This window comes from Aquarana catesbeiana, linkage group LG01, assembly GCF_042186555.1.
Source record: "Aquarana catesbeiana isolate 2022-GZ linkage group LG01, ASM4218655v1, whole genome shotgun sequence".
In the NCBI taxonomy this organism is placed as follows: domain Eukaryota; kingdom Metazoa; phylum Chordata; class Amphibia; order Anura; family Ranidae; genus Aquarana; species Aquarana catesbeiana.
The window spans coordinates 904,223,113-904,511,470 of NC_133324.1; the positions used below are offsets into that span (position 1 = coordinate 904,223,113).

Below are 288,358 nucleotides of genomic sequence, written 5' to 3' on the forward strand. Positions count from 1 at the left end.
CTAGGTCACTACAAGTTTACATTACAGAAGAGAGGACGCCATACTCTAGATGGGTCCCTGACCATTTCTTACTACACCAAAATGATGTCCTTCAACTTCCCAGATAGCAACCAATTGTGCTGCACGTTTGAAAATGACTGGCTAAGCTATTGCTAGACTTGCCAGGCTTCACAAGTTTGTTGCACAATTGCAGCAAGTCCGCATTTCATGACTCCAGATCAATTTTCTTTGCAAACATTCTGCAAGTCTTCTGCAAGTTCTGGTTCAGTTATGTTGTGCAATAGTCATCCCACCACAGGGGTCACTGTGGCTGAATTTTCATGCTGTCGACTTGCAGAGCTCTTGCTGTAGAATCATCACTGCAACTTTGCTCTTGCCAGAGACTTGCCACGCACATTTGCTACACATTGGAAAAGTGTCAACTAGAACATGTGCTTCAAGTGGTCTGCAAGTGTACAACTTACCAGTGAAAATGTGCAGCAAGTTAACAGACTTATAATTCAACATTGCCACAAATTTGTGGCAAGTTATCCTGGCTTTTCTGAGTTGCCACAATGACACAAGCTTGACACCTCGTGTGTGCGTGCACCTCCACACTCGCGCTCTAGATTCCACCCTGCAGACCAAGGGATCACACATCAATCTCAACAGCATTTAAATGTACCTATCACCCAGAGGTACGACCATGAATCAACCTCCAATTCAAAGTGCCTAACCACCAAACACTATTACTGATTACAATTTTTCTTTGACACAGGATCTCTGTACCTTCTCCACAGAGCAAACTATGCACCAAGATGTTAAAAAATATTATAGCAGACCAAACAATGGGAAGGAAAAACAAAGCCATAATACAGGGTTCTGTGCTGGGACCAATCCTATTTAATTTGTTCATAAACGACCTGGAGGATGGGATAAACAGTTCAATCTCTGTATTTGCAGACGATACTAAGCTAAGCAGGGCAATAACTTCTCCGCAGGATGTGGAAACCTTGCAAAAAGATCTGAACAAATTAATGGGGTGGGCGACTACATGGCAAATGAGGTTCAATGTAGAAAAATGCAAAATAATGCATTTGGGTGGCAAAAATATGAATGCAATCTATACACTGGGGGGAGAACCTCTGGGGGAATCTAGGATGGAAAAGGGCCTGGGGGTCCTAGTAGATGATAGGCTCAGCAATGGCATGCAATGCCAATCTGCTGCTAACAAAGCAAACAGAATATTGGCATGCATTAAAAAGGGGATCAACTCCAGAGATAAAATGATAATTCTCCCACTCTACAAGACTCTGGCCTGGCCGCACCTGGAGTATGCTGTCCAGTTCTGGGCACCAGTCCTCAGGAAGGATGTACTGGAAATGGAGCGAGTACAAAGAAGGGCAACAAAGCTAATAAAGGGTCTGGAGGATCTTAGTTATGAGGAAAGGTTGAGAGCACTGAACTTATTCTCTCTGGAGAAGAGACGCTTGAGAGGGGATATGATTTCAATATACAAATACTGTACTGGTGACCCTACAATAGAAATAAAGCTTTTTCGCAGAAGAGAGTTTAACAAGACTCATGGCCACTCATTAAAATTAGAAGAAAAAAGGTTTAACCTTAAACTACGTAGAGGGTTCTTTACTGTAAGAGCGGCAAGGATGTGGAATTCCCTTCCACAGGCAGTGGTCTCAGCGGGGAGCATCGATAGTTTCAAGAAACTATTAGATAAGCACCTAAATGAACGCAACATACAGGGATATACAATGTAATACTGACACATAATCACACATAGGTTGGACTTGATGGACTTGTGTCTTTTTTCAACCTCGCCTACTATGTAACTATGTAATAAATTGAACTTGGTGTTTCTTAAATTCCCACATAAAAACAGGGCTTAGTTCGTTGCCACCAATATGTCAGATGCCATATTAAAGTGAGAGAAATGTTGTCCCTCAGGTACCATCAGGTAACAACATTCCACGCACCAATTATTCTTGCAGAATATCAAGCTGTCTGTTGTGTGTGTGACATCTGTCAGTTCTCTGGTATCCATACTAGGCAAGCTGCACAACAGAACAGACTCAAAACCAGTGGCGTATTATCCATGTGTTCAATGCCAGAGGTTACAGTGTATCATTACCGCTCACTGACTGGCTGCTAGAGGTTACAGTGCACATTATGGCTCACTGATTTGCTAGAGGTTACAGCACATGACTTCTGTTTGTTGATTGGTTTCCATAGATTACTGTACATCAATACTGCTCACTTATTGGTTGCTAGAGGTTACTGAAAATCCTTACCACTCACTTATTGGTTGCTAAGGGTTACTGCATGTTATTACTGCTCACTGATTTATTGATAGGTTGCTAGAGGTTACTGCATATCCTTACCACTCAATGATTGGTTGCAAGAGGTTAGTGCACTTCATTACTACTCACTGATTGGTTGCTAAGGGTTAGAGCACATTATCTCCTCCCTGCCTGCACACCATGGACTGGGGAGGTGAGGGAACCCATTAAAAGACAAACTCCTAGGGATCCTAGGACTCTTGGCATCAGTGGCAGTGTTGGGGAGGGGGGTGTGATCAATGGCAATGCTGGGGGATTGATGAGATCAGTGTCAGTGATGGGGAAATGGGATTAGTTAGGAGGCAGTAAACTGTGGCAAATTCTGAATCATGTAGAACAAAGCTGGAAATCATTGGCAAGTATATTGTGGGGGATTTTACACTGACCACCAATATAATGGGGAATTTACAATAACCACCATGTAACGGGTAATTTTACGCCACCCACCAATATAAAGAGGGATTTCTACACTGGCACCAATGTAATAGGAGCATTTACACCAACCACCAGTGCAAGGGGGGATATACAGTACAATTACCTCCATGTAAAGGGGAATTTACACTGACAACCATTGTCAAGGAGATTTGTACTGACCACCACTGTAAGGTGACACTTCTACACTGACCACCACTGTTAGGGGGGATTTACACTGATTACCAATGTAAAGGGGGATTTACACTGACCACCAGTGAAAGGGCAATTCTGCACTTACCACCAATGTAAAGAGAAATGTACACTGATCACCAATGTAATGAAGAATTTACACTGACAACCAATGTAATGGGGGATTTTACATCAACAACCACAAAAGGGGCTTCTACATAGGCCACCAAAGAGATGATTCGAAACTGACCACAAATGCAAGTTTGGATTGTTTTACCAATTACCAATATAAAGAGGAGTTTCTATGCTGGCCACCAATGTACTGGGAATTTACACTGACCACTAATGTAATGGGAATTTACACTGATCATTAATGTAATAGGAGCATTCACAGTAACCACTAATGCAGGGAGGGATTTACACTGACCACCAATGTAAGGGAAACCTTCACACTGGCTACTAGTGTGAATTAAAGGATTGTACACCAAGTCCCAATGTAATGAGAAGATTTACACTGACCACCAATGTAACTGAGACATTTAGCCTGTGTTCACATTTGTGTGTTGGGAATGCATGCAAAATTGTTTTCCTGACACCAGAGAAATGTGCTGCCCTTTAGCAGATACACAGCAATGCCATAACACTCTTACGCATCTGCTGAGATGTGCATATACTTAAAGAATTTTTGGGAATTTTTTTTGCTCACCTTCGCTATGTGTCTTTCGTGTTCTATCTTAGCCGCCCTAATTGCACCCTTACATATCTTGTTGCATTCTTTGTAAAGTCTGAATGCTGATGATGATCCCTCAGCCTTGTATTTTTTGAAGTCCTTCTCCTTTGCTTTTATATGCATTTTTACATTAGAGTTAAGCCATCCAGGACTTTTGTTCGCTCTTTTAAATTTATTTCCCAATGGGATGCACTGGCTAATGCACTTATTTAATATGCTCTTAAAACAAACCCATCTCTCTACTGTGTTCTTTGTTTCTAAGATTTTATCCCAATTTATATCTTCTAATAAGGTTTGTAGTTTCAGGAAGTTGGCTGTTTTGAAATTCAGTGTCTTTGTGTTCCCCTTGTGTTTCCTATTTGTGTGATTTATACTGAAGCCAATTGACCTGTGATCGCTGTTTCCTAAATTGCCCCGTATTTCCACATCCGTGATCAGGTCTGTATTGTTGGTAATCAGTAGATCTAGTAACGCCTTGTTTCTAGTTGGTGCGTCTACCATCTGACCCATGAAATTGTCCTGCAAGACATTTAGGAACTGGCGAGCCTAAGACGAATACATGGTTCCCTCTGCCCAGTCTATGTCTGGATAATTAAAATCCCCCATTATGATAACACTTTCCATCCTTGCTGCTAAATCAAATTGTGATAGGAGGTCCGTCTTCCCCTCCCCCCTCAGGTTAGGGGGCCTATAGCATACTCCCAGTATTATTTTCCCCTTAGCTTCATTCCTTTGGAGCTCTACCCATAAGGATTCCTCCTCCCCCTCCTAGCTCCCTTATTGATGTCATCTCTCACATTCACTTGTACATTATTCTTGATATATAGGCATACCACTCCCCTTTTTTACCCTCTCTATCCCTGTGTTAAAGGGAATACCCTTAAAAAAACACAGTCACTTCCAGCATTAATAGGTCTTCCAAGGTGTGGAGTAACAGATGTCAGATAAAATGGTGGTGTGAAAGGTATATACGGTTTTCAAAACTGGGTGGATGCTGCCTTCCTCAGATGGGGTAATCCGAAAGGAACTACAAGAAAAACAGAAATGAAAGGCGCGCACACCTAGTGCATTACCAAAGATATAAGGGAGTACCCTTGAATGGTTGCCAGCCAATCATGAGAGCTGTTGAACCAGGTCTCTGAAATTCCCACAAAATCTAAATCCTCCTCATTCAACAGCATCTCTAGTTCACCCATCTTATCCGCGAGGCTCCTGCCATTGGTGAACATGCCACGTATTTTAGCCCGGTCGCATACTGTCCTCTTTTTGGGTGTTCTGAGATTGCAAATAGGACTTGTTACTATACTTACCTTGGGTTTATGTGCTTTAGTCAACCTACCACTAATGCCCCCAATACTACCCTCTGGAATATGTTCATTGCTAACTATCTCTACTTCTGGAATCCCCCCGTCGCCTAGTTTAAAAACCCCCCTAACTTTTTGCCCATCTTCACTCCTAGAAGATCTGCACCCTCCTCATTTAGGTGCAGTCCATGCCTTCTATAGAACTGGTGACTGACTGAGAAGTCTGCCCAGTTCTCCAGGAACCCAAACCCCCAAACGTTGAGTGTCATTTTGCAGTGCTTGTGCCAACTGTCAATGGGATATTTTCTTTTTTGACCTTTTTTTCTCTACCCCCTCCCCCCCCCCCCCCCACCCACTTCCTGCCTTTTCCCTCCCACCTACATCCACATGATCCATAGTGAATCATTTTTATCACCCATTTATGTAGGTGATACCCTATTAAACCGATACTGGGATACTGGCACACATAGATCAAACCTTGCTCAAATGGAACAGTTGGGAGATATCTTATTCCTTCCTCCATTTTCTTATATGAACTTTATTGGGTACAGTTCAACACTGATAAACCTGGTATCTGAAACATTTGACCATATTCAACTGTAAAACAGGGTTCTAATTGGATGATACATTTTATTATAGACATGCTATTGAACATCCAAATTATATCCAAATAATGTTTGGTTTGTATGCCCCTTTACCTTGTAAAATTGAATAATTATAATAGTTACATAGTTAGTCTGGTTGAAAAAAGACCATCCAGTTCAACCAGAAAAAAAAAAAAAAACAATAATACTGTAAATATAATTATAATGGTAATTATAAAAAAAAAATAATAATCATGATTGACTGGTAATCAATTGGCAATCCCATCAAAAGGATGTGCCTAAAAACATTGCCTCTTTTCAAAGGCTGGGGAAAAAAAAAACATACTGCTTGAAAGCCATTTTATTTTTTATTTTTTTGTGGGAAAACAAGAAATTTAAAGATGTTTGTGTTGCCAATGGAACATATTAATAATATTTAGGTTTCTAAACCTATTGTAAACTTGCATACGATTTGGTTGACCAAATAAATGATGTAGTATTGTTTTAAATAATATTTTTTTTTTTTGCAATGTTAACTTTTTTTTTTATTATAACATATTTAGAAAAGTATTTAATGTACCCTATTGTTTTCTCCAGTAAATGTGTGACAACATTAAAAGGTCATACCACATCATATTTAGAGACTATATGGAATACTAAGGGGAATTTACTAAACCTGGAGCAGATAGAATCTGTATCAGCTGTGCATAGTGGACAAACAGCTTCTAGCTTTATTTTGTTCTGTAAGTTTTGAAAATTAAAGCTGGATGGTTAACATGCACAGCTGCTCCAGTCTTAGTAAATTCTTCTCTATATTTTGAAAAAAATACATTTCATAATAAAATTTGTTTTTAGGGCTGATTTGAATGGACAGAAATTGCACCAAACCATACCAAAAGTAACCCATGCGCTAATTTTAAAAATGCACGACAACTGGATCGCATGGCACTAATGCACATTGAGATCTGCGGCAGGCAAACCTACTGCATTTGCGACTTGCATTTGGGGTGTTGTTAACACTGACACCCACAGCAAATCGCAAGTGCAGTGCATTTTGAACATGGTGTGGGAAAAAGTCTTCAGTTGTTATTTGATAACCACTGCTGCCAAAAATCAGCATTTTGTCTAAAAGTAAGCTGTGAAACTAAACGTAAAGTCGCCGGTGAGAAGAAACTTACTATGTTTTCCTATTCTGATGTTTTCGTGCATAGGGCAAGGAAACAAGGCTAAGTGACTCAACCATGCATGAAAACATAGGAACTGGGGTGTAGAAAAATGGCAGCAGTTGCTCTGGACTGATGAGTCAACATTTTTTAATTATTTGGCTTTATCAAGAGACAGTTTGTTCTCTGAAAGGCTGGAGAGCTGTACAATAATGAATTTCTGCAGGCAACAGTGAAGCATGGCGGAGGTTCCTTGCAAGTTTGGTTATGCATTTCTGCAAATGGATTCGGAGATTTGGTCAGGATCAATGGTGTGCTCAATGCTGAGAAATACAGGCAGATACAGTACTTATCCATCATGCCATACTATCAGGAAGGAGTGTGATTAGCCCCAAATTAATTCTACAGCAGGACAATGACCTGAAACATACAGCCAATGTCATTAAGAACTATTTTCAGTGTAAAGAAGAACAAGGAGTCCTGGAAGCAATGGTTTGGACCCCACAGAGCCCTGATCTCACCATCATGGAGTCTGTCTGGGATTACATGAAGAGACAGAAGGATTTGAGGCAGCCTACATCCACAGATCTGTGCTTAGTTCTCCAAGATGTTCGGAACAACCTACCTGCCAAGTTCCTTCAAAACCTAGTTGCAAGTGTACCTAGAAGAACTGATGCTGGTTTGAAGGCGAAGGGTAGTCACACCAATTATTGATTTGATTTGGATTTCTCTTAAGGTCATTTACTTTCCGTTTTATTAATTGATAAACAGAAACTATTAACACTTCTATTTCTGAAAGTATTCTTAATTTACAGCATTTTTTTCACAACTGTCCAACACGTTTTCATATTATACTCACAAAACTGTACACGCACAGGCATAAATGAATCTTAGGACTGGATTCCTAAATCCTAATCACCAATATAGCAGATCTTTGCAATACTATATTACACAAATCAAGTATGCTAAGCATTTCAAAGGATATCCCCTCAGATGAAATCCAGTACTATGATTCATTTATGTGAATATACAATGTTGTGATTATATATGTATATATATATATATATATATATATATATATATATATATAAAATTAAATCCTGTATATTTTATCTTATTATCTTTTTTGAATACATTTTTTTTTTTCAAATAATGTCTTAGGCTGGTGTGCCCTTTTTGCTGTTTTTAATGCATAATTCATGGTAACCAACCAGATTTTGTAGCCATATCAGTAGGGGCTTATTCACACCACCCTGCCCTCTAAAATGCATGTGCGCTGGTGTGCCTTGTGTAGCGGATGTGCAATATGTTGGCCCAGGATGATCAGTAGTCAAACTTGATAGAAGTGTCTGAAGAATAAAGGAATGGTTAAGAAAAAACTTTTCCAGGAGTAGAACAGGTCCTTCGCCTAAGGACAATAGCAAAACAAAAAAAAACAAAAAATGGCGTTTCATGAAGTAGGTGGGCTTATATAAGCATGCACTAGTAGTGGCCCCAGCAAAGTTTATTCCCGTGTCCCAACACCTGAAAGTATTGGCAAAAAATCCATGGTCTGTGAATACCAGTATAGCTCCCCAGTAGGCTACTAGGTTCTAAATTTAGTTTTTGACCTCTCTGTAGCCAAGGGGAGCATTTATCATTTGGTTAAGTCTATTCTGGGTTCTATTGGTGCAAGCTTGATTACGTTCTCTGTTTTCTCAGAGAGCAGTGGGCCATATTGGGGTGGAAGAATACAGACCCTGGCCTGCAGATTATTGCTTCTTTAGCTAATCCCTGGTCAGTATGGTGAGTGATCAGCAGGGGGCTGAGAGGGGTATAAATGATCTGGAAACCAGAGCAGAGCTCTCTTGTTCCTGGGGAATTAAGACCAAGCCTGGGGGCTGTGGCATTTCTGGGAGTTCCCCTACAGTTCAAAGAATCCTTTCTGGGGTCCCAGCTTTTGGCTTGGGGACCTCTGGCCTAGCCTCATGAAGATTGCAGAGAGCTCTTCTAAGGATCCAGGACACAGGCAATCCAAGAACCGACTTATACTGCAAGTGGCTACACAATATTCAGGAAATAGTGAGTATCAGCCTTCTGGACACAGAGACTTTCTTTGGTCTTCCTATGAGGAAGCTTTCCTTCTGTATATTCAGTATTCCTGCTGAGGAGTCCCTGTTTTGTTCCATTCTTCTACACTTCAAAGGGGGTGTTTTCACCCCGAAGAATTAGAGCAGAGTTAGGGGTTCATTTACTAAAACTGGAGAGTGCAAAATTTGGTGCAGCTGTGTATAGTAACCAATCAGCTTCCAGGTATTTTTGTCAAAGCTTAAGGCCTCATGCACATGAGATGCTGTTAAACGCGTGTTCAGAGGCAGTTGGACACTTTTTTCAACTGCCCCTGAACTCATTCAATGTTATCCTATGTGTCCATGTACACAGTCTCATTTTTTGGCGTTTAACCTGGTTTTTCCAGAAGCAAAAAAATGGGTTCAGACGCAAAAGTTTTCCACGTTTCAGATGCCAAACGCAGCAAAACGCCGGTACCACATTTAGCCGCGTTTGCGTTTATAAGTGTTTTTAAAGGAACCCTATTTTTTGGACCAGAAAACACAGAAATATGATGGTAAACTGCAGCAGAGAATGATATTTTGCGACCTGATTTTGGGGCCCCATATCTCGGGGCCACTTGGTGCTAGGAACCCCAAATGTGGTGTGCGAACACAGTGGAACTAGCACTATAACATATCCAAATTTGGGGTTCCTAGCACCAAGTGGCCCCAAGATACGGGGCCCCAAAGTCGGGTCACAAAATGTCAAACACTTCTGCAGAGAATGACATTTTGTGACCCGACTTTGGGGCCCCATATCTCGAGGCCACAGTGCTAGTTCCACTGTATTTGCACACCACATTTGGGGTTCCTAAAATGTGAGACATATGGGGCCCCAAATTTGGGTCACAAAATGTCATTCTCTGCTCTGCAGACGCTTCTAGATGCAAATGCGGCTAAACGCGGCATGCAAGCGCGGCAAAACGCTTCTAAACACCGGTTTCAGCTTTTAAAAACATGTGTTCAGCAGAGTTTGCACCGGCGTCTCGTGTGCATGAAGCCTAATTGGACAAGCTGAAATTAGAAGCTGATTTGCTACCATGCACAACCGCACCAAATTTTGCACTCTCCAGTCTTAGTAAATCCACCCCTTAAATGTCCTCATTTGCAAGTTCTACGGTTATTGGAGTATCCCTTGGCTCACCCTCATCCTGTCCAAGTTCATACACCCCTCCCCCCTAGGGTGACCACATTTCCAAACTGCCATTCAGGGACATCCCCCCCGCCGCCCCCGCGCCCACCCAAAAAAGATGGGTTTTGATACTTTTTTTGCCAATTTTTGGAAATGACAATGGTCCCAAAAATGTGTCAAAATTGTTCGATGTGTTCGCCATAATGTCGCAGGCCCGATAAAAAACGCAGATCGCCGCCATTACTAGTAAAAAAAAAAAAAAAAAATAAAAATGCTTTACAGACGCTACAGCGCCTGCATAGCACCTGTAAAGAGCTGCTCCTGTCTCTCCAGTGTGAAAGCCCGAGTGCTTTCACACTGGAGCGGTACACTTGCAGGACGTTAAAAAAACTCCTGCAAGCTGCATCTTTGGAGCGGTGAAGGAGCGGTGTATACACCGCTCCAAAACCGCTCCTGTCCATTGATCTGAATGGCCACGATGCAGAACCGCTGGCAAAGCGGTGCTCTGCGGTGCTTTGCGGGTCGTTTTAACCCTTTTTTTGGCCGCTAGCGGGGGTTAAAACCGCCCCGCTGGCGGCCGAATAGCGTCACTAAAACGACGGTAAAGCGGCGCTAAAAACAGCGCCGTTTTACTGCCAGTGCCCCAGTGTGAAAGGACTCTTATATATACACACACAACACAACAATTTTTTTAAACCTTGTTAAACATTGTTAAAAGCAATACATGATTGCATTGCAAGCATGCATGTTCTCATAGAATAGTGTAGATGTGTAATAGTGTAGTGTAGAGTAGTACAAACCTGGAAGTTTGACTGGGGGGCCCCCCCTCAGGGACTCAGTCATGTGGCTCGGGTGACGGTCGTGGCCCTCGTGGGTGGGAGGCGGCTCAGGAGAAAAGTCGGGCTGCTGGCAAACAGTGGCAATGTGCTGCAGGCAGAAGGGAGTCGGCCCCCGGGACTGGCACTGGGCACAGGCTGCCATGGATCCTGGCTTACCAGCAGTGCCACTGCCAGCACTGCAGAATGCCGCTGGACTGGAGTCAGGAGGAGGAGGAGACTGTAACACTCTCTGCCTTGGACTCTGAGTCTGGCTGCTCTCTCTGCTGCTGTGGTGCGGCCAGAGGCGGAGAAGGAGAGGAGGTGGGTGGACCCGGAGCGCTGCGCAGGGCAACTCTGGGTAAGGTGGCCTCGCTCAGCCGACTTCACTGGTTGCTAGATGCGAGGCGGGGCGGCCCTAGCAACCAGTTCGGCACTTTGGCAATGTTATCTCAGGGTGGCTGACAGCTGGCTGTGTCTCCTTATTTCATTCCGGGACACTGTATTGTCCCGGAATGAAGGTGCCCGGGACACGGGACACAAATTTGGATTAAGGGACAATCCCGGGCAATCCGGGACACGTGGGCACCCTAGTGGGTTAGTTCACCTTTAGTGGTGTTAGTTCACCTAAACATTTTTTTTTCTGAAAAGGTAAACTAAAACCTTAAAGTTGATTTTGTATGGTCAGATTGTAGCATGCATGGCAGCCCTTGTACACTCAGCAATTTCAATATAATGCTTTAAAATATCTCCATTACAGAACAGTCTCTATTTCTACCTATTTTTCTCCATTGACTTTATTACATAACATTAGGCGCCCTCTTGTGGTGGTTATTGGAATTGCTGCTGTCAGCTGTCTGCTTGCCTAGATGCTCTACTCCCCAATGATTTTTACTTCTCAGCTGATATTAAGCAGCACCAGTCTCTGCCTTATGTCTCTGGTATACACTCTGCTCTCAGAATACAGAGCCCTTCCTGCCTGTGTGAGCTTTTTCCTCCTACCTGCTGAGCAACCTGCGCTGTGACTTGCCTCTCCTTCTCTCTGTGCTCACACCTCTGTCTCTGCCTCTTTGACTTCTTCATCTGGCTGAGGGCAATGACTCTTCTGTCTGCAGCTGATCCCTTCGCAGGGCAATTTTATGAATGGACTGCAAGTCGTGCAACTGCCGCTTGTGCAATTGGTCAATTCTTGGACTCTATGGGGATGGGGGCTCATTGCGTGTTGTGAATGGGTGACTTGCAGCATCCTGAAGGCTACAGGTAAGGCAAAGGCTAGCCATTGCTGTTTACCTCTTATTCATCTGTGCATACCAACATTGTTAATTAAAAAAAAAAATGTAAGTCTTTTTTTTTTTTTTTGCTTTGATTTTTTTTTTTTCATTTTATTTACAGTGTTTTTCTTTTGTGTTTTTGTGTTTTTTGTGTTTTTCTTTTTTTTTTTTTGTTATTTTGTATTGATTTTATCCCTTTTCATTTTATTTTATTGATTTTATTCATTTTATTTTATTTTATTGATTTTATTCATTTTATTTTATTGATTTTATTCATTTTTATTTTATTGATTTTATTTATTTTTATTTCATTTTTTATTCATTTTTATTTTATTTTATTTCTTTGTTGTATTATTTTTTTTCTTATATAGATATTTATTTTGTTAATTATTATAATTTTTATTATTTAAATTTTCATGATCTTTATTGATTTTATTTCCTCTTAATTTTAATAAATATTATTTGACTTCTTTGTTCATTCATTGGTTTCTTAATTTGAAGAGCATATTCTATTCCAAGACGGGAAGTGATAGGATCATGTATATTCTGCTCCCCTGTCTGGTTCTGATCCACTTGGACCTACAGTCAACTTTTGCGTCTCTCCATCATTATGTGCCAGCCTCAGTTAAAGGGAAACTGTCATCAGAGAAATACAGAAGCCACTATTGCTGGTCTATCTCTCTAAAAATTCATGTTATCTGGTTGTGATGCTCAGGATTTTGATTGAAAGCAGGTATAGAGATAAGGAATCCAGACTTTGACTTTCACTGGCTGCATGCTTGTTCCAAGTTTGTGGCTGAGAAGTGCTGAACCCAGACAGAGCCAGGCAACTAGTATTTTTAGACGGTGGTCATCATTGGCTGCCCCTGTATTTATCCACTTGCTGACCACAATTCGTCTATATACGTTGCGGTTTGCAAGTGGTTTATCGAGATTATGGCTGAAGCTCCTGAACCGCTGGAACGGATTCAGAAGCGGAAGGCACCTACTACTCCCTGGTTTCACTCGGAAAGAGAAATTATCTGACCTCGCCCCTAGCTGGTCTCAGAGGCGTTTATGAGGTAGATCGGCTTTGATCGCCACTATGGCTTTGGGGGACCGGAGCAACGTTATGACATCACTTCCGGTCCAGGATGGAAGTTAAACTTTTTTTTTTTTAAAGCGAAGGATCAAAAATGTTTTTTGATCTTTTTCTTTAAAAACTAAAGAAGAGATTTGGGGTATTTTTGACACCAGATCTCTTCATATAGAAGACCTGTCATCCTTATTTCTATTATGAGGGATATTTACATTCCTTGTAATAGGAATAAAAGTAATAAAAATAAATAAATAAGCAAAGGGGCAGTGTAAAATAAAAAATAAAATAAGAAAAATTTAATTTTTTTCTTATTTTTCCTTTTTTTTTCTTTTCACCTCCCCCCATCCCTCCATGCTCACGTGAAGAAGCGAACGCATAAGTAAGTCGTGCACGAATATGTGAATGATGTTTGCATCACACATGTGAGGTATCGCTGTGAACATTAGAGCGAGAGCAATAATTCTAGTGCTGGACTTCCTCTGTAACTCTAAACAGGTAACCTGTAAAGGCTTTTAAAGCATTGCTTATGGAGATTTTTAAGTAGCGTAGTTTGTCGCCATTCCATGTGTGACATGTAAGGTATCTATTTATTCGGCGTAACATCATCTTTCATATTATACCAAGAAATTGAGGTATATATTGTGTTTTCTTTTTGTTTATTCCTTAAGATGTATTTTTTCCCAAAAAAATGCATTTGAAAACCTGCTGCGCAAATATCATGTGACAAATTGAGACAATTGCCATTTTATTCCCTAGGGTCTCTGCTAAAAAATATATATATATAATGTTTGGGGGTTATAAGCAATTTTCTAGCAAAAAAATACTGATTTAAACTTGTGAAGAAAAAGTGCCAGAAAAAGCCTGGTCGGCATGTGGTACATTAAAAAAAAAAAAAAAAATCACTGCTCCTGGCCGAATAGAATTTTTAAAAAACAATTTTTGCCTTGGTACATGTTTCCCAAGGCAATGCCCACCCATACTATTTTTGACACCCTATTGCTACAAAACAATTGTGGAATATATTGTGTTTTTTTTTTTTTTTTTTATTCATTAAAATTATTTTTTTCCCAAAAAAATATGTTTAAAAAACCGCTGCGCAAATACCATGTGGCATAACAAAATTACAACAATTACCATTTTACAAACAAAAAGTGATTATCTCCTGACTGGTGTGCTGGGAGTGGAGATGCAAATGTTAGCTATACACACTGGCATCTACAGCTCACAGATTGGGGATCTGGACCACGGAAGCTTAGATAAGTATCATTTACACAACCCACCCACTCTCCCGCAACATTGTAATTTCACTAGACACTAAGGTCATTAATAGCTTAAAACAGAAAACTAATTGTGATACCCCTGGCAAAAGAACTCCTTTTATTTTTCCAAAAGTATGAAAAGAATATGTGGGTGCCATAGACAATGTCCGTAGATTTCCCTTACACTAAGGTTTGAAAACCTATAAATATTATAGTCAATGGCAATAAAAATTTACTGTAATACAAGATCAAAATAAGTTTATTAACACATTTTGGTCAGATCCTGAAATCAGACTCAGAAGAAGTGTAATTGAGGAACAAAGCCCGTCAGAGATATGTGGATGGACAATAGGGACTGTCACTCCAATCTGGAAGATAATAGGAAATAATTACAGCCCTGGAAACATCCTCGTTTTAGTCTTTAGACTGGAGAAAGCAGCGAGGGGGATAATGATGGAACCAAGAATAGACTGCACAAAAAAAAAAAACTGTCTAAAACAGAACCGGATAACCTGCCCTATAGAAAACCTGGTCACAGCTTGGGGGATCAGCAGCTCAGAAAACTATACAGTTGCTCAACTTTATGACAAATGCCAGGACTACATTGTTAGTGAATGTTTTACTATGATAAAGCTCCTAGTAGCCTTTCATCACTAAAGGGCCCAAGAATGGTTTTCCTAAGGGGCCCCATGAAAGCCATTGATTTTACAGTACAGAGCGAGTGCCAAAAGAGCCTTTTCTAGATGAACTTTTACTTTAAATTGAATTTACAGCTTTTTTCCTGAACCACTTGAAGACCAGGCCTTTTCTGGCACTTTTTGTTTACAAGTTTAAATCAGTATTTTTTGCTAGAAAATTACTGATAACCCCCAAACATATTTTTTTTTTTTAGCAGAGACCCTAGAGAATTAAATGGCGATCATTGCAATTTTTTATGTCACACAGTATTTTTGCAGCGTTTTTTAATTCTTTTTGCAATTTTTGGGGAAAAAATACATTTTAATGAATTATAAAAAAAAAATATATATATATATATATACAGTACCCCTAATCTTTTTGTATAATATAAAAGATGATGTTTAACACTTTTATTCCTATTACAAGGAATGTAAACTCCCATGTATTAGAAATAAGGATGACAGGTCCTCTTTATGAAGAGATCTGGGGTCAAAAAGACCCCAAAAAAACCTTTTGATCTTTTGCATTAAAAAAAAAAGGTTTTCTTCCACCCTGGAACGGAAGTAACATCATGGCGTTGCCCAGTCCTTCAAGGCCATTTAGCGTATATACTCTCAGATTGCCTCTGTGACCAGTCAACGGCACCGTCAGGTCATTTCTCGGGAGACCGGCAGAAACCGTAAGCCCGAGCAACACCGGCAGGAGGGGGGGGGAAGTGTTCCAGCAGGTCATGAGCTGCTCATATATGGCTCATATATCTACCATAACATAAAATCATCTAAGTCTGCTTGTAAGGGGGGTTGACAGGTTGTCCGTCACATCCTCCATGTTTCCCTCTTTCATTGGTTGCCAAGCGAGGGTCACACGAGAGGCTCCCCCTTTGGAGTGGGTTTTTGGGCTATGCCAGGCATTGAACAGTCACTAACCCTTGCACGTGGGGTTAGTTTACCAATGCCCCGGGGGCCAGGCAGGAGCCGCAGTCATGTGAAAAGTCAAACATTCAAGCAGTCTCCCAACTCAGAGATGAGCCACATATGTGCAGTACCCTAGATAGAAAGGTCTTCCTTAAACGTCTTCATCACATGTCCTACACACTTGTTCTAATGTTTGTGTTGCATTTGGAGGGACAATCTGAGCCTCTGTCCACTCCACCAGTCAGCATACCTTTGTTACCTCACTCCCAGAATGGGGTCCCACTGAGCACATAGCAAGGACCTCACATGTGCTCTCACTTAACTTTCCTCTTCCCAAACCAGGCTATAGATCTCCGTAATGCTAGTCCACTACTGGTGACCGATGAGACGGACAGCTGGGGGGGGGGGGGGGGGGGGGGGTCAGAGCACCAACCTTCTTGCTATCAGAGAACCTGTCACCTAACTAGGTACCAACCCAACAACTGGTTGTTATTTCTCCTTGCAGTTCTCCTGAACCTCTGCTGAAGTGATTTTACAGATACCCCAAACTGTGGTTAAGGACCAAAGTTCTTGGATGATATGCCAAACATGCACCCATTAAATTCCTTCAGATCAGGCACTGAGCAGTTGAATCAATGTTTTTTGTAAACTTGGCACATGTATAACATGCAATAACATTCCATTCCTAATTGAACCTAACTGTGGTTAAACATTATATTAAAGACTCTATAGAGAAAATACTGGGTAAATATAATGTACCCAATAACAACTTAAAGTACAAAAACTTTAGACATCAGGTTCACATTACAGTTTGTCTCTTAAAAGCTCAGAAGCCTCCAAAAACCTGTGAGGGGGTCACAAGGTTTGGACTGCCTAGGGGCCTCCACAGAGTTCAATCCAGCACTGGTTATGGGTGTGGTCATTTGCTTGCCAAAAAAATGTTGAGGTTGATTTACTAAAGGCAAATACAGTGCAAAAGTATTCACCCCCTTGGCTTTTTACCTATGTTGTTACAGTACAGCCTTTAGTTCAGTGGTTTTTTTTAATCTGAATTATATGTGATGGATCAGAACACAATAGTCTAAGTTGGTGAAATAAAATTAGAAACATATATACATACAACTATTTTTCAGAAATAAAAAAACGATAATTGGCATGTGCGTATGTATTCACCCCCTTTGTTATTAAGCCCATAACAAGCTCTGGTGCAACCAATTATCTTCAGAAGTCACATAATTAGTGAAATGATGTCCACCTGTGTGCAATCTAAATGTCACATGATCTGTTATTACATATTCACCCCTTTTTGAAAGGCCCCAGAGGCTGCAACACCTAAGCAAGAGGCTCCACTAACCAAACACTGCCATGAAGACCAAGGAACTCTTCAAACAAGTAAGGGGCAATTTTGTTGAGAAGTACAAGGCAGAGTTAGGTTATAAAAAAAATATCCAATCTTTGATGATCCCTAGGAGCACCATCAAATCTATCATAACCAAATGGAAAGAACGTGGCACAACAGCTAACCTGCCAAGAAACGGCCACACACCAAAACTCACGGACCGGGCAAGGAGGGCATTAATCAGAGAGGCAGCACAGAGACCTAAGGTAACCCTGGAGGAGCTGCAGAGTTCCACAGTAGAGACTGGGGTATCTGTACATAGGACAACTATAAGCTGTACGCTCCATAGGGTTGGGCTTTATGGCTGACTGGCTAGAAGAAAGCCATTAATTTCAGCAAAAAACAAAATGGCACATTTTGAGTTTGCGAAAAAGCATGTGGGAGACTCCCAAAATGTATGGAGGAAGGTGCTCTGGTCTGATGAGACTAAAATGGAACTTTTTGGCCATCAAAGAAAACGCTATGTCTGGTGCAAACCCAACACATCACATCACCCAAAGAACACCATCCCCACAGTGAAACATGGTGGTGGCAGCATCATGCTGTGGGGATGTTTTTCAGCAGTCGGGACTGGGAAACTGGTCAGAGTTGAGGGAAAGATGGATGGTGCTAAATACAGGGATATTCTTGAGCAAAACCTGTACCATTCTATGTGTGATTTGAGGCTAGGACGGAGGTTCACCTTCCAGCAAGAAAATGACCCCAAACACACTGCTAAAGCAACTCTTGAGTGGTTTAAGGGGAAACATGTAAATGTGTTGGAATGGCCTAGTCAAAGCCCAGACCTCAATCCAATAGAAAATCTGTGGTCAGACTTGAAAATTGCTGTTCACAAGCACAAACCATCCAACTTGAAGGAACTGGAGCAGTTTTGCAAGAAGGAATGGGCAAAAAATCCCAGTGGTAAGATATGGCATGCTCATAGAAACTTATTCAAAGCGGCTTGGAGCTGTGATAGCCGCAAAATGTGGCTCTACAAAGTATTGACTTTAGGGGGGTGAATAGTTATGCACATTGACTTTTCTGTTATTTTGTCCTATTTGTTGTTTGCTTCACACGCACAAAAAAAAATCTTCAAAGTTGTGGGCGTGCTCTGTAAATTGAATGATGCAAATACTCAAACAATCCATGTTAATCTCAGATTGTGAGGCAACAAAACTTGAAAAATGCCAAGGGGGTGAATATTTTTGCAAGGCACTGTAGACTGTGCACTTTGCAAGTGCATATGCTCCAGACCTTAGTGAATGGAGGGAAGTTCTGCTGACTTCCATCATCCAATCATGTGTAAGCAAAAACACATTTTTTTTTTTTTATTTCCCTTGCATGTGATTGGGTAGTCTTTGTAAAGTGAAGCTTTACCTCAATTACTAAGCTCTGGAGCAAAAGCACTTGCAAAGTGCACAGTCTATTTTCCTTTAGTATATCCACCCCATTGAATCCACCTTTCATTTTCTACTTGTCTGTGCCCCTGATGATTTTATCCACCTGACTAGGGATAACGAGGAGGATTTGACAGTACTGCAGAATTTTTTTAAATCATACAAGGGCAGCTCACTATGGATGGATGTGCCAGTGGGTAATTGTGATCTTGAGCTGTTTACAAATGTGGCTGATTTTGCTAGCCAGGGGGAGATATTTCAGGGCCAGTGGAGTGCAGGACCAAGGCCTTTTGAATAGGGAAAAGTTGGACTCTTGACAAACTTGGTTCTGTTTGAACTTTTCCACATTGTCTTGTCGGTGGAGTTGTGGGGCTCATTATTTTGCCAACAAATGGGTATGTTTTCATTGTAATAATATGGATGTAGCCACGGCTATCAACAACATATCTGCCTCTTCCAGCCTACAATACAGTTCCTTATGCTAGCATGCTTGCATTTGAATACTTTTGAATACTTCTACTTACTCAGTTCATATACCTGGTTGTTCCAATTGTGTGCCCCAATCTTTGTCTCAATTTTAATGTGACAAGTTCTGGTTGTTAACATCAGCCGCAAAGAAAAAAGGGATTCCTTTTCTGCAGAAGCTCTGTAGATAGCCTTTAGCATTGCATAAGTGCAGCTACTTTGGCAGTTTACTCACAGCTTGAAAAGAATGACCTGGTCAGTGAGCAACGAATTGTCTGTGCTTAACCAGAGGGTATCAGGGTTGACTTTTCTTATACTTTGTAGGATTCCTGAGAGCTTATTTAATTGTTTTTGCTACAAGAGCTATTGGAAGGCAATGGAAAGGGTTGCCCAGATAGTCTTTTACTTGTGGTAATACAAACTTTGCTTGATATTTGCTCATCTCAGCATGAGTAATTTTTTGTTTTGGGCAGTCTTTGCATTGGCCTTCCTTGTGATCCTGCGCATGGGGGAATTTGTTAGCCCCAACAAGCAAGGAAGTGGGGGATTGCAGGTGCAGGATGTGCCATGTACAAGGGCAGCAAAGTGGTTAGCATTTCTGCCTAGCAACTCTAGGATCGTCGATTTGAATCCCAACCACAGCACTACCTGCCTGGAGTTTGCATGTTCTCCCTGTGCCTGTGTGGGTTCCTTCCAGAGGCGGCTCTCTAATTAGGCAAATTAGGCGATCGCCTAAGGCCCCACAGTCAGAGGGGCCTCGCGGTCGGCTAATCTGCCTGTGATCAATCACTGATGCTGTCAAGGTCGCATCCCGGTCCGGTGGTAGCAAGTGCAGGGAGCGGGACAGTAGAGGCCTCTAGGTGGCGGCAGCGGCTGGATGATAGCACCTGGCTACAAGGCGGGCGGCATGTCCATGTGGGACCTGCAGCCGAGCTGCTCCTTCTGCCTGTGCCACTCACCCGACCTCTCCGCACCTGCCTCCTATTTGGTTCTGCAGTCAGGGCTGAGGGGGGGGGGGGGTCGCTGAAGCTATCCAGCTGAGCTGCAGTGCCCCATGATTGTGAGGAGGAAGGAGCTCTTATGCTGCCTGGCCGACTGCAGAGAAGGTGAGTGTCCGTGCAGCCTCCCTGTGTGTCTGAATAGGAGGAGCGGTGGTGAGACTGCACATAGTGGAATTGATTTTTCCAAATTACTCCGTGCAGCCGCTGAGTGTCTGCAGGAAGGAGAGGGGGAGAAGTGATCATTCAGCGGCTGCATGAAGGAATATGGAAAAATCAATTCCACTATGTGAAGTCTCCCCACCGCTCCTCCTATCTAACTTTTTTGGCATCCCTGTGCTCTCTGGCCCCTCCGTGCACACCCTGGCTCCGCCCCTCCTGCTCTCCAGCCCATCCTTGTCCTCCCTGGCTCCGCCCCCATTTCGTCAGCACCCCCTGCTCTCCACTCCAATTCTTTCTCCCCCCTCTCAAGCTCCCCCCCAGCGCTCTCCAGCCCCCACCCCTCCAGTGCTCTCCACCTTTCCCAGCACTCTCCGCCCCCACCCCCCAGCACCCCCCGCCCCCACCCCCAGCACTCTCCGGCCACCACCCCCCAGCACTCTCTGCCCCCACCCCCAAGCACTCTCCGGCCCCCACCCCCCAGCACTCTCCGCCCCCACCCCCCAGCACTCTCCGCCTCCACCCCCCAGCACTCTCCGCCCCCACCCTCCAGCACTCTCCGCCTCCACCCCCAGCACTCTCCGGCCCCCACCCCCCAGCACTCTCTGCCCCCACCCTCCAGCACTCTCCGCCCCCACCCCCCAGCACTCTCCGCCCCCACCCCCCAGCACTCTCCGCCCCCGCCCCCAAGCACTCTCCGGCCCCCACCCCCAGCACTCTCTGCCCCCACCCCAAGCACTCTCCGGCCCCCACCCCTCAGCACTCTCCGCCTCCACCCCCCAGCACCCTCCGCCTCCACCCCCCAGCACCCTCCGCCCACCACCCTCCAGCACTCTCCGCCTCCACCCCCAGCACTCTCCGGCCCCCACCCCCCCGCACTCTCCGCCCCCCCGCCCCCCAGCACTCTCCACCCCCCACCCTCCAGCACTCTCCGCCCCCCCACCCTCCAGCACTCTCTGCCTCCAGCCCCAGCACTCTCCGGCCCCCGCCCCCCAGCACTCACTGCCCCCCACCCTCCAGCACTCTTCGCCCACAGCACTCTCCAGCTCCTCCCTGCTCTTTGCCCCCCCCAGTGCCTTCACAGACTGGGACATGGGGCACAGGAGGGGCTGCAGACAGGGACAGGGCTAGAGATCTCTCTCACCCCCTTTCCCTCACCCCCTCTTTCTCACCTCCCCTCTCTCTCTCTCTTACCCCCTGTCACTCCCCTCACTCCCTCTCTCCCCCTCTCTCTTTGTCTCTCCTTCCCCCCTCTTTCTCTTACCCCCTCTCTCTCTCTCTCTTACCCCCTCTCCCCCCTCTCTCTCTCCCTCCCCCTCTCTCACCACACTCCTCTCTGGCTTTCTCCCCCTCTCACTCTCTCTCTCCCCCCTCTCTCCCTCTCTCCCTCTCTCTCCCTCTCTCTCTCCCCTCTCTCCCTCTCTCTCTCCCCTTCTCTCTCCCTCTCTCTCTCCCCTTCTCTCTCCCTCTCTCCCCCCCTCTCTCCCTCCTCTCTCTCTCCCCCCTCTCTCTCTCTCTCCATCTACCTCTCTCTCTCCCCCCTCTCTCTCTCTCCCCCCTCTCTCTGTCTCCCCCCTCTCTCTGTCTCCCCCCCCTCTCTCTCTCCCCCCTCTCTCCACCTCTCTCTCTCTCCACCTCTCTCTCCCCCTTTTGCGCACCCTTTCTCTACCCCTCTCTCTCAACCCCCTCTCGCTCACCTTCTCTCTCCCCCCTCTCCCCCCCTCTCTCTCCCCCTCCCCCTCTCTCACAATGTCTTGTTCCCCCTCTCTCTCCCTCCCTCTTTCTCTCTCCCCCTCTTTCTCCCTCCTCCCCTCTCTCTCTCCCCCTCTCTTTCCCCCCTCTCTCTCTCCCCCCTCTCTCTCTCCCTCTCTCTCTCCCCCCTCTCTCCCCCCCTCTCTCTCTCTCTCCCCCCTTTCTCTCCCCCCTCTCTCTCTCCCCTCTCTCCCCCCTCTCTCTCCACCCTCTCTCTCTCCCCTCCCTCCCTCCACCTCCCTCTCTCTCCACCTCACTCTCCCCCTTTTGCGCACCCTTTCTCTACCCCTCTCTCTCAACCCCCTCTCGCTCACCTTCTCTCTCCCCCCTCTCCCCTCCCCTCTCTCTCCCCTTCTCTCTCCCCCTCTCTATCTCCCCCTCTCTCACAATGTCTTGCTCCCCCTCTCTCTCCCACCCTCTTTTTCTCTCCCCCTCTTTCTCCCTCCCCCTCTTTCTCCCTCCTCCCCTCTCTCTCTCACTCTCCCCTATCGCTCACAATCTCTTGCTCCCCTTCTCTTGCCCCCTTTTTCTCTCTCTCCCCCTCCTTCTCTCCTCCCCTCTTTCTCTCTCTCTCTCTCCCTCCCTTTCCCTCCCCCTCTCTCTCTCCCCCTGCGCTGTGCTGAGATCCCCCCACTCTACTTCCTCTGTGGATGTGAAATGACTCAGTGACATCCCCTCCCCATTCTCCCAAGACACGGGAAATTCTTAGAGGGGTTGCCACCTTGCTGGGCCCCAGATGTTTTATTGGCTGCATATGTCTGATGGGTGAGTAGGATGCCCTGGGAGTGGTGCTGATGAACTATGTGCTAGATCTGTCCATCTTTTTGCAGCCATTTTTATTGCTTGAATTTTTTTTTCCCATTATGGGCGAAATTGGGGCCTCACATGTAAGTTTTGCCTAAGGCCTCACAAAGCCTAGAGCCGCCTCTGGTTCCTTCCACACTCCAAAGACATGCTGGTAGGTTAATTAGCTCCTGTCTAAATTGGCCCTAGTACAGTATGTGTATGTATGAATGTGAGTTAGGAGCCTTAGATTGTAAGCTCCTTGAGGTCAGGGACTGATGTGAATGTACAATATATATGTGTAAACCGCTGCATAAATTGATGGTGCTATATAAGTACCTGTAATAAATAAAATATGCAATAAATTTGGATCAGTAGGCCAATAACAGACCAATATAGTAAAGGGATCATTTTAAATGTTCTCTCTCATGAGGGACTTACGGACATGTCCTGTGAGGGTTATGGATAAATTCCTCTTTGGCTTCAGGGGGATATTCGCCATTTTGTTTAATGCCAATGGTGTCACATTTTAAATTTGTTTCTGTTTTTAGATAGTGTGTGAATTTGGCAGGTCATCAAGCTACAGACTATTCTTCAAACTCCTGCTTTAGTACAGGAAATAAGGCAGTGAGGTGGAGGTTGGATGGAACAATAGGGCAGATGAGAGTCTAACAAGTACCCTTTATATACTCTTCCTCTTTGGGTCATTTGACCTTAAGTCCCTTCTTTGCCGAATTGTTTGTGGTGATTTTGCTTATGTATGGTTGCATTTTATCCGCACTGTAAGGGTCGGTTCACACATGGGCAACACGACTTTAGCGCGACTTTGTACCGCGACTTCAACGCGGCTTCAGCGCGACTTTAGCGCGACTTCAGCGCGACTTCGGCAAATTACGAGGCGACTTGAAGTCGCCTCCATGGCAGGCGACTTCGCCTGTGGCCAATCACCTCTCTGGGAGGGAGGGGGGAGGGAGGGGTTTTCTCTGCAAAGTCGCTTGAGAGATCCGACTTGCAGGCGACTTACATTGAGTTGAATGGGTACAAGTCGCCTACAAGTCGGATAGAAGTAGTACAGGAACCTTTTTTGAAGTCGGAGCGACTTCAGTAGTGTCAGTTAAGACGGTTCAATTCACTACAATTGTAATCTAAATGCAAAGCGACTTGGGGCGACTTGGGGCGACTTGAGGGCGTACAAGTCGGATCCCAAGTCGCCCCAGTGTGAACCGAGCCTCAATGTTTGGTTGTTACTGTGAATTTTGGGTATATTACTTGTTGTTCTTTATTCCAGCGTATGCTGGGTGTCTGATCTGGATACTAGGGCATTCATATGTGTATTGGGGAGTAAGACATGTTGACATCTGGCCCAACGGTAGGCAATAGGGAGTTTCATGGAGCAAGGGCAGGGTAAGGTGTATGGGAGTACCTAGGATTCTTTGGTAATACTGGAAACTCAACGCTCTTCATCGACAGACTGCCTGACATCTTGGTCTTACATGTCAACAGAAGTTATTTGGTGCCAGTCTATGCGAGAGCTTATTAGGACAATAAATTTGAGTGCTTCAGATCCTTTCTTCTTTCCCAGGTACACTTAATGTCTAGTCAGCATAGTTGTTTGATTCATCTGGTACTTGACTCTGTGGAAAGATTGAATGAGGCTCACATTAAGGTAAATAGGGAGTTTGCAAGATGTATTGTCTGTAATGGTGGGCTTGTAGTGTGTTATTTATTGCTGGAATCCAATACACAGTTCTATCTTAGAGATTATAGAGTGCACCTGAATTCAGTCGTTACCAATATGTGTTTTTTGGGTATTCGCAATGGGATAAAAGCCATGAGAAATGATTACAAGCATAGACTTTAACGACTGAGGCTTTTTGGAGGTTTTGAGGGTCTCTGAAGGTGTCCATTTGTGTAAAAGGGGGTTGACACACATCTAAGGTATGACGTCCTGCTTTAGTTTGGACCAGTTGTTGTGACCCAGGATCAATGTACGGATGCATATACTGGAGAGGGTTTCAGTTATCATCCCCAAGGTGTAGTGTGGCTGGGACCACGCAAGAAACAGTAACAATGCTATGGCTTGATGTTCCTTTCTGGCACCTTCAAGGACCATGAACTCGGCTTTTTATTATGTACCATATTTGTTGTTATTTACTGTTATTTATTGTGGTAGACTTTCGTAAAAAAAAAAGCACTACTATGGCCATTGAAGTTATTTCTGGGTAAGATAAGTGGTAGGAGTGAATCTTGGCCTAGTGGTAGTTCTGAAATATCCTTGTCATACAATGAGAGAGAAGGCTGAGTGGAAGAGAACAGAGAGAAAAGCAGAAAATAGATGAGAAAATGAAAAGAACAGACAGCTTGAAAACAATTTCACTTCTTATTGATCACAATAGTTATTTCAAGCCTGAAAATATCTGTTGTAACCATTAAGCGGTGAAGAGCATGCACAGAAAAAGGGAGCAAGATAAGTAGAGACAGGCTCTTCATACCTAATGCTCATAGTTGCATAAATTCTTCACTGTGCTTGTACACAATGGGGTTTATTTACTAAAGCTGGAAAGTGTAAAATCAGGCTCACTTCTGCATAGAAACCAATGAGCTTCCAGGTTTTATTACCAAAGCTTAATTGAACAAGCTGGAGTTAGAAACTCATTGGTTTCTATGCAGAAGTGAGCCTGATTTTGCACTTTCCAGCTTTAGCAAATAAACCCCATTGCGTACTTAAAAGTTGGGTATGCCTGTTGTTATTTCTGTTTTTTTTTCTTGACAGTATTGTATACAGTATGTAAACGCTAATAATGAACTTCACATTTGATTCTTTTTAGTCTGTTAAATATACTTTTTTAGTTTGTAAACTTTCAAGAGCGTAACCCCTTTTTTTTTATCGAATTGTATTGTAACTTTGCTGCCCCCCTTTTTTTGTAAAGTACTGAGCAAATTGTTGGCACTATATAAATCCTGTATAATAATCATAAAAATGATTGAGTAAAGTGTTTTGTAATTTCTGTTCAATAAGTGCAAAGAATACCTGTTGATCCTGCTAGAAAATCAGGGCTTTCCTGTGTCCTGTGCACTCTGTAGTCTTATCCCAAGCACCCCCTTTTCAGGCGTCCGGCCCCTTTTCGGGCACCGGGCGCCTGAATTACAGCGGCAGAGGTTTTTTTTTTTTTAAGCACCTGATTAGAGCCATAGGCTCTCATAGGCATCAAAAAAGGTGACCTGCGAGCGCCATGCTCAGTGCCAGGTCACTCAGCTGTGTTAGAAAAGCAAATTAATATTCGCTTTCCTAACACTAAACCACCTCTCTGCCAATCAGGTGCTTGGATCTGTTACCCTTCACCTGATTGGCTGAAATGACAGGATTTGTGATTGGATGCCTATCAGGTGTCCAATCATAGCAGAGGACGGGAAGAGAAGACGGGAGAAGACATTGAGGAGCTGTCCCACCGCTACCGAGACAGGGTACAGACGGCGGGCGGGGGGCACACTGGCAGCATTTGATATGCACAGTGGCTGCGTTTGATGGGGCACAGTGGGAGCATTTGATGGGGCATAGTGGGGCTGCATTTGATGGGGCACAGTGAGGCAGCATTTGATATGGCACAGTGGGAGCATTTGATATGGCACAGTGGGAGCATTTGATATGGCACAGTGGCTGCGCTTGATGGGCACAGTGGCTGTGCTTTATGGGCACAGTGGCTGCGCTTGATGGGCACAGTGGCTGTGCTTGATGGCTCAGTGGCTGCGCTTGATGGCACAGTGGCGGCAATTGATGGGCACAGTGGCTGCGTTTGATGGTACAGTGGCGGCAATTGATGGGCACAGTGGCTGCGTTTGATGGCACAGTGGCGGCAATTGATGGGCACAGTGGCTGAGTTTGATGGCACAGTGGCTGCGTTTGATGGCACAGTGGCGGCAATTGATGGGCACAGTGGCTGTGATTGATGGTACAGTGAGGCTGCAATTGATGGGGTTCTTTTTTCAGAATTTTTCAGTTTGTTTGCACCCCCCAAAAATTTTAAGAACCAGCTGCCACTGGACAAACCCCTAGACTGTTGAAGGAACAGGAGTGAATAGACTGTTGCTGTGTGCCCAGCTTCCTCTGCAAAGTTTTGGGAAAGAACCTTTAAAATCTACAGTGGCCCCTTCAGGGATAACACTACATGGGAAAAAACAGGTGCAGGTGCAGCGCTCACAACGGGGAAACACTTATAAATCAAAAATGGAATCCAAATTTGGGTGCTCTGGCTCAAATGTCTTTCATCCATTAATCATAACCAAATAAAAATATAGAGCCGGCAACTCCAAAATTGATATGAATATCTTTATTGCTTACATGGCAGTGAGTTAAAAAGCTCTGTGATCAAGTCTATCTGCCGAAACGCGTTATCTCTTTTTAACTCACTGCCTTGTAAGCAATAAAGATATTCAGATGGATTTTGGAGTTGCCTGCTCTATATATATATTTTTTTGTTGCTAACTCTACATACAGAAGGTGGTAGGATCACCTTCTGGACACCTGGCAGCCACTGCTATACTGCCATCTGAAAAGTGATCCATTGCAGAACTTTTTCAGAGGGTGGTAGGCACTATCGCCAATGTGAAAAATCCAGAAAGCAGAGGAGGCTACGTGGGAGGACAAAATCCAGAAAGAAGTTTCACTTTCCCTCCACTTTTGTACTCCACATGCATGGAATTTTGATGGCATTGATTGATTCTACAGAACAGTGATGTGACAGAAGTGAAGCCACCGATGTGAAAATTGTCAGCACTTTAGAATGTGATGTTGTCAGAAGTACAGATATTTTTACCTCGTATAGACAATCTATACACCTGCCAATAACTGTTTAGTGCATTTCCCTGTTAGACGGAAGGCTACCTGCACCGTAACACCCTCAATTAATCTCAGCTGTCACCACTGGTTAAGTCTCCTATCAGCCCGACTCTGCAGCCTGTGTTACTAAATGAACCGGAGGGTGGTTTACTGAATACATATGTTCAGTCGTTCTTGTCACCGTGCCTGAAAGGCAGTTTGATGAGACTTTTGAATCTTTACTTCTTTGCAGTTCAATATTTTAATGACTGCATTTCACAGGCAGAATTCAAATGCTTTGTGTGGTGTAAAACGATCCCTTCCTGTTACGCTAGCATTACCCTTGGCTTTAATCCCAATATCACCCTTCCCTGTAACCTTAACACTAAAGCCTAGTACACACGGGCCAAATGTCGGTCGGCATCGGCCGGTTCATTGGAACCCGCTGACTTTCGCCCGTGTGTACTGGAGTCGATCAGACAGATCGGCTCCTAAACCTCTGATCCGGAGTGTTTTGGCAGGGGGCTGTTCCCCTGTTAGAACACAATAGAACATCGGGGAGATCGCTCTACTAACATTGGAGCTGTCAGATTTTTTTGAACAGCCCTGCTGGATTGAATGAAAAAAGAAACTACTGATGTGTACGAGGCTTAAGCCTCACACTAAGCCTTCCTGTAACCCTCACACTAAGCCTTCCTAGAGCCATCCATGTAACCCCAACATTAAAGGGGTTGTAAAGGCAGACGTTTTTTTATCTTAATGCATTCTATGCATTAAGATTAAAAAAACCTTTTGTGTGCAGCAGCCTCCCCAGCACCTCCTAATACTTACCTGAGCCCCATCTAGATCCAACAATGCTGCAGGAGTGTCTCAGCTGCCCGGAACTCCCCTCTCCATTGGCAGAGGCCGCAGCGTGGCGGCATTGGCTCCCACTGCTGACAATCAAAGTCAGTCAGTCAATGAGGAGAGAAAGGGGGCAGGGCCAGGTCACGGCTCTGTGTCTGAATGGACACAGGGAGCTGTAGCTTGACTTGGGTGCCCCCATAGCAAGCTGCTTGCTGTGGGGGCACTGAACAGGAGGGAGTGGCCAGAAGCGCCGAAGAGGGACCCAAGAAGAGGAGGATCTGGGGTGCTCTGTGCAAAACCATTACACAGGGCAGGTAAGTATAACATTTTTGTTATTTTTAACTAAAAAAAAAAAAAAAGCGAGACTTTAGTATTACTTTAAACCTCCCAGGAAAACTCACGCTAAGGTTAACCACTTGCCGACCGCCTCACGCCTATATACGTGAGCAGAATGGCACGGGCAGGCAAAATTACGTACCTGGTACGTGATTGCCTTCCCGCGGGTGGGGGGTCCGATCGGATCCCCCCCGGTGCCAGCGGCGGTCGGCATTTGTCTGGCAGTGATCAGAGATGAGTGGGAGGCCATCCGATCATGGCCCCCCCCTCGCGATCGCTCCCAGCCAATGAGAAACATCCCCTGCCTCTGTATAGTACACAGAGGATAAGGATGTGATGTCATCTCTCCTCGGCTCGGCAGTTTCCGTTCCGGCGCCGAGGAGAGAAGACATCTGAGTAAGTGTAACACACACACACACAGTAGAACATGCCAGGCATACATTACACCCCCGATCCCCCCCGATCGCCCCCCGATCCCCCCCAATCACCCCCCCCCCCCGTCACAAACTGACACCAAGCTGTTTTTTTTTTTTTTTTCCTGATTACTGCATGGTGTCAGTTTGTGACAGTTAGAAGTGGTAGGACAGTTAGGGTTAGCCCCCTGTAGGTCTAGGGTACCCCCCTAATAAAGTTTTAACCCCTTGATCACCCCCCGTCACCAGTGTCGCTAAGCGATCATTTTTCTGATCGCTGTATAAGTGTCGCTGGTGACGCTAGTTAGGGACGTAAATATTTAGGTTCGCCGTCAGCGTTTTATAGCAACATGGACCCCCATATACTATCTAATAAATGTTTTAACCCCTTGATTGCCCCCTAGTTAACCCTTTCACCACTGATCACCGTATAACCGTTACGGGTGACACTGGTTAGTTCGTTTATTTTTTATAGTGTCAGGGCACCCGCCGTTTATTACCGAATAAAGGTTTAGCCCCCTGATCGCCCGGCGGTGATATGCGTCGTCCCAGGCAGCGTCAGATTAGCGCCAGTACCGCTAACACCCACGCACGCAGCATACGCCTGCCTTAGTGGTATAGTATCTGAACGCATCAATATCTGATCCGATCAGATCTATACTAGCGTCCCCAGCAGTTTAGGGTTCCCAAAAACGCAGTGTTAGCGGGATCAGCCCAGATACCTGCTAGCACCTGCGTTTTGCCCCTCCGCCCGGCCCACCCAAGTGCAGTATCAATCAGTCACTGTCACTTACAAAACACTAAACGCATAACTGCAGCGTTCGCAGAGTCAGGCCTGATCCCTGCGATCGCTAACAGTTTTTTTGGTAGCGTTTTGGTGAACTGGCAAGCACCAGCCCCAGGCAGCGTCAGGTTAGTATATAATAAAAACCCAAGATAGAGTCAAAGCTGCGCTCAGATCTAAAATTATAAACAGGCAGTTGTGAAAAAGAAAAAAAGCTGCCAGCACCTACAAAAGTCCCGTATCTGACTCCTAAAATATGATAAACAAAAAAGTGCAGCGCTATATATGTAACATAGGAAAACATATAATTGAGAACCCACCAAGTGACATCATATCAATCAATCAATGCATAAGTGAAATCAATCAAGCAAAAAAAAACAAAAACTTTTGTTCACAAATGCATGTGAAAAAAATATTATAATATAAAACAATATATGTGATAGTCCAAGAGCATATTATAGTCCATAAACAGAGACGGAAAAAACCCTCATCCAGGAGAGGTGTGATAAGAAGTAGATGATCCACCAAGGAGTGTGTGAATAAGATCTGCTTACCAAACAGCGATGACCGCTATTACAGCAGTCTCGCCCAGCATAGGGATTATGGTCTCCCAAAACCACAGGTGCAGAGCGGGACCAGTAACTTTAACACTAGTGTTAAAGTTACTGGTCCCGCTCTGCACCTGTGGTTTTGGGAGACCATAATCCCTATGCTGGGCGAGACTGCTGTAATAGCGGTCATCGCTGTTTGGTAAGCAGATCTTATTCACACACTCCTTGGTGGATCATCTACTTCTTATCACACCTCTCCTGGATGAGGGTTTTTTCCGTCTCTGTTTATGGACTATAATATGCTCTTGGACTATCACATATATTGTTTTATATTATAATATTTTTTTCACATGCATTTGTGAACAAAAGTTTTTGTTTTTTTTTGCTTGATTGATTTCACTTATGCATTGATTGATTGATATGATGTCACTTGGTGGGTTCTCAATTATATGTTTTCCTATGTTACATATATAGCGCTGCACTTTTTAGCGTCAGGTTAGTGCCAGTAGCGCTAACACCCACGCACGCAGCGTACACCTCCCTTAGTGGTATAGTATCTGATCGGATCAATATCTGATTCGATCAGATCTATACTAGCGTCCCCAGCAGTTTAGGGTTCCCAAAAACGCAGTGTTAGCGGGATCGAAACCAAGAAACCTGCTAGGACCTGCGTTTTGCCCCTCCGCCCGGCCCAGCCCAGCCCACCCAAGTGCAGTATCGATCGATCACTGTCACTTACAAAACACTAAACGCATAACTGCAGCGTTCGCAGAGTCAGGCCTGATCCCTGCGATCGCTAACAGTTTTTTTTGTAGCGTTTTGGTGAACTGGCAAGCACCAGCGGCCTAGTACACCCCGGTCGTAGTCAAACCAGCACTGCAGTAACACTTGGTGACGTGGCGAGTCCCATAAGTGCAGTTCAAGCTGGTGAGGTGGCAAGCACAAGTAGTGTCCCGCTGCCACCAAGAAGACAAACACAGGCCCGTCGTGTCCATAGTGCCCTTCCTGCTGCATTCGCCAATCCTAATTGGGAACCCACCGCTTCTGCAGCGCCCGTACTTCCCCCATTCACATCCCCAACCAAATGCAGTCGGCTGCATGAGAGGCATTTTTATGTCCTCCTGAGTACCCCTACCCAACGAACCCCCCCAAAAAAGATGTTGTGTCTGCAGCAAGCGCGGATATAGGCGTGACACCCGCTATTATTGTCCCTCCTGTCCTGACAATCCTGGTCTTTGCATTGGTGAATGTTTTGAACGCTACCATTCACTAGTTGAGTATTAGCGTAGGGTACAGCATTGCACAGACTAGGCACACTTTCATAGGGTCTCCCAAGATGCCATCGCATTTTGAGAGACCCGAACCTGGAACCGGTTACAGTTATAAAAGTTACAGTTACAAAAAAAAGTGTAAAAAAAAAAACAAACACAAACAAAAATTTAAAAAAATAGTTGTCGTTTTATTGTTCTTTCTCTCTCTATTCTCTCTCTATTGTTCTGCTCTTTTTTTACTGTATTCTATTCTGCAATGTTTTATTGTTATTATGTTTTATTATGTTTGCTTTTCAGGTATGCAATTTTTTTTTTTTCAAATATAGATTTTATTTATTTTTTTACATGCCCAACATGGGCTGAGACATTACAATACAGTACGATGCATACATACATTGAAAATAAAGAGAGGAATATTCGTTTACCTTCCTGGATAATCTTATATATTAGAATATTTCCTACAGTAGAAGGTCAGCAGATAAAATTCACAATTAGCATTTCTCTCTATTGGTTTCCCTTCGCCTCCTATCCCACCTGGGCAGAATCTCAGTACCCAAGAGGGGAAGGGCAGCCGAGGACATCACAGACATTCATCGGGAAAAATAAAGGGGTAAATAAAGGAAGGGATAAGTAGCGGAAAAAAAAAAAAAAAAATAGGGGGGGGAGTCTGCAGGGGGTGGGAGGGATGGGGTGGGGGGGGGATGGGGGGGGGGGCTCTGGCTGATTCAGGACAGCTTCAGATTTAGCATTATCTGAAAAAGTGAGCTTATTAGGCGGTTCTAAGGGTGGTGCCCTCTGAGGATAAGATAAATTGTTGCCATATTGCCCATGTCTTTGTATATTTTTCCTGCTGGTGTCTCGCCGTTAGAACCAGATCCTCCATTCTACTAATCTCCTCCACCCTCCGAACCCACTCCGCCAGGTATGCAATTTTTTTATACTTTACTGTTCACTGTGCTTTATTGTTAACCATTTTTTTGTCTTCAGGTACGCCATTCACGACTTTGAGTGGTTATACCAGAATGATGCCTGCAGGTTTAGGTATCATCTTGGTATCATTCTTTTCAGCCAGCGGTCGGCTTTCATGTAAAAGCAATCCTAGCGGCTAATTAGCCTCTAGACTGCTTTTACAAGCAGTGGGAGGGAATGCCCCTCCCCCACCGTCTTCCATGTTTTTCTCTGGCTCTCCTGTCTCAACAGGGAACCTGAGAATGCAGCCGGTGATTCAGCCAGCTGACCATAGAGCTGATCAGAGACCAGAGTGGCTCCAAACATCTCTATGGCCTAAGAAAACGGAAGCTACGAGCATTTTATGACTTAGATTTCGCCGGATGTAAACAGCGCCATTGGGAAATTGGGGAAGCATTTTATCACACCGATCTTGGTGTGGTCAGATGCTTTGAGGGCAGAGGAGAGATCTAGGGTCTAATAGACCCCAATTTTTTCAAAAAAGAGTACCTGTCACTACCTATTGCTATCATAGGGGATATTTACATTCCCCGAGATAACAATAAAAATGATTTTAAAAAAAAAATGAAAGGAACAGTTTAAAAATAAGATAAAAAAGCAAAAAAATAATAAAGAAAAAAAAAAAAAAAAAAAAAAAAAAGCACCCATGTCCCCCCTGCTCTCGCGCTAAGGCGAACGCAAGCGTCGGTCTGGCGTCAAATGTAAACAGCAATTGCACCATGCATGTGAGGTATCACCACGAAGGTCAGATCGAGGGCAGTAATTTTAGCAGTAGACCTCCTCTGTAAATCTAAAGTGGTAACCTGTAAAGGCTTTTAAAGGCTTTTAAAAATGTATTAATTTTGTTGCCACTGCACGTTTGTGCGCAATTTTAAAGTCATGTTTGGTATCCATGTACTTGGCCTAAGATCATCTTTTTTATTTCATCAAACATTTGGGCAATATAGTGTGTTTTAGTGCATTAAAAGTTAAAAAAGTGTGTTTTTTCCACAAAAAATGCGTTTGAAAAATCGCTGCGCAAATACTGTGTGAAAAAAAAAAATGAAACACCCACCATTTTAATCTGTAGGGCATTTGCTTTAAAAAAATATATAATGTTTGGGGGTTCAAAGTAATTTTCTTGCAAAAAAAAAAAAAATTTTCATGTAATCAAAAAGTGTCAGAAAGGGCTTTGTCTTCAAGTGGTTAGAAGAGTGGGTGATGTGTGACATAAGCTTCTAAATGTTGTGCATAAAATGCCAAGACAGTTCAAAACCCCCCCACATGACCCCATTTTGGAAAGTAGACACCCCAAGCTATTTGCTGAGAGGCATGTCGAGTCCATGGAATATTTTATATTGTGACACAAGTTGCAGGAAAGAGACAAATTTTTTTTTTTTTTGCACAAAGTTGTCACTAAATGATATATTGCTCAAACATGCCATGGTGATATGTGAAATTACACCCCAAAATAAATTCTGTTGCTTCTCCTGAATATGGGGATACCACATGTGTGGGACTTTTTGGGAGCCTAGCCGCGCACGGGAACCCGAAAACCAAGCACCGCCTTCAGGCTTTCTAAGGGCGTAAATTTTTTTTTTTTTTTTTGTCATTATTCAATCACTTGGGACAAAAAAAATGAATATTCAATGGGCTCAACATGCCTCTCAGCAATTTCCTTGGGGTGTCTACTTTCCAAAATGGGGTCATTTGGGGGGGTTTTGTACTGCCCTGCCATTTTAGCACCTCAAGAAATGACATAGGCAGTCATAAACTAAAAGCTGTGTAAATTCCAGAAAATGTACCCTAGTTTGTAGACGCTATAACTTTTGCGCAAACCAATAAATATACGCTTATTGACATTTTTTTTACTAAAGACATGTGGCCAAATACATTTTGTCCTAAATGTATGACTAAAATTGAGTTTACTGGATTTTTTTTATAACAAAAAGTAGAAAATATCATTTTTTTTCAAAATTTTCGGTCTTTTTCCGTTTATAGCGCAAAAAATAAAAACGGCAGAGGTGATCAAATACCATCAAAAGAAAGCTCTATTTGTGGGAAGAAAAGGGTTTGGGTACAGCATTGCATGACCGCGCAATTAGCAGTTAAAGCGACGCAGTGCCGAATTGTAAAAAGTGCTCTGGTCAGGAAGGGGGTAAAACCTTCCGGGGCTGAAGTGGTTAACCCTCTGCTCTGGTAACCCTAACCTTTCCTATGACCTTAACACTAACATAACACTTTAGCCCTAACAATAAATTTGCCTGTAATCCAAACACTAACTCTCAACGCAAGACCAAGACTACCCCTTTCTGTAACTCTAATACTAACCCTTTTGTAAACCTAACACTAAGCCTTTCTGTAGCCATCACACTAACCCTGCCTATAACCCTAACACTCATCCTTCTATAAATCATACACTAATTCTCATACACTAACTGCAACCCCAACACTTCTCCTATCTGTAACTCTAATACTAACCCTCTTGTAAAGCTCACACTAACCTTCGCTTTAACGATGATCCCAATACTAGCCCTCCCTGTAATACTAAAACAAATCCTTGCTGTAACCCTAGCATTATCCCTGGCTTTAATCCTGACATAATTTCCCAGAAATACATGTTGATTTCATGCACTGTTGTGCAACAATCATCTAGATATACAGTATCTCACAAAAGTGAGTACACCCCTCACATTTTTGTAAATATTTTATTATATCTTTTCATGTGACAACACTGAAGAAATGACACTTTGCTACAATGTAAAGTAGTGAGTGTACAGCTTGTATAACAGTGTAAATTTGTTGTCCACTCAAAATAACTCAACACACAGCCATTAATGTCTAAACCACTGGCAACAAAAGTGAGTACACTAAGTGAAAATATCCAAATTGGGACCAAAGTGTCAATATTTTGTGGGGCCACCATTATTTTTGCCTTAACACTCTTGAGCATGGAGTTCACCAGAGCTTCACAGGTTGCCATTGGAGTCCTCTTCCACTCCTCCATGAGGACATTACGGAGCTGGTGGATGTTAGAGACCTTCTCCTCCATCTTCGGTTTGAGGATGCCCCACAGATGCTCAATGGGCTTTAGGTCTGGAGACATGCTTGGCCAGTCCATCCCCTTTACCCTCAGCTTCTTTAGCAAGGCAGTGGTCGTCTTGGAGGTGTGTTTGGGGTCGTTATCATGTTGGAATACTGCCCTGCGGCCCAGTCTCTGAAGGGAGGGGATCATGCTCTGCTTCAGTATGTCACAGTACATGTTGGCATTCATGGTTCCTTCAATGAACTGTAGCTCCCCCAGTGCCGGCAGCACTCATGCAGTCCCAGACCATGACACTCCCACCACCATGCTTGACTGTAGGCAAGACACACTTGTCTTTGTACTCCTCACCTGGTTGCCACCACACACGCTTGACACCATCTGAATCAAATAAGTTTATCTTGGTCTCATCAGACCACAGGACATGGTTCCAATAATCCATGTCCTTAGTCTGCTTGTCTTCAACAAACTGTTTGTGGGCTTTCTTGTGCATCATCTTTAGAAGAAGCTTCCTTCTGGGACAACAGCCATACAGACCAATTTGATGCAGTGTGCGGCGTATGGTCTGAGCACTGACTGACTGACCCCCCACCCCTGCAACCTCTGCAGCAATGCTGGCAGCACTCATATGTCTGTTTCCCAAATACAACCTCTGGATATGACGCTGAGTACATGCACTCAACTTCTTTGGTCGATCATGGCGAGGCCTGTTCTGAGTGGAACCTGTGCTTTTGGACCGCTGTATGGTCTTGGCCACCGTACTGCAGCTCAGTTTCAGGGTCTGGGCAATCTTCTTACAGCCTAGGCCATTTTTATTTAGAGCAACAATTCTTCTTTTCAGATCCTCAGAGAGTTCTTTGCCATGAGGTGCCATGTTGAACTTCCAGTGACCAGTATGAGAGAGTGAGAGCAATAACACCAAATTTAACACACCTGCTCCCCATTCACACCTGACACCTTGTAACACTAACATGTCACATGACACCGGGGAGGGTAAATGGCTATTTGGACCCAATTTGGACATTTTCACTTAGGGGTGTACTCACTTTTGTTGCCAGTGATTTAGACATTAATGGGTGTGTTGAGTTATTTTTAGGGGACAGCAAATTGACACTGTTATACAAGATGTACACTAACTACCTTACATTGTAGCAAAGTGTCATTTCTTCAGTGTTGTCACATGAAAAGATATAATAAAATATTTACAAAAATGTGAGGGGTGTACTCACTTTTGTGAGACATTGTAATTATGACTAAAGGTTACACAGAAAGTACAAATGATAATATTTAAGTGATAGTTCTTAGCTAAAGCATAAACTCTATCCTTCATAGACCCTGCATGCAAACTTTTCCTTTCACTATGTCTGGCAATCTTTCCCCTTGTATACCCCTGGGTGTGCTGAGGTATTCACACTGTCCCTTGCTTCCTTCTACACTGGGCAAGACTTATGTTCAGGATTCCTACTATCAAGATCCTTCCATGCCACCCAGGACGTCTTCTGCACCACACCCAAAGGTAATGGAGATCCTTCTCCTAGGCTTCCTCTTCTTCATTTCCTCTGCTCCAGCCTGGAGGCAAAGCCCCGGGGTCCCCTCCCAAGCAACCTCAGCACTCCATCTTCCACCTGACTCTCCTGTTGCTCAGGCTCCACCATATTTAGGGGCTGACCCAGCCACCTGCCAGTGGCTTCTGCCTGTGGATTGACCAGATTACCTCAAGTATGCATATCAGGACCTTCTACCCTCTGCCCACTAACTACCAAAAGCTTCTAGAACCATGGGGAGGTACCAGAGACCTACCCTGCATAGCCCTTCAGCCTAACCTAATGTAACTGGACCCAATTACAGACTCACGCAGCTACCATAATTCAAAAAAATAAATGTACCTACACTAGTTGCGTTCTAGAGGGTGCTACACAAGCATTAATACTAACGTTCTTTGTAACCCTATTACTAACTCTCCATTTAACACTTACTCTCCCTGTAGCTCCAAAAGTATCCCTCACACCTATCCCTTCCTGTAACTCTTACATTAACCCTCCTTGTACCCTTCATACTACCTCACATTAACCCATCATGTAACTACAGTTCAAATACAAACCTTTCATGTTATACTAAACCCAACCCTACCTTAACACTAAGCCTCACACTAAGCCTTCCTAGAACCATCCATTTAACCCCAACATTAAACCTTGCAGGAAAACTCACCCTATGAAATGCTGTTAGTTTTACGCCAGATGTAACAGGACGCACACCTTCCAAAAAGTTTAACTTTTGTCTCATTAGTCCACAGAATATTTGCTTAAAAGTCTTGGGGATAACCAAGGTGTTTTTTTGGCGAATGTGAGACAAGCCTTTGTGTTCTTTTTTGGTCAGCAGTGGCTTTGGCCTTGTAACTCTCTCATGGATGCCATTTTTGCCCAGTCTCTTTCTTATTGTTGAATCCTGAACACTGACCTTAACTGAGGCAAGTGAGGCCTGCAGTTCTTTAGATGTTGTTTTGGGTTCTTTTATGACCTCCTAGGTGAGTCGTTGCCCTGCTCTGGGAGTAAATTTGGTGAACCGGCCAATCCTGGGAAGGTTTACCACAGTTCCAAGTTTTCTCGCTTTGGGGATAATGGCTCTCACCTTGGTTCGCTGGAGTCCCAAAGCCTTAGAAATGGCTGTGTAACCTCTTCCAGATATATGCCAAATACTTTATCACCTGTTCTTGAATTTCTTTAGATTACGGCATGATGTGTTGCTTTTTTAGATCTTTTAGCGTGCTTCACTTTGTCAGACAGCTTTTATTTAAGTGATTTCTTGTTTCAACAGGACTGATAGTAATCAGGCCTGGGTGTGGCAAGTGAAATTTAACTCAGCTTTCTAAAACATGTGGTTAATCACAGTTCATTTATGAATTAGCAAGGGGGATGGGGTGGTGGTCAATTACTTTTTCACATATTGCTGGACAGGTTTGGACAGCTTTTTTCCCTTAATAAATGAAATCATTTAAAAAATGCATTTTGTATTTACTGGCATTATCTTTGCTTAATATTAAAATTTGTTTGATGATCTGAATCATTTAAATGTGACAAATATGTAAAAAAAATTATCAGAAAGGGGCAAATGTTTTTTCACAGCGCTGTAGTTAGTAGTAGTAGTTAATAGTAGTAGTAGTTAGGCGTTCTGTTAGTCTGGCCATTTCTGTTGCTAATTCCTGACAGTGGCCCTGTCCAGGTAATTTACTAATTCCTGCTAATGAATAATAGACATGCAGACATGCCCAGGAAAAGTGCAATGTACAGTGGACAACCATCATCAACCTGGAAAGGTATGCAGATAGGATGACCTGACATACTGGTTACATATTTGCTATGGGTTAGTGAATCGCTCAGTGGGTAGGTCAGAGGAACAAAAATGGTAGCCTGGCGACTTTTGAGAATGTTTTTGGGAAAGGATTACAAGTATTCTCTCCTGAGAGGCCGCCATTAATGCTTTCTAGTGATTATTGCGCATGTGAGAGTCAGATTCGTCAGCGTCAATCAATACTCCGGGACACTGTGCAGAGCAGGATTACCCTGGAAAGACCAATATATTCCATTTTGACATTTATACAAAGATAACGAGGTTAAATGCGGAAAGCACAATATAGTATATAAATCTGACTCATCAATGAAAACAATATTATCAGCTGCCGTAATTACCTTTCTATAAATAAAAGCCATTACTCTAAGTGCAGAGAGGTAAATCTACGACAATGCCTTCTGTGCATCACAATCATCAGAGAGCAGTATAATCAGAAAATGAATCTTTATTTCCAATCCATCTGTCTATCTTATCTCTTAAAAAATACATTGTTTCCTCAACACATCAATTGCCAGACAAATTGGACACCTTCTTTAAGGAGTATTTAAAGTCTTTTTAAAGTGAATCTGTAATTGTATTTAAAGGCATGGTAAATCTTTCTACCTGCACCTTGTGTTTTTGATCCTGCATAAGCTGTACATTAATCATGTAGTTTCATTATGTCATTTGTTGCTGTCAGGATCTAGAACCTCTGCGGTGTCTAGCTGTGTTTTTTCTTACTGTGCCACCTGAGATGCTGGACAGCTCCCTGACTGATTCCTTGGACATATTTGCTTTCTGTCTTGTTTCTAGTGAACCTTGAACCCTTTTTTTCCTACCATGAATTTCCTGATTTAAACCATTTCTCTGCACATTCTGTTTGCCAGATTATTATGCTTCTCCCCAGGGAATCTGTCAGATCTGCCAGGAGACTCTAACCGTCCCTCCGGTTTCCTGAACGGTAGTCTTCTTATCCAGTATCAGGTGGAGGGATGGTTGAGATCCTGCAGCCAGAAATATGGGACCACAATAGAAAGTGCAAACAGGCTATATCAAGGAAAAACAAACAAGCAACTCACAGTTAGTAGAGGGTGAAGTCTGGAGCCAGGCAGAAGGAACAGGCAGAGTCGGCAACAAAGATCAGCGTAATTCAAAGGAGTAGTCCAAAAGGCAAAGTCGGGAACAGGCAGAAGTCAGCAACCAGAAATACAATATGTTAACCGCCTACAAGCAGAAAACAGAACCTATGCTAGGGCAATGACAGGAAGGGGAAGTTAAGATTTATAGGTCACTAGATCAGGTGACTGCCTACAGCTGGTCACTGGGTGGAGCCAGAATCCATAATCAAGGAGCAGGGAATAACAAGGGCTCTACTCTGATGGAAGCTCCCCAGTGGTTCAGGTAGTAGGGAATTGTCCCAAGAACATCATGTCCCCAGATCGAATCCCGGACATAACAAGACAGTACCCCCCACACAAAGATACCCCCCCCAACCTATTTGGGGTTGGATAGGTGCCTATTGTGGAAAGACTTGATCAGCCATGGGGCATGAACATCACGAGCAGGCACCTAAATCCTCTCTGCAATGGAGTAGCCCTTCCAGTCCACCAGATACTGTAATTGTCGTGAATCCAGAATTTTAATAACTTCGTATTCTTGATGGTCATCCACCGAGACAGGAGAAGGATGTCTAGAGGGTAGCAAGAACCTATTCTTGAAAAAGGGTTTAAGCAAGGATACATGAAAAGTTTTGGGAATTTGAAGTTGAGGGGGCAATCATAGTTTATAAGCTACCGGGCTGACTTGACAAATAATGCGAAAAGGTCCTATAAATCTAGGACCTAATTTGGGAGAGGGTTGCCTCAGTTTAATGTTCTTGGTGGACAACCATACTAGCTGATTAAGATGATAGTGGGGTGCAGGTTTTCTGCGACGGTCCGCATACCCCTTGTATCTGTGTATAGACTGAAGCAGAACCTTTCTTATGTTTCTCCAGTGCTTAGTTAATCTTGACACCATGTTGGCTGCTGCGGACTGCCTGCTCCTCAGTGTCAACATTTCTTAAATAGCTAAGGAGCGGGGTCACCCGATGATGTCAGTGGGTGACCCCGCCCCCTTGTGAAGTCACTGACCAGGGCATGCTGGGTCAATGAAGTCGCAAGGGGGCAGGGTCACCAGGTGATGTCACCAGGTTGCCCCGCCCCTTACCTATATAAGTACTGTCATCCAGCAGAGTAGGCATCAGATGGTCTGCCTTTCTCGCAGGTTAAGCTTTTGGGGGGGTCTGTCGGTGCGGTTGGCATCGTGATTGAAGATGAATCTACATTGGGGACATTGTTTTTTTTCTTTTTTCTTTGAATAATGGACTTGTCAAAAATCATCTACTATTTTTCTATATTTTTGACACTTTTTTTGGTGAATGAGTAGGGGTACAATGTACCCCTACTTATTGACATAATGGGGGGCTGGGATCTGGGGGCCCCCTTAATAAAGGGGGCTCCCAGATTCCGATAAGCCCCCCGCCCGCAGGACCCCCACAACCACAGCCCAGATTTGTAGGGAAGAGACCCTTGACCTGATCAACATGGGGACAAGGTGCTTTGGGGTGGAAGGGGCAGAGCCCCTGCCCAAAGCACCCCCCCATGTTAAGAGCATGTGGCCTGGTATGCGTCAGGAGGAGGGCCACTAGCCTCCCCTTTTCCTGGCCTGCCAGGCTGCATGGTCGGATAAGAGTCTTGTATGGATTTTGGGGGACCCCACGCCATTTTATTTTAATGATGGCCTGTTTTTTCTGAATTTTCTATTGCCGGCTTTATTTTGTTTACATTTCAGTTGTCAGTGGGGATGAGTCATCAGTTGTTAAAGACGTGGCGGCCAGCTTCCCGGCCTGCTGCTTAACAACCAGCTATTCTTCACACAGTTTGAATCGGTTGATCATTTTTTGACTGATCCAAAGTTTAATCATTCTGAAAATTTGTTAGAAAGCAAATAAACAAATAAACAAACAAATTTTAAAGAATTTTAACGAAATTCATTACTATTCTTTACTATTTCATTCGGAGATTCGGATACATCCGAATACCCGAAAAACCAAAAATTTGTTTGAATTTGTATTCGGACCGAAACTAATTGCACATGTCTAATTTTAATTACTGTACAAAATTGCAAAACGTAACACTTGTCTAAATTAGCCTCAAGAGACCGTATTGTTTTGAAGCAGACTTAGCAGGCTAAAGGGCTAGTCCTGAAAGTCAAGAACAGTGAAGCACAATAACTGTGTTTATTAATCAGGAAGCACTGCCTATAGAAGGTTTCCTGCATCCATAAGCATTAGTTTACATGTCTTGTAAAAGGGGATTCATGCATTTTAAGTCTAATATGGTTTTCAAGTGTGCATGGCATTCCATTGGACTTAGGTGTCCAAAGTTAGGAATGCAACCCTGTTAATTCTAATACCAGTGTAGCGCTACCCCTGCAGGACATGCTTCATATGATGGGCCCTTTGTTCTGCTCCAACTCTTTAAACCACTCGGTCCCCACTGACAAACCTTGTTATAGTTTAAGGCAGCTCACACCTGTGTAACCTAAGCATTAGCATACCACCACCCTACAATAGTACACAGAAAAAGGGCAGTGCAGAAAAACAATAAATAAGGCAATGAATACGTTAGATTAACTGACGGGAATATTAGCCTCACCTATAACCATACTGCAATAAGGCTAAGTGCCATCAAGTTAGTATACACAGCACTGGTAAAAACAGAATCAACCATGAAAGCATGGAAGGCACAAAGAAAAGCCTCACTATAATTCTTGACACTAGCTATTCTTATTACACTTATACACCCCCTAAAAGCGGGTGGGTGTACGCATTCTTAAGAGGGGTAAGCTTGGAAATGGCTGTAAAGTACCTAGCACCTTAACTAGCAGATTTAATCCGGATAATGTTGGGGCCTGTCTGTAAGGTGGTGCATGTGAGCCCACAGCAACAGGTCCACACTTCTGGTGGCAGAGACATTTATCATTCACAAACTTGGACAGGTTCTTCTTCAAAAAAAAAAAACCTTAGGGGCCTCTCTGTTGTTCTCAATAGGATTAAGGCATTTACGAGGTTGCCATTTCAGCTTTGTACTCCTTTATAGATATCGTACATTAGCACACTTGGAATAGGCTGTTGTAGAATATCTCCTTCCCACAGTGTTTGCAATTTTTCTTGTTGGTGTGCACCTTTATATTAGATGTCTCCAGGTTGAAAGACTAAGGATTCCAGCTTTCCTTGCTCCATACCTGAACAAATTGTTGGACTTAAGGGAGGTACAATTTCCATTCCTGAATCCAGGAAATCAGAGTGTCTTCAAGTTATTCTGTGGGCACTGTGGCCCATAAGCTAGGGAATGTATTGTAAATATAATACACACTCCTAAACCTTGTGCACAGCCTTCCAAGAAGAGTTGAAGCTGTTATAGCTGCAAATGGTGGGCTAATTCAATATTGAACCCTACGGACAAAGACTTGGATGCCAATAAAGTTCATGTGCATGTAAAGGCAGAAGTCCCAATACTTTTGGTAATATAGTGTATCAGTAGATAGATAGAAAATTCAAAAAGTAGAAAAAGGAACATGTCATTAAAAAAACAAAAAAAGTTGTTCTCCAGCTATCAGACCAGCCAGTTTTGCCTGTTGCATGAAAGTGTTCTATATGCTTTAAAATGTACTGATATTTGTTATTTCAATACAATTTTACCTTTAAGGCTCCTTTCACACTGGGGCGGTGGGGGCATCGGCGGTAAAAGGCGCTATCTTTAGCGCCGCTTCACCGTCCTTTTAGTGGCGGTATTCGGCCGCTAGCGGTGCGGTTTTAACCCCTGCCCGCTGGCGGCTGAAAAAGGGTTAAAACCGCTCGCATAGTGCCGCTACAGCGGCGGTATAGCCGCGGTATTGCCGCGCTGCCCCATTGATTTTTTTCTCTCCTGCCAGCGCACCGCTTCAGTGTGAAAGCCCTCGGGCTTTCACACTGGAGAAACAGCAGCGGCAGTTTAAGAGCCCTTGCACACTGGGACAGTTTGCAGGCGCTATTGCGCTAATAATAGCGCCTGCAAACCGCCCCGAAAGTGCCGCTGCATGTATTCCTGTGTGAAAGCCCCGAGGGCTTGCACACTGGAGCGATGCGCTGGCAGGACGGTAATAAAAGTCCTGCTAGCAGCATCTTCGGAGCGGTGAAGGAGCGGTGTGTATACCGCTCCTTTACCGCTCCTGCCCATTGAAATCAATGGGACGGCGCGGCTATACCGCCGGCAATGCGCCTCTGCAGAGGCGCTTTGCGGTGGTTTTTAACCCTTTCTCGGCCGCTAGCGGGGGGTAAAACCGCCCCGCTAGCGGCCGCATACCGACGGTAAAACGCCGCTATTAATAGCGGCGTTTTACCGCCGACGCCGCCCCCGCCCCAGTGTGCAAGGGCTCTTAGGTCATTTTGCAGGCGCTATTTTTAGCGCAATAACGCCTGTAAACCGCCCCAGTGTGAAAGGGGCCTTATACTATTTCAAACATTATGCTGTGTTTTTGTTTGCTAATATTGATATTTGAGGGTGTAAAAGTCAGCAATACTATTTTTAAATGCAAAAACGCCTCTATAAGCCTTTTGTGAACCAAGGTACAGACTAGCAGCAAAAGGGTTAAGGTATAGACTTCACTTAAAGCCTACACAGATAAGAGAGGTTTTATTTTAGCAATTTATTGGTTAGTATCTTGCTTCCATTGAATCAATTCTTATGTGATGTTTATCCAGAAGCTAGCTCTATGTTTAATAATATCTGCTTTGCCTTGAGCTCTTCTTTCTGAAGTTGTGTGGGGATGACAAGTACAAAGGACATTCCCTACTTTATTAGAAGCCACTATTCTTCTGGAGAATAACACATTCTTTCTTTATTTCTGTTCGCTAGTTGTGATAATTATATAAGCATGGGTGTGAATTTGAAATTGTTAAAGAGGCGTGAAAAGGAACCCATCCGAAGAAGGATAATAGAGTTGAAACTCTTTTTTAACCACTTGACCTTCAGAAGGTTTTAACCCTCTTGAAGACCAGGGCATTTTTTGCTATTCAGCACTGAGCTAGTTTAATTGGTAATTGTGCGGTCATGCAACGCTGTGCGCAAATTAGATTTGTATAATTTTTTTCACACAAATAGAGCTGTCTTTTGGGTTTATTTGATTCCCACTGGGTTTTATTTATTTATTTATTTGTTATAAAAACAAAAAAAGACAGAAAAAAAACCTAATTCTACATTCTGTTATAAAACACATCGAATAAAAAAAGTCAAAAAATCTAATGTCTTCATAAATTTAGGCCAAAATGGATTCTGCTACATGTCTTTGGTAATGAAAATCCCAATAAATGTATATTACTTCGTTTGTGCGAAAGTCTACAAACAATGGTATTTATACTGGAATTTAAGCTGCTATGACACTATACTGGTGATGGAGGTGATCAGCGATTTATAGTGGGCCTGTGATAGTGTGGTGGGCAATCTGGCTCTAGCTCATGCTGACTGGGAGGTACACAAACTAACTAAAACTGACACCAATAGTGACACTAATACAGTGATCAGTGCTACTGTACACTGACACTGTACTAATGACACTGGCTGGGAAGGGGTTAACATCTAGGGACAATCACTTTACTATCTGTCTATATTTTCTCCCTGCTTCACAGGGAGATGAAATGGACAGATCTCTGTTCCCTGTGCACAAAGTTATGTGTTTTTGCAAACAAAGAACTGTGTGTGTGTGATTGGTCACAGCTGATCAGCTGACTTCAGCCATCAGTTGAGACTCAACCAGCTAATATTAATTTGCACTGGCAAAGGGCAGGATTGCTTTCTAATTACTGATATATTTCAGCTGGTGTCTTGGCTTTCCAAGCCTTTCTGCACCACCATTTCTTCATGTGTTCAATACTATTTCTGTGTCATTGCATATTCATTCAATATTAAGGGGCTGTATACATTGTTCTTTCATCAATGCTTAGTAGTTTAGTAAACAAAAAAAATTAAGTAGCTATTGGGACTCCTGAATTATAAAAGAAACTAGTGATCAGCTGAGCTGCTCTGGGTTCAGTTCAAGCAGGGTTTCACGAACTTCAAAGAAGTTTGGATGTTAAACCTGAACCTTACTGAAATCAATGGGAGCTAAATATGTCAAATTAGAAATTGCTTATTTTCTGGGCTTATAGGCAATAGTGTGTCAAAAATAGTATGGGGTGGGCATTGTCTTGGGGAACATGTAATAAGGCAAAAAATAATTTTTATTCTTATTAAAGAATTTGATTAAATTTTAATTTTATTAAAAATTCTATACAGCCAGGAGCAGTGATTTTTTTAAAGTTTAAAATGGAACAAAAAAAATGCCCAATTCCTTTAAATAACATGCCTAGGGAGAGGGGCACATATCTGTGTTGCACAAAATGTACTGACATCTACAATAATTATACAGCAGCAGGACGGCTCTCCTGCGCAAATTGCTGTAGCTGTACGAGCACGAGCAACCAGCGGCGCACGCTGCGGGAGCATGCCTGCGGGTCGGGCAGACTCTATGTCCGCCGGCGACCCGCGATCGCAGTATACAGAGGCAGAATGGAGATCTGCCTTTGTAAACAAAGTGGATCCCCATTCTGACAGGAGACATGATAGAGATCTACTCATCCCAGTGATCCGGAACAGTGATCTCTGTCATGTCCCTGCCAGCCCATCCCCCACAGTTAGAACACCTTGATCGCCCCCTACTGTTAACTGTCATTTTACATTGATTAGTGCATTTTTATAGCACTGATCAATGTAATAATATCACTGGCCCCAAAAAAGTATCATTTGGGGTCAGATTTGTCCGCCGCAATATCGCAATCCCGCTAAAAATCGCAGATCACAATCATTAAAGTGGGGTTCCACCCAAAAAAAGAAAACTACATGAAAAATCCTAAAAAAAAAATACAAAAAAAAGTGGATATTTTTTTTTTTTTACTTACCTCTAAATGCCTGTTGCTAAGTGGTCCCTCGTAGTCTGCCTCTTCCAGTGCATAGGCTGCTGACATCACTTCCCCCTCAGCACAGGAAGGGCTCAGCTCTGCTCCCTCCCTCCTGTCAATCATCTGGGACCCATTACAGGTCCCAGGTGACTGAGCGGCCAATCACGGCGCGCGGCGCCCCTTGCGCATGCGCAGTGGGTGCCAGGCTGTGAAGCCACAGCCCGGCGCCCACAGTTGCAATGCCGGCGCCGCTGAACGGAGGGGGAGACGAGCGGGGCTTCGATCCCCCGCATCGCTGGACCCAGGGACAGGTAAGTGTCCAATTAAAAGTCAGCAGCTGCCGTATTTGTAGCTGCTGACTTTTAATTTTTTTTTTTTTTTTACTGGACCTCGGGTGGAACTCCTCTTTAACAGCAATAACAATAACAAATAAATAAAGGTCCCTAAATCTATCCCATAGTTTGTAGACGCGATAAGTTTTGCGCAAACCAATCAATATACGCCTATTGTGGTTTTTTTTTACCAAAAATATGTAGAAGAATACATATCGGCCTAAACTGATGAATATATTTGTCTTTTTATATATTTTTTGGGAATATGTATTATAGCAAAAAGTTTAAAAATTTTTTTTTTTTTTCAAAATTATCGCTCTTTTTGTTTATAGATCAAATACCACTAAAAGAAAGCTCTATTTGCGGGAAAAAAGGACATCAATTTTGTTTTTGGTACAACGTCGCACGACCGCTCAATTGTCAGTTAAAGCGACGCAGTGCTGAATCGCAAAAAACTGCCTGGTCATTAAGGGGGCAAATCCTTCCGGGGCTGAAGTGGTTTAATTTGCCAACAAACAACATTTCATTGACAGCTTCTATATTTAAAAACAAAACACAAATACAGACCCTGCAAAGGGTCTGCTATGTATTTTAGGGGACCTTTGGAGGGGTTGGTGTTTTTTTGTATTTGTAAATGTCATTGCTGTTGTAGCACTTTCTGTACAGCAAGAATGAAAAACAATTTGTTACATAGTTACATAGTAGGTGAGGTTGAAAAAAGACATAAGTCCATCAAGTCCAACCTATGTGTGTGATTATGTGTCAGTATTACATTGTATATCCCTGTATGTTGCGGTCATTCAGGTGATTATCTAATAGTTTTTTGAATCTATCAATGCTCCCCGCTGAGACCACCGCCTGTGGAAGGCAATTCCACATCCTTGCCGCTCTTACAGTAAAGAACCTTCTACCTAGTCTAAGGTTAAACCTCTTTTCTTCTAATTTTAATGAGTGGCCACACGTCTTCTTAACCACTTGCCGACCGCCTCCTGTAGATATACGTCAGCAGAATGGCACGGCTGCGCAAAGTAACGTACCTACCTGCCTGCCGCGAGCTCCGTGAGTCGGGTCGCGGGTCCCGCGGACTCGATCGCCGCGGGGATACCCGCGATCGCCTCACGGAGTTGACTAACGGGGAGATGCTGATGTAAACAGCATCTCCCCGTTCTGCCTAGTGACAGTGTCACTGATCTCTGCTCCCTGTCATCGGGAGCAGAGATCAGTGACGTGTCACACACAGCCCACCCCCCCTACAGTTAGAACACATCCCTAGTACTGACTTAACCCCTCCCCACCCCCTAGTGGTTAACCCCTTCACTGCCAGTATCATTTACACAGGAATCAGTGCATTTTTATAGCACTGATTGCTGTATAAATGACAATGGTCCCAAAAATGTGTCAAAAATGTCCGACATGTCCGCCATAATGTCGCAGTCACAATAAAAATCACAGATCGCCGCCATTACTAGTAAAAAAAAAATTATTAATAAAAATGCTATAAAACTATCCCCTATTTTGTAAACGCTATAACTTTTGTGCAAACCAATCAATAAACGCTTATTGCGATTTTTTTTTACCAAAAATATGTAGAAGAATACGTATCGGCCTAAACTGAGGAAAAAAAATGTTTTTTATATATATTTTTGGGGGATATTTATTATAGCAAAATTTTAAAAATAATGCGTTTTTTTCAAAATTGTCATTCTTATTTTGTTTATAGCGCAAAAAATAAAAACCACAGAGGTGATCAAATACCACCAAAAGAAAGCTCTATTTGTGGGGAAAAAAGGATGTTAATTTTGTTTGGGAGCCACGTCGCACGACCGCACAATTGTCAGTTAAAGTGACGCAGTGCCGAATCGCAAAAAATGCTCTGGTCAGGAAGGGTGTAAATCCTTCCGGGGCTGAAGTGGTTAAACTTCCTTCCGTGAAAAAGTTTTAATTCTATTGTGGGGTCACCAGTACGGTATTTGTAAATTGAAATCAATTTGTCCCTCCCCCCCCCCCAAAATGTGTACCAGACCCCGTGAGTCTGGTATGAATTTTAAGATGGCCTCCCATGCAAAAGAAAATAAAAACGATGCCCATGGTTCCCCAGGAATTCCATACCTTCAGGTCTCATATCGATTTTAACTACTTCCTGCCCGACCTATAGCAAAATAATGGCTGGGTGGTGGTTTCGTTATCCTGTCTGGACGTCATATGACGTCTTTCAGGATAACATGCCGGAGCGCGCCCGTGGGGGGGGGTTCGCAGCACGGCGATCGGGGGTGCTGTGTGTCAGTCTGACACACTGCATCTCCAATCGTGGTAATGAGCCTCTGACGGAGGCTCTTTACCACGTGATCAGCTGTAACCAATCACAGCTGATCATCACGTGAACCAGGAAGTGCTGGTAAACGTCTTTTCTCATTTTGCGCTGACAGGGAGTGCGATCGGCGGATCTCCCTGTCAGAGGGGGAGGGTCTGTGCTAATAATCAGCAATATTGATTATCAGCACAGCCCCAATCAGATGTGCCCATCAGCTGCCAATCAGTGCCCATCAGCTGCCAGTCTGTGCCCCATCAGTAATGCCTGTCAGCGCCCTTCAGATGCCATTCAGTAATGCCTGTTAGTACCTCCTCATCAGTGCTATCTATCCAGTGCCATCTATCAGTGCCCAGCAGTGCCGCCTATCAGTGCCCACCAGTGCCGCCTATCAGTGCCCATCAGTGCCGCCTATCAGTGCCCATCAGTGCTGCATATCTGTGTAGCCTATCGGTGCCCATTAGTGCTGCATATCAGTGCCACCTATCAGTGCCCATCAGTTCTACATATCAGTGCTTCCTCATCAGTGCCCATCAGTGCCCACCAGTGCCACATTATCAGTGCCCATCAGTGACGCCTCATCAGTGACGCCTCATCAGTGGAGCCTCACCAATGCCCGTTGGTGAAGGAGAAAACAAAATTTTATAACAGAAGCGAAGAAACACTTTTTTTAGTTTGTTTAGCAAAAAATAAAAATCCCAGAGGTGATCAAATACCACCAAAAGAAAGCTCTATTTGTGAGAAGAACATTATAAAAATGTAGCTTGGGTTTAGTGTTGTATGACCATGCAATTGTGATTCAAACTGTGGCAGCGCTGAAAGCTGAAAATTGTCCTTGGCAGGAAGGGGCAAAAGTGCCTGGTATTGAAGTGGTTAAGGGGGGCATCACACACAAAAAAAACAATGCCTGCCCCACACCCACCCCTTAAATATCTATACCAGTGACAATGGTGGCCAACACAAATAGAGTTGAAGTTCCCCAGAAGGCACTCAGACAGCAGTAAAAGCCTATCAGAGGATCTAATCCTTTCTATTTTATCCAAAATAAAAAATATGATTTAAAGTGTTACTAAACCCACAACAGTAATATCAGTCTGTATATGCAGTAAAGCATGCTTGTTATACTCACTGTGGAACCTAAGGGGTTAATCTTCTGCATTGTGTAAAAAGGCTGTTAGATTCTGTCTTCTCTGATCCTCCCCTTCTTTCAATCCCAATCCATTTCCTGATAGAACAGAGTCTTATGCCGCGTACACACGGTCGGACTTTTCAGCTACAAAAGTCCGACAGCCTGTCCGACAGACTTTCGACGGACTTTCGACGGACTTGCGGCGGACTTTCTAACGAACAGACTTGCCTACACACGATCACACAAAAGTCCGTCGAATTCTTACGTGATGACGTACACCAGACTAAAATAAGGAAGTTAATAGCCAGTAGCCAATAGCTGCCCTAGCGTGGGTTTTTGTCCGTCAGACTAGCATACAGACGAGCGGATTTTTCGACCGGACTCGAGTCCGTCGGAAAGATTTGAAGCATGTTTCAAATCTAAAGTCCGTCGGATTTGAGGCTGAAAAAGTCTGTTGAAAGTCCGGAGAAGCCCACACACGATCGGATTACCAGCCAGCTTTAGTCCGTCAGCGTCCGTTGGACTTTTGTAGACGAAAAGTCCGACCGTGTGTACGCGGCATTAGAGTAACTCTGCACATGCTCAGTTTGGTGTGTATTGCTAGAGAGTTATTTTTTTTTCTTGGGAGGATGCATGTGATCACCACAGGGCCAATCAGCACTGTCCAGACAGAGGGTCAGGGGTCCTGCAGCCTTATAGGACAGTCAGAGTAGAATGAAAACTCCTGCTATAAGCTTTAACCAGACACTGATAGAAGTTACAAGACTGCTATATAAGGCTGATGAGAAAAGGCATTTAGCAGTTTATATTTACTAAAATAATTTATTTTCCATGTTCTGTGTACTGTGGGGGACCAGATACATTGAGTGCAGGCTCCTGGGCTTAGTAACACTATAAATACATTTTAAGCTTTTGAAGAAAAACAGAAAACAGTATAATCTGTTTTGCCAGCTATAGGTAACACATATATACATGGCTAATGTCCCACCAACCAACGTCCCCCATTGACAGCAGCTCCCTTCTATTGACTATTCACATGGAGAACATCCTGGAGTGTCTTTGTCTATGCATATAATGAGGCAGGAAAATCTTCTAACAAGACAGCAGGTTATAGTTTTGGTAGCGAGTGAGACTTATCCAGCCGAGAGCAGGTATAATACTTGTGCGTAGATCATTCGCACCAACTCACTCAAAGCTCCTTGTTTCCATTCACTATGTCATAATGGGCTATGATGAATGGAAGGGTATTTGATGAAGCATCCCTTGTAGAGTGGGATGCAGAAATAGGAACAGCATGAAAGCCATATTGTTGGGGGAGGAGACCTGAAAAACGAAGACCTGCAGGTCTTTGCAAATCTTGCGAGGAGATCTGTAAAACATTTCACGATTCCCGCAGGGTTCACAGAAACAATTGTGTTAGATTGTTGCCGAACAAATGTAAACATGAGCCAAATATTGGGGGTTGTTGCTGATAAAACATACTATTATATTACGTGCCTAGAATGCAATGAAGTAGGTGCCTTGCTGGTGGGCCAAGCAGCTACACAACAACGAGGACACCTACTGCTTCTATCTGTGAGTGGGTCAAAATTAGCTGATGCATCCCTCACCACTGGCAATGGAACATAGAGACTGGGGCTGTATCTAACTGGGCTGGCTTCAAGTGTTACTTCTAAGATTTTTTTTTTTTTTTTTGGAAAATTCTTTTTATTTAGATTTTCATAGTAAAGTTACAAACGTATAAACATTCAATATTCATCACTACAATGCATCAGCAGCACCAGTGAACAATGCAGCTCCTATACAATAATTTGTGACCAGTTTCATCAAGAGAAGTGAATATAAATCACATATTCAAGCACTTAAAGTTTAAAATCTTAACACCCCAAGAATACCAATAGTAACTATACCAGGTGTTCACCAAGGCCCAGCCCACAACATGTAATTTTAACCTACAATCAATCAATCTGAAGTGGTAGAATTGTCATTAATGCAACCACCCCACACCTTTTCAAATTTGGATGGTACTCCTCTACCGAGATATGTAGCTTTGTACAATGGTAAGGTATTATTTACTGACGCCTTCCAGGCCATGATAGTAGGGGCCACAGGTTTCTTCCATGAGAGAATATCTATTTTATGTGCATAGAACAGAATCATGGTAAGTAGTGTACGGATTATCTTTTTGGGTGCCAAGAGATCTACCAGGCCCAATAAACAAACTTCTATAGAAGGTCGAATGGTAATCGTCGTGACCGACTTAACACAATCCATAACCTCCGACCAGAACAGTTGAATGTGTGCGCAATTCCAGAAAATGTGCAGAAAATCCACTCCTGGGGCAGCACACCGCTATTCTTCTAAAGCCGCGTACACATGAGCGGAATGTCCGACAGAAGAAGTCCGACGGAAGCTTTTTATCGTCTATTCCGATTGTGTGTATGCCTCATAGGACTTTCTTTTTTAGAAAAAATTCTGACGGACCTAGAAATAGAACATGTTCTAAATATTTCAGATGGAACCAATTCCTATCAGGAAAACCGATCGTCTGTATGCTGTATGTGTAAACAAGCTATGGTCGCTACCTTGCTTGCTGGGAAGGGAAATGCAGGCTTTACAGGCAGAGCTTCAAGGAAACTGGAAGTTCACGTGGGTAAATGTCCCTCCCTCACATTTTCGTTCTGTTTTCATCCGTTGATGAAAATTTTATTAATTTTCTACATAGTTTTCATCAATTTACGAAAATGTAGGGTAATTTTCATCTGTTTTTTGTCACTGGAAAAATGCTGCTGACGAAAATGTTTTCGTTGACAAAATTAAAGTATTAGTAAACCCACAACAGTAAAAAATAGTCTAAATGTGCAGTAAAAGCATGCTTGTTGTACTCAATGTGGAACCTAAGGGGTTAATCCTCTGCATTGTGTAAAAAGGCTGTTTGATCCTGTCTCCTCTGATCCTCCTCTTCTTTTAATGTCTCCAATCGATCTGCTGATACAGAGCCTTTAGAGTCATTCTGCACATGCTCAGTTTGCTGTGTATTGCTAGAGAGTTTTTTTTTCTTGGGTGGGCGCATGTGATCAGCACAATGCAAATCAGCACAGTCCAGGCAGAGGGGCATCCTCATAGGACAGTCAGAGAAGAATGAAAACTCCTCCTACAAGCTTTAACCAGACACTGATAGAAGTGACAAGAGTGCTATATCCTTCTGATGAGAAAAGGTATTTTGGCTGTTTATATTTACTAAAATAATTGCAGTTCCATGTGGGAGACCAGATATTGTGAATGCAGGGTCCTGGGTTTAGTAACACTTTAACACTGACTGACTGTCACTGCTCTCTGCTCAGAGCTGAATGAGAACTGAATGATCAGCAGTCACAAGATCTCTCAGTTCTCAGTCTTTTAGCCGGCATGGGAGGTGAGTATGGATGTTTGTTTGTTTGTTTGTTTTTTTTAACTAACCTTAACCTCTCCTTTAAGCCTTAAAGGTATTTATAAAGTTCAATTCAAATAAAACATCAAGTCACCAAAAACTACAACATAATTCTCAAACTAATATAAAGTTGTATATACATATCCCAAGACAAATTTCATTGCACATTAAAACATTTCAATACTAACAAAAAAAGTACAGAAACTGTTATTGAAAATCTTCCAACATGGATACAAAGGTTAGAAACCAAAAAAACAATAAAAACAAATCTAACGAAGGATGTGGGTAACAGATATAGTTTGGTATATTTATCATGGTTTTCTTGATTTACAAAAGATCAGGAACTAAATAATAAAAGGGAATAAGGGTGGTAGTTGAGGGGGATTTAAAGCAAATTATAAAGTTACTCCACTTTTCCAATTTATTTGATTGAGAGGTTATGTTACTATGTATTGTTTTGAAATTCTGTCATATAAAGGGGAATTCCCTGTTATGAAATTACATTTGATATGTAGGACCTTCGTTCTGCCTTTTCCCATTTGTATTTCTTGTTTCTTGTTATTTTCTTCACGCCAAAGATGTAGCTTTATATGATCACCAACTGTAATTTCCAATTAACTATCTCTCGTGAGATACTCTTCCAGTCCTTAGTACAGCACCACTCATAGATCTTTTCCTTCCCATGAGCCAATATATTTTATCTTTTTGTCTTGCAGGTCACAAGAGCTGAAAAATGCCGATGGACAAAAATGTGTCGGCGCTCTCCAACTTCTCCGTAGCATCCTCACTAATGAGACAGGATGGGAATAAGAGCCTGGAAATTGCACCCCAGCAGGTGGTAGTTGGGTTATTACTAACAGTGATTGATTTGGTCACCTTCCTGGGGAATACCGTGGTTTTTATCTGCCCCGCGGTGGAAAAGAGACTAAGAACTGTAACATACATGTTCATTATGTCGCTTGCAATGGCTGACCTCCTGGTGGCTTGTCTGGTGATGCCTTTTAGGTAAGGATATCTTTATTGTTCTGCTTTTCTAGTTTATGTGATAAAAAGACTTTTTACTAGTCTTTTGCATTTTTAGAAAGCACAGAAAAATTCAAAGTGAGTGTTCAAGTATCATGAATAAAAATATAATTTGTGTATTTTTTTTAGGAAAAGGTAATAAAAACATCTTACAGTATATGAATATTTTATATTACCCCTACAGGAAGCTCTAGGTAAGAAAAACAGATGGCTCTTAAAGCAAATGGGAACCCAGAATGTAAAATATCAACAACACAGAGGCAAGAGAATCTCCAAAATGAAAAAGATTTGCTTTGTTTTGGTGTTTTTGCCTTACCACGGCCACGTTCTGAGTTGTTTTTTTTTGTGTGTGTGTGCTGACTATGGTGAGTGTGATTCCTTGGACGATGTCACTCTTTCATCCCGAAGTTCGCCCCCCTCCTCCTATTAGTTGAATAGGCCTTCAGGCAAGGCAGCCTGAAGTCACAATAGGGGCCTGTAGAGCAGAGTGACAACAAAACCACAGTATTGTAAAACAGTAAGCAAGGGTTGTCAGTCCTAAAAAATAGAGGAGCTGAATGGATAAATATATAAATATATATATATATTGGCTCGTAAGTTGGAGACATCCTATAAGGATGTTATTCCACTCCATAGCTTGCTGTCATCTGCAAAAACTAAAATGATGCTTTTAATCCCAGACCCTATATCATTTATAAAGCTATTAAAAAGTACGGGTCCCAACACTGAACCTTGGGGTACACCACTTATAACCTTTTTGACCATTCAGAGTACGAATTATTAACCATCTCCCACTTGAGCCAATTGTGACATTTCACTCCTAAGTGTAAAAATCTACTTTTTTTGCTAGAAAATTACTTAGAACCCCCAAATAATATATATTCTTTTTTAGCTGAGGACCAATAGAATAGTTTAACGCCATTTACTTCTGTGTGCATTACTGCCAGTTTAACGCCATATAGTCTTGTATGCGTTACTGCCCGTTTAACGCCATATAGTTCTGTGTGCGTTACTGCCAGTTTAACGCCATATAGTTTTGTGTGCATTACTGCCAGTTTAACATCATATAGTTTTGTGTGCGTTACTGACAGTTTAACGCCATATAGTCTTGTATGCGTTACTGACAGTTTAACGCCATATAGTTCTGTGTGCGTTACTGCAAGTTTAACGCCATATAGTTTTGTGTGCATTACTGCCAGTTTAACATCATATAGTTTTGTGTGCGTTACTGACAGTTTAACGCCATATAGTTCTGTGTGCGCTACTGCCAGTTTAATGTCATATAGTTCCGTGTGCGATACTGCCAGTTTAAAGCCATATAGTTTTGTGTGTTACTTCCAGTTTAACGCCATTTACTTCTGTGTGTGTTAGTGCCAGTTTATTACCATATAGTTCTGTGTGCGTTACTGCCTGTTTAACGCCAGATAGTTTTGTATGCGTTACTGCCAGTTTAACGCTATATAGTTTTGTGTGTTACTGCCAGTTTAACGCCATATAGTTCTGCGTGTGTTACTGCCAGTTTAACTCCATTTACTTCTGTGTGTGTTACTGCCAGTTTAACACCATATCGTTTTGTATGCGTTACTGCCAGTTTAACGCCATACAGTTTTGTGCGTTACTGCCAGTTTAACGCCATTTACTTCTGTGTGTGTTACTGCCAGTTTAACGCCATATAGTTCTGTGTACGTTACTGCCAGTTTAACGCCATATCATTTTGTGTGCGTTACTGCCAGTGTAACACCATATAGTTCTGTGTGCGTTACTGCCAGTTTAACGCCATTTACTTCTGTGTGTGTTACTGCCAATTTAACGCCATATAGTTCTGTGTGCGTTATTGCCAGTTTAATGCCATATAGTTCTGTGTGCGTTACTGCTAGTTTAATGCCATATAGTTTTGTGCGTTACTGCCAGTTTAACGCCATTTACTTCTGTGTGCATTACTGCCAGTTTAACGCCATATAGTTTTGTGTGCGTTACTGCCAGTTTAATGCCATATAGTTTTGTGCGTTACTGTATGTTTGACGCATTATATTGCAGTATATTAGAGTGTATCTGTGGAGTGTGTCTGTGTAGTGTGAGTACTCGAATGAAAGTGCACCAAACATCTCTTTACATTGATTAAAGTGCATCTATGTACAGATTTTAACTTCTTCTTTACATTTGCTTATAAGCACCGCCCCTTTCCTCCCAATAATGTCTGGGAGGACACCAAGGAGAGGCAGACATTCCCTTGTCACTGTAAGGGGGCCAGCAACAAATGTGTCCACAGGCAAGGGTGGACGTGGTGGTCAGTCCTCAGGCAGGGCATCATTTTTCTCTGTTTAGTGAGTTTTCCTGTGCTATTCAGCCACAGCAAGCAGAGGAGGTGGTGGACAATTACCTCGGGGCCAAAACAGAGATGGAGAGCTTTCCAGCTGACGATCCACTGACTTACTGGGTCATGAGAATAGACCACTGGCCAGAACTTGCCCAGTATGCGTTTGAGTTGTTGGGCTGCTCTGCATCCAGCGTGCTTTCAGAACGGGCATTCGGTGCTGCAGGAGGTTTCGTTACTGATCATAGAACACATCTGTCCACAGACTCCGTGGACTGTTTGACTTTTATAAAAAATGAATCAGTCCTGGATTACCAGCTATGAAGCCCTTGATGCCAATGTCACTGATTAAGTCTTTTTGGGATGTGGAATCTCTGCAGGACTTCGAGGCTGCCTAGCTTTGAGGGCGTTCAATCATTTCATCTGGAAGAATGTTTTTGGTATAGGTTTCATGGGCACAAGTAACACCCAAAGACCAATTTTTCAGCACCTGTTTGACAGGTGCATATCAATTTTTTTTGCCTTCATCAAGAGCACCTCTATAGGGTTATGGTGGAAAGACACCACCGACATTCTAATGCCGCGTACTTCTCGAACGGACTTCTCGTCGGACTGAACTCCGAAGGACTTTTCAACGGAGTTCCGACGGATTTTCGATGAAATGGACTTGCCTACACACGATACCACCAAAGTTTGATTGTTTTGAATGTGATGACTTACTACCAGACTAGAAAAGGAAGTTCAATAGCTAGTAGCCAATAGCTGCCCTTGCGTCGTTTAAGGTCCGTCGGACTAGCATACAGACAAACGTTTTTTTCGAAAAAGAAAAGGTCCGATGAAGCCCACACACAATCGGAATGTCCGACGGATTTGTTCCGTCTGACCTTTTCTGATGGAAAGTCCACTCGTGTGTACGCAGCATAAGACCAATTCTCCTGCACCTGTTTGACAGGTGCGTATCATTGCAATTTTTTACAGCAAGGGCAATTCTTGCTTTCATCAAGAGTATCTCTATAGGGTTATGGTGGGAAGGCGCCACTGACACCCAAAGACCAATTTTTACACACCCGTTACTTCTATACAAAGTCAGAGTGACACCAGAATGTATCCAAAAAAATCTCTAATCTTGTTCCCAGTGCACAACATTGTGACCTCATCATACACACTTACTCCCCAACTGTTGCTGAGCAAAATAAAGACAGCTTGCAGGGAAAAGTCTTTTTTTTTTTTGGCTTTATAAATGCAATTATTGCCGCAGCAGACATAGTACAGATCTGCCACTTTACAGGTAGACTAAGGGGACCCCCTAGGCACTATTGGAAGGAATTTTTTATTTTTAGGCTTTCATTTAAAAATCAAAAAATCCGTCCAGGGCGGACTATAGAGGAGAAGATCTGGTAGCATACCTAGATAACATTGATATCCCAACCCTTACGGTAACGTATCGTGACAAGCTTGACGCCCCAATCACATCCTTAGAAATACTCCAGGCACTTAAATCAATGCAGACGGGGAAAACACCGGGACCCGATGGTATCCCTGTGGAGTTTTACAATATGCTACAGAACTAGTCGATAAACTTCAGGGCCTCTTCTCTGCATCGACACGCCTCGAGAAACTCCCGGAGACAATGAGTGAAGTGGCCATAGTGGTGATCCCCAAGCCAGGGAAAGACCCTACTTTATGCTCCTCGTATCGTCCCATATCCCTCCTGAATGTGGATGCAAAAGTACTGGCAAAAGTATTGGCCAATAGGCTTAACTTGGTCATTACTGCCCTGATCCACAGGGATCAAACAGGCTTCATGCCCGGGAGAGGTACTGACATTAATATTAGACGCCTTCATACGCACATAGACAGGGCAGACGAGACGTCCAGGGGAACGGTGGCCTCACTCGATGCGGAGAAGGCTTTTGACTCCGTCAAGTGCGGCTACTTATGGGAAGTGCTCTTGAGATTTGGGTTTGGCCCGGGTTTCACAAAATAGCTCCGCATGCTATACTATTGTCCTTCAGCCAGAATACGCACCAACGGATGCCTATCAGAGAAGTTTAAATTATTTCGGGGCATGAGACAGGGGTGTCCCCTTTCCCCGGGCCTATTTGCTCTGGCAATGGAGCCCCTGGCTATATTGCTGAGGGCTGACCCCGGTGTAAGGTGGCTTCAGGTGGGCCCAATCGAGGAGAAGATATCGCTGTATGCGGATGACGATCTGCTCTACTTAGCGGATGCGTCGTCCTCTTTACAGACTGCACTAGGTCTGATTAACCGATTCGGCGGGTATTCGGGGATCCGTATTAATTTGGGATAAGTCGGTTCTGTTCCCGCTCCATCCCTCGACTCCTAGGGTTCTACATGCGCAGCTTAAATGGGTAGACGACTTCAAGTACCTGGGGATTAAAATTAGTGGTAAAGTCCAGGACTATATGGACAACGATCTGCGACCACTCATGACACAGCTAACGGCTAGGTGCGCTGCTTGGCGATCCCTTCCACTGTCCCCGGTTGGCAGAGTAAATCTGCTAAAAATGATTTTCCTTCCCAAATATTTATATTTTTTCCGCAACACACCCATACACATCCCTAGGGCTTTTTCCGAAGGTTGGAGAGTCTGCTGATACACTTTGTCTGGGCTGGGAGGCCACCCAGGGTGGCCAAGCAGATCCTATATCTCCCACTTTCGGGGGGGGGGGGAACTGGCACTACCGAACTTTCAAATTTATTATTGGGCAGCTGTTCTGGTCACGATTCGGTGGTGGTTCTCCCAGCCCACACAGAATCCAGCGGTCACTCTGGAGGCAGCCATTCTGGGTTCCTTTGCAGCCCTGAGCAATCTCCCGTTTCGTGGACTTAGGGCTAGCCCGTCCATGACAACTCCGATGCCAACCACCGTAAGGGTCTGGCAGGAGGCTAGGAAGATATACAGGAAACCTAATCATATCTCACCTCATATGCCCCTATGGGGTAACCCTATGCTCCCTCACCTCCACAGTATACCGGACCCCTCTATATGGGCAAAAAAGGGTATTCTTACATTAAACCATATAGTTCAGGATGGTAGGCTTATGACTTTCCAGGCCCTGAGGCAATCATTTGCTATCCCATCCTCCTTCCAATTCAAGTACTGGCAGCTAAAGCACGCCTTTGAAGCTCAGTTCCCTGCCCCCTTATTTTGGAACCAGATTCCATTGAACGGCTCTTGATTTCCAGTGTGATGGGGAAGCCACTTTCAACATTATATCTATACCTTACAGTAGAGTATGACACCAAACTAACTAAGACATGGGAAAAGTGGAGGGTTGATATTCCTTCCCTGGACGAGGAGGAATGGAAGGAATGTTTAATCTCCTACATTCCTTCCATGATCGTGGCAAAAGATAGGTTCATACAATTTAAGTTCCATACAGAGCGTACTTCACCCCACAGAGACTGGAGCGCATTTACAATCAAAGAGACCCCGATTGTCAGAGATGCAGACAGGAGGTAGGCACCTTCTGGCACATGGTCTGGTCCTGTCCCAAACTCAGACCCTTTTGGTCAGCAGTGGCCTCCACACTGAGCAATATCACAGGTTTAAATGTACCGGTTGATCCTCAGATACTATTGCTACTATAGCCATTTGGAGGATGTTGAGGGAGACAGGTATAGTAAATTGTGTCTTACCTTCGCATTATATTATGCTAGGCGTGAAATCTTACTGGGATGGAAACTAGCAGAGCCTCCTACTCTGGCCTCGTGGAGAAGGTCGGTGAACATGGTACTTCCCCTGTATAGAATGACATATGAAAGTAGGCAGTGCCCAGGGAAGTTTGATAAAATCTGGTCTTCTTGGGTGGACGCCTCTGGGGACCCTGAACCCCCTACCCCATAATTATGCCGTGAAACACTTTGGAGGACATCCTATATCCCATGCCTATTCCTCTTGTGTCCGTTCCCTCTCGCCCCCTTCCCTTCTCCCCCCCCCTTCTTCCCCCCCCCTTCCCTACCAGGCTGGATCGAATATTGGTTACTTACATAATATTACCTATGATGGTATAATACTATAATGCAATAAGGTGTACTGTTAAGTGATATTTCTGACATCTGCACAACTGGAATATCTGATAAACAAAGGCTACAGGTTGAAGGTAGATTTTACTGTCATTATCCTCTCTGCATTGAATGTACTAACTTATTTTGTATTGTAATGCTGATTTGTTTAATAAAATTTTCTGTTAAAAAAAAAAATCAAAAAATCACTGCTCATTTAAAAATGACGTTTTTCACAAACTTTTTTTTTTTATTGATACATGTCCCCCCAGGGCAGGACCCGGACCCCTATAACCATTGTATGCCCAATTACTTGCATATAAGCCTTCAAAATGGGCACTTTTGATTTTTGACGTTCGGGTCCCTTTGACTTTAATGGGGTTCGTTATTCAGGTCCGAACTTTCGCAGTGTTCGGAAGTTCTGGTGCGAACCGAACAGGGGTCAGTTTTGCCCATCCCCAGTTACCAGTTTAGACTTGCACAGGAGGTCTGGTGCTAGAATTAATGCTCTCGCTCTGATATTTGCGACAATAATTCACGTGTGTGGTGTGATCACCGTTTACATGCAGGAGTGCAGTTTACGTGCAGGAGTAACGTATGCGTTCGTATTTGCACGTAAGCACAGTGGGATGGGGTGCTCTAAACTTTCTTTTTTATTATTATTATTATTTATTTTATACAAATTTTTTTTTTGGATTAACTTCATTGCTATTACAAAGGATGAACAACATCCCTTGTGACAGCATGGGCAATGACATGTCTTCCTTATGGAGAGACCTGGGGTCTATTAGACTATCTTTAGTCTCCCATGCAGCCAATCAGACACAGATTGGTCTGATCTGCTGCTTTTCTGGCCGCTGGCGGCCAGGTTAAAAAAGAGGCAGAGCCAGAAGTGACAAACTACTCGTCACTCCCGGGGTTACAGAGAGAGAGGAACAATGTTAGTTCCTCTCTTATTGTTCGGGACAGCCATCGCTGCTGGCCACATCGCTCCCGGGCTCTGCAATGGGACAGTAGAGCCCAGGAAAGGCAGCGGCGGCCTCGGGAGGGGGGTGGGACCCTCTTCCCCCACCCGCAGAAGTGATCGAGTGGCTGAAAGGGAATCGTCGGCTGAAAAGATACATACCGGGGTAATGCTAGTTAGTTATCATTCCTGTATAACCACTGAAACCTGAGGATGTCCATGGACGTCCTACGGGCAGGAGGTAGTTAACCACTACTCTCTAAATTCTATCTTTTAGACAGTTTTCTATCCATTTACAAATGGATTTTTCCAAGCCTGTAGACTTTACCTTACACATGAGCCGTGTGTGGGGAACTGTGTCAAACACTTTTGCAAAATCGAAATATACCACGTCCACAGCCACTCCTTTGTCCATGGTTTTGCTCACCTCTTCATAAAAAAAGATTTGTCTGACAACTTCTGCCTTTCACGAATCCATGCTGTCTGTTGCTTAAAATATTTTTTTTCCAGTAAGAACTCATCTACCTTATGTGGTCTTTTATTAAACTCTCCAGTATCTTCCTGGCTATAGAAGTTAAACTAACAGGTCTATAGTTACTTGGTAAAGACTTTGATCTCTTTTTAAATATAGGCATCATATTGGCCCTATGCCAATCCAGTGGTACTATTCCAGTCATTAACGAGTCCCCAAAAATTAGAAACAAAGGCTTTGAAATGACAGAGCTCAATTCTTTCAGGATCCGTGGGTGGATGCCATCCGGTCCAGGTGCTTTATCCACCTTTATTCTGACTAAATATTTCTGGACCATATCAATTTTCAGTCATAGTGGATCATTGGGGCAGTGTCAATACCATCCCCTTTATGGACATGAGCTCCCCCATGCTCCTTTGTATACACATTTCAGGTGGATGACCTATCAGTTCTTCTGGAATGTCCACTATATACGAAGTCATGCAGTCATGCCTGGGGGTAGATAGGATTCTGGATGGTAAACTTCCACCAGCCCAAGAGCCACCAGTAATAGAAAGGAAATGTATTCTGTCACAAACACAAGCTGCCAAGAAGAATACCAACTTTATTACAGTAGTTTTTTTGATCCTTGCAATTACTGATACCACTGAGTGACCAAGGTTCCCCATCCTCACGCTGACCTAATTGTAGACAGTGACTCATAAATGAAAGCGAGAAACGTAACCCTTTCCCTGCCTAAAATTTTCCATTTTTTTTTTTTTTTCAAATATAGATTTTATTTATTTTTTTTACATGCCCAACATGGGCTGAGACATTACAATACAGTACGATGCATACATACATTGAAAATAAAGAGAGGAGTATTCGTTTACCTTCCTGGATAATCTTATATATTAGAATATTTCCTACAGTAGAAGGTCAGCAGATAAAATTCACAATTAGCATTTCTCTCTATTGGTTTCCCTTCGCCTCCTATCCCACCTGGGCAGAATCTCAGTACCCAAGAGGGGAAGGGCAGCCGAGGACATCACAGACATTCATCGGGAAAAATAAAGGGGTAAATAAAGGAAGGGATAAGAGGTGGAAAAAAAAAAAAAAAGGGGGGGGGGAGTCTGCAGGGGGTGGGAGGGATGGGGTGGGGGGGGATGGGGGGGGGGGGCTCTGGCTGATTCAGGACAGCTTCAGATTTAGCATTATCTGAAAAAGTGAGCTTATTAGGCGGTTCTAAGGGTGGTGCCCTCTGAGGATAAGATAAATTGTTGCCATATTGCCCATGTCTTTGTATATTTTTCCTGCTGGTGTCTCGCCGTTAGAACCAGATCCTCCATTCTACTAATCTCCTCCACCCTCCGAACCCACTCCGCCACGGTTGGTGGAGATTGTTTTTTCCAATATAGTGGGATACAAGATTTAGCTGCGTTAACTAAGTGTCGCACAATGGACTTTTTGTACCTTTTAGTTGATATAGTATTAACGTGTAACAGAAAAAAGGCTGGGTCGTTAGGGATATCGTATTCCGTAAATTTTTGGATGGTTGCTCTAACGGTAGACCAGAAATGTGAGAGTTTTGAGCAGGACCAAAAAATGTGCAGCAACGTGCCTCTTTCCGTCCGACATCTCCAACAAAGTGCCGAGGTGTTCGGGTAGAAGGTATGTAGGGCTTGAGGAGTTAGGTACCACCTTGTCAAGAGTTTGTAATTAGTTTCCTGTATTTTTGTACAAATAGAGGATTTTAGCGAGAAAGTTACTACACGTTGAATCTGGTCCGATGTAAATGTACAACTCAAATCTCTCTCCCATTTACGTATAAAGGTTAGATGTGTGTCGTCTGTCGGGCTAATGAGGAGGTTATACATTATCGACAGCGTTCTTGCGAGTGCACCCTCCCCCGAGCAGTAGTTTTCGAATGTCGTTAGAGGTTGTGAGAACTCTTGGGAGTTAGGTATAGACGCAAGGAAGTGTCTCAACTGGACAGCCGTCCAAAATGACAACTTGAATGGGCCTGATTGGTTGCTTAATGTCTCCACGGAGGGCCATGAATCTCCCGTCAGGAAGTGTCGTGCCTGTATGCGTTTTAGGTTCAACATGGCATTTTTAACCTGAGGGTCTAGACCTGGAGAAAATTGCGGGTTCCCTATAATTGGGTATAGTGGGGAGTTAGCCGAAGATAGTGATTGCGCTTGGCAAGTTTGTGAGCTCACTCTGAGTGTCGTTCCTATCAGTGGGTGTTTTCTGTCTTGTGCTCGGAGGTGTTCGTGGCACCATAGAGCTCCCTGCAGGGGTATTTGCACCTGGGCCTGTTCTAGATGTGTCCATAATTTAAGGTCTTGGTGGCGACACCAGTCTATAATTCTGCCCAGGTGTACTGCCTGGTAGTATTTCCTCACATCCGGGACAGCAAGGCCTCCGGAAGCTTTGGGCATAGATAGGAGTGTACGTGGTAATCTCGATTTCTTGTTTGCCCAGATGAATTTATGGAATTGACTGTGTACCTTTCTAAAATATGATGTGGGGATCGCGATTGGGAGTGCTTGTAATAAATAAAGGTATTTGGGTAAGATGCTCATCTTGATAAGATTACATCTCCCGAACCAGGAGTGTAGGCCTTTACCCCAAGACGTCAGTATGTTTCCTGTTTTAGCTAGTAAGGGTGGGAAATTCAGTTTAAAGGCGTGGTTAAGGTTTGCTGGGACCTGAGCACCCAAGTATGTCAGAGCTGTGGATGTCCATTTAAAGTTAAAACTAGAGCACAGTGTTTGTTGAGTCGGTCGTGATAATTCTATACCCATGGCCTCTGATTTATTGTAGTTAATTTTAAGATTGGAGATATTTCCAAATTCTTCAAATTCCTTAAGAAGATTTGGAAGAGAGATTACTGGATTTGATAGGGAGAACATCAGGTCGTCCGCATATGCAGAGACCTTATATTGGGTCCCTCCAACCTTTAGGCCTTGGATGTCTGGGTTATTTCTAATTTTACTTAGGAACGGTTCCAACGTGAGGGCAAATAGTAGGGGGGACAGTGGGCAACCCTGTCTCGTCCCGTTTTTAATTTGGAAGGGGTCCGATAAAATTCCGTTCACTTTGACTTGAGCTGTGGGGGTATTGTATATCTGGGTGATCCACCCCAACATCTTCTCTCCCAGTCCTATGTGTCTAAGGACCGCAAACATATACTCCCAGTTAACCCTATCGAACGCCTTTTCGGCGTCCGTGTTTAGGAAAACTGAGGGCTCATGAGTCTGGCTGGCTATGTGTATCAGGTTTAGTACTTTGATTGTACTGTCTCTAGCTTCCCTGGTGGGGATGAAGCCCACCTGGTCTAGATGAATTAAAGATTGTATGTGATGGGTTAGACGGGACGCAAGGATCTTAGTGAATAGTTTGAGGTCTGTATTTAATAAGGAGATGGGTCTATAACTACTACATATTAGAGGGTCTTTGCCCTCTTTTGGAATGACTGTAATGTGTGCTCGTGTGGTATCATTTGAGAATACAGTTTGGGGTCCTATTGCATTAAAAAAGGATATCATGTGAGTGTTAAGGGAGGGAAATAGCGTTTTATAATATGGGAGGGTAAGGCCATCTGGTCCAGGGGCTTTATCAGGTTTGGCAGATTTGAGTGCTAATGTCAATTCTTCTTGCGTGATTGGGGAATCTAAATCCGCTATATCTTCTGGTGTCAGTGTGGGAATCTGGCTGGAGGACAAGTATGCCTCCATCCTCGATTGTGCCCTTGGTGTGGACGGTAGGCTATAGAGAGTTTCGTAATATTCCTTAAAGGAGTTAGCTATCTGACGTGGTAAACTGACTTTCTTATCAGTTGCCGTTTTGATATGGGGGATGTATGTTTTCGTTTTAAGATCCTTAACTGCTCTGGCTAGTATTCGTCCACATTTGTCTCCCGACTCATACGTAGTGAGGCGACATCTCTGTAACGCTGCCTTTGCCTTATACCCAAGTAGGTCATTTATTTGACTGCGGGTGGAGTTTAGTTCGGCTTCTATTAGGGGGTCTGGTGAGTTTTTGTGTTGCGACTCAATGATGTGTAGTTTGTTAAGAAGTATCTCTAATTGTTTCCCATTCTCTCTTTTTATCCGTGCGCCATGTTTTATGAATATCCCCCTGATAACCGCCTTATGGGCCTCCCATATCGAGCCTGGGGTGCAGTCAGCTGTCGTGTTTGTGCGGAAATAACTCGTCAGTTCTCTATTCACTTCTTCTAGGACCTCCGGTCTCTGCAAGAGGCTCTCATTGAGGCGCCAGAAGGGAGTCCTATGTGTAGAGACGTCCGACAATGCATAAGACAACATTATCGGAGCATGGTCTGACCATGTCTTTAGGCCTATGGTCGATTCCCTAACTGCATGTAGTTGGCTATGGGGAATTAGAAAGAAGTCTATTCTTGAGTGTATTCTGTGGGGGGATGAGTAGAACGTGTAGTCCCTTTCACCCGGGTGTTGGAGGCGCCACACGTCGATGAGCTGGTGCTCATGTAGGGTTTTGGTGATGTGTTTACGGGCTTTAATCGATATGGAAGACGATCCTGAGGAAGTATCTACGTTAGGAGCTAAAGGTGTGTTAAAGTCTCCCCCTAGTATCAGTTGGCCCTCGCAAAATTTGGTCAGTTTAGAAATGGTGTGTTGTATAAAAATGTCCTGATTTTCATTTGGGGCATATATAGTCGCCAGCGTCAGGAGCTTATCTCCAATAAGACCCTTAATAAATGTGTATCTGCCCTCCCTATCCACCATAGAGGCCTTAAGGGTCCAATGTATTTTACTTGACAGGAGAATGGAGGTCCCTCTAGATTTAGTCTTGTTAGTAGAATGATAGGTCAGTGGGAAAGATCTATTTTTAAGGACTGGCAATTTGTTCTCTTTAAAGTGAGTTTCCTGGATAAAGGCCACGTCGGCTTTGGCTCTTCTTAACTCATTCATAAGAATACGTCGCTTCTCCGGTGTGTTAAGGCCTTTTGCGTTTATTGAAAATACTTTCAGGCTGTCCATCCTCAACCAGAGCACTAAATGGGGAGGGGGAGGGAAAAAAAAAAAAAAAAAGGGGGGGGGGGGGAAGAGAAGGAGAGGGGGGGGGGGTTAGGTAGGTAGGGTAACTCTACTGCAAGCTATTAGCTTGCTTTTACACGTCTCTACGAACCTCAGTCGAGAGATGTGCTGGTCTATGTGGGGGAGTGACTGGGGAAGGCGAAAGAGGGGTGCTCCCGGCCCATCCAGACCAACCCGGGCCCTAGGAGATACATAAGTAGTCCCCGTGTTCTTCATATGGGTTAGTTTAGCCAGTTGGAGCATATATGTCTCGGGTAGGTTTAGATCATTTAGAGATAGCGTGACAAGGATCTCGGGTTGCATATGCATTTCAATGACATGTATCTAAGCGAAAGAACTCTCAGGGTTTCGTATAGGCCTACTCAAAGGTGTGGAATACTGTAGTTGTCAAAAAAAAAAAAAAAAATTCCGGCCTAGCGCCTCTAGTCATCAAAATTGAGTATCTGTCATAGTAAATTCCAGCTCTTCATCTTGCCCTAGTTATCTGAAAATCTAAATAGGTATTGTATGCTCAGTTTATCTTAGTTTAACTTGACATTTACTCTAGAGTTATTATTTAAACTGGTCAGCTGACTTGGCATGGTTAAGCCCGTGCTCTAATATTCAGAAAAACATCATGTATTCTCATCATCTTATACATCTATGCAGCCTGTGGTAAAGAGACATCCAAAGTATTGCATCAATTATCTGTGCCTTTAGCTGTAATAGAACATAAATAAAAGAAAACAATAGAAACCAGTAACAAAACCCCTGTAGTAGGAGAAACAAAAACCATTCCCCGGATATCTCAGTGGACTAGGAGAGTGGGGGGGGGGGGCTTTCATCATCTCCCCCTGCAACCTGGGTGGTAAAAAACCACCAACTTTAACATATGTAAACCTTGCGTTCATCCCTTCAACCCCCCCACCCAGTGTCCCCCAGGGGGCAAATCCCCCAAATCTTCCAGGCTCACCCGCCTCTTGTCTGGATGAAGGACGAGAGCTCGGTGTTGGACAGAGATATATGTGGCAGAGCCAGTCCCTATACATCTCAAACTCTCTCCTCCCAGAGAGAAGGGGTAAAATCATCCTTGCTGCTTTGTTTAAGTGTTCCTGTTAGGGGACAGGCAGTCTTTTGGATCAATCGTGAGGCATACTTTGGTCTCGATCAGGGGGTATCTCAACTGACAGGGGGAAAAACAACAAAACTGAGTGTCCTGCCTCAGGGGAGAACAGTGACCCCTCATGACTCACGTGTCCCATCTGGTGTTGGTGGACGGGATCTCCGGCGTTGTCTCTGCGGCCTCGGCTGAGGGTTTGTCTGCGATGAGTGTGGGCCTGGCCGTCCCCCAGTTTGGGGAAGGAATCTCAGCCAGTTCGGTATCCGGATGGGGGTTGTCTCCAGGAATATAGAGAGGGCTGGTAAGTCTCTCTGGGATCGTAGCTGGAATGATCTCTGTCCTTTCTTGAAAAGCACTGAGAGTGGGTATCCCCAGCGGTAGGTGGCTCCTTGTCTGCGGGCTATCTCCAACACTGGACGCAGCATAGCTCTCCTCTGTAGGGTGGCTCTGGAGACGTCAGGTAGAATTTTAACCACCGCTCCATCAAAGTCTACATTTCCCGCTTCCCATGCTCTGCGGATGATTATTTCTTTGTGGGAATAGTGGTGAAGGTGGCAGATAACATCCCTCGGTCTGTTAGGGTCTTGCGATTTTGGACCCAGCGCTCGATGGATGCGGTCAAACTCCATGTTTTGAGGGAGCGAATCACCCGGAAGCTTGCGGAATATAGCAATCGCGGTGGCAGCAAGATCTTCAGGTCCCGTCGCTTCTGGGAGGCCGCGCAGACGAAGGTTGTTGCGTCTGCTGCGGTCCTCCATTTCTTCCTGGTGTAGTTGGAGCATTGTAGCAGCGTCCACATGAGCTTCTTGGAGGTGTTCTAATTCTGAGACCCGTTTTTCCAGGGATGTCACTGAGGTCTCCCCCGCCGTCAATCTAGTGGATAGTGTGTTCAGCTCTCCCTTCACTTCTTGCATGTCTTTGCGGTGCTGTGTCTCCAGGCGTTCGATGAGGGATTCTATGTCCATCTTAGTGGGGAGGGCTTTAAGCAGTGCCCATAGCTCCGCTTCTCCTCCAATGCCCCTGGAATTCAACAGGGGGGTCCCCGATCCGGACTGCAAAGCCACTGGAACATCTGAGTAGGAGTCCGAGTCCAGTGAGGCAGCCGGCGATGCCGATCTGTTCCCTTGCGTCCCGCTCGTCTCTCCACGCGGTTCCGCCATCTTGGGGTCTGGGGTGAGAGTCCGGGGCTGAGTAAGAAAGTGGTCTATAGTTCCTCCAGAGTCCCTTTGTCTGGCTGATCTACCTCTCCCCTTTGTCCTCCTTCTCCTCGAGTACATGCCTTGCACTCCGGGTAGGTTTCAGAGCATAGTAGGCTCGGCAAGCCTGGATGAAGCCGGGAGCTCAGAAGCACAGCGTCCTCACCTCGCCATGTCCAGGCCACGCCCCCCAAATTTTCCATTTTTTACATGAACTGATAAAATGCTTACGACAGATTTGCGTGATCAAACTCTAATGCTTTTTGCGCTGAGCAACAAAAATATATTAGATATTAGACAATCTCAACAATGCATTTAAAAATGTTTCCATGAAAAGTTCTCCTCCAAAAGTGTTACTAAGCCCAGGACTCTGCATTTACTATATCTGGCCACAGTACACAGAACATGGAAATGCAATTATTTTAGTAAATATAAACTGCTACACATCTTTTCTCATCAGCAGTATATAGCAGTCGCGTGTCTTCTGTCAGTCTCTGGTTAAAGCTTGAAGGAGGAGTTTTCATTCTCATCTGACTGTCCTATGAGGCTGCAGGACCCCTGACCCTCTGTCTGGACAGTGCTGATTGGCCCTGTGCTGATCACATGCACCCTCCCAAGAAAAAAAAAAAAAAAAACTCTCTAGCAAAACACATCACACTAAACTGAATCACACTAGAAACAGTTAAAAAAGGGGAGAATCACATGAGACAGGATCAAACAGCCTTTTTACACAATGCTCAGGATTAACCCTTTAGGTTCCGCAGTGAGTATAAGTTAAGTTGAGTGTGGCTGTGTCGCAACAATTTCCCTTTGGGATTAATAAAGTATTCTGTAAAGTATTTGGTATGCTTTACTGCATATACAGATTGATTTTTACTGCTGTGGGTTTTGTAACACAAAACATTTCCACAGCCCTTTTCCCATGCTTTCACTGAAGGCTTGTAGCCTGGTTTTAAATTAGGTAGTGGTACTGAAAACCTTGTCTATACAGTATATATTATTTTAATATAAGGATTGAAAACATTTACAAGCATGAAAATGTAAAGGTCCTTTGCTCCAGAATCGAGTATTACGTCACTCTTTTAACCCTTTGACACCTAAGCCTATTTCTGACATTTGTTGCGTACAAGTTAAAATCTGTATTTTTTGCTACAAAATTACTTAGAACCCCCAAACGTTATATATATATATATTTTTATCAGAGACCCAAGAGAATAAAATGGCGATCATTGCAATATTTTATGTCACACGGTATTTGCGCAGCGGTCTTTCAAAGCACTTTTTTTTTTTAGAAAAAAGACACTTCCATGAATTAAAAAAAAAAACTAAACAGTAAAGTTAGCACAATTTTTTTGTATAATGTGAAAGATGATGTTACACTGAGTAAATAGATACCTAACATGTCATGTTTTGAAATTGCGCATGCTCGTGGAATGGTGACAAAACGGTACCTAAAAATCTCCATAGGCAACGTTTTAAAAAAATGTAATGGTTACCAGGTTACAAAGGAGGTCTTTTGCTAGAATTATTGCTCTCACTCTAATGCCCTGTACACACGGTCGGACTTTGTTCGGACATTCCGACAACAAAATCCTAGGATTTTTTCTGACGGATGTTGGCTCAAACTTGTCTTGCATACATACGGTCACGCAAAGTTGTCAGAAAATCTGATCGTTCTAAACGCGGTGACGTAAAACATGTACGTCGGGACTATAAACGGGGCAGTGGCCAATAGCTTTCATCTCTTTATTTATTCTGAGCATGCGTGGCACTTTGTCCGTCGGATTTGTGTACACACGATCGGAATTTCCGAAAACGGATTTTGTTGTCGGAAAATTTTATAGCCTGCTCTCAAACTTTGTGTGTCGGAAAATCCGATGGAAAATGTGTGATGGAGCCTACACACGGTCGGAATTTCCGACAACAAGGTCCTATCACACATTTTCCGTCGGAAAATCCGACCGTGTGTACGGGGCATAACAATCGCAGCACTACCTCTCATGTGTGATTTGAACACTGTTTACATATGCGGGCGTGACTTACGTATGCGTTTTCTTTGCTGCGCAAGCTCGCGGGGACAGGAGCGCTTTAAAACATTTTTTAAATTTTTTTTTACTTTGTCACTTAAAAAAAAAAAAAATTCTGATCACTGTTATTGCTGTCACAAGGAATGTAAACATCCTGTGACAGTAATAGGTGATGACAGGTACTCTTTATGGGAGAATCGGGGGGTCTAAAAGACCCTAAATCCCTCCTTTGCATTTCAAAGTATTCAGATCGCCAAAAAACAATGATTCCGATCTCTGTAATTTTTAAAAAATTTAGACCATTGGCACCCGAGTAAACCGGAAGTGACGTTGTGACATTGCTTCTGTGTGTTTACATAGGAGACTGTAACAAAGCTGCTTCCAGCTTTGTTTTAGTTTTATTCTAGCCGGCGGAAGTGCCAAATTGTGGATCGGGTCTCCCGGTGGGACGGGAGGCCCGGAGAGAACGCTGGAAGGTGGCGGGGGGGGGCAGGACGTCCATTTAAAACAGTCAAAATCAATATTAGGACAAACTATCAGGTGTATCTTACAATATAACTCATAAATAATAAATATTATATAAGTAATATTATGTAAATAATGTATAATTAAATTTCAAATGACGTCCCTATAACTGTTTTGAAACCGCTAGCACAAAATGTAACAAGTCCCTGAGTGGTGAAACATGTTGTCTAACATAAAGGATGTGGCCTGATTGAATTTCTGTCGCTTTAGAGGTAAACCAGCTACCAGAGCCAAGTTGCCAATAACTGCTCAGAATGCTGAGTAGGCAGGACTCAGAACCTCCGTTAACAATTATTATATCTACTGCTCCCATTACAGTAGCTTGGTAGCCAGTGGGAAGTAGACATGTGCGGTTCATTCCGTATAAATATTCGAACACATTTTTTGTTCTCCTGAGATTCGGATATATCTGAATCCCCGAATTACAGTACAAACAAATTTTACCAAATTCTTTGAATAATGAAACAAAATTTATCAGAATTTCCTAAATGCTAATTAAAAATCGATTTGAATTTTACATCGAATTCCATTCGAATTCGAACTGAAAACATATTGTTGAAATCAAAGACTCTGTGTGTTATTAGTGTACCATTTCAAAAATAATGCTGTTTTTGTGAAGCCAAAGGTGCTTTAAAGAGTCATTGTAATCATTTGATGAAGATTTTTCTTTTGTTTGTTCACTTTGCAAGTGTCAAATTGATCAAAACCAGTAAAATATAAATATTTAAAAGCATTTGTACTTAACATTATTTTTTCTCAACTGGCTAAAACTTCTGCACTGTACATAGTAAAATGTCGAAAGAAAGACACTACGTTTATTAATTACAACACTTTACATATTTTGAATAAACATATTATTAAAACAAACAAGATCAATGTGTATAAATAACAATCAGATGTTTGGTTACTTGGCTGCCGCATTCAAATCGAAAAAGAAAATTTTTGATTCGACTGATTCAAAATTTATCAATTGAAATGTTTTGAATTGAGGAAAAAATATGTAAATTCGAAGAAAATTCGAAAAATACATTGAACGAATTCCGAATACCAATTCGGAATACGAATCCTAAATATAAATTAAACGAATCAACCGAATTTAACAAAACAAAATAACTAGATTAACGAATTTAAACGAAATAAATGTTTTCGTCATGCGCATGTCTAGTGGGACGAATACTACTTAGAGATACGAAAATGATGGGGGCTACTGGTGTGTGTGTGTGTGTGTGTGTGTGTGTGTGTGGGGGGGGGTTGTCTTCAAGAGCCCCTTAAATTTATAAATATACCTTGGTAGACAAGTAGTTATGTAACACAGTCTATGACAGTATCAATAAAGAATGCCTACAGACATATACAGTAAAGGGAACCATATATAAGGAGCCTCTGACAATATAAATAAAGAGAGCCTAGAACCATATAAAGGGAGCCTACAGTGCCTTGCAAAAGTATTCACCCTCTTGGCATTTTTTGTGTTTTGTTGCCTCACAAACTGGAATTAACATGGATTGTTTGAGGATTTGCATCATTTAACTTACAGAACATGCCCACAATTTTGAAGATTTTTTTTTTTTATTGTGAAGCAAACAACAAATAGGACAAAATAACAGAAAAAGTCAATGTTCATAACTATTCACCCCCCTGAAGTCAATACTTTGTAGAGCCACCTTTTGCGGCTATCACAGCTCCAAGTCGCTTTGGATAAGTCTCTATGAGTTTGCCACATCTTACCACTGGGCTTTTTGCCCATTCCTCCTTGCAAAACTGCTCCAGCTCCTTCAAGTTGGATGGTTTGTGCTTGTGAACAGCAATCTTTAAGTCTGACCACAGATTTTCTATTGGATTGAGGTCTGGGCTTTGACTAGGCCATTCCAACACATTTACATGTTTCCCCTTAAACCACTCAAGTGTTGCTTTAGCAGTGTGTTTGGGGTCATTGTCCTGCTGGAAGGTGAACCTCCGTCCTAGCCTCAAATCACACACAGAGCGGTACAGGTTTTGCTCAAGAATATCTCTGTATTTAGCACCATCCATCTTTCCCTCAACTTAGACCAGTTTCCCAGTCCCGAATGCTAAAAAACATCCAACAGCATGATGCTGCCGCCACCATGTTTCACTGTGGGGATGGTGTTCTTTGGGTGATGTGATGTGTTGGGTTTGCGCCAGACATAGCGTTTTCTTTGATGGCCAAAAAGTACAGTTTTAGTCTCATCAAACCAGAGCACCTTCCTCCATACATTTTGGGAGTCTCCCACATGCCTTTTTGCAAACTGAAAACGTTCCATTTTGTTTTTTGCTGAAAGTAATGGCTTTCTTCTGGCCACTCTGCCATAAAGCCCAACTCTATGGAGTGACGGCTTATTGTCGTCCTAAGTACAGATACTCCAGTCTCTGCTGTGGAACTCTGCAGCTCCTCCAGGGTTACCTTATGTCTCTGTGCTGCCTCTCTGATTAATGCCCTCCTTGCCCAATCTGTGAGTTTTGGTGTGCGGCCGTCTCTTGGCAGCTTTGCTGTTGTGCGTTGTTCTTTCCATTTGGTTATGATAGATTTGATGGTGCTCCTAGGGATCATCAAAGATTTGGATATTTTTTTTATAACCTAACCCTGACTTGCACTTCTCAACAACATTGTCCCTTACTTGTTTGGAGAGTTCCTTGGTCTTCATGGCAGTGTTTGGTTATTGGTGCCTCTTGCTTAGGTGTTGCAGCCTCTGGGGCCTTTTAAAAAGGTGTGTATATGTAATGACAGATCATGTGACACTTAGATTGCACACAGGTGGACATCATTTCACTAATTATGTGACTTCTGAAGGTAATTGGTTGCACCAGAGCTTTTTATGTGCTTCATAACAAAGGGGGTGAATACATACGCACATGCCAATTATCGTTTTTTTATTTCTGAAAAATAGTTTTATGTATATGTTTTTCTAATTTTACTTCACCAACTTAGACTATTGTGTTCTGATCCATCACATATAATTCAGATTAAAAAAACATTGAACTAAAGGCTGTAATGTAACAAAATAGGTAAAAAGCCAAGGGGGTGAATACTTTTGCAAGGCACTGTATATCTATATAAAAAAGACTGTCTATATCCATCTAAAGGAAGCCTATGACAGTATAAATAAGTACCTACAACCATACAAAGAGAATCTATGACAATGTAAATAAACATTACCTACAACCATATAAAGAGAGCTTATAACAATACAAATTAAAAACAATATAAAGAGATCTTACAACCATATAAAGGTAGCCTATGACAATATAAATTTGAATGTTGTTATTAAAAAATAAACTTAAAAGGAATGTGGTATCATGCGGGTAAATGGCCACAAATGCATCATGTTTGCTAGATGCATTTAGGGTGCCATCAGGGCAGCCATCAGACATTTTGGGGCCTTTACACAGCCTTAGGCCTGGGCCCCCTCCAAGGCCTGACCACCAACATTCCCCAGGGCTCACCCACTGGCCATCCAAGCGAATCTGCCCACTGGCCATCCTACCGAGTCCTTCAGTGTACCCGCTTTTATTTTAACACTTTTACAGCTTAATATATGAAAATGGGTAGGAAGGTACCAGCGAGCTGTTATTTGCTAATATTCATGGTCACTGTTCAGGTACTCATCCATAGATATCCATATCATCTCTCTGGCCCATAATGCATATCCTTTTTCTCTTTGGAGGTTTACATCTACTTTTATTTAGACTTGGAAAGAAATGGAGGTTCTGTATATAGCCTGGTCTAGGATCCATGATCCTGCGTAGCCACAATGTAACAGATATGAAGAGCAAACGCTGATACGTGCAGAACAAAAAAGTCCCTTTCATTTAGAGCAGCCATTCTCAACCAGGTTTCTTGAGCTGTGGCTGACTGACCTCCCATCCCATGGTGCCTACATAGTTCTGGGGCCAATGTCACTTGGCAAGGTCAGCGACATGACACCAATGTTTTTTTAGTTAACTGTAAGGGGGCATTCACCACTTTAAGGGTTGTGTTCTTCCCACATAGCCCCAAAGAAAGGGGCATGTTTCCCATTGATTCTCAATGACCTGAAAACTATTTCAACGGTTCCTCAGGAGTTAAAGGGTTGAGAAAGGCCGGTTTAGAGTAATATCAGTGGATCTATCAGGTTCACTGTTTTTGTCTACAAAACAAAGGTTTTCTTTAAAGCTGATCTAACTTTACAATTCAGGTCTAATTTTCTTAACTAGGCTTCCTACAGATGTTACTGTGGATTCCTTGAGATGTGGATGACTGATCTCCCATCTCCTACAATGGTGCTGGCACAGCTCCAGGTCCAGTGCCACTTGGCAGCGCCAGCGGCATGACATCAATGATTTCTTAGCTGTCTATTAGGGTGGCATTCTTCCCTAACCATTAATGAAAGGGACATTCTTCCTTGCCCATTAACAAAAGGGGTATTCTTCCCTGATCATCAATGAAAGGGGCATTCTTCCTTGCCCATCAACGAGAGAGGCATTCTTCCCTGACCATCAATAAAAGGGTCATTTTTCCTTGCCCATGAACGAGAGGGGCATTCTTCCTTGACCATCAACTAAAGGTTAATTTTTCCCTGACGGTCAATGAAAGGGGCATTCTTTTCACTTACCCCTGATTTAAATTAATTTTAGCAGGGGCTCTTTGAGGCCTGAAAATTAATTCTAGGGTTCCCCTGGAGTAAAAAGGTTGGAAAAAGCTGGTTTAGGTCTATGTTCCTCTACATGTTTTATGTGGTTAAACAGTTTAAAATTAACTTCCACATTGGTTCATTCACTATAAATACGGACACAATGGAAATTCTTCCTTTAAGACTTCATTATCTCTTTGTGCTTCTGTATATAATCTACACCACACCTCATGTAAAGGATCATTAACTTTATTAATATGGCTGAATTTCTAGCGCATCGCTGACTATATGTCCCTCCTGGCCTCCGTGTTTCATTTTAAATTAGCGCTACTACTTATGTGCATGGCTGAACAGCTTATTCCCAGTCACCTGCACTTCATAATTATGTAGAGGTCTTGTTCTGTGGTATTCCCTAGTGTACTATCAGAAAAAACAATAAGACAACCAACAATAAACAACCAGAGTTTTCATCTGTGCATTAATAATGGCAGCAGTGCTGAAATTACTTTTTTTTTAAGTGATCTTGTGGCCAGGCTTTGAGCATTCACATCTATACAATCAGTAAATGAACTTTAAAGCAGAACTTTGGGAATGATAAAAAACTACCCTTGCAGTAGCCCCCAACTTACCTCCTGACAGAGCACTGCATTGCTTCTATACCTATTCAAGTTCACATTAGGGTGGATGGGAGGTCCGGGACCTCTCTCTCCTGGTCACAGTCTAACCCTTCTGCCAAATAAGCTTATACACACCCCTGGGCTTCTAGGAGTGGTGTGTTTATTCAAGTTATTACTTGTAAATTTAGTAAGCTCAGGTCTTTTCCTTTATATGACCTATATTGTAATTTCATCCTCACCCTCTGAGAGAGACACACTTTCCCTCTCTTTGGGTCTACCATCTCTATCTATTTTTTCCCCGGTACGTTACCTCTGATCTGGCCTGTACCTGCCTCCCCCCCCCCCTCTTCTTTGTCTTCTTCTCCCCTTCGCTGCCAAGGCGATGGACTCTATAAGAATAGTATCGCTCGACGCTAAGGGCCTGAATATACCAGAGAAGAGGCGTATGCTTCTAAATTACCTCAGGAGTTCTTACGCAAATGTTGCCTTTATCCAGGAAGCTCACTTCAAACATGACAAATTCCCAATACTCAAAAACAGATTCTTACCTGTGACATACCACTCCACTAACACTGCAGCCAAGACCAAAGGAGTACCTATACTGATCTCGAGTAAACTCCCCTGGCAATGCCAAGCATGCTGAGAGACCCGGAAGATCGTTCTGTGTTCCTTAAGGGACTGGTTGGCGACGTTCCACTCACACTGGCATCGATTTATGCCCCCAATGAACTTCAAGACAATTTTATCACAAACATTTTAGACAAACTTGTGGAGTTCATGGCAGGCCAACTGATCCTAGGTGGAGACTTCAACGTCCCCCTGTTCCCATTTTCAGATACATCCTCTGGTCACTCCTCAGTGCCACCGACCCACAGAAAGCGTATTGCTAACTCCCTACACAAAGCTCAAATAATTGATTTATGGCACCTACAGCACTCGGGAGAGCGTGACTACACTTTCTATTCACAGACACATAAACTATACACCAGAATAGATTACCATGCTCCTATCGCCCTCACATACTCACTGGGAGGCCCCCAGCTGAGTCACGGTTTTGGTGACTAAACGAGAGTCTCCTTCAGGTCCCAGAAATCTTGACAGAGATGACTAAAGCATTGACCTCATACTTTCAGGAAAATGACAACCAGGATTGTGACCCTGGCTCCTTGTGGGAAGCCCATAAGGCAGTCCTCAGGGGGCTTCTAATCAGACATGGAGCACGCATAAAGAGGGAACGAACTGAACAGCTGACCAAGCTCCTTACCACCCTGATCACTGTAGAAGCGCGTCATAAACATGCCCCTTCCCAGGCCATGGACGGAGTTAGGGACAATACGCAAGCAGATTACTGACTTACTGCATTATAAGGCCAAGGCAGAATTGCAACTTTGCTGGCAGACCACCTATGAGTCTGGTGACAAATGCGGGGAGACACTAGCTAGAGCAGTACGGGAACAAGAACAAGCAGCCTACATCCCCCACATTATGGGTCCCAACGGCCAGAAGGCCACACTACCGGAACAAATTTCAAACGCATTCCGCGACTTTTATTCTAAGCTATATAACCTACCACATAGACCACCCTCCCAGGCAGACGTCAAGGACTACGTAGCGACTTCCCAAATCCCTTCTCTTTCTATGGAAGTGAGGGATAAACTAGATTCACCAATCACTCTAGAAGAGCTCCAAATGGCCATTGGTGCCATGAAAACAGGAAAAGCCCCGGGCCCGGACAGGTACACCATCCAATATTACAAAACCTTCCTCCCCATCATAGGCCCACGTATGGTAGCATTTTTTAATGCAGTTGGAGCGGAGGCGATGTTCCCCAGAGACACGCTGAAAGCCCATATCTCTCTAATCCCCAAAGAGGGTAAAGATTCAACTTCATGTGGGCGCTATATACCCATATTTCTGCTGAACATTGACTTAAAACTGTTTTCCAAAATTCTGGCATCCCGACTGGCACAACATCTCCAGACCCTAAAACAACTGGACCAGGTGGGCTTTAGTACTATACCTCCTTCACGTTGCGAACATAAAAGGCGCCCCATGTGTATTTGTAATGAGCCCCTGCTCGCTCGGTTCCACTCTCCCGACACTCCTCTGCGGCTATAGAATCAGATTGCAGATCGCAACATCTGATGGTTCGGTCATCCGATGCTCCAGGACTAGAACTATAGCTATGGGCCGTTCTAATCCAGTTGTGTAGCTCAGAACAAACACCAGGCAGGCTGTATGTAAGTTCAAACAGGAATCTATTTTATTGAAAAGTACAGGCTCTTTTATACAGTAAAAGGTGCATACCTCCTGCTCATATTACTCTGAACATACACCTGTGACCAGAAGCTTAATTAACATGGGCTAATTAACTAATCCCTTTAGACAGCCTAGATGACTCAGACATGACCTTTAGGCCAGACTGGCCGTCTTGTAGCTCAGAAAACCCAATCAACATTATCACAAATCAACACAGACTCTTCTTCACACAATAGCAGAGTTAATTAACACAAACAACAATGGGGAACTAATGACTCTTAGATCCCATACTAGACTTATTTACAATACACATTCTAGCAGGCAACAGACAGACAGAAGGCTAGAATTGACATCAGCATCTCCTAACAGTATTTGTCCGAGCATTATGAATCGGCCACTATTCCTAATATGGCAAATCCAGGGTCCCCAGAGTCTGTGTGTCCTGGGGGACCAGGACCCGAATCCACAGTAATACCACCTCAAGGGTCCCCAGGCATACAGCTCACAAAGAGCACCGTTCCCCCAAATGCCAGGGCCCACGATCGATCGGCAAGAGGCTAGCATTCAGTCCCCTCCAAAAGTCTCTCTCCCGGCTAGGTCTGTCACATTTCTCCCCTTTTGGTAGGAGACTAACACAGGAGGAGACCCCAGACGGGTTGACTCTGAAGTTAGTCAGTAGTTCCAGTCCTCTAATGCCTGTACCCACACAGTACCCCAAACAAATTGTTCCAAACAAAGCATTACTCACACAGCCAACCTCTGCCTCTCTCAGAGAACATATCTGCCACTGGGGAGAGGCCTGGACTGGCCCTTCTCCCTGGAGTCCTTTCTGCCGCTGGAGAGAAGACAGGGTGTCTGGGCTCACTCCGTCATGCTGTTGGGGATCTGGGCTGACTGCCCAGCATCCCTGGGGTATACAGGTGGAGACTGAAGTCCCATCCACCTTCACAGGAAATCCATCCTCTGTTAGTTGAGGGCAGAGTCCAGCAGTACTCGGACCTGTTGCCAGCCCTTCTGCTGGAAACCCAACACCATCTGCTCCAGCTAACTGTTGGGGAGGGAGGCCGACTGCCCTGCCTCCTTGGAACTCTGTAGTTGTTGCCGGTGCTGGGCAGAGGTTGGTAGCACTCTGCCCTGTTGCCAGCACTTCTGCTGGGGACTCCGCATCCTCCGCTCCAGCTAACCATTGGGCAGGAGGCTGGCTTCCTCCACTCCCAAACTGTGTAGCTGCCATTGGGGAGGTGAGCCGGCTGCTTCCTTTTCCATTACCTCATCTGGATGTTGGGACGATATGTCTGTGGTACTGTCTCCCAGGTGCACGGATCTTTGCTGGAGAGGAAAGACCACTTCCTCCACCCTGGCCAACTGTTGGGGAGGTGACGACAAACACCTCCTCTCCCTTCTCCCCCTGTATCCTGATCTGCTGCTGGGAAGTGACCACCTCCTTCTCCCCCTGAGCCTCCGGAACCGCCGCAGGTGTAGGGCAGAGATCTTGGACCCTCTGTCCGGTTGCCAGCGCTTCAGCTGGGGAAGTTCCTTGTAACTTCACAGATAGTTCTGTTGGTGCTGGGCAGAGCACAGTGAAGTTTGACCCTAATAACAGCTCTTCTTCTGCTGGAGGCTCACCAGGTTGTTCTTCCTCAGCAGAAAAGTCTATCAAATCCCCTGTCTCTGCAACTGGTGTCTGGGGATAAAGGTTCACCATCTCCTCTCCGTGGAACCCAGAAGATGCTATCAGTGCTGGACAGAGCACAGTGAAGTTTGGCCCTAATAACAGCTCTTCTTCTGCTGGAGGCTCACCAGGTTGTTCTTCCTCAGCAGAAAAGTCTATCAAATCCCCTGTCTCTGCAACTGGTGTCTGGGGATAAAGGTTCACCATCTCCTCTCCGTGGAACCCAGAAGATTCTATCAGTGCTGGGCAGAGGTTAGCCGAGCTCTGCCCTGTTGTCAGCACTTCAGGTTTGGGGACGGCAATCTTCAGGTTTTCCACTGCCAATTCTCTGGCATGCTGCTGGACAGGCACATTCCTCCATCCAAGATCATCCAATGCAGAAACAGGTTCATCAAGGTCAGTCAGCACTTGCTGCATCCACCAGACCTTGGCCTCCCTAGCTGTGGGGGCAGGTTGGCAAAGCACACTGTTACTCTGCCACATTGTCAACTCTTCAGCCAGGATTATCAACTGGTATTTCCTGATAGTCCCAGGCAAAGGGAGCACCACCCTGCTGCTGAGCAGAGTCTAACAGCTGTCTGCAGGCGATCTCCAGCTCCAATTCCTGAACGGCCAGAAACTCCAAGTCTTCCTGTGCCCAGTGCACTTCTGAGACATTCAGTCTTCGCTCTCTGTGCTCCATTATTTCCTCCAAACGCCACTCCTGATCACTCCCAAAGTCAGGGTCCCTGGACAGCCTCCAGTACAACAATCCCAGGCCATCATAGTCAAAGCCTTCCGTGGGGCTGTCATCCGCTGTCCACGGGCACACTTGGGCTACATACCACTGGAGGGCTCTGTAGCTCTCGTCCAACAGCATTTCTGCCTGGATCAGCCTGCTTAACTCAGCTGTCCACTCCTGGTTCGGCTGTTCCCCCAATAACAGCATTCGCACTTCATACTGCGACCAGTACCTTACATGGATGGAGGGGAGAATTTTTCCCTGGTTTCGCTGCTCATGGGATAGGCAGAGTTCACAGCAGATAGAATCAAACCATCCTAGCAGGACCTGCTCTGATACTGGTCCTCTGTGCTGTATCTGCATCTCTCACAACCTCCTTCTGAATTCCTCTTCCATGGTGGCTGGTATCTGTACCTCTCCTCTCCTGCTAACTGGACCTTGGATCCAGGTGATGGTTTGGATGTGTTCACGGCAAGGAAGCACGATCCCACCATTCCCTCCATGGCTCTCAAGTAAGTCTTTCAGCGTGGTTTTCCTGCAGGCTGGTTTTGAGTGTCCCAGTAACTGGAGAGCAAATCCCACCGCTGCCAACCAATGTAACGAGCCCCTGCTCGCTCGGTTCCACTCTCCTGACACTCCTCTGCGGCTATAGAAGCAGATTGCAGATCGCAACATCTGATGGTTCGGTCATCCGATGCTCCAGGACTAGAACTACAGCTATGTGCCATTCTAATTCAGTTGTGTAGCTCAGAACAAACACCAGGCAGGCTGTATGTAAGTTGAAACATGAATCTCTTTCATTGAAAAATGCAGGCTCTTTTATACAGTAAAAGAGGAGGTGCATACCTCCTGCTCATATTACTCTGAACATACACCTGTGACCAGAAACCTAATTAACATGGGCTAATTAACTAATCCCTTTAGACAGCCTAGATGACTCAGACATGACCTTTAGGCCAGACTGGCCGTCTTGTAGCTCAGAAAACCCAATCAACATTATCACAAATCAACACAGACTCTTCTTCACGCAATAGCAGAGTTAATTAACACAAACAACAATGGGGATCTAATGACTCTTAGATCCCATACTAGACTTATTTACAATACACATTCTAGCAGGCAACAGACAGACAGGTGGCTGGAATTGACATCAGCATCTCCTAACAGTATTTGTCCCAGCATTACGAATCAGCCACTATTCCTAATATGGCAAATCCATGGTCCCCAGAGTCTGTGTGTCCTGGGGACCAGGACCTGAATCCACAGTAATACCACCTCAAGGGTCCCCAGGCATACAGCTCACAAAGAGCACCGTTCCCCCAAATTCCAGGGCCCACGATCGATCGGCAAGAGGCTAGCATTCAGTCCCCTCCAAAAGTCTCTCTCCCGGCTAGGTCTGTCACAGTATTCTTAAGTACCGTACTTAATCTCCTCAAAGAATTTGACACATATGGTGCGTTGTTGAACCTAAAAATACATTTTTTAAAATCTGCAGCTATGGGAATAGCTATTGCCCCCCCATGTCATGCAGACTATGCAAGCTAGCTTCCGCTTTAAATGGATGAACGTGGCTTTAAAATACTTAGTTACGCACATCCCAATTGACATCAGACGCACATATGAGTTGAACTTCCCTCCCATCCTGTTTAAGGCCCGATCCCTACTAGAGAGCTGGAACAGAGGGCTTCACTCCTGGTTTGGCAGGTCTAACCTCATAAAGATGTGTATTTTACCTCCCTGTTCACATACCGCATTCATTCTTTAAACAAGTACACGCCCTCTTCACCCGTTTTATATGGGTCAATAAAAAACCCCGCCTATGTTGGAACCAAATCTCACTCCCTAAACAGCATGGAGGTTTGGCGCTGCCAGACGTCAGACAATATTTCCAGGCCACCCATCTAGGTCGCATACTTGACTGGAGATGCAACATGACGACTAAACTATGGGTGCAGATAGAGCAAGCTCAGACTAACATACCATTAAAGAGCGCGCTCTGGTGTTATGATTTTCTCCTCCCAGGACTGAAATCGCATCCCCTGTTGGGTCCCACATTACACCACAATAGTCAGGTAACCATGCAATCATTCCTTACCTCGAGCAAATCTCTCTCAAACCTACTGAATTTGACACCCTGAGGAACTCAGCCTCCGATCATGCCTCCAAGTTTGTGACAGCGGGACGCTAGCCTACCTTACTGGAATTGACTGCTACAACAGGCAAATACCAACTCTCCTTCTGGAAAGCAGTGCAATTGCACCATTTCCTACATTCCATCCCTGACCCTCCAGAATTTTCTCGCCAACTAATGACCTTTAAAGAATATTGCTCAGGGATCGAACCGCTAACGAAAACCCTTTCCAAAATGTACGCACTACTCAACACGCCTTCCACACAACCCCACCTGCCCTGTTTAGAAAGTGGGGGAGGGATCTCAACCGTAAATTCTCAGAGACACAAAAACAAAAAATCATCAGCTGTGCCATTAAATCGTCCCTGTGTACCAAAATACAGGGGACGAATTATAAAATTCTATCAAGATGGTACTTCACCCCTTCTAGGTTACACAAGTGCTTCCCTACCACCTCAGATCACTGTTGGCAATGTGGAGGGGGGGAGGGTTCATTGCTCCACATTTACTGGTCCTGCCTTAAATTGCAGAATTTCTGGGGAGAAGTTCGACTCATCACTCAGAAATTTACGGAATACAAGATCCCAGATGATGCGGCGTTCTTCCTCTTACATCTTTCAAAAATCCAGATTAAAAAATACAAAAAATCATTGATGCGTCAGTTACTAAACACTGCCAAGGCATATACACCTCTTCACTGGATGCAACAGTGCCCGCCGACTATTGCGTGTTGGCTGCGGAAGGTGGGGGAAATTAATAAGATGGAGGACTTAGTCCTCACCGCGCAGCACAACCGCGAGAAGTACTCTAATACCTGGACCATTTTTATCTATTCGGAGGAAGGAGCATCTCTCCTGAGGTCATAGTTTGCCAACAGACATTTACATATCTCTGGAACGTGAGTCATTCCCCTACATTTACCCTCGTCCTGGCTCACCCCTCCCCCCCCCCCCTTTCTATTCCTAATACCTTCTATTACTATTCTTTTTCTCCCTATGTTCTGTTCACTGTACATTTTGAGGAAAAAGTGAAAAAGAAGGGAAGAGGTCCTGTTGCCCTTGGACATACAGTAAAAATTGGAATACATCATCCCATATGTTGAATGCTAACTACATCATTAAACTGCAATGTTCGGATGTATAATGTTTAATGTATTTTGACACACTGAACAAGGGGGTTTATTTACTACATGAAAATCCACTTTGCACTGCAAGTGCACTTGAAAGTGCAGTCGCTGTAGATCCGAGGGGGACATGCAAGGAAAATAAAAATCAGCATTTTAGCTTGCACATGATTGGATGATAAAATCAGCAGAGCTTCCACTCATTTCAGATCTACCCCTTAGATTTAGAGCGACTGCACTTCCAAGTGCACTTTCAGTGCAAAGTGGATTTGCCTTTCATAAATAACCCATAAAGTGTCTGTAAAGTAAACAACATTTTCAGATTGTTTGTAATGTTCAGATCTCTTACTTTGTCGGTACTCAATAAAAATTCATATTTGAAAAAAAAAAAAAAAAAAATTATATGGTAGTATAATGCAAGTGGTGCAGTGCTAAAATAAAAATTAACACAAGTAAAAAAAGGGACTTAAAAAGAAGACTAATGAGGAGTCCCAAATCAACAGCTCATATGTAGAAATAGCCCATATGTCCTTCACATTAGATAGAATCCTGATCCACACCCGGTGGGAGTAAGTATATCCTGCTTAACAGCTGTCCTTGACCACTGAATAGTGATCTCACCAAGCGCAGGGAATTGGGTTTCCCCAGGAACCCTAATGCTTGCTGGAATCCCCACTATTCATATGGAACTCAGAGATGGAAACAAAAGTAAAAAATGCTCCCATAGTGCAGTACTTAAAAAATCCAAATTTAATGGTAGTAAAGGTTGCACTTACAAGATAAAAGCATCAAGACAGCATGTAATGGAATAGAATTGCGGCATCCCTACAAGCTTTGCATCACTTCCTGGTTTGCTTGTGTGTCAACCTCTTTCGAGGTTAAGATAGGGCCACGGGGCTATATAATGGAAATGCGTGATGACGTGATCACCTGGCCAACCCCCAGACGACGTTCTTTTGTGATGAAGATTTGGCACTGTTTCGCTTTAACTGGTAATTGCGCGGTCATGCTATGCTGTACCCAAACTAAATTTGTGTCCTTTTTTTCCCCACAAATAGAGCTTTCTTTTAGTGCTATTTAATCACCTCTGCGTTTTTTTTTTTTTTTTTTGCGCTTTACACAAAAAAAGAGTGGCAATTTAGAAAAAAAAAAAATATATATTTTTTTTTTGCTATAATAAATATCCCCAAAAATGTTTTTAAAAAACAAATTTCTTCATCAGTTTACGCCACTATATATTCTTCTACATATTTTTGGTTAAAAAAAAATCGCAATAAGTGTATATTGATTGGTTTGCGCAAAAGTTATAGTGTTTACAAACTATGGGAAAAATTTATGGCATTTAAAAAAAATTTTTTTTTGTACTAGTAATGGCAATGATCTGCGATTTTTAGCAGTATTGCGACATTGCGACAGACAGATCAGACACTTTTGACACATTTTTGGGACCGTTGACATTTATACAGCGATCAGTGCTATAAAAATGCACTGTTTATTGTGTAAATGACACTGGTAGGGAAGGGGTTAACACTAGGGGGTGATCAAGGGGCTAAATGTGTGTTCCCTCAGTGTGTTCTAACTGTATAGGGATAGGACTGAGTAGGAGAGGCGACATATCATTGTTCCTACATAGTAGGAACAAACGACATGTCTCCTCTCCTCTGACAGCACAGGGATTTGTGTTTACACACACAAATCCCCGTGCTGGTGCTCATGTACGCAATCGCGCGTGGCCGGCAGCGATCCCATGCAGCGGGCGCACATCCTCTGGCGGCTCATAAAGGAACCCCATACGGGGTTTCACACAGGGGAGCCATTCTGCCCTCGTAAATAGACGTGAGCCGGTCGCGAACTGGTTAAACAATATCTATGTACATATTGACACGGTGCATTAGTGCATCTACTGCATAGGACATACTTCAGCGATAAAAGCACTAACATGCAGAACAGCCCCCTGGGTGGGCATCAGACCATCAAAGGGAACCCAATCAGACACAGGACCACCCAAGATAAGTCACTAAGTATCAATATCAGAAAGATTATATGGTAACATCCGACCTCACAATGCATATATATATATATATATATATATATATATATATATGGACTTCACAAGGGTCAGAGGTAAGTATCTATGCTACCAACTGGACAGCTAATTAAAATGCTGCTATAATAATACATCCCCATTTGATGGGTATAGCTGAGCTTACTTTATCTCTTCCTTCCTTTTCCTTTCATTAGATATAGATCCCATTGTTTGACCTTGGATTTTCTTCTCTACCTGGATGCACATTGTTGTCTATATGAATGAGTCCTAAGTAGGTATTTGGCTACTTACAGTACTTCCTTGTGAAGTCCTTTATATATATATGCATTGTGAGGTCGGATGTTACCATATAATCTTTCTGATATTGATACTTAGACCCCTTTCACACCGAGGGCATTTTGCAGGCGCTATAGCATTAAAAATAGTGCCTGCAATCTGCCCTCAAACAGCTGTAACATTGTCTCCAGTGTGAAAGCCTGAGGGCTTTCACAGCAGAGTGCTGCGCTGGCAGGACGTCAGGAAAAGTCCTGTCAGCAGCTTCTTTGGAGCGGTGAAGGAGCCGTGTGTTCACGGCTCCTCCACCGCTGCTCCCCATTGAAATCAATGGGGCAGCACTGGGATACCGCCGGCAAAGCGCCGCTATTGCGGCGCATTGCAGGTGGTTTTAACCCTTTCTCAGCCACTAGCGGGGGGGGGGTATAAATAGCGGCGTTTTACCGCCGACGCTATAGGTGGCTCAGTGTGAAAGGGGTCTTAGTGACTAACCTTTGGTGGTCCTGTGTCCGATTGGGTCCCCCTTGATGCTCCGATGCCCACCCAGGGGGCTGTTCTGCAAGTTAGTGCTTTTAGCACTGAGGTACGTCCTATGCAGTGGACACACTAATACACTGTGTCATTATATAGATACTGTTTAAATGTCACTGATTCTTTTTAGATGATTGCTGTAATGTTTTAATGAGTTCTGATGAAGCTAATCTTGGTGAAACACGTTGACACATGAAGACTTCTTTATTAGCATTGAAACTTGTAAAGCATATTAATATCTATCCGTGTATGAACATATACAGCTAATCTCATAAGCACTACCTTATAATTGTTTTTAATTACTAAGATACATACATGTTGTTTGAGCTTTTTTAACTTTGTTGTGTAATAAAATTCTTTGATTTTATATATGACTTTTTTACTCTGTTTCTGGCCTATAGAGTCTGAATTTCTTTTTCTAAATCTATCTCTAGTACGAATGTTGGCCATGGGTGTCACAATAATGTGAGAGGAATTACACCCTAACACTAAAATCACTACATCTACATACATCCACAATATAAGCCTAACCTATCTAGCCCTATAAAGAAAAAATCAGTACACATACCTTTTTTGAACCCGATACGGTCCGGTCTCCAGCAGCGGAATCTCTGCAGAAGACACAGTTGACAACAGCTGTGAAATGAATGGGAAGTGACGTCACCCATAGACTTACTTTAGGGCTTCAGTTGTCGGTGTCCTCTGCAACCGCCTCCACAGCGAATCTGTGCAGCTGACAGATCAGCGTGGGGTCAGATCGACTTCAAATGTCGATAATGGCCCTAATGTAATATAAATGTAAACACACAGCAGGGGCTCAAAGCTGTTCACAAACCAACTGCAACTCTACATCAGAGTCTCTAGTCCTTTGAGGATACTTTGAGGATGAATTAACCACAGTGCCTGCAACTACAGAGGTCAGGGAGGGCTTGCTGAAAAGCTCTTCTACTGCTTGCTAATAATACGTAAATATATTAATGTCCATAACCTGGCCATGGGGTCACTTTACGTTTAATGCATCATGGAAAAATCCAGACAATTGGAAATCCCGTTTTCCATGTATTAGCACAAAGATATAATTTTCTCACATTCTGATTCTATTGAAAGGAGTGCTCCAGGAAGTACTCTATGGAAAATACGGTGGGGGATAAGGTTTATGTGTTAATTATACTTACTCCATGCTGTCCTTTGTGAGATATGGCATCCTGAAAACTAGGACTTGAATGAAGAGGTGACATTAGTTTGATGCTTCTAATCTCTACATTTCTACTTCCTATACCTGCAATCTTTTATTAGAATTGGATGTGGCTATAAAGGTCTATAACGCTGACATTTTCAGCAGCCAATTTCATTTTTTCTTTTTCTACTCACCCCCTCCCCCTAGCATTTCCAGCATAGTTAATACTTACCTTCAATACCATACACAAATAAATGGTCCTTATGGAAAACAAGTTTCTTAATTTAAAGAGATCCTGTCACCAGACAATTTATCTCAATAGTACTTTCCTATAAAATCCTTATATTTTATGGAGTATATTTTCTTGTAAACGCCAACCTTGACTTCCAATCAAGTAACTGTGCCTAGGTTGAGATGATGTCATCAATCTACTACAAGCAAGAAGAATGTCCTCACTCTCCTCTGGGGTGTCACCAGACGGCACAAATAATTTTGTAGCAAGTGTAAAGGTGAGAAGCTGCAGACTCGAAGGGCCTGGTATGGACTTGGGGGGGGGGGGGACCCTACTCCGTTTTTTTCCTTGATTTTTCATCTATATTACCGGGAGCCAGCAAAACATTACAGCCGCAAGCAAGTTTAAGCATTTGCCAACCAGCCGCTGTCATTATACGGCGGCAGGTCGGTTTGTTCCCTTGAATCGCCGTACTGATACTTCGGCTCCTTTAAGAGCCATAGCAGGCTGCATGGCAGGGGGGACCCGATGCGCGTGCCCGGTGGCTGCGATGTCCGCCGGCCACCCGCAATCACAAACATGAGAGCCAGAATGGGGATTTGTGTGTGTAAACACACAAATCCCCATTCTGACAGGCAAGGAGAGACAGATCTGCTGTTCCTAGTAATTAGGAACAGCAATCTGTCTCCTCCTCCAGTGAGTCACATCCCCCCACAGTTAGAAACACACATGAGGGATCACATTTAATCCCTTGATCGCAGTGTTAACCCCTTCCCTGCCAGTCACATATACACAATAATCAGTGCATTTTTATAGCACAGATCGCTGTATAAATGTAAAAAAAAAAAATGTCAAAAGTGTCCGAACTAGTAAAAAAAAAATACAAATGCCATAAATCTATCCCCTATTTTGTAGACACTAACTTTTGCGCAAACCAATCAATATACGCTTCTTGTGATTTTTTTTTTTAACCACAAATATCAAGAATACATATTGTTCTAAACTCAGGAAAAAATGTATTTTTTTTTTTAATTTGGGATATTTAATATAACAAAAAGTAAAAAATATTTTTTCTTTTCAAAATTGTCGCTTTTTTTTGTTTATAGCGCAAAAAATAAAAACCGCAAAGGTAATCAAATACCACCGAAAGAAAGCTCTATTTGTGGGAAAAAAAGGACGTCAGTTTTGTTTGGGTACAGCATCGCACGACCGCGCAATTGTCAGTTAAAGTGACGCAGTGCTTTATCGCAAAAAAATGGTTTGGTCATTAAGGGGGAAAATCTTCCGGGGCTGTGGTTAAATTTAATTTTTTCCTTTAGAAATATCATTATTGCTGTGGCACTGTTCTACACATCACACAAATGCACCACTTTACAGGCAGACTAAGGGGACTCCCCAGGCACGATATTTAAAGGAATTTTTCATTTTTTATTGTTTCATTTTAAGCATTATTAACATCAATGCTCCTTTAAAAACAATTGTTTAAAAAATGTTTTTTGCATTGATACATGTCCCCCAGGGCAGGACCCAGGTTCCCATACACTTTTTATGGCAAATAACTTGCATATAAGCCTTTAAAGAGGACTTTTGATTTTGCAGGTATGAGCCCCATTGACTTCAACTATTCCCGCATATGCCGATTTGACAGGCATGTTCGCCGGCAATAGCACGATTTTCCATTTGCATGTCCGCCCAGTTGAAGTCTTAATTGGCTTAATTGGGCGCTATTTCCATGTGCTGCGGGATCGCATATTCGCAATATAGTAAATCAACCCCCATGGGGTTGATTTACTATAGCGCAAATATGCGAATGCGCAAATAAGTTCTCACCAAATAGGCAAATTGCACTAATTAGCGTGAAAATGGAATTCACTATAGCACTCGGGAAAAAATAATCCCAAAATCGAATTCACTATAGCTCCCAGACAACAGAGACCGTCCAAATCGTTACTCTTGTTGGAAACACGGGAATTGCACATGGAAAAAATGTTTTGAGCATGATATGATAGCCTTAATGGTACTTAAATATGTAAATATGCTTTTAAACTGCTTAAAAAAGTGATATATAAACTGAAATATCATTGAAAGTCTGAGAAGAGATAAATTCCCCCTCTTTACAACTATGTACCAGCACAAGTGCGCATGCTCAGACATGCAAAATGCTCTCATTTTAACTCCCATTCAATTTACAAAAAGCTATAGTAAATTCGCAAATTTGTGCTTGGCGAAAATGCATTTTCGAGCGCGAACATTTGCGCTTTATAGCCAAATGCAAGTTTCAAAGTGATACAATTGTTACTTCTCCAAAAAAAATACATTTTAATTTTGAGATGAACTGTTTATTTCTCTAAAATAAATTGTCCTTGCAACAATGTTGCTTCTTCATATTTTTTGTTTTTAAGAATGCTAGTAATGTGTAATAATGTTTTGGTAAAATATATTTTTCTCTGTCTCTCTCACTTGTTGCTCTCCATCTCACAAAAATCTTTATCGAAACTCCCACTGGTGTCTTCACAAACTACAAACAATACCATTGCTGATGCAAATTTTAAATGAGTCCAAATTTTAGTGTGTTGTTTAGTATTTCCAAACGATCATAATTTTCCTCCAAAAAATGTGATATGTGTACCAACATCAGAAATCAAAATGTAATTCCCAAAATTCAGAGGGTAACATCACTATTATACACTCAGACACCAAGAACCACCAAGTATTATAGAATAAATCAAGAAGCATAACTCCTGACTGATGTCATTCCACCACCTATGGTATATGTCCAAAGAAATGCAGTATTTATGTGTATTTATGTGAAGGAGGGTTCCACCACCATTGCAAATTGTGTCATATGTTTTCCATGGGCAAAGACAATAATCAGCCTTAAGATTTTCCCATCAGCACTAATTGCAGCCTCTTACCAAGCAAAAACCAACAAAATTACAGCTGTTTCTCTAGCAGCATGCTGACAGGAATCAGCCATAGCCGGCCTTCAAAACAGATGGCATATGCCAGAAACAGCTTGTTCTCGAAGGCACTGGCCTTTCACAGTACATCTGCATTGATTAACTTATTGCACCCCTGGGACTTAGGACTGTTTAACACCACAGATATGCAGCCTACATCCATGTGGCAGCACAGTTGCTAACTGGTTAGCACTTCTGCCTAGCAGCACTGAGGTTGTTGGCTTGAATCCCAATCTCGCTATGTTTGTATGTTCTTCCTCTGTTGTGGTGTTAAAGTTTTTTTCACCAGTGATTACATTTGACGGGTTTCACATAATGGAAACCCAAGAAATAACATTATAAATCAAGCAAGCATAGGTTTGCACCAAATCTAGAACTGTGGTGTTTTGGGACAGATATGGATGTATGAATCTGGTGTGATCCTGCACACATATTTGAATGTTGTATGCTGATGATGAATGACAAATGTGTTTTGTCACCAATTTGTGTGAAGCAGCCCCAAAGTTGTAAATTCTTGTTTTGTACCTTCCACATGCCCAACAATGTACAAGTTTAATTTGGAGATTTTTGGGATCACTGAATATGGCCAGAGCCTTGAACATTTGTTATTTTTTGGTTTACCCTGCACAGATATATATGCTGACGCATTCTTTCATTTGTAAAGAGTGTGTGTTCCTGATGAACAGGTGTGAGCACTTGAGGCATACATGAAGAGACAGAATCAATTACACTGGTGGGTGTGTTCTTTACTGGGTTGATCTAGGTGTGCTAGCAATCCTAGCAAGGTTATATAAAGGCCTGCATTTGTGGTGGTTGTTTGGCCTAAGAAGAGGCCCGAGTCTTTGTTTGCAGTGCTTATATTTGTTTACAAATAGATTTATTTATTTTTTTGGGGGGTGCATAATGCCTGACCCACACCCCACTAAGGCTGTGCTTTGATGATTGCTTTATGTGTTTGCTGTTATAGTTTTGCATTAAGGCCCTCAAAAGTGTGTCCAGTATGACCATGTGTTTGTTTGTGAGCCTCAGCAGACCTTTATCTTGTTCTAGTTACTGCTAAATCTCACATGTTATGTTAGACTTTTAAACTGCTACTGTTAATCTAGATCAGTGATTCTCAACCAGGGTTCCTCCAGAGGTTGCTAGGGGTTCCTTCAGCATTTCTGCCTCTCAGATAAGTTCCCACTGACACCATTGATCTTTTTAGCTATCTGTAAGGAGGTAATTCTTCCCAATGACCACGAGCGCAAGGACCATTCTTCCCACTAGCCATCACACTATTGTATCATGAGTTACATAGTTACATAGTTACATAGTAGGTGAGGTTGAAAAAAGACACACGTCCATCAAGTCCAACCTATGTGTGTGATTATGTGTCAGTATTACATTATATATCCCTGTATGTTGCGGTCATTCAGGTGATTATCTAATAGTTTCTTGAAGCTATCAATGCTCCCCACTGAGACCACCGCCTGTGGAAGGGAATTCCACATCCTTACCGCTCTTACAGTAAAGAACCCTCTACGTAGTTTAAGGTTAAACCTCTTTTCTTCTAATTGTAATGAGTGGCCCCGAGTCTTATTAAACTCTCTTCTGCGAAAAAGTTTTATCCCTATTGTGGGGTCACCAGTACAGTATTTGTAAATTGAAATCATATCCCCTCTCAAGCGTCTCTTCTCCAGAGAGAATAAGTTCAACGCTCGCAACCTTTCCTCATAACTAAGATCCTCCAGACCCTTTATTAGCTTTGTTGCCCTTCTTTGTACTCGCTCCATTTCCAGTACATCCTTCCTGAGGACTGGTGCCCAGAACTGGACAGCATACTCCAGGTGCGGCCGGACCAGAGTCTTGTAGAGCGGGAGAATTATCGTTTTATCTCTGGAGTTGATCCCCCTTTTAATACATGCCAATATTCTGTTTGCCTTATTAGCAGCAGCTTGGCATTGCATGCCATTGCTGAGCCTATCATCTACTAGGACTCCCAGGTCCTTTTCCATCCTAGATTCCCCCAGAGGTTCTCCCCCCAGTGTATAGATTGCATTCATATTTTTGCCACCCAAATGAATTATTTTACATTTTTCTACATTGAACCTCATTTGCCATGTAGTCGCCCACCCCATTAATTTGTTCAGGTCTTTTTGCAAGGTTTCCACATCCTGCAGAGAAGTTATTGCCCTGCTTAGCTTAGTATCGTCTGCAAATACAGAGATTGAACTGTTTATCCCATCCTCCAGATCGTTTATAAACAAATTAAATAGGATTGGTCCCAGCACAGAACCCTGGGGAACCCCACTACCCACCCCTGACCATTCTAAGTACTCCCCATTTATCACCACCCTCTGAACACGCCCTTGTAGCCAGTTTTCAATCCAGGTACTCACCCTATGGTCCATGCCAACGGACCCTATTTTGTACAGTAAACGTTTATGGGGAACTGTGTCAAATGCTTTTGCAAAATCCAGATACACCACGTCTACGGGTCTTCCTTTATCTAGATGACAACTCACCTCCTCATAGAAGGTCAATAGATTGGTTTGGCAAGAACGATTCTTTATGAATCCATGCTGATTACTGCTAATGATATCGTTCTTATTACTAAAATCTTGTATATAGTCCCTTATCATCCCCTCCAAGATTTTACATACTATTGATGTTAGGCTAACTGGTCTGTAATTCCCAGGGATGTTTTTTGGGCCCTTTTTAAATATTGGTGCTACATTGGCTTTTCTCCAATCAGCTGGTACCATTCCAGTCAATAGACTGTCTGTAAAAATTGGAACAACGGTCCGTCAATCACCTGACTGAGTTCCCTAAGTACCCTCGGATGCAAGCCATCTTGTCCCGGTGATTTATTAATGTTAAGTTTCTCAAGTCTAATTTTAATTCCGTCCTCTGTTAACCATGGAGGTGCTTCCTGTGTTGTGTCATGAGGATAAACACTGCAGTTTTGGTTACTGAAGCCCCCCGATTCACTCGTGAAGACTGAGGAGAAGAATAAATTCAATACCTTTGCCATCTCCCCATCCTTTGTAACCAGATGTCCTTCCTCATTCTTTATGGGGCCAATATGGTCTGTCCTCCCTTTTTTACTGTTTACATACTTAAAGAATTTCTTGGGATTTTTTTTGCTCTCCTCCGCTATGTGTCTTTCATGTTCTATCTTAGCCGTCCTAATTGCACCCTTACATTTCTTATTGCACTCTTTATAAAGTCTGAATGCTGAGGATGATCCCTCAACCTTGTATTTTTTGAAGGCCTTCTCCTTTGCTTTTATATGCATTTTTACATTGGAGTTAAGCCATCCAGGATTTTTGTTCGCTCTTTTAAATTTTTTACCCAATGGGATACATTGGCTAATGCCCTTATTTAATATGCTCTTAAAGCAAACCCATCTCTCCTCCGTATTCTTTGTTCCTTATATTTTATCCCAATTTATGCCTTTTAGCAAGGTTTGTAGTTTAGGGAAGTTGGCTCTTTTGAAATTCAGTGTCTTTGTATTCCCTTTATGTTTCCTATTTGTGTGATTTATACTGAAACTAATTGACCTGTGATCGCTCTTACCTAAATTGCCCCGTATTTCCACATCTGTGATCAGGTCTGTATTGTTGGTAATCAGTAGATCCAGTAATGTTTTGTTTCTAGTTGGTGCGTCTACCATCTGACCCATAAAATTGTCCTGCAAGACATTAAGGAACTGGCGAGCCTTAAATGAATGCGCGGTTCCCTCCGCCCAGTCTATGTCTGGATAATTAAAATCCCCCATTATGATAACACTTCCCATCCTTGCTGCTAATGTAGATTTTTAATTTTTAGCAGGGGTTCCCCGAGACTGGAGAACTATTTCAGGGGTTCCTCTGTGTTGAAAAGGTTGAGAAAGGCTGATCCAGATGAAAAGGAAGCTTCCTGCAGATTTCAAGCATAAGTGTGTGTGTGTGTGTGTGTGTATTTTGTTTGTGCGCTGCCTTTTTGTATTTTATTTTTTATTTTGTATACATTTTTTCTGTTTTTGCTTATGATAATCTTGCAATTTAATTCTTCAGGGGTTTGGGGCGAGGATTTCTGATAACCAAAAAGGTTTGTCATGGTTGTTATTAGCTTGATTTGTATCCCTGCTTTTCTAATGTGATTTTTAATGTGATATATCTTTAGTGTCCTACCCTTGTAGCTTGTAAGCTCTTTTGAGCAGGACCCTTCTAACTATATTGGCAAATGCTGGAGCATTATTTCCATGCCTTTTTTTTTTTTTTGCCCAAGTACATTAATGTAACACATGCTTATATTACTGTTGAAATAAAAAGTTGATTCTTTTTTGCTTTGTTTGATTTTTACAGACTATAGTGCACACTATTCATACCCCTTCAAATCTGGATTAAATCTAGTTGCATACAAAAGTATTTGGTTGTGCACAAATGCAAGTCCTTGAGTATAAAGTGTAATGGGGGGAGGGGGAAGAAACCCCCCCCCCCAAAAAAAATCCCTGCTCCAATGCTGAATTTCAGGGCTCTATTAAATATTTTGTGGACTAGGCAAACTATGAAATATGTTAACTAAATGTGAATTCTCTCTAAGCACCAAATTAGGAAAAAATACCCCCCAAAAAATAATTTTTTAAAAATTTGGTGTGGGGTCCCCCCCAAAATCCATACCAGGCCCTTTGGATCTGGCATAGATTTTAAGGTAAACTCCACTCCAAAATAAAAAAAAAATGGCATGGGCCCCCCCCCCCAAATCCATACCAGACCCTTATCTGAGCATGCAGCCTGGCAGGTCAGGATAGGGGGGTGGACGAGCGAGCACCTCCCCCCCTCTGAACGGTACCAAGCCACATGTCCTCAACATGGGGGGGTGCTTTGGGGTAGGGGAGCTCTGCACCCCCCCACCCCAAAGTACCTTGTCCCCATGTTGATGGGGACAAGGGCCTCTTCCCGTCAACCCTAGCCACTGGTTGTCACGGTCTGCAGGTGTTGAGCTTTAACAAGGGGGCCCCCAGATCCCTCCCCCCCATGTGATTGGGTATGGGGTACATCGTACCCTTACCCATTCACCAAAAAAGTGTCAAAATGTAAAAACAAGAGACAGTTTTTGACCATTCTTTTATTAAAAAAGAAAAAAGGTGTCCCGCGATCGTCAATGTACATCCATCGTCAATCACGCCGCCCATTGGACCCAAATAATAGAAAAAACTAAAAATGATCCGCCTCGATGGGAGAGCTCCTGCCGACTGCTGTCTCTTCGCTTTGACAGCTGTTATATTGGCAAGATCGGGGCCATCCAGTGATGTAACCGGGTGACCCCGCCCCCTTCTGACATCATGTGATGTCAGAAGGGGCGGGTCATCTGCTTACATCACTGGGTGGCCCCATCCTTGCCTATATAACAGCTGTCAAAGCAAAGAGACAGCAGTCAGCGGGAGCCTTGGCCCCGCCCCCTGTCCCATGTCACAGCTTTTGATTGACAGCAGCGGGAGCCAATGGCTCCTGCTGCTATTGATCTGTCCAATGAGGAGAGCGACAGCGGCTGGAGCTGCTGCGCTCATGCACATCAGTGGATTGGATTGGGCTCAGGTAAGAAAAAGGGGGGGGTCTGGGGAGGAGCTGCAGCACAGAAGGTTCTTCACCTTAATGGATATAATGTGTTATAGTGAAAAACCTTAAGGCTTTACAATCACTTTAAATACCACCAAAAGAAAGCTCTATTTGTGTGAAAAAAAATGAAATATATTGAATTTATGTACAACGTTGCATGACCAAGCAATTGCCAGTTAAAGTGCCCAGTATTTAAAGTGGTTAAAGTAGAACCTGTATCTGAGCATCACAAACTGAAAATGCAGTTTAATTCATTTTTATTATTCACACCAAACTCACCATCCATACATATATCTGTGCTTTATAGAGTTGACAAATCACTTTGCAAAACACCCCCCTAGCATTTGAGCAGTGGCCATTTTGAGTAAAGGCAGATGATTCATGTAGCATTTACTTCCTGGAATCCATCTGCCCTTAGCTCAGGCATGCAGGCAGGGGGGTGTGCTCCACTCTTCCCCCTGTATGACATAATTTTGGTCTAGGCCAAAAACCACAAAGAAACTGAAGTAAAGTAAAAGACATGGGTGAGCACATGCTTTGTGCACTCGTCCAAATCAATTGATGGAGGGGGGATTATGATGTGGGGTTGTTTTTGAGGGGTTGGACTTGGCCCATTAGTTTCAGTGAAGGGAACTCTTAACGCTTCAGCACACCAAGAGGGTTTGAACAATTTTATGTTCCCAACTTTGTGGGAACAGTTTGGGAATGTTTCCTTCCTGTTCCTTGACTGCGCACCAGTGCACAAAGCAAGGTCCATAAAGACATGGATGAGCGAATTTGGGGTGGAAGAACTTGACTGGCCTGCACAGAGTCCTGACCTCAACCCAATAGAACACCTTTGGGATGAATTAGAGTGAGCCAGGCCTTCTCGTCCAACATCAGTGTCTGACCTCACAAATGCGCTATGGGAAAAATGGTCAAACTTTCCCATAGACACACTCCTAAACCTTGTGGACAGCTTTCCCAGAAGAGTGGAAGCTGTTATAGATGCAAAGGATGGGCCAACTCAATATTGAACCCTATGGACTAAGACTGGGATGCCATTAAAGTTCATGGCAGGCATCATGTTCATAAAAAATTAAAGGCAGGCATCCCATTATTTTTGGTAATATAGTGTATATTGCTATGTATGCTTTTAACCCAGGAGAGGTAGCTTTGACTATTATTAGCTCAGTTCAGGGTCCCTATGGAGCAGTTGATAAGTATATGACTCCTAAATTGCAGTCTTCAGCCAGCTAATCAGTAGGGCCTTGTCTTTACGGTGGTGCACATACAATAAGTACGGTCAATTAAAAGCTCTGCATGCAATGATTTAAGAATACTCAATCCTTAAATCACTGCAGTGCCTTTCTTACTCAGTCGGCTAGCAGAGGTAAAATCAAACACAGCAATTGGCCGCTCACCAGTGCCAGAAACACAGCAAACTTTGATCTGGATGCTTGACTGTCAGCAATCCTTCTGTGTCTACACTCAGGGTGACTCTGGTCCTCAGCACTCCATGACTCTAGCTACAGATGATGAACACACACACAGTAGCCAAGGAGTGCACTGTGTAGACCAGTCCAGCAAGAGGAAGTTCTTTCCTCTAAAGCCCAGGAAAAACTGTTCCTTCCCCCTCCTCTTAAGAGTCTATACCTGGAAGTTTTAGTTCATCACCCCATTTACTCTTTTGCAAGATTCTCATCTCAGCCTACATTTTTACAGTTCAGTGTGGCCTGCATCTAAAATGTCCTTCATGGCCATTGGCTCAATCTGCTGGAGGGATGCTGAACAGCATTGAAAGCCAGCATAAGAGTCTTGCATAGGTACAGCATGCTGTGCTGGATTTTCCTGGTCAGCATTTCCATTCTGAGGTTCTACAAGCAACATCTTCCAGCACTCATGTTCCTCCTGTCCCTTGGCACCATCTGTTCCACCTCCAAGGGTACTTGGTTAGGAGATACAAGAGAGGCCAACCTTGTCATTTTGGTCTCCTATCAGGTACAGTGGGGAAAATAATTATTTGATCCCCTGCAGATTTTGTAAATTTGCCCAGTTACAAAGAAATGACGGGTCTATTTTAAATGATGGAGACAATATCAACCAAAAATCCAGAAAAAACACAATACAAATGTTATAAATTGAGTTGCAGTTCAGTGAGTAAAATAAGTATTTGATCCCCTAGAAATCAACAATAATTCTTGCTCAAACAGTCTGGCTGCAAAACTTGTTATGAGTATAGAAGACACCTGTCCACAGAATCTTTCTTCCATTCAAACCCACCATCATGGGCAAGACTAAAGAGCTGCCAAAGGACATCAGGGACAAGATTGTAGGCCTGGACAAGGCTGGAATGGGCTACAAGACCATCAGCAAGAAGCTTGGTGAGAAGGAGACAACTGTTGGAGCGATCATTCGCAAATGGAAAAAATACAAAATAACAATCAATCGCCCTTGGTCTGGAGCTCCATGCAAGATTTCGCCTCATGGATAAGGATGATCATGATAAAAGTGAAGAGCCAGACCAGATCTACATGGGAGGAGTTGTGAATGATCTCAAAGCAGTTGGGACCACAGTCACCAAACAAACCATTGGTAAAACAATATGCCGCCATGGGTTGAAATTCTGCAGCGCTGCAAGGTCCCCCTCCTCAAGAAGACACATGTACAGACCCATTTGAAGTTTTCCAATGAACATTGTGGGCGATTAGCTTCAAGTAGGGATTTCTCAGAGAGGTAATCCAGCCATGTGCAAGGTTAAGGGCTTCCTACCCATGTTTATTTGGTCAGCAAACAGAAAAGGATTCCCGCACAGGGGTAGAAAACATAGTCTCAAAGCAAAAGTCCATCAAACAAATGTAAGCCTCCTGGCTAGAAGATGGACCTCACTGGGACTGCTTTAGTCCTGCAGGCATGTTCCCTCACAGCCTGCATTCTCCTCTCTCATCAATGCCCTGATTAACCCAGGTAAGGCAGAATTATACCCCAGGTGGGGAGCAAGGTGTGGCTAGTGCTTAACCCCTTGCTGCCTACAGACCTTTCACTGCCACTAATTTATCTTAAGAACCTCAAGATTCTGTGTGGCAGATACACACCATCTATCATTGACAGGGGCTGTCTGTCACAACATATAAATGATTCAGAGAAGGACTGGAAGAAAATGTTGTGGTCAGATGACACCAAAATGTAGCTCTTTGGCATTAACTCATCTTACCATGTTTGGAGGAAGAAAAATGCTGAGTATTCACTGAGGTGGAAACATTACGCTTTGGGGCTAAATTTATGGTGGGAGCTAAAACTTTGAATTGCCAAGTGACAGCCAAGAAACCTTAAGGATTTAGAAAAGATCTGTAAAGAAGAGTGGACCAGTATTCCTCCTGAGATGTGTGCAAACCTGGTAACCAACCAAGAAACAACTTACCTCTGTGCTTGCCAACAAGGGTTTCTCCACCAAGTACTAAGTCATGTTTTGCTTGGGGGTCAAATACTTATTTTACTCACTGAACTGCAACTTGATTTATAACATTTGTATAAAGTGTTTTTTTTCTGGATTTTTGGTTGATATTCTGTCTATCATTTAAAATACACCTGTAGCCAAGTCACGGACCTCTCTCGGCCTAATGGTGACCTCCAGAGTCAGGGACAGCTGAAATCCTGTGTAGAGTGGGTTAGGAAGCATGGTGGGTGCAATGCAAGGTAGATTAATGGGCACCAGACACTTCTTGAAAGCAAAGAGATTTATTGTCTCTTAAACAGAACTGTGGGAGAGAAAGTTAGGGCCCTTTAGTAGATGCAATGTTAATTGGCAGACTCCAAGACTTCAATAGGTAGACATCCCTGCAGGGAAAGGCACTCAGCTGGACACCACGTCTGCATGTGTAGACATGCTGTCTTCTATGGCAACAATCTTGAATAGTTTCTAACACAGGTTGTAACAAACTCTTTCACTTCCTGCACAATCTACTTTTTAGATCTTCTCTCAACTGAGCTCCCAGTCTATCACTTAGACCCACTGATCCACTGCCACTGAATCTCCTGAGCTCTTCCAATCTCACTGAGTATCTTCCTCAAATGTCACCCCTGAGTCCCTGCTGGGTCCCTAGCTTGATACTCAGATACTCCTCAAGCATCACCCCACTGGCCTGCTCGGTCCCTGGCTTGGCACACAAGACTGCTCTGCAAGCGTCACCTCCACTGGCTGGGTCCCTGGCTTGACACCTGCTGAAGTTCCCCAATTCTTCACCATCCCTGGTTGGTGAGAATACTTCTCTGGTACTTGCTTCGGCTACTCACGGTGGTCCCTGGTAACAAGGTGGATGGTCCCTTGGTGGCGACAGTTTCCCCTCTACCTCCGACCACAACAGGTTCTCCGGCCGGCAGAACTGTCACTTCTGGTTGGACTGCAAGCCGCAGTCCCAACCCTGCACTGCTCTCCTGCTTCTGGATAGGCTCTCAGACAGCAGCCCGGGGGAGTACAACACATGTCCACCCAGACAGCCGTCCAGGTGGCACAGAAGCCCGATCACCTGATCTCACCCAAATAAATAGGCTCTGTCAGCAGGCCAAGGGACCCAAGAAGATCCCTGCCCATTGGCTGAGATACCCCATCTATTCCTAATCTGTCCTTGCAAAGCCCTTGTCTTATCTAATGCCACCAGATACCCGGCCATCTAGTGACAGAAGAGAGAAGTGCAGCAATTCCAGAATTAGGGTGGAATCAATTGATCTCCTATCAATTGGCCAAGGCAACTATACCTGGCAGGTAAATTTACTAGCAACCCTGCTTAAACATCAGGGTGCTACATGCCTATGGAAACAATTCTAGACTCTTCATTTCTTTGTAAGTGGGCAAACTTACAAAATCTGCAGGGGATCAAATAATTATTTTCCCCAGTGTATGTGACACAAGTGAAAAGGTAAGTGGCTGCAACAAGGACTGGTTTTTGTTAGTTCTAGGTTGGTCTGTACCAGCCTCTGAGTATAATTCTAAACTATGTATAAATCATCATTTAAAATGTTTAGAGCTTAGCTGTTGACAAATACATACAAACAAAGCGTTTAATAAAGAAGATGCATTCAAGCATATAATAGCTTCTACATAGCCCACAGAGCAATCTATCAAACACAGAGAATGCCAATTTATTCAGTGCCAATCTGAATTTTTGCATGTTGACATGTCAGACAGCAATGAAATAGTGAAGAGATGGAGGACTCACCATTAGACAGCAATCTATGTTGTGCATTCCCATACCAAATCAGCAACATAAATAAATGATAAGTGTTGCGCCTCTGAGATAGAAAACAAATAAAAAATGTGTAAATCAATAAAAAATACAAGATAAATTAATCAGTTTTCCGTGAAATAACCAGATAGATATAAAGCACACAATAAACAAATATTAGGTGCCAAACAAATAACACAGTCCCAGCTAATATCATTGTGCAAAATCTGTGTAATTTCACATTGCAGTCCAATAATACTTCTACATGCACAACTCCAGTGCAGCACTCCATATTCAGTAGGGATCCACCTCTACGTAAAAATGTGCTCTCACCTTACAATATGGACCCATAAATATATACAGGTCATGTACGCCTTCCACAAATCATCAGGGTGAAATGACAGGTGCAGCAGCTCTTCATCACTCACCTGCACTGGTAATTTTGATGTCAAATTTCGATTTAGTTTTAGTAATAGTCTTTTGACTAAAATGCCATTTTAGTTTTATTTGTATTTTAGTCTTTTGTATTGTTTTAGTTTTAGTAATATTTTAGTCGACTAACATCTCCTACGTTTTAGTCTCTTGTCCCTATTTTTTCATAACTCAAGAGCTGTAAAATGATCTTTTTTTTTTTTTGCGATACAATTCCTGTTGTCCTTTGGACAGTTGAGGCTCCCAGTTTAATAGTTCATTATTTCCAGATATACTATATTCCGAGTGAGTTCAATATATGGTTATACTCCTGCCATGGAATTTATTCTAAAAGTTATTTTATTCATATTTGACAGGCAGGCTACCTGTAAATATCTGATATTATACCATTTACTCACCCCTCCCTACGGGTGACTTGGCAACATTCAGGGGTATATGGTTATGTGGATGCAGCACACTGTCGGATCTCATTTTTCATCCAATTTTAACACTGTTCAGGCCCCCACACTCATATCATGAGGTAGGGCCTTTTGGTTTTTGTTTTAATGAATGTCTCTTGCCTTTCATTTAAGTGCAGCCATAAATATATAAAGATATACTTTGTTTATACTTGATGTATTAATTTGTATTTTTCTCTGTCTTTGTTGCACAACCAAAACTGTCAAATTATAGGTTCTTATTTCTAAAATAAACGAACCCTAACATTCTGTCCTGAAGAAGCCACACGGCGAAACATGTAGAAAACATGAACGTGACTACAGTAAATCATTGTCATTAATAGGATGCTTTGCACACACCTATGGCTATGATTATATTGTATGTATTGTTTTTGTGATATTTTTCATTTAATAAAATTTGTATATACTTTTTACATATTGTTGTTTCAATGCTTTGCACCTATTAAGTCCCATATCTCCCAAATGTTTTCTCTTATCTAAGATGGGATGTTGGTGCCATATCTTATGTAAATCTTGATACTGATCTCTGACCACATAATTTACCATGCGTTTTAGTCAACTAAAATCTAATGTGTTTAGTTAAATTGTAATGCATTATTTAAGCATTTCTCTAGAATTGCCAAACTCATTATTTACACTATATTAACAAAAGAATTGGACTTTACTGGCATCCCAGTCTTAGTCCGCAGGGTTCAATATTGAGTTGGCCCACCCTCTGCAGCTATAACAGCTTCAACTCTTCTGGGAAGGCTGTCCACAAGGTTTAGGAGTGTGTCTATGGGAATGTTTGACCATTCTTCCAGAAGCGCATTTGTGAGGTCAGACACTGATGTTGGACGAGAAGGCCTGGCTCACAGTCTCCGCTCTAATTCATCCCAAAGGTGTTCTATCAGGTTGAGGTCAGGACTCTGTGCAGGCCAGTTAAGTTCCTCCACCCAAAACTCGCTCATCCATGTCTTTATGGACCTTGCTTTGTGCACTGGTGTGCAGTCATTTTGGAAGAGGAAGGGGACATCCCCAAACTGTTCCCACAAAGTTGGGAGCATGAAATTGTCCAAAATGTCTTAGTATGCTTACACCTTAATGCCCCGTACACACGGTCGGATTTTCCGACGGAAAATGTGTGATAGAACCTTGTTGTCGGAAATTCCGACCGTGTGTAGGCTCCATCACACATTTTCCATCAGATTTTCTGACACACAAAGTTTGAGAGCAGGATATAAAATTTTCCGACAACAAAATCCGTTGTCGGAAATTCCGATCGTGTGTACACAAATCCGACGGACAAAGTGCCACGCATGCTCAGAATAAATAAAGAGATGAAAGCTATTGGCCACTGCCCCGTTTATAGTCCCGACGTACGTGTTTTACGTCACCGCGTTTAGAACGATCGGATTTTCCGACAACTTTGTGTGACCGTGTGTATGCAAAAATCCTAGGATTTTGTTGTCGGAATGTCCGAACAAAGTCTGACCGTGTGTATGGGGCATTAGAGTTCCCTTCATTGAAACAAAGGGGCCAAGCCCAACCCCTGAAAAACAACCCCACACCATATCCCCCCCTCCACCAAATGATTTGGACCAGTACACAAAGCAAGGTCCATAAAGACATGGATGAGTGAGCTTGGGGAGGAAGAATTTGACAAGCCTGCACATTGATTCTACATACAGTTTAAACAGTGCTCCAAGTGGGCTCATCTGTTAGTAAAACCTGGCCCAAATAAACTGTTTAAAGTTACAAGAAGCTTGGAGTTAGGCTTAAACCTATTCTTTTTTTTGTCCTACCCCCTCCCTCCTACAAAAAAAAAAAGAAAAAATATTATTTTTATATTATAGTACCTTTTTTATGCTGTAAGGAACCCCTTCATGGTTTCCTGCCTTTGCTGGGTCATGCTGCCTCTTGGGATTGCCACGTCACATCTTTTGAAGTTCATGTGTAGAAACACGGCAATTTTGCAGAAAACCTGCATACACACAGAATTCCTGTGCATGGGCACAAATGCCGTGTCCACTACAGTGCCCATATATCAGAAACTGGGGGCACTTGTGCTTGCACAGAAAGCCACCGCACATGCACCAATGCTTTGCTGGCCTCTGCCAGGTCTCATATACCTGGTAGAGACTGGCGGCACATCTGCACATGTGTGGGATATTTTTATTACGATGCCTAGAAAAGGGGGAGGAGATTGATGCAGGGGTGACGTTTTGATTTAAATAAGAAAAAAATAAATTAAAGCCTGGTGCAGGAATTAGTCATTCTGGCACACTGACCCTCTCCCAAAAATGTGAACTGAGGTGAGCTATGCATGTACAGTTCAGCAGGCAGGCAGGTACTGTCTATTTTATTTTACGTTTTACGTTTATTTTACGTTTATTTTATTGCAGAAGATACATAGCATCTCTTCTGGGAAAAATAGCCTGCCTACCCACATATTTTTTTAATTTGACCTTAAATCTGCTTTAAAGTGGTTGTAAACCTTTACATATACCCAGCGAAGTGACTAGTTTCAGGTGATACATAAAGTTGAAACAAATCCTCCTACAAGTTGTACCTGTTTATCGGAAGTCTTCTCTTCTATACAAACCTTTAGGCTGGGTTCACACCTATGCAAATTGGATGCATTAAATTTGCATGACAGGAGTCAATGGAGTCTCAATGGAGTCGGTTCACACACTTCCGGGGTGGCCACAGTCCTCACTGGAAAAGGTACCTGTGCTTCTTTGGCTCTGTTTCAGGTCCGAATGCAGGCAAAAATTTAGACCTGATTCGCCCCTGAAATGGAGAACAGGGACACTCTGAACCCCCTGCTGTGAGCCACGGCCGCAGCTAGTGTGAACCCAGCCTCAAAATCCTTAATGTATAAAGCTTGTCTGAGCTGTCAGAAAACAGGGAAGGGCTGAAATTACACACTGCACAGCTTAGCGAGGAGAGCTCTGACTGCTGATTGGAGGGGAGGGACATACCACTCTTCACACAGCACATAGGAACAGAGCAGAGGGTGTCAATCAGCTTGAGATCCTTCGTCACTTTTTTTTCTTGGTGTCAGGAAAACTTGTCTGAAGTGACTCATGCAGATAGCAGAGAGAAATTACACTTAATGCTCTGGATTGAGACAAGTGCACATTATAGACGGATATGCTTTGTTCATATTTAATGTTCGTGGTTTAAGCACCCCTGATGTGTTATATCATTTGTCCCAACTGCCACTTTTGCTGAACCTTTTGGTCTGCATGTAAATGCATATAAAAATATTAGTATAGGCGTAAAAAATTAAAAGAAGGGGAACCTACTCCTTTGTCCTACATTGGCAAACAGCAGGTTCACTGTAATACGAATAAGCCTATAAATGTGTGTTACATTTTTCAAACTCTAGTTTTCATGCTTCTGATTGCCTGCAACCTCTTTGATTGCTTATGGTGCGGCTCGAAGTAGAGATAAAAGCATATCCTTGTGTCCCAGAACATGGGGTGCAGGCTTGTTAGGGTTAGTAAATGTAAGAAGGAAAGGATTGCCGCTACTCCTGACCTCCCCAGATGAATAAATGATAAAGAGCTGCCTCAGCCTACATGTCTACGCCATACCACACACCCTGATGCATTTAGCCCCGCCCACTGCCTGGGAGTAGTGGAAATCTTTGCCTCTTTGCATGCAACCTCTGTTACATTGGTACTCAGTGTAAATGCTACTTTTACATCGGTGGTCAGTATAAATGTTGTTTTCACATTGGTGGTAAGTGGTAAGGTGGTAAGTTCATACAATGGTTGTAAATTTAGTGCCCCCCCCCCCCCCATACAGTGGTGGTAAGGGTAAATATGCCAATTTAAACTGTTGGTCAGACAAAAATTTTTAGTTTAGCAGCCCTTTATATTGGTGGAAAGTAGAGGTGTGCACATTTTTAGTGGTAGTCAGTGGGAGGAAGAATGACTCCTTACATTAGTAGTCAGCTTAATGGCCTCTTACATTGAGGATAAGTGGAGGTGTGCCCATTTTCAGTGGTGGTCAGTTCGGGTATTAATAAAACTTTACATTGGTAATTGGTTTAGTTGACCCGTACATTGATGATAAGTGGAGGTGTGCCCATTGTCAGTGGTGGTCAGTTGGGGGAAGAATGAACGTTTACATTGGTAATTGGTTTAGTGGACCCGTACAGTGATAGTAAGTGGAGGTGTACCCGTTTTCAGTGGGAGGAATAAAGCCCCCTTACATCAATAGTCAGTTTACAGGCCCACTACATTGGTGGTAACTGGAGATGTGCCTATTCTAGCATCCACCAAACAACTTCATATCTATTTTAGGTGAGCTGACCCTTTAAGGGGAAGGTAGCTGCTAAAGATGAAAGGTGCTACAGAGTATTACAGCATATGTTACTCCTATACTAGAGTCCTTTCACTGGCTACCCATCAGGCTTCGCATACAGCGTCTTGAAAAGTATTCATACCCCTTGAAATTTTCCACATTTTGTCATGTTACAACCAAAAACGTGAATCTATTTTATTGGGATTTTATAGGATACACCAACACAAAGTGGCACATAATTGTGAAGTGGAAGGAAAATGATAAATGGTTTTCAAAATGTTTTACATATAAATATCTGAGAAGTGTGGTGTGCATTTGTATTCATCCCCCCTAAGTCAATACTTTGTAGAACCACCTTTCGCTGCAATTACAGCTGCAAGTCTTTTTGGGGATGTCTCTACCAGCTTTGCCCATCTAGAGAGTGACATTTTTGCCAATTCTTCTTTGCAAAATAGCTCAAGCTCTGTCAGATTGGATGGAGAGCATCTGTGAACAGCAATTTTCATGTCTTGCCACAGATTCTCAATTGGATTTAGGTCTGGACTTTGACTGGGCCATTCTAACACATGAATATGCTTTGATCTAAACCATTCCATTGTAGCTCTGGCTGTATGTTTAGGGTCGTTGCCCTGCTGGAAGGTGAACCTCTGCCCCAGTCTCAAGTCTTTTGCAGTCTCTAATGCCGCGTACACACGGGCGGACTTTGACTGGACTGGTCAGATGGACCGAGTCCGGCGGACAATTCGACCATGTGTGGGCTTCATCGGACCTGCAGCAGACTTTTTCGGTCGAAAATCTGACAGACTTTAGATTTGGAACATGTTTCAAATCTTTCCGACGGACTCGATTCTGGTCGAAAAGTCAGCTCGTCTGTATGCTAGTCCGACGTACGAAAACCGACGCTATGGCAGCTATTGGCTACTGGCTATCAACTTCCTTATTTTAGTCCGGTCGTACGTCATCACGTACGAATCTGTCAGACTTTGGTGTGATCGCGTGTAGCCAAGTCCGTTGGGAAAGTCCGTCGGAAGTCTGCCGAAAGTCTGTCGGATAGACCGTCGGACCAGTCCGGTCGAGAAGTCCGCTCGTGTGTACGCGGCATAACAGCTTTTCTTCTAAGATTGCCCTGTATGTGGCTTCATCCATCTTCCCATCAACTCTGACCAGCTTCCCTGTCTGTGCTGAAGAAAAGCATCCCCACAATATAATGCTGCCACCACCATGTTTCACGGTGGGGATGGTGTGTTCAGGGGGATGTGCAGTGTTAGTTTTCTGCCACACACAGTTTTGCTTTTAGGCCGAAAGGTTCACTTTTGGTCTCATCTGAGCAGAGCACCTTCTTCCACGTGTTTGCTGTGTCCCCCACATGGCTTCTCACAAATTGCAAACGGAACTTCTTATGGCTTTCTTTCAACAATGGCTTTCTTCTTGCGACTCTTTCATAAAGGCTAGATTTGTGGAGTGCACGACTAATAGTTGTCCTGGACAGACCCTCTCCATCCAATCTGACAGAGCTTGAGCTATTTTGCAAAGAAGAATGGGCATAAATGTCACTCTCTAGATGCGCAAAGCTGGTAGAGACATTCCAAAAAAGACTTGCAGCTATAATTGCAGCTAAAGGTAGTTCTACAAAGTACTGACTCAGGGGGGGCTGAATACAAATGCATGCCACACTTTTCACATATTTATTTGTAAAAAATGTGGAAAACCATTTATCATTTTCTTTCCACTTCACAATTATGTGCCACTTTGTGTTTCATGGTGGGGATGGTGTGTTCAGGGTGATGTGCAGTGTTAAATTTCTGCCACACATAGCGTTTTGGTCTCATCTGATTAGAGCACCTTCTTCCACATGTTTGCTGTCTCCCCCACATGGCTTCTCCCAAGCTGCAAACAGGATTTCTTATGGCTTTCTTTTAACAATGGCTTTCTTCTTGCCACTCTTCCATAAAGGTCAGATTTGTGGAGTGCACCACTAATAGTTGTCCTGTGGACAGATTCTCCCACCTGAGCTGTGGATTTCTGCAGCTCCTCTAGAGTTACCATGGACTGCTTCTCTGATGAATGCTCTCCTTGCCCAGCCTGTCAGTTTAGGTTGACGGCCATGTCTTGGTAGGTTTGCAGTTGTACCATACTCTTTCCATTTTCCGATGAAGGATTGAACAGTGCTCAGTGAGATGTTCAAAGCTTGGGATATTCTTTTATAACCTAACCCTGCTTTACACTTCTCCACAACCCTGACCTGTCTGATGTGTTCCTTGGCCTTCATGATGCTGTTTGTTCACTAAGGTTCTCTAACAAATCTCTGAGGGCTTCACAGAACAGCTGTAGTTATACTGAGATTAAATTACATACAGGTGGACTCTATTTATTAATTAGATGACTTCTGAAGGCAATTGGTTCCACTAGAGTTTAGTTAGGGGTATCAAAGTAAATGGGGCTGAATACAAATGCACGCCACACTCTTCACATACAGTAAAACCTTGGATTGCGAGCATAATTCGTTCCCAGAAACATGCTTGTAATCCAAAGCACTTGTATATCAAAGCAAATTTCCCCATAAGGAATAATGGAAACTCAAATGATTCATCCCACAACCATTTATTTACAGCTCCTTCAGTTTATAGTCCATATAAAAAGATTATAGCAATGTGATAGGTTGTGTAACCATAAAATGTCCATCCACAAATGGAAGCCTCCACAAGGGGATTAGAAGCACAATCCAGCAGGAGCTACAGAGTATAAAAGCAAAAAGAGGCGCCTCTAATGCCCCGTACACACGATCGGACATTGATCGGACATTCCGACAACAAAATCCATGGATTTTTTCCGACGGATGTTGGCTCAAACTTGTCTTGCATACACACGGTCACACAAAGTTGTCGGAAAATCCGATCGTTCTGAACGCGGTGACGTAAAACACGTACGTTGGGACTATAAACGGGGCAATAGCCAATAGCTTTCGTCTCTTAATTTATTCTGAGCATGCGTGGCACTTTGTCCGTCGGATTTGTCTACACACGATCGGAATTTAAAGGATCGGATTTTGTTGTCGGAAAATTTCATAGCATGCTCTCAAACTTTGTGTGTCGGAAATCCCGATGGAAAAAGTCCGATGGAGCCCACACACGGTTTCCGACAACACGCTCCGATCGCACATTTTCCGTCGGAAAATCTGACCGTGTGTACGGGGCATAAGTGTAGCAATATGTTGCTAAATGTTGTACCTTCATTAAATGTAACCATATTGCTACACTTAGAGGTGCCTCTTTTCTCTTTTATATGTTGTGACATGACGCTACTTGTATATCAAGACATCGCTTGTATATAAGTCAAAATGTATTAAAGAATGTTGCTTGTCTTGCAAAACACTCTGAAACCAAATACTCTCAAACCAAGGTTTTACTGTATTTATTTGTAAAAAAATTTTAAAGCATATTATCATTTTTCTTCCACTTCACAATTATGTGCCACTTTGTGTTGGTCTATCCCATAAAATCCCAATAAAATACATTTACGTTTTTGGTTGTAACATGACAAAATTTGGAAAGTTTCAAGGGGTATGAATACTTTTTCAAGGCACTGTAGACTTTAAGATCCTCTTGCTCACCTTTAAGCTCTTCCTGGCTTGGCACCCCATTAACCCCATAACTTTTATCAACTTACTCCCCCCCCCCCCCCCCCAGTAATCTCCGCTCCTCAAATTCTGGTTTGCTGTGTGTCCCACCTACTCACCTACACTCAATTAGGTACAGAGCCTTCTCCTGCTATGCTCCAAAACCCTGGAATTCACTTCCAAAAAACATCAGAGAGTCATCTTCTCTAAGCCCATTCAATCAAATCTAAAAATGTTTTTCTTTAGACAAGCTTTCATTTAATTGTCCCTTTTTCCTTCATGTTATTCTGTGTATTCCTTGTTTTTTCCTTGTAAAGTGCTTTGAGAAGCCACCTTTAATCACTTCAGTACAGGGCACTTATACCCCCTTCCTGCCCAGACCAATTTTCAGCTTTCAGCGCTCTGACACTTTGAATGATAATTACTCAGTTATGCAACACTGTACCCAAACAAAATTGTTATATATTTTTTCACACAAATTTCTTTTGGTGGTATTTAATCACCACTGGGTTTTTTTATTTTTTGTGATAGTAAATATAAAAATTAAAAAAAAAAAAAAAACACTTTTTTTTTAGTTTCTATTATAAAATATTGCAATTAAATATTTTTTTTTCATAAATTTGGGCCAAAATTTATACTGCTATATATCTTTGGTAAAAAAAATAACCCACATTAGTGCATATTATTTAGTCTGTGTGAAAGTTAGAGTCTACAAACTATGGTGCAAATCATTAAAAATTGATCACACCTGGTGTACTGAGGGCCTATCTCATTTCTTGAGACCCTGAAATGTCATGACAGTACAAATATCGCCCAAATGACCCCTTTTTGGAAAGTAGACAGTTCAAGGTATTTAGAAAGAGGCATGGTGAGTTTTTTGAAGTTGTAATTTTCTCCCACAATTCTTGGGAAAATTAAGAAATTATTATTATTTTTTTTTTTTTTTTTACACAAAAGTGTCATAATAACAAGTTATTTCTCACACACAGCAAATGTATACTTCCAATTACACCCTAAAATACATTCTGCTACTCCACATGTGTGAGACTTTTTCACAGCCTGGCCACATACAGAGGCCCAACATGCAGAGAGCACCGTCTGACGTTCTAGGAGCATAAATTACACATCTAATTTGATTCCTACCTATCACACTTTTGAAGGTCCTGGAGCACCAGGACAGTGGAATTACCCACAGAATTACCCAATTTTGGAAAGCAAACACCCCAACGTATAATCTATGAGGCATTATGAGTCTTTTGAACATGTTATTTTTTTTCCACAAGTTTTTGGAAAATGTGAAAAGAAAATGAAAACATATTTTTTCTTACACAAAGTTGTCAAATTATAAGATTTTTCTAACACTTAGCATGTACGTAGAAAAAATGACACCCCAAAATACATTCTGTTACTCCTCCTGAGTATGGCAATACCACATGTGTGGGACTTTTTCACAGCCTGTCCACATAGAGAGGCCCAACATGCAGGGAGCACCATTGGGCGTTCTATGAGCATAAATTACACATATAATTTCCTGATGACATATCACACCTTTGAAGGTCTTGGAGCACCAGGACAGTGGAATTACCCACAAAATTACCCCATTTTGGAAAGCAAACACCCCAAGGTATATTCTTTAAGACATAATGAGTCTTTTGAACGTATCATTTTTTCCAAAAGTTTTTGGAAAACGTGGAAAGAAAATAAAAACTTTTTTTTTTTCACTCAAAGTTTTAAATTTATAAGATTTTTCTAACACATAACATGTACATAGCAAAAACTAGCACCCAAAATATATTCTGCTACTCGTCCTGAGTATGGCAATACCACAAGTGTGAGACTTATGCCCCGTACACACGGTCGGACTTTGTTTGGACATTTCAACAACAAAATCCTAGGATTTTTTCCGACGGATGTTGGCTCAAACTTGTCTTGCATACATACGGTCACACAAAGTTGTCAGAAAATCCGATCGTTCTAAACGCGGTGACGTAAAACACGTACGTCGGGACTATAAATGGGGCAGTGGCCAATAGCTTTCATCTCTTTATTTATTCTGAGCATGCGTGGCACTTTGTCCGTCGGATTTGTGTACACACGATCGAAATTTCCGACAATGGATTTTGTTGTCGGAAAATTTTATCTCCTGCTCTCCAACTCCGTGTGTCAGAAAATCCGATGGAAAATGTCCGATGGAGCCCACACACGGTTGGTAGGGCGGCACAGTGGTGTAGTGGGTAGCACTCTCACCTAGCAGTAAGAAGGGTCGCTGGTTCGAATCCCAACCACGACACTACCTGCCTGGAGTTTGCATGTTCTCCCTGTGCCTGCGTGGGTTTCCTCCGGGTACTCCGGTTTCCTCCCACACTCCAAAGACATGCTGGTAGGTTAATTGGATCCTCTCTAAATTGTCCCTAGTATGTATGAATGTTAGTTAGGGACCTTAGATTGTAAGCTCCTTGAGGGTAGGGACTGATGAGAATGTACAATGTATATGTAAAGTGCTGCTTAAATTGACGGCGCTATATAAGTACCTTAAATAAATAAATTAAATAAATACATTTCCGACAACACGCTCCGATCGGACATTTTCCATCGGAAAATCCGACCGTGTGTACGGGGCATTACTGTACACAGCCAGGCCACATAGAGAGGCCCAACATGCAGGGAGCACCATCAGGTGCTCTAGGAGCATAAATTACACATTTAGTTTCCTGACAACCTATCACACTTTTGAAGGTCCTGGAGCACCAGAACAATATAAACACCCACAAAAAGACCCCATTTTTAAAAACAAACACCCCAATGTATTTTCTATGAGGCACCAGCTGGTGACAGGTACTGAGGTACTCTGATGAGCTGGTGACAGGTACTCAGGTACTCTAATGGGCTGGTGACAGGTACTCGGGTACTCTGGTGGGCTGGTGACAGGTACTCGGGTACTCTGATGAGCTGTGACAGGTACTTGTGTACTCTGATAGACTGGTGACAGATACTCGGGTACTCTGATGGGCTGGTGATAGGTACTCGGGTACTCTGATGGGCCGGTGACAGGTACTCGGGCACTCTGATGGGCTGGTGACAGGTACTCGGGTACTCTGATGGGCTGTGATGGGTACTCTGGGGTTGGTGATAGGTACTCTGATGGGCTGTGACAGGTACTCTTTATTTGGGACGAAATCAGGCACTGTACTGTATTTATTGCAGCCAGGTCTCCTTCTCACACACTGAGGGGGAAGACCCAGAAACGGCATTACAACCGTTTGTTGACATTTGTGACCAGCTGTGATTGAACACAGCCGGTTAAGTGGTAAAGAGTCAATTTCATCGGCTGTTTACCCTGACCCGGGATGGGCGAGAGACGCGCCTCATCCCCAATCCCCGGGGGCCCGCAGGAGCAGTGAGAACCAGAGGATATCATATGACATCCACCCGGAGGGAGGGGATGTTCCTGCCAGTGTCATTTTACCATGGCCCAGTATGGAAGTGTTTAAAAGCACTATATAAAATGACGTTTTTTATTATTATTATTATTATTATATTTTACCCTAACATTTCATGGTCCTTATATGTGTCTGTTGTACCATGTACTTGTTTAAAAAAATTTCCTGTTGAAATACCTAGTGTTCCTGACAGTCACTCTGCTTTTCTATTAAAAACTGACCAGGCTAGGCAGTACTTAGTGTTCAGGCTGTGCTGGGAACTCAGCCTGCTAACCTCCAATGGTCAGGCTTGTGCTGACACCCCCCCGCACAGCTATTCAGTGGGAAGACAGGTGTACTGATGTTTCTCCTCCCCCAGCTCTCTGAGCTCCTCATGCAGCTGAGAACAGAGGGGATGTGATCACTTATAAAATTGGGAAAAAAGTATTTATAATTTTAAAGTATAATAATGTATATTCAAATTTTTTGCCTTTCATTTCTATTTTAAACTGAATGGGTTGTCTTTCAAGGTGAGGGTTTACACACTTTAATTATATCTGAGCATGACCCTTACTGGCAAAGTAAATGGACTCTCTGACTAGGAATACCTCATTGTGTCCTTATATCATTAGAGACTCATTAAGGCCCATTTATTTATTGCCTGCAGTTGCTCTATAACAATATATTCTTCACTTTGAAACTCAATTCACATCAACGGGATAATAACATGTTCAGCCTGTAATTGTAGAATAAATATATCCCCCAACCGAAGAATTGACAGCCTGTGTATAGATACTGTGGCTTTCAATCAAGCCCATTGTGTTAAGTAATAAATCCACTGTATGGGGCACAAAGCATTAGGCTGAAGAAGGGGCAACTGCCGTCACAGGTTCCTGGTCTGCCATAAATTTTCTCAAAGGAGGAACACGGGTTCTGGGCCACAACATTTACCTTATCTTCACATGGAGATGACTGAGTTCATTCAGCATTGTAAGCAGCTGTGTTCAGTCAAAGCTAACCTTCCATTCAAGGAAAAGAGCTGGCAGCAGGGAAAGCCTTGTTAATCCGTTGCAATGCCTGATCGGCACATTGTCAATGAAGCAATTGGTTAAGTTCACATGGAGAGAATTAAATGCGGGTGAGGACACAAATTACAATCACTGGGTACAGCTTTGTCACTGTTACTGTATACATAGACCTCCTGAGATGTCATATTGATGGCCACACACATTGAACTACATGTATCATGATTTTTTCATTTATACGTTTGTGAGTAGTTTTCTATTTTACTTTTTGATAAAATATTTACCTAAGGATAATGCACAAGGTCAGCGCTTGTTTTCTTTCTTTTCCCTCTTACTCCATGACATACACTGGCATGTGAGTGCATAGTGTTACTTTGTATCTTTTAATTGTTTATTAAACGGTGTTGCACTAGCAGCTGGTGCGCTCTGTCTTTTCTTTTGTTTTTTCAATATTGAATTGTCCCACCCTTTGCGCCTATAACAGCTTCAACTCTTCTAGAAGGCTGTCTACAAGGTTTAGGAGTGTGTCTATGGGAGTGTTTGACTATGGGAACACAAGCAGCATATATCAAACAATAACCAGACATGTTAAATAAATAGACCACTCAAGATCATTTGGAACAAAAATTGGCCGTGGCCTTTATTATTGGTTTTAATATAATTGTATAACAATTCACATTAAATCATCATAGATATTTAACCCCTTCCCGCCGACCGAACGCATATATGCGTACTCGGCTTTCCGGGGTTATACCGGGATGATGCCCGCAGCTGCAGGCATCATCCCGGTACCGTTGTTTTCAGCGGGCGATCGGCTACCCGAATATAACAACCGATGCGGCTAAAAGCCGCTCGGTTGTTATACCGGAGGAGCGGGAGGGGACATCTCCCCCTCCCGCCGCCTCCCGCCGCTGTTACCGGGCCTCCCGTGCGATCGGGAGGCCCGGTGTCCGTTCTGCTGCCTTCGGCGGCTGGGGGCGGACTGGAACGAAGCTGCGAGCGGCTTCGTTCCAGCCTTCTTCTTGTAAATGCGGAAGCGACGTCATGACGTCACTTCCCGTTTACTCGGCTGCCAATGGCGCCGAATTTAAAAAAGTACACAGTATTCAGAATCGCCGTTTTTGGCGATCTGAATACTTTGAAGTGTAAAGGAGGGATGGGGGGTCTTTTAGACCCCCCATCCCTTCATAAAGAGTACCTGTCACCACATATTACTGTCACAAGGGATGTTTACATTGCTTGTGACAGCAATAAAAGTAAAAAAAAAAAAAAAAAATTTTAAACACAATTTATAAAGTACAAAAATAAATAAATTAAATAAAAAAAAAAAAAAAAATTTTTAAAGTGCCCCTGTCCCCGCGAGCTCGCGCAGCGAAGAAAACGCATACGGAAGTCGCGCCCACATATGTAAACGGTGTTCAAACCACACATGTGAGGTATCGCCGCGATCGTCAGAGCGAGAGCAATAATTCTAGCCCTAGACCTCCTCTGTAGCTCAAACCTGGTAACCGTAAAAAATTTTTAAATCGTCGCCTATGGAAATTCAAAGGTACCGTAGTTCGTCGCCATTCCACGAGTGCGTGCAATTATAAAGGGTGACATGTTTGGTATCTATTTACTCGGCGTAACATCATCTTTCACATTATACAAAAAAATTGGGGTAACTTTACTGTTTGGATTTTTTAAAATACATGAAAGTGTCACTTTTCCAAAAATTTGCGTTTAAAACACCGCTGCACAAATACCGTGTGATAAAAAATATTGCAACAATCGCCATTTTATTCTCTAGATTCTCTGATAAAAAAATATATATAATGTTTGGGGGTTCTAAGTCATTTTCTAGCAAAAAATACGGATTTTAACTTGTAAACACCAAATTTCAAAAATAGGCTTAGTCATACCAACTTAAATATACAATAACCATTCACTCAGCTCAGCTATTACAGCTCAAGCTGTATTACAAAACCACATCAGTATTTATTAACCTGCCCCCCTTTCCTAAGAAAGCTGACCCACCAAATTATAAAGGCCTTGACAAGGGAGGGAGGGTTGGGGAGCTCTTGCAGCTATACCATCATCCACCGGCGACTGGCATCTGACCCTATCCGCACCCCCTTTATATAGGGACCTCCAGGGGTTCCAGAACCTTCTATTTCATTTTCAAGGCTCCCCTTTTCAGCAGTTACAAGGCTCCCCCAAGGCCACGAGCCCCTGACCTGAGGGGAGACTTGAAACCCCTGCTGCTATGATCGCATGAGGAAAAGGGGGGGCTTGAAACTCCTATTCCCCTTTTCCCCATATGGGATCACAAGCAGAAATATATCAAACAATCACCAGACGTGTTAAATAAATAGTCAACTTAAGATCATTTGGAACAAAAATTAGCCACAGCCTTTATTATTGGTTTTAATATAATTGTAAACAATTCACATAAAATCACCATAGATATTTGAACCAACTTAAAAATACAATAACCATTTACTCAGCTCAGCTATTACAGCTCAAGCTGTATTACAAAACCACATCAGTATTTATTAAACTGTCCCCACACACACAGAAGGGCTGCAAGCCCTTCTGGCTACACCCAGACCGCGGTCTGCTCGATACATGTCTGGAGATTATTGTTCATTATATCCAAACCGATATCAGACAAGTGAATTTCATCTTTCCGATAAAAGCCTGGGATACGACCTTCTAGTTATATATGAGAAACCATAACCAAGGGCCATAAACTGTTCAACAACTCTATTTCAATGTTTTCTTATTTTTTCAAAAGGGCAAAAAATGATAGAGTTCAGCCACTTGTATCTAGGAATGATTTCGGAGAAAATAATGACTGAACTGGGATACATTGCCTTGATAAACCGAATGTAATGTTTAATTTGAAAGATTAAACTCAAAGTTTTTTGGTTACCCATATAATTTCCCCCCAAATGAATGATCAAAATATCCGGGAGAGGATGACCATATGCCATAGTACCCAGCTTGGTCAGAAGTTTCCCCCAAACCATACCTCTTTTACCATGCCAACACACTGAAAAAAGGCTAGGATCCAAATCCAGAGACTCCGTATAAATCCGGGACAATGCTCTTCTGTGTGTGCCCAAAAGACAAATGAATGTCCAATTATCCACACTATTCACTGTCCACCTAAGTAATTCAAAAAATAGCATACGATTTCCACCTTCCTAATAGCTTAATAATACTAGAAGCCAAACTCATTCTAGCCGCCTCTGTGGCAGCTCCAATGCAAAATAAATGGGATGATATATTTACATCACCTAAATTGAGGCGGCACAAAGCTTTCCGAAGAACAGTCTGAAACTGAAAAACAGTTAGAGGAAAACCATTCTGATGTAATAGTAAAAATTCCCCTTCAGATGGTCTAACATTGAGATAAGAATTCAACAAGAAAACCGGACAGAAGCTAAAACAGGATGGTAAAGAGTGCATTTTAAGAAAAAAGGATACTCCTGATAAGATTTTATTCATGTGAAACCAAGAATATTTCTTTGACATTACATTTTTCAAGAAAGATAACACTAAATGTTCAGAGAATTAAGCAAAGACAACCATAGCCACCATGCAGTAGTATAACCAGACCACGTAGAAGGCGCCAAGGAATTGATAATGTTGTCCGTGACTAAACTATTTTCGAAAGCTGCTGGGGGCATGAAGTTCCACTCAAGTCTGCTTATGGAAATAGCTGGAAAAAATGATTCATTTGAAATCTAGAAAGAGCATCAGCTATCCCATTTTCTTTACGAGGAACATATTTTGCTTTGACCCACAGATTTAAATACAGGCATTTATAGACTAAATAACGTAACAAAACTATGACCGGTCTAGACTTTGAAGAAAAGCAATTAATGGCATATAGAACACCTTTAGTATATGTACTACATAAAAGTCTTTTGTTCCTAATGTGAACTCCCCAAATCTCAATAGCAACAATTATGGGAAATAATTCCAATAAAACAATATTTTTAAGTAAATCTTTCAATTTCCAATCCAATGGCCACTGTTCTGCACACCAATGTGTTTGTCAAATTGCGACAAAAACCTACAGATCCTGCAGAATCCATAAACAACTGAAAATCCTGATCTAACAGCGCCTGAATAGGTGGAGAAACTAACATCGATGTATTAGTAACCTGCCCAAGCCCAGCAACCCTGGAGCTACCTGCCCATACAGAAGCCGCAGCATCATTGTACGCCACCATTGGTTTGTGAGGTGTAACTGCAGGTAAATTAGAGATCAACTACAAAAGAGTAGAAGACAAGGAAGATAAAAGGCTAAGTTGATCAGACTCACCAGCAACACTGACATCTCGTACATTGGATACTGTAGGACCCGGCTCTGAATCAGCTGAGACTGAGTATGTGGGCTTCGCTGCTGTGACCAAGCCTGGGTTAAAACCCACGGCTACCCTGGGTGCTTGCGACAACTGCGCCGGCGTTGCAGGCTGTCTTGACGATGAATGACCAATCTGCGTTGCGCTGCGGGGCCTGTTCTGAGGAGGCTCTGCCCCTTCTCGGCTGACGTCGCATCTTCACTCCACTTCATCTGGAGGGAGCCGGTGGACTGTACGGCCTCTTCTGGTTCCTCCTTCTTCGGTCCTGCCTCGCGACCTTAATGGCTCCACCTCCAGCAGTTCCGTCATGCTGACCCAGAACCAGGAACTCCGGCCCCTCTCCATCGTCTTCCCGGAGGGACTCCGCCGCGCTGCCCGCATTTACTTTGCCTTCTTCGGCCGCCACCTTATCCGCAAAGGGACCCCTGCCACTGTCCTCTGGAGCCTCTTCATCCGTAGGTAGGGAAAGGCATCTTCAGATCCAGCCTCCTTCAGCCTCGGCCCACTCCAGAAGCTGCCAAAGCAGGGTCTTAATGCCACCTTAGGAGATATAATGCTGCGGGCTCAGAGGGGAGCACTTTTGCATGTGCTCCTGCAGCTATACAATCCACCAGCGACTGGCATCTGACCCTATCCACACCCCCTTTATATAGGGACCTTCAGGGGTTCCAGAGCCTTCTATTTAATTTTCAAGGCTCCTCCGAGCCCACGAGCCCCTGACCTGAGGGGAGACTTGAAACCCCTGCTGCTGTGATCCCATGAGGAAAAGGGGGGCCTTGAAACTCCTATTCCCCTTTCCCCATATTCTTCTAGAAGCGCATTTGTGAGGTCAAGCACTGATGTTGGACTAGAAGGCCTGGTCTCCGCTTTAATTAATCCCAAACTCGCTCATCCATGTCTTTATGAACCTTGCTTTGTGCACTGGTGCGCAGTCATGTTGGAACAGGTAGGGGCCATCCCCGAACTGTTCCCACAAAGTTGGGAGCATGAAATTGTCCAAAATGTCTTGGTATGCTGATGCCTTAAGAGTTCCCTTCACTGGAACTAAGGGGCCAAACCCAACCCCTGAAGAACAACCCCACACCATAATCCCCCCTCCACCAAATGTTTTGTACCAGTGCACAGAGCAAGGTCCATAAAGACCTGGATGAGTGAGTTTGGGATGGAGGAACTTGACTGGCCTTCCAGAGTCCTGACCTCAACCCGATAGAACACCTTTGGAATGAATTAGAGCGAAGACTGTGATCCAGGCCTTCTCATCCAACATCAGTGCCTGACCTCACAAATGTGCTTCTGGAAGAATGGTCAAACATTCTTATAGACACACTCCTAAACCTTGTGGACAGCCTCCACAGAAGAATTGAAGCTGTTATAGCTGCAAAGGGTGGGCAAGCTCAATATTGAACCCTACAGATTAAGACTGAGATGTCAATAAAGTTCATGTGCGTGTAAAGGCAGGCGCCCCAATACTTTTGACAATATAGTATATGTGTAGCGCTACCCCATTGGAGTCGCTGGTATTTTCCCGAGTCTTGCCTTGTTATCGCCCCGCAGCCAGGCACACAGTATCTCCCAAAGCCAGCTGCACAACTTTCGCTCATTACTCCAATGATCAGTCTAGGGGTTGTAGTGTTTTTTGTTGTTTTAGTTTAGTTTAGGAGCTTGGGTAGGAGAAGGGGTATAGTAGGATACTGTGTTGGTCTATCACATAAAATCACAATAAAATACATTTACATTTTTAGGTTGTAAAATGACAAAATGTGGAAAATTTCAATTGGTATGAATACTTTTTAAAGGCACTGTTTGTGGTACGTCTTCACTTTAGCAGGCAAAATAAAAAGTAAGGCTTTAATATCACTTTAACCGCTTATTGACCACCCACTGTAGATATACTGCTCTAACTTTTGCGCACAACAATCAATATACACGTATTGGGGTTTTTTTTACCAAAAATATGTAATAGAATATGTATTGGCCTAAATTGATGAACTGATTGATGACTGACCGCGCAATTGTCAGTTTAAGTAATGCAGTGCCATATCGCAAAAATGGGGGGTAAACCTTCCGGAGCTGAAGTGGTTAATATGGATTCACAGTCCTCTGGGCACTGTCCATACATGAAATAACTGGAAGCAATCACACAGTGACTGGGATCATTGGGTGACAGCATGCCTCCAATCACTCCAATCGCTCGCCCCCACATCTTGTCAGAACTTCTACATGCATTTCAGGTTTCTGAATATTATTAGCAACTCATTTAAATATAACACCTTGTAGTTTATGTTTTTAATTATTTAACTACAATTTCTAATGACAGCAAAAGAAACTTTTTTACAGTAATAATTATGATAATAATTAACACTGAGCATAATATGCCTTATCCTTATGTATGCATTTGCTTTAAACAAAGCTGTTCTAGCACCAGGACACAGTCACCACGAGTTAACTCTTTCATTTCCACACAGGCCCCGCGGGGGGAAAAGGATTGTGTGTTATGGGTAATGATAACCATACACACTTCGATTTTTTTTTTTTATCCAATTGATGTGTGATTTGATCAAAATGATCGAATCTGCAAACAACCAAATAGCCATATCGATCGATTTGGACTCAATTTTGATCAAACTGGGACGATCGCCCAAGGTGGACTGTTATCAATCTTTTTGCATATGTAGCGCTGGTAGATTTGCAATCTACCACATGTTAGGTAAATTTAGTAAATTGTGCGTTAGGAAGGTTAAAGTTTGCCTCTGTTCCAGCTTGGCTGACGTTGTGTGTGTTTCCGTGCTGACCGGTGGGTGTCCCTGTTGCCACTGGTCAGGGTTGGAAAGGCAACGCGTTGAAGCGTATGGATGCTCCTCTGTCCCGGAGGCACGCTCGGTGGAGGTGGTCCTCCGAGTTGCATTATGGGCGAGGGTATTTATGGGACAGACGCCATATTTTAGGGTTTGTTTTAAAGCCACCTGCTGGCCCTCCTGGCCGACAGGTATGCGTTAAGGAGCTACCTCAGAGTCGCAGAGGTGGGTCCAGAGGCTTGTCTGGAGCCTACCACCGTGGCCGAGGAATGGTCCTGAGCTGTCGGTCCTGTGTGACGAGGCTGGACAACCGAGGAGATCCCAGGGGAGGACCCGTCTTGGAGAGATCACGCAGCGTGCTGGTCTATAGAGGGGCCTGGTGACTCGATTGGAGGACGTATCCAAAAGTAACTATACAGCATAGTGTTGCCGGCTCGGCTTAAAGGTTCAAGCACTGTGACTGACTTTCACTACAGAAAAACCTATACATCCTGTGGCAGAGAGAGGATCGTACGGATTTTGTTCCCAAACAAGCCTGTGGCAGAGACTTTAATTCGTGCTGCGTGCTGTGTGCTGGCTGCTAGACCGGTGAGAGAGGTCCATCCAGACGAGCAAGGAGTGTGTCCCACGAGGGGAGCGCATTTCAAATAGTATTTGAATCCTACCAGGACATTTTGTCAAGAGAAGCCTACCAGAGAATATTTGAGTTTCTTCTGCAAGTTTCCTTTCTACCTCTTTCCTGCTACTTCCTAAGTCGTTTGTTTTAATAAAGCATTGAAAACGTACTCCAGTGTTGGTGCATGTGTTGTCCAGGAGTAAACTCAACAGAACCCTAGACCCGGTGCCGATGAAACAGAGGGAAGCAGAGTGAAGGTAACAGACCCGCTTAAATCAGCAGCTCCACCGTGAGTTAGTGCTACACATAATTCATCAGCACTGAGATACTTTGTTCATGAATGCAGTTGTATTTCTATCAGATTATGGGATTACATTCTGTAATTGAAGACCATAAATGACAGTCATATCCTATCAATCAAAATCCATTTCCCCATCTGTGGGATTTTGTTCAAATGGGTTGTTGTTGTTGACTATAGATTGAGTATTACTATCGGAAAAGAAATCCATCACTTATTGCAGCGTCTATGGCCACCATAAGGGAGATGAAGTGGTTATCTGCGGCTAATAGTGATCACCAATCACCCGATCACTATAAAGAGACATCTTCCCCATTTCCCAAAGTCTTGTGCAGAGTGTGAACCCGGGAGTGCTCAGCTCTGAGCACTTCCAGGTTCTCTGTTATCAAAATCTAAAGCCTGATAAACAGCTGATTAAATACAATCTGTGCTTCTCTGGCTGGAGCAGAGGGCAGGGAACACATTAGAGGTCTAATACGCCCGTGATGTCTTCATATAGAGTACCTGTCGCCTGCCCAATGCTACCACACAGGTAAGTGGAAAAATAAAAAAGGCGCCCAAAATGTTTTTTCTATATTTATATTTAATAAAAAAAGTAAAAACAGCCCCCCATATTTCATGTTCACACACACAATTGTGCAACATATATTGTGTATTGCTGCGTGTGTTGGAGTGAGAGAAAAATCATTCTAAATCCCTAATTTATGGTTAACTATAAATTGATGCGTTGTAAAGTGTGGCCTATTGATAATTTTGAGTACAGTCATTTTTTTTTTTTTTTATGTCTTTCTGACGCATGAAATTTTGAGGCTTGGCATTTTTGATATCTATTTACTTGATACAACCTTGTCTTTTATTTTGCACAAAAAAATAAGGCTGAAATGGGGTTTGTGCGCTCTAAAATTCATTTTAGTGTTTTTTTTTTCCTGAAAATATAAATGTATTAACCAGCTGCCCAAATATCACACAATATTAAAACTTTAATTGCTGCCTTTTTTTATTCTACAGAGCCCCTGATTTCAGAAAATGTATACTTGTCTGAGGTTTTAAGTCATTTTAAGTCATTTAAATTAAATTTTTTTTTCTAGCCGAAAAAATGCAAAATTTTAAAATGAAAACATTGTTACTGAAGTCAGTGCCGGAAGGCTTTACCCCCTTAATGACCATGCCATTTTTTGCGATACGGCACTGCGTCACTTTTTACCTGACAATTGCGCGGTCACGCAAAGTTGTACCCAAATAAAATTTATGTCCTTTTTTCCCACAAATAGAGCTTTCTTTTGATGGTATTTCATCACCTCTGCGGTTTTTGCACTATAAACAAAGAAAGAGCGACAATTTAAAAAAAGAAAAAACAATATTTTTACTTTCTGCTATAATACAAATCATTAATTTAGCCCCCACTCGGCTCTATGCCCTTGGAGGACCAGAGCTACCTCCGATGCCACTTCTGGTTCTCGGGTAGACATGTGGGGTTCGTTTTGTTTTGTTCCGAATTGAGATTCGGACGAATTTTCCTCTTTCAAAAATTCTGATGTATCCGAATTTCCGAATTACAATAGTACTGAATATAAACAAATCCGAAATAACAAAAAAATTTGGACAAAATTCAAATTGTTTTCGAATCATTTTTGAATTGTTTTCGAATTAGAATAGTTTTTAAATTCTAAAAGTTTTCGAATAGTTTTCCAATTTTCAAAGAGAATAAAATAGAATAAAAAATAAAGGAATAGAATAGAAAAAAAATAGAATAGAAAAGAATATAACAGAAAATAAAAGAATAGAATATAATAGAGTAAAGCAGAACAAAATAGAATAGAAAATAAAAGAACAGAATAGACTAGAATATAATAGAAACAAATAGAATAGATTAGAATAACATGGAAAGAATACCTTCTGAAATGTGACTTTCAAATAGAATAAATTTGAATACATAAGAAAAGAATAAAATTGAAAATAATAAAATAGAAAATAAAAGAATAGAATAGACTATAATAGAATAGAAAAGAATAGGATTAAAAAGCAATAGAATAGAATAGAAAGAATATAACCATTTTCCAAAATTCAAATAGAATCAATTTGAATTTGAATAGATTTTTCAGGCATATAAATGGCCCCCCTACCCACAAAGTGTTCCATATATTTTATATGGACCTCCCGTGCGCTTTGAGGGGTCAAGCACTGACAAACAGATATGAACCCACATGCACAAACTGAAGAGCAGTAACGATCGGAAAAGAACAAGGCTGAAAAGCGCAAATCTTCTCTCACCAATCTTCTACTAACACGAGATTAGCAGAAGGAGCCCAAAGGGTGGCGCACTTGGTATTGAACTTCCCTTTTCTAGTGCTGTCGTACGTGTTGGACGTCACCGTGTTCTTGACGTTCAGAATTTCCGACAAGATTTGTGTGACCGTGTGTATGCAAGAGAAGTTTGAGCCAACATCCGTGCTTGCATGTGACCGGCTGTGATTGGACACAGCCGATCACATGGTTAAGGAGCCGGGGCCGCAGCTCTTTACAGAGATCGGGGTCGCGCCATGTCCTAGCAACACAGCGTGGTCACGATCGCCACGCCGCGCCCTTCTGGGTGCTGTCATATGACATCCACCCAGAACGAGAGCCGCCTCGCCATCATTTGAAAGTGGGCGGGCGGCAAGTGGTTAAAGCATGACATGTTTGGTATCAATTTACTTGGCGTAAAATCATTGGATTAACTATTGTGTTTTGTTTTTGTTTTTTTAGTTCATTAAAGTGTATTTTTTCCAAAAAATATTGCATTTGAAAGACCGCTGCGCAAATACAGTGTGACATAAAATACTGCAACAACTGCTATTTTATTCTCTAGGGTCTCTGCTATATATATATCTATATATAGATATATCTATCTATATATAGATATATATAGATAGATATATCTATCTATATATATCTATATATATATACAGGGCTTTTTTTCTCAGAGAATAGGTGCAGGAACTACCTTTTTCAGAGTCACCCCTTGTCTCTGCCCCCTACCCACCTTTGAACACTGTCTTTTGGTTCCAGTCCCTACCCACCTCCCAGTATCGCCCCTTTTAGACAATACAGAACCAAGTATCATTTTGTGGTGCTAGTTAATTTGTATGGAATTTGTCAATGATAACAAGAAAAGCAGCAAGATAGATCCCTGCACACAGCAACAATAGACCCCGCTCCCCCCCATCAACAACAGATCTCTCAAGTAACAATGGACCATTTCCAAGAATATACCCCCAGCATCAATAGACCCTCCACCAGCCAGCAACAATAGACGCTTCACCAGCCAGCAACAATAGACCCCTCCCTCAGCAATGGATCCCTCCTAGCAACAACTGACCCCCCCAGCAACATAAGCAACATAAGACCCACCCCCCAGCAACAATAGATCCCCCACCAGCAACAATAGACCTCCCCAGCAACAATAGACCCCCAGCAAAAATAGATCCGATCCAGCGACAATAGATACCCCAGCAGCCAATATCAATAGACCTTGCAGCACACCCCAGCACCCACTGCCATTATATACATTCAGTGCTGGTCACCTGTTAAACATTCCCCCATGTTCCCACTGAAAAAAAGCTATATATATATATATATATATATATATATATATATATATATATATACATATACATTAAAATGTTTGGGGGTTCTAAGTAATTTTTTAGCCAAAAATACTGATCTTTACAACAAATGTCAGAAAAAGTCCTGGTCTTTAACCATTTTGCATCCAGGCCAATTCTGACACTTCGCTCCTATATGTAAAAAATCATAATTTCTTTGCTATAAAATTACATTGAACCCCCCAAACATTATATATGTTTTTTAGCAGAGACCCTAGAGAATACAATGGCAGTCATTGCAACTTTTTATCTTGCACGGTATTTGCGCAGCAATTTTTCAAACGTGTTTTTAAAAAAAAAAAAAACAGTTTCATGCTTTAAAAAAAAAACAAAACAGTAAAGTTAGCCAAATTTTTTTGCATCATGTGAAAGATGAAGTTACGCTGAGTAAATAGATACCTAACATGTCACGCTTCAAAATTGCACACGCTCGTGGAATGGCGCCAAACTTTGGTACTTAAAAATCCCCATAGGCGACGCTTTAAAATTTTTAAACGTCTTTCAAACGCAATTTTTAAAAAAAAAATACACTAATAAATTTAAAAAAAACCTAAGCAGTAAAGTTAGCCCATTTTTTTTCATCCAAAAGTTTTGATTACCTGTTTTTGTGTATTTAATATTTAAGATATATATATATATATATATATATATATATATATATATATATATTTATTTATTTTTTTTAATCTAAATTCTACATACAAGTGAACTGATTGGAGGTTTGTTTTGTTTAATAAATATTTAAATGTAAAAAATTTTCTGTATCACTTATTACTTAAGGTTGCTTTCACACTGGAGCGGGCAGGCATTGACGGTAAAACACTGCTAGTTTTAGTGGCACTTTACCGTCATTTTAGCAGCGCTATTCGGCTGCTAGTGGGGCGCTTACAACCCAGCTAGCGGCCGAGGAAGGGGTTAAATGCGCCCCTGAAGCGCCGCTGCCAAAATGCTTTGCAGGCGCTTCAGCAGCGGTGCGCATTCATTTCAATGGGCAGGAGTGGTGGAGGAGCGGTATACACCGCTCCAAAGATGCTGCTTGCAGGACTTTTTTTTAACATCCTGCCAGCGCATCGCCTCAGTGTGAAAGCACTCGGGATATCACACTGAGACTGCAGGGGAGCCGTTTTGCAGGCACTTTACAGGCGCTATTTTTAGCCCAAAGGCGCCTACAAAACGCCCCATTGTGAAAGGGGTCTAACTGTTAGATTTTATGAGATGAAGGAAAAAAAAAGAAAAAAAAATCGGCCTAATATATCGGCCCAATAAAATCGGCATCACATATCGGCCATCGGCCACCGCGATTTCTAAATATCGGCATCGGCATTGGCCAGAGAAAAACCCATATTGGTCGACCTCTAGTCTTTAAGTGGTTAAAATTATTTTTGTTGACCTGTACTACTGGTGTATTCAGTCAGAATGATATTGAGAATATGCTACTTGATCACTAGCTGACCACTTTACACAAGCCTAATAGGCATGCATGGAATGGCCGAATCATTATCTTCTGCATCGCTTTATTAAATAAGCGGGATGTTCTGGCAGATAACCTTTCAATATGTGCTCGTGATCCATCATATAAAGCTCAGCTTGTTGTTCTGCATATTCTACATTCATAATCCCCCCATCTAAATAAACACAACAGGCCTCCTACACACTGCGCCTCTCCAGGGTCCTGCTAATGGAGCTAGCCAAGGTGCTGAATCACTCATTTCAATGCAACTCACATAACCGACTATAGAAGAATAAACAACGTCATCTACATTCATATAGACATATAATGAGGACGCTGTTCCTCGCTTGTTACATACATTATATTACATTAATTTAGTTGCTGTCGGCTTTTAGACATTTATTTTCTGTATTGTTAAAGGACAACACCACCCTTACCTTTTAGATTGTAAGCCCTAACAAGCAGAGCCCTCAGATTACTCCTGTATTGAATTGTATTGTAACTGTACTGTCTGCCCTCAAAAGTTGTGCAAACCGTTGGCGCTATATATAGTTACATAGTTAGTCAGGTTGAAAAAAGACACACGTCCATCTAGTTCAACCAAAAAAAAAAAAAAAACACAAATAGAAAACCACCATATACACAATCCTATACCCATAGTTGATCCAGAGGAAGGCAAAAAAACCCCCCAAAAAACTAAACAATAAAGCATGATCCAACTTGCTCCAGTGAGGGAAAAAATTCTTTCCTTATCCCCCAGGAGGCCATCGGATATTCCCTGGATTAACTACCCCTGGCGTTCCGTGCATTACGTGCATTAGAGTGAAAAAGAGCCCCCTTTTTACTTACCTGCGCCTGATCCGTTCCAGTGATGGGCACAAGCCCAGCGGCTTCAGCCACTGTCGCTCTCCTTATTGGATAGACTGATAGCAGTAGGAGCCATTGGCTCCCGCTGTTGTCAATCAAATCCAGCGACATGAGAGTAGGGAGCGGGGCCGAGTCCCACTGTCTGTGTCAATAAACACAGCAGTGGCACTCAGGAGCACGCCCGCATGGTTGCCCCCAGGGAAAGCGGCTTTCCATGGGGGCACCCGATGGAGGGGAGGAGCTCCGCCAGGGCACCCTAGAAGAGGAGGATCAGGGCTTCTCTGTGCAAAACCCTTGCACAGAGCAGGTAAGTATAAGGCCTCATGTACACGAGGCAGTTGAAAACCTCTTCTGAACACTGGAAACTGACAGCTAATAAATGACAGTGTAAGGCCCCTTTCACACGGACGGATAGAATTGTGCTTTTAGCTGCATTTTCTACCACAGCTAAATGCACACAATGCTTTCCTATGGCCCCATTCACACACTGCGCTTAGCTGCGTTTTGATTACGTGCGGTTTTGTGCAGATAGAAAAAATAGAATTAACTGCGTCCAGGTGCGATTTAGCGCAGCTATCCGCACATTACAGCAGGTAATCGCAGTGCACTGTGTCAGCTGCAGATAGCAGCGCCGAGCTGGCTCGCTCATCGGGAAAGGAAAAATGTTTTTTGCTTTCCCAATGAGCGACAAGCACGGGGATCCAACTTGGATCCCGCCAATGCCATGCACTGTTTGGTATGAATCTTGAGGGGGAACTCCACGCCAAATTTAAGATAAAAAATGGCATGGGTATCCCTCCAAGAGCATACCAGGCCCTTCGGTCTGGTATGGATCCCAAGGGGCACCCCCTACGCCAAAAAAACGGCGTGGGGGTCCCCCTAAAATCCATACCAGACCCTTATCCGAGCACGCAGCCCGGTTGGTCAGGAAAGGGGGTGGGGACGAGCGAGCGCCCCCCCCCCTCCTGAACCGTACCAGGCCGCACGCCCTCAACATGGGGGGGTTGGTGCTTTGGGGCAAAGGGGACGCCCTTCGGGCCCCCCCACCCCAAAGCACCTCATCCCCATGTTGATGAGATCAAGGGCCTCTTATCGACAACCCTGGCCGTTGGTTGTTGGGGTCTGCGGGTGGGGGCTTATCGGAATCCGGGCCTCCAGATCCCGGCCTCCCACCCTATGTGTATGAGTATGGGGTACATCGTACCCCTACCCATTCACCTGGGGAAAAAAAGTGTCAATAAATAAAACACACTACACAGGTTTTAAAAGTAACTTATTAGGCAGCTCTGGGGGTCTTCTTCTTACTTCGGGGGTCTTCTTCCGACTTCGGGGGTCTTCTGCCGACTTCCCGGGGGCTCTCAGGCCTCTTCTCCCTCTCTCTGTTGTCATCTCCGCGCTCTCTGGTTCTTCTCCGGTGCCTTCTTCCTTCTGCTGGGCTATCTTCTGCTCTTTTGCCGCTCTTTTGCTAGCGGAGGAGCCTGGTCTTCTGAGACGTCTTCTTCCCTCTTCTCTTCTAGAGATGTTGACACGACGCTCCCTCTCGCTGTAATGCCGTGAGCGAGGTCCGCAACCAATTATATAGGCATGGGGCGTGGCCACCGGGGTGATGTCACCTGGTGACCCCGCCCTTTATGTCGTCACAGTCCCATCATGCCCCGAAGTCGTCAGAAGACCCCCGAAGTCGGAAGAAAACCCCCGGAGCTGCCTAATAAATTACTTTTAAAACCTGTGTAGTGTGTTTTTTTATTTTATACTAATTCACATAGGGTGGGGGGCCGGGATCTGGGGGCCCCCTTATTAAAGGGGGCTCCCATATTCCGATAAGCCCCCCGCCCACAGACCCCGACAACCAACGGCCAGGCCCTTGTCCTCATCAACATAGGGACGAGGTGCTTTGGGGTGGGGGGGCCCGCAGGGTGCCCGCCTTTCCCCAAAGCACCAACCCCCTCATGTCGAGGGCATGCGGAATGGTATGGTTCAGGGGGGGGGGGGGCGCTCGCTCGTCCCCACCGCCTTTCCTGACCGACCAGGCTGCGTGCTCGGATAAGTGTCTGGTATGGATTTTGGGGGGACCCCCACGCCGTTTTTTTGGCGTAGGGGGTGCCCCTTGGAATCCATACTAGACCAAAGGGCCTGGTATGCTCTTGGAGGGGAACCCATGCCGGTTTTTTATTTAAAATTTGGCGTGGAGTTCCCCCTCAAGATTCATACCAAACACAGTGCCTGGTATTGGCGGGGATCCAAGTCGGATCCCCGTTCAATATGAGTCAGTACCCTGTCGGGTTGCTATGGAAATGGCAAAGCGCAGCTAAACGCAACGGCAGCTAAACGCAACGGCAGCTAATCGCACTGTACAAATGCAGCTGATCGCAGTGCCTGGTGCCTTGAATTTCACAGAAAAAAAAACATGCTTTTAACTTCGGCAGAATAGCCGTCCGTGTGAAAGGCGCCTAAGACATCCATTTAACAGCTTTTACATACTTTTTAGTTTAGCAGCAAATATCAGCAGTTGAGGTTAGAAGCATTTTTTAAAGATAACCTCAGAAGACCCTCCCAAACGTCCACAATGCAGAAAAAACATGTAAATTATTAACTATTTCAGCCACTTTGTGAGAGAAGAGAGTGCAGTGTGCTTTAACTATTGATTCTCTCGCTCTCTCTCTCTCTCTCTCTCTCTGCTGGTCTCTCTCTCTCTCTGCCTGTCTCTTTCTACCAGTCTCTCTATGCCAGTCTCTCTCTCTTTCTGCCAGTCTCTCTCTCTGCCTGTCTCTCTCTCTCTGCCTGTCTCTCTCTCTCTGCCTGTCTCTCTCTCTCTCTACCTGTCTCTTTCTCTCTCTCTACCTGTCTCTCTCTCTGGCTGCCTGTCTCTCTCTCTCTCTCTGCCTGTCTCTTTCTGCCAGTCTCTCTCTCTACCCGTCTCTCTCTCTCTCTGCCTGTGTCTCTCTGTGCCTGTCTCTCTCTCTCTGCCTGTCTCTCTCTCTGCCAGTCGCTCTCTCTCTCTCTCTCTGCTCGTCTCTCTCTCTGTGCCTCTCTCTCTCTCTGCCTCTCTCTCTGCCTCTCTCTCTCTCTCCGCCTGTCTCTCTATATATCTCTCTCTGCCTGTCTCTCTCTCGCTGCCTCTCTCTGTCTCTCTCTGCCTGTCTCTTTCTGCCAATGTTTCTCTCTCTCTGCCTGTCTCTCTCGCTCTCTGCCTGTCTCTCTCTACCTGTGTGTCTCTCTCTCTCTGCCCATCTCTCTCTCTCTGTCTGTCTCTCTCTCTGCCTCTCTCTCCCTCTGTTCCCGTCTCTCTTTCTCTGCCTGTCTCCGCCCCCCCTCCATGCAGGCAACAGCATGTGGTGAAAATTGGGTGTGTTTTTCCCATATCTCACATTCCTCTTTAAGAACGCTTATAAACGAAAACGTGCTTAAACTGAGGTTACAGCTTTTACCCGAGTTTACAGTTACAAGCATTTGGTGTTTGAAATGCCAGTAAATTTCCACCCTGAATGCAATTTTTTGCATTAAAAAAAATGCCACTAAACTCAACTGCCTCTAAACGACTGTAAACTAATCAGGGTACATGGACAGATAAGATAACATAGAGGAGAGTTCAGGGGCTGCTCCTAAATAGACATGAGCCGAACACCCCCTGGTTCGCTTCGCAGCAGAGCATGCGAACAGGCAAAAATTTGTGTGAACACTGAACACCGTTAAAGTCTATGGGACACGTACATGAAAAATCAAAAGTGCTCATTTTAAAGGTTTATATGCAAGTTATTGCCATATAATTGAACCACTTCCAGGCTGCTCACCGTCGTTTTACGTCGCTACTTTGCAGAGGAATACCGTTGTTATGGTAGCAGCTAGTGGGCGATCCGCTTCAAGATAAAATTGGTCTCTGTGGCGGATTCGCTGCAAGATCAGTTTTATTGGCGACGAGAAAGGGCCCCCCCTGCCGCTCTCTGGTGCCCTCTGCCGCTTACTGGAACAGTCGGTAGCAGCGGAGGCGGTCGAATCCTCTCCCTAGCCTGACATGGAGACGAGTGAGGGGAAGATGGCCCCTATCCATCTCCATATCATTGTCAAAACGTCACTTCCACCCAATGCTCTTAAAGAGACATTTTATTTTATTTTTATTGACATAAAAATGTTTTTTTTTTTTTATTGCGTTTTAGTGTAAATATGAGATCTGGGGTCTTTTTGACCCCAGATCATATATTTAAGAGGTCCTGTCATGGTTTTTCTCTATTACAAGGGGTGTTTACATTCCTTGCAATAGGAATAAAAGTGACACATTTTTTTTTTAAAGAACAGTGTAAAAATTAAAAATAAAAGGTAAAATAAATAAGGAAAACATTTTTTATACATGCCACGTCCCACCAAGCTCGCATGCAGAAGTGAACGCATACGTGAGCATTTGAAAACAGTGTTCAAACCACACGTGAGGTATCGCCGCGATCGTTAGAGCAAGAGGAATAATTCTAGCCCCAGACCCCCTCTGTAACTTAAAACATGCAACCTGTAGAATTTTTAAAACGTTGCTTATGGAGATTTTTAAGGGTAAAAGTTTGTCTCCATTCCAAGAGCGGGCGCAACTTTGAAGCGAGAGATGTTGGGTATAAATTTACTCAGCATAACATTATCTTTAACAATATAAAAAAAATTGGGCTAACTTTACTGTTGTCTTATTTTTTAATTCAAAAAAGTGTTTTTTTTTTCCAAAAAAGTGCGCTTGTAAGACTGCTGCACAAATACGGTGTGACAAAAAGTACTGCAACAACCACCATTTTATTCTCTAGGGTGTTAGAAAAAAAATATATATAATGTTTGGGGGTTCTAAGTAATTTTCTAGCAAAAAAAAATGTTTTTAACTTGTAAACACCAAATCTCAGAAAGAGGCTCGGTCCTTAAGTGGTTAAAAATGCTCGCAGCTGTAATGTATTGTTGGATCCCGGCAATATAGATAGAAATACCAAAAATACCAAAAGAATGGCATGGCTGCCCCCCCAAAATCCATACCAGGCCCTTCAGGTCTGGTATGTGTATTAAGGGGAACCCTGCACCAAAATTTTTTTTTTAAATGGCGTGGGGGTCTATATACTCTGAACAGCAGTATATATGCTATACGGTCTGCCCTATATACTCTGCAGAAAATTGGGCGCAGGAATGGGCCCTGCTGTGAAATATTATATCAAGAATTGTAATTACATTCCCCTGTTAAACAGGGGCAGAAATATTGGGCCTTGGGTGGTGATGGTGGTGCCACAACACTGTAACCCCTCACAGATACTCGTGTTGGGCGCAGGAATGGGTCCTGCTGTGAAATATTAGTTAAAAATAGTAATTACATGCCCCTGTTAAACAGGGGCAGACAACATGGGCCTTGGGTGGTGGTGGTGGTGGTGCCCTAAACCAAAAATATTGTTGGAAGCTAGCATCATCAAGATTGAGGAGGAATAGGATAGTCAGCATAGGCAGTCTTCAAGAGATCCCACATCCATAGCAAATTCAATTAGTTACATCAGCACCAGATGCTTGATAGCTGGTGATCCAAGACTAATTCATTTTTATGAATGTGAGCCTATCAACGGAGTCTGTGGACAGGCACACTCTTTGATCCATTACAAACCCTCCAGCAGCACTGAATGTGCATTCAGAAAGCATGCTGGATGCAGGACAGGCCAGTAGCTCAACTGCATATTGAGCAAGTTGTTTAATTGAAAAATTGTTTAAAGGCATCGGTCAGACAGCCACCTTCTCCGCTGCTCTTCCTCTGACAGAATGAAGCCTCAGCAACACGTTGTCCAGCACCAGGAAATGGTAACCTCCCAGGGTCTTTAAGGCCTCCTGAAGATGTTTCATCCTCTGCTCCCTCTGTGAAGGCAGGATGAGTTCTGCAATCTTGCCCTTGTAACATGGATCAAGAAGGGTTGCCAGCCAATAATGATCCCTCTTCTTGATACCAAGAATCCTAGGGTCCTTTTGCAGGCTTTGAAGAACCAGAGAGGCCATGCAGCGTAAGTTTGCAGAGGCATTTAATTCTGACTACCTAACCTAACTACCTCCTAACTACCTCCTCCCAGCCACGTACAACTCCTTGGGTTTCTAGGGGACTGAAAACCATCCCTTGAAGACTGCTGCTGAGTGTTATCCTCTACATCCATACTGACACAATCCTCCTCTTCTTCCTGTGTGTTTAGTGGGCCTGCAGGAATACTATCTGGATAAAGGGGGCCTTGAGAGGAAAGGAAGTCCTCCTATTTCTCCTGCTGTTCTGCCTCAAGTGCCCTGTCCATGATTCTACAAAGCGTGTGCTCCAGCAGGAAGACTAGAGGGACAGTGTCACTGATGCATGCATTGTCGCTGCTCACAACCCTTGTGGCCTCCTTAAATGGTGACAGGACAGTGCATGCATCCTTGATCAGTAGCCACTGGCATGGCTAAAAAAGCCAAGCTCCCCTGACCCTGTCCTGGTACCATACTCGCACAGGTATTCATTGATGACCCTCTGCTGTGTGTGCAGCCACTGCAGCATTATCAACCTTGGGTTCCACCTGGTGGGCATGTCACAAATGAGGCAGTTGATGGGCAGATTGCATTTCCTTTGAATGTCAGCCAGCCAACCACTGGCATTGTATGACCAGCGGAAATGACTTTTCTGGCCTGCCTCAGGAGATCCTGTAAGTCTGGGTACCTGCTCAAGAACTGCTACACCACCAAATTCAAGACGTGTGCCAAACATGGAACATTGGTCAAGTGTCCCTGTTGGAGGGCGGAGAGAAGGTTGGTGCCATTGTCGCATACAACCATTCCTGGCTCAAGCTGCCGTGGCGTCAACCACCTCTGAGCCTGCTCCTGCAGAGCTGACAGAATCTCTGCCCCAGTGTGGCTCCTGTCCCCTAAGCAGACCAACTCAAGCACCGCATAGCATCTTTTAGCCTGACTGCTTGCATAGCCCCTTGAACGCTTACAGAGCACTGCTTGTTCAGAGGACAAATCTGCCGAAGAGGCCATAGAGGAGGAAGAAGAGGAGGGGGTGGAGGAGAGAGCTGTGGAAGAATCACCACTAGCATTTTGGAGGTATGGTGGCGGAACAAGCTCCAACAACACTGAACCCTGTCCTGCATCCTTCCCAGCTGCCAGCAGAGTTACCCAGTGCACTGTGAAGGAAAGGTAACGTCCCTGCCCATGCCTGCTGGACCATGAGTCAGCTATAATATGAACCTTACTGCTGACCACCCTGTCCAACAAAGCCAAAACATTGCCTTCCACATGCCGGTAGAGAGCTGGAATGGCCTTCCGTGAAAAGAAATGACGTTTTGGAACCTGCCACTGAGGTACAGCACATTCCACAAATTCACGAAAGGGGGCAGAGTCTACTAGCTGAAAAGGCAGCAGTGCTAGCAATTTGGCAAGCTAGCATTTAGACGCTGAGCATGTGGATGGCTGGGACCGAATTTCTTTTTACTGTTCAGCAACTGGGGTAGGGAAATTTGCCTGCAAAAATCAATTGGTGGTGTACTGCTACCAGATTGGCAGCAAGTACTTGTGACACCTATTGCTTTACCTTCATTCCTCTCAGTGCAGGTTATTGAGAGGACTGGAGGTATAGTAGGGTTGGAGATCCTAGATGAGGAACAAGGAGAAGTCTGCCTTTTTCTTTGATGTGAGTCTTTCAAGTGCTGTTGCCAATGGACAGAATGGGAGGTCGTCATATGTCTGGTCAAGCATGTGGTGCCCAAGCGGCTGCTGTTCTGGCCACGCTTGATTTGCTTCAGACATAGGTTGCAAACAGCAACAGTGCGATCTGCTGCACACGTGTCAAAAAAGGCCCACACCAAGGAACTTTTAAAAGTTAGCAGGGACTCAGCAGCACCCTGCACCTGTGGAGCTCTGCAGTGTGATGCAATAGGGTAGCTGCCCTTAAGCTGCCCCCTAGGGACATCCTGCCTCATTTGAGTTGCCTCCTCCTCCTCTCTTCTCTCAGGCACCCAAGTACAGTCAGTGACCTCATCATCTCCTCCCTCCTCGTCACTGGAGCAAACTTGGCAGTATGCTGCAGCTGGGGGAACATGACTGCCCGTTTCTTGTCCTTCTGTGGCATCCCCTCTCTCTAGGCTCACGTTACTCCCTTCCTCAACCTGGGAAGCAACATCGGAGCCTTCAAATTGCTGCGCATCCTCCAGCAGAGTGTACCTGACACTGTGGCCGAATCATTCTGGGGACTCCTCCGTGCATGATGGTGGGGCTACGGAAGAAGTAACTGTGGACAAGGATCCAGTGGAATAGGCCGCTTTGGCAGCTGCGTTGGAAGGCTGGGAAGAGGTTGTAACCAGCCACTGATTAGTCTCCCTGAAACCTAATGATATGCTTCCACACATAGGCGGGCAGACAGGATGTGCTGGGTGTGCCTGGACACACCCTAACCACCCTGTGCGATGCAGATTTTCCCTGCTGAATGACCCTACCCCTTTACAGCTGAGGCTAAGCAAAAATGTTACCTTTTTGCATGATGTAGAAAAAAGAAATAGGGCAATTACTGTATGAGGCCTGGTATCTTTGTGGGTAATAACAGAACTCCTAAACAATTACAACATTCTGTAAGCTTGACAATACACTATATTGCCAAAAGTATTAGGACACCTACCTTTACACGCACGTGAACTTTACTGGCATCCCAGTCTTAGTCTGTAGGTTTCAATATTGAGTTGGCCCACCCTTTGCAGCTATAACAGTTTCAAATCTTCTGGGAAGGCTGTCAACAAGGTTTAGGAGTGTGTCTATGGGAATGTTTGACCATTCTACCAGAAGCGCATTTGTGAGGTCAGGCACTGATGTTGGATGAGAAGGCCTGGCTTGCAGTTTCTGCTCTAATTCATCTCACAGGTGTTCTATTGGGCTGAGGTCAGGACTTTGTGCAGGCCAGTCAAGTTCCTCCACCACAAACTCGCTCATCCATGTCTTTATGGACCTTGCTTTGTGCACTGGTGCGCAGTCATGTTGGAACAGGAAGGGACCATCCCCAAACTGTTCCCACAAAGTTGGGAGCATGAAATTGTCCAAAATGTCTTGGTATGCTGATGCCTTAAGAGTTCCCTTCACTGGAACTAAGGGGCCAAGCCGAACCCCTAAAAAAACAACCCCACACCATAATGCAGTAATATGCAAGTGTAAGTTTGCATATTGCTGTGTTTTTAGCTTGTGCAACAATGTATAAATGTGTCTGGTATTGCCCAGGAGGTGTGAGGGACAGCCCAGCTAGCTGTCCTTACCACTTCCTGGGTTATATATTATATTTATATATACACTTGCCGGCCACTTTATTAGGTACACCTTGCTAGTACCTTGCTAGTACCAGGTTGGACCCCCTTTTGCCTTCAGAACTGTCTTCATTCTTCATGGCATAGATTCAACAAGGTGTTGGAAACATTCTTCAGTGATTTTGGTCCATATTGACATGATAGCATCATGCAGTTGCTGCAGATTTATCGGCTGCACATCCCTGTTGCGAATCTTCCGCCACATCCCAAAGGTGCTCTATTGGACTGAGATCTGGTGAATGTGGAGGCCATTGGAGTACAGTGACCTCATTGTCATGTGCAAGAAACCAGTGGTGAGATGATTTGAGCTTTGTGACATGGTGCATTATCCTGCTGGAAAGAGCCATCAGAAGATGGGTACATTGTAATCATAAAGGGATGGACATGGTCAGGAACAATACTCAGGTAGGCCATGGTGTATAAACAATGCTCAACTGGTACTCTAGGGGGTCCAAAGTGTGCCAAGAAAATACCCCCACACCATTATACCACTACCACTAGTCTGAACAATTGATACAAGGCAGGATGAATCCATGCTTTCATGTTGTGTATGCCAAATTCTGACCCTACCATCTGAATGTTGCAGCTGAAATCGAGACTCAACAAACCAGGCAGCGTTTTTCCCATATTCTATTGTTCAATTTTGGTGAGCCTGTGCAAATTGTTACCTTAGTTTCCTGTACTTAGCTGACAGGAGTGGCACCTGGTGGGGTCTTCTGCTGCTGCAGCCTATCTGCTTTAAGGTTTCGATGCGTTGTGCATTCAGAGATGGTATTCTGCATGCCTTGGTTATAATGAGTGGTTATTTGAGTTACTGTTGCCTTTCTATCATCTTGAACCGGCAGACAATCATCTGCCCATTCTCCTCTGACCTCTGACATCAACAAGGCATTTTCCTCCACACAACCTCAGCTTACTGGATATTTTCTCTTTTTCGGACAATTACCCTAAAGATAATTGTGTGTGAAAATCCCAGTAGATCAGCAGTTTTTGAAATACTCACACCAGGCAGTCTGGCACCAACAACCATAACACATTCAAAGCCACTTAAATCCCCTTTCTTACCCATTCTATTGCTCAGTTTGAACTTCAGCAAGTCGTCTTCACCACATCTAGATGCCTAAATGCATTGAGTTGCTGCCATGTGATTGTCTGATTAGCAATTTGTGTTACTATGCAACTGTACCTAATAAAGTGGCCGGTGAGTGTATATAAAATACAACATATACTTTATATCTTGGATATGTTTCTAAGACCTCAGATACACAGCATACATTTGTATTTCACAAAGACCTTCATGTGTTTAATTTTCTTTCTGAAACATCACATTATGATTTTGTGTTTCAATCGCGGAATAAGGTTAATCCCATTTATTTAAAGGTTAATAGAATTCAGCTGAAGGTGAATTGTGAGGTGCCGAACAGCACATTAAATCATTTAGGTGCCTCAACATTTACTTTGGATTTGTTATTCATTTTCATAGCAAAAACGTGGTTTACTCATACCATTCTACCATAAACTCTCTTCCCTGTGGTCTAGAACAGTCCCATGTACACTGCAGTGCTAACCCAAAATTGTACTCTAATGCCCTGTACACGCAATAGGTTTTTCTGACGGAAAATGTTCGATGGGAGCTTGTTGTCGGAAATTCCGACCGTGTGTAGGCTCCATCGGACATTTTCCATCGGAATTTCCGACACACAAAATTTGACATCTGGATCTCAAATTTTCCGACAACAAAATCTGTTGTCGTAAACTCCGATCGTATGTACACAATTCTGACGCACAAAGTTCCACGCATGCTCGGAATCAAGTAGAAGAGCCACACTGGCTATTGAACTTCATTTTTCTCGGCTCGTTGTACGTGTTGTACGTCACCGCGTTCTTGACGTTCGGAATTTCTGACAAGATTTGTGTGACCGTGTGAATGCAAGACAAGTTTGAGCCAACAATGATCGGAAAAAAACATGGATTTTGTTGTTGGAAAATCCTATCGTGTGTACACGGCATTAGACAAAATAACAAAACGAAAGGCTTCGAGGTGTGCTGTGTTAAGGCAGATCATTCATTTTTGAACTGGCTCTTAATGCACCTCAATATATCTGCACTATTTTTTGGCAACCCACAATGCATATCTGTGTACTGTGGTGCACTAAAGCACGGATGTGCTTAGGTCTACTGTACATGTCGATCAGCCATACCTTTATGACCACTCACATAATATTGAGTAGGTCCAGGGGCGGACTGACCATTTGGGCACTCGGGCACTGCCCGAGGGCCCCATGCCACTAAGGGGCCCCATCAGGGTTGCCAGCCTCAATAAAACCAGAGACAGTATGTAAAAATCTGTGTTTTTTTAAAAATCCCAAGATTATAGCTGCCCCGCCGCTCCAGTACCTTTATAGTGTGTGTATGTGTATTCTGTGTGTGTATATTGTGTGTCTGTGTATGTATACTGTAAGTGTGTGTGTGTGTGTATACTGTGTGCGTATATTGTGTGTGTGTGTGTGTATACTGTGTGGCCCCATAATCTATTGCCTGGGGGCCCCATAATCTCCTAATGCCTGGGGGCCCCATAATCTTCTAATGCCTGGGGGCCCCATAATCTCCTAATGCCTGGGGGCCCCATAATCTCCTATTACCCGGGGGCCCCATAATCTTCTCCTATTGCCTGGGGGCCCCATAATCTCCTAATGCCTGGGGGCCCCATAATCTCCTAATGCCTGGGGGCCCCATAATCTCCTAATGCCTGGGGGCCCCATAATCTCCTATTACCCGGGGGCCCCATAATCTTCTCCTATTGCCTGGGGGCCCCATAATCTCCTAATGCCTGGGGGCCCCATAATCTCCTAATGCCTGGGGGCCCCATAATCTCCTATTGCCCGGGGGCCCCATAATCTTCTCCTATTGCCCAGGGGCCCCATAATCTCCTATTGCCCAGGGGGCCCCATAATCTCCTATTGCCCGGGGGCCCCATAATCTCCTATTGCCCAGGGGGCCCCATAATCTCCTATTGCCCGGGGGCCCCATGAGTTGTCAGCCCGCCCCTGAGTAGGTCCCCCTCTTGCTGCCAAAACAGCCCTGACCCATTCAGTACTAGACCTCTAAAGCTAAGCTGTAGTATGTGGCACCAAGCTGTCAGTAGCAGATTCTTTAAGTCCTGTAAGTTGCAAGGGGAGCCTCCATGGATCTGACTTGTTTTTCCAGCATATCCCACAGATGCTCGATGGATTGAGATCTGGAGAATTTGGAGGTCAAGTTAACACTATGTGGTTGACTTACTAAAGGCAAATAGAATTTGCAGTTGCAACAGAGCTTAGTAAATAAAGTAAAGCTTCACTTTATAAAGAGTACCCATTCACGTGCAAGCATTTTTGCTTGCACATGATTGGATGATGGAAGTCAGCAGAGCTTCTGCTCATTTACTAAGCTTTGGCGCAACTGCACTTTGCAAAGTACACAGTCATTTTGCCTTCAGTAAATCAATCCCTAATGCCGTGTACACACGAGCAGACTTTCGACGGACTGAACTCCGAAGGACTTTTTGACAGACTTTCGATGGAGTTCCGACGGAGTTCAGACGCAACGGACTTGCCTACACATGATCACACCAAAGTCCGACTGATTCGAACGTGATGACGTACGAATCAGAATAAGGAAGTTCATAGCCAGTAGCCAATAGGTGCCCTTGCGTCGTTGTTTGACCGTTGGACTAGCATACCGACTAACGGATTTTTTGACCGGACTCGAGTCTGTCGGAAAGATTTGAAACATGTTCTATTTCTAAAGTCCGTCTGATTTTTCGACAGCAAAGCTCCGATGAAGCCCACACACGATCGAATTGTCCAGCGGATTCGTTCCGTCGGACCTTTGATGTATGGCAGGGTGCATTATCCTGCTGAAAGAGGCAACTGCCATCAGGGAATACCTTCTCAATGAAAGGGTGTGTTTGGTCAGCAACATTGTTCAGGTAGGTGGTACATGTCAGAGTAACATCCACATGAATGGCAAGACCCAAGGTTTCCCAGAAGAACATTGCCCAAAGCATCACACTGCCTCCACCAGCTTGCATGTTTTCCCATACTGCATCCTGGTGCCATCTTTTCCCCAGGTAAATGATGCACACACACCCGGCCATCCACATAATCTAAAAGAAAATTCAACAGAGAAGGCCACCTTCATTTGCTTCTTGGTCCAGGACTGATGCTCACGTGCCTGTTGTAAGTGTTTTTGGCTGTGGACACGGGTCAGCATAGGCACCATGACTGATCAGTAGCTACACCGAACCATATATAAACTGTGATGCCCATTGTTTTTTCTGCTTTCAAAACATCAACTTGAGATACAACATATTCACTGACTGCCTAATATACTGTACCCCACTGATTTTTAGATGTAATTGTAACAAGAAAATCAATTTTATTTACCTAATCTCTCAATGGTCATAAAGTTATGGGTGATAAAATATGATCAAAGAGCTAACACTTGTCTAAGCCTACATTAAATAAGAACTTTAAACCAGCAACTGTTAATATAAGCACTTTGGTCAGGAGTATGTAATGTACAGCGGTAAGCACTTTGTGATGTACAATGACAATGTCATTGTGTCCCTTATGCTGTAGATAAGCAGGCAGAAAAGATGGCTGATGTTGATGGTTGATTTGAAGAAAAATGTCTGGTGTCAGTAATGCAGTGTTGGTGGTCAGGGGAGGAAACATACCCGGTATTGGTAGTCAGTGGTAAGAAAAAAAAAGCTCAGCGTTGGTGGTCAATGGGAGAAAAAAATGTTCCAAAGGGGGAAGCAGGGGGCATGGGAGCTCAGTAAGGGTAAATGGGGACACTAGTACTCTATGGAGAGAGAAGTTGGCACGAGTCCTCGAAAAGGAGAAGATAGGTACTGTTGCCTTGTGGAAGAGGGGTGATAGCAATAGTGCTCTGCAGAGGGAGAGGTGCTGATGCTTTGTGGAGGAATATGTGGGGTCTCGCCTCACACCTGTTCCACCACTGCACCCCCTGCACCTGTGTTAAACCATTGTACCGCTAGCATATACAGTATGTTAAACTACTGCACCCCCTGCACTTGTGTCAACCCTCTACACCCCCTGCACTTGTGTTAACCACTGCACCCCCTGCACTTGAGTTAACCACTTCACCCTCTGCACTTGTGTCAACCACTGCACCCCCTGCACTTGTGTTAACAACTGCACCCCCTGTGTCAACCACTGCACCCCCTGTACTTGTGTCAACCACTGCACCCCCTGCCCCTGTGTTAAACCATTGCACCCCCAGTATGTTGAACCACTGCATCCCCTGCACTTGTATCAACCACTGCACCCCCTGCACTTTTGTCAGCCAATGCACCCCCTGCACTTTTGTCAGCCACTGCACCCCCTGCACTTTTGTCAGGCACTGCACCTCCTGCACTTGTGTTAACCACTGCACCCCCTGCACTTGTGTCAACCACTGCACCCCCTGTAATTGTGTTAACAACTGCACCCCCTGCACTTGTGTCAACCACTTAACCCTCTGCACTTGTGTTAACCACTGCACCCCCTGCACTTGTGTCAACAACTGCACCCCCTGCACTTGTTTCAACCACTGCACCCCCTGCACTTGTGTCAACCACTGCACCCCCAGCACTAGTGTTAACAACTGCACCCCCTGTTCCTGTGCCAACCACTGCACCCCCTGCACTTGTGTCAACCACTGCACCCCCTGCACTTGTGTCAACCACTGCACCCCCTGCACTTGTGTTAACAACTGCACCCCCTGCCCCTGTGTTAAACCATTGTACCCCCAGCATATACAGTATGTTAAACCACTGCACCCCCTGCACTTGTGTCAACCACTGCACCCCCTGCACTTGTGTCAACCACTGCACCCCCTGCACTTGTGTCAATTACTGCACCCCCTGCACTTGTGTAAATCACTGCACCCCCTGCACCTGTGTTAAACCATTGTACCCCCAGCATGCACCTGTGTTAAACCATTGTGCCCCCAGCATATACAGTATGTTAAACCACTGCACACCCCGGAACTTGTGTCAACCACTGCACCCCCTGCGCTTGTGTCAGCCACTACATCCCTGCACTTGTGTCAACCACTGAACCTCCTGCAATTGTGTTAAACCACTGGACCCCCTGCACATATGTTAAACCACTGCACCCCCTGCACTTGTGTCAAACCACTGGACCCCCTGCACATATGTTAAACCACTGCACCCCCTGCACATGTGTAAATCACTCTACCCCCAGCATATGTGTGCCACCACTGTAACCCAACCATACACACCTTTATCACTATTACCAAAGCATCCCTGCACACCTTTTCCAAAACCTCTGTCACCACTGTAAGCTGCCTACACACTGTTGCTTGCCACAATGTGCCTGCAAGAGCACATGCAGTTGCCGGTGGTCCTGAAGGTGTAGAGCCAAATGACAAGGCTGCTGGCCAGGGTTCCAAAGAAATTGCATTGTATGGAGGAGCCACAGGTGCGGCATACAGCTGCCCATAGAAACCAACAGATATATGCAGCTGTGTGCAGAAATACGCTGGTACTTGCATAAACACATGCATGTCCCTGGGCGCAGAGGGATTGATTTACTTTAAGCTTTGACAAAAAAAAAAATGGAAGCTGACTGATTTCTCTCTCCAGTTTTAGTAAATCAACCTCAGACAGTCAGTGTCCTGGGCAGGATGACTGTAGAAATGCATGTGTTATGCAAGTACCAGCTTACACCCAAATACAGCCATTGATTTATTTGGGCAGCTTGTCTGCGGCACCCATAGTTGACATAGCTTACAATCTAACAGGAAGGGTGAATTATACAAAAGCTAAAAAAAAGTGTGAGGGATAAGCTGATGGAGAAAGTAAAGGTTCTGTTTTCATCAGGGTAGGCATCCATAAAGAGATGGATTTTTATATTATATAAAAACTGCTTTTCACATATTAAAATGCAGGCGAGCTCCTTTTCACATGAAATGTATGCTTCCAGGGCTAATGACACTGCAGGCCTAGTGAGACAATGGCTAGACAATGGAAAAGGGTCTATAAATGCCTTATGTTTCATCTCTTCATTTTCAGGCACATCACCATTATACAGTCCCCTATAATAAGGAAAGTGCTTTCTGCCTTATATTTTATTCTCCAGGGACTCATCTGATAAAACGGGATCATTATACAAGGTTACAGGTAATAGGACTGACCCTCTCCTTGCTGCAATTCAGATTAATGATGGGTAATAGAGGGCCACTGGGTCACTTCAATGAAATGACATCAAACATTCACTAATTCATTGAGATCTTTCCCAGTATAGAAGCTCCAGTATCACTCAATATACGCTGCTTTCATTAAGGACACACAGGTTTGAAAGAAAGCTCACAAAGAACAACCACTGTGACATCACATGACTTTTAAAGTGTATGTATATTTAATTTTCTTTTTTCTTTTTTATAAATCTTTTTATTTGGTGTATAAAAGCGTACAAAAAAGTACAATAACACAAAAATGTACATGACACAGTCTCATGCAGTAGACCCACGCAGGGGTTCCACAGAGGCACAGATGTATAATGATCAAAATTAAACAACCTAAGAACTGTGACAATGTAAAAACTAATAAAGAATGTGACTCGTGTTCAGTAGGGAGATACAGTGTGTCATCTCACGGCCCAGTGCAGCCCACAGGCTGACTGAGGGGGGTAATGAAGGGTACCTGACAGGCTCTTTAAATAACTGTTGCAGTGGAAGGGTCTACCAACCACTTTGTCATATTTTTTTGGCAACCTCTATGTAGATACGTATCTTTATAGATGAGCAAGACATTTTTGACCTGCTGTTTCTGAGCTCTAGCCCTAACCCTATTCATAACCCTAACCCTAGCCTAACCCTAACCCTAGCCATCATTGCCACAGGAAAAGGAATTGTGGCACACCATGTATGTTATCATTGGTCAAAGCCAAATTTGCAACAAAGTCGCAAGCATCCAAAGTCACATCAAAATCGCAAAGTCCCATCAAGTTGCACTGTAAATTTGCAATGGAAATCGCACGATTTTGAAGTCACACAAGTAAGAATAGAGTCTAATGTTATGGATTTCGTCCCATTTTCTATCCCATTGACAATGGTGAACAAACATGGCAAATCCCCCTGGTGAGGACACAAACAGCAATAAAAACAAACCTTTTTAGCTCTATCCATGCCCCCCACCTCCCCCCACCCCACATTGAGGGAGATTTACCTTCATTTCTTGCCACAGAGACACAACAAAAAGTAACTATTTAAATCTCTCCAGATTAAAGGAGAAGTATAACCAAAGCTATTCTATCCTGTAGGTCACAGGGGTGCAGTTTGTTCTGTACTCCTGTGACCCATTTTCAACCGACAGGGGGCTAAAGTTCGCTGTCGACTGACATCACAGAGCTGGTCCAGGCTCAGGAAAGATCCTGACCATATGGTCAGGATCCAACCAGATGCCTGGACTGGCACCTGGCTCAATCTCTTGGCAATCTGCTAAGAGCCTGATCCAGCCCCTCCTGTTCCCTCCACAGCCCAGCGCTCCAGTAAGCTGGAGGGGCAGAGCAGAGAGCAGTGACTGAAAGTCACAGCTCTCTGCTCAGAGTGGAGGAAGAGAACTGAACAATCAGCGGTGTTTGATTGCTTAGTTCTTACTGCAGAGCAGGCGAGGGACTTTCCTTTTCAGGCAGCTGTCCATTGAACAGGTGTCTTTACTGGAAGATCTCATCTTTATTCCTCATCCTTTGTAAAACTTTAGAGTTCCCTTACCTCCTGCTTTGGGGATAACTAACATTTTGGATTTCTCATCACTTTTCTCAATGACAATGGTCACCAGGGACACAGAGGGGAAAAAAACTTGACCAAGGTGGCATCCCTATTTGACCCAACCCAAAGGTAGATTTTTCTTTTTTTTTTCAGGAGTATCATGTTAAAGCGGTAATAAACCCAAAAGCAAACATTTATTAGATTGCAGCTTACCAATGTGATGTGGTGGCTGCACTTTTTTTTTTTTAGGCTTCCCTTTCTTTATTTTCACCTGGTGATCTGCCAAAGTCTGCGGGATTCCCCCTTACAGTGCAAGGGAAAGGGGGACCCTGATGTAAATGAGAACTCTGATGTAAAGGGGAATGCTGTGGACCAGAGACCATCTTACATCAGAGTTTCTCTTTACACCAGAGTTCACATCATTTTCCCCTTACATAATGGTTTGCATTGTCCCCCTTTACATCAGGGTCCACAGAGATCCCTCTTGCACTGTAAAGGAGTATCCTGCAGACTCTGATGTAAGAGGGAACTCTGTGGACTCTTGGTTAAGGGGGGCCCTGGTGACCAGAGACCCCCTTACAACAGAGTTACCCTATACATCACGATTTGCAATGTTCACCTTTACATCAGGGTCAACAGTGTTCCCCTGTAAGACAGAACCCTGTGAACTCTGGTGTGAATGGTAACTCTATTGACTCTGATGTAAGAGAGAACTCTGTGGACTCCAATGTAAGGGAGAACTTTGTGGACCATGATGATGTAAAGGGGAGCTCTGTGGACTCTTGTGTAAGGGGGGGGGCTCTGGAGACCAGAAACCCCCTTATATAAAAGTTTCCCCCTTACACCAGTGTCTGCAGCATTCCCTTTTACATCATAATCATCAGAGTTTTCCTTTACATTAAAGTCCACAGTGTTCCCTTTTACATGAGGGTCTGCAGAATTCATCCTTGCACTGTAAAGAGGGACCCTGCAAACTCTAATGCAATTGTCAGGTCACCTGAGGCCAGGTGACAGATGCACACCATTGGAGTCAGGAGTGCACCACTAAGGTAGTGGACCCTACGGTTCACTGCTGCAGATTGAGCTCTGGGTGGTTCAGGAAAGCAGGTCCACTGGAGCACCAACACGGATCCCACTGGGAGCTAGAGTAAAAGATTCCCCAGGGCTCCAGGTCAGGGCCCCTATGGTCTTCCAGCTCACGGTCACGGTAGGCTACTGGAGGGTAGAGAGGAAGCAGCAGTCCAGGACAACAAGGGATAGTCAGGAGATAAGCCAAAGGTCGGTGCAACTAGCAAACGAGGATTAGACAAAGAACGCGCCAAAGGTCAGGGTAACAAGCAGGCAGGGATAGCCAAAGAACAAGCCAAGATTGTTGAACAGAAACAGACGTAAAGCACACGGCAAGAAACACACAGGAAGCCAAACACACAATATTGATCAGCAGGGCTTGGCTTGCAGTGCACAGGTTAAAATAGTGTTCCTAGTTAGAGGTTGGGGTGGAGCCATGCTTGAGGGAAGATTACTTAAGCATACATGTGAACAACGACTGACCTCTAAGCTGAACACAACAGAAAGGTGAGCAAACAGATATGAACACTACTGCAGAGTCATGACAGTAATGGGGAACTCTGTGCTGCATTATATTAACCATAGCTTCATGTAAAAGGAGAAATATATTTTTTGCTTTTTATTACACCTTAAGCACGTTGCTACTTGTACTAGCTACATGTTTGTAGTTTAAATATTGATATTTACACTAAAAATGGTCATTTTGGCAAACTTTTTTAACTCTAAGTAAAAATGTGGCTCTGTCAGTAAATTTTTTTTGTGTCATGTCAGTAAATTTCACTTCGGGGAGGCTGGCAACCCTGTACAGGAGGTATGTTACTGGCCAGATAACCAGGTAAAAGCAGAGACAAAAATAAAGCTAATACAGCCATCACCTCTAACGATTGGTAAGCTGCAATGTATTACATTTTTGGTTTTGGGGTTAATACCCCTTCAAGCTGCATTTCAGAAGCAGAAAGAAAAATGAACTTCTTCCGCGGTAAGTGTGCATAACAGGTCACATGACAATACCTCTTTACAACTTTACACTTCAACAGGTAACCAAGTGTAGCACGACCCCCTTGGGGACTGCTTGGATTTACCTGCTCATCTGTATCACCATGACCCTGTAAACATTCCATCCTACCTGACACTCTGGGTTCCATCATGTTTGCATCACTTTGAAGTAATAAGTCAAACAAATCAGTGCATTTGTATTTTATTAACGTTTACTGGAGTACTTTAAAGAAGATCTTGTTACACAGAGGAGGTAGTCAATCCACTGAGCTTTGGATAACAGTCCTAGCTCAGCAGAAAATTTCCTCTAAAATAATACAAGTTAAGGAAATTTGGCAATAACAAAATATTATATACATGTATGTAAAATGGAGTACCACTTGAACATGACCTGAAAGGATAAGCAAAAGTTAAGTATTAATTCTGGCAATACTTCTAAAGGGAAACCCAGGCTGGCCTATTTAACCTTCAATCCTAATGAAAGATCAAATAAAACAAGACTGGTATGAGGGCCCTTTAGGCAGTAATGACAGCAATGTCCCAGTTGCAGGCCTGATGGTTTTCACCAGCAGCTCATTAATTTTATCCAATAAGGTGCAGTAACAAGGCAATGATATTTCTTGGAATGGTTGAGGCTAAAGGTGTCTATGTACAGTGCTCAAAGAGAAGTGCAGTAAAGTGTTCCCAAAGTAAAGCTGTCTGTACACAGTGTCCCAGTGAAGCAACAAAGAAAGGTTTGCAAAGGTGGGCAATGGCCCTCTCACCGACCAGACCGATTCAAAGCCTTCTGGATAGCGGCTCTCGGAGAGACATACTTGCAGCGAATCCGCCTGATGCGAAGCATTAAGCGTGGGCTTTCGAAGCTCCTTTTCAGAAGTGACTATACTTTGTCCTTTGGGTACTATCATTAAAATTGACAGAAGTTGTTCCAAAACTCATTTGTGAATAATTCATTTTTTAACATGTTTGATTTCTTGTATATTGGTCTTTTAGTTGATAAGGACAAGGGCCTCTTTCCCACAACCATGGCCCGGTGGTTGTGGGGGTCTGAGGGTGGGGACTTATCATAATCTCTTTAAAAATAAGGAGGCCCACAAATAACGCTCCCTATGTGAATAGTACATGTTACATACTACCCCTACTCAGTCACAAAAAGAATGTAAAAACAAACACAGATAGCTTTTGACAAGTTCTTTATATATTAAAAAAAAAGTCCTATGATGTATATTCATGTCAATCACAGTGTCCATCAAAGCAGATCCATGCCAATCATGATGAATGACGCCTGTTGACGAGCCAAAAGGACTGCATTGTACAGGGGACAAACAAATAGTGAAAAATAATTTAGGATACTTTTTTTTAAGGAAGTCTATACATCAGACCAAAAAGAGGAACATTTGAGAAGGGCAGTCATTCTAAAACAGGGACAAATGAAGGACAGTCATTCTAAATCAGGGACAGTTGGGATTTATGCAATGTTGAATATTGTATCCAGATGGATTTTCAGACAGCAATCAGTTATTTTTATCTTAATCCCAGTTTCTCTGATTAATATTTTTATCCCTTCGAAGGTTTCGAAGGTTTCAGCTGAAGATACAGTGCAGTGATTAGATGTATTTTTTTTTTCTTTATAAAGCAACACATCCCCCATATGATGAAAGTATTTCACACATCTGAAGTGTGCCTCCCGCCGTGGCGGGGATGGAAGTCTGAGACAAGTAGCAGCTGATGAGATTCCTCCAGTTATCTCGACATGATCAGGATGAGGGATGGTAAAGGTTTAAATGACTCCCTTTCATCCTTCGGTGTCTACTCTTAAGGGGTTGCTGGCCTTCGCTACGTGCTCCATTGAAGATTCAACTCATATACCGTATATATTGAGAAAGAAAGTAGCTTTTGGAGCTCCTGTAATTCAGACATAAACTTACACCTGAAAACATTTATAAAGCCTCAGTGATGCCTTGTCTGCAGCTTGTGGGTAGGGTTACTACCCCTGCCAGGGTTTTATTACTGTCTCTGTCACAGCTACGGAGGTGTACTCTCCATATCTGACCGTAGTCACAGAACAGAAAAGTCATGGGAAATGCAAAACAGCTGTCAGTGGAAAAGGCGATGATATCTTCTAATCCGGACACTTGTTCTGGGGACAACTGTCTTAGAGGGGTTTCCTCCCATTTCTTTTCGTGGTCTTTTCGTTTGTAGCATCCTCCTAGTTAGAGTAGTCTGCTATGCAAATTTAGTTTAGCTCCTCTGTAAGCAGTGGCGCAGGGAGTTGAGTATTTAGGGTTGCTCAGTGTTTCATAGGCTGCTGCTCTGTTATGTCCCCTGTCTTCATGAGGATTCTAGAACATAATGAGAGAAAAGGACAGAGTCTGCAGCCTGAATATTTATAGGACTCCAGGCAGTCCCTGGGGAGGTGTGCCCAGATGGTGGTGAGAGAGGCCTGAGCAGTAAGTAGGGGCAGAGAGTTCCTGGGATCCAGTTCTGCAGAAGGAGACCCCTCCGATGCCTGACGAAGGGCTCCTATGTAGCTTCAAAACATTGCTGGTTTACACTGTGATGTGATCATTTAATAAAACGTTTGGACATTTTTTCAGAGATCCTTGGTGTGCTGGTGACATATCTTTTGTTCTATGTCATTCTTGGGCTCCAGCCCATGGTCACTTCAGCACCCACTTACATTGCAGCCATTTTCAGGAACGTGTGATTGGGAATATTTCTTTCAGGACACACACAAAAACCCTTACAGGTGATCTAACTAATACATTCTCTAATCAAATTGAAAAAAAAAATATAGTTGTAGAACCTTCCTACAGAGGTGCTAGGATTGGATAGATAGATTTAGTGTGGTTCACTGTGCTTTGGGTAGCTGTGTTTTTGATAGGTAAACTTAATTGCCTTACTGTAGTCAGTGAGGCTGTAATCAGTTTGGTAAGGTAAATGTAGCTGCTCTCTGTAATCAGTGCAGCTACATAATGTTAGTCAGGTCTGCTCAGTATGCTGACCTGTTGCTAGCCTGATAGCTCCCTCAGTCTCCAGGGAGCTTGAGAAGCTTCTGGATCATAGTTGTGGAGTTATGCAGAAGACAGCATGAATATTGATACAGCCCTGGCCAATCCCAGGGAGACAGGCTCTGATGGCATGCTTGAAGACTGTATATATTCTTGAAGCACACTGGGCTCAGGGTATTTTCCTTGAGAGTATTAGTCCAGCCTAGAGGGCATGCTGCCCTTCCAGGCAATGCTGCTATGTCTGGTGTTGAAAGGCCTCAGTTGGTCGACCTAAGAGCCTGGGGTTCCTGAGCCCCTGGAGCCAGAAAGGAAGCTGACTGAGGGGGCTGTCTGCTGAAGATCTAGTCTAGTATCACTGGAGTAAGGTGTCACTTGGAAATTGGAAGGAGACAACCAGCTGTCCTTGGGCCTTGTGTAAGTACAGATGCTTTTGAGAGATCTTGGTGACCTTTGTGCTCTTGCCACCCCTCTAGTGTTAGAGAAAGTTAGCTGTGGGTCTGGTTAAAACAGTCACCAGCTAGTGTCCTGAAGAGCTTTGTCCAACTAATCTTCTATTTATAGGGACTCTGCTCTTATGGCTCTAAGTAGTTTTTTACTACTACTACTACTAGTACAACTTTAAAGCTGGACTCTACTGTTTGCTACAAGCACAGACTTTTATATAGCTTGTCCTGGAAGAATACCTAGGTCCTCAAGCTGCACATAGTTCTCCAAGTTCTCCAAAAATAAAAACAACAAAAACAACACCCTTGGACTGGTCATTGCAGAAACATGTGAATTAGCCTGTGTGCCTGGCTGCTGGTTCACACCCATAGGGAAAACCTGAACATTATTCCTTTGGCTCCTATGGGAGCAGTGCTACACGGTTATACCTGTAGCCCGGTGCTTAACTGGTAAAAACAGAGCAGCTGCAGTCTCACTTTGTCTGCTGCTATTTGTGTGTGTGTGCGCATTTACTCACCAAGGACTTCTACACTACACAGACATAACAGAGACTCTTGTTGTGGAATTATTATAGGGGTGCCTTGGGGACAAGAGACTCTGAGGAAGAATGTGAAGGATTGTGGGGAGTATAGTTTGCTGAAGAGACTGAGCGATCACTATTGGTTTACTGGAAACTACAATTCGCAAGTGAGGGACATTAAAGGGGAGGAATTGAAGTAGTTTTCAAGGGCGAAGGGAAGAAGGGGAAGAAGAGGCTCTTTTTGTACAGAGGCTAGGGCCGATACATAGATCGTAACCCACCTGCATGCAGTGAGGATGATGAGTGGGCAATCCCTATGTGGGAGCAGTGGAGGTGAAGGGGATGCTATTTGGGAGCCTTAGAATTCAACCTGGGCTGTGGGGAGTCTGCCATACAGTAAAGGACCATTCACTGAGGACACCACCAGAGGAAGCAAGGGAAGCCTTTTTGCCTGGCCCTTGGATGGAAAGACTCTGCATAGACACACTCCTAAACCTTGTGGACAGCCTTTCCAGAAGAGTTGAAGCTGTTATAGCTGCAAAGGGTGGGTCAGCTCAATATTGAACTCTACAGACTGTAACGCTATTAAAGTTCATGTGTGTGTGAAGGCAGGTGTCCCAATACTTTTGGTCATATGGTGTATGCACAGCACCGTGCTGCCTCCTCCCACCAGCCATTATCTGCCCACATTGCATTGAAAATCATAGAGGTCCAGTGAGGACATCACTGGAACCAAAATTAGGGTTTGTAGTGAAAATAGAAAGATATTTTTTTTTAAATGATATTAGCTTCATAATGGAGACAAGGAAGAAGCAGTACTGTATATGTGTGAATTTTGTTATGCGTTACACTCAGTTTTATTACAAAGTGGGGTGAGATTCAAAGCAAGAGTCTCAAGTAGTTTTATTGAGGAATATTCGCCACACTTCTGTTAACTTAAAAAAAATTCTGATGGTCAGGGGTGTATGTAGACATACATTCTGCCCTAGGCATTCTGGAATGGTAAAGCACAAAGACAGAGCTCACAACAGGGAACACAACTCATAGATAAAGGGTGGAGTCCTTTACTGGGTGCTCTGGCTCAAATGGCCTCCAGCCATTGAAAACGCAGCTCCAAGAGAGATGAAGCCGGCTACTCCAGAAAACTCCATGAAAATCTTTATTTACTACATGAAGGCCAAGATAAAAACTGACGCGTTTTGGCATACAGCCTTTGTTCACTAGAGGTTTTTAATCTTGACCTTCACATAGCAAATAAAGTTTTTAATGGGATTCCGGAGTTGACGGCTACATGTTTCTTGATTCTGGAATGGTGATGACATTTTGGTACAAACTCTGCCCCGTTGTATCGTGATTATTTCAGAAAAAAGTTAAAGTAAAGATATGCTATCAGAGGCAGTATGCAGTCTGCTTCATATGTACAGTTAATTGTACTGACCAGCATAGAGAATACTAAGAGAAGAGTTCATGTTTCATAGGCTATAGAGAGTCTTCTACAAAAATCCTCAAACCGGCCACAGACGATTCAAATGTCAGCCGGTTTAGCAGGAAAATTGCAGGATTCGAACCGTGTATGGGCAGGCTGAATGTACCAAGTTGAACGATTGATCAACTTGGGTACAACCAGCCTGCCGGATTCACTTGCGATTATTGCTAGCGGCTGCTATAGCTCTGTGTTGATGGTGGAATGGTGTGCGAATTTCTTTACTGTAACCCCTGGTTGCAGGAAAGACATTTGCACCATGTATGGCCTGCCTTAGCCTTTTATAACCCCCTGCAAAGTGGCACAGCACTCAGACTTAACCACTTCAGCCCCGGAAGGATTTGCCCCCTTAATGACCAGGCCATTTTTTGCGATACGGCACTGCGTTGTTTAAACTGACAATTGTGCGGTCGTGCGATGTTGTACCCAAACAAAATTGATGTCCTTTTTTCCCCACAAATAGAGCTTTTTTTTTGGTGGTATTTGATCACCTCTGTGCTGTTTAATTTTTGCGCTAAAAAACAAAAAAAGAGCGACAATTTAAAAAAAAAAAAAAACAATATTTTTTTACTTTTTGCTATAATAAATAGCCCCCCAAAAAATGTATACATCAGTTTAGGCCAATATGTATTCTTCTACATATTATTGGTAAAACAAATCACAATAAGCGTATATAGATTGGTTTGCGCAATAGTTGTAGCGTCTACAAAGTAGGGGATAGATTTATGGCATTTTATTAGTATTTTTTTTACTAGTAATGGCGGCGATCTGAGATTTTTAGCAGGACTGCGACATTGCAGGGGACAGATCGAACACTTTGACACTTTTTTTTAGGACCATTGACATTTATACAGCGGTCAGTGCTATAAAAATGCACTGATTACTGTGTAAATGTCATTGGCAGGGAAGGGGGTCAACACTAGGGGGCAATCAAAGGGTTAAATGTGTTCCCTCGTGTGTGTTTCTAACTGTGGGGGCAGTGTACTGACTGGAGGAGGAGAGAGATCGCTGTCCCTAATTACTAGGAACAGCAGATCTTTATCTCCTCTCCTGTCAGAATGGGGATTTGTGTGTTTACATACACAGATCCCCGTTCTGTCTCTCGCACCCGGCGGGTGGCCGGCGGGTGGACCTGCCTGCCACTTACAGCGGGTTCGCGCGCGCCTGCTATGGCTCTTGAAGGAGCCGACGTACAGGTACGGCGATTAATGCAGGGGAGCCAACCTGCCGCTGTAAATGTACGTGAGGCGGTCGGGAAGTGGTTAATAAAAAAAATGATATAGCATATACAATTTCGGCACAAGTCATATTGTAATTAAAAGGTATTAAAAATGACCTTTCTTTTGAATCTGCAACTCTGTAATTTTCAGTAAAATGCAATGCAATGTGGCAACCTGGAGGTGTTCTGTACACAGATGGTGTACAGAACATCTCCTAAATATGTAATTTTCTGTTTGTGAGATTGGCGTACTGATTTTCCCGGAAGTCTGCACTAAGAACATAGTCAGATTTTAGGCATCCTCTGCAACAAAAATGTCATTTTTGGTAGGATACTCCCAAAGGGAAAGCAGATCTAAAGGGATACACACACTGCAATCGCAGAAAAAAAGCCGATGACGTAGGCTCTTTACCATGGGATCAGCTGTGTCCAATCACAACCGATCACATGTAAACAAATGCCGGTTATAGGCACTTCCGTTCCTCATTGCTGGGAGTGTCTGTGGAATGTAAAGACAATAACAGGCTTTCCTGTGGTGACAGGGGCATTTGCAGTGATAATCAGGGCACTAATTATCAGTGCAGCCCCATCAGTGCCCATAAGTGCAGCATATCAGTGCCCATCATTGCCACCTATCAATGCCGCCTTATCAGTACAGCCTCATCAGTGCCTCTTCATCAGTGCCCATCAGTGCAGCTTATCAGTGCCCATTAGTGGAGCCTCATCAGTGCATCCTCTTCACTGCCCATTAGTGCAGCTTCATGAGTGCCCATCATTGCAGCATCATCAGTGCCTATCAGTGCCCATCAGTGCAGGCTATCAGTGCCCATCAGTGCAGCTTATCAGTGCCCATTAGTGGAGCCTCATCAGTGCAGCCTCATCAGTGCCCATCAGTGCATCCTCTTCACTGTCCATTAGTGCAGCTTCATGAGTGCCCATCATTGCATCATCATCAGTGCCCATCAGTGCAGGCTATCAGTGCAGCCTCATCTGCGCATATCAATGAAGAAGAAAACATATTTGCACAATTTTGCAACAGAAACGAAGAAAAAGGTTTTTCAAATTTTTCGGTCTTTTTTAATTTGTTTAGCAAAAAATAAAAACCCAGTGGTGATTAAATATCACCAAAATAAAGCTATATCTGTCGCAAAAAAAAATTATAAAAATGTCATATGGGTACAGTGTTGTATGACCGTGCAATTGTCGTTCAAAGTGCGAGAGCGCTGAAAGCTGAAAATTGGCCTGGGCAGGAAGGGGGTGAGAGTGCCCTGTATTGAAGTAGTCAATGAGGGAAGGACAACATAAGCAGTCAATCAGGCTTTACTACAGTGCACATGTCAACTAGGTAAGAGGGCAGAAAGATGACTTCTCCAGTGTACCGCTTATTCTGCATTGCCCAGTAAGCAAATGGGGTGTGCCCAGAATCCTATTGTAGCTACACTGGAGGTCCCAGACCTGTATGTGCTGTCTAGCAGGGGTATTTGGATCACAAGTCTAATGACATATCCTTCCCATATGAATGGCAATTGTGGTTTTTAGCTGTAAGGCTGGCGTTCGGCTGTAACCCCCCCCCCCACACACACACACCCCGGGTGCCACTAACACCACTCCCTCTTCCAGCACTACTAATTAGCATTTTGCTAGAATCTTTGCCCACTAATCAGTGATTCAGAGCCAGCTGGCTTGTCTAATAAAGGTGGGCTGTGCTGGTGTCATCATCCCATGTGGACAAGCAAGTGCTGGCTGAATGCAGGAATGCATTATAATCTGACATGTGTCCATTCTGAAATTATGATCTGAAATATTTTATACACCCATTGGACTCCTATTTTTTTAATGCTAAGAATCCAAAGCTGCAAGGCCCTTTCAATACACATTCTTATTATTATTACAATTATCCCCTTGCAAACAAATTAAAACCTTTTTTCTGTGTTGTGTACCGTATATTAGACTTGCACATTCTGACACTCAGCAGTTCAATGATTAATGACTTTATAGTCAATTATAGGACATTACTGAATGGCATATTTCTAAAATATATCTAAATAGCATTTTTAATAACTGCATTTTTAAAATTGAACCAAAATTCCCTAGAGCTGCAAGGCCATAGAGCTAAGCACCAGTAACTGTTGCCTCCCAAGCTTCTATGCCGTCACGATATGCTGTGTATTTGCTTGCATAGTATGCAATTCTTCACTTTACCACTACTGATTCAAAGATACCATCTTTTACTGGGAATTTAAAAATAGAATAAAGAGAATAATAAATATATAGAAAATAACATCTAAAGAGTTGTTTAAAAGAAAATCATGTAACAGTTTTCGGCTAAGTTTGGAGTTGCGGGTGGGGGGTAAAGAGTAAAAACGCATACTTTATCCATATTTTTAACTCTTTCCAACCGCTCCTCCTTTAGCTGCAACAGGCAGCTCAAGCAATGTGTTCATAAGCTGCCTGTTGCAATGCTCCTTGCCTGCGGAAAATCTACCCAACATATAGAGATTGGTGGGCAGCAAGCCCACCATAGGCAACACATTTAGGTGAATGGGGAAGCACCACAAATGCATTGAAAACACGTGCAATACAGGCAGTTGCAGTGTTTGTAGGCTCTAAAGCGTGTTGTGCTGATCACTGTTCTTGCTGGAAAGAAAACTGTACCTGATGATTGTGCAAGGATCTCCCTGTTTCTGCTTCATTCATCAGATCTGAGCCTCCAACACATCTCTTGCTGCTGCTATAATATTCTCTTACCAGTCATCATAGGGGCAACTCTGACACGAGGAAGCAAAGTCCTGGCTCTACCAAGATGGCGACTGGACCGATTGTATAGAGAGAGAAATCCACTGTTTCTTCTCCTTATCTGCCCTTCCAGATGGTGTGTGTCAAAGTAACCACTGTGTGGCGTTTGGAGGGGACTACAGGCTAGCCTCTTGCCTGCTGACTATGGGCCCTGGCATTTGAAGGGCTCTATTCTTTTGGGAGGTGTATACCTAAGGGACCTTTGGAGAAGTTTTACTTTGGTTTCAAGCAGTGTTAATTTTGGCATCAAATTTGGATTTAGTTTTAGTTATAGTCTTTTGATTAAAATACTATTTTAGTTTTAGTCCCATTTTAGTCATCTGCAATGGTTTTGGTTTTAGTCGTATTTTATTCGACTAAAATCTCCAGTACATGTGGGCCTGAGTGTACTATAATTTGGTTTTTTCACATAAGGCTTGCTCACTGTGGTGCAAAACTTTGTTCTTTCCATCCAAAGTCTGCCAAAGAGACACCAGAATTTATCCAAAAAAATTTCTAATCTCATGCACTAAATTGTGGCTTCATCATACAGACTGGCTTGCAGGGAAAATCTATTAAAGGCCCCTTTCACACGTGTGCGACTAGTCCTGCCCCATGAGTATTGTTCATATCTGTGCGACTTCAAAGTAGCCCCTACACTACTTTGGTCCAACTTTGATGTAACCTCAAGATTACACATTCAGTGCTTGAAGTCGCGTGACTTTCAGGTTGTACAAGTGTGAAAGGGGCCTTAATGTCTTTATTTTTTCCATATATATATATATATATATATATATATTATATATATATATATATCTCAGTTTTGCTGCAGCAGGTTCTATACACGGTACAGAAGCGTCATTTTAGAGGCAGACTTAGGCTGGGTTCACAGCATTGCGAATTGGATGCAGGATGCAGGATATTTTGACCGGCTCTCTATGGAGTCGGCTCACAAATCTCCAAAGCAGGTCCGGTGCGTCTTTTGGTCCATTTCAGGACTGAATTCAGCCCAAAATTTGGACTGAAATCGGACCTGAAACTGTAAACCAGCACGCTCATATGTGAACCAAGCCTACCCCCCCGCAACTATATTATTTCACTTTAAGCATCAGTAAATCACTGCTCATTTAAGAATGATATTTTTTGCAAACTTTTTTTTTTATTGATACATGTCCCCCAGGGCAGTACCTGGACCCCTATAACCATTGTATGCCCAATTACTTGCACATAATCCTTCAAAATGTTTCCAATTCGGGTCCCATAGACTTCAGTTGGGTTTGTTGTTTGACTTGTTGACTTGTTTTGCAATGTTTTAAAGTTCTGGCACAAACCAAACAGGGGGTCGTTTGGCCCATCTGTAGTGACTAGTCCTTTAATTCCTGCATGGACTTCCTTTCACAGTTTAGGTACTTTTTAGGTTAGATCCACACGAACACCTTCCAGCTGAATGTTCTTGAGGGAATCACTAAGTTAAGGTGACCAGACTTTTAAAATGAAATCCGGGGACATATTTTTTCTTATTGGCAAATAGTCAACTATTTTATGAGTATATTTTCCTCAAATGATATATGCAGTGTATGTGGTATGTGTTTATGGAATGATTGTATGACATATACGTTATTTCTCACATTTCATCCATGAGATAAGGAAAAAAGATACTTCTTATGCCCCGTACACACGGTCGGATTTTCCGATGGAAAATGTCCGATCGGAGCGTGTTGTCGGATATTCCGACCGTGTGTGGGCTCCATCGGACATTTTCCATCGGATTTTCTGACACACAAAGTTGGAGAGCAGGAGATAATATTTTCCGACAACAAAATCCGTTGTCGGAAATTCCGATCGTGTGTACACAAATCAGACGGACAAAGTGCCACGCATGCTCAGAATAAATAAAGAGATGAAAGCTATTGGCCACTGCCCCGTTTATAGTCCCGACGTACGTGTTTTTACGTCACCGCGTTTAAAACGATCGGATTTTCCGACAACTTTGTGTGACCGTGTGTATGCAAGACAAGTTTGAGCCAACATCCATCGGAAAAAATCCATGGATTTTGTTGTCGGAATGTCCGAACAAAGTCCGACCGTGTGTACAGGGCATTAGAATTTTTTGGGGATAGGACTACCAAATGTTAAGATAAGATAAAGAAAAACCTTGGAGGGAGGGATGAGGTGGCAAAATTCAAATCTAATCTGGGCAGGAGCAGCTCCAGACAATTTTTTGGGGGGTGCTTGAGTTAAAAGTGAGGGTGCTAATGTGGCATCTTACTGCACACCTGTGGGCATGGCCAGAAAGTGGGTGAGGTCAGCAAGCGGGCGTGGCCAGCAAGTGGAGGTTTCTTCAATGGTGATCAGTATGTCCTGGCCTCTGTATACCAATAAAAAGCAAAAAATGCAGCACAACCCTACACTTAATCTATAAAATTGTACAAATGGGCTTATAAGTGCAATGGTAAAACCTATAAATGAATATCCAGTGCAAATCAACCAATTTATTGCAATATAGTAGTGATGGTGTTGGTGTCACCCCATCTGCAAAAATATTTTGAGAAATTGCAGAGCTTCAATGTGCAAATAGAGGTGAAACCCCCTATATATAGTAACAGAAATGCAACTCAACCCATGTATTAGAGCATAGTAATGATGTTGTCACCCTCCCTGCAAAAGGTAAAAAATATTGCAGAGCTGCAATGTGCAAATAGTGGTAAAACCCCCTATATATAATCATAATAATTGATGTACATATTTTACATTTGACACCATCACTACTATATTGCAATACATTGGTTGATTTGCACTGGATATTCATGTATAGGTTTTACCATTGCACTTATAAGTCCATTTGTACAATTTTGTAGATGTAGTGTAGGGCAGCGCTGGATTTTTTTTATTGATTTGCGTTAGATGAGAGAACCAGCTTCTTATTGCTTTTGAGATTTTTTTGTTGCATGGTGCTTGTTTTACTTGATTTGTTATGTCCTCTGTATACTGGTAACCACTGGTCCTGCATATTGGTGGTCAGTGTGCCCCCCCCCCCCCCGTATGCTGGGGCTATCTGCAGGAGGATGGCACGTGCAGGGTGCAGGAGGATGCTATGTGCAGGAGGATGCTGTGTGCAGGAGGATGCTATGTGCAGGTAGATGCTATGTGCAGGGTGCAGAAGGATGCTACGTGCAGGGTGCAGGAGGATGCTACGTGCAGGGTGCAGGAGGATGCTACGTGCAGGGTTCAGGTGGATGCTACATACAGCGCGCAAGGTTCAGGGGTGTGTTGTACAGAGTGTAAGGTTCGGGACATACAGAGTGCAAGGTTCAGGAATGCATTACGTACAGAGTGCAAGGTTCAGGAGTGGGTTGTATAGAGTGCAAGGTTCAGGAATGAATTACATAGAGAGTGCAAGGTTCAGGAGTGTGTTGTACAGAGTGCAAGGTTCAGGAATGCATTACGTACAGAGTGCAAGGTTCAGGAGTGCGTTGTACAGAGTGCAAGGTTCAGGAATGCATTACGTACAGAGTGCAAGGGTCAGGAGTGTGTTATATAGAGTGCAAGTTTCAGGAATGCATTACGTACAGAGTGCAAGGTTCAGGAGTGCATTGTACAGAGTGCAAGGTTCAGGAATGTGTTGTACAGAGTGCAAGGTTCAGGAATGCATTATGTACAGAGTGCAAGGTTCAGGAATGCGTTGTACAGAGTGCAAGGTTCAGGAATGTGTTGTACAGAGTGCAAGGTTCAGGAATGTGTTGTACAGAGTGCAAGGTTCAGGAATGCATTACGTACAGAGTGCAAGGTTCAGGAGTGCGTTGTACAGAGTGCAAGGTTCAGGAATTAGTTAAACTGCAAAGACACCAATTAATTAAACATAGCACACTTATCTTCTAAAATGTTGATTACCAGCATACAGGAGCCAAGGCAAGAATGGTGGCATCAGATGGCTAATAAATGAGTGCAGCCAAGCAGGACATGAAGCAGTGTGAACATCCACCCAGCACAGCCAGAGATTGGTGGGCAAGCTGGGGGCATACGGCCAGGTCCGGTGCAAGGATTTTTGCCCACACAGGCAAAGGTGTATTTTGGCGTCCTCCCATTATGACTGGATCTAAGGGGGGCTACACCCCCCCAGATTTAAGTTGCGTCCCCCCAAAGCTCTGACAGTATAGACATCTAATTTGTGAGCTCTGCTGCCTCTCTGCAAAGAAACAGCCTCAACCAACTCCTTATTGGTTAAATGCTGCTGTTCTGTCTGGCAATCCTCTCCCTGTCACAGCAGTGTGCTCTCCAGCAAGTAGAAGTAAGTATGTCCTATTCTCACCTGATCTCCTGAGCTTACGACACATCTCCTGGCCTGGGGACCGTGGCACTACTGCTCCCCAGACTCTTCACACTCTCCCTGCATAGGCTGCCGACCCGCCACTCTCCCTCCCAGTCCTGCCACCCCTGTTTCACTACTTCTGAGGTGGTTCTGCCCCACTAAACTGGCAGTCCTCTCCACTTTACTCTGCCTGAACACTTTAGCTGCCTGGGACACCTTTGGGTGCCCCAAGGAGAGTAGTGATGCGGTGCACATAGCGTGCTGCAGCAAAACTTGGGTGTGGCCAAATTGCTCTTGCTGACATCATCACCCTGCACCCTAGTGATGCCGCCCACAGCTCCTGAGTGGCAACAGATTTGTGTGTGACTGACAGATTGGTCACTTGGGGAGCCACAGCCCTGTCTGAATAATGTGTCCAGGTTTCAGTCCGCCTGAAACCCGGACACATGGTTCAAAACCCAGACTGTCCGGGTGTATCCCGGACAGGTGGCAGTCCTACACAGGAGTCCCTGCACTGTGATCCTCCAGACTCCTCTCACTCCCTCCAGGATTAAAGGATGTTTACCTCTATGGGAAAAAATAATACATGCACAGATTTTTGCAGAAAGAATGTGCATTTATTTTTTCCAGCAGGGCCCTGGAACTCACAATCAGTAGATAATGCATGCAATGGGGGCTCCTGTGACATGCCCTCCAGCTTTCAGCCCATACCACTGATTGAAAGCCGGAATACATGTCAATGTACTATGAGAGTGCTCATCAGCACCCCTGCAGCCCATTGATAACGAAAACATGGTGCAAGATGGTACTTGAGGTTTATTCATTCACAGGAATCTGTAAATGAATTACACAGCTATGTGGGCAGAGCCCCGTACAGCCATGATCTTTTCAAAAAAAGTGACAGCGGGTGCCTCTGTACACTGCCATGCAAACTGCTAACCTTATCTACTGCCCTGCTGACCCTCTGTACACTCCCCTGCTGATCACCCATCCTCTGCCCTCTCATAATTTTTACTGCACCCCAACATCAGACAGGCTAGATCTGGCCCTGTGCCCTCCTCCTGCCACCCGCCTGCTATATGATGGCAGGTAAGGCAAACTAAAATGTCCATGTTGCGCCTGGTAGGAGAGAGGGTGCACCGTTAGAGAATAAAAGACTGGTATTTTAAAAATACAAATACCCAACAAGTGGCTGAGGATTTGGATTAAAAAAAAAATCAGGAATTAAAAAAAAAAAAGCAAAAACTTATATACTTAGGTGGATGCAGCATCACTCTGATACTGCATCTGTCCCCTGCTGGCTCCACACAGAGAACTGAGTGATCAAACACGGCTGATCATTCAGTTCTCCCCTCCGCTCTGAGCAGAGAGCTGTGACTGCCAGTCACAATGCCCCTCCAATGCTCACTGGAGCGCTGGGCTGTGGAGGGGATGGGAGTTCAGGTTCTTGGTGGAACGCTGAGAGGCTGAGCCAGCTGCAGGTCAGGCATCTGGGTGGATCCCGACTTTAATCTTCCTAGAGTCTGTACCAGCTCTGTGATATCAGCCGACAGTGGACTTCAACCTGCTGTTGGCTGAATCTGGGAATGCAGAACAAACTGCACTCCTGTGATCAATAGGAGCGGTACAGCCAAACGAGCTTTGACCATACGTCTTTAGCTCTGGTTCACAGGTGTGCGGGCAGGGTAGCCCATTCATTTGAATGGGCTTCCGTGCCTGCCTTTTCCCCAAAAAAGGTGCCTGCACCTTTTTAAAAATGCAATGGCAGGGAAAAAGCATGATCTTTTTGACCATGTGATTTTACTGTGGTTTCCGCAAACACAGCATGGGTTGAGTTGTGGGGGGTGCCATTCAGAATGAGGGGAGGGGAGAAGAGGCCTGGGATGGTGAAGACTCTGCAAGGGAGAAGAGGCCGGAGATGGTGAAGACTCTGCAGGGGAGAAAAGGCCGGAGATGGTGAAGAATCTGCAAGTGAGAAGAGGCCAGAGATGGTGAAGAATCTGCAGGGAAGAAGAGGCCGGAGATGGTGAGGACTCTGCAGGGGAGAAGAGGCCGAGATGGTGAAGACTCTGCAGGGGAGAAGAGGTTGGTGCAGCAGCAGATATTCAGATGGAGTTTTGATAGAAGAGTGAGCAAACCTGCTGTCTTCAGAAGCCGTGTGTCTGCTTGGTGACTGCACTGCTCCCCCTCCACTCTTCTGCAGTGATTGGTGGGTACAGCTGGTCTCTCTATATGTGCTGCTCTGTAGGGGGAGGTCAGTAGCTCCCCAGGGAAGGACAAAGATGTTGATCTTTAATATGGACATCCAAGACACACCCCCAGGATTTCCAATTTGCCCACCAATCCCTGGCTGTGATGGGTGGATTAGTGACATTGCTGCATGTTCTGCTAGGGCTGGACTGTCAGCAATATGTATGGGCACCCCTCCTGAATCCGGAGACAGATCCGTGAACAGACGTGGTCCGGGGACAGTGTCCTCAATCCGGGGACGTCTGGTCACCCTACACTAAGTGGACAGGTCAGAAAACCTGTGATCAGGTCTCCTAGAAGGTAGAAGACAGGGGTCAGGCCGCTCCTCCATCATTCCTTTCTCTATAGACATAGGGGTTGATTTACTAAATCTGGAGAGTGCAAAGCTAGCGTAGCTGTGCATATAAACCAATCAGCTTCCAGATTTTTTTTGTCAAAGCTAATTGAACAAACTGAATTTAGAAGCTGATTGGCTATCATGCACAGCTGCACCAGATTTTGCACTCTCCGGTTTTAGTAAATCGACCTCATAGACATGAACACTCTGAGTGAACACATTCATGGAGTAGTAGTACATGCCAGCCATCACTTTCTGAGAGCAGTTGAGTCATGGCTATGCATCTGACCACCCTCCAGTGTCTTAAGTCGCGTACACACGGTCGGATTTACCGACGGGAAATGTTCGATGTGAGCTTGTTGTCGGAAAGTCCGACTGTGTGTATGCTACATTGAACATTTGCTGTCGGAATTTCCACACACAAAAGTTTAAGAGCAGGTTCTCAAATTTTCCGACAACAAAAAATTTGAACTTCCTTTTTCTCGGCTCGTCGTACATGTTGTACGTCACCGCGTTCCCACGTTCGTAATTGTTGGTCAACATTTGTGTGACCGTGTGTATGCAAGACAAGTTTGAGCCAACACCCTTTGGAAAACAATCCACGGTTTTGTTGTCGGAAAATCCGATCGTGTGTACAGGGCATAAGGGAGTTTTTATGAAGAAACGTGCCATTATAGGTATGTTCCTTTGGTTTATACTACGGTGCTGCTTTCATAAACTCTGCTAAACTCATTTTATCTAATCAAACGTTATAGCACTGCAGTGGGAATAAACAGTTGACTGGGGTCATTTCATTGTATCTGACCAGTTGGCATGTAATTATTTTAATAGCATATGAGTCATGAAGCTGTGTACAGAACAACCTTCATTCATTCAGGATCTGGCTGCTGAACAGACATTGTAAAAATGACAGGGATGTTTCTGAATATATTTTAAACACATTACAGAGATCCCCAGGACACCTGCATTTCACCAGTAATTCATTTAAATGCCAATTACTGTGCCCATCATGTTTTATTATCACCTAAAATATGCAGAATACTTAATGGTGTTAGCCTGTAACTGAGAATAATTTAACTGCCCTTTACACAAACTCAAACCAGATAACGCATGTTCAGCGTAAAGAAAATGAGATGACAGATTAAATCAAACTGTACATGCTATGGCAGACAGAAAGGATCTAAATGCTGAAAGGTCTTTTTATTTTCTATAATTATTACTATTTCATGTATAATATGGGGAACCTAGCAATGCAAATGGCACTTGTTTGGATCACCAGCTTTAAAATATTATATATCTTGTGACAGAGGGAGGCTTTGTCATTGGGAGAATATAGGAAAATGTTGCACAGGATTCACATTTAGCCCTCGTTCACACGGAGGGCGGGTTTGAAATTGTGCGATTTCAGCTGAACTCGCATGATTTCAAACCGGCATTTCAGTCCAACTTCGGGGGTGATTTGACAGACATCTGTGCGGGTTCATGCACAGATGTCTATTGAAATCGCCCCCGAACTCACCAAAAGTAGTGCAGAAACTACTTTTGTGAATCGGTGCGGCGCCTCAAAGTCGGCGTTGCACCGATTCAGATGTGCCATGGCTGGCAATAGGCTCCGATTTGGCATACGATTTGGCATGTCGAATTGCATGTGTAGCAAGAACCCCCGAAGGAGCTGCTGATTTAAATTTGAGCTTTGTTACCCCTTTAATTTTTCTCTTTCCCCCTGACACAGCTAAGGTGTAATAGTGTGCAGTAAAGACTCTAAAAACTATTTCACCATATACAATGCAATGTACCTTTTCTTATCTTTACCTTTTTGGTCTCCAGTCTCCACTTGGCTGATAATGCAAAGGAAAACAACACTTATGCAAAATTACTTAAACAAGAACTTTGTTAACTGTATTTACTTATACTGAAGTAGAACACTACAATAGTTGTACTGTCAAGCCAACCTAACGAGACAGTCAACAGATTTAAGCTTACAAAGATATTATACAGATTTAAAGTGGTTGAATTCACGTGCTAATAATGTGTAAAGGAAAATAGGATAAATGGCAGAGTGAACTGATTTCACTATGAGCACTGTCCTATCCTTTTCACACTTTATAACTATAATTAAATCAAAGACTGATTTGATAAAGTATAATACAATATTTAGGGAGCTCCCATTACTTGGTATCACAGTAATTTCAATATGACAGTGAAACACAAATCCTTGTGATTTATTAGGTAGTCCTTCTTTTCTTCTTTCTTCGGCTAGCTATGAATAAAGTGAATTTGTAATCCAAGGGTTAATGGCTCCTGATCAAAACAAGCTGAATATTAAATCACAGTTATGGTACAGCAGCACTGCAATTATCTCTGATACCAATGATACAGTACCAGATCCTCACTGAAATACAGGCCCGGGGGGCCTATTTTAAGCTCAGTGTAATCCTTTGACTTTGCTTGTGGGACTATGGATCCCAGCAACTCTGTATTATACAGGTGGGCGTGTAAAAGTGCACCAAAGAAACTTTTGGGCAACAGCCCTCTCACCCAACCAGGTCAGCTTTGTCAGAAAGTTCCGCTCTGGTGTACTGGGTCCTATCTCCGACTGGCCGGCACCTCCGCACTGATCCGCTCCACACAACGAGACGTTCCGGAACTTCCAGATGGCTCCGACAGGCTCCTCTGGCTTCTTCCCAGTCTTACCCCGCCATCAGCCCAGCTCACTGGTGTGTCGCAGTGTCGCTGCTCAGATCGCTCTTCCATGGAAGTAGGCCGGACTGCACTGGAGGCCTCACACAGATCCTCCCAGGCTGGCCATGCGTGTCGAAGAGACCTAAGATGGCAGCGCCGAGCCCTTTTATAATCGTCCCACAATGCAGTTCTGTTCTCCTGATGTTCATGGGAGTTAGTGAGCATTATGGGTAGGGCAAGTTAATGTTCAATGTAAACAAACAAACACTTCCAGGTTAACTCCTTGAACGATGAGAAAATAAAGATCTAGTCCTTTCATATTTTAGCCGCTAGATGGCGCCAGTTGCTAAGATATAACATACATTACAGTAAGTTATATACTTAAAATGTGACCGCTACACATGCTAAATCGGCTCAATGTGAACGTGGGCTTAGGGTTAATGTGAGGTTCAGAACTATCATTTCTGAGTGGAGAAAGATGTGGTTTTGTCTTTCTCCATATTCTGTAGTTCTGGATCGAAACATTCAATCCTGTGTCCGGATTTTGCTAGACCCCTGCAAACTGGCTGACTACACAGGTGCGCAGGGTCATTCTATACACAGCAAAGATGGGCTTGGGCATGTTCGGGGTCCCACCTCCCCGATCCCGCCAGGAAGCCGACACTGCACATGGCTATTCACAGGTTGAGAGACATTTCCTGGTCTGTGCAGCTGCGGATCAGGAAATGTTTCAATGCCTGTGATTAGCGGTGTGCAGTTTCAGCTTCCTGGCAGGATTGGGCAGGTGGGATCCCGAACACGCCTGAGCCCATTCCTAATACACAGGTCCGAGAACAGCTCAGAGCTCCCAGTTTGGAGACCGCTCCCAATGTGGGAGATGGAAGGTCTCACCTGGAGTTAGGGGTCCCCAGCCAGAAGCCATAAGGCAGAGGTCTAATCGAGGGGTCAGAGGGCCCTGCCAGAAGCCAAGAGACAGAGGGTCTCATCGAGGGGTCAGAGGGCCCAACTAGAAACCAGAAGACAGCAAGTCTCAGTTCCAGGAGTCAGGACGGCTCCTATCAGTGGTGTCAGGAGAAGCCCAATCCATAGGCCAAAGGTGGGTCATGACTAAAGGCTAGAGAGCCAAGTTTCCAGAAGAGCTGTACAACACAGTCAAAGGGCAAACAGTGCTGCCATTGCTGCCAAGCCAGGTGGCTTGTTTTTTTTTTCGTTTGTGCACATTGTGTGGAAGAAACCCCTGCATGGGCAACTGAGGTACATGTGAACTTTCCGTTTATTGAATAAAAGTGGGCTGCCATGCCCAAAAAATACCGTTTTAGACTGGCCCAACTCATTGCACACCTACTGCTTGAGTTTAATCACACTAATCTCGCAATCTTCAAAATCATACCATGGGACCAGAACAGGACCATTTTACTAGAGATGATTTCTACAATGGGAGGCACTAAGGCATACTTACCAACATATTCATCCCAATCCCTGGGAAGCTGTCAACCCTGTCCATGGCCCACACTTGACAACCCCACCTACCGAGCAGCCCTGCACAGATTGCACACATTTTTTTTTGGGTTGTCCTGCCCAGATCATGCTCACTTTGTGGCCAGTCCTATCCTCAATTATGCAGGAATTGCCCAGTTGCAGATGCATTCCCTACAGTTAAAGTGTCATGAAACCCACATCATTAAGAACTATCAATAAATGCTGTGTTATTAGACCATCCTCACTCAGTGACTATGAGATTTATTTTCTGTATTGTAGAAAAAATCTGGTTGATCCTGCTGTTTCCAGTGCAGTTGGTAGCTAGTTCACATGTTCAGTTTTCAGTGTATTTTCTACCCTGAGCATGTCTTCCCTATCACATCTGAGCAGCCCATATGTGGGTGTATACACAGTGGTAAATGACAGCTCACTCTCCCCCTCCTCCTCCATGCCCACTAACCATCTAAACACAATGGGGGCTGGATATTACAGGTATATTAATGGAGGCTTCACCTCCCTCTTATTCTAAGACACAGGCTGGAGGGGCCTGACACAAACATAACAAGAGGCGCCTCTAAGAGTAGACGTTTCAACAAACACTTTAATAGGCATACAGTTTATGCACTCACATTTTTAAGTAGTATTAAGAGCATATTGGTCCCAAAAAGTCAAGGTGGCCGCTCCTGAAGACTGCTCCCTCCGTCCGTATTGTTCGGGCGCTGTATGGGATGGTATCACTCCATGTAGATGGATGCCAGCTGCTATGGAGGAACTCAGTGATCAGAACGAGGCCTGGAACTCAGGGCAGGGATGGCAGCAGGGAGATGACGTCAGACACAGCCTGAGATTAGCAGAAATCTGCCCATACCATGTCATTGCGAAAAAATAATAAAGATTTGATTTCAAATATATATATTTGTCAACAATTTAAAACAGTCTATCGATATTAATTATTTATATTTACTATGTATCCCAAAGCCTGTTTTTTTTTTTTTGAACACGTGACCAGCAGCAGATGACTAGAAGCTCCTCCTGCCACTGTTTCCCTGCAGACAGGCTGGGAAAGATCTAGGTCACTGATAATTACAGTGCCATCATCCCCATACAGAATGAGAAGGGATAATGTAAATTGTGTTTAGAATCACTTTAGTATCAGTAACTCAAACAAGGGTGATGCTGTCATCCTGGGGCAGAACCCAGGGCAGGACAGAGACACATGACTATCCCAACAAATCTGGAACAGTTGGCATCTATGATAAGGCTAGAGACAAAGATATCAGAAGAGATGGTAAATGCCGCCATTTTAAACACATTCAACTAGAATCAGTAAACCATGAACAAGACTGTTTTCAAAACACCAGAGCAAGACCACACTGTCAGAAGCAAGAACTATATCTTACATTCAGAAACAAAGATGCTAGAAGAGAAGATCAATGAAGCATGACCAGATTGAAACTGAAGCCAGGTACACACGGACCAAATGTCGGGAGACAATGGCTGGTTCAAAAAAACATGCCTTTCTCTTTCTCCTTTCTGTGTATGTCAGTCTGTCTGACCGAAGCTGGCCAGCTTCTTTCGGACGAGCATGCTGGAAAACCAGCAGCTGACCGACTCCCGATCAGTGCTTTCAGCCAATGGCAGAAAGCGCTGATCATAATATTCTGGCAGAGGGGGCTTTCCCCCTGTCAGAACACAACAGCTCAGCGGGGGAGATCGCTGAAATATCTTCGGATAGTGAGTACCGCAGCTCCGACCAGAGCTGTCACTTTTTGTTTTGTTCAACCCAGTGGGTTGAATGAAAAAAAAAACATGTAGTGTGTGCCAGGCTTAAACTATAGATATAGAAGTCCCTGTTCTGTCTTGAATTGATTGGTTGGTGGAGGATGACCTCCTTCCAACTATTCTTTTCTAATTAGGACCAGATTTACCGTGAGTTACAGTAGGCTTGGACCTATGGACAGCAGAAGATAAGAGAAATGTTTCCTCTAGACCAGAGATCTCCAAACTATGGCCCTCCAGCTGTGGAGGCATTATAAAACTCTGCCATTCGCAGACATGACTAGGCATAATGGGAATTGTAGTTATGGAACAACTTAAGGGCCATAGTTTGGAGATCCCTGCTCTAGACAGTCATTGGCCACACATTTTTTTCCCCACCATCACGATTTATCTACTGTAAACCTTTTTGAAAATTGTTATAACTTACTAAGCCAGTTTGGGACCAGGAAACCAAGGAATTTTTATCTGTAATAGAGGTGATCCCAGCCTAGGGATGTTCTCTGGGTATAAAAGTTGTGTGTCTACAAGCTCCAGTGATTAAGATCCAGCCCTGTTTCTAGTCACTTCTAGGAGTGAGAGCTAGACCATAGTACTCTGAGCCAAAATGTAACTATATCAGCAAATGTCAGAGATAAACTACACAGGTGGAGGCAGGGGTGGAGACCAGTGGCGGAACTTGCAACCCAGCCTGGTGTTCTGCCACTGGGAAGGGGGGCTCCCGGCCTACCCCCCCTCTTTTTTGCAGTGGCTTTCAAACAATGGCGTCCCTAGGGGGGCCAGATGGGGCCTTGACCCCCCCCAACATTATGCTGTGCCCCACCATGTGCCCCCCCAATTAAAAAAACAAAGGCAATGTCTTTTTGTTTGCATTCGCAGAGGATGCACCACATCTTACTCGGGCCGCCTCTGGAGTAACACAGTCTCTATTGAGAGGGAGAGTGTCCCCAGTCAGCTTCTGCGGGTGATTCCTCCCCCCTCCCTCTGCTCGCTGACACTGCATAATGCGAGCGCTTACACAACCACGGCCACCCGATCTGCTCCTTCCCCTGCATTCTCATTGGCAGGGAGAAGAGCGAGTTGCAGGAAGGACTCCACCAGGACTCTCAGTTACTGAAAAAACAGACTGATTTCTCCCGTCCTTAGGACAGGAGAACCAGCCTGTAAATTCCAAGAGATGCCAGACCAGCGCTGTCAAAAGCAGGGGCAGGACTGCAAGAAGAGGCTGGGGAATCCCACAGTGGCAGAACACCAGGGCCCAGTGGCAAGACAACCTTTGCAACCCTGATAGTTCTCCCACTGCTTTGGACCCTTATATTTTCTTGGTATGCTGGTGACATATATCTCTTGTTTTCTGCCACCCTGGGGGGCCCCAATACAGTAGGAAGGGAGCTGCTCACTGCAGAACATGTGAAAGGGCCCATTGTGGGATCGTAGTAAAGGGCCCCAGGACATATATATATATATATATATATATATATATATATATATATATATATATAATTGCATTTTATAGTTGCCCCCCTAAATATGAAAGCTGGAGACGCCACTGCTTTCAAACTTACCTAATCAGGGGACAGCACCCCCCAAACCCCCCTCCCACCCTTACCCACCACTCCATGAACCGGCTGGCTCCGATACTGGGCATGTTCAGTTCCAGAGCCGGCCAAGCTGGTCAGGTGAATTTGCAAGCGACTGCAAGGAAGAGAAGGTGTGGGCAGGAGAGGGGAAAAGACTTACAGGAGGTAAATGTGTAACAGCTCCAGGACACACAGAGTCTGTGGGGCAGTCAGTCACTCTGGGGGGGGTCACTGATGTAAGGGGAATTGACCCTATAAGGGGGGGCTCTGATATAAGGGTCCCCCTTGTCAGTGTTCTCACTCCCTGCTTACATCAGTGAACCCCTTACCTTAGTGTATTCATTCTGCAGACTCTGGTGCAAAGGGAAAATCTGATATAAGGGGTTCTCTGGTCACCAGAGCTCCCCCCCCCTCACAGAGTTCCCAGCATTCCCCTTTAAATTAGAGTCAGCAGAGTTCAAGGGAAAAATTAGCAGACTCTGAGGTAAAGAGGAACTCTGATGTAAGGGGGACTCTGGAGACCAAAGAACCTCTTACGTCAGAATTTTCCTTTACATCAGGGTCCTCAGAGTTCCCCTTTACATCAGGGTCTGCAGAGTTCCCTCTTGCACTGTAGATCCTGATGTACTGTAAAAGGGAACTCTGATGTAAAGGATACTCTGGGAACACTGGGAACTCTGATATAAGTGGGGACTCTAATGTAAGGGGGAGCTCTGTGGCTTCTGATGTAAGGGGGAACTCTGTAAAGGGCCTCAGGTTTAGTGGGAAGGGCCCTGGGATCGGGTCAGAGCTTCTTGAACTGGGGCCCTGAAGGATCTAGTTACGCCTCTGGAGGAGACCTTCTTTTTATCTGCTGCTGTTATGTAACACCTACAGGTCATGTCCCTCCCTCAGCCTGACATATGACAGTAAAACGAGCTGACGACGGCTGATTAGCTCATCTCTCTATCACTCTTCTTTTTTTTCCAATCAGCATGCTCCTTGTTGCTCCATGAGCACTGTAGCTTCTGCTTCTGCCAGGCAGAGCTCTGCTTTGCAGGGGATTGTAGAAAGCTGAAACCAGGTCCAATTCAGTTACTTAAAAAAATGCATTTAATTATCAATTCATTAATACTGAGCTACATTAATTGGTGTCTCTTATATCTGCCCGAGGTTCAGTTGGTTGTATTTCAGAAACAGGTAAACTCATCCACTTCTAAAAGATAAAATTTGCTACGACAACTTGCACGACCACTACAATTGCTAGAAAATGAGAAACGGACAGAGCGTAGTCTGACTTAATGGAACGCAGTATAACAGACAACATCTCTGGGTGATGGAAAATAAATTGTCAGCAGGACACAGAAGAAGACAAAGGCTGACAGTACAAGCCGCCTGATCCAGTTCTCCGTGTGACTCTATTAGACTATTAGGCAGAGCGGATTGCTTTGGGTACTCCGCTAACACATTCCAGGCAATACAAGGAATGTAGGTTGGCGGTGACAGAAGATCTGTCAATTCCTCCTGCATGACAAGAGACTGAGTCAGCACTCCCATTATGAAAATATGTCAAGGACAAAGTAAATCCCCTGCTTTTGTTCCACTGCTAAGGTGTATTTATTCCAATATTATCTGTATGTGCTGGTGTACGCCTGTTATTTTCACTTTACTGGCTTTCAGAGGACAAACGTGAGATGCTGATAATGACGATAGGATGCCAACACTTACATACTGATAAGATATTTTAGGAATGCTTTATCTCTGTGTAAAGTTATATTTACAGTGTGTCATTCTGTTATTCTTACTACATGGTCCTAAGACTACATGCCCACAGGAGATATGCCCCGGTGCAAATGTTGCAGTTTTTGACAGGTGTGAGCTTCTAGTTGTGGCCGCCAAGCCCCTACACTACTGTAGCCACCCTTTATTTTACTGAGTGTCTAAATTTACTTTTCCTATGTAGTAGTTTACCTGGGGCAATTACCGTATATACTCGAGTATAAGTCGAGTTTTTCAGCACATTTTTTTGTGCTGAAAGTGCCCCCCTCAGCTTATACTCAAGTCAAGCACTTTTCTGCAGCAAAAAATGTCATTTTCTGAACCGATTTGGGGCCCTGTATCTCGGGGCCACTTGGTTCTAGGAACCCCAAATTTGGTGTGCAAACCCAGTGGAACTAGCACCACAACATATCCAAAGCTGCAGAAAAGTGCTTGACATTTTCTGAACCGATTTTGGGGTAAAATTAGGTGCCTCGGCTTATATTCGGGTCGACTTATACTCGAGTATATACAGTACATTCTCATTTAGCTTCTCCCTTTGTTTCAGAATTGCTGCAGCACCCTACTGTCACTACTGGGTGTCACTGGCCCTCAGGGCTATAGATATGGGAGCTGATCGTGTGCTATTGAGCATCTGTGTCCTCTCTGGCTCTCATTAGTACTTTATTTCAGTGGTGCATGCTGGGAAAGGCAATAAAAACTTGGGGTAGTGGTCTGGCGAGCTCTCTCTGCCCCAGGAAAAAACACTACACAGAGCAGGTAATTATAACATGTTGGTTATTTTTATGGGGGAAAAAAAACAAGACTTTAGTATCACTTTAAACTACAGTATATGTAGAGCTAAAGTTATATGCAGCACAGTGGATAGCAATTCCACCTAGCAGCACTAGTGTTGCGAGTTTGAATCCCAACAAAGGCACTACCTGCCTGGAGTTTGCATGTTCTCCCTGTGCCTTTGTGGGTTTCCACTGGGTACTCTAGTTTCCCACACTCCAAAGAGGGCTGGTAGATAATTGGCTCTATTCTAAATTGGCCCTACTATGTGTATGAATGTGAGTTCAACCCTTAGATTGTAAGCTCCTTCAGGGCAGGGACTGATGTGAATGTACAATATACACTCACTGATCACTTTATTAGGTACACCTGTTCAATTGTTTGGTAACACAAATTGCTAATCAGCCAATCACACGGCAGTAACTCAATGCATTTAAGCATCTGGACGTGGTAAAGAAGACTTGCTGAAGTTCAAACGATCAGAATGGGGAAGAAAGTTGATTTAAGTGACTTTGATCTCATCTCTTTATTTATTCTGAGCATGCGTGGCACTTTGTCTGTCGGATTTGTGTACACACGATCAGAATTTCCAACAACGGATTTTGTTGTCGGAAAATTTTATATCCTGCTCTCAAACTTTGTGTGTCGGAAAATCCCATGGAAAATGTGTGATGGAGCCTACACACGGTCGGAATTTCCGACAACAAGGTCCTATCACACATTTTCCGTTGGAAAATCTGACCGTGTGTACTGGGCATTACTCAAGTAATGTAGATATAAATGTAGCGCATAAACGTGGTAAATGTTCTCCACAAGACACCTCAATGGTGAAAATCAAATGTGATAAATACCAAAAGCAAACAAAGGTGTAAGTGACGATAGAGTCCATATGAATGAACTTGGGACACATAAATGTCTCTACAGACATGTGTAAAGAGAATCACTGGCTGTGAAAATGTTCGTGATATAGGTGGAAGCTGGGTGGGTCAACACATGGATGCGACTTCCCTCTAGGATTCCAACAAAGCGAAACAGTAATAAGCTGGACTCTTACCAGATCTTGTGGACTCCCCTGTCGTATGACATGGAGTCATGTAAGCATTTCGCCACTCCAGGCCTGTAGATCGATATCCGGGTCTTCAAGGGTCATAAGTGTCGATTCTCCAGGTTCTCACGGGATCATCAAACGAATCCTTGTGGTGGATATGAACGAAGTTCTGGCGACTGAGATATATGGTGTATAGCAGGGATATGCAATTAGCGGACCTCCAGCTGTTGCAAAACTACAAGTCCCATCATGCCTCTGCCTCTGGGTGTCATGCTTGTGGCTGTGAGAGTCTTGCTATGCCTCATGGGAATTGTAGTTCTGCAACAGCTGGAGGTCCGCTAATTGCTTATCCCTGGTGTATAGCAAGGATGGGCTATATTAATCCTCTCCCAATCACATGTGGAAAGAAAAGAAGAGCTTCTCCATAGTGCAGATAAAACGGTGGTATCTTTTTATTGTGATAAAACAAGATACATAAAAACAAAGTGATCACTGGATAAAAAAATATATGGGGCAACCTAAGAGAAGGTAAAAAAGCCCGACATGTTTCGACCCATAGGTCTTCTACTGGGGCATCACTCAAGTAACCACTCATTACAACCAAGGCATGCAGAATACCATCTCTGAATGCACAAGACATGGAACCTTGAAGCAGATGGGCTACAGCAGCAGAAGACCACACCTGGTGCCACTCCTGTCAGCTAAAAACAGGAAACTGAGGCTACAATTCGCACAGGCTCATGAAAATTGGACAATAGAACATTGGAAAAACGTTGCCTGGTCTGATGAGTCTCAATTTCAGCTGCGACATTCAGATGGTAGTGTCAAAATTTGGCGTAAACAACATGAAAGCATGGATACATCCTGCCTTGTATCAAAGGTTCAGGCTGGTGGTGTAATGGTGTGGGGGATATTTTCTTGGCACACTTTGGACCCCTTAGTACCAATTGAGCATCGTTTAAAGCCACGGCCTACCTGTGTATTGTTGCTGACCATGTCCATTCCTTTATGACTACAATGTACCCATCTTCTGATGGCTCCTTCCAGCAGGATAATGCACCATGTCACAAAGCTCAAATCATCTCACCATTGGTTTCTTGACAGTGAGGTCCCCGTACTCCAATGGCCTCCACACTCACCAGATCTCAGTCCAATACAGCACCTTTGGGATGTGGTGGAATGAGCGTGCATCATGGATGTGCAGCCAACAAACCTGCAGCAACTTCGTGATGCTATCATGTCAATATGGACCAAAATCTCTGAGGAATGTTTCCAACACCTTGTTGAATCTATACCATGAAGAATGAAGGCAGTTCTGAAGGCAAAAGGAGGCCAACCCGGTACTAGAAAGGTGTACCTAATAAAGTGTCCGGTAAGTGGATAGGTGAAACGTAAATTGATGGCGCTATATAAGTACCTGTAATAAATAAATGAAATATGAGGCTGGCACTCCTCTCTCTACATTTAAATGTAAGAGAGGGACATTGAGGCCAATGTATGGTCCTCAGGGACTTTTAACGGTGCTTGAGTCAGGTAATGTATCCAACATATCATAAAATCATATTTTATTAGACAATCTTATAAAAGGAAACAGACATGATCAAAGACAATATACAATATAAAAAAAGGAGAAGGGGGGTGGGGGAAAAAAAAGGTAACCCTTTGATTTACAAATTAATACCACTTTCTCAACATGTTTCGCTTGCATAAGCTTCTTCAGGAGATATATTTGTGATATTAAGGTCAACTATAAGAAATAGAAAGAATATCCATAAATCATACATATACATATCTGCTTATACCTCATGCAATCATAATATTAGAGTATAGACAATATACAAAATAAATCTAGTAATTCGGTCTGCATCTGTGTAAAAAACATTGTATATATAAAAAAAAAAAAAAAAAAAAAAAAAAAAAAAAAGAAAAAAAAGGAAAATTTTTTGCATTATCATCATTCAGCTCAAAGGAGCTTACCTGTATAAAGAAGTCTACAAATCACATGGACATTGTGTAATGGCAAAATACTTCCTCCTTGATTCTCACCTCACTAAGGCGGCATGCAGAGAGAGATAAAAATCTTTGAATATAAGCTCTTCTTTGGAAGAGAGAAAAAAAAAAAAAAAAAAAAAAGGAAGAAAATGAAAAAAAGGTAAGTCTAAGTGGTTTAAATAATTAGCGATGATACTTCTATATGAATATCAAATAAATTCAATCCAGCAATACCTCAATAGAATCAATTCAGGATGAAAAGAAAATTACATCCAAAAGATGGTAGATTGCAAAATTGCTAACCAAAGTAGAAAAATGGTTCTAAAAACGCAGTGGAATAGCAGACGCAGAGGGGGCGGTATACATCCATCCACAGCTGTTGGCTGAGCTGGACCTGGAGGTATTGCTGCAGACTGACCGCAAAAGAACCTAAAAAATGTACATTTGAAGAGATATTGGAATGGTGTCTCTAAGTAACATCGATATTTAAAAGTGCATATTGAATGTAGAAAGCAAAAAAACCTAGACTTACTGATTCGTTGTTGAACTAGAGTGGCCCGTCCGGGAGATATCTCTGCCCCATGTGTCAAACAGGAACTGACAGAGATTGGCGGGGAATGAAGCCCCGCTTTTAAAACCCTCCAGCGTGACGACGTCTGACTCGTCGTCACGCTGCGGACACAAAAGAGACGCTCGCGCATGCGCACACCTCCGCCGCCCGTACATGGAGTCGCATAAATGACGTCAAGTACTGGCAAATAGGTACGCGGCCATCTTTAAAGATCCTAAGTCCTAAATCTGGTAGTACGAAGGCTCGCAAGACTCAAAAGAGAAGAGAGCAGCAATAGAGTTATATTGTAATCGATAAATGCAATTAAGTTGGAAATCACTACACTCATATGGCTACTACGTAACCAAAATTGGGCATTATGTAGAGATGGTCTAAATTTGGAAAGGCCTTCAAACACACTGTCACTGATTAAATGAATTAATCAATAACGTATGCACAGATCAATCTGAGGTATAAAGAAAACCGCCGCGTGAGACGTCTAAAAAAGGGGGCAACCGAGCAATCAAGACATTGATTAGGAAATGAATGATCAGGTACCCGGGGTGCCCGTACATGCCAAATATTATGGAGGGAGAAAACCAAGGAAGAAGCAAGAACTCCTGCCACATTTTAAATCAATAATATTAATATTGATGATTAGGTTAGATAAACCATCAAATAATGTGTATAGTATATAATGCAAAAAAAAAAAAAATTATAAAAAAGGTTTGTAACTCAAGGTGTCATTTAGGCCTGGATGTTTTAGAGCATTGAGAGTAACAATCCATTTGGTTTCACGCTGTAGCAGAATTTTGTCATAATTGCCCCCTCTTTCATTTGGGGGAAAGTGTTCCAAAGCATAAAAGTGCATAAGATGGTCATTAAATTGATGATGGAGGCCCATATGTCGGCTTATAGGGGTCTCCATCCTCTTCTTACACACTAGGGAAACATGGTCTCTAATCCTATGGAAAAAGGGGCGTTTGGTTTTACCCACATAGTATGCGTTGCATTCGCATATCATTATGTAGACAACGCCTATGGACTGACATGTAACCAAGAACTTAGGATTGTATAACTGACCATTAGGAAGGGTAATGTTACGGGATGAAAAAATGTATCTGCAAAAGTCACATTTATGGCAGGGTCTAGTGCCTTTGTTTATAATCTGCGTTGTAGATGGTGGGACATAGTGACTGTGAACCAGATGATCTTTGATTGACCGGGATCTGCGAAAGGTGATCTCAGGGTACTCTTTGAGGTGTTTGGATACCCTAGGATCACCCATCAGCAAATACCAGTGTTTTTGCAGCAACTCACGCATTTGTCGATGCTGACCAGAGAAAGTAGTGATCATTCTAAGGCCAGATGTTGATTTTGATTTTGTAGGCCTATAGATTAGTTGGTGGCGTTGGTTTCTTTTTGCTCTCAGATAGGCTCTTTTTAAACATCTGTTGCTATATCCCCTTGCTTTAAGGCGTTCCCTCAGTGCTCTGGCTTCGGACTCAAAATGAGTGTTTTCGCTACAGTTTCTTCTTAGTCTCAGATACTGTCCGTAGGGGACATTGTCAATAAGTGGTTGGGGATGGGAGCTGGCCGCATGCAGGAGTGAATTTCCTGCAGACGCCTTGCGGAAAAGGGTAGTTCCAATCGATCTGTCTGGATTAATGAAAAGAGTAACATCCAAGAATGTTAAGGTCGTTTGGCTTGCTTCCATGGTAAAAGTTAAATTATAGGGATTAGTTTTTAAGCTCTCAAAAAAGGATGAAAGGTCCTCTCTACTTCCTGTCCAGATTAGGAAAACATCATCAATATATCGTTTCCATACTGATATGTTTTTCGTCAGATATTCCAAATCTTCCCTAAAGAGTAGGTTCTGCTCCCACTCCCCCAGGTACAGGTTCGCATAGGTGGGGGCACATCTGGTCCCCATAGCGACACCCTGCACCTGGAGGTAGTGGGAGCGAGCAAACAGAAAAATGTTATTCATGAGAATAAACCTCAGAAGATCCAAAATAAAACAACCGTATGTCTTGGGTACATCTCCATCACGAGAGATGAAGCCCTCTACAACTGCCACCCCCAGATCATGGGGGATGGAGTTGTAGAGGGCCTCCACGTCCAGAGCGACAAGCCAAGCTCCCTCCGGGATGGTCAGCCCATCCAAAACCCTCAATAATTCACTGGTGTCTTGTAGATAGGATGTCAATCCCTCCACATGTGGTCTAAGAAATTCATCTATTAATTGACTAGCATTTTCCGTAAGGGATCCGTTTCCGGACACGATCGGTCTGCCAGGGGGGTTGTTTATATCCTTATGAACTTTGGGGAGGGCATATAGTGTGGGGATCCGGGGGCAAGGCACATTCAGGAACTCCCATGTAGATTTGGTAATTAGGGCCTTGTTGTATGCAGTACCAATCAACTTTTTGTAACAATGAATCATGTTGGTGACATGTGTCTCTGAGACTTTCCTGTACCAGTCTCGATTTTGTAAGAGACGCAAAATCATTGATTCATATTGTTCAGTTGTCATCACTACTAAATTGCCTCCTTTATCTGATGGTTTAACCACCAGACGAGAGTCCAACTGCAGTGATTTTAAAGCCTGTTTTTGTTTGTTGGTAAGATTGGATCGTTTTGTGCCCTTCCATTTAGTCTTACCGATATCCTCAGTGACTTGATGGACAAAAGCCCATACATTGGCATTACTTTGTGGTGTGGGGAAAGTTCTAGATTTGGGTTTATATTCCTTGGGGATGTAGGGGACGACCGGATAGGAAGTACTAGGCCCATAATCAAGAGACCCATCATGTTCAAGAGTCTGGGCCTCCATCAGATCAATTTCATCTATGTGACCCTCGTTCCAAAGCTCCATAAGCTCTTCCATTGCTCTAATTTCATTCAGTGTGATGTTTTCCACTGTGGATTGAGGAGGTTTTGTGTTGGATTGTACGGATTTATCAAAATTAATGCGAAGCATAAGCTTGCGAGCAAACAAATTGAGATCTTTGATAAGTTCAAAATGATCAACTCTCTGTGTCGGACAGAAGGTCAGCCCTAATTCCAAGACAGAGAGTTGATCATCACTCAAAGGAATAGAAGATAGATTTATTATCTCAAAGTTTTGGCCTGTTTTGAGGGACCCTCCATGGTGGTCTGCTTTTTGGATTCGTGTACCGGTTGTGTGAAGATCGGAGCCGGGCGAAAATCCGTGTGATTGGAATCGTGCGTGTGATTGGTGGGGGGTACTAGAGTGGGGGATAGTGAAGTGCTCAATTGAGTGTTAACTGTAGTGTCCCGATGTGTTGGTGCGTGTGAAGTGTTAATTTTGGCCGTAGTAGCTCTCGTATGAATTGGAGTGCGATTCGTGTTGGGGTGTCTCTTACTTAACCCGGTGGGTGCGTGAGTGTTACCGTCAGTGCGTGTTCTAGAAGATCCAGAGTCCCTGGAAGATGCTGGTGCCTGTGAAGAAATGAAAGAAATGGAAGATGTGTCAGAATCGTTTGCGTCAGAGGGAGCGTCTCCCGAATTTCGCATATTAGCTTTTTGTTTCTTATTTTTTCTGGTTTGGGTCCAGATATAAGCCTGATTGCTATCATATGACACCTTATCTCTCAGGAATTTCTTTTCTTTAGTCTTTAAGATTTCAGTTACGTAGGTCTCTATATGCGTTTTGAGGGTTCCCTCACGGTTAGAAAAGAGGTCATTAGAAACAATCAGGCTATTTTCAGCATATAGTTTTTCTATTTCCCTGTCTAAAGACGCCAATTCTTCATCATAGTAGCCACATAGCAGTTCCATCATTTTCATAGAACATGATTGGAGATTAGTCTCCCAATTTGTTCTAAAAGATGTTTCTAATTTGCTCACAGTGGGAAAAATCTGGATTCTCAATCCCCAAGGGGCAATTTGGTCTTCCAGATATTTGGAGAAATACCATTTATTCCAAAAAACTCTTGCCTTCTTCTCCAGCATTCGCTGGAGACGAAGAAAAAAGCGATCCATAGATAAACCACCTCCTGTGGCATTTTGGGATCTATGGATCTGGTCCATAAAACCCGTGAATGCATTGCCACAGTGGTGAGCCATTATGAAGACCCAGAGAAAACAAACAAATAATCCAAAAAATCAAAACAATCAAAAACAATAATAATTAAATAAACAATTCTAAATTATCAGTCAATATGTTAATGATCAAGAAATTCCTCAAATTCCTAAAAGTGAAAAGGTGGGTAACACCTCGGAATACAATTTACAAAAAAATACGGGAAGAGAGAGGAAAATTCAATAGCACCACATCCCAGAAATTAACTTTAAATGTAAGAGAGGGACATTGAGGCCAATGTATGGTCCTCAGGGACTTTTAACGGTGCTTGAGTCAGGTAATGTATCCAACATATCATAAAATCATATTTTATTAGACAATCTTATAAAAGGAAACAGACATGATCAAAGACAATATACAATATAAAAAAAGGAGAAGGGGGGTGGGGGAAAAAAAAGGTAACCCTTTGATTTACAAATTAATACCACTTTCTCAACATGTTTCGCTTGCATAAGCTTCTTCAGGAGATATATTTGTGATATTAAGGTCAACTATAAGAAATAGAAAGAATATCCATAAATCATACATATACATATCTGCTTATACCTCATGCAATCATAATATTAGAGTATAGACAATATACAAAATAAATCTAGTAATTCGGTCTGCATCTGTGTAAAAAACATTGTATATATAAAAAAAAAAAAAAAGAGCTTATATTCAAAGATTTTTATCTCTCTCTGCATGCCGCCTTAGTGAGGTGAGAATCAAGGAGGAAGTATTTTGCCATTACACAATGTCCATGTGATTTGTAGACTTCTTTATACAGGTAAGCTCCTTTGAGCTGAATGATGATAATGCAGTTCATTTTGAACTTATCAAAGATCTCAATTTGTTTGCTCGCAAGCTTATGCTTCGCATTAATTTTGATAAATCCGTACAATCCAACACAAAACCTCCTCAATCCACAGTGGAAAACATCACACTGAATGAAATTAGAGCAATGGAAGAGCTTATGGAGCTTTGGAACGAGGGTCACATAGATGAAATTGATCTGATGGAGGCCCAGACTCTTGAACATGATGGGTCTCTTGATTATGGGCCTAGTACTTCCTATCCGGTCGTCCCCTACATCCCCAAGGAATATAAACCCAAATCTAGAACTTTCCCCACACCACAAAGTAATGCCAATGTATGGGCTTTTGTCCATCAAGTCACTGAGGATATCGGTAAGACTAAATGGAAGGGCACAAAACGATCCAATCTTACCAACAAACAAAAACAGGCTTTAAAATCACTGCAGTTGGACTCTCGTCTGGTGGTTAAACCATCAGATAAAGGAGGCAATTTAGTAGTGATGACAACTGAACAATATGAATCAATGATTTTGCGTCTCTTACAAAATCAAGACTGGTACAGGAAAGTCTCAGAGACACATGTCACCAACATGATTCATTGTTACAAAAAGTTGATTGGTACTGCATACAACAAGGCCCTAATTACCAAATCTACATGGGAGTTCCTGAATGTGCCTTGCCCCCGGATCCCCACACTATATGCCCTCCCCAAAGTTCATAAGGATATAAACAACCCCCCTGGCAGACCGATCGTGTCCGGAAACGGATCCCTTACGGAAAATGCTAGTCAATTAATAGATGAATTTCTTAGACCACATGTGGAGGGATTGACATCCTATCTACAAGACACCAGTGAATTATTGAGGGTTTTGGATGGGCTGACCATCCTGGAGGGAGCTTGGCTTGTCGCTCTGGACGTGGAGGCCCTCTACAACTCCATCCCCCATGATCTGGGGGTGGCAGTTGTAGAGGGCTTCATCTCTCGTGATGGAGATGTACCCAAGACATACGGTTGTTTTATTTTGGATCTTCTGAGGTTTATTCTCATGAATAACATTTTTCTGTTTGCTCGCTCCCACTACCTCCAGGTGCAGGGTGTCGCTATGGGGACCAGATGTGCCCCCACCTATGCGAACCTGTACCTGGGGGAGTGGGAGCAGAACCTACTCTTTAGGGAAGATTTGGAATATCTGACGAAAAACATATCAGTATGGAAACGATATATTGATGATGTTTTCCTAATCTGGACAGGAAGTAGAGAGGACCTTTCATCCTTTTTTGAGAGCTTAAAAACTAATCCCTATAATTTAACTTTTACCATGGAAGCAAGCCAAACGACCTTAACATTCTTGGATGTTACTCTTTTCATTAATCCAGACAGATCGATTGGAACTACCCTTTTCCGCAAGGCGTCTGCAGGAAATTCACTCCTGCATGCGGCCAGCTCCCATCCCCAACCACTTATTGACAATGTCCCCTACGGACAGTATCTGAGACTAAGAAGAAACTGTAGCGAAAACACTCATTTTGAGTCCGAAGCCAGAGCACTGAGGGAACGCCTTAAAGCAAGGGGATATAGCAACAGATGTTTAAAAAGAGCCTATCTGAGAGCAAAAAGAAACCAACGCCACCAACTAATCTATAGGCCTACAAAATCAAAATCAACATCTGGCCTTAGAATGATCACTACTTTCTCTGGTCAGCATCGACAAAAGCGTGAGTTGCTGCAAAAACACTGGTATTTGCTGATGGGTGATCCTAGGGTATCCAAACACCTCAAAGAGTACCCTGAGATCACCTTTCGCAGATCCCGGTCAATCAAAGATCATCTGGTTCACAGTCACTATGTCCCACCATCTACAACGCAGATTATAAACAAAGGCACTAGACCCTGCCATAAATGTGACTTTTGCAGATACATTTTTTCATCCCGTAACATTACCCTTCCTAATGGTCAGTTATACAATCCTAAGTTCTTGGTTACATGTCAGTCCATAGGCGTTGTCTACATAATGATATGCGAATGCAACGCATACTATGTGGGTAAAACCAAACGCCCCTTTTTCCATAGGATTAGAGACCATGTTTCCCTAGTGTGTAAGAAGAGGATGGAGACCCCTATAAGCCGACATATGGGCCTCCATCATCAATTTAATGACCATCTTATGCACTTTTATGCTTTGGAACACTTTCCCCCAAATGAAAGAGGGGGCAATTATGACAAAATTCTGCTACAGCGTGAAACCAAATGGATTGTTACTCTCAATGCTCTAAAACATCCAGGCCTAAATGACACCTTGAGTTACAAACCTTTTTTATAATTTTTTTTTTTTTTTTTTTTTTTTTGCATTATATACTATACACATTATTTGATGGTTTATCTAACCTAATCATCAATATTAATATTATTGATTTAAAATGTGGCAGGAGTTCTTGCTTCTTCCTTGGTTTTCTCCCTCCATAATATTTGGCATGTACGGGCACCCCGGGTACCTGATCATTCATTTCCTAATCAATGTCTTGATTGCTCGGTTGCCCCCTTTTTTAGACGTCTCACGCGGCGGTTTTCTTTATACCTCAGATTGATCTGTGCATACGTTATTGATTAATTCATTTAATCAGTGACAGTGTGTTTGAAGGCCTTTCCAAATTTAGACCATCTCTACATAATGCCCAATTTTGGTTACGTAGTAGCCATATGAGTGTAGTGATTTCCAACTTAATTGCATTTATCGATTACAATATAACTCTATTGCTGCTCTCTTCTCTTTTGAGTCTTGCGAGCCTTCGTACTACCAGATTTAGGACTTAGGATCTTTAAAGATGGCCGCGTACCTATTTGCCAGTACTTGACGTCATTTATGCGACTCCATGTACGGGCGGCGGAGGTGTGCGCATGCGCGAGCGTCTCTTTTGTGTCCGCAGCGTGACGACGAGTCAGACGTCGTCACGCTGGAGGGTTTTAAAAGCGGGGCTTCATTCCCCGCCAATCTCTGTCAGTTCCTGTTTGACACATGGGGCAGAGATATCTCCCGGACGGGCCACTCTAGTTCAACAACGAATCAGTAAGTCTAGGTTTTTTTGCTTTCTACATTCAATATGCACTTTTAAATATCGATGTTACTTAGAGACACCATTCCAATATCTCTTCAAATGTACATTTTTTAGGTTCTTTTGCGGTCAGTCTGCAGCAATACCTCCAGGTCCAGCTCAGCCAACAGCTGTGGATGGATGTATACCGCCCCCTCTGCGTCTGCTATTCCACTGCGTTTTTAGAACCATTTTTCTACTTTGGTTAGCAATTTTGCAATCTACCATCTTTTGGATGTAATTTTCTTTTCATCCTGAATTGATTCTATTGAGGTATTGCTGGATTGAATTTATTTGATATTCATATAGAAGTATCATCGCTAATTATTTAAACCACTTAGACTTACCTTTTTTTCATTTTCTTCCTTTTTTTTTTTTTTTTCTCTCTTCCAAAGAAGAGCTTATATTCAAAGATTTTTATCTCTCTCTGCATGCCGCCTTAGTGAGGTGAGAATCAAGGAGGAAGTATTTTGCCATTACACAATGTCCATGTGATTTGTAGACTTCTTTATACAGGTAAGCTCCTTTGAGCTGAATGATGATAATGCAAAAAATTTTCCTTTTTTTTTCTTTTTTTTTTTTTTTTTTTTTTTTTTTTTTTATATATACAATGTTTTTTACACAGATGCAGACCGAATTACTAGATTTATTTTGTATATTGTCTATACTCTAATATTATGATTGCATGAGGTATAAGCAGATATGTATATGTATGATTTATGGATATTCTTTCTATTTCTTATAGTTGACCTTAATATCACAAATATATCTCCTGAAGAAGCTTATGCAAGCGAAACATGTTGAGAAAGTGGTATTAATTTGTAAATCAAAGGGTTACCTTTTTTTTTCCCCCACCCCCCTTCTCCTTTTTTTATATTGTATATTGTCTTTGATCATGTCTGTTTCCTTTTATAAGATTGTCTAATAAAATATGATTTTATGATATGTTGGATACATTACCTGACTCAAGCACCGTTAAAAGTCCCTGAGGACCATACATTGGCCTCAATGTCCCTCTCTTACATTTAAAGTTAATTTCTGGGATGTGGTGCTATTGAATTTTCCTCTCTCTTCCCGTATTTTTTTGTAAATCCTCTCTCTACATGTCTAGATAATTCTATTACTAGCATTATGAGTAGTTGTCAAGTTGCCCAAGTAATCCAGAATCCTGAAGTGTGTCAATGTTTCTTCTTTGATGTTTGTTCATGACTGTACAACTTCACAATAAATCTTACGGTCAAGCAAGACAAACAAGGAAATTAAGCTGTTTCACTTTACTAGAATTTTGTTAAATACACCAGGATCAGGCAAGTTCTGAAAGCCGTGGTTCTTGAAGCTTGGATTTTATAAAGCCGACTCCCATGTGGCAGGAAAATCTCTCTTGTCTTAAAGTCAGAAACTCTATGAAAGCAGAGTTCGTCTTCTAAGCATTAATGAATGATGTATTCACACACTTCTTCCAGAAAACAAACTGTAAGGATTTACAGACATTGATACATCTTCTTGTCTTTTCTATGTTCCTCATTATTATATCTGACAGAACTTTGATATTGACTGGATGGCATCTTGTTCTAAACTCTTCTTGCTTTCATGTGAAGCCCCACAGTAGGGGGAATCCACTTAATTATGCAATTTAATAATATTGGAAACTCTGCACAGAGCCAGGACTGTATTTATCATGCTGTGCTATGCTGCTGCATGCATGAATATATTCTCTATCATACTGGTTCCACCGTCTGTCCTCTTACATGTAACATGATTATAATTAAAACTTGAAACCAAGATTTATACAGAGCTCTTACGATTTGATTTTACATAAAGTGTTAGTAAAGTCAAAAGTTTAACTTTTCCCTACAGGTTTGACTATAAAAAGTCTTCCTTGTATGTGCCTTTAAAATGGCTTGAGGGAAAAAAAGTTTTTGATCCCCTGTTGATTTTGTATGTTTGCCCACTGACAAAGAAATGATCAGTCTATAATATTAATGGTAGGTTTATTTCAACAGTGAGAGACAGGATAACAACAAAACAATCCATAAAAACGCATTTCAAAAAAGCTATAAATTGATTTGCATTTTAATGAGTGAAATAAGTATTTGACCGCTTTGCAAAACATGACTTAGTACTTGGTGGCAAAACCCTTGTTGGCAATCACAGAGGTCAGACATTTTATTGTAGTTGGCCACCAGGTTTGCACACATCTCAGGAGGGATTTTGTCCCACTCCTCTTTGCAGATCCTCTCCAAGTCATTAAAGTTTCGAGGCTGATGTTTGGTAACCCGAACCCTCAGCTCCCTCCACGTGTTTTCTATGGAGACTGGCTAGGGCACTCCAGGACATTAATGTGCTTCTTCCTGAGCCACTCCTTTGTTGCCTTGGCCGTGTGTTTTGTGTCATTGGCATGCTGGAATACCCATCCACGACCCATTTTCAATGCCCTGGCTGAGGGAAGGAGGTTCTCACACAAGATTTGGCGGTACATGACCCGTCTATCGTCTCTTTGATGTGATGAAGTCACCTTAACAGAAAAACACCCCCAAAGCATAATGTTTCCACCCCTATGTTTGATGGTGGGCATGGTGTTCTTGGGGTCATAGGCAGCATTCCTCCAAACATGACGAGTTGGGTTGATGCCAACGAGCTTGATTTTGGTCTCATCTGACCACAACTCTTTCACCCAGTTCTCCTTTGAATCATTCAGATGTTCATTAGCAAACTTCAGACGGGCCTGTACATGTGCTTTCTTGAGCAGGGGGACCTTGTGGGCACTGCAGGATTTCAGTCCTTCACAGCGTAGTGTGTTATCAATTGTTCTCTTGGTGGATATGGTCAAAGCTGTCTTGAGATCATTGACAAGATTCTCCCGTGTAGTTCTGGGCTGATTCCCCATCATTCTCCTAGCATTATAACTCCATGAGGTGAGATCTTGCATGGAGCCCCAGACCGAGGGAGATTGAGAGCTATTTTGTGTTTCTTCTGCAGCCATGCCCCCATTGGGGTCGCTGAATGTAGTGGTTCACCTGTCACCCTGCCCAGCGAGACATCCATCTCTCAGTCACTCAGAGACATAGACCAGTCCATAGCTTTGTTTCTGTTTTTTTATTTGAGGGGATTTAAACTTGGATGGGACTTTGGGAATTATGGGATGCCCAAGAATTTTCAGTGCAAACTTGCTTGGGACTCCTATATACACTCTAGTATAGGGTGACCACATTTCCAAACTGCCATTCAGGGACATCCCCCCCGCCGCCCCCGCGCCCACCCAAAAAAGATGGGTTTTGATACTTTTTTTGCCAATTTTTGGAAATGACAATGGTCCCAAAAATGTGTCAAAATTGTTCGATGTGTTCGCCATAATGTCGCAGGCCCGATAAAAAACGCAGATCGCCGCCATTACTAGTAAAAAATAAATAAATAAAAATGCTTTACAGACGCTACAGCGCCTGTAAAGAGCTGCTCCTGTCTCTCCAGTGTGAAAGCCCGAGTGCTTTAACACTGGAGCGGTACACTTGCAGGACGTTAAAAAAACTCCTGCAAGCTGCATCTTTGGAGCGGTGAAGGAGCGGTGTATACACCGCTCCAAAACCGCTCCTGTCCATTGATCTGAATGGCCACCGATGCGGAACCGCTGGCAAAGCGGTGCTCTGCGGCGCTTTGCGGGTCGTTTTAACCCTTTTTTTGGCCGCTAGCGGGGGTTAAAACCGCCCCGCTGGCGGCCGAATAGCGTCACTAAAACGACGGTAAAGCGGCGCTAAAAACAGCGCCGTTTTACTGCCAGTGCCCCAGTGTGAAAGGACTCTTATATATACACACAACACAACGATTTTTTTAAACCTTGTTAAACATTGTTAAAAGCAATACATGATTGCATTGCAAGCATGCATGTTCTCATAGAATAGTGTAGATGTGTAATAGTGTAGTGTAGAGTAGTACAAACCTGGAAGTTTGGCTGGGGGGCCCCCCTCAGGGACTCAGTCATGTGGCTCGGGTGACGGTCGCGGCCCTCGTGGGTTTGAGGAGGCTCAGGAGAAAAGTCGGGCTGCTGGCAAACAGTGGCAATGTGCTGCAGGCAGAAGGGAGTCGGCCCCCGGGACTGGCACTGGGCACAGGCTGCCATGGATCCTGGCTTACCAGCAGTGCCACTGCCAGCACTGCAGATTGCCGCTGGACTGGAGTCAGGAGGAGGAGGAGACTGTAACACTCTCTGCCCTGGACTCTGAGTCTGGCTGCTCTCTCTGCTGCTGTGGTGCGGCCAGAGGCGGAGAAGGAGAGGAGGTGGGTGGACCCGGAGCGCTGCGCAGGGCAACTCTGGGTAAGGTGGCCTCGCTCAGCCGACTTCACTGGTTGCTAGATGCGAGGCGGGGCGGCCCTAGCAACCAGTTCGGCACTTTGGCAATGTTATCTCAGGGTGGCTGACAGCTGGCTGTGTCTCCTTATTTCATTCCGGGACACTGTATTGTCCCGGAATGAAGGTGCCCGGGACACGGGACACAAATTTGGATTAAGGGACAATCCCGGGCAATCCGGGACACGTGGGCACCCTACTCTAGTATATACTTCCCAAACTTCTCTCCAGCATAAACACTTGCTGCACACGTTCCTCCTCCAGGATGTCATTTGCTGCAAACTGTTACTCCACCAGCACTTCCCTTGCTGCAGACTGTTACTCCTCCAGACTAGCTAGCACCGCATGGGTAGGCCTGACACTGCTTCAGCCAGACCTCAGTGAATTTCCTTTTGCTGGCAGGGACCTCGGGCCCCTGTGGTGTAGAAATAGTTCAGGTGCTAGCTATACTCTATTCAGCTACCACTCCCAGATAGCTCTCTTCAGGTTCTGCCAGCCAGCCTGGCTGCAATGACCTCTCTCCACTGCCCTTTCCACAGTCTCCTCTCCTCTGGTTCTGCACCCATCTCAAACTGCAATCTCCCAGTTCTCTCAGGCATGCTTCACCCGTCCTCCCGACTGTGCTCACTCACCAGCGATCCTGGCTGTGACCAGTATTCCTCTTGGAGACTCTTAGAAGTGTGTTCTCCAGCTGTCCTCTACTTGCTCTCTCATGTGCCTCTCTTTCCAGGATCTTGTCTCTCCTCCTGGATGCACCCCCCCCCCATCCCCCAGACTGGCGAGCTTCCCATGGTCCCCGACAGCCTCCACACTCTCTCACGCCAGCTCTTCCACCCGACAACTCCCCCCAGCTGTGCTCACCCAAGTAATTTAAGGAGGCCCGCCCCCTGCCAATCCAAGTTGGAGATTGGTCAAGGCTCCTTAAGATACCCCAGGCAGCCCCACCTCTCTTCCCCTCCTCTCCTAGCACTTTCTAGAAGGAAGAGGGAGGTGACAGTCAAGTGATACGGCCTGTGAGTCACCAGCTGCTACCCTGATCCACTCCCAGTCCAGAATGAAAACAAACAGGCCTAGCAACCAGCTAGGCCTGCCTAAATGTACCTACTCTGCCAACAAAAATCCTCACTCTAGCACCTACCTAACTAGAGGGTGCTACACTTCCATTTGCGAATAATCACACCAACTGCTGTCACCCTCTCACCAAGCTGCTTGGCGATGGTCTTGTAGCCCATTCCAGCCTTGTGTAGGTCTAGAATCTTGTCCCTGAGAGACTGAAATCTGATTGCTTTTGTGGACAGGTGTCTTTTATACAGGTAAAAAGCTGAGATTAGGAGCACTCCCTTTAAGGGAGTGCTCCTAATCTCAGCTCGTTACCTGTATAGAAGACACCTGGGAGCCAGAAACCTTACTGAGTGATGGGGGATCAAATACTTATTTTACTCATTAAAATGCAAATAAATTGATAACTTTTTTGAAATGGGTTCTTCTGGATATTTTCATTGTTATTCTGTCTCTTACTGTTAAAATAAACCTACCATTAAAATTATAGACTGATCATTTCTTTGTCAGTGGGTAAACATACAAAATCAGCAGGGGATCAAATACTTTTTTCAATCACTGTAGGTCTTTTCATGTGGAAAAGGAGGAACAGTGCTCAGTCAGTGACTGAGGAGAGAATATCTTATGCCGCGTACACACGGTCGGACTTTTCGTCTACAAAAGTCCGACAGCCTGTCCGACAGACTTCCGGCGGACTTTCGGCGGACTTGCAGCAGACTTTCTAACGAACGGACTTGCCTACACACGACCACACAAAAGTCTGACGGATTCGTACGTGATGACGTACACCGGACTAAAATAAGGAAGTTCATAGCCAGTAGCCAATAGCTGCCCTAGCATGGGTTTTTGTCCGTCGGACTAGCACACAGATGAGCGGATTTCGGGGTCCGTCGTAGTTACGACGTAAAGATTTGAAGCATGTTTCTAATCTAAAGTCCGTCGGATTTGAGGCTAAAAAAGTCCGTTGAAAGTCCGGAGAAGCCCACACACGATCGGATTACCAGCCAGCTTTAGTCCGTCAGCGTCCGTTGGACTTTTGTAGACGAAAAGTCCGACCGTGTGTACGCGGCATTAGCTTCGATTTTATGCTTGTCTGAAGAGTGAGGGGGTTATTTATGAAAGGCAAATCTACTTTGCACTGAAAGTGCACTTGGAGGTGCAGTCGCATTAAATCTAAGGGGTAGATCTGAAATGAGTGGAAGCTCTGCTGATTTTATCTTCCAATCATGTGCAAGCTAAAACGCTGTTTTTATCTTTGCCTTTAGTAAATAACCCCCATAGTGTCTGTCATTTATGTAAGTCAGCTTTTTCAATCTAGTAAAAGCAATCAGTGAACTAACGATACAATCCAGCAACCTCTGCAACTGTGCGAAGGTAAAAACAAAAAATCAACTCAATTGCCCATCATGTAGGTGTACCAGTCTGTAACATGCTGTGTCTGATGTTTTCTCTTGCAGTATAATCTATGAGGTGACCGGGATGTGGCTATTTGGAAAGCAGTTCTGTAAAGTCTGGATCTCATTTGACGTCATGTTCTGTACAGCGTCGATCGTCACCCTTTGCTTCATCAGTCTGGACAGATACTGTTCGGTGGTCACTCCCTACCATTATTCCAAGAGGATGTCACGTCGCAGGTTAGTGCTTTCTTTTAACCACTTCAGCCCCGGACCATTTGGCTGGCCAAAGGCCAGAGCACTTTTTGCGATTCGGCACTGCGTCGCTTTAACTGACAATTGCGCGGTCGTGCGACGTGGCTCCCAAACAAAATAGATGTCCTTTTTTCCTCACAAATAGAGCTTTCTTTTGGTTGTATTTGATCACCTCTGCGGTTTTTATTTTTTGGGCTATAAACAAAAAAATTGCGAAAATTTTGAAAAAAAAAAAACAAATCATTTTTTACTTTTTGCTATAATAAATATCCCCAAAAAATATATAAAAAAACATTTTTTTTCCTCAGTTTAGGCCGATCCGTATTCTTCTACATATTTTTGGTAAAAAAAAAATCGCAATAAGCGTATATTGATTGGTTTGCACAAAAGTTATAGCGTCTACAAAATAGGGGATAGTTTTATGGCATTTTTATTAATATTTTTTTTTTTTACTAGTAATGGCGGCGATCAGCGATTTCTATCCTGACTGCGACATTATGGCGGACACTTCGGACAATTTTGACACATTTTTGGGACCACTGCCATTAATACAGCGATCAGTGCGATTAAAAATGCATTGATTACTATAAAAATGTCACTGGCAGTGTAGGGGTTAACATTAGGGGGCAATGAAGGGGTTAATGTGTGTCCTAGTTTGTGTTCTAACTGAAGGGGGATGTGGACTTTGCAGGGAAATTAACAGATCCTCTGTTCATACTTTGTATGAACAGAGGATCTGTCAGTTCTCCCCTCAGAGAACCTGAAACTGTGTGTTTACACACACAGTTCCGGGTTTTCCGTGTGCCCCGAGTGATCGCGGGAGCCCAGCGGTGATCAAGACCGCCGAGCACTCGCATCGGCTCAGGGGGCGAGTGGCGGGGCACCCGCGCCCCCTAGTGGCTGTCAGTGGTACCGACGTACCATTACGGCGATTCGCGCAGCTGAGCCATGTTGCCGCAGTATTACTGCGGTGGCTGGTCGGCATGCGGTTAAAGTTCAAAGTGGAATGCCAACAGACCAGACAAATACAAAACTGTATATTATTTAGCTGAACTGCCAGAAAATGTGTATATCTGCTTTGTCATCGCTGTTATTTCACAAACCCTGCAGAGCTAGGAAAGTGACACCGCTCATCAGGCTCTGCAGCTTTCATTCACATATCCCTGCATCCAGTCCGGAGGAGAAGCATCTCACTACTGAGATACTCATTGTGCTCTTCCCTCCTAAAAGTTTCCTAAAAAAAAGAACCTTATTTTCCAGGCCGCATCGTTTGCAGGGTCTTTTTTTTTTTTTTTTTTAAGGTGCAGTGTTTGGTTCCTTTATTTGTGGATTTATAACCAGAATGAAGTTTCCTTCTCATTAGTTTATGTCTGAGGTTGGGTAGTTATCTGAAAGCCAACATTGGGGGTTGTTGAAATATTTCGTTCAGAATTTCATCCTCTGTTATCAAAAAAGGGTTAAAATCCTGCGCTTATCCTACTCTCCTGGTGAAGGGAAGTGTGACTATTAAAAATGGAGACATAAATACAGTAAATAAATGAAAATATATAGATAAAGAAAAGCTGCAAAAAAAAGGTCCAAACCTATACCATAAGCATATATACCGTATTTATCGGCGTATAACACGCGCCGGCGTATAACACGCACCCCAAGTTTAGGAGGGAATTATAAGGAAAAAAATGTTTTAAGAAAAAAACTTCCATTTAAATGCCCATCAATGCAGCCTTGCACAGTGTCCATCTGCATGCTTATCCAGTGTCATTTGCAGCCTTGCAGTCAGCAGCCTTGGTGTCATTTGCAGCCTTGGTGTCATTTGCAGCCTTGCAGTCAGCATCCTTGGTGTCATTTGCAGCCTTATCAGTGTCGATCTGAAGCTTTTCTGTGTCCTTTTGCAGCCTTGCCCAGGCTGCAGTTAAACTGCAGTGACATGTCAGTGTCACTGCAGTTTGAAAATGGCGCCGCCGGCGCCGAAATACACAGAGCCGGTCCTCGGCTCTTCTCGGCGTCTCTCGTTCACTTTCGGCCACTTTCGGCTCCACTCGTAGTCCCGCCCGGGATGGGCGTGACTGTGAGCGGAGCTAGCCGAACCTAGCCGAGTACACTCGGCTAGGTTCGGGCGGCGCTGGAGTGAAGCCGAAAGTGGCCGAGAAGAGCCGAGGACCGGCCCTGTGTATTTCGGCGCCGGCTGCGCCATTTTCAAATCGCGGTCGGCGATCGCTCCGCTCAGTCAGGGGGGATCGCAGGGGATCGGCATATAACACGCACCAGCACCTGATTTTAAGGGGAAAAAAGTGCGTGTTATACACCGATAAATACGGTAATTAAAAGAAACAGGTGCACTAATCTATAAGAATATTCACAGTGCAAAAATACACATGACAAACATTTAAGGGCATAAAGTCCACTCCTACAAAAACAAGTGTATAAAAAATAAATACAAAAATTGGATGAAATGACTCATAAAGTGAAAAATTTACGATTCAGTTCATAAAAGGTACAAAAAAAAAATGTGCATAAAAAGATGTGCATGAAAAATGTCCAACTGACAAACCCTTATACAAATGGGAACCAAATATGTGAAAAATTCTGTGCTCTTCAAGGGAATTGACCAAGTATAAGGGAACTTCAGTGCTCTTCAAAACACAAAGACTTTAATATCCCATCACCACATAGATTTACTTCTTACCAGATAGTAGTTTCAAGCACTGGATAATAATCTCACCATGCTCCAACAGACTGGGCTGTAAAAACAAACCAAATTCCAGATGACAGTGGTATCAGACACTGGACAATGATCCCATCAGGCTTCCACACCTTAAGCTGTAAAAGTGGACCCGGTTTTTCAATGGATGCAGGAATCACGGTATCTTTGGAAAAGCTGATATCCAATCTGGCAGCTCAAGGATAAATCCCAGAGCATAAGGGAAGAAGAGGATACCATTGTAGTGCAATATGTTTCAACAAAAGGGTTTATTAAAACAGCACACTAAAAATTTACATCAAGGCAATCAAACATCAGCAAAAATAAATGCACATAAAAAATAGAGCAATGGTCACACATTGTGGTGGAGCCCCACCGTTTGAGCTGGTTGGTGCAAACCACCGCTCTGTTTTTTTATGTTTGTCAGTTGGCCATCCTCTGTTATGATGGGTTGTAAATCCTTGATTATCCCTTCTAGTGTTGAATTGTATGGCGTTACTAGAGTTACATGATTATTTGTTTTCTCTTTGTATTGGAGGAGATGTTCTCTTTTGTTTTTTTTTAGAGCAGTTTTTATGCTGGCATTGATGGTTTTGTCCTTGTACCCTTTCTTATGGAAGGAGTCGGCTAGTGTTCTGAGATGTTTATTTCTATCTTCTGGGTCTGAACATAATATGGTGGTATCTTTTGGCTTGGTTGTGTATGATGGCTCATTTGGTGTGCTGTCAGTGGGTGTCCGGTATATTGAGGTGTGTAGCTTGTCATCTCTGATGTGTACCGTACTGGAGATTGGCATGTGTGTTTGAATAGTCCACTTTTAGTGTGATCAATGAGTGAAACATGTTCATCAATGAGTAAAATTTTATTTGATTTTGTTCACCTTCTGTCCATATGATGAAAATATCATCCATACAGTGATAGCATCGATATGGCTTTTGTTGTATGCTGTTAAGGTATTTTTACCTCCAGATCAGCCAAAAATAAGTCGGCATATTGGAGCGCCATTTTACTTTCCATAACAGTTTTCACACATTGAAGATATACACTATCTATATCACCAAAAGTTTTGGGACGCCTTCCTTTACATGCACATGAACTTTAATGGCATCTCACTCTTATGCCCCGTACACACGGTCGGATTTTCCGATGGACAATGTCCGATCGGAGCGTGTTGACGGAAATTCCGACCGTGTGTGGGCGCCATCGGACATTTTCCATCGGATTTTCCGACAGACAAAGTTGGACAGCAGGAGATAAAATTTTCCGACAACAAAATCCGATCGCGTCAATTCCGACCGTGTGTGGCCTGTTCCGACGCACAAAGTGCATGCTCAGAAGAAATTCTGACACGGGACAGCTCGTTCTGGTAAACTTAGCGTTCGCAATGGATACAGCACTTTCGTCAGGCTGCAATGTTCAAAATGGTTTAATACAGCGCACTCTCTTCTTCTTTATAATGTGACAAGAATTAAGTAGTTTTGCTGCTCATATTCACACACACTTCTCACAAACTTCTTTCGTTACTATTTATCGGGATTCCCTCAATATATTTTGATTTCTCACATCTGACAACATATTTTTGTATCTTTTTTTTTTTTTTTTTTGCCTTTCATGTAGAATCTTTTTTTGTGTTTCTCTTTTTTTTTTTTTTTTTTGGGTGATTTTGATTTGTACTCCCGAAAATGTTTGTGTGTTTTTTGTGACAAGTTCCCACAACACCATTGATATGTTGTTCTATTTAATCTGTAGGAGATTGTTTGGTGTTGTTGTCTCTTGTTAATTTCACATTTTATGTTAGAAATGTACCTGAATCGTCACCAACAAACTGTCCTTTTTGGATGAAAACACACACAGGAGAGTAGAATTTACCTAAAAAAATTTTATTAAGGGGTCACAACTATAAAAAAACAAAGAGGGAGGCAACGCTGGAGAAACTGCAGAAGTGGGTGAAGCCTTGGACCCCCAGGGCACACATCAATTATTTAAAAGCAAAATTGGTGGCCTGAGGAGTCCTTATCTAAGGGAGGGCAGTCTGGTTCAGAAGTCCCAGAGATCCGGAAAGCAGCAGATGACATCTGTGTCCCCAGGCTGTGGTCATACGAGAGACTGCATCTTCTGTCAGACCAAACTGAACCCAGGGCAATCACTCTTTGGTCTTCCTTCCATGCTTCCTTCCAGGCTTTGGCTGTGGTGGTGGAGTTGTGGCAGCAGGAGGAGGAGGAGGATCGTCGATCTCAATGACATCCGTCTTGGGTGTCAGTTCCCCACTCTCCCCCTTACGTAGGACTTTATAAATCAGGTCCTCAGAGATCCTGCGTTGGCCCTCCTGCATGCCCTGCAATTTGGTGGCAGCCATGCAGGCAAAGGCCTCTGCAGGACTGGGGAAGGCTCTGAGGGACGCCGAAGCCTCCTGGATCAGCCTGTATGCTGAATCCTGCACAGGACTGGGAGTGGCCTTCCTGGCCCTTTTGTATGGCAGGTGGAGGGGAGGAACCTGAGACTCAGTCAGGCTGCGACTTGTCCCAGGCTTCTCTTGGCTGACACTTAGCCCCGCCTCCTCCTGGCTGACACTAATCCCCTCCTCCTCCTGACTGCCACTAATCCCCGCCTCCTCCTGACTGCCACATTCCACAGCCTCCTCCTGGCTGAGGTCTTCCTGTGTATGAAAAAGGGACATAGTTTGAGTTTTTTATTCATCAATCACACACAATTTTCACCTCCTGACTGCTGCAAATTCAATGTTAACAAATATAACAGACTATCCTTCTGAGCCCAGCATTTTGCATTCTTGTCCCAATTTTGGGTGCCCACTACTGTCTATTGATATGTAAAACACTTTTTTTAATCAGCAATTAATGATCAATAATAACATCTAGTAAACATCATTTATTTATTGCCCAGAAATCTGTAGAAGAATGCTATACCTGACTCCAGCTGGGCTCCTCCACTTCTTCCTGGCTGGAAGGCCCAGGTTGGACATCGGAAGCCTCAGCTGGTATGGAAGGAAGAGTGGAAGGAAGAGTGGAGAGGGATTCCCTGACTTCAGTGTGGTCTGACAGAAATCGCAGTCTCTCATAGTACCACAGCCTGGGGACATAAACGTCATCTGCTGCAGCTCCAGACCTCTGGGAATCTGTGACCTTCTTGTGCTCCCTAAGATAAGTGCTCCTCAGGCCACCAATTTTTGCTTTTAAATAAGGGATGGTTGCTGTGGGGACCACCGGCTTCACTAACTCCAGCAGTTTCTCCAGCGCTGCCTGCCTCTTTTGTTTATGGGGTGTCTCACTTGCCACAGACAGGGCAGCTCCCTGTACTTGTCAATAAACAGGGGCAAGAAATTGTGGTCGTTGAACCCATCCATTTTCTCTGCAAGACACAACACAAGACAAACCCTAATGTCAGGCCAAACTCCCCTAATCTTGTTACAATATAGGCTTCCATTTCGAAGCAGTATAGGCCCAAGTTTAGATCCTACCTTCGTTAGCACGATCGGCGTCTCCGATGCTCCTTCCTCCGCTCACAGATCGTACGTAAGACGTGCGCGTTACGATTTATACACACTGCACATGCGTATAACTCCACCCGCCCCTGACGTTCTTTCTAGTCTATTCCCCGCCCCTTTTCGTTCGGCGCAGTGGGGGAAGAGCACAGCAGGATCGTGCTAATTGTAGCAACGAGGAGGAGGGGGAGGAAAGGCCGGAGCCTGAAACGTCCCGATCCAGAAGGAGATTAAAGGACTCAAATATGTCCTTTGGGGAGATGTTGGAGATGGTGGACATCCTGAAGAAGGCCAACTATGATGGAAAGTATGGGCCTTACCCCAACCCCAATGTCCGAAAGGCCAAGATCATGGCGAAAGTGGTCAGGAGTCTGCACCGGAAATTCGGGGTACGACGATCGAAAGATCAGCTCAGGAAGCGGTGGTCGGACCTGAAATTACGAGAACATGAGCAGTACAGAAAGATCCGGAGAGTGCTGCAAAAAAGTAAGTAGTTGTGCTGTGTTCCTATTCTTTTTGTGTTTATTACGTTCGTGCTGCTCTATGTGCTTTTAGGAACTGTTGTACAGTTTAAAATGGCAACTTTCATGTTCATGGGCACATTATTCGTTCGGATCACACATTTTTATTTCGGACGATAAAATACCATTGTTTAGGCCATATGCATTTGGCCACCATTTTGACGCCCTATACTTGTCTTCAAAGAATTGGGTTGTGTAGATGGGTTTGTTACTAGAATGAAATGCAAACTAGATTGTGTGTAAGGAGAGGACACTGAGCAGCTGTTTTCACATCTGGACACTGGAGCACTAGTGTGGGACCCCAGAACACCATTTTTATTAGGGGGGGGGCACACAGGTGCTCCAGTGTATACTATAGGGGGGTCTCCATCTGTGAAGCTTGTACCAAACAGGTAAAGTATTGCAGCTTGACAAAGGACACTAAAAAAGCTACATCTTGGAACTCGGCTAAAATAGATAATTGTACCCCACTTCCAAGCAATGTTTCATCTTTATAGTTCTGCCATCAAATATCTGTGTGCTAATTATACCATTTTTGTTTTACATAGGGGAGAAAAGACTCGGAGGACACCCCTCATCCCAGGAGACCAGAGCCCCCCCCCCCCCCTGGAAGAAGGGGAAATCCCAACAACACAAGATGAGCAGGAGGAAGAAGACGTGGTGGAACTAGTCACCACAACAGGAGAGTGTCTGCAACCACAGGCTCACGTAAGAGATGGATGGCGGCATTTTTTTGCAAACCTAATTTATTTTGGGGTTCCTCTCTTTTTAGGTGATCGTGAGGTTGTGGATGAAGATCCTTTCACATCCGAAAGTGCCCAGATCGTGATCGGGGAGATCATGGGGTGTAATTTACAATTGGAAAACATCAAGCAAAACATCAATGATGTTATTCCAAAATATAAAAACATCATTGATGTTTTGGGGCGAGTTTAAAGCCCCTCCAAATCACTTTCTTCTTTTGTGTGCTACAATGTGCTAAATGTTTTTGTGATTTTTCCCAAAGCCAAATTTGGAGGATGCACACAGTGTGTCAACATGTGCTATCTGCCATCACGGGAGATCAATGGACGCGTTTTGGGGGTGCAACCCCTTCCTCAATATTAAAGTAGCGGTGAGGAAGGGCTTTCTCCCCCAAAACACGTCCCTTGATCCCCCGTGATGGCAGATAGCACATGTTGACATTGTGAAATTTGTGTGCATCTTCCAAATTTGGCTTTTCCAGGGGTGATTTCCCCCCATCTGAAGGCAATATCAAACACAGTTCCTAAATACTCATGTCTGATATTGCCTTCCAGTTCTACCAAATGTGAACTTTGTAAGATCAAGATTTGTGTCTTTCTTGTGGGTTTTACACAGGCCTGTTTTCTATAAAATGCACATTTTGATTTTGGATAATGACACCACAAAAATTGTTATACAACAAATATGTTGGTTTGTCAGAAAAACCTTTGGTAAATGCACATGTGATTGTGCAGGTATTAAAAAGATTGTTCATCAAGAATGTGTGGATTATTGTCTCAACGCTACAACACTTTTGGGGTGATGTAATTGTTGTTTTATGAGAAAATGGGTGTTATTTCCTAAGGGCAAATCCTCTTTGCACTACAAGTGCTGTTTCAGTGCAGTTGCAAGTGCACTTGTAGTGAAAAGTGTCTTTGCATTTAGTAAATAACAGCCAACAGTGCTTTGTATAAGGTTACACAATCACGACATTTTCTGCACTCCACACATTTCTGTCAGGGTCAGCTAAAACAAACACAAGCAGTAAATGTCCACAAAGAAGAGCCTGGGGGGAGATGCCTGTCGAGAACTTCAAGTCCTGCAGACTTCTCCCTGTGGCCAAATACCGCAGGGTAACGACCAACCTCTGCTCCGGAGTGATGGCTTGCCTCATGCAGGTATCCTGCCTGCTGATATAGGGGGTCAGCGAAGCCAACAAACGGTGAAACACGGGGTCCGTCATCCGGAGAAAGTTCCTGAAATCATCAGGATTATTCTCACGGATCTCACGGAGCAAAGGCATATGACAGAACTGGTCACGCTGAAGCAACCAATTCTTGGTCCATGAACTCCTCCCCACCCTGTTCATGGACTGGACTTGTGTCAAGGTCAGGACCCCAACACCAAGCCCCCGCACAGCACGAACTCTACGAGGAGTACGCATACGAAACATGGCTAGAAAACGGTCGGCTGCTCAGAACGAAGTAACAGAACGCACTGAAGAACAGCAAGGCCTGTGAAGAGCGACCTGAAAAACAGCAACGAGCGGGCAAGATCGCACAGAAAACTCCGATACGAACTGACTGCACACACTGAAGAGCAGATACAAACCCACAAGCACAAACTGAACGGCAGAAAACGATCTGAAAGCCACGAGTCTGAAAAAGCGCGAATCGTCTCTCACCAAACTTTTACTAACACGAGATTAGCAAAAGGAGCCCAAAGGGTGCCGCGCTTGGTTCTGAACCGGCCTTTTCTAGTCTCATCGTACGTGGTGTACGTGACCGCGTGGTTGTCGATCGGAAATTCCGACAACTTTGTGCGACCGTGTGCAGACAAAACAAGTTTGAGCCAACATCCGTCGGAAAAAATCCTAGGATTTTGTTGTCCGACCGTGTGTACGCCCTATTAGTCTGTAGGGTTCAATATTGAGTTGGCCCACCCTTTTCGGCTTCAACTCTTCTGGGAAGGCTGTCCACAAGGTTTAGGAGTGTGTCTATGGGAATGTTTGACCATTCTTACAGAAGCGCATTTGTGAGGTCAGGCACTGATGTTGGAGGAGAAGGCCTGGCTCGCAGTCTCCGCTCTAATTCATCCCAAAGATGTTCTGTCAGGTTGAGGTCAGGACTCTGTGCAGCAGTGGCAGCCACTCCATTAGGGGCACAGGGGCGCCGTCCCTCTAATCCATGCGTCCGGTCCCTAATCTACATGAGGGTGCCCGGCGCATGGATTTCGATGGAGTTTTTTTTGAAGCATGTGATTAGAGCCAGAGGCTCTAACTGGCTTCAAAAAAGGGTGGGCCCGGGGTGCAGAGCACTGCGCCCTGAGCCCACCCAGTTATGTGAATTAGAATTAGCTAATGTCTTCCTGCTTCTCCTCCCGGCCAATCAGGAAGCGGGTCCTGAGACCCGATTGGCTGGGAGTCTTAGGACCCACTTCTTGTTCGGCTGGGAGGAGAAGCAACGACCCGGTAATTCCTACGACAGGCTGCAGCAAGCGGGAGCGAGGAGCAGCCTAAGGTAAGGCCACTGATCAATTTTTTAATTTTTTTTCTGTCTGTCTCCCATGGCAGGGGAGAGGTGAGTTGTCACGGTAGTGCGAGTGGGGGGGGCAGGGGCAGGGGGGGAGGTGAGTGATCACGGTAGTGCGAGTGGGGGGGGCAGGGGGGGAGGTGAATGGTCGCGGTAGTGCGAGTGAGGGGGGCAGGTTTGTCTGCCTCCCCCCCGCCCCCAAAAAAATATTGAGCAACAGCCGCCACTGTTGTGCAGGCCAGTCAAGTTCCTCCACCTCAAACTCACTCATCCATGTCTTTGTGGACTTTGCTTTGTGCTCTGGTCCAAATCATTTGGTGGAGGGGGGATTATGGTGTGGGGTTGTTTTTCAGGGCCCCTTAGTTCCAGTGAAGGGAACTTTTAAGGCGTCAGCATACCAAAACATTTTGGACATTTTATGCTGCCAACTTTGTGAGAATGGTTTGAAGATGGCCCCTTCCTGTTCCAACATGACTGCGCACCAGTGCACAAAGCAAGGTCCATAAAGGCATGGATTAGAGTTTGGGGTGGGGAAACTTGACTGGCATGCACAAATGCACTTCTAGAAGAATGGTCAAACATTCCCATGGATGCTCTCCTAAACCTTGTGGACAGCCTTCCCAGATTCCCAGAAGAGTTGAAGCTGTTATAGCTGCAAAGGGCGGACCAACTGGGTTGGGATGCCATTAAAGTTCATGCATGTAAAGGCAGGCATACCAATACTTTTGGTAATATAGTGTATGCCATTACTGAAAGCAAAGTAATTGTGTGTTGAATTGAATGAGCTGTGTAACATCGTCAGCGCTGTATTTGCGGTTTGATGAGGATGATAAAAGTCTGTAACATGCAGCAATTCCATCCTCGTGAGGGATGTTACTGTACAGAGATTCTACATTCATAGTGACTAGAAGTGTATTTGACAGTAATTGTTGTATATTTTTTATCTTGTTCAGAAAATCATTTGTATCTTGCAGGAAACGAACAGTATTTATGACTAATGGTTTTAACAATTTTTCTACAAGGCCTGAGATTTGTTCAGTAAGTACGTTTATATCTGTTATGATGGGTCTGCCTAGATTTCCTGGCTTGTGGATCTTGGGGAGGATGTAGAAGTCCCCAATTTCTGAATTATCTTGAGTTGCACTCAAGAGATTAGTTCTTAATGTAGTAATGTGACAACACAAAGTGGCACATAATTGTAAAGTGTAAGGAAAATGATAAATGGTTTTCAAATTGTTTTACAAATAAATATGTGAAAAGTGTGACGTGCATTTGTATTCAGCCCCCCGGAGTCAATACTTTGTAGAACCTCCTTTCACTGCAATTACAGCTGCAAATCTTTTTGGCTATGTCTCTACCAGCTTTGCATCTAGAGAGTGACATTTTTGCCCATTCTTCTTTGCAAAATAGCTCAAGCTCTGTCAGATTGAATGGAGAGCGTCTGTGAACAGCAATTTTCAAGTCTTCCCACAGATTCTCATTGGATTTAGATTTGACTGGGCCATTCTAACACATGAATATTTGATCTAAACCATTCCATTGTAGCTCTGGCTGTATGTTTAGGGTCGTTGTCCTGCTGGAAGGTGAACCTCTGCCCCAGCCTCAATTCTTTTGCAGATTCTAACAAATTTTCTCCTAGGATTGCCCATCCATCTTCCCATCAACTCTGACCAGCTTTACTGTCCCTGCTGAAGAAAAACATCCCCACAACATAATGCTGCCACAACCATGTTTCACGGTGGGTATGGTGTGTTCAGGGTGATGTGCATAGTCACGTCATACATCACATAGTGCTGCTTTTAGGCCAAAAAGTTCAATTCTTCATCATGTTTGCTGTGTCCATCACATGGCTTCTTGCAAACTGGAAACGGTACTTCCTATGGCTTTCTTTCAACAATGGCTTTCTTCCTGCCACTCTTCCATAAAGGCCTAATTTGTAGAGTGCACAGCCAGGGCCGGATTAACATAGGGGCTGATGGAGCTGCAGCTCCAGGCCCCTGCCTTAAAATCGGCCCTCCCAGCCAGCAGTATAAGCCTGATTTCTCATGTCCATAAACTTCTCTGGGACAGGAGAAGCTGTGTGTAAATGTAGGGGTGTCTGGCTGCATCTGTGTTGGCTCACTGTGGTTATTACAGTGTCACAGTGCACAGTTCCCCCCCTACACAAATGGCTCTGCCTTCCCCCTCCCCTCTCTCCGTGTGCAGTGAAGGAGCCGTGTGGGCTGGGAAACAGAGCAACTGCAGCCGGCAGATAGAAGGTGAACACATATGTGAGTGATAACTTTCTGACCATCCAAGTGTGAGCTCAGTGACTGGACTCTTATCTCCCTTCTCTCCCCCTCTTTTACCTTTATCTTCAGCAATGGCTGTTATAACTGCAGTCAATATGTAGACTCGGCTCCTTGTGCTTTTAGGTGGGTTCACACTGCTTTGCTGTGTTTTGGCCCATTGCTGGTGTATCCGCAGTTTTCCTGCGTTTTACCCACAGTCCTATTGATTTCTAAACTGCAGATACACAAGCAGTGCGCCCAAACTGCAGCACACCAGTGTGAGCCCAAAGGCTTGTACACACCCCCCTCTATAGAACTTGGTCTGATCAATACTCCTGGCATTCATTTTACACACAACCATACCATCCCAGATGAGGAGGGGTGGGGGCTCCAGGGATTTGTTTGACTATGCAGGCCCTGTCCCTTCTACCCATCCTGGAAGAGTCCTGGAGGGAGTGGCAGGCTGCTAGTGGCAAGTGGCACACTGTATCTGGTGGCAGGCTGCTAGTGGCAAGTGGCACACTGTATCTGGTGGCAGGCTGCTGGTGGCAAGTGGCACACTATCTGATGGAAGGCTGCTGGTAGTAAGTGACACACTGTATCTGGTGGTAGGCTGTGGTTGGCAAGTGGCACACTGTATCTGGTGGCAGGCTGCTGGTGGCAAGTGGCATACTGTATCTGGTGGCAGGCTGCTGGTGGCAAGTGGCACACTATCTGGTGGAAGGCTGCTGGTGGTAAGTGACACACAGTATCTGGTGGTAGGCTATGGTTGGCAAGTGGCACACTGTATCTGGTGGCAGGCTGCTGGTGGCAAGTGGCACACTATCTGGTGGCAAGTGGCAGACTGTATCTGGGGTCAGGCTGCTGGTGGCAAGTGACACGCTGTATCTGGTGACAGGCTGTCAGTGGCAAGTGGCACACTGTATCTGGTGGCAGGCTGCTAGTGGCAAGTGGCACACTGTATCTGGTGGCAGGCTGCTGGTGGAAAGTGGCACACTATCTGGTAGAAGGCTGCTGGTGGTAAGTGACACACTGTATCTGGTGGTAGGCTGTGGTTGGCAAGTGGCACACTGTATCTGGTGGCAGGCTGCTGGTGGCAAGTGGCACACTATCTGGTGGCAAGTGGCACACTGTATCTTGTGGCAGGCTGCTGGTGGCAAGTGGCACACTGTATCTGGTGGCAGGCTGCTGGTGGCAAGTGGCACACTATCTGGTGGAAGGCTGCTGGTGGTAAGTGATACACTGTATCTGGTGGTAGGCTGTGGTTGGCAAGTGGCACACTGTATCTGGTGGCAGGCTGCTGGTTTCAAGTGGCACACTATCTGGTGGCAAGTGGCACACTGTATCTGGTGGTAGGCTGTGGTTGGCAAGTGGCACACTGTATCTGGTGGCAGGCTGCTGGTGGCAAGTGGCATACTGTATCTGGTGGCAGGCTGCTGGTGGCAAGTGGCACACTATCTGGTGGAAGGCTGCTGGTGGTAAGTGACACACTGTATCTGGTGGTAGGCTGTGGTTGGCAAGTGGCACACTGTATCTGGTGGCAGGCTGCTGGTGGCAAGTGGCACACTATCTGGTGGCAAGTGGCAGACTGTATCTGGGGTCAGGCTGCTGGTGGCAAGTGACACACTGTATCTGGTGACAGGCTGTCAGTGGCAAGTGGCACACTGTATCTGGTGGCAGGCTGCTAGTGGCAAGTGGCACACTGTATCTGGTGGCAGGCTGCTGGTGGCAAGTGGCACACTATCTGGTGGAAGGCTGCTGGTGGTAAGTGACACACTGTATCTGGTGGTAGGCTGTGGTTGGCAAGTGGCACACTGTATCTGGTGGCAGGCTGCTGGTGGCAAGTGACACACTGTATCTCGTGGCAGGCTGCTGGTGGCAAGTGGCACACTGTATCTGGTGGCAGGCTGCTGGTGGCAAGTGGCACACTATCTGGTGGAAGGCTGCTGGTGGTAAGTGACACACTGTATCTGGTGGTAGGCTGTGGTTGGCAAGTGGCACACTGTATCTGGTGGCAGGCTGCTGGTGGCAAGTGGCACACTATCTGGTGGCAAGTGGCACACTGTATCTTGTGGCAGGCTGCTGGTGGCAAGTGGCACACTGTATCTGGTGGCAGGCTGCTGGTGGCAAGTGGCACACTATCTGGTGGAAGGCTGCTGGTGGTAAGTGACACACTGTATCTGGTGGTAGGCTGTGGTTGGCAAGTGACACACTGTATCTGGTGGCAGGCTGCTGGTTTCAAGTGGCACACTATCTGGTGGCAAGTGGCACACTGTATCTGGTGGTAGGCTGTGGTTGGCAAGTGGCACACTGTATCTGGTGGCAGGCTGCTGGTGGCAAGTGGCATACTGTATCTGGTGGCAGGCTGCTGGTGGCAAGTGGCACACTATCTGGTGGAAGGCTGCTGGTGGTAAGTGACACACTGTATCTGGTGGTAGGCTGTGGTTGGCAAGTGGCACACTGTATCTGGTGGCAGGCTGCTGGTGGCAAGTGGCACACTATCTGGTGGCAAGTGGCAGACTGTATCTGGGGTCAGGCTGCTGGTGGCAAGTGACACGCTGTATCTGGTGACAGGCTGTCAGTGGCACACTGTATCTGGTGGCAGGCTGCTAGTGGCAAGTGGCACACTGTATCTGGTGGCAGGCTGCTGGTGGCAAGTGGCACACTATCTGGTGGAAGGCTGCTGGTGGTAAGTGACACACTGTATCTGGTGGTAGGCTGTGGTTGGCAAGTGGCACACTGTATCTGGTGGCAGGCTGCTGGTGGCAAGTGGCACACTGTATCTCGTGGCAGGCTGCTGGTGGCAAGTGGCACACTGTATCTGGTGGCAGGCTGCTGGTGGCAAGTGGCACACTATCTGGTGGAAGGCTGCTGGTGGTAAGTGACACACTGTATCTGGTGGTAGGCTGTGGTTGGCAAGTGGCACACTGTATCTGGTGGCAGGCTGCTGGAGGCAAGTGGCACACTGTATCTGGTGGCAGGCTGTGGTTGGCAAGTGGCACAGTGTATCTGGTGGCAGGCTGCTGGTGGCAAGTGGCACACTGTATCTGGTGGCAGGCTGCTGGTGGCAAGTGGCACACTGTATCTGATGGCAGGCTGCTGGTGGCAAGTGGCACACTATCTGGTGGAAGGCTGCTGGTGGTAAGTGACACACTGTATCTGGTGGTAGGCTGTGGTTGGCAAGTGGCACACTGTAGTTGGTGGCAGGCTGCTGGTGGCAAGTGGCACACTATCTGGTGGCAAGTGGCACACTGTATCTTGTGGCAGGCTGCTGGTGGCAAGTGGCACACTGTATCTGGTGGCAGGCTGCTGGTGGCAAGTGGCACACTATCTGGTGGAAGGCTGCTGGTGGTAAGTGACACACTGTATCTGGTGGTAGGCTGTGGTTGGCAAGTGGCACACTGTATCTGGTGGCAGGCTGCTGGTTTCAAGTGGCACACTATCTGGTGGCAAGTGGCACACTGTATCTGGTGGTAGGCTGTGGTTGGCAAGTGGCACACTTTATCTGGTGGCAGGCTGCTGGTGGCAAGTGGCATACTGTATCTGGTGGCAGGCTGCTGGTGGCAAGTGGCACACTATCTGGTGGAAGGCTGCTGGTGGTAAGTGACACACTGTATCTGGTGGTAGGCTGTGGTTGGCAAGTGGCACACTGTATCTGGTGGCAGGCTGCTGGTGGCAAGTGGCACACTATCTGGTGGCAAGTGGCAGACTGTATCTGGGGTCAGGCTGCTGGTGGCAAGTGACACGCTGTATCTGGTGACAGGCTGTCAGTGGCAAGTGGCACACTGTATCTGGTGGCAGGCTGCTAGTGGCAAGTGGCACACTGTATCTGGTGGCAGGCTGCTGGTGGCAAGTGGCACACTATCTGGTGGAAGGCTGCTGGTGGTAAGTGACACACTGTATCTGGTGGTAGGCTGTGGTTGGCAAGTGGCACACTGTATCTGGTGGCAGGCTGCTGGTGGCAAGTGGCACACTGTATCTCGTGGCAGGCTGCTGGTGGCAAGTGGCACACTGTATCTGGTGGCAGGCTGCTGGTGGCAAGTGGCACACTATCTGGTGGAAGGCTGCTGGTGGTAAGTGACACACTGTATCTGGTGGCAGGCTGCTGGAGGCAAGTGGCACACTGTATCTGGTGGCAGGCTGTGGTTGGCAAGTGGCACAATGTATCTGGTGGCAGGCTGCTGGTGGCAAGTGGCACACTGTATCTGGTGGCAGGCTGCTGGTGGCAAGTGGCATACTGTATCTGATGGCAGGCTGCTGGTGGCAAGTGGCACACTATCTGGTGGAAGGCTACTGGTGGTAAGTGACACACTATATCTGGTGGTAGGCTGTGGTTGGTAAGTGGCACAATGTATCTGATGGAAGGCTGCTGGTGGCAAGTGGCACACTGTATCTGGTGGCAGGGAGCTGGTGGCAAGTGGCACAATGTATCTGGTGGCAGGCTGCTGGTGGCAAGTGGCACACTGTATCTGGTGGCAAGTGGCACAATGTATCTGGTGACAGGCTGCTGGTGGCAAGTGACACACTGTATCTGGTGGCAGGCTGCTGGTGGCAAGTGGCACACTGTATCTGGTGGCAAGTGGCACAATGTATCTGGTGGCAAGTGGCACACTGTATCTAGTGGCAGGCTGCTGGTGGCAAGTGGCACACTGTATCTGGTGACAGGCTGTCGGTAGCAAGTGGCGCACTGTATCTGGTGAAAGGCTGCTGTTGGCAAGTGGCACACTGTATCTGGTGGCATGCTGCTGGTGGCAAGTGGCCCACTGTATCTGGTGGCAGGCTGCTGGTGGCAATTGGCACATTGTATCTGGTGGCAGGCTGCTGGTGGCAAGTGGCACACTGTATCTGTGGCAGGCTGTGGGTAGCAAGTGCCACACTGTATCTGGTTGCAAGTGGCACACTGTATCTAGTGGCAGGCTGCTGGTGGCAAGTGGCACACTGTATCTGGTGACAGGCTGTGGTTGGCAAGTGGCGCACTGTATCTGGTGAAAGGCTGCTGTTGGCAAGTGGCACACTGTATCTGGTGGCATGCTGCTGGTGGCAAGTGGCCCACTGTATCTGGTGGCAGGCTGCTGGTGGCAATTGGCACATTGTATCTGGTGGCAGGCTGCTGGTGGCAAGTGGCACACTGTATCTGTGGCAGGCTGTGGGTAGCAAGTGCCACACTGTATCTGGTTGCAAGTGGCACACTGTATCTGGTGGCAGGCTGCTGGTGGCAAGTGACATGCTGCATCTAGCGGCAGGCAACTGTGGAAAGTGATACGCTACATCTGGTGGCAGGCTATGGGTGGCAAGTGACAAGCTGCATCTGGTGGCAAGTGACAAGCTCAGGTCCCACTGATTCTGCATCATGGTGAGTTGAACTATTTCACTATATATTACAATGTAGTAACTGAAATAATGGAATTTGATCATCCTGACACCATATCAAGCATGGTGTCAGGATGATTGATTTTATGTACTAACACCAGCCATTTGCCTGACAAATCACCTCCACCGCCAATTTCCCCGCCAACCCTGAGACTACATTCCCCACCCTCATCTTTTTTTGGGAAGAGGGGGTTGTCTCTGAATGACAGTTTGGAAATGTGGTCTCCCTATGTTGCTGCTGGTGAGAGACCGCATAGCAGGTGGTATTGGTGGTGTTACTGCTGCTCAGAGGCTGCACAGCTGATATTACTGGTGAGAGTTTATTTAATTTGTTTTAGCGAAAAATTGTTTGCATTTTCATTTTGTTTCCATAAAAAGGCCCACCAAAATCCTCAGCACCAGGCCCATGATGCTCTTAATCTGGCCCTGTGCACAGCTAATAGTTGTCCTGTGGACAGATTCTCTCCCACCTGAGCTGTGGATCTTTGCCGCTCCTTCAGAGTTACCATGGGCCTCTTGGCTGCTTCTCTGATTAATGCTCTACTTGCCCGGCCTGTCAGTTTAGGTGGACGGCCATGTCTTGGTAGGTTTGCAGTTGTGCCATACTCTTTCCATTTTGATGATGGATTGAACATTGCTCCGTAAGATGTTCAAAGCTTGGGATATACTTTTATAACTTAACCCTGCTTTAAACTTCTCCACAGCTTTATCCCTGACCTGTCTGGTGTATTCCTTGGCCTTCATGATGCTGTTTACTCACTAAAGTTCTCTAAACCTTCTGAAGGCCTTTTGTTTCCACTAGATTTTAGTTAGGGGTATCAGAGTAAAGGGGGCTGAATACACGCCACACTTTTCAGATATTTATTTGTAAAAAAATTTGAAAACCATTTATCATTTTCCTTCCATTTCACAATTATGTGGCACTTTGTGTTGGTCTATCGCCTAAAATATCAACAAAATACATTTACATTTTTGGTTGTAACATGACAAAATGTGTAAAATTTCAAGGGGTGTGAATACTTTTTCAAGGCACTGTAATTGTTGACTGAAATTTTTGAGTGGGTCGGATCATAATCCAGTTGTTTAAAATAAATGGCATTTCCCAGTTGTCTCTGACCCTCTTGTATGTATTTATTAGTATCCATTACAACAATTGCTCCTATTTAGCCGCTGGTTTGATGGTGATGGCCTGATTGTTGCCTAAATCATGTATAGCCTTTCACTCAGGGGTGACAGATTGTACAATATTTTCTTTTGCTGGGTGCATATCAGGGATAGAACTCACGGTCTGTTTTTTTTTCTTTTTGCCGCCTTCTATTGTCATAGCTTGCTATCATTTCTGTGAAAGTATTCTGAGAGACTTAAATCTTGTACACACAATCGGACTTTTGTCCGAAGGCGTGTGACTGGATTTTGTCTTGCATACAAACGGCAAGGAATTGTCGGCCAACAAACACGAATGTAGTGACGTACTACATGGTTTTTCAGCTCTTTAGGCTCCTTCTGCTAATTTTGTGTTAGTAGAAGTTTGGTGAGTGTTGATTCGCGCTTTTCATTTAGTGCTTTTCATTTTGTGCTTTTCAGTTTGTTTCTGAACGGCTGTTCGTCAACCAGATATGTTGAGGAATCGGAGGAGATAACGTGTTATTTATTATTGGCATTGGAGTTATTGCTTTGACCCAAGTCCAGTCCAGGAACGGGAGGAGGAGGAGTACTTGGGCCAAAAATTGGTTGCTTTATTAATCGTGACCAATTATGTCATATGCCTTTGCTGCGGGAGCTCCAGGAGAATAATCCAGATGATTTTCGGAATTATCTCTGGATGACGGACCCCTGCTTTCACCAACTCTTGGCATTGTTGACCCCCTATATTAAGAAGCAGGACACATGCATGAGGCTTTTATTTTATTTTTTGGTTGAATAATAATGATTTGATTTGGTATATTTTCTATATTTTTGGATGCATAGAATGCACTTTTTGGTTAAGTTCTATTGGCAGATAACATGTCTAATTTTATTTGTTTTCTTTTTTAATGCACAATAAAAACATGTGTAGAATAATACTTGGCTATGTGTTTTACTTCAAATGACAGTTTGGTAGTAGGCAGTTACATTTAAAAAAATACAATGTAAAATTAACAAGGGGCACCAACATAGTTGTATCTTTGATCTTAAAGACTCCAGGATAATGGTGTTGTGGTAACCCACCCCCCAAAAAAAAAAAAACATAATAATATTATTCTTGATATCACTAGAAAAAAAAAGCCTTTGAAAATGTGTTTGCAATAACTTCATCAGTATCACCAGCAAAGCAGCTTCATTATTATCCCATTAAAGAAGAAGAGAATTGTGCGTGGCATTTCGAGATTTCATAATTTGCCGCGTCACGAATGGTAATTCTCCATTAGAGCGCTAGTTTGCAAGATCAACCGCTTCTGGCTCGTCCTTGTTTCCGAGCATGCGTGCTTGTACTTTGGACTTTTGTCCGACGGACTTGTGTATACACGCTCGGAAAATCCAACAACACACATTTGTTCGCAGAAAATGTTAAAGCCTGCTATCCAACATTTGTCCGCGAAAAATCCGACAACAATTGTCTGATGGAGCGTACAAATGGTCAGATTTCCCGATAACAGCCTGTCATCACACGATTCCCATCGAAAAATCCGATCGTGTGTGCGAGGCTTTAGTCTCCTTAAGAATTCCTCCATATCTGACAATAACTATAAGGTATCCAGTTTGTTGGTTGGTCAGAATGCAATGCCTTTGGAGAGGACTGTTATTGCTGGTTCAGGAAGTCTGTGATCTGTCATATCCTCATTTTCATTGAGGTCAGTGTATTCATAGGGTATACCTTGGGCTTCTGGATTGGATTCCAGGTCACTGATAGAAGCAAGTGTAGATATTTTGTTGGTTTTATTTTGTTTGGGTTGTATCTAAAGAGTCTGCTCTTCATTTTGTTTCTGGAGTTTTTTGGTTTTTTGCTTCTTATTCATGGTGCATTTGTATAGTTTCTATTTCATATTTAATTAGTGCTGGTAAGATCCAATGCTATTAGGGTTTCAAAGACTGACTGCTTTTGTTTCCTGATTGTTATCCTTTTACCATACAGTTTGTGTATGAGGTTGTTCCTTAGTTTTTCAGGGATACATGTGCAAAGTCCTTCTACATAAGGAGAGTTCATTGTATTTGCACAAGGATTTTTAATCTAGAGACCTTGTGCTATGGGATTCCTCTTTCTGCATCTTGAGAGAAAGAAGATGTCACTGTTGATCTGTGTTTCCTTTGTGATTTAGGTTGGTTAACTGCTTCTTCATGCGGCTATATGCAGGATTTTCCATCTTGCTGGAGGTCAATGTAGCCATATTAGTGCACTTGCGACAGAACGGTCCATGATACTTTTTTATTTGCACTAACATTCAATATTTCAGAACAAGCTTTTCGGAGTGTGTCCCCTTCACTGGTGTCCAACCAGTACTAAAGCACAAAGTTTTAGCAGAGTATTAATAAAGACAATCTCTAAGGAAAACAAACAATAAATAAATATAACAAACATGCCTATACAGTTTTCACACACTGAAGATATACACTATCTATATTACCAAAAGTTTTGGGACACCTGCCTTTACACGCACATGAACTTTACTGGTATCTCAGTCTTAGGCTCGATTCACACCTATGCATGTTGCTTTTGAGCGTTTTTGGAGGTTTTTTTTTCATGCTTGCCGCGTTTTTGAGTCGCGTTTTTGCCGCGTTTTAGCGGCGTTTTTGCCGCGTTTTTGCCGCGAATTGCGTTTTGCGTTTTTTTTTTTTTTTATTTTTTTTTACAGTCTTACAAAAAAATTACAAAAAAAAAAAAAACGGCAAAAACGCACCAAAAACGCACCAAAAACGCATCAAAAACGCTGCAAAAAAGGTGCACTTGCGTTTTTGATGCTTGTCCATCGAAAACCATTACATGCAAAACGCTGCATTTTGCATGAGAAAAAGTCCCCGACCCTTTCCAAAAACGCGGAGATACAAAAAAGCATTGATGTGAACATGTTCCATAGGAACCCATGTTAAAAAATTCCCGTGCATTTCTGCAAAATGCAAAATGCATCAAAAAACGCGCTAGTGTGAATGGGGCCTTAGTCGGTAGGGTTCAATATTGCGTTGGTCCACCTTTTTTGGCTATAACAGCTTCAACTCTTCTGGGAAGGCTGTCCACAAGGTGTAGGAGTGTGTCTATGGGAGTGTTTGACCATTCTTACAGAAGCGCATTTGTGAGGTCAGGCACTGATCTTGGATGAGAAGGCCTGGCTCGCAGTCTCCACTCTACATGCAGGGTGCATACATTTCGATGGAGTTTTTTTTTTTTTTTTGAAGCACGTGATTAGAGCCGGAGGCTCTAATTGGCTTCAAAAAAGGGTGGGCCCAGGTTTTATTATTATTATTGTTATTTATTATTATTAGATCATTGCGTTCCATTCGTTTAGATATGGCATTCATTATTTCAGATAATTCATAACTTCTGATAAATTCGTACTCATTACGTTCACTAACAGCCAAATTTGAAAGAAAATTCCAATACCTATAATTTAATAGTTATTATTAGTTAGTTATTATTGATTTTCGGGTTTTCGGATTTTCAAATGTCCAAATTTTCGAATTTCCGAATTTTCAAATTTCCAAATTTTGAAATTTCGAATTTCTGAACTTCCGAATTTCCAAATTCAAATTTTCCAATTTCTGAATTTCGAATTTCCGAAATTTCGAATTTCCAAATTTTTGAAAAATTCCAAAATTCGGAAATGTGAAAATTCGGAGATTCGGAAATTCGAAATTTCAGAAATTGAAAAATTCAGAAATTCGGAAATTTCGGAATTAATGAATTTGTCAAAATTCGTTAAAAAACAAATTGGGAACTAAACAAATTGCACATGTCTAGTTACTACAATGCACACCATCTCTAATCACCAGTGTGCATGTAGCCCTAGCCCTCAATCAAAGACTCAGAGCAGAGCAGAGCAGAGGGAAGCCCATCTGCAATTAACACTCCTATTCCTGTGTCCCACTCTCATTATCTCACAGGTTTTGTACAAGTGAGATAATGAGTAAAAGGATCGGCACAGCACAGGGACAGTACACCCGCTCCCAGCCACAAACTCCCGGGACTCCCAGCCGGGTGGCACGCGCCAGCAATCAGCCATGGTGACGACCAGGGATAGGCACGGACCAAGGCTGTGGCGCTGTACTGACACTCCCAGTCCCAGACAGTCCCTCCCTGTCCCTGCTCCCTCCAACAGGACAGACAGGACAAGATTCACTCTGTCCACTTCACTCCTTCATAAGTCCGTTTTAGGAAAAATGATTTGTCCCCACAACAAAAGCCGTCTTTACTGTTAGACCCCCTTCACACTGGAAGCGTTTTTCAGGCGCTTTAGCGCTAAAAATAGCGCCAGAAAAATGGCTCTCATGCCTCCCCAGTGTGAAAGCCCGAGTGCTTTCAGATTGGGGCGCTGCACTGGCAGGACGTCAAAAAAAAGTCCTGCAAGCTGCATCTTTGGGGCGCTTTAAATTTAAATCAATGGGCAGTGCCGCCAAAGCGCCTTGGCAGTGATGCTTCTAACCCTTTGTTCGGCCGCCAGCAAGGGGTTAAAAGCGCCCCACTAGCGGCCGAAAAGCGCCGCTAAAACGACGGTAAAGCGCCGCGTTGTCAGTGTGAAAGGGCTATAAAGCTGTTGAATGATCTAATAAAACAAATTCATGATATACACTGAGCAGCTTTTTACTGACCTACAGTTCAGATCCAGCATCTGCACCCACGCCCAACAGTTAAAGTGGAGGTCCGCCCCCCCACGAAAAATTTGAAGTCAGCAGCTACAAATACTGCAGCTGCTGACTTTTAATATTAGGACACTTACTTGTCCTGGGAGCCCGGGATGTCAGCAACTCAACCGATCTTCAGGTCGGGGGCAGCTGCCGCCATTCCTGGTAAGGGAACCCGGCAGTGAAGCCTTTCAGTCTCACCGCCGGTTCCCTACTGCGCAAAGCATGCTGCACTTCCTAATTGGTCTGGCAGCAGAGGAAGGAGGAGGGGGGCCAAACTGTCAAAAACAGGTACCCATTCCCCCCCTCCCCCCTGAAAGGTGCTAAATGTGGCACCGGAGGGGGGGAGGAGATGGATAAGCGGAAGTTCCACTTTTGAGCGGAACTCCACTTTAACTACACACACACAACTCAATATTAATGAATAATTTAGTCCACTCTATATAGATCCTTTCATCAGCATGCTTATATAAATATATTATTGTACTAGCTAACAGCACCTACCATTTAACTTATTATTTTATTGCTAAATATGTTGCCTCGTCTGAAGCTGAGCTAGCTTTCTCCTCCTGGGATGCCTTTTCTTCTCCGTTCTCCCTTGCTTGGCGGCCGCTGCACAGCACAGTCAATCCCAGTCCCTCCAACAGATCACTCCGCAGTCCGCATGCAGGACTCCACCACTACTTCACTACTTGAGTGGGTGGCGCCGGCTGGATCTACATCTCCAGTACACAGGAGGGGGGACACTGGAGCTGAGCCATCGGGGTGGATCAGGAAGGGACGGTGAGAGCAGCAGTTACTCAAGTTAGTAAAATAATAGTCTGCAGCGGCCACGGACCCTGCAAGGACCACTGCGCCACTGCTAACAAAGTTACTGTTACTTAATCTCTGTGCAGTGCAGTATACAATTCCACCCTAGCACTGCCAGTAGCTTCACTCTAGATCCGACCGGCCCTGATGGGGCCCCATGTGCATCTGGGGCCCCTGGGCTGTGCCCAGGTGTGCCCACTCGATAAGACGGCCCTAGAACAGAAATAGGTCCTTTTCTATTCCGATAGGACTGTGCCCCTGTGCACAAAGACAGCTCTATAAAGACATTGTTTGATGAATTTGGTGTAAAGGAACTCGAGTGGTCTTCACAGAGCCCTGACCTTAACTCTACTATACAGATTCCTGGATTGGAAAGCCAGCTATGAGCCTGGTCTTCTTATTCATCATCACTACCTGACCTCACAATGGATATATTGGCTGAATAGGCACAGACTTTTACAGGAATACTCCAAAAATAAAAAGAGTTTGGGGGAAATTTCCATAATAATGTCCATGGTTTTGTGAAGTTGGATATCTAGCAAGTTCATATAAAATCAGTATGGGTATAGAGGTGTAACGCTACCCCCCACAGCAGCTGCTTAATTCACCTATTTACTTCCCAAACAGTGCAGACCGCCAGTCACTCAAGCAACAGTCCATTCACTCTGGCTCCAAATGAACAGTAGGCAGGGGTGTCAAACTCAATTTCATCGTGGGCCCCATCAGCATTATGATTGTCCTCAAAAGGGCCGGTTGTATCTGTAAGATTAGATGTCCAGTGCATCCCCTCCCCTTACATTAGATGTTAAGAGCCACCCCACCATGAGAAGTTGAGTCCCCTACTCTCCCTAACATCACAGTGCACCCCCTTTCCTTATGCTACTGCTGGGAAGAAGCTGGATGCATTGTTTGAAAGCAGAAAGTAGGGGTCTGGAGGAGGACCAGAAGAGGGCTGGAGCTCTCCTGCAGCTGCAGGAGAGGTGCGAGGGCCACATGAAATGGCCTGGAGGGCTGGATTCGGCCCACGGGCCTTGTGTTTGACACCTGTGGTCTAGGGGTTGTATTTTTGTTTTTTATTACTAGTAGATTAGCAAACGGGAAGGGGGTTGGGACATGAGAGCACATTAAGTAGAGGAAACGCTTCTCTCAGTAAAGGTAGCACTGGGGACTATGAGGTAGCTTCAGTTTAGTTTAAAGCCTCACAGCTGGGGACTATGAGATAGCTTTGGGAACAGCCACAAGCCTTGCAGCGGGGAACCATGAGGCAAATCTCTCTGGTATCTATCAATAGCAAAAGAAATAATTTTAAGGTACTGTACAGATGCATGGAGTCAGTCAGGAACTTCAGGAATCCAAAGATGACCACATCCACAGACTTGATCCCCTGGTAGAGATGTCTAACACTCAGCCAAAAGGGTCCTTGGGGCAAGCAGCCACCTCAAGCTCACGGAACGATATTTGGTGGTACTAGATATGAGAAGGGCAACCCAAGGTCAGGTTATGGGTATATGGGGTATCTCAGCCAATGGGCAGGGGTTTTCTTGAATCCCTTGGCCTGCTGGAAGAACCTATATATTCGGGTGAGGTCAGGTGATCTGTGTTCTGTGCCACCTGGACGGCTGTCTGGGTGGATGTGTGTTGTATGCCCCGGGCTGCTAGGCCGGAGATTGGGCCTATCCTGGGGCATCTGGCTGCCAGACTGTGTGAGAGCCTATCTAGAAGTAAGAGGGCAGCACAGGGTTGGGACTGCGGCTTGCAGTCCAACCGAAAGGGACGGTTCTGTTGGCCTGTCAGTGGTCGGAGGTAGAAGGGAAGCTACCGACCACAAAGGGACCAACCACCTTTACCAGGGACCACAGTGAGTAACTGAAGAAAGTACCGGAACCATATTCTCACTGAACGGGCACAGTGGAGAATCAGGAAACTTCAGGAGGTGATCAAGCCAGGGACCCAACCTGTGGAGGAGACGCTTGCAGGGCAGCCTTGTGTGTCAAGCCAGGGACCTCGCCGATTAGCAGGGGTGAAGCTTGAGAGGTATCTGGAGTGCCAAGCTAGGGACCCAGCAGGGAAGCATGGGTGAAGCTTGAGAAGTATCTGGAGTGTCAAGCTAGGGACCCAGCAGGGTAGTGTGGGTGACATTTGAGGGAGATACCACTGCCAACTTTAGAGGAGCTCAAGGGTTTCAGAGTCAGTGAATCAGAGGGTCTATGAGAGACCGGGAGCTCAGTGTTGAAGAACTACAAGAGGCAGTTGTAGTGGAGCTGAAACAACTGTTACGTTTGAGTTAGGAACTGTTAAAGGACTGTTGCCATAGGAGACAGCATTCCTGCATGTGCAGAAGTGGCGCCTTGCTGGGGCCTTTCCCTGCATAGCTGTCCTCCTATTGAAGTCTCGAAGTCTGCCAGTTGAATCTATAACTACTTAAGGGTGTCCTGGCTCTAACCCTCTTTCCCCCAAAAATACAAAAAGGACTGTCAAAAGAAATAAAACCTCTTTTACATCCAAGAAGTGTCTGGCACCCAATGACTTTCACCATCTTTGCAACCACTATGCCTCACAACCCACTACATATTGAAGGATGTCAGCTATCTTTGGCCTTGGAGGTCCTCATTAGACTGGCCAGGGCCGGAGACCTTACTACACCTGCATTCTTAGCCTAACACACTCCTGATCCCTGCATTCCGAGCCTAACACAATCCAGGACCCTGAATTCTGAGCATAACGCACTCCTGAACCCTGCATTCTGCATAATAAGATATGTGCAGTGTGCATAGGAATGCATTCATATTTTTTCAAGCTATAGTCCGGCCCCCAACAGTCTGAGTGACAGTGAACCGGCCCCCTGTTTAAAAAGTTTTAGGACCCGTGCTCTAGAAGCTTCTCACAGACACAGGGGGAAACAATTAAATCTTCTGATTACAAAGTGAACAAAACTAAGTTTACCTGGCATCCAATTGCAGCACCCTCTAGTGTGCTAGAATGGGGGGTGTACATAGTTTGTTAGTGTAGGTAAATTTATCTGGCAGTCAAGCCTGGGTTTATTCTGGGTCAGGGTGTGATTGAGCAATGGAGGCTGGAATGACTCATCAGGCAGCATTTCTGATCTCTCCCCTTACTCGCTGTAATTTTACAGAAACTTCCAGAACAATGGGAGGGAGGTTAGGATGAGCTGCCTGGAGTAATCATGAGGGTCCTGACCAATCCCCAGCAGATGGATTGGCAGGGGGCAGGCCACCTGGAATACATATGGTCAGCCCAGCAGGTCAGGAGAGTTCGGGTGGAAGCTGGAGATAAAGTGCTCAGGTGGCTGTCAGAGACCCTTAAGGGTAGCCCCTAGTCTGGGGGGGGGGGGGGTGACCTCGGGCCTGGGAGCTTGGGTGCAGGAGAGATCCTCTGATAACCTAAGGAGGAGTCCTGTCCAGTGGCACAGGAGCAGGTGTGATGACAGGAGAAGCTAGGGAGCACATTCAGGAGATCTCCAGGAAGAAGATAGAAAGGTGGCTGGTGAGTGAGACATTCGGGGAGGACTGAGAGGACTGGGGAGTGCAGTGCGAGGTGGTGATGGGATCAGTAGCCACATGAGGACAGCTGGGCACTGGAACTTTGCTACACTTCCAAGCGGCCCATGATCCCTGCCTGTAATGGGCCTTTGCTTTATCTGGCTTTTTTGTCAGATCACCTAAGAGTGTTCTGAGGAGGGTCTAATAGACTGTACAGATGGAAGTTGCCCCTAAAGAGTTTTGCTAAAACCAAGTGGGCATCCCACAACACCCCTATCCCCATCCAAGTTTATTAACCGCTAAATAAAATAAAAAAAATCAAAGCTGCAAGGACTGTTTATTGACTCAAGAGTGCTGTGGAAATGTGGTGTGCTTGGCTGTGCAGGGTGGGGGATCCCTTAATTACCGGTGGCTCCTGCGGGGCTAGCACTACACAATAATAGGTGGGTGCTACATTGGCATTCATGGGTCTTGCAGCAGTGATAAATGAAAGCAACAGCAGTTTTTTGTCAATGCTTTGACTAGCAAGTTCATATTGGTGTTATGGTCAGGTGTGCCCATATATTAAATGAAAATGTTGTCTCCCATTGACAAATGAAGAGTACAGAACCTGCAGCTGTTCCTGAGGGAAAGTCTTGTTGGTGCATGAACTGGCATTATTATTTATGTGTAAAAGCTTCCTTACTACAGGCCTTAGTACAGCCTTGCAGAAGAATAACAAGAGTCACACACGTGTCTCATAGCCCCCAACATTTTGAGATAGGAATGAGGAACACCTACTAGCAAACGTATGTAGGCATAGGACAGCCCCCCCCCCCCGCCACACCCCCTTAAAAGGGAAATAACAAAAAAAAAGGTTAATTAAATCCACAAGGGCTTTTTTTACCACTACTATTCCTTTATATTGGCTTTTAAAAATTGGAAAATACAGCAATTTAGAATTTGGATGAAAGGTTTAGCACTGGGAAACACTTTTTGAAAGATAAAAAGTGCATTTTATATACAACTATATAGAGCTGACCAAAATTAGGGACAAATGAGGAGGAAAGAGGGACAGAGGGACATTGCTCTAAATCAGGGACAGTCCCTCGAAATCAGAGACAGTTGGGAGCTATGGTGTCTGTAGATCACTTTTATACATCTGTTCTCTTTACTTTGCTATATGTGCTCATCTTTTCTGTCTTTTCTCTTTCTGCTTCTTGTGCACTCTCTCTCTCTTTTTCTTGCTCTAATATTTTATTGGTGGACTTTTCTGTTCCTTTAGCATCCTTACCTTTTAACAGGTATTCTGTATGTGAAATGATCCATGGCAACCCAAACATACAAGTGGTATCTATTTAATGGTCCCTACATTGTAGCTATTGGCATACCAGAGTTCACTTTTCTATAATTATATCTCTTATGCCACGTACAGACGAGCGGACTTTTCGACTGGACTGGTCCGACGGATTATCCGATGGACTTTCGGCAGACTTCCGATGGACTTTCCCAATGAACGGACTTGCCTACACACGATCACACCAAAGTCCGACGGATTCGTACGTGATGACATACGACCACACTAAAATAAGGAAGTTGATAGCCAGTAGCCAATAGCTGCCCTAGCGTCGGTTTTCGTCCGTTGGACTAGCATACAGACGAGCGGACTTTAGGATGGGACCTGGGTCCGGCTGAGTTCGGACGTAAAGATTTGAAACATGTTCCAATTCTAAAGTCCGTCAGATTTTCGACCGAAAAAGTCCGCTGTAGGTCCGATGAAGCCCACACATGGTTGAATTGTCCGCCTGACTCGGTCCGTCGGACCAGTCCGGTCGAAAAGTCCACTCATGTGTACGCGGCATTAGATACAGCTGCAATATACAAGTATGTATTCCTATTGTTGAGTTCCAGTAGATTATTTCATATGGGAATGGTAGTATGGGATGTATGGGAATAACGTCTTTCTGGACACCCACTGCAGAGCTTAGCTGCTTATAGTTTATCATTTTCTTTCTCTATAAAAACGGCAAGTTTTTTATCTTGCACTCATGAGGGCTAACAAGCCTAAAAAAAAAGAATTAGTATCTGTATCCTTATGTGCCATAGACCTGTGGTTCTGGATGCACAATTGGCTATAGAATATGAAAACGATATATCTTTTTTTTATTCCAAGCATACACCATAAAAATGCCAAATAGGACAGGAGTGGTTTCTTCGGTGTTCATCTCCTGCTCCATTTTTTTATATTTCATTGACCCAGGCTCTGACACTTTCAGGTTCTGTGTACTAGGGAAGGTTTTAGGCTGGCCAGGACACTTCAGGTAGACCGTGATCAGTAGCTGATGTTGTGACACAGAGAAAAAAATGCTAGTCTTGAGATTGACTTCAGACAATGTAGACCTGGCTGCAGAGACATAAGTGGATAGACAGAGGCCATTATAAACTTGAAAGAACCTTGTCCTAATAACACGATGTCATAGAAATGACACGCTGTCAATGAGAACACATCAGTTCAAGGTGTCACTCATAGCGATGTCTTTAATAGCACTTAGATATACAGTAATAGATAGTTGGACAGGAGATCCTACAGTTCCGTTATGACATTTAACTCTAAAAGCCAGTGGAGATGTTTGGTTAGCCATCCATTAGGCTCCACACAGGGAAATGTGTACAGTGGTAGAGAGGAGTCACATATAATCCTTTGTCAGACTTTTCCAACGTTACCTTAGATAAAAAAAAGTTTAACTAGGGATTAGGTTTGCGTTCCACATCACCAAGGGTTTTGAGGCAAACCCTGAATATTTGAGGTTCAATCCAATTAATGCAGGAATTGGCCGTACGGAATTCTTTGTAACCATAACGCATTTCTTGTCTATTTAACTTAGATTAGCTGGCTTAGAAGGTACAATGGGGGGGGGGGGGCGCTTGTGGATAGGGCAGCCCCCTCATTATAAAAGGGTGAAGTTACATCAGCTATACTGACAGGGTTTGAAGAAAAAAATTGAAATTTGAAGAATGGTGAATATAGGCACACGCATAGCATTTATAAAGATAAATTGAAGTTTTTATTTGAATAAAGTTAAAAACACGATTTACAGACATATATTAAAGAAAACATTATAATGTCATATGACCCCAAAAGACTCAAATAACATCTCCAAATTGTATAATATTCGAATAAGTGCAATATTAAAGATAACCAGTAGCAGCATCCAATGGAAATAAGGTGCATGGAGTGGTTGAGTCACAGTATGAGGTCACACAAAGAATTCGCTCTACTTGTTACGCGTACATTTGCGCTTCTTCAGGAGATTGCAGATCTAATAGATATGTAAAAGAACATCGAATAAGTATATCATAATATTCAATACATAAAACAAAAACAATATATATACTGACTGGGTGCTTTAGCTGTCATAGGGAAAGCATAGAAAGTGCTGCTGAGAAACTGCATAGCAAGAGATTAGTCCGGGACTTAAAGGGGTTGAAAACCTTCGTGTTTTTTCACCCGTTTTACTTACCTGAGCCACGAATTTCCATTGACGTGTTCCCTGCCGTCCCTCTCTCCACGGATTCCCAGCTCTTGATTGGATAGATTGATAGCAGCGCAGCCATTGGCTCCCGCTGCTGTCAATCAAATCCAATGATGCGGGCGCTGGGGGGCAGGGATGAGTCCGGAATTCGGTGTCTGTGGATGCAGATGCTGGTTTTCGGGAGCGCGCCCACAAGATAACCCTCTTGGAGAAGCGCTCTCCCGGGGGGGGGGGGGTATCTAATGCGGGGAGGAGCCGCAAGAGCCGCCGAGGGACCCAAGAAATGGATGTTCGCGGCCACTCTGTGCAAAACAAGCTGCACAGTGGCGGTAAGTATGACATGTTTGTTATTTTAAAAAAATAAAAAACTATAATTTAGTATCACTTTAAGTACTGATAAGTCTGTTATAGTAGATGTAAACCCTGTAAGATGCCCATACATTATACAATTTTCTTTTTCAATATCCTTTAGATTTTCCTGCAACCAGTAGCAGCCCGTGCATTAGGGGCACACGTCGCCCCATACCCCAACCCCCCTCATTTGGTGTTTTTTTTTAAGCACATGATTAGGGCCAGAGGCTCTAACAGGCTTCAAAAAAGGGGCTCAGGGCTTAGAGCACTGTGCTCGGAGCCCACCCAGTTGTGTGACAATAGCGAATGAATATTCGCTATTGCCACACTGATCCTCCTACTGGTCAGTCAGGAGGTAGGTCTTGATACCCATCACCCGATTGGCTGAAAGGACAGGCAATCCTATTGGACGCCCAGGAGGAGGGGAGGAAACGCACGCTGTGATGAAGGAGAGGACACATGAGGTAAGTGCTGGACCCGCTGGCAGACAGCGGGCGGAGGAAGTGCTGCCGGCTGTCCGAGGGGGGGGTTTGGCTGTTTGCAGCCAGTGCAAAGACCTGCCTTAATACATACATTAAGGTGTATAGCAGGGGTCTCAAACTGGCGGCCCTCCAGCTGTTGCGAAACTACAAGTCCCATCATGCCTTTGCCTGTGGGAATCGTGCTCGTAACTGTCAGCCTTGCAATGCTACATGGGACTTGTAGTTTCGCAACAGCTGGAGGGCCGCCAGTTTGAGACCCCTGGTGTATAGGTTTGACCTCATATTATATGGTTTTGGTAGTACAAGAAAATTGTATAATGTATGGCCAGCCTTGGGCTATATTGACAGAGGCAATTAGCACACCCTGCGAATTCCAGCAGTAGGAATCTGCAGATTCCTGTGGCTGGGATGACAGGTGAGTTTAAAGAGCTGCAGCCTCTCAGCCCATACAGTGCAATGACAGGCTGATGATGGCCACAGCTATCCATGCCAGCATAGGCGTGCGCACAGGGTGTGCCAATATGTGCCTGGGTACACCCCAATCACCCCATGTGGCGCAGATTCCCCATTTAGACCCCTGACATTTCACTAAGGCCCCCTAATGGGGCTTCTAAAAAAATGGTAAAATACAAATAATAAAACTGTAAAAAATAATAAATAAAATAATAAAAATAAAAACTACTGACTCCGTCCACTGCCCTACTGACACCGTCTATTGCTCTACTGACACTGTCAGTATATATACACATGCACACGCATGCATATGTGTTTGAGCTTTGGGGTACACACCCTAATACAATGGGCTGTGCACGTCTATGCATGCCAGTTTGCACAGCCAGCAATTCCCTGCGGTTAGGGACAGGTGATCCTGGCTGGAAAGACTCTGTGAGCTTCCAGACACTTTTCGGTGTAGCCATAAGCAACAAACAGGGGTGTGCAATAGCTACATGCACCATCATCCTTTCATTGTATTCTATGAGCTGAGTGGCTGCAGCTATTCATGACTGCATTGCATATTATCAGGCAAATACCAGCCATTACAATACAATACAATACAAGCTTTTTGCACCCAGCCATGATCACTGCAGGTAATCCGTGGCTTTGCACACAGTCACACACACCTGTCATTCCAGTGTCAGGCATCTGCAGATTCTTGCCACTGGAATTCATAGAGTGTGCTAATCGCCTGTGTAAATGTAGCCTTACTAAATGTCACGAACAGGGATGGGCCGAACACCCCCCTGTTCAGTTGGCAGCAGAACTCCCGAACAGGAAAAATGTTCTAACCTGAACAATGAGCCCCATTGAAGTCTTTGGGAGCCGAACAGGAAAAATCAAAAGTGCCCATTTTGAAGGCTTATATGCAAGTAATTAGCCAGAAAAAGGGTACGGGGGTCTGGGTACTACCCTGGGGGATCAATGCATCAATGCAAAAAAAAAAAAAGTTAAAAAAGGAAAATTTTTTCAGGAGCAGTGATTTTTAATGATGCTTAAAGGAGTTGTAAAGGCAGAAGTTTTTTTTTTTATAAAAAGATAAGTTAAAAAAAAACCTTCTGTGTGTAGCAGCCACCCCAGCACCCCCACCCCCCAATTACCTACCAGACCTCCTTCTCTCTCCAGCAATGTCCACGATTTCCTTGCGGTGCTATTGGCTCCTGCGGCTGTCATTCAAAGTCAGTTAGCCAATCAGGGGAGAGAGGGGGCAGGGCAAGGTCAGGGCTCCCGTGTCTGGATGGATACACGGAGCTCTGACTCAGCTTGGGTGACAACCTGTAACAAGCTGCTGGCTGAGGGGCATTCAAAGGAGGGAGGGGCTATGAGCAGCAAAGAGGGACCCGAGAAGAGGAGGATCTGGGCTGCTCTGTGCAAAACCAACTGCACAGAGGAGGTAAGTATAACATGTTCTTTTTTTGTTTTTTAAAGCGATCATTTACAATCACTTTAAAGTGCAAGAATGAAAAAGATTGTGCCGGGGGGGCCTTGATGTGCCTGTAAAGTGGTGCATTTGTAGCATATACCGAACATGCTACAGCAAAAATTACATCTCTAAAGAAAAAGAAATCCCATTTAACCTCTTTCGGACCAGCCGCCGCAGTTCTACTGTTATTTCAACTAGTTGCCGCCCGCCCACCGTCAAAATGACGACGGGGCGGTGCGGCTCTCGTTCTGGGACGCTGTTATATGGGAAAAGGGTGTTTCTAGTGTTTTTTGATATACAAAAATGTAAATGTGACCAGGTATAATAGACTAAAATGTGGAAACATGAACAAGGTAGGTATTTGCTACACTAGAAATTCAAAAAACTGAAATGGGCCTTGTTTCATGAAAGCATTTTTCTTCCTGGCCCAGTGTATTCTAGTTATGCCTCTGTATATGTCATTAATTATCTGTCCTAGACATAGGTGATTAACATGCCTTATGGTAATGCTATCAGCCCACCGCAGCCCTCCCTGGCCACATTCCCTGTGCAGCAGGTGTTAGGCTTCAGGTTTTGAGAGCAACATATTATAGTAGACCTTCGAGGCTGTCTATTCATGGACCCAAACCTTGACTCCCGTTCTGGGTCCAATATTATCTAAAATAATCCCTGCTCAAAATTTCATGTGCCATCTGTTGTTTCTCGCTATTCATCTGAATGCTGTTCAGGCTACTTGGCAAGCAGGTGTACAAAAATATCTCTAGTCATTCAGAATAATACCAGTGCATGTAATTAGGAACACTTCATTTATCTGGCAAAAACAGCAAATTCCCTTGTTCTCAGCAGCTTATCACAAACACCTGATTTATAACCAGTTTTGTCATCATCATAAATTAAACTCCTGCATACTGTATAGACATCTACAAAAGGATATATTGAATATATATATATATATATATATATATATATATATATGAAGTCACACACCAAGGCTTAATCACTTAGTCGGTACAAACATTGGGTTACATAGGATTTTATTTATACCTAAATTTTGCAGGATGATCAGACTTCAGATAGTTTAGAAGGGGTCTTCAAACTATGGCCCTCCAGTTGTTCAGGAACTACATTTCCCATCATGCCTACTCATGTCTGTGAATGTCAGAGTTTTACAATGCCTCATGGGATATGTAGTCATGCAACAGCTGGAGGGCCATAGTTTGAGGATCCTTGGATTAGATAATCAGCATAGAGCAAACATGAGTTATCACCACAATCTCTAAGTGAAGAGACGTGTAGGTTTCTCTGTGCTTCTATCACAAGAAAAAATGGAGGAACATGGAGGGACAGGTTACTCATATAATGGCCAGCTGTATTAAGGTCAGATGCGTTGTAATAGCTTTGTCCAATGGAGGAACTACCAGGGTCACAAAGGTCACATTTGCAACCGGGCACTGGTGTTCCGCCACTGTAGGGAGGGTCTCAAGACTGCAGAAGGGGGCCACTGCAGAACATGTGAAAGGGAACCGCTGCAGGACCATAAGGCTCCATTTACACTGCTGTGATCCTATAGTCATGCAAATTTCTTGCGATTTCCTTGCAACTTACTTCTGACTTTTGTGATTTAAGATTGCAGTCTGTGGCACTCAAATTGCACCAAAGTCACTGGGAAAAGTAGGGCAGGAACCTTTTTTTTTTTTTTTTTTGCTGCGACTTGAGTTGCATCGATTAACCGCTTCAGCCCCAGAAGATTTTACCCCTTCTGACCAGAGCACTTTTTGAGATTCGGCACTGCGTCGCTTTACCTAACAATTGCGCAGTCGTGCGACGTTACACCAAAACAAAATTGACATCCTTTTTTCCCACAAATAGAGCTTTCTTTTGGTGGTATTTGATCACCTCTGTGGTTTTTATTTTTTTGCGCTATAAACAAAAAAAGAGCGACAATTTTGAAAAAAAAAAGCAATAATTTTTACTTTTTTTGCTATAATAAATATCCCCCCCAAAAATATAAAAAAACAGTTCCTCAGTTTAGACCGATATGTATTCTTCTACGTATTTTTGGTTAAAAAAAAAATCGCAATAAGCGTATATTGATTGGTTTGCGCAAAAGTTATAGTGTCTACAAAATAGGGGATAGATTTATGACATTTTTAATTATTATTATTATTTATTTATTAGTAATGCCGGCGATCTGCAATTTTTATCACGACTGCGACATTATGGCGGACACATCGGATACTTTTGACACATTTTTGGGACCATTGTCATTTATACAGCGATCAGTGCTATAAAAATGCACCGATTACTGTGTAAATGACACTGGCAGGGAAGGTGTTAAACACTAGGGGGTGATTCTAACTGTGGGGGGATGGGCTACCACTGACATGACAGCGATCACTGCTCCTGATGACAGGGAGCAGTAGATCCCTGTCATGTCACTAGGCAGAATGGAGAAATGCCTTGTTTACATAGGCATCTCCCCATTCTGCTGCTCTTTGACATGATTGCGGGACACCAGCGGACATCGAGTCCGCGGGACTCGTGGGCACGATCACGCTGTACACGGTGCATGCCCACTAGCCCCGCAAATTAAAGGGGACGTACAGGTACGCCCATTTACCCACCGCTGCCATTGTGCCAACGTATATCGGTGTGCGGCGGTCGGCAAGTGGTTAAGAAGGCACCCATTGAAATTAATGTGTTTTGACTTGTCATGCGACTTTATGGGGGTGGCTGTGCATAGTATCCAATCAGTTTATAGGTTTTATTGTCAAAGCTTAATTGAATGCACTGAAGTTAGCAGCTGATTGATTACTGTGCACAGCTTCACCAGATTCTATGTGCACCAGTTTTAGAAAATCTCCCCTTATGTGTCGCATGATAAGTAACAGCAGTGTGAACCAGGGCTTATAATGGGCCCTGCGACGGGAGTAAAGAGCCCTCGTGATCAGTGGGAAAGGCCAAAGAAAGGGACCCTTGGACTAATGAAAAGGACCCCTGTGGCCAGCAGGGCCCTTATTGGTTACTTGCACTGGGTCTTCAAGGTTTTATTTACACCTCTGGCTACATCTATGAATTTTCTCTTGCAGCCTCAGCCCCTGCCACATTGATCCTTACTAAAGCTATCAACTTTGCCTGGTGTTTATGTAGATCCTTATTTAGTGGGTGCAAATCTGAAGGACCAGGATCAAATCTGAAGGACCAGGATCAAATCTGAAGGACCAGAATCAAATCTGAAGGACCAGAATCAAATCTGAAGGACCAGAATCAAATCTGAAGGACCAGGATCAAATTTGAAGGATCAGGTGGTAAAAGAATATCATCTGTGTCACTGCCTTGATGCTCATATTAGAGTATTTTGGTAAATAATAAGGCAATGCAAGGTGGGAAGAGGGTCTTTCAGCTGACCTATAAAGGGGACAGGGGAGGTAAAAACGATCTCCAGGCAAATCTATAGAATAACACCGAATTGTGCATTTCTTATAAATGAGCTAGTGTTGATGCTCTTAAATCTGTAATAATGAATTGCAACATACGAAGTTGAAATCAGGCTTGCAATGGTATTGCCTGCTCTGTAAGCTAATAAGATAAAGCGAAAGGGTTTACAGGAAAGAGAGGGCCCAAGAAAGATATCATCACTGCAATGATGTTCAATAGTAATCTGAAGAGCAGATATTCGGTGGGGCAGTGGCACAAGGTGTAAAGAAGTATTTTCAGCCTCCTAATGCTATTAAAGCAGTAGTAAAGCCCTCTTTGTTTTTTTTTTTTACCTACAGGTAAGCCTATAATAAGGATTACCTGTAGGTAAAATGAATATCTCCTAAATGTGCACCCTGCATGCAGCTGCTGACATCACCGGCGCATGCGCTCTGAAGGTCCGGCATACCGTGCTGGACCTTCATAGCATCCTGCAGGAACCAAGGGCTCTGCACACGGGAGTGACATCATCGCACAGTACCAGAGCCCGCAAACCCAGAAGAAAGGCCAGGGAAGATGTCAGCACTCTCAGCGGTGACTGGGTGCTACTGGAAGGGCTTAGTTCTAAGGTATGTATTTCATAATGTGCTAGTATGCGATGCATACTAGCATTTTATGGCGTTGTCTTACAGGTGTTTGTTTTTTTGTTTTTTTTGGGGGGGGGGGTTCTGCAGCGGTTTACTACCGCTTTAAGCCAAAGGACACTTACATGAAGTAAGTGTAATGCCGCGTACACACGGTCGGACTTTTCGTCTACAAAAGTCCAACGGACGCTGACGGACTAAAGCTGGCTGGTAATCCGATCGTGTGTGGGCTTCTCCGGACTTTCAACTGACTTTTTCAGCCTCAAATCCGACGGACTTTAGATTTAAAACATGCTTCAAATCTTTCCGACGGACTCGAGTCCGGTCGAAAAATCCGCTCGTCTGTATGCTAGTCTGACGGACAAAAACCCACGCTAGGGCAGCTATTGGCTACTGGCTATCAACTTCCTTATTTTAGTCCGGTGTACGTCATCACGTAAGAATTCAACTGACTTTTGTGTGATCGTGTGTAGGCAAGTCTGTTCGTTCGAAAGTCCGCCGCAAGTCCGTCGAAAGTCCGTCGAAAGTCTGTCGGACAGGCTGTCGGACTTTTGTAGCTGAAAAGTCCGACCGTGTGTACGCCCCATAAGTCTTACAAGACACTCCATGAAGTTTTGTAGTTAGGGCCGTGTATTTTAGCTTTGTGTCTAAATACATTTTACCGAAAGCCTATAGTATTCTAATTTTGACTCATTAAAATATGCTCCATTTTGAAACACCCAACGCTAAATGGTTTTGTGATACATGAGGATGTGTTATGTAAAAAAATGCCTTGAAATCAATTTTCCCTTGTAGCTTGAAAGTTAGGCTGGCTTGCTTGTGTTTTTATACAGCCACAGAAAGCTTTGGTGATTTTGATGTCCTTATAACCAACAGTTAATGAATTATAATTGTATTATTTAAGAAATCGGCTAATACTTATTCTTACAATATTGGTTTTCTTTGTAGGTGCATCATCATGACAGTAACAATATGGGTATACTCTTCACTGATATCCTTCCTCCCTGTCATGCAAGGCTGGAATGAGATCCCTGGGATTGACTTTGACAATGGGAAGGAGTGCATCTTCGTGACCAACTGGACCTTTGCCATCGTCGCCTCCTCCTTGGCCTTCTACATTCCCTTCATGATCATGTGCAGCATGTATTTCTTTATCTACAGAGCTTCCAGGTTAAAAGCCACCCGTATTGTGTCTCAGACACTGGACCTCCATTACCACCCAAATAGCAAGCGCCAAAATAACTTGCAACTGGAGAATAAAGCCACTAGGACCATGAGTATAATTATCTCAGTATTTGTCATGTGCTGGCTTCCATACTTTGTCCTGAATGTTTGGATTGCAGCAAAGGGCAGCAGTTCCACCAGCACAGTTCTGGTGAATGCCTTTAAGTACATTACATGGCTGGGATATTGTAATTCCACCATCAACCCCATGTTGTACGCCTTCCTCAATCGTGACTTCCAGAGAGCCCTCAAAAAGCTACTCATTTGTAGACGTTGGAGGTCTCAGGTGGACATCGGAGATGACATGGTCTCCATAGTAACCTTTTCTAAAACTGCTCAAGATCCAGAATACAACATTAAGTTGCCAATATCTAACTGTGTCTTGAAGAACAAACAAGCCATTAAATGCCCTCCTACAGCACAGTGCTAACCAGATAACTTCAGTTCTTATTATTTTTATACTTGCAATGTTTCTCTTGTTGGACTAAACCAGGTGATTGTCCCTTGGTAAGAGTTGTGAGTTTAAATATGGACGCCTAAGATCCAGAAACTATGGGTGGTACAAAAACGATAATTTTTACTTATGTTTAAAACATTTTATGGATTTTCAGAAACTAAACATTAATAATACAAATCTCTTAACTCTGAACATACAGTATATGGCTAAAGTATGTGGACACCACTCAAATTTAGTGAGATCTGGTATTTCCTGTGGAAGGTACTGTTATTGCTAAAGCATACAAAGGCATTTTAGATGACTGTACTATTTCAATGTTGTAGCAACAGTTTGTTAAGGACATTTTCTATTCCAGCATGATTGTGCCTCTGTCTACAAGGGCAGTCTCACAAAGACATGGCTCTGAGGGGTTTGGTGTGGAGAAAATTAAGGGAACTACATAGAGCCCTAACTTTAACCCTACTGAACATCTTTAGGATGAACTTGAATGCCAAAATCAATAGCTGATTCCCTAAATGCTGTTTTGGCTGCAGAAATCCTCACAAACGCAAAAATCTTCTAGAAATTCTTCCCAGATAAGTGGGGGGCTGTTATAACTGCAGAAGACTACAAACTTAAAAGAGAAGTATGGGCATTCAATCTGATGCTGCATCTGTCTCCCGCTGGCCCTAAGACTGAAAACCAAGTGATCAAACACTGCTGATTACTCAGTTCAGCCTTCTGTGAGCAGAGAGCCAGTGACTGTCAGTCACTGGTTCTCTGCTCTGCCCCTCAAGCACTTAGTTGAGCTCTGAGCTGTGGAGTGGGTGGGAGGGGCTGGCTCAGTCTCTCAGTGACTTGCTGAGCTAGCTGCCAGTCCAGGCATCTGGGTGGATTCTGACTACAAAGTCAGGATCTTTCCTGAGCCTGGCTCGGCTGAGTGATGTCAGCCGACAGCAGACTTTAGCTCGCTGTTGGCTGAAAACGGGTCACAGGAGTGTAGAACGAACTGCACTCCTGTGATCCCCAGGAGAAATATAGCCAAAATAGCCTTGGCTATACTTCTTCTTTAATATAAATACCCATGGTATGGAATTGAATGTCCAGCTGTCCAGTATATGATGATCAGGTGTCCACAAAACTTTGACTATATTGTGTATTTGTCTGCATGATCATTCAGTAGCGACTTGTAGTTTTTTTTTGTTTTGTTTTTTTACAGGCGCCACACTGTATACAGTGCCTTGAAAAGGTATTCATACCCCTTGAAATTTTCAACGTTTTGTCATGTTACAACCAAAAATGTAAATGTATTTTATTGGGATTTTATGTGATAGAATGAAAGTGGCACATAATTGTGAAATGGAAGGAAAATGATAAATGGTTTTCAAAATTTTTTACAAATAAATATGTGAAAAGTGTGGCGTGCATTTGTATTCAGCCCCCTGTACTCTGATAACCCTATCTAAAATCTAGTGGAACCAAAAGGCCTTCAGAAGTCACCTAATTAGTAAATAGAGTCCACCTATGTGTAACTTAATCTCAACATAAATACAGCTGCTATTTGAAGCCCTCAGAGGTTTGTTAGAGAACCTTAGTGAACAAACGGTATCATGAAGGCCAAGGAACACACCAGACAGGTCAGGGTTTCTAAAGTTGTGGAGAAGTTTAAAGCAGGGTTAGGTTATAAAAGAATATCCCAAGCTTTGAACATCTCACGGAGCACTGTTCAATCATCATCCGAAAATGGAAAGAGTATGGCACAACTGCAAACCTACCAAGACATGGCCATCTACCTAAACTGACACGCCGGGCAAGGAGAGCATTATTTAGAGAAGCAGCCAAGAGACCCATGGCAACTCTGAAGGATCTGCAGATATCCACAGCTCAAGTGGGAGAATCTGTCCACAGGACAACTATTAGTCGTGGACTCCACAAATCTGGTCTTTATGGAAGAGTAGCAAAAAGAAAGCCATTGTTGAAAGAAAGCCATAAGAAGTTCCATTTGCAGTTCATGAGAAGCCATGTGGAGAATACAGCAAACATGTGGAAGAAGGTGCTCTGGTCAAATGAGACCAAAATTGAACTTTTTGGCCTAAAAGCAAAATGCTATGTGTGGCGGAAAACGAACACTGCACATCACCCTGAACACCACCGTGAAACATGGTGATGGCTGCATCATGTTGTGGGGATGCTTTTCTTTAGCAGGGATAGGTAAGCTGGTCAGAGTTAAAGGGAAGATGGATAGAGCCAAATACAGGGCAATCTTAGAAGAAAACCTGTTCGGACTAGCATACAGACGAACGGATTTTTCGACCGGACTCGAGCCCGTCGGAAAGATTTGAAACATGTTCTAAATCTAAAGCCCGTCACATTTTTGACAGAAAAGGTCCGCTGCAGGTCCGATGAAGCCCACACACAGTCGAATTGTCCAATAGATTTGTTCCGTCGGACAAGTTTGGTCGAAAAGTCCGGTCGTGTGTACACGGCATTAGAGTCCGTAAAAGACTTGAGACTGGGGCAGAAGTTCACCTTCCAGCAGGACAACGACCATAAGTATACAGCCAGAGCTACAATGGAATGGTTTTTATCAAAGCATATTCATGTGTTAGAATGGCCCAGTCAAAGTCCAGACCTAAATCCAATTGAGAATCTGTAACAAGATTTGAAAATTGCTTTTCACAGACACTCTCCATCCAATCTGACAGAGCTTGAGCTATTTTACAAAGAAGAATGGGCATAAATTTCACTCTCTAGATGTGCAAAGCTGGTAATTAATACCAAAAAAAGACTTGCAGCTGTAATTGCAGCGAAAGGTGGATCTACAAAGTATTTACTCAGGGGGCTGAATTCAAATGCACACCACACTTTTCACATATTTATTTGTAAAAATGTTGAAAACCATTTATCATTTTCCTTCCACTTTACAATTATGTGCCACTTTGTGTTGGTCTATAAAATCCCAATAAAATACATTTACTTTTTTAGTTGTAACATGACAAAATTTGGAAAATTTCAAGGGGTACGAATACTTTTTCAAGACACTGTACATTTGATCATTTCCATGTTACTTTTTAATATAGTACTCATTTCTCTTCAGAACTAAATGTTGCCAACTTTTTCTCTAACAGAATGTATACTTATTCAAAAGCTGAAAAATACTGAGATGATGCTGTTCTGTTGTATAACTGCTATTTTTCATGAGCTTGGCACAGATTATTTACTTTGAACAATAATCTTGAATAATCTGACTGTATTGCAATAACCACAAAAAGAAAGTTGTTATTATTGTATTTATAAATGGAAAGAAAAATTATTGTTCACGAAAAAACGGAATATTTCCTATCAAATACTTACTGTGATTTTCCTTTCCTGATAGGCTCCATGGCAGCATACATGTGGGTTAGCCCCACCTCCATAACTACCCTATAGGACATCTATCTCATAAATCTTTGCTCTGGGCTGCCAGCCGTGTTCCGTAACTAGCCTACTCCAGGCATTGGGAGGGGACTCCTGCTGCCATGGAGCCTATCAGGAAAGGAAAATTACGGTAGGTATTTGATAGGAAATTTTCTGTTTTTCTGGCTCCATGGCAGCATATGTGTGGGAAATAACTCGCCATACACACCCGGGTGGGCAAATGATGAGCAAAGAAACCAAATTTATTTAACAACGTCAACAGACAATACTTGCAAACCAAAATTAACAGATGATAAGGTAGCTGGTTCACAGTAGTGAGACACAAATGTGTTGATAGAAGACCAGGAAGCCACTCTACAGATTATTTCGGGAGCGACCTGTCGAGAAGCTGCCCAAGAGCTTGAGATACTCCGAGTTGAGTGTGCTGTCACTGCTTCTGGAGGAGCCAAGCCCTTCGCTTTATAAGCCCTTTGAATGGTCTGTACAATCCATGCAGCAATGGATCTAACCGAAGCCCGCATTAGTTTGTTTTTTCCGTGGAGAAGGATAAAAAGAAAATCCGATTGTCTAAAGGGAGTTGTGACTTCCAGGTATTGTTTCAGAGTGTGCCCCACATCAAGGCGATGGACATCTTGAATTTCCGTTGACCTAAAGGTGGGAAGCACAATTTCTTGATTTTCATGGAAAATTGTGGTCACTTTAGGGTTTGACCCCAGCATGGCAATTAACACTGCTTTGTCTAGAAAAAAGTTAGAAAAGGCTCCTTCGAGCCCAGGTTCCTGATTTCAGACACTCTTTTTGCTGAAGTAACAGCCACCAGGAAGGTGGTCTTGAGTGTAAGATCTTTCACTGAGAGAGGCTTGTTGGAATCTGATCCAAGCCTAGAAAGGAAATCCAAAACAAGAGGGAGGTCCTAGTTGGGGAACCTTGGCTTCCTCTGAGGCCTAAGCCTGATAGCACCTTTAAAGAACTGGCGAACAAGGGAGTGATTGGCCCATGAAACTCCTGTGAATGCCAAGATGGCCTGGAAACCATGGCCTGTTGGACCAGAAAGTAATTACCACTATGACTTCCACCTTCTCCGTTCTGAGCCTCTGGAGAAACTGGAGTAAACCCTGTGGAACCTCCACTGGTCCGTGAGAGCATCTATCCCACACGCCTGAGGGTCTCAGAACCTCGAGTAGCACTTGTACTTCTGGAGACCCCCAGGGTCAGGAGCCATTCGAACACCTCTTTGTGGAGAGACCACTCGTTGTTGTTCATCTGAACACGAGAAAGGAAGTCCGGCTGTACATTCTGGATCCCAGGTATGTAGACTGCTGAGATGTTGGACAAGTTCCTCTGAGCCCAGCTCATGATTGGCTCCACCTCCTGTAGCAGGGACCAGCTGCAGGTTCCACCCTGCCTCCTTATGCCACCGTGGTTGTATTGTCCAACCTGAGCATCACTGAGGAGTTCTTTGTTAGATGATGGAATGCTAGAAGCGCCTGAAAGGCAGCCCGAAGTTCCAGGATGTTGGACACAATCCTGAGAGAAGGGGAATTCCATCTGCCCTGTGCTACTTCTGATAGGCAATGAGTGCCCCAGCCCCTGTTGCTTGCATCCGAGGTTATCGTGACCCATGTTGTGATAGGAATGATCGAGTGGCAATTGTGAAGTCTTTTCCTCTGTAGCCACCAAAGGAGGGACACTCTCATAGCTGGAGTAATGTGGAGTAATGTGGATGCCCTGGCTCTTGCTATCGGACCTCCATTGTTGGAGGAACCCTTTTTGGAAGGGCTGTGTGTGCCACTGTGCCCACTTCACCATGGAAATAGTAGCTGCCACGGTGCCAATCACCTTCAGACACTGGAGAGCGTAGAGATGAGACGAAGCGAGAGCTGAGTGGATTCTATCTCAGACTACTACAATTTTCTCCTCGGGCAGCGAAATGGAGCCCTCCACCGTGTTGAAGTGAGCTCTGAGAAACATGAGGGACTATGTGGGTTCCAGGTGACTCTTCTCTAGATTCAGGAGCCACCCGAATTCTTGAAGGGTGGAGATGACCAGGCTCCTGTGCTCTAAAAATTGACCTTTGTTTTGAGCTAGGAGAAGGAGGTCGTCTAGGTAGTGATGAAGATGAACCCCTTTGACTCGGAGCAAAGCCACAACAGCTAACAAGACCTTGGAGAAGACACAAGGTGATGTTGTTAGAGTGAAGGGGAGACTGAGGTGAATTTTAAGTGCTCTTTGCCTACTGCAAAGTGAAGAAATTGTTAAAAAGTCTGCTGCCACCGGAACGTGGAAGTAGGCGTCTTTCAGATCGATCGACACCAACCAGTCTCCTGGATGGACCGACAGCTGGATCATAAGTAAAGACTCCATCTTGAATTTTTATTTTCGAGTGAAGTGGTCAAGATGGGCCAAATCTATGACCGGTCTCCATGTGCCATTCTTTTTCTGCACCATAAACAGAGGAGAATACATACCCTTGCCTCGTTCACCATCTGGAAAGGAATGGCTGCGCTTTGCTCCAACAAAGAGCTTACGTAGGCTAATAGGTTTTGCTTTTTTTCTTCTGAACATGGAAGAGTCGTAGGAATTAATCTGAGCCTGGGGGTGCTGCTGAAGACCCAGGTGTGACCTGAAGAGACCCTTTTGACAGTCCAGAAGTCCTGGATTGAAGCCGCCCACACATGCCGAAAGCGGAGAAGACGAGCCCCCACCTGGCATGCCTGAGCGGGCCCAATCTCAAAAGACTTAGTGGAATCCCGGTTGCCGGAAGAAACATCCTTTGCGGGTTTCTTAAATGAAGACTGCCTGGCTTTCCGGGATCTTGTAAACTCCCGGCCAGGCCTGTAACTGCGCGCCTCTCTTGCGTGATCGGTATTCTGTCTTCTCGGAAAAGTGCATCTCTGGCTCTGTAAGCACCAATCCTGAGGGAGAAAACCAATTTGCCACCTGTGGTCCGGGTTTTGGCGATATCAAGTTTGTTGCCAAAAAGGGATGTGCCCTCAAAAGGGAATTCGGCACCAAACTTGCTTGGAAGCCGGATTCACCAACTACGGACGGGGCCATAAGGCACGACGGGCTGTGACCGCCACCAGCATAACCTGAGCCACCAGGCGGATGACATCAATGGAAGCCTCCCTAGAAAGGCGGATGCCAGCCTGATTTCCCGAATAAGCAAGCTTCTGGCATCTTCATGCCTCCTTATCTAGGCCTCTAAGGGTCTCAACCAAGATTCCAAGGCTTTAGATACTGTGGCTAAGGCCAGGACTGGCTTGCAGGTCATGCCCGCTGTTAGGTAAATCCACTTCAGATCGGAATCGATCCACCTTTCCAAGGGATCTTTGAAGGAGACCGTGTCTTCCAGAGGAAGAGTCACATACCTAACTAGTCTCATCAGTGCTGCGTCCACCAAGGGAGCCGACTCAAGATGCTTAACTTCTTCCTCCCTGAAGCGATACAGCTTCAGAATTTTAGACTACATGGAACTCTTCTTGTCCATTTTGCCCCATTCATCAGAGATGATGTCACCTACTTCAGTGAGGAATGGAAAATATTGACGCTTCTTATTGAGCTGCTTGAAGAACTTCCTCTGCTTCGGAGGGAGGAACAGATGGGTGACTTGGCTGGGAAGGTTCCCATGTCTCATGGGCCTGCCCCTCTCCCGTTGGAGAGCATAGTGGCTCCGGCGGGGGGTCACGAGACTTGCTAACCTGTCTCTCCTGCAGGGATTCTCTCATGACTCGTTTAACCAATGATTCAAGATGCTGGTCGGCCCTCCCTCTTGTCAGCTGCTTTAGAGAAACAGCAGTCACAGAGAGACTTGCTGGCAGGTACTGGGGCCTTATACCCCCAACATGACTTCTCCGTTCCCTTGCTGGGGTGAGATGAAGGTGATGAGCATCTTTACTGTGGTGTCTGGAGATCTAGATCTAGACGAAGAGTGCCGGTAGTGTGATTTAGAAGACCCGCTCCTTCTGCGGGAACTGCGCTGTGGATCAGACCTGGAAGGGCTGTGGGAATGAAAAGGAAAAGGGAAAACAAATACATTAAAACTCGAGCCCTGTACCCCACTCTCCTCCCCCCCAGCAGGCAGAACACCGGGATAGTCCCACATTCATACCTGCTGTGAGAGGACTGGCCACCGGGAGGCAGCGAAGGGTCCATGTTATCCACGGTAGATTACTGCAGGTGGGAAAACAAAGGATCAGCCGCCAGGTAGGGATTATTCAATCCCCTGAGAATCAGTACCTACCTGGGGTAGCCGCTACAAATGCCTGGGCAAGTCGCCGCACATGCCCACGATCATTCCTGAGGCTCTGTAGGCTTCCCCCAGGTTTAAAAGTGGTGCTGCATGACGTCATGGCAGCACCAGGCATGAGACTCGTGCGCATGTGCGAACCAGGCCTTGTTTTTGTTCCAGGACCGCTCATGCGCAGAGTGTACGCCGGGACCCCAGAAGAGAGAGAGCGGCGGCTGGAGTGCAGAAGGAACCAGCCTCCATGCACAGGGACACCAACAGGAAAGGAAGGGAAACAGACACAGGATCAAATGTAAAAACCAACACAACATATACAAACCTTGCTGCCATGGAAGGCGATGTCCATCTTACCCCTCCACCTAGGATCACTTAAGCCGAGGGAATCCCATATACACACCAGACTTTATGGCAGATAATGGCCGCCTGCTCACAGCTAGGCAATTAGGCCTGTGCGCGCTCACCTGCTGACGGCCAGGCTTCCAGCTCTTCAGCGCTATTCTGCGTATACACTCCATACCCTGTCTAACAGTCAAGGCTTATCGGAGGGATGGGACACCATGTCGCTTGGTCGATCCTGATCGCAGGGAGTCGTCTTCAGGTAGGAGAACCAACAACTTGGTCCTACAGAGGAGGAAAAGGAACACGGCTGGTAGCTCAGAGCAAAGATTTATGGGAGAGCTGTCCTATAGGGAAGTTATGGAGGCGGGGCTAACCCACACGTATGCTGCCATGGATCCTGTCAGGAAAGGCAAGTTTCTGCTGAAGTATGGACAAAGAAATCTTCTACCTGTGGTACAATGGGACACGTGCAAGGGTTCTGTATAGAGGAGTGAAGATCGTCAAGTTTCATTTTGGAAGCTGTGACAATAAACACCAGACTCTTTAACGTTTCTAAAAAACAATTGGAAATTTGACTCACTGACTTGGTAAATTTCATTCAAATTTTTTTTTTTTAACTTATTGTTTTCCTTTTCTATAATGTATAAAGATCTTGTATAGCCTATGTCCTCTGCGTCAAAATCTATGAAACGTGTAATATCACATGCTTCTTTTGTATGGTTTCTAACAAGCCTTTTTACAATGTCTCACATCTTCCTAGCATGTTAATGGAACCTTTGTAGTATAAACACTCCTTACCTCTCCGACAGTTGATTTCTACAAGGTAGGCTTTGAAAAACATCATGTCCTACTGACAGCAATTCCACAGCTCCATCAAGCAGAGAACATGATTTAACTACCAATCACTGTGACAAGCTGCAGCTGCTTTATCTCTTTCTTGCTTTCAGGGAAAGAAAAAAAAAAAAAACTTAAAACACATTACCACTCTGAAAAGATTGTTGCTAGTAGAGGTCTAAACAGCTGGATTATTCTTCACTTTAACGTCCAACCTAAGTTGTCTTCCTTGATTGTACTATCAAGTCAAACACATTTTCTTTTCTTTTTATGTATAATATGGTGTATTTTTACCGATGCCTTTTTTTAAACAAAAAGACTAACTGAATGGAAATACAAAAGAGGAGCAAAGTACTTTTTAAAGGTACTGTTTTCCATCCTTGCCTGGAGACACAACAGAAAAAGAAACAGAATCTAAAGAGCCCATTGGAAGGTTTCCATTTGGTTTTTGTTTGGGTAGTAGCTAAACAATTTTACTTCTCCACCTCTTTTCTGCTAAGGTGACAGGGACAGGACACAAAGTAAGAATGTATGTCCCCAAAGGGGGCACAGACATCAATAATAACCTGACAGTGATTTAATCATTCCCTAGTCTACCCAAAAATAGAAATTTACATTAATTGAAGTCCTAAAGTTAGTAAATTAATCTTTATATCAAGGCAAAAAAAAAAAGATGCGGTACATCCCAGCAATAGGTGCCCAATTCCCCATATTATATCCTTTTTAAAGATCCTGCAAACACAAAAAAAAAACAAAAACCTGTTAATCTGCCCGAAAAGCACTCAGCTATGAATCCCTGTTTGGTCTGAAAACCCATAGAATTTTTGTGGACTGTGTGTGGTGTCAGACCTGTCCACTGTCTTTTGTTAAACTACTCAAAGCCTCCTTCTCTCAGATCACACCAAAGTTAAATGATTGTAAAGGCACAAGGTTTGTTACCTTCGTGCATTGTATGCATGAAGGTAAAAACCTTCTGTGTACAGAAGCCCCGCTAATACTTACCTGAGCCCCTCTCGATCCAGCGATGTCCATGAGAGCATTGGCTCTCCAGGGACTCGCACTCCTGATTGGCTTTTGGCCAATCACAGCCAGTGAGCCAAGCAGGAGACGAAGGGGGCAGGGCTCGAGCCGTGGCTCTGTGTGTGAATGAATACAAAGAGCCGCGGCTCATGAGCGCACCTGTTTGGGTGTCACCCAGCAGGAGGAGGGGCCAGGAGTGCCAGCGTGGGACACGGGAAGAGGAGGATATGGGCTGCTCTGTGCAAAACCATTACACAGAGCAGGTAATTATAACATGTTTATTATTTTTTTAAAAAACAAAAACTAAGACTTTAATACCGCTTTAAATGCTATTATTTCTGTATTCCAAGCTAAGAACTTGTCTTCAAAGGACTTCTAATGAGGCCCTGTCATAAATGGTCTAATCATAAATAGTCTGGAAAACAGTTTAAGTAATACACTGCTGTAAGATAATGGTAGTGACCTACTTTGATTTATAGCTATTCTCTCATACATCTCAAACTCTCAACTTTAATTCACATTCTATTACTCCAACTGTACATGAGTTTACTTCCCTGAAAAGTGATTACACTGAAGATACCACTCAGGCAAGGTCCAGAATGCTAATAAGATACATAAGACCTCCTAGGAGAAACAAATGTCAAATATATATCATATTTGTTATTTAGCAAATAATAATTTCAATCTACTGAATGACATGCTGGTTTTGTATTTTGAATGGGTGGAGGTAGTTTTGCAACATTCTCTCCATGGACAGGAGCAGTGGACAGTTCTTGTTTTACCATCAGAACTATTAAGGAATACTAAGATTAATTTATGAGGACAAGGAACTCTTGCAACTTCTGACAGAACTTACTCTTCAAGTGGTCTGATCTCTGGACTGTACCAAAGGCAAGGTGGATTCTGCATAATATTTAATTTTTAAACCTTTTTATTTTACTGTTGCTTATGCCTGTTTTGTAAAGCTTTTTCTGTAAATATTTATTTTGTTTTTCATTAAATGATATTTAAAAATTGTTAAGCTGAATCTCTGAATGCTCCAACTAAAAATAAGAACTCTACCTCTCTAAAGAGGCCACTGTAGTTTAAAATCTGTTACATTCCTGTCTGGGCATGACAGTGAGTAGTACAGATATGTTTAAAGCCTCATTGCAAAATTTTATTTGCACTTGGTCCTTCCCATTCAAATCCTTCCCTAGGTTGCTAAGCAGCGTGTGGTTGGACAGTTTGCCCCCTCCGCTACCCCCCAAAGTCTGACATTGCTGCTGGAAAAGAGGTGGATTTATGAGTGACAGTTCTGGTCCCTGGCAGCAATGGCCACTCTGGAAACCAGCACTGCCATATCACAGAGTGAGTTTTGGGTAGAATTTGGAAGGAATTGAACTTCTATTAAGCTTTTATTCCCTTCTCTTCCTGTGCGTACATGAAGTGACTGGAAATCTCTCCAGTGATGAACATTTTTCGCCGTTAAAATGGTGATTGTTTAGAACCTAATTACTGTCTGCATGTTCCTTTCATAGTGGTGCTGACTTTCCCCATTGTCCGCCCAGGGACAGGAAGTGAGGTCATATTTCACCAACGGGATCTCGAACAACAATAAAACTTTTACAGGAGGATTCAATCTTCCCAAGCATATCCAAAATTACAATAAAAAAAGTTTTCCATGGAGTTAAGCTTTCAACAGACATACCACTTAGAATATTTATTTATATTGGATAGCCATGTCCATTTCTCTACCCATTGGAATTTGTGTTTTTTATTATTGAGATTGCAACAAGAAGACTGAGGAATGGATGTTTTGGGGTAAGCATTAAATCTGTCAAGCTCTTCACTGCCGCTAAGACTAAATAAGATTCAGACACATTTTGGTAAAGCCTTCCTCTTGTATTACATCTCCTCTCCAAGTTGTTGCATGAGCATGAAAAGTTGTTCTGTATATAAAGCTGCCATTACTTATGGAGTATATTTGTCCCCCTATGTTCTGAGCTGGCTGCCTACCTTGGATATCTGATTGTTAGAAACACTACATCACGTTAATATACATGGTGAGAAGCAGCCCATGCAACTAATCTGGGGAGGACTGGGTTGTGGGACATTTGAACCCTGGGCGAGTATAAATAAAGTATGTTGGGCTGGTGGCCTGGAGATGCTTTACCATTCAGACACTGATCAGAGGAATCTTCAGTGAGTGACACATGGTTAGGGTGCTATACAGCTAAATGAGCTAACTGCTCCTCATTCACATGATTCACAGCCCCTGGCAAAAGGAGGCCTTCACCAGCGATTCTGAGATATCATGTGAATGAATACCGAAGTGAAACTGCCATGGGCTATAGCTGACAGATCACTAGAAAGTTAATTATGAAGGCTGGTCTGCTACCCTGCACTTATGGCTCACCAACCTTGCTGACATTGCCTACCCGCACACCTACAGTACCCTCTTCCTTGTCCTAATGTAAGTGCAAGTTTCAGCTGGATGAACTATAGCTAATTTGAGGTCTAATTTGAGGTCTGAAAGTGCATAAATAGGGCTGATCAGAAGTGTGAAGGTGCAGAACATGGGGGCTTTTTTGAAAAGTGCAGGTGCATGAATTAAGGTTGATTTATGGAGTGAAGGTGCAGGAAGGTCTGAAAGTGCAAACTCTACTGTTGTTCACTGATAAGCCAGTTTTTAAATGATATACTAAAGTAAAACTTAATATGAAACAGGTCACTGACCCGCTGATTTAAATGCTGAACTAGACTGGAATCATGTGAATTTCCATACCATGCATTCAGCACCAGTATGAAATGTGTACAGCTTATATAATAGATAGCTGTTATTACGATTACTATTACATAATGTTACAGCAGTTAGAGAAAGCCAAAGCTTTCTTTATGTACTACAAATAGCTGATAACTGGCCTGCAGGCTGTTGATTATGATAGTTTTATGCGCTGGCCATATTGGAAATGACGCGTCTTAATGGAAGGGGCAGTGCAAATGAAAACAGACATTAGCCCAATAGCATAATGCTACTGATCTGTATTACAAGATAATGACTACTTAAACTGCCATCAGCTGTAAATGCTGCTTTCTAAGAGCTTGTCACAAATCATGTATTTTGCATACATGGCGATAACCAATGGGAAAATAAAGGTTGTTGAATTTTTTTTTTTTTTTTTTTTAAGGTAAGGTTGATACTTTAACCTTTCTTTAGTTCAGACCTACCTTTCTCAACCTTTTTTTTTTTTTTACTCGTGGCACCCTTTAAAAGCATGAAAAACCTCGAGGCACTCTAGTCTAATGCCGTGTACACGACCGTTTTTTCCGTCGGAATGAACTCTGGCGGTTTTTTCGACGAAGTTCTGCTAAAAGAGACTTGCCTACACACGGTCACACCAAAGTCCGATTGTTTAGAACGCGATGATGTACGACGGGACTAGAACAAGGAAGTTCAATAGCCAGTAGCCAATAGCTGCCCTTGCGTCGTTTTTGGTCTGTCGGACTAGCATACAGACGAACAGTTTTCCCGAGTCGGAGAGATTTAAAACATTTCTAGGTCCGTCAGAATTTTCGAAAGAAAAAGTCTGCTGAAGCCCACACACGATCGGAATGTCCGATGGTGATGATTCCATCTGACCTTTTCTGCAGGAAAGTCCGGTCGTGTGTACGCGGCATAAATTGTAAAAAAGTAAACTTATCAACGGGAAACCTGAGTCTGGGAAAATGCACACAACCATCTTGGTGAAGTTAAAGGCCTTTCTTTTTTTTTTTTTTAAATAACAAACATGTCATACTCACCTGTTCTGTAAAGTGGTTTTGCACAGAGCAGCCCAGATCCTCCTCTTCTCGAGTCCCTTGCTGGAACTCTTGGCCCCGCCCTCCTACAGAGTGCCCCCAGAGCAAGCAGCTTGCAATAGGGGCACCTGAGCAGGCTCGTTGCTGAGTCGCGGCTCTGTCTATTCACACACAACAGCGTGAGCGAGAACAACAGTTCTATCCCAAGATCTCCTCTGTAACTCTAATCAGGTAACCTGTAAACATTTTTAAAGCGTTGACTATGGAGGTTTTTAAGTACCGAAGTTTGGCGCCATTCCACGAGTGTGTGCAAATTTATAGTGTGACATGTTTGGTATCTATTTACTCGGTGTAACATCATCTTTCACATTGTACAAAAAATTTGGCTTACTTTAGTCTTTTGTTTTTTTTAATTCATGGAACTGCTTATTTATTTTTTTAAACACGTTTGAAAAATTGCTGCGCAAATACCATGTAACATAAAAAGTTGCAATGACTGCCATTTTATTCCCTGGGGTCTCTGCTAAAAAAAACATATATAATCTTTGGGGGTTCTGAGTAATTTTTTAGCAAAAAAATTATGATTTTTACATTATACTGTCTACTCTTTGGGGTTGATTTACTAAGGCAAATAGACTGCACATTTTGCAAGTGCAGCTGCTCCAGAGTTTAGTAAATGAGGCGAAGCACTGCAGATTTCCATCATCCAATCATGTGCAATCAAAAATGCGTTTTTTTTTTTTCTTGCACATAATTGGATATTCTTTGCAAAGTGAAGCTTTACCTCATTCATAGAAATAAGTTGGCGCTTGCAACAGGCTCAGTGTTAGCACACCAGCCTATTTAACCACTTCCAGACCGCCCACCATCGTTATATGTCGGTACTTTGAAGAGGAGTATCATTGTTATAGCTGCCATAACGCTGGTATCCTCTTCTTCAGCGGGTGGTCTGCTTCAAGATAAAAGTGGTCTCTGCGGCGGATTTGCCGCAAGATCACTTTTATCGGCAGCGGGAGAGGGCCCCCCTCCCGCCGCACACCGGTGCCCTCCGCTGCTCCGATGGCCCCCACCCGTCTCCATATCATTGCAGGACGGAAGCGACATCAAAACATCACTTCCGCCCATAGCTCTTAAACGGCTATTTTTTTTGTACTTTTTTTAAATGACAATTTTTTATTTTTTTTTATTGCATTTTAGTGGAAATATGAGATCTGAGGTATTTTTGACCCCAGATCTCATATTTAAGAGGTCTTGTAATGCTTTTTTTCTATTACAAGGGATGTTTACATTCCTTTTAATAGGAATAAAAGTTACACTTTTTTTAAAAAAAAAGAACAGTGTTAAAAAAAAAATAAAAGGTAAAATAAATAAGAAAAAAAAAAAAATTTAAACACACCCTGTCCTGATGAGCTCGCGAGCAGAAGCGAACGCATATGTGAGTAGTACCCGCATATGAAAACAGTATTCAAACCACACATGTGAGGTATCGCCGCGACTGGTAGAGCGAGAGCAATAATTCTAGCCCTAGACCTCCTCTGTAACTCTAAACATGCAACCTGTAGAATTTTTTAAACGTCGCCTATGAAGATTTTTAAGGGTAAAAATGTGTTGCCATTCTACGAGCGGGTGCAATTTTGAAGCGTGACATGTTGGGTATCAATTTACTCGGTCTAACAATATAAACAATATAAAATATAACAATATAAAGAGATTGGGCTAACTTTACTGTTGTCTTATTTTTTAATTAAAAAAATTGTATTTTTTCCAAAAAAGTGCGCTTGTAAGACCGCTGCGCAAATACGTGTTACAGAAAGTATTACAACGACCGCCATTTTATTCTCTAGGGTGTTAGGAAAAAAAATGTATAATGTTTGGGGGTTCTAAGTAATTTTCTAGCAAAAAAAAAAACAAAACAGTTTTTAACTTGTAAACAACAAATCTCAGAAAGAGGCTCGGTCCTTAAGTGGTTAACACATGGGGGATGTGGATGATCAGGGGAGTTTTAAAAAAATGGCTGATAAAAAGTCCATCAGTTCCATGTAATATAGCACTTTGAAGGCAGCCCAGTGGAAAGTAAGAAGCAACTTCTGGAACAGCTGATGCAAAGTGCACAGTTTTGCCTTTAGTAAATAAACCCCTTCAGTGTTGTTGGTCAGCCACTTCACAGTATCCAGAGTTTGTCTAAAGCAGTGAGATTGTAGGAACACCATGGGGGGTTATTTTGCGAAAGGCAAATCCACTTTGCACTACAAGTGCAAACTACAAGTGCAAAGTGCATTTGAAATTGCACTGAAAGTGCATTCGCTATAGATCTGAGGGGTAGATCTGAAATGAGGGGAAGCTCTGCTGATTTTATCATCCAATCATGTGCAAGTTAAAAAGCTGATTTTCCTTGCATGTCTGCCTCGGATCTACAGCGACTGCACTTTCAAGTGCACTTGCAGTACAAAGTGGATTTGCCTTTAGTAAATAAGCCCCTGTGTGTTATATTCCCACTGCTTACAGTGACTTTCAATGGGAGTTGTTCATCTAAACACACAGTACGCAGCAGACCTCCTACACACACCTCCTCTCCAGAGTCCTGTTAATGGAGCTGGCCAAGGTGCTGAATCGTTCATTGGAATGCATTATTCGTAGGAAGCTTTCATCAACATGCAATTAAATCAGCATTCAGTCCTACACAACAGTATAATAATTCTCATTTACATGATATAGAAGACATCCTTGAAATAAATAAGCTATATTTCCTGCGCAGTAGCTATTAATACAACTCTATGCAATTAAACGTTTATTTCCCCCCTTTGGCAGTCCTCGTTGTGTATGAATGTCCTCTACACATGGTAACCCCTGGCCAGCCCCCCCCCATCACAGACTTACAAGATCTCAAGTATCCGTGAGGTTAACCTATCAGTTCTGGTCTGTGTATAAGGAGTAATAAGGGTGTATCTTTTCCATTCCCCCCTTTGCAACCAAATTGGAATATCACCTGCTTCTTATTTGTTACTTGTTCTCAATCTGTCAGGGCTGGGCTCAGCCCTTCCTTCTCTGAGCTGGCTGCTCAGCTATCAGCTAATTGCCATCTATCTCTCCACAGTTACTAAGCTGTTGTTGATATCCTGCTCGTCAGTCCTGCCTACGTAAGCCGTCCAGTCCAGAGGATCTTTGCCTTCGCCTTGGTCAACATCACAGAGACGCTCTCCTGCGATCCTGTTCAAGACTTGCTTTGCTGACATCCCTTCTGGCTCCAGATCCTGCTTGCTGTTCCACTACATTGATCCCTGACGTCTGGCTTGGACGGCTTAAGTAGGCAGGACTGACGAGCAGGATATCATCAACAGCTGAGTAACTGTGGAGAGATAGGAGCTGGCAATTAGCCGGCAGCTGAGCGGCCAGCTCAGAAAAGGAAGGGCTGAGCCCAACCCGGACACAATCACATAGCATAATATTTAAAGAACAAGTTCACATTTATAGAAAAATAGAGATACATTGAACCTGGGACTTTGATTATGCCTCCTAAGGTACGATGCAGACACAAAATAAGGGTCTAAAATATTAACACTTTATTTGGACATATCCATTAAAGACAGCTTAAAACCAAATGTATATACACTCACTGGCCACTTTATTAGGTAGACCTTGCTAGTACCGGGTTGGACATTCCTCAGACATTTTGGTCCATATTGACATGATAGCATCACGCAGTTGCTGCAGATTTGTCGGCTGCACATCCATGATGCGAATCTCCAGTTCCACCACATCACAAAGGTGCTCTATTGGATTGAGATCTGGTGAGTGTGGAGGCCATTGGAGTACAGTGACCTCATTGTCCAGTGGTGAGATGATTTGAGCTTTGTGACATGGTGCATTATCCTGCTGGAAGGAGCCATCAGAAGATGGGTACACTGTAGTCATAAAGAGATGGACATGGTCAACAACAACACCTAATAATAGGTAGGCCGTGGTGTTTAAACGATGCTCAGTTGGTACTAAGGGGCCCAAAGTGTGCCAAGAAAATATCACCCACTCCATTACACCATCACCAGCCTGAACCTTTGATAGGGCAGGATGGATCCATGCTTTCATGTTGTTTACACCAAATTCTGACCCTACCATCTGAATGTCGCAGCTGAGATCGAGACTGGTCAGACCAGGCAAAGTTTTTTCAATCTTCTATTGTCCAATTTTGGTGAGCCTGTGTGAATTGTAGCCTCAGTATCCTGTTCTTAAATGACAGGAGTGGCACCCGGTGTGGTCTACTGCTGCTGTAGCCCATCTGCTTCAAGGTTCGATGTGTTGTGCATTCAGAGATGGTATTCTGCATACCTCGGTTGTAACGAGTGGTTATTTGAGTTGCTGTTGCCTATCATCTAAAACCAGTCTGCCTATTCTTCTCTAACCTCTGACATAAACAAGGCATTTTCCTCCATGCAACTGCCACTCACTGGACCATTTTCTGTAACCCCTAGAGATGGTTGTGTGTGAAAAATCCCAGTAGATCAGCAGTTTTTTAAATACTCAGACCAGCCCATCTGGCACCAACAACCATGCCCCGTTCAAGGTCACTTAAATCCCCTTTCTTCCCCATTCTGATGCTCGATTCAAACTTCAGCAAGTTGTCTTCACCACGTTTAGATGCCTAAATGCATTGAGTTGCTGTCATGTGCTTGGCTGATTAGCAATTTGTGTTACCAAACAATTAAACAGGTGTACCTAATAACGTGGCCAGTGAGTATATATAGCCTTGAGAACAACCTGTGAGGGTCAAAGCGTTTCATGATTCATCAGGACCTGGGAAATCAACGTAAAAAGCTGTAACAATACATAGAAATAAAGAGAGGCTGCATTTGGCGGGCACAGTGAGGCTGCATTTGACGGGCACAGTGAGGCTGCATTTGACGGGCACAGTGAGGCTGCATTTGACGGGCACAGTGAGGCTGCATTTGCTGGGCACAGTGAGGCTGCATTTGCTGGGCACAGTGAGGCTGCATTTGACGGGCACAGTGAGGCTGCATTTGGCGGGCACAGTGAGGCTGCATTTGACGGGCACAGTGAGGCTGCATTTGACGGGCACAGTGAGGCTGCATTTGAGAGGCACAGTGAGGCTGCATTTGATGGGCACAGTGAGGCTGCATTTGCTGGGCACAGTGAGGCTGCATTTGACGGGCACAGTGAGGCTGCATTTGGCGGGCACAGTGAGGCTGCATTTGAGAGGCACAGTGAGGCTGCATTTTATGGGCACAGTGATGCTGCATTTGACAGGCACAGTGAGGCTGCATTTGACGGGCACAGCGAGGCTGCATTTGACGGGCACAGTGATGCTGCATTTGACGGGCACAGTGAGGCTGCATTTGATGGGACACAGTGAGGCTGCATTTGACGGGCACAGTGAGGCTGCATTTGATGGGACACAGTGAGGCTGCATTTGATGGGACACAGTGATGCTGCATTTGACAGGCACAGTGAGGCTGCATTTGACGGGAACAGTGAGGCTGCATTTGATGGGACACAGTGAGGCTGCATTTGATGGGACACAGTGAGGCTGCATTTGATGAGCGCTGTTGAGGCTGCACTGATGGGTTTTTGATGAAAACCATGGGCATTGGGCAGTAATCGTGATGCATCGCGGAATCAAATCAAATCGTTGATAAATCCTAATCAAATCGAATCATGAGACCAGTGAAGATGTGCAGCTCTACTAATAAATGAACATTTGTTTGTTTTTTCTACCTGCAAAATCATATCAATTTATTTTATTTTTTTACTAAAGGTGAACTTAGCCTTTAATTGTTGATTACATTTTACTTGCTCTTTTCTGAACATTCCAAAACTGAAGTATCTCTCTGCCATGCAGTTGTTAAAGAGATGGTTACAATAAATAACCCTGTATGTACTGGGCTGGCAGATCTTGTTATCAGTTGTAAACTTGATCTGACCTCTGTCTATTCTACCAAAGGGAAAATAAATAAAAATGGTACACCACTAAAATATATTACTTCCTCCCTCCAATATAAAAAAAAAATGTAAAATAATAAATCTTAGTCACCTTAACTCAGTGGTAACATAAAACTCCACTTATTCAAAGTTTAATATATCACAACTCACTACATTCACCATATAACACTCTGTCCTCTGAAACCAAAGCAAATAACATCAAACCATATTGCACAATAAAATATACTGCAATAAGTGTCCTTTAAGTGTTCAAACAATCAAAATCAGATAAAGTGTGCTGTCCACTGCCACGTGCAATAGTGCAGATATTCAAATCCTTTGTAAATTATAGTGCATATCTGGGGCTGCTGCTAAAAAATCACAGGGCCCCATACAGCTTACCTGACAGGGCCCCTCTCCCCTGTCCGAAAGTGACTGATAGATTTATCAGTCCCTTTCTCTGTAGCCTCAGCTGCACAGATGAATAAATAGGAAGAGCTCCATGGCTTCTGGCGCATTCACAAACTGAAGTTTACTATGCTTCAGTGATGAATTGACACAGTGAGTGATTGGTACCGATCGCTCATTGAGTTCATTCAGGTAAGGAAGGGGTCAGTAACTGACCAGTATATGTCCCGGCATTTTCCCCCACTCTCTATTTTGAAACATTCCCCTGAGTGCCCGCAGCAGCTGCTGGCGGGATAGGAGAGGAAGAAAGCCGGCCAACATCCAGAGCTGAAGCAGCCCTCTCCACACAGCGGAATGTCAGCTCTTTAGCCCATAACCATTGCCCAGACTTGAACTCACAGAGGACTGTGTAATACAGCAGAAATCCGATGTGCAGCACCAGTCCTGCCTTACGTGTTACATCATCCCGACCTGATCGGAGGCACATACACATCTTATATACCCTCTCATTGTGTACAGTTGCCAAGCTAACCATTCTGTCTCTGTCTCTCTATCATTCTGTTCAGACTCTCAGAAGGGAAGCCCTGGGCATAAGGTTTGTTTTTATCATATGAAGTTTTATGGGTGGAATGCTGCCTGGCAGAGCCGGCCCTACCATGGGTCCCAGTGGGTCCATTGGACCCAGGCAGCACTTTGAGAGGGGCAGCAAATTGAACCACAGCCACCTCTCCTTCTTCTCTATTTACCCAGCAAATTGACCTCCAAGATTTTTTTTTTTCAGCAATTTTGCGTGTCGCGATGAAAGCTGCCCTAACTTGTCTATATACTACCCTAGCCTGTGTATATACTACCCCAGCCTGCCCCTATACTGCATTAGCCTGTTTATATACTACCCTAGCCTGGCCCTATACTGCCCTAGCCTGTCCATATACTGCCCTAGCCTGTCCATATACTGCCCTAGCCTGTCCATATACTACCCTAGCCTGCCCCTATACTACCCTAGCCTGTCCATATACTGCCCTAGCCCGCCCCTTGGAATTGAACATAATGGTATGTCATATAATTTTGCATACAGACAATGTGCTGTTGTATGTAAATCTAACTCCCTGATAAATTGTATTTTAGTTTTAATCATCATGATATAAAATAATGGATGTGGGGGCCTTTTGGTGGACAATGTCTTGGGCCAGCCCTGCTGCCTGGTGAACATACCCTAAAGACTTGGGCCCCTGCTCTATGTTGTGTGAACCTCTCAAGCTTACTTGTGGGGAGTCTGCAGAGTAGAGACAGTTTGATTGTACTTTAACCACTTCAGCTCCAGAGGATTTTACCCCCCTTCATGACCAGGCCATTGGTTGCTATTTAGCACTGCGCTATTTTTAATGGTAATTGCATGGTCATGCAACGCTGTACCCAAACAAAATTTATATCATTTTTTTCAAACAAATAGAACTTTCTTTTAGTAATATTTGGTCACCACTGGGTTTTTTTTTGTTTGTTTGTTTTGTTATCATATTAACGAAAAAGACTGAAAATTTCTTTCAATTGTGTAGCTGCAGACGAGCTGTACTAGCACTTTCACCTGCACCCTGGCTATGCTGTGGATGGATGGATAATGCGCTCACCTGGAGCTGTTCTCTCTTTGGTGGTATACACTACTACCGTTTACATCTAGGAACCTGCCCCTTCTTTTCACAACAATGGAAGGGGGAATAGGAAGAAATAATGATAGATCATTCATTAATTTCAGAGCAAATGAAGCACCACATTCAGAGTAGTAGGAGCAGGACTGTGGGATTTTTTTACAGATGTGTTTTTTACGATTTCTATCATTGGCCAGAATACTGTAGGTAAATACTGTATAACCTCTTTTTTATTTTGGCAAAAAAAAAAAACTAAAAGAAAAATGCTTTTAATATCACTTTAACACCTTCACCCTCATGTATGACACGTCCATTTTATGTATTTGGTGTACCATTACCAAGCTCCATGTTTTTTCATATTCATAAAAAAATCACTTGTCTACTTTTCAAACATGGGTAATTTCAGGGATGTTCATATGGTCCTGGCCTTTTTATTTACTATGTTTTACAACTGAAAGTAGGGCTGTTTGCACTTTTTTTTGCAATATTTTTGGTCTTTTTTCTTTTATAGTAAAAGATAAATAAATAAAAATAAATAAATATTATATATATATATATATATATATATATATATATATATATATTGATATTAGAGGTGCCTATCTTCACTGGTCTCACGATTCGATTACGATTATCTGGTCAACGATTCGATTCCGCGATGCATCATGATTACCCATGAGCTCCCACTTCCGCTTGGGCCGCCTAGGCGACCCCTCCCTTCCTGCAATCTTCTGGGACACATCACAGGTTCCAAAAGATTGCCCGGTCATTCAGGACAGTGCAGTGAGACATGTGCACCCAGCTGTGAAGCTGCAAGCTGTCACAGCCGGATGCCCACAGTAGTATTGCCAGTGCTGTGGACAGGCGGGGGAGAGAATGGAGGCTTTGGGTGGCCACTTCGCTGGATTTTGGGACAGGTGAGTGTCTTTTTATTAAAAGTCAGAAGATACACTTTTTTGTAGCTGCAGACTTTTAATAAATGAAAAATTGACTGGAACTCTGCTTTGAATTAAAAATAACCTCACTCCCTTAAAAAGTGCACTAATCCGGTGCACTACAGGGTACAGGCATTCACACACACTGCTGCTATCAGGAGGGATGGAATCCACAGCTGCCAACAACCCTGTGAAGTTCCGTGTACTGTCTCTGTGCTGACAGTTCCCTGGCTTTCCCGTTTGAACCTTCCAGCACACTAGGAGTTAACACAATGGAATGTGCAAATGGGGAAGCCAGGGAACTGTCAGCACAGAGCATGTACCTATTTACTTTCTTCCTCTCTCCAGCAGCTCTTTGCCCCTGCTCCTTCTAACAGGAGTGACGCTGCAGTCATTTCTGTCAGTGAGGAGCAGGACAGGCAGCCAAATTGTCTAGCGTACCCCCCCCCCCCCTCAATGCAAGCCCTGGGAAATGTGCCCCTTTTGCCTCCCTCCCCCTTGTCCCGGCTTTGCTCAGCATACAAAACTATGAAAGTTTATTACAATGCATTACTACATTGTCATGATAAGGTACTATTGAAAACAAATCGTATTTTACGTATGCATTTTGATGCTCTCAAGAATGCAGTAACATGCATGGCAACACGTTTGATATGAGCAAGGCCTTAGCCACACCAAAATAACAAACGAATAAGGATCATTATTTTAGTTATGTGACTCTTATTCTCAGATAGCTTTTGTCTCTCTGAAAATAACTGTCATTTTTAATTTTTTTTAAAACGTGTGCTTGGTTTGTGAAAAATTTGATTTATACATAGTATTGTGCATGGCTATTCTAACAAATGAAACATATACATTAAAATACATTAAACAAAAAAAAATAAAAAATAAAGATGTTCACTTTTTTGTGTAGGTGTTTCAAGATGCTACATGCATTTTGGTTGGCATCATTCCGCAAGTCCATTAAGGGTTAATAACCAAATCCCACCAGGTTTTCCCAAACTGAAAGAGATCAAACTGTGTGTATCCAATCTAGATAAATATATATAATATGCACACACAACACTTGGCCTTTGACCTGATCTGTAAACACAAAGTGTGTAGTGCCTGAATGTGGCCTGGCAAGTAGCCACATATACAGACACGGCACAGCCCAATATACAATGGATTCCTCCTCCGCATATATTCTGCTTCAAATATCTCACAAACCGCCCAGCTCCTTTCTAAAGGCCCATACACACGATAGGACTTTTTGACAACAAACATGCAAATTAGCTGTTTTTAGGCAACATCCTACCGTGTGTACGCTCCATCAGACAAACTTTTTCGGTTTTCATCAGACAAATGTTGGCTGTGCAAACAGACAAACTTTCCGGCAACAAAAGTCCTATGGTGCAAAATCCTATTGTGTGTACACAAGTCCATAGTACAAACACGCATGCTCAGAACCAATGCAAAAGATCAGACAACGATACAGAAGTTGACCAAAGGGTGGCAGTAAAGAGCTGAAAAACCAGGTGATTTAGTGAAAGTTGGCTGAAAAAGTCCTGCCGTGTGTATGCTTAATTAGTTTACGGCCGACGCCCTTTGTACAAAAATCCACGGGAAAGTTTGTACAAAGTCCTATCGTGTGTATAGGCCTTTACACTAGTTCTCCTGTCCATATGGTTAATTGAAGGATTGTGTGTAAATACCAGGGTGTTATGTTATGTCAAGATATGGCCCGTCAGTGGGGAATTCTCAGCCCCGCCCGCCTCTCTTCTGATCTGATAGCTACAGTCAGCGGGCCGGGCTTAGAATTCTCCACGGACGTTAGGAGAGATGTGAGTGCAGAGGGGCGGGCTGGGCAGTCACATGAGCGGCATGTATTGTACGGAGCGATCTCCCGGGAGGGGCAGGGCAAGTCGACATCACCCGGCAATCGCTTTTTTACGGTCGTATGTATCGATGCCGCATTGGGGACACCCGAATTACGGTGCAACGATTCATTTCGGCACCCCTAAAATATATATGTGTGTGATTTTAAATACCACCAAGATTACAGAAAAAGGATTAAAAATCATTTGGGTACACTATAGTATGACCAATTATTTGTCAAACTATCACAGTACTGAAAACTTTAAAATGATCTGATAAGGGAGTTGATGCTTTCTGTTTACGTTTAGTCATCCGTGAGCTATAATTTTAAATTCCATAATTTTTGGAACAGTTGCCAAGCTTAGTATTTTAGCTTTTTGTTGGGCTATAATTCACTGATTTAAAAGGAAAAACAAAACAAAAAAACTGAGAAGCTGATTACAAAGAACACAATTCACTAATGCTACATTTTCCACTGTTGAGCCAAATATAATTATAGGTTTTTTCTGCCATTTCCTCCAATCGCTGTGTCTTCCATCTCCAGCTGAGCTCTTAATAATACGGATGGATGGAAAGAAGCCCATGCAGAGGTGGTGGGAGTTCTGAGCTTATACAAGCCCAGTCCCTAAGCAAAGCATGAAATTAAATATACACTCTTTTTTGTGTATTCCCAATATAAACTGGATGCAATGAATTAGAAAAATCGGATTTTTGGTTTACCTGTAAAAATCATTTTCTTGGAGTACATTCAGGACCCAGGCTATCTTCATGACTGTCATGACAGGGTTATGCTGTCACCTTCAAGTGATTGGACACTGACAAAAAAACAAAACAGGAAATCCCCTCACAGAAAAGGATTTTTACAGGTAAGCCAAAAGATTCCATTTGCTTTATCGTACATTCAAGCACACAGGGTATATTCATATCAATTACAATAGTAATGTTCCAAAGCACTGAACATGTGGGAAGGGCAACATGGCAACATACAAACAGGCCCCGAACAACCAAACCAGAACAGGTTAGAACCTCATGTAGTTGCCTGCAAGACTTTTCAACCACATCCTTAGAGGCTCAAACATCCACTTGGTAAAACTTTGTAAAACTGGGTTCACACGGAGTGCTGATGCAGCTCACAGCAGGGGTCTGGTGCGTCCCTGTTCTCTGTTTCAGGGACGAATCAGGCCCCAATTTTTGCCTGAATATAAACCTGAAACTGATCCAAAGATGGACCCTTGTGCAATGCATTCCACAGTCACCTCGGAGATGTGTGAACCGGCTCTATTGAGAGCTGGTCAGAGTCTCCTGTCATTCTAATTGGAATACGGAGAAAACCCCCATCCAATTTGCATCAGTGTGAACCCAGCCTTAAAGTATGAACTGAAGACCAGGTAGGTGGCTTACAAACCTGAGCTACCACACTTGGTGTCAAAATGCCCATGAAGCACCATAATCAAGAAATTAGATTGTTAGATTTGGAATCAGTGTAATCCTTCCTTGCTCTTCAGAAAGCTAGGAAACTGGCAGAGGGAACACACAACGTCTTGCACACAATTCCAGGAAACTGAAGGACCATCCCATATTTTCTTCTTTCCCTGGATACAAACTTAATAAAAGTACCAGCTGGCACTCAGCAGTTGATACTGCAAGACCACCCTAAGGGGGTCAAAATTTCAGCTGTCACAAGGACCTTCAGTGACACAACTCCCCACCTGGGGATCACCACCCTGGACCAGTATAGCAACCCCGCCAGTCCACAAGGCATGTCCTGCACGCAGAGTCCAGTCCCAAAAGGCAAGGTTAGTGACAGTCCCCACATTTCCAGTATAGGGTTTAGGTAAAAACATTAGAGATTAATTATATATGTAGCACCCTGGAGTTTAGGCAGGGTTGCTCCTCACAAATTTACTTGCCAGGAGTAGGGATAAGCCGAACACCTCCCGGTTCGGTTCGCACCAGAACCTGCGAACAGACTGAAAATTCGCACGAACGTTACAACCCCATTCACGTCTATAGGACTTGAACGTTCAAAATCAAAAGTGCTCATTTTAAAGGCTAATTTGCATGGTATTGTCCTAAAAAGGGTTTGGGCACCCGGGTCCTGCCCCAGGGGACATGTATCAATGTAAAAAAAAAGTTTTAAAAATGGCTGTTTTTTCGGGAGCAGTGATTTTAATGATGCTTAAAGTAAAAAAAAAAAAGAAAAGTGAAATATTCCTTTAAATATCGTACCTGGGGGTGTCTATAGAATGCCTGTAAAGTGGCGCGTGTTTCCTGTGCTTAGAACAGTCACTGCACAAAGTGACATTTTTAAAGGAGTAAAAGTCATTTAAAACTGCTTGCAGCTTTAATTTAATGTCGGGTCCCGGCAATATGGATGAAAATCAGTGAGACAAACGGCATGGGTACCCCCCAGTCCATTACCAGGCCCTATGGGTCTTGTATGGATATTAAGGGGAACCCCGCACCCAAATTATAAAAAGGAAAGGCGTGGGGCCACCAGGCCCTATATACTCTGAACAGCAGTATACAGGCGGTGCAAACAATACAGGGACTGTAGGTTTGTTGTTAAGTAAAATCTGTTTGTAATTTTGAACTGGTACATTTTTAACGTGTTTAGCTCTAGCCAAAAAATCTATTTTAAGCTTTTTGGCAAACATAGGGAAGGGTTATCACCCCTGTGACATTTGTTTTGCTGTCTGTGCTCCTCTTTCTCCTCTCTCTCAGAAGATTTCACCTCACTTTCTGTCCCCAATGACAAATGTTTTTAGAAAATTTGGGGTTTTTAGTGAAACAAGGATTGGTGATAAAGCATCAGTGGAAAGGAGAAATGTTTTTCCCATATTGACTCTTACAGGAGATAATTTCCCTTCCTAGGGGTAAATTTCATCTCACTTCCTGTTGTCTCCTTCCATTTGCAAGTAGGAGTCGTTTGTAAGTTGGATGTTTTAAATTAGGGGCCTGCCCTATATACTCTGCAGAAATTGTGGCCTTAGGTTTTGGTGTTGCCACAACACAGGGCCCTGCTGTGAAATATTAGATCAAGAATTGTAATTACATGCCCCTGTTGAACAGGGGCAGAAAAATTGGGTCTTTGGTGATGGTGGTGGTGCTGGTGCCACAACACTGTAAGTCCTCACAGTTACTCTTGGTGGGCGCAGAAACGGGCCCTGCTGTGAAATATTAGATCAAGAATTGTAATTACATGCACCTGTTGAACAGGGGCAGAAAAATTGGGCCTTAGGCACTGGTGCTGGTGCCACAATACTGCAACCCCTCACAGATACTCTAGTTGGAGCGCAGGAACGAGCCCTGCTGCAAAGTATTGCATCAAAAATTGTAATTACATGCCCCTGTTAAACAGGGGCTGAAAAATTGGGCCTTAGCCACTGGTGGCAGCGCCCAGAACCAAAAATGTTCTTACAAGCTATCAGCATGATCATTGAGGAGGAAGAGGATAATCACTCAGCATAACAGGATAGTCACTCAGCATCAGCATAGGCAGTCTTGAAGGGATCTGATACTTCAAAAAAAATTATTCAGTTACATCAGCATCAGGTGCTTGGTAGCTGATGGTGATCCAAGACTGATTCATTTTTATGAAGGTCAGTCAATCAACCGAGTCGGTGGACAGACGCACCCTGTGATCGGTTACAAAGCCTCCAGCAGCACTGAATGTGCGTTCTGAAAGAACGCTGGATGCAGGACAGGCCAGTAGCTCAATTGCATACTGTGCAAGCTCTGGCCAGTGATCCATCCTCAAGACCCAGTTACCCAGAAGATTTTTGGTGGGAAAGATGTCCAAGTCAGATCTTGCCCCTAGGTATTCCTGCACCATGTAAAACAGACGGTTGCTGGAACCGATCATACCTTGGGGCTGCGGACTAAAAAGTTATCTGAATGCATCGGTCAGATGGCCACCTTCTCCACCGCTTCTTCTTTGACTGACCGAAGCCTCAGCAACACGTTGTCCAGGAACAGGAGTTTGTAGCCTCCCAGTCTCTGGGAACGCGTTGCACAGAACTTTCTGCAAGGCCTCTGCCCCTGCAGAGCTATCAGAATCTCTGCCCCAGTGTGGCTCCTGTCCCCCAAGCACACCAGCTCAAGCACCGCATGGCATCTTTTGGCCTGCGTACTTGCGTAGCCCCTTGAACGCCTACGGAGCACCGCTGGTTCTGAGGACAAAGCACAGGAAGAGGCTATGGAGGAAGAAGAGGAGGGGGTGGAGGAGAGAGGTGTGTCAGAATCATCAGTAGTGGCATTTTGGAGGCATGGTGGTGGAACAACCTCCAACACTACTGCACTTTGTCCTGCATCCTTCCCAGCTGCCAGCAGAGTCACCCAATGCACCGTGAAACTTAGGTAACGTCCCTGTCCATGCCTGCTGGACCATGAGTCAGCGGTAATATGCACCTTACCACTGACCAGCGAGGCCAAGACATTGCCTTCCACATGCCGGTAGAGAGCCGGAATCGCCTTCCGTGAGAAAAAGTGGCGTTTGGGAACCTGCCACTGAGGAACTGCACATTCCACAAATTCATGGAAGGGGGCAGAGTCTACCAACTGAAAAGGTAGCAGTTGAAGTGCTAGCAATTTTGCCAAGCTAGCATTCAACGGCTGGGCATGTGGATGGTTGGGAGCGAAATTCTTTCTGCGGTGCAGCAGCTGGGGCAGGGAAATTTGCCTGATACAATCTGATCGGTGTACCGATAGCAGATTGCCCGCAAGTACTTGGTTGTGACACACCTAATTCTACACCTTCATTCCTCTCAGTGCAGGTCTCAGAGAGGACTGAAGGTATAGTGGGGTTGGAGATCCCAGCTGATGAGGAGCAAGGAGAGGTCCTCTTTGTTCTTTGGTGTGGGTCTTTTAGGTACGCTTGCCAACAAACTGCATGGCAGGTCAACATATGTCTGGTCAAGCATGTGGTGCCCAAGTGGGAGATGTTTTGGCCACGTGAGACATATGTTGCAAATAGCATCGGTGCGATCTGATGCACTCGTCTCAAAAAAGGCCCACACCAAAGAACTTTTGGAATAACGCGCAGAGACAGCAGCGCCCTGCACATGCGGAGCTCTGCGGTGTGATGCAGTGTGCTGCCCTTAGGCTGGCCCCTGGAGGGCATCCTGCCTCATTGGTGATATGCCTCCTCCTCCTCTCTCCTATCAGGCACCCACGTTGAGTCAGTGACCTCATCATCCCCTCCCGCCTCATCACTGGAGCAAACCTGGCAGTATGCTGCAGCAGGGGGAACATGACTGCCAGATTGCTGTCCTTCTTGGGCACCCCCTCTGTCCGTGCTCACGTTACTGCCTTCATCTAGCTCAGTACCATCATCACAGCCTAAAAACGCTGGGCATCCTCCCCTGGAGCATGTACCCAACACTGTGGTCAAACAGTTCGAGGGACTCCTCAGGAGGACATGGTGGGGCTAGGGAAGGAGTAACTGATGCCATTGAGCTGAGGGAAGAGGCCGCGTTGGCAGCTGCTTTGCCAAAGTACCCTGAGCCTGGGTGAGAGAGGATGAGGACGGCTTGGTCATTCACTCGACCAAATCTTCCGCATGTTGCGGCTCAACGCGGCCAGCTGCCGAAAAAAAAGGCCAAGCGTGTCCCACGGCCACGTGCTGATGAGGATGCACCATGTCCACGACCAGCACTGTTGCCTCTAGACACAGAGCCTGCTTGCCCTCTTCTATTGGCTTGTGACTGTCTGCCTCTCCTTGTTGGCCTTCCAGACATACTATTGGCCTGCAGTGAGCTGCACAAAACTGGGATGTATATATATATATATATATATATATATATATATATATATATATATATATATATATATATATATATACACACATATATGTACACACACACACACACACATATATATATATATATATACCCCGATTATACTGCAGCTAGCAGAATCAACTGCCTGCCTGTAGTATTATTAGTATAACACCTGCACTTGTCTTCAGGTAGCTATACTGTAGGTGCAACTGTGCAGGGTACACAGTACAGTAACTGGAAATACGTCAAGAGCCTACACAAGCACCTGGCTGCCGGTAGCTATACTGTGAGACTGTGCGGGGTACACAGTACAGTAACTGGAAATACTTCAAAGAGCCTACACAAGCACCTGCCTGCAGGTAGCTATACTGTAGGTGAGACTGTGCGGGGTACACAGTACAGTAAATGGAAATACTTCAAAGAGCCTACACAAGCACCTGGCTCAAGTAGCTATACTGTAGGTGAGACTGTGCGGGGTACACAGTACAGTAACTGGAAATACTTCAAAGAGCCTACACAAGCACCTGGCTGCAGGTAGCTATACTGTAGGTGAGACTGTGCGGGGTACACAGTACAGTAACTGGAAATACTTCAAAGAGCCTACACAAGCACCTGGCTGCAGGTAGCTATACTGTAGGTGAGACTGTGTGGGGTACACAGTACAGTAGCTGGAAATACTGTGGAAATACTGTAAAAACACCTGCCTGCCTGTCAGTATATTAGGAAGAGAAGAACAGGATCTAGCTAAACTGAATACAGTGTATATATATATATATATATATATATATATATATACATATATACACACACACACACACACACTACACACCTAGGATGCATATATATATATATATATATATATATATATACACATACACACAATACACTGTAACTGCAGCTAACTGACTCGACCTGCCTACTCTATCTAACTTAAATCAGATGACACTGGCTCTCTCTCTCTATCTCTTTCTCAACGCCGGAACACACTACACAGGGCTGATGTGCAGGCGCCTTATATAGTGTGGGGCGTGTACTAAACCGCCTGAGCCATAATTGGCCAAAGCTTCCTTGGCTTTGGCCAATTACGGCTCTGTACACACAGCGCTGTGATTGGCCAAGCATGCGGGTCATAGTGCCTGCTTGGCCAATCATCAGCCAGCAATGCACTGCGATGCCGCAGTGAATTATGGGCGGTGACGCGCCACTCAAAATTGGTGCGAATGGACCATATCGTTCGTAATTCGGCGAACGACTGAACACACAATGTTTGAGTCGAACATGAGTTCGACTCGAACACGAAGCTCATCCCTAGCCAGGAGTAGTTATCCTGGTTGATTGCTAGAGATCTATTGATTTCTCCCTAAGTTTGTCCTGGTTGCACTTTTCTCTTCTACCACTAGGTAGCCGGTTAATTGGTGGTACTAGATATGAGAAGGGCAATGCAAGGTCAGGTTATGGGTAATCTCAGCCAATGGGCAGGGGTTTTCTTGAATCATGGCCTGCTGGGAGAGCCTATATATTCGGGTGAGGTCAGATCTGTGTTCATTGCCATCTGGATGCTGTCTGGGTGGACGTGTGTCATATTGCCCGGGCTGCTAGGCCGGAGATGGGGCCTATCCCAGGCACATCTGGCTGCTAGGCTGTCTGAGGGCCTACCCAGAAGTAAGACAGCAGCGCAGGGTTGGGACTGCAGCTTGCAGTCCAACCAAAAGTGACGATTCTGTCGGCCGAAGAACCTGTCACCAGTAATCCACCTAATTACCAGGGACCACAGTGAGTAACTGAAGCAAGTACCGGAGCAGTATTCTATTCTCACCAACCAGGGACGGTGAAGAATTGGGAAACTTCAGTGGGAATCAAGCCAGGGACCCAGCCATCGGAGGTGGCGCTCTCAGAGCAGCCTTGTGTGTCAAGCCAGGGACTGAGCAGGCCAGCAGGGGTGAAGCTTGAACGGTATCTAGAGTGCCATGCTAGGGACCCAGCAGAGAGGTGGAGGTGATGCTTGAGGAAGATACCACCATGAAGATTGGAGGAGCTCAAGGGATTCAGTGTCAGTGAATCAGTGGGTCAAGGAGTGATTGTAGTTAAAGTGAAGGAACTGTTAAGCCTTGTGTTTGGAACTGTTAAAGACTGTTGCCATAGGAGACAGCATTCATACACATGCAGATGTGACGTCTTCCTGGATGCCTTTCCCTGCATGGCTGTCCTTCTATTGAAGTCTAGGAGTCTGTCACTTAATCTTGAAACTACCTAAGGGTGTCCTGGCCCTAACCCTCTCTCCCCTAAAAATGGTTTGTTACCAGAAATAAACTTTCTTTTGCATCCAAGAAGTGTCTTGCACCCAATAACTTTAACAACTTTACACCCAACATGCCTCACAACCCACTACATGCAGAAGGATGTCAGCTATCAGTGGCCCTGGAGGTTCTCATTGAAACAAAGGAGGCATGGAACCTTGCTACAGATACAAAGATGGGGAGTTGCCTAGCATACCCAAAATGTTACATCATAAAAGTCTAGCGCTCGCCCTTGGAAGGAACGCTGAGAATAAGCCAGGTCTCCCTTGCCTGTGCAGAGACTGCAAGGCCAAGATATCAACTCCAAGCACACTGACAAACACAGGCTTTTTGTAGATTTATTGCAGTGCTTTAAATAGGAGAGGGGGATGAGGGTGCAGAATACTCCAAAATGCAAACAGATACAGGAGGACAGAGCCTTAAAAAAATCCTAACAGCAGCCTTTGTTGGAGGTAGAGAGGAAGGGTAGCTAAACTGAGAATCTGTATGTAGAAAGGAGGCAGGTGTGTGGTAGTTGTTTGTCACGTCCTCCATGTTTCCCTCCTTGTTGGGTGCCAAGCAAGGGTCACATGAGAGGTCTACCAGGGGTGGGTTCTTCTGAGCTACACTAGGCACCTTGAACAGGGTCACTTTACTACACATGGGGACCTTTGCTTTGTGCCATTTTCATCAAGGCCCTGGAAACAGGCTGAGGCTGCCATGGGAGAATACTCAAACCTTAAGACGGGCCTCCACTCTTAGAGATGGATGTACACCATGTACACTGACACTGTGACTGTTCTCCAGTTAACTCTTGGGTCCCCATGGCAATGTACACCTTCTCTGTAATCTGCATTTAGGAGAGAAATGCTGAGCCCTGTCTACATCCACCTGTCCAGCGTTTTCCACTGTGCACCATGCGCGTAATCCACACATGCACTTAACTTAACTTAACTTTAGAACTTCCGTACAGGATGGGAACCTCTGCAGCGCGAGTCTGCTCCTGTTACTCTGGGAGACAGACCGCTGGCGGAAGGAGTGCAGACAATATATCCCTCGCTACTAGAGGCCTATAACAGGTACACGCTATCGCCAGGCTGCTGTAAATTCTGTTTCTGTCAGTATGGGGTGCTGTGTGTACATTAATGAGGAAAAAAAATGAACTTAAATGATTTTAGCAAATGGCTGCAATATAACAAAGAGTGAAAAATTTAAGGGGATCTGAATACTTTCCGTCCCCACTGTATTTAACAGTTTGCTTTGGAAGTTAAATTTAACGGTGTGGGACAGGGGCTTTGCTAGCCCTAGGCACCTAGACAACCCACCCCATCATGTGCTCAGTGCCCTTTCTCAGCAACACCCAGATAGCATGCAGGATGTCATGGAACATGTACTTTAAGGGTTAGGTGTGGTCACAGTTAAGACCAGAAGTTCAGATCCCTGCTTGTGTTGATGTCAGAGGCATGAGGACACCAGAAATCTATTTACACAGATATTGCTTTTTATTGTTTAGTATAAGTTACTTTCTTTTTTTTTTTTTTTTTTTTTGCACTGAAAGTGATAATTTTCTGGCATTGAATCAATACTTTGGATCACTGGCTCAGAAAAAGCATGTATGCCCGATCCAGGGCCTGTAGACAATGTAGTCTGAAGAAAGTGACAAGTTCTACTTGTTCTGGGTCAGCAACCCAAGAGCCCAAAGCCTTTAGACCAACATAACAGCTGGGCAACGCATACTTTTAAAATGAGAACTTAGCAGCAGCAAGCACCATACTTGGAAAGGCTCTTTAATGACAAAAGGTTTTTTTTTTTTTTTTCTGGTTAGTCAGTTACAGTATATTGTGTGGGAAAATGACTTGTAAATTTACTGATAGGTCCAATTGAAGAAAATCCTTTGTGATGTTTTTATATCAGCAGTTCAGTAATGCTTTTTCACAGTCTGCAAAAATCAATGGACATTACTTTTGTCCGGAAGTTCTAAAGGAACATTGTTGGGGAGACTCGGACAATTGCTATACAAAACTGGTGCAAGGACAGTCATATGGTGAAAAGACGAGTCATTTCAAATAGAGATATAGGAGTTATTGAACATTGTTAACAAAGGGACTCGGGTCACAACGACCAAAGCATTTCCAGAAGCTGTCAGCGAACATCCTTTATCCTGGCAATCAATGGGTTTCTGGCAATTATTACTGACAATAGAGTATCAGCAAGCTAGTTGGGTTCATTTATCTGTGGGAGATTTACAGCAAACGGCTGTATCAAGTTATTACACTGGAGCTAGCTGAAGCCTCAGGGGGAGAGACTGAAATCCACTTCTCCCAATAAGACTGCCAGTAGAATAAGAGTTCAAGTCAGAGAAGAGCCATACACTGCTCAATAATGACAAACAATATGAATGAGGTAAAATAATACATAATCTTCTTAACCACTTTTCTACAAGAGCCATTTTTGCACATTTTATGCCTGATCATTAATTAAAACCCTCAAATAATGAAATGGTGGTTATGCCTTTAGTGCTAGTTTAACACACATTTATCAAACCTATATTTTCAGTAAAAACATACGCTAAACTTAATTTTAGTGCACAGCAACACAATATATTACCTATTTTTTTAATAAAAGATGGGGTTGCAGTAAGTAGATACCAAACATGTCAAGCCTTAAAACTGGATGAATTGAAAGGGCAGACTTTGGTACCCAAAGTTGTATATAGAAGACGCTTTAAAAGCTTTAAAGCTGGCCGTACATTATACAATTTTTTGTTCAATTTTCTTTAGATTTACCTTCAACTATGTAGTGCAAGGGCTTGCCTGATTGCAAATAAAATTGAAAGTGTTTAGGTGTGACCTCATATTATAAAGGTTTTGGTAAATCTAAAGGAAAGTTGTAGAAGAAAATTGTATAATGGATGGCCAGCCTTAAAGTAGGGGGTCTTCAAATTTTCTAAACAAAAGGCCAGTTTACTGTCCTTCAGACTTTAGGAGCGGTGGGACTGTGACCAGTGGGAGTATATAAAGCATCTTTGGTGTCCATGGGAGGAATACTGCCCATTATTGGTATCAGTGGAAGGAATAGTGCCCCATCATTGCTGTCACTGGGAGGAATGGTGTCCCTTCATTGGTGTCAGTGGGAGGAATAGTGCCCCTTCATTGGTGTCAGTGGGAGGAATAGTACCCCATCATTGGTGTTCGTGGGAGGAATAGTGTCCCATCATTGGTATTACTGGGAGAAATAGTGCCCTATTGTTGATGTCAGTAGCAGGTATTATGCCCCATTGTTCCAAGGGCCAGATAAAGGCGAGTAAAGTGCCGCAGTTTGGAGACCCCTGTTTTAGAGGATTATTCGTTTACAGTTAAAGTGATTGTAAAGGTTTGTTTTTTTTTTTTTGTTTTTTTTTAAATAACCAACATGTTATACTTACCTCCTCTGCAGTTGGTTTTGCACAGAGCAGCCCAGATCCTCCTCTTCCCAGGCCCCCCTTTGTTGCTCCTAGCCCCTCTCTCCTATCGAGTGCCCCCTCAGCCAGCAGCTCTCTATGGGGGCACCCGAGCAGAGTCAGAGCTCTGTGTATCCATTCAGCCACGGAGCCCCAACCTGGCCCCACCCCCTCTCTCCCCTAATTGGCTGACTGACTTTGATTGACAGCCGTGGGAGCCAATAGCGCCACTGCTGTTTCTCAGCCAATCAGAAGGGAGTGTCCCAGGCAGCTTACACACTCGTGGACATCACTGGAGAGAGATGGGGCTCAGGTAAGTAACTGGGGAGGCTGCTATACACAGGTGGTTTTCTTTAATTCTACTGCATAGAATGCATGAAGATAAAAAAAAAACCTTCTGCCTTTACAACTCCTTTAACTGACAGATAGTGCAGCACAGGGTGTGGAAGTGATCAGGAATATCAAGTGCATGGCCATAGCCAAAGATCTGCATGTGCAAAACAAGCAGTTTGTGGAACAGTACTGCGTCAGAACTGTGCTTGCACCTGCATGTGTTTGCTAATGCACATGTACATTGGTGTGAATTACCCTGCATATCCTGCACTGGCTTTTGTCACCCAATGGCCTAGTTAAGGCATAACAGAACTAAAAGGAATTGATGAGTGGTTGTTGGCTTCAGTGACTTGTGACCAGACCTGCATCCTGGTTATCCTATGCTTTGAACTGGCTTGCCCCCTGACTCTGCTTGATTCAGATCTCTTGTTGCTGACCTTGACTTGTGTTCTGACTCCATCCTCTGCCTGCTGTTTTTGTACTTCTGCCCATCTGATATCAACCCCTGCCTGGCTTCTGAATTAGTACCTCCTCTGCCTTGTTATTGCGGGCTCTGGCTTGCTTTGACTAGGACTTTGAATCATGCAACTGCAAGTTCCTGTGCTCCATCTGTGTGACCATATTCTGCACAAATTACAGCCCTGCATCTATAGCATTCCAGCAGTATCCAGACCCTTATCTAGGCACCCATGAACCTCCTCATCCTGCTACATCTTGTCTCCAGCTCTAAGGGTATTGGACAGGAGGTGTAAGGGAAGCCCTGTCATTAGTTTGCCCTCTCATCAGTATGAGGTGCATGACAGCAGGTGGCTGAAAGACTTCCCCCGGAAAGTCGGCAGTGAGCTTGATAGTAGTAACCTTAAATTTAAAATAATGCTTTACCACTTGCCGTTTATCAACGATGCTGGTAGAAAAGTGGTAAACTTGTAGAAGTATAGGCAACTAAATCTGTCTTGATACCTCAGCCTCCCGTCATCACTCGAACAGCAGTAGACGGGGCAGTAACAGTGTGTGTAAAATGCATCAAACTATTTGATTTTCGAACCACTATAAATGACTTTTTGAAATTACAATTTCTGGCTCATCAACCTTGTACTTGCTAGTTAAAGGTTTTCATTTCAAGGGTTCACTAAAAAAATGGTAGTGGACAGATTTAGGATTGCCGATATCAATACAGGTGGATCCCCGGTGTGGAACTTCCAGACGTTTTCCTTATTATAACACATTACAGTGTGGCAGTTTTGCACTTTTTGGGTGTAATAAGGGAACTCCTCTCTAAATAAAGAGACCAACTTTTATTTTTTCAATTTTTAATAATCAATAAGACTTGAAAAAAGTCACAAAATGAATGCGCGCAACTGTTCTCATTTTGCAAAAAATGTTCTGTACAGCACCAACCCAATGGATTGACCTTGCTTCATAAATAAAATGTATATACATAAAATAAGAACATGTTATCTCCTTGAATCATTCACAAGCCAGTAGGTCAGGGCCTGCAAACTCAGAAGAGGCCCTGTCAAGCCTTGTAATTCTTCCGTAGCTGGAAAAGCGTGTTGCCAGCCCTGCTGCATTAGTACAAAGCTTGTAACATATTAAGAAAAAAATACAAGTAACAAAAAAATTAAAACAAACCATTCACAAATATACAAAACATTCAACATTTTACAAGGAACTGTGCTGTAAATTTTACAGTCGGCAGTAAGTGTCCTAGTGCAATTTACACAATTCATACAGATCAATTCAGCTTGATTGCAGATAAGGCAATAACCCAATCACGTACTCTGTGCAAAGCTAAACTGGAAGGTGCCTAGATATATCTGACCAATAGAGGCAAAAGGTTCCCCTAAGTGCTGCTAGCATTAACCATGGAGGCAAAATAAAATAAAAAATTAATAACCACTCACTTAAAGGGTAACTCTGCTAAATGGTTCTTAGTTTAAGAACAGTACACCGTTTAAAAATGTTCTGCTGGTTTAAAGAAGTCATTTTGTGAGAAATTAAAAATTAAATCCTGGTCCATAGATTTAGGCTGAAATATGTGAATGTTGAAATGATGAACAATTAAAGTGTTACTAAACCCATAACAGTAAAATCAGCCTGTATATGCAGAATAACATGCTAAGTTATACTCACTGTGGAACTTAAGGGGTTAATCCTCTGTATTGTGTAAAAAGGCTCTTTGATCCTGTATGGACAGATCCTCCCCCTCCTGCAGGGTCACTCTGGGCATGGCCAGATATGACACAGTGAGAGTAGCAAAACTGTACATGCTCAGTTTGGTCTCTATTGCTGGAGAGATAATTTCTTGGTTGATCAGAGCTTTTCAGGTCACATGATATTGACAATACACATGTGGGCGTGTGTACAGATCCTAAATGACAGCCCAGTCCCTCCCTCCTCCTCCATGCCCAGTAACTAAAAAAAAAAAAATAACACAGTGGGTGGTATGTCACGTCTTAATTCATGGATGATCCGCCTCCCATAACAGCATGAGGACACAGGCTGTAGTGGAAATCTCCTTCTACCTGAACACTCAACACTCAGACGGACCCTGCAGTTTATCACGTAATTGTGGTATACAGATCAGCCAAAAAGGTATATAGTGGTAGTATTTTAATGTAAAAAGAAGATTTATAAGCTGTGGCCACTGGGGGGGCGGCGGATGAACCATTTTCATATTACTGGGTTTAGTAAAACTTTAAGTATGGAAATCCTTTGTTTCTTCCTTTACAGCCAGGCAGCTCTTCCACTGCCAGAAGCCCAATTTCTGGGCGTTCCCATTGCTGCCGACAGTCCCCTGTGTGTGTGTGTGCACTGACATGCCCCTTCCCCTGCATTCCTATTGTGGAGATCAGACCATGCTTCATTTGCTATTGCCCCCTCTACATGTGTTGTGGTGGTCTCAGGCAAGAGACTGCTGCCAAGACCAGTGCTGTCGATCAGTTCTTCTCAATTATTTATCCATCAGAGTAGCATAACTAGACATATGTGGTGGGAGGGGGCATACACTGTAGACCACGCGAACTCTGGATCTACAGCACATGTGAAAAAGGGCAATAGAGAAAAATTATTTAAAAAAGGTGTTGTCCCTGCAGACCAGTCACCACTTAGCAACCTCAACCTCCTGAAATCAGGATTTTTCATTTCAGAAACTAAGGTACAACCCAGATTGTCATCCTGATCCCCATTTTTGAGTAAGCTGCAGACCTAGAACAAGTATGACTTGTTAGTGAAATCTAATTCAAAATGCAAGACCGCTGGAGCCTTGTCCTTGGAGCGGGAATCCCTAGATAGAACATAACAAAAGCCCTGTCCAGTTTAGAGAAGAATGTTACTAAACAGAAATCTGATTACAGATCAAAAAGGATTGCTGCACAAAAAACATAAGCATCTGGAGTTTAGTGAGAAGTTTGTGTAGCTTTCTAAAATTATAAGCTAGGACAAATGAAATTAAAGCAGCATTTATACAATCCAAAATGTATTTAAATTATACAAAAAAATAAACGTACATTTGCCTGATATGTTCAGGCAACACAGCAGCCATTTTGCTTAATCAGTACTCCGCCTACTGAATCACCTTCAACCAATGACATCAACAAGGACACAAAGTGCCATGCTCAAAGAGACCATCCATGGGGTGCCCAGGCACCAGCACAATCCATCATGTACAAACTGGAAAAAAAAAAATCTAGCTATTCTGTACCAGAGTCCAGCATGGCCTTAGAAAGGACTTGTGTACTTAAATGTTAAGTTCTTATTGTACCTTTTGTCCATAAACCATTTTGGCTGGGGCAGTTGCAATTTAGCAATGGTTTTCTTCTAATGCAGCCCTGGCTGCCACTCAGAGAACTCGCCATGTATAAAATCTGGTCAAACCACCAAATAAAGCATCTCAGCAGTTCAGTATCTAAACATATCACTTTCCTGTGCATGAGGTGATCATACACTTAAAGGAGTATTATCACCACACAAAATCTGACTCGAATTCCTCAAGAGACTTATGCCCCGTACACACGGTCGGACGTTGTTCGGACATTCCGACAACAAAATCCTAGGATTTTTTCCGACGGATGTTGGCTCAAACTTGTCTTGCATACACACGGTCACACAAAGTTGTCGGAAAATCTGATCGTTCTAAACGCAATGACGTAAAACATGTACGTCGGGACTATAAACGGGGCAGTGGCCAATAGCTTTCATCTCTTTATTTATTCTGAGCATGCGTGGCACTTTGTCCGTCGGATTTGTGTACACACGATCGGAATTTCCGACAACGGATTTTGTTGTCGGAAAGTTTTATATCCTGCTCTCAAACTTTGTGTGTCGGAAAATCCGATGTAAAATGTGTGATGGAGCCTACACACGGTCGGAATTTCCGACAACAAGGTCCTATCACACATTTTCCGTCGGAAAATCCGACCGTGTGTACGGGGCATAAGTGTATGTAGCGCAGGGTCCCATTACAACTTGTAATGTAGTTTCTACGCTAGCGGGTTTTTTTTTTACATTCAATTACTGCTGGCGACTGCTAGCAGTAATCGTTGTGTTCTGCTGGCCAGGAAGGCCGCTGGCAAAACACAATAGCGCTGCGGGAGCCAGTCAGTGTTGATGGGGAAATCTAGCCATTTTCTTCCCTTGAGTTATCCATGGGCTGCTTAAATTCTTCCCCACACACACACACACACCATCCCACTTCTCTTGCCCAAATATTAACCCTTCCAAAACACTAGTCTTACCATAAGTAAACTAAAATTCCATCAACAGAAACTCCTAATTACTATTTGTTTCCAGCACTTCAAGATCTCATCATATTTGACTCAATAACAAAATTTCTGCCCATGCAGTAAAGCTATTGTATTTACGGCAGTGATGATGTAAACACACACACAAAGCAAATATTTTTACTGAGAGAGTGGCTAAAGTGCTGGTGTAACATCCTCCTAGGAACACCCATAAATTGGGCTTCAGCCTGGGGTGCAGCTACAGCCAGTACAAACAGAAATAAAAATGTGCTTTTAATGCACAGCGGGGCCACGGGTCAAAATGGGACCAACTGCTACACATACTTTGTACCCTGGGGGAATCAACAAAGATTCTTTGTTTTAAATCTAACATGGCCAGCTCAGCCTTGATGATGGCTACTGGGTACAGAAACCTAAACTGCACATTAGGGCAGAAGTGCGAACTGAGGTTTCTACTGACTGGAGGTAAGAATTCCAGCTCTTACTCTTGGCCATTAGGTATGTTACCTACCTCAACATCTTTATTAAAAAGGGAGAGCCTCTAAAGGGGAGCTGACATTTCAGCAGAAGACTTCTAACTGCCACTGGATGCCATAGCAGAACACAAGGACTAAAGGCTCGTAACACACTAAGAAAAATCGGGCGAATATTTTCATCCGGGAAACGATCGTGCGATTTTCTGATAGTGTGTACACTTTTTAGTAGTGTGTAACTTTTAACAGCCAATTCTGTCCTTCCGAACAGAAATTTCCAAGAGACAAACTCCAAATTTTTTCTCATACAGGCACAGAACTATTTTCGTTTAGAGTGTACTGTTTTTGTACAAGAAAAATCAGAAATGAAAGACCGCGCATGATCAGAAACAATATAAAAAACAAAACAAAAAAAAGCCTTTGTCGTACAAGAATTTTCAGACATTTCCTACCTTGGTTCCGACTTCCAGCGATCGTTCACCCGATTTTCCTATAGTGTATCATGATAAAACTATATAGACTTTTTTTTATGCTTTCAAACATCTGCCTTCTCATACATAATATCTAAAATGGTCTGCGTTACCACTGGAACTAATTCGATTGCAATCACTCATTTTCTAGTGTTTGCTAGCAGCAAAAAGAAAGCATTTGATTGGCTGCTATGAGCAATACCCTTCCAATTCTTTTCTGCATATATAAAATCCACAGTGATCAACGGCTCAGTATGTCACTAGCTCAGTGACCCGATAAGCTTCATTTTCAAGAAAAGCAACAATGACCAAATACCAAGAAATGGCCGGCAGTACTAAGGAACATGGCGCACTAGTAGTGTGAGGGGCCTCATGACACGTTTATCATTAAAAAAAAATGATCCAATATCCTGGTAAAGATTACAACAAAAAACTTTCTGGATCTGGGCTTCTTGTCATCAGCTCCAAATTTAGAAAAATATTTGTACAGTTATACCGTTAATTACTTCCATCATCATCATCCAACATCATAAAAGCTGTGCTTTACATTTTGTAAAAATAGACTTAAAAAGACCAACTAACAAATCTAGGGAATATCTTCTAGAAAACACAAAGCCTTATTTATCAAAGTGTCCAAAGCAGAAACTGAAACAGAAACGAGAAAAACAAACCTTTACAAAAGGAGAAATGCCTTCTGGGTAAATGTCATCGTTATAAGGCAAGTGTGCAAATGAATGCCATGCGAAGCTATCCAATGCATCTCAAGTCCTTGGCTGACTTCAAAAACCCGTTTGCCAACAGGACTGCCTACTGTGTCTCATCAGTGGTTGTTCTGGTCAACACAAAAGTGTCATGGAAGTGACTGCAGTTAATACCGGGCAATTAGAACTCCAAAATGAGGGGACAATGTTCCTTGGATGTCCTGAAAGGCAGAGGTATTTATTTACGGGCAACACAAAGGGTTAGCACTTCTGCCTAGCAGCAGTACGGTCATCCGTTTGAATCCCAACCTTGGCACTACTGTTCTCCCTGTACCTGCCTGGGTTTTCTTTGGGAAGCCCGCTTTCCTCCCACACTCCAAAGACAAGCTAAATTGGCCTTAGTATGTGAATGTATGAATGTGAGTTAGGGACCTTAGATTGTAAGCTCCTTGAGGGCAGGGACTGATGTGAATGTACAATATATAGTTAACAAAATAAATGTACTGGATTGCCATGTAAAATGGCATTTACACAGAAGTAATTTCTCATTCTAGACAGGTTTTTTTCTGCCAATAGGAAGTACTGCCTGAAAATCTCACAACACATACTCATCATTCCTGTGAGATCACACAGATTCTATAGTAGTTCTTAATATGACTTTAGACATTTATTAAAGTGATCAGCGTCATGGAATTATTAAGAATGGGTTAATGTTTTAAAAAGCTTGTTTCTATGGTTTAGAATTGCAGCTTAGCGGTGGTGCACAGTGGTTATACCTGTTCCACTCTCTTGGTGCAAGTCTATCACTAGATCAGTCTGACAATAAAGCTAGAGGAAATAAATTTGCTTTGTGTACGCCCGGCCTAAGGGACACTTCTTCTGACACTTTGACAGATAAGGCCCAGTATACACAGAACAGAGTAAACATTAATTAGAATTGTGCGAAGTCTTCTCAATACAAAACTTCAAAGTTCACTTTTAAATCCACAACGTCATAGCGTCAGCAGGTCTAATGCGATCCACAAGTCTTCAAGCCACGTCCACCAACTGGACATCCGTTTAAAATTTAGATATTTTTGGTAATGAAATGTAGAAGCTGTTGTAAAAAAAAAAGTTTTTCTTGTGGTATTTGGTCACGACCTCATAACTGATACAGTCTGGTCGGCAATCATTCTGGTAGGACACAATCAGTTGTGACATGGAATGTATAGGGGGAGTGATCACTTGATGGAATTCTTCAGACTCTTCAGGCCTGATGTGCTGAGCGTTCGGGATCTCTGTCTAAGAGTCAGTTTGCCAGGAAGTTCTATGCTCTCAAACAAAGGGTTTTCTATTATTTCTTCAGCCTCGGGTCTCTCGCTGGGGTTGTGGGAGAGCATATGCAGCACCATGTTTTGCTGTAAGGAGCAGAAACACATTTAGGCCATATAGAATGATAGGAGGTCATTACATCAAAATACACGTGAATACACAGAAAACAAAACATGACTGTTATTTAGGGAGATTTCTCCAGAGTCAGTCAAGTAAGACTGGATGATGAATAGATTATACATGTGGAATGGGGTGGGGGGGGAACAGTACAAATGTGTCGGAATAAAATCCTACGTGCATTTTACTATCATCTCTGCCACTTCCTTATTATTCGTAAAAAAATAAAAAAATTAAGATGGTGCACAAGTACATACATGCTTGGCTAATAGAATTGAACTAAGCACAAAAATAAGTCCAAAAATATCCATGAAGGGTTAACCAAACTAGATGCAGCTCCATGGAGATTGAAGAGATCTCTGGGAAGTGTAATAAGAGGGAGCGCGCCAATCTGAGTGTAGTAACCTGCTTACCCACAACAGGGCCAAAGCTCCTCCATTCTGCCTCAAACATCAACACCTCCGCCCCCTCCCCCAGCAGGTCCGCCGCCCCTTGGGAAGGCGCCCAGCCAATCCGAGGGCATCGCAGACCACCTCCCCCCCTGCCAGTTCCTGCACCTGATGCTGGAGACAATCAGGAAGGTGAGCAAAGTCCCACGCACGCAGCAAGAGACACACACAAACACACCAAAAACCCCAGCACCAATGGTCGAATCCCCACACCTCGAAAGCCCAAAAGGGACATGCATTCCCTGAAACCACCCAGTGAGAAAGCCGCCCCACCCAGCAGCGTGCCCGGCTCCAGCCCCCTCCATGTGCAAATCTAAAATCTTCCATCGCCGAAAACAAAGCCTTGCTAGTCAAAAGTGACTCCTAACTTTTGTAGCTGGCGCCTAGATTCAAAGCAAAATTTTTCAAGCCCTGCCTAAATAAATTAATAGATATAGATATATATCTATCTCTCTATAATATAGAGAGATAGATAGAGAGATAGAGAGATAGAGAGATAGAGAGATAGATAGATAGATAGATAGATAGATAGATAGATAGAGAGATAGAGAGATAGATAGATAGATAGATAGATAGGATAGATATAGATATACACATACAAAAGGTGGCCTCTGCCGCCGAAAATGTCTGCACCCAAATCCAGTCGGCCCATCAGGAAGGTGATAGGGAATTGGCGTTGGTTTGGAATAATGGAGAAGCTCAGCAAACAGAAAGCGATCGGAGAACATGGACTGCAGAACAGAGTCGTCCAGAAGTGATGTCATTTCCAGTGGCCAAACGTTGTGTGGCTACTCGTCTTAGAAACCTGTAGCTACATCCCCGTTCATCCCCCAGCGGTCAGGTCACTTCCATGTTCTGCAGTCCATGGTCCCTGATTGCTTCCTGCTTCCCGAGATTCTCTATTATACCAAGCCAGCGGCAATGCCCTTTCACCTTCCTGATGGACAGACTGGAATTGGGTGCAGAAGTTTTTCGGCCGCGGAAGATACCTTTGTGGCTTTATTTTAATACCACAGGCGAGCTGCCACTTTGTATGTATTAAAGTGTCTTTGCATTACTACACTCAGATTGGTGCCCTGTGTTGTTCACTTACTTCTTTACTCCTCAAATGTATAAAGAATAAAGTAGACGATGCACAGGGAATATTTTAGAGAGATAGATGAAATGCATACTGTACATGTCCTACTTTTATACATCCCTTTTCAAGTATTGGTAATAATCGCATGCAACATTTTATATTTACATTTTAATTGTTATTAGTCCTAATTATATTAAAAATAAATAAATTCCAAAACCCAACTATACAGCCCCTTTAAGAAACCTATGTCCACCACTTGCCTACATACTTTATGTGCTCTGCTTACCTCTTGCGGGTAGCTCTGTGTAAACAAGGCAGGAAACTTCAGATCCCGGATGTCTGTTAATATCTGTCAATAGAAACAAATGGGGGGAAAAAAAAAAAATTTTAGACCAGGGGTAGGGAACATTAGAGTAGTGGAGATCTACCTGAACAACATGGGAGAAATCAAAGATCACCGGGCACAACGCACTCCTGTGCATTTCCCACGTTTTTCCCGTGTGGTGCATTTTGACAACTCATTCATTCACTCACGATCATTCGGTACACAGGCGGAACGGCAGTCTGCCTATGTAAACAAGGCAGATTGTTGTTCTGTCTGGAGGGAAGACATGGATCCTGTGTGTCTGCAAAGCAGGGACATGGATCCATGTCTTCCCTTCCTTTAGTAAAAGCACCTCCCCCAACATTAGCTAGGCACAAAGTTAACCCCTTGATCGCCCTAGATGTTTAACCCCCTTCCAGCCAGTGTCATTAGTACAATGACGGTGTATATTTTTAGCACCGATCACTGTATTAGTGTCACTGGTTCCCAAAAAAGTGTCAAAAGGTGTCCGAATGTCCGCCGTAATATCGCAGTCCTGCTATAAGTCGCTGAACGCTGCCATTGCCAGTAAAAAAAAAAAAAAAAAATTATATATATATATATATATCCCCATGGTTTGTAGACACTATAACTTTTACGCAAACCAATCAATATGCCCTTTTTGGGATTTTTTTTTTTTTTTTTTTTACAAAAAATATGTAACAGAATACATATTGGCCTAAAGTGACTTTTTATTGGGAATGTTTTATAGCCGAAATGTCATGTCCCCAGAGCCATGTGAGAGATATTTTTTTGGGGGGGGGGGGGGGTGGGGGGCGGCGTGAACGAGATACACCCTGTAAAGGATGGTCTGTCATTGTGCGTTCTATTTCCCTGCGTGCCCACAGAGAGGGCTCTGTGTGCCAGCTGTGGCACACATGCCATAGGTTCGCCATCACTGGCTTAGACTATATCCAAAAGAACTTATTTTTTCAAGTCTACAGCTTCAGTTACAATAAACCGTATTATGTGGTACATGCTGTATGTACTCTGTGCTTTGTTGATGGAGATGCAAGAAAGAGCTCTGATCATTTTAAAACTGCTTTGCATATTAATTAATAAAGCTATGAAATACATTTTATATATCACCAGTAAGCATCATCCCCAGCAGTGTACAAACAAAAACCTACAGAGGATATAACAAATTTACATCAGAATCAAAATATAAATGTTACACTAAAAGGCCGATTTATCAAGATTGCCAGAATGAATGCTTTTCGTCAGAATTACTGCTTTTGTCATCTCAAAAGAAAGCTGAATCTCCAGCTGCCCACTTCAAATCCCACTGAGCAGATAGCATGGTTTAAGGTGGTGTAAATTTTCAACAGAAACCTTAAAAATGATCAGGAAGTAAACTGGCAAAATGTATATCTCGCATGGAGCAGTTTCACCCATTTTGAAACAAGGTGGAAATGAGCAGAAAACTGCTCAGCAGAAAATGATTGAACAAAACTGAGATTTCCCACAAAAAAAAAAAAAAAAAGAAGTATTACATTTCTTCCATTTTGAAGGAATGAGCCACTTACAAGCCAGAATACTATAAGCATCACTACCTTTCTATAAAGCCTTGTACGCACAGGCTGAAAATCGTCCGAAATCGGTCGGTTTGGCGAGAACCAGTTGACTTTTGGCCCACATATACAGTGCTCTGTTCTACAGAATCCAGTCTCACCAACGGTTTCTGTTGAACAGGAAAAATGGAAAAGCCAAATCCAATCAGCGCTGGTAGCCAATGCCTGAGAGCACTGAGCAGTGAAAAAAAGTACAGCAAGCTGCATTTTTCTGCACTGCAAATGCACAGAAATGTGTGAAAATGCATGCAAGTGCACACAAAAGCCCAAAGAAGACAGACGTGACCACAAAGGAAATGCAAGCTTAGGAAAAATGCACTGCAAATGTGTGTCAAATGCACATGCAAAAACATGCAGTTTCTGTTATGAATGAGCCCTTTTACTTTAAGCAGATCACACAAGGAGACTGTTACTATATTTGTCTTGCCGCAAAAACTGTAACAAGCCTGTGTATGCGTGTGTATATGTGTGTGTGCGTGTGGGACTGGTGATTGCGGCTCATTAGTACAGATCTGAGCGTCAGTGCTGAGTGCTTTTTGTGATGCCCATGCTTGCCTAACAGCAATGCGATAAAGAAATCAACAACCTCTGCGGGGCAATGACATGTCTGCCCCATGCAGGGACTCCTTTTCTCAGCACAGGTGTTACATACATCCCTGTTCTGTTGTCCCATTATTGTCTATTGGGACACATGGATGCACAAACACAGCCACTGTGTCCCAATATGACATGCAGGTACCCAAACTCACCCTGTTTGCATTCAGGGAATCGCACCCACGTCATATTGGACTGGTGTGTCCCAATAGGCGAAACAGTGACACCGGTGCAGGGATGCACACAACACTTGTGCATCCCCATGCCAGGAAAAGATGGCCATGCATCACCCCCCCATGTGAACGCAGCCTTACGAGACATTAAATTCTGTTCTTTCTGAACACATTTTTAGCTTGACCCGAGAGCGCTGTTACTTATTAGGGGACTACTTTCTCTCTACAGAATGCACAAGACCTTCCAAGGAAATAACAGAAAAAACACGATGCAAATATGCAGTTTATAATTTTTTATCATAGATGTATTTTAAAAGATAGAGATACATAATATAAATATTATAAATTAAGTTGCAGTTCAGTGAGTAAAATAAATATTTGATTCCCTGCCAACCAACAATAATTCTGGCTCCCACAGTCTGGCTGCAGTATGTGTTCATGTGGTACACAGATTAGTCCTGTCAATTCAAGAAGGTGCTCCTAATAACTACTCGTTATCTCTATAAAAGACACCTGTCCACAGAATCTTTCTTCCATTCAAACTCACCATCATGGGCAAGACCAAGGAGCTGTCAAAGGATATCAGGGACAAGATTGTTGACCTGCACAAGGCTGGAATGGGCTACAAGACCATCAGCAAGAAGCTTGGTGAGAAGGAGACAACTGGCGGTCTGGAGCTCCATGCAAGATTTCGCCTTGGGGGGGAGGGTGGAACGATCGTGAGAAAAGTGAGGGATCAGCCCAGAACTACATGGGAGGAGCTTGTGAAGGTAGCTGGGACCACCGTCACCAAACAAACCATTGCTAACACAATGCGCCGCCATGGATTGAAATCCTTCAGCACCCCCGCAAGGTCCACCTCCTCAAGAAAGCACATGTACAGGCCCATCTGAAGTTTTCCAATGAACATCTAAATGATTCAGGGAAGGATTGGGAAAAAATTTTGTGGTCAGATAAGACCAATTTGGTTCTTTGACATTAACTCATATTTGGAGGAATAAAAATGCTGACTATGACCCCAAGAACACCATCCCTACAGTCAAGCATGGAGGTGGAAACATTATGCTTTTGGCCTGTTTCTTTGATAAAGGTACAGGCAGACATTTCCGCATTGAGGGGCCAATGGACGGGGCCATGTATTGTAAAATCTTGGAGAACCTTATTCTCTCAGCCAGAACCCTGAAAATGGGTTATGGATGGGTCTTCCATCATGACAAGGACCCAAAACATACCGCCAAGGCAAAAAAAAAGTGGCTCAAGAAGAAGCACATCAAGGTCATGGAGTGGCCTAGTCAGTCTCCAAATTTTAATCCTATAGAAAATATGTGGAGGGAGCTGAAACTTCGAGTTGCCAAGACACAAAATCCCTCCTGAGATGTGTGCAAACCTGGTCACCAACTACAAGAAACGTCTTATCTCTGTGCTTGCCAACAAAAGGTTTCTCCACCACTCATGTTTTGCTTGGGGCTCAAATACTTTTTTTTTTTTTTTTTTTTTATAGGCCCTTTTCTTCTTTTATGCTCGAGCGTGCACCATCAGACGGGACCAAAAAAACTGTGCTGTTTCCAAACCTACAACTATAGCTGCAGCTCAAAGTGAAATACACACAAACAGATAAATAGACATAAGGAGCTGTGCTCTCAAATAACATAAGACCCAATGAAAAAATGCAAGAAACCATAGGAAAGAGAGGAGACATTGCTGGAAGTGGCAGAGGAGAGTGCGGATGTTGGGCTGCTGACCACTTTTAGGATTAACAGTCCCTAGCGGTAAATGGTTTGATCGGTCACCTGAGGCTCCTGGAGGATAAAGGCCCTGGCTGGGTGTTAGCCATAAGCTTCAAAGCTTATGCAGCTGATAAGCGTGCACTCTCTATGGTGGTGGATTCACACTGTCTGTCCTAAAGTCACAGGAGAAAGTCAGTATATTTTGTCGTTTGATTTATCCACCTATTCTTCCATTGGAAGATTTTCTCAAAATATCCCCATTACATTGGAGGACTTTTTTATATGTCACATGATTCACTTATTGGGACTTGTTTAGTTTTTTTTTTCTTTTATTACAAGTTTTTTGCATTTTTTCATTGGGTCATGTTATTTGAGAGCGCAGCTCCTCACCCCTATTTATCATTTAAAATATACCTATGATAAAAATTATAGGCCCTTCATTTCTTTGTAAATGGGCAAACGTACAAAATCTGCAGGGGAGCAAATAAGAATTTTCCCCGCTGTACAAAAGTAAAAATTCTCCCTTGCAGTGGGGCTGTTGCCGCATTGCGATGGGTAAATGTTCATTTAGCATGCATTGAATACATCATCAGATACTTACTCGCACTCTCTCCATACTGGTACTGAACGGATATAGCAGCTCAAATAAAATCAGGCCCAGAGAGAAGATGTCCACTTTGTGGGAGTAACTTTGGCTATACATCTACAAAAGACACAGAGGAGAACATGTCATCAGTTCTGTCATACAGCAAGGCATTGTTAAAGTGGAGAAGAGACATATGTGTTATAATACTGCAGCTCCCTCTGCTGTTCTACTGTAGCAATGCAAAAGAATAAAAAGATTGACTACTTTTTAATACCATTGTGCATCTGTTTTGAGTGAAATTGTCCCTTATCTTGATAAAGATCTCATCGCTGATGGTGTGCAAAACTGTCTCAAGGCACAGGGGTTAAAAAAAACGCACAAACACAAAATTATGTTAAAGGAGAAGAAATCTGACTAATTTTATTGCTAATGTGCTTAATAAATGTCACTGCAAAAATGCGACCACTGTGTCCACTGATTTTAAGCTCCTGGGGGCAGGGCTGTTTTCAATGTACAATATGTAAAAGCTTTGCGTAAATTGCTCACACTATATAACTGTCTCGAATAAATACTTTTTTTTTTTTTTTTAAATACAGAAGTGGGATGTTCAGGGGATTATAGGTCTCAGCTCATTAAAAAGTGGTTGTAAACCTTTGAAATGAAAAATTAACAAAAGCATATCCCTCTATGTATTAGCTTCAATCCAAAGCACTTTGTGTGGTTCCTATCTGCCATGTCTTCTCTCTGCATGGGTTACTTCTGACAAGTTATGACAACAACACTACATTTTGGGGAGTGGCCCCACCCCTCTTCTCGCACACAGAGGGTGATTGACAGCCTCAGCTGTGCATGTTTCCTTATAAGACCATGTAGACGGGCAGGTTTCTTTTTCCTCCACTTAGGTCTCAGATTACACTTGGCTTCCTGCTCCGCAGTGTGTGAAGTCAGATCCTTGCCCCCTGCCAGCTAGAGAACAAAGATGCTGTGTAAAAGGTGTGCTTTAGACCCCTTTCACACTGAGGCAGTTTTAAGGTGTTTTAGTGCTAGAAATAGCGCCTGTAAAGTGCCTGAAAACTGCCTCCCATTCATTACAATGAGTGCTTTCACACCCAGGCGGTGCGTTTGCGGGACGTTAGAAAAAGTCCTGCAAGCAGCATCTTTGGGGTGGTTTTGGAGTGCTGTATAGCTCCCAAAACGCCCCTGCCCATTGAAATGAATATGCAGTGCTTCTAAAGCACCTAAAAAGCTCTTTGAAAAGCGCCGCTTAAACAGAGGTAAAGTT

The 288,358-nt window shown here is 43.7% G+C and overlaps 2 protein-coding genes across 2 annotated transcripts in view; one reads left to right on the forward strand and one right to left on the reverse strand.

Moving 5' to 3' along the window:
- The first annotated feature begins 11,653 nt into the window (after positions 1 to 11,653).
- On the forward strand, positions 11,654 to 237,748 carry LOC141119514 (histamine H2 receptor-like). Its single transcript, XM_073610993.1, has 4 exons — positions 11,654 to 12,014; positions 55,157 to 55,445; positions 196,568 to 196,744; positions 235,768 to 237,748. The coding sequence occupies exons 2-4, from the start codon at positions 55,174 to 55,176 to the stop codon at positions 236,471 to 236,473; spliced, it is 1,155 nt and encodes a 384-aa protein (XP_073467094.1). The 5' UTR covers positions 11,654 to 12,014; positions 55,157 to 55,173; the 3' UTR covers positions 236,474 to 237,748.
- A 36,265-nt stretch (positions 237,749 to 274,013) lies between these two features.
- Positions 274,014 to 288,358, reverse strand: part of EIF2AK3 (eukaryotic translation initiation factor 2 alpha kinase 3) — a gene marked incomplete in the record, with an annotated part of 73,885 nt that continues 59,540 nt past the window's right edge. The window contains 3 exon segments of the mRNA XM_073610994.1: positions 274,014 to 280,503; positions 282,348 to 282,410; positions 287,092 to 287,193. Of these exon segments, the coding sequence (XP_073467095.1) occupies positions 280,327 to 280,503; positions 282,348 to 282,410; positions 287,092 to 287,193 (342 nt within the window).

What these genes read in the sequence shown, in the direction of transcription:
- LOC141119514 (XM_073610993.1), top strand. Translation starts at nt 55,174, where the DNA reads ATGCCGATGGACAAAAATGTGTCGGCGCTCTCCAACTTCTCCGTAGCA. An exon ending in TGTCTGGTGATGCCTTTTAG is followed by an intron (nt 55,446 to 196,567) that starts GTAAGGATATCT and finishes TTTCTCTTGCAG; the next exon opens with TATAATCTATGAGGTGACCG. An exon ending in AAGAGGATGTCACGTCGCAG is followed by an intron (nt 196,745 to 235,767) that starts GTTAGTGCTTTC and finishes TTTTCTTTGTAG; the next exon opens with GTGCATCATCATGACAGTAA.